Below are 288358 nucleotides of genomic sequence, written 5' to 3'. Positions count from 1 at the left end.
CATGTCATAAGTTTGGCCACCTAGCTTCACAGTGTCCTGCAGTCCTGCATCAGCTCCCATCTACAGCTATTGCTCCAGAAAATATTTCCCCTTCAATTTATGGTCCGGGGCCTAAGGCTATGCCTAGTAAGTCGGAGGATATGGCATCTAAATCTGCCCCACCCAAAGAAAATGTGGTTCAGGTTCCAGCTAAGCAAAAGGATAAGGGAAAGGGCAAAATTTCAGAATCTCATGCCACTCCTCAGGGTGCTTGGCAGCAACCCAAAAAGGTATTTGCGCTCAAGCCACGACCGTTACAATCTCTCCATTGGGATGCCTCCACTTCCACCCCTGGTCAGGCCTCTACCCCTGCTGATAGCCTCACTTCTCAACTCTGGGTTGATGTGCTCAAGAGGGGCATCCCTGTATGTGATAATGATGAGGATTATAGAGCTACTGATCCAGGAGGCCAAGTGGATGTCGATGTCATGGCTGAGGCCTGACAACCTACACCTTCACTATGCTTTTTGGCTCGGCTGTATATACCTTCTATGTCTACTTCAATTACTTGCATTTCATACAACGTTCAAGGTCTTTGCAATGTCAATAAGTGGAGACTTTTTTGGCACTATGTACATAGAATGCACCCTCATGTAATTTCTTTACAAGAACACAACCATCTTGGCTGGCCAGCAAGGCCATTATGCTGGTTATGACATCTTTTATGCTGGTACAATGAACTTTTCCGGGGTATGCATGCTGGTGAAACATGATATGCAGCCCACAGTTGCTTACAATGACCCCCAGGGTCAATGGATGGTGATTAGATGCATCTGTCAGGCTGATCTTTATGAAATAGCATCTGTTTATGCCTCTCAAACTTCTGCGACAAGAGCTCAAATGTGGGCCTCCCTCAAACAATATCCTTGGCTGTCCAATGCCTTTTTGTGTGGAGACTTTGATAACTCGCCAGCCACCCAAGACAACACCACTCATCGTTCTCACATGATCCCCACTGAGCTTCGACATTGGGAAGATATGCTTTCTTTCTTGCATGCAGAAGATTTATGGCTCTCAACAAGGGATAGAGATATGGGTTACACATACCATCACAATGCATTTACTCATTATTGGGCTCGACTTGACAGATGGTATTTGTTGCATGCCCAGCAATATGCTAGATTCACATGTGCACTATGGGTTGATCATTCCCTTTTGCTTTCTGATCACTTTCCAGTATGCTTGACATTATCTATAGCACGTCTGACAGATGATATGCCTTTTTTTGGTCGTCGCCTGCTCCATGTTAATGGTGCTTATTTGCTGCATCAACAATTTCAGAACATGGTGAGAGTGGCTGTCCGCCCCCTCCTTTCACATGCTCAGGAGGACATGGATTTCGCCTGGATCAGTCTTGCCCATCGTTTGCAGGCTGTCATTCAAGATTATGGACGGAGTTACATGGGAAACCTCAGGCTCAAGCTGAAATGGGCTCAATCTCATAAGCAACAAATGGATTTAATCAGCTCTCATAGGCAGCTCACCTCTTCTGAACAGGATTCCTGTGCTTACGCGGTTCACATCATCCATCAAAATGATCTTTCCAAATTAAAGAAGTGGCAAATCCGAGCTCGCATGAAACCCCTTTTGGATAAGGGCTGCTCCTCCAAAGCTTTCTTTAAAAGCCTGCATGCGGATAGGCGAAAGGAGGGTATTTGCAGAATCAGGCAAGATGATAGCACCTGGACCACATCCAAATCAGAATTGGAATCGAAATGCTCTAGTCATTTCCAGCATCTCTTCTCTCCTCAGCCTGATCATTCAATGCAAGTGAATGCAGCTAGGTCTCAATTTCTGATGCATGTTCAGCCCATATTGTCCCCGGAACGGGCTCGTGCACTGGAGCAGCCCTTTATGCTCAATGAACTGGATGATGCTCTGAGTCACTTACGTAAAGGCAGCTCTCCTGGTTGGGATGGATTGACTGTAAAATTCTTCCGTGCATTTTGGGGTGATCTCAAGAACACTCTGCTTCTAATGATCAATCATGCTTGGGCAGAACAATCTCTCCCTCCTTCTTGGAAACATGGCCTTGTCAAATTGATCCCCAAAAAAAGGTTGTGTGAGACAATGGCTGATTGGCGACCCATATCTCTTATGCCAGTCATTTACAAACTCATTGCCAAAATGATTGTTCTCAGGGTTCGATTTATCTTGCAAGCAGGACTTCATCCTAGGCAGTATGGGTTTGTTCCCAGAAGAAAGATTACTGATAATATCTCCAATGCTTTGCTTGCAATTAAGTATGCCAAATATTCTAAACAAGATGTTCTCATTCTGCAAGTTGACATTGCCAAAGCATTTGATACTGTCCATTGGGATTTTATTTCTCAGACTATGCATAAATTGGGATTTGGCCCTCGGCTAGTCCACATTATCTACTGGCTCTATTCTCATGCCACTGCGCAGTGTTTGCTTGGTGGTGGGTTGTCAAGAGCATGGACTATGACCCGCTCAGTGAGACAAGGTTGCCCTCTTAGTTCGTTACTATATGCCATTGCTACTCATCCGTTATTGTTGCATATGGACCATCTTACAACTACAAGGCAGCTTCATGGCTTGCAAATTCCAAGGGCACAGCCGTTTCTTGCACAGGCATATGCTGATGACTCATATTTCATGCCCAGGAATACTCAAACTAACCTCTCTCACTTGATGCATACTCTGAATGATTTTGGCATAGCTGCTCGACTGCATATTAACTTTCAGAAATCCAATCTTTTAGCATTGAAAGAAGCTGATTGGCATGCACTTCTCTGGCCTAGCCACATCCTCCCTTCCCACACTCTTGTGAGGCATCTAGGATATCCCATTGGCTGGAATATTACCCCTCAACAACAGCTTAAATGGGTGCTTCAAAAGATCAACAAGAAGCTGGAATACTGGCATTTGTCCACTTGGCCTCTACATGTTCGACTTCGGATAGTACAATCTATCATTATGGCATATGTGCAATTTTATTTGCCTCTTCTTCCCTGTTTGAGGGGAGGGGTTCCTATCCTTCCGGAGGTGTTACCGGAGGCCAAAGGCCACTGGCGTGAGAAGCATGAGTTTTCAATGCTCTAATGCAATGGATCGTGCAGAGCGCACCGTGCAGTAGTGTGCGAGTGTCGTATGCTATACTGCAGTGAACGACGACGTACGAGTGCACTATGCTAAATGACAATCACCGGTGAACTCCACAACATAAGCAAAATAAGAAAATCCTACACTGGTGAACAATCCCCATATCCGGAAGAGACAAGAGAGATGAGAAAGTGACCGAGTTGGCCAATGTACATATCACTGGACGTGTCCCCAGGTCACAAGTCGCAAGTCACAAGAATACACAAGTCGCAAATCACCAGAATACACAGGTCTATCCCCATAGTAGACAAAGGGTACACACAAGTCTCTCCACATTCTCTCCTTGGCGAGCTCGTAGCTCTAGCCTCTATCTCTCTTCACTCTCCTCTCTTTCGCTCCCTGTCGAATGCCGAATGCCTCCTTTTCTCTCTCCCTTCTCCTTCATCCTCATCCCCCGCCTTGGAGGGTCCCTTCTTCGCTGAGAATCCCCCCCTTTCTTCCCATTGGTCATCCTCTTATCGCCTTAGCTGTTGAGGATAGCCGTTGCGCCGCTGGCTCTCTTGATGGCTTCGGCGACTTTCTGACTCCCTTACTCGCCAGCCCGATGGTATAAATTCTCCATGTGCAGGTGAGCTGGTTCACCGCACTACTGCACCACTGTATCACTGAACCACTGTGTAATATAAATACTCCTGACTGCTCCATGTGCTAAGCTCACTCTCCATGTGCGCAGCTCTTGATGAGATCACTTTGGACACGGTACTCCTGGTTGACCTGTGTCGACCTGTGGTTGACCTGTGTCGACGTGTGGTTGACATGTGTCGACCTGTGGTTGACAGCCTCGGACAGTACTCCTGGATGAACCCGTGTGATCGCGTGGCTAACTTGTGTTGACACATGGTCAACATGTGGTCAACAGATGTCGTCATGTGGTCAACGCCTGTCGACAGGTGGTCGTGTGATAAGGAGAAAAATAAAAATGAACTTACAAACCATTGATATGGTGATGGAGTGGGAAAAGGAAAGAGTACAGACCATGTGGTTGGCCGTGGGAGTAATCCAAGATTTGTATTAAGTTGAAATGTGAAAAATAAACTGCTGTATTATAAGGGACAGCATGAAAAATTGCAGAAAAAACTGAGTACATCTTGAGGTAAAACACTGATATTTACAGTGAGGGCCAAACAGCTTGGCAAAATCTAACAGTGCAAAAAAAAAACCCAAACACCAACAGCCATGTATGAACCCTTCTATGAGATTACAGAGGGTGGTAAAGCTGCAGCCTGTTCCTCTGCCTTCTCCTCTTCCGCCTTCGTATTTGGCTCTGTGGCTTTTTGCGCATCCCTTTGCTCTGGCTCAGCCATAGGTATCTGTGGATGGGGTGCTTCCTCCTCACACTCAAGCGTGTCCATCACATTTCTCAGATTTTCATACTTGTCTTTATATCGGTGGTATCGCCGGTAGTAATGATCCTTTTGCTCTTGCAAGGTGTACTGGGAAGTCTGGAGGGTGGCCAACTGCATTCGAAGAGCTGTGAATTCTTCCTCCATGGATGAACGCTTCGTTTCCAATTCAGCCACTCTGGATTCTGATTTTTCTTTGGCAATCTCGGAGGAAGACAAAGACTCTTTTAACTTGGTAATCTCCTGGTAAAATCTGGTCACCTCCGTGACATGCTGGCTGTGCAAAGTTGCCAGAGCTGCAGCATGTTGGCTGTGTAAAGATGTCATTGCTGCTTCCCATTCCTGCCTGTGATTATGGAGGCGATCCTCAAGGGCAGCCTTCTGAATATTCCAAGCGATGTCACGCTCATGTATTGCTGAGTCCTTCTCTTTCTGCCACCTTTCCTCCTGTTGTCGAAGTGTCACGCTAGTGGCGCGCTGCTGGGCTGCCTGAGCTCTCTCGAATTCTAACTTTAAATGTTGCTGTTGAGAGAGGAGCTTATGAGCATAACCTGTGGAATTGAAGACCGCTGTCCCAAGCTGCGTGAAGGTGTCATCCATGATACGCTGAGCAAGATGCAGGGACCTTTTCATCCACGCATACCTGTCGCTGTAATTCATCCTGTCCGCCAAATTAATGACGTCCCCCAATTCCTCAAACATGTCAGGAAGAGCTCCCTCTTCCTCGGTTGACAGGTTTCCTGTAGGTGCCAATTTGTCCAAGTGCATAAGCTCACTCTCCATGTGCGCAGCTCTTGATGAGATCACTTTGGACACGGTACTCCTAGTTGACCTGTGTCGACCTGTGGTTGACATGTGTCGACCTGTGGTTAACATGTGTTGACCTGTGGTTGACAGCCTCGGACAGTACTCCTGGATGAACCCGTGTGGTCGCGTGGCTAACTTGTGTTGACACATGGTCAACATGTGGTCAACAGATGTTGTCATGTGGTCAACGCCTGTCGACAGGTGGTCGTGTGATAAGGTAACATTCCCTGGTCTTTTAAGCATTTGGCTTCCTATATGTCCCAGGCTATGGAGATATTTTGGAAAAGCAAATCTCACAAAAAGGCATTGCGACTTCTTCCCATGCAGGCTGTTTGCTCTCCTAAGACTCATGGGGGACTGAATATTCTCAATCTTCAGTTTCATATGCTGGCAAGAAAGAGCACTATGATTGCTGATTTTTTTCAGCAAAAACAGCCATGGGCTATTATGTTAGCAGCTATGTGTGGAAACATGATGTCCCATGCATATGGGCATTGGATTACAGATCACTGGGAAGCAGTCATGACCACATTTCAGGGGAAAATTCCTAGTTGTCCTGTCTCTACTGCTTTTATTCATGATTGGAAGAGAATTCTCTCTTATGCTAAATGGACAGGTGCTTCTTCCAATCATGGTAATTCTTTTCGTTTGGAAAGTATCCATTGGAGCAAGGTGTTTGAATCGCCTCTCGCTTTACAGGAGCCTATCAAAGCACATAATCTTATGAAACTGGGCATAAGATTTGTCGGAGATGTTGTGAATCAACATGGTTATGTGCTTTCATTCCCACAAGCTTGCAGGACATTCCCCTTGGGTCTGCATCATCGGCCCATTTGGAGAATACTTACAACTATGTTGCAGCCATTTGTTCCTGTTCCTCCACTGTTTGTACAGGACAGATTGCTGGACTGGAATCTAACTTCCTTATCCCCTGCTACCTGTTCGCTCTCAATGCATAATTTGGCCTCCTCGATGGTCTACAGATTTCTTCTTCCACCTCCATGGATTGATAAGCATGCCAACAATCTTTGGAATTTGGATAGGCCTCTATCTTGGTGGCAATCACGACTCAATAAAATTTGGAAAGCCAAATTGCCATTGAAACAGAGGCTTTTCTTTTGGAGATGTATAGTGGGAGCCTTCTCCATTGGGGTGAAACTGGCAGCACGTCGCATTGCTTCCTCTTCCTGCCCCTATTGTTCTTATCACCGTGAGACAGTTCCCCATTTGTTATGGTCTTGTCAGCACTCTCGATTATTGATCACTCATGTCTCTCATTTGCTGCGGCTTCGGTTTCCCTCTATCAGATTTGGGAAACTCTTCTGGATATTTGGATGCTTTTCATCCCAGATGTCTCCATTCCTCCTTTTCTTTCACTGGACTCGGTTTTGGGTACTCTGGACTATTTGGACACAGAGATTGCATTCTAGGATGGGACAACAGTTTCCTCAGGCATATGTTTTCTTCAGAATGTCCCTCAAGCAATCTTTACATGATAGCTATGCTGCGAGGGACTTGGATGCGACTAGCAGTGTGTGTGTGTGTGTGTGTGTGTGAGAGAGAGAGAGAGAGAGAGAGAGAGAGAGAGAGGTTTATTGAAGTTTGCAAAAGGCCAAAAAGGCATATGAGACCAAGGAGCCCAAATCCATCACGAGAAATACACCCCCATGGAGGGGAGCTTGAGGTGTCTAGTACACCTCCAAAGAAAAAAACTACTGAGGAACCGATAGACGAAAGCATAGAGTCAATGAGAGAACCCTTTGAAGTCGAGAGTAAATCCTATAATATCATGTCATGCCATGGCCTATCCAGTGTCTAAGTTGTGTGATCTGAGTTCTACATGGACGTGATGCTTCTTGACATCAAGAGGCTTCTATGATGGTAATGTCGAGTGCTCGCGGGGCCCTATCCAACCTCTTGCTAATTTGATGCGTCTGAAAGTTGAGTTCGCGGTTGCAGCATCTCTTCTTCTATGAAGATGAAGTTTGTGATCTCTTGCTGTCTTGGTCATCTAGATGAAGGAAATGCTCTCTGTAGAAGGCCATATTGGTCGCATATGGGTGCTGGGGGGCCTATAGATATAAACCTGCCATAGGTCATCCCACGAATGATTTGATGGATCTCCTGCTATGTCAGGTGCAAGAAAGGTTGTACTGGTCGGTGGTAGGTGGTCAAGAGACATGTCTCCAATTGGAACCATCTGGATACTCCTGCGTACCAGCATCTCTCGTCCCCCTCGGCTATGAGCTACATAGATGATGAAAAGGCTCCCTATGGCAATCTCTGCTAACCTGCATCTATCCAACCAATTGACTGTGTCCAGGTAGGTGATAATCTAGAATATATCTGTGTGTAGGGGTCTTGCTGCTATGAACTCTACTAGAATGATATTATGTGGCGTGTCTTCCCCTAGATCTTTTAAGATAACATCATCACTTGTTGTCTCAAAGCCGTCCACTCATCTCCCTGAGGTCTATGGCCCAAAAAGCCCTTGCATACATTGAGAGAAGGGATTTCATGTTCTTCATGCTGGAAATGTGCGTGGAAGCATTGTCTCTCCAGTCTTGAAAGGAAGCATGCTCTTTGTTCAATCGGGCTTGTGCTGCCGGTTTCATGGTAAACTTAGGGCCTATGATGGTGCACATGAGGTTACATATGATCTAACTGTCTCCAGTTTCCCTACAAGTGTAAAGGCCTCCCGTTGAAGTTGAGCCTCATTAGTGCTGAAGATCATAACCTTTGTTTTTCCTAGGTTGACCTTCATATCTCGGGTCTTGCAAAAGGCCTGCAAGGTTGTTAGATGCCTCTATAGTCCCTCCGCTGTGTCCCATATCAGCACTACATCATTTACATAAAGCAAGATGGGTATGATGCATCGTGCCAAAGTTGAGCCCTTACCTTCTAGTGTGTCTATAAAGGAGGCTAGCTCGTCTATGTACAGACCAACAAGGAGGATGGCGAGAAGGGGCATCCCTACTTCACCCCTATGGTGCTGCTTCCTCTATGGTGTGCACCTGCTAATAACCCTCAGTATAGGGGCATGACTGCCATGACTACCCATATAATATCATGGTCCATATCCAAGGCTCCAAGCAAGGACACCCTGGCACAAATAGTGAAGGAACTGGAAGGAGGCAAGGAGAGAAGGGAGCTAGAAGGAAGGAAGCATAACTTGAATTGGAAATGAAATGAAATGGAAGGAAAGGCAATGAAATCACTTACATGACCAAAAGCTCCACTGAGTTGATTGATATGACAAGTGAAAGTACAACACACATATAGAGTTATGTATATGGGATAAATCCCAAGATGCCACATGGCAGTCTCTCACACAAAGACTCATAAACTAGTTTCTAGTACACACTAGAACACACTCTTTGACTATGATTTCTCCAACATCCCCCCTCAGAGCAAAGAATGTGAGACCCAACATGCAAGGAGTAAACCAATCCCCCCTCCACCGCAATACTGCAAAGAGCAAGTCCAACTACCCAACACCTCCCGTGTGATAGTGACGTCTCAGTCAACGTGCGACCGGCAAGGGTAGACCATCACTAGTCAAATAGACTGGGGATGAGTATTGATGTCTGGTGGAATGGAAGAAACGGCAGTTTCTTTTCTGCCATGAAGAACTCTCGAATGTCCCAGATAGTACAAAGAGATTTGGAGGAAGCTATTAGAAAAGCGCTCACCATGTACTAGTAAGGATCCCTGTCTCTGGAAAGTCTATATAGACACCTTCTACGATGTTCCTAGTCAACCCGTAGGAATCCCCCATCTCACCACTAGAGGAGGCCATCAAGAAGCTTCAAAATGGCAAAGCCAAGGATCAAGAGAGCCTACCAGGAGAACTCCTAACCCATGGGAAAAATGCTTGCTCTAATCTCAGCCCAAGCTATTTAATGAAGCTTTTTGCACAGGCCTTCCTACTTCCTAGACAACAAACACCATCATACCCATTCACAAAAGTAGGGGATTCCGTGGTGGCAGGGAACTACAAGACCATTATGGTCAGTCATTTAATAGCCACGGTATATGAATCAGCTCTTGAGATACACATCAGCCAGCACGTAGAGAGAGCAGGCATGTGAGCGACAAGGCAGGCAGGATTCAGACAAGATCAGTCCACACTAGACCACAACTTCACCATACGAACAATTATAAAGGTGGCACGCTTCTAGAAACAGAGGATATATTGTTGCTTGGATTTTCAGAAGGCTTTCGATTATGTACCTCAAGCTTAGGCTCATAGCACACCTTCGATGTTGCCTAAGCGCTTTGCACTCATTATTGTACCAACTTTTTTGAGGAGCGGACCCTTTATGGGTCGCTTCCGGGCAATTCTGATGGTGTAAGGGAAGGAGTGTTGGGCTGCGATGTGAACGGAGTTATTGAGGAGAATGACTGTAGATCTATGTTAGATGTTTCATCTATGCGCTCTGGAAGAGGGGCCAAATAGCTACAATAAATGTGATCTAATGAGTGTCAAAATTGTGCTGGTAGTATGTGGAACAATAGGTTGATGGGTGTCTTGTATGGGTTGGGCAAGGGTCAGGTCAAAGGATAAGTGAGTGATCAGTTCTTGGCATAAGGGGGTGGACTACGAGCTCACAGATTAGTGATGTGAAAGCAGGAGAGACCATCATGTTGTCAACCACACTGTGACCACCTTCGTATTGCCCACATATCTCTGAACTTGGCCACCTTTGTAACCTGCAATATATGAGCAGTTCATGACGGTCAATCTTGGTAAGACCAAGGTTATGATCTTCAACACATCCCAAGTGGCTGTACATAGAGAGCAGTTCACTTTTGATGGATCACCGGTAGAGATTGTCTCATCACATACCTACCTAGGGGTTCTCTTTTTTTGCCCTATTTTTACGATGAGACCGATGATGCAGGCTTGTTTGAGCAGAGAGTTTGCCTCGTTAGCTAGGTTGGAGAGGCAATGCTTCCACTCACACTTTCAAGACTCTCGAACCAAACCCTCCTTTCCGACTCCTTGGTCCGACCAGCCAGCGTTACGGTAGCCCTTGTTGGGGACTATCTGAGGGGGAGGTCCGCTCACTTCCGGAGGTGCTACCGGAGGCCTAAGGCCACTGATGTGAGGAGCATGAAGTGGGTGATGCGTAGACCTATGACACAACTCTACCTCAGCTGCACTACACTGCGTGATGCATGAACCTATGACACAACACTAGTCGAAGATGCTACGGAGTGCTGAGTACTGCTGAGTACTAGAACAGAAAAAACAAACCCAGAAAGGAGATAAGAAGGAACAACGCTAATAACAGATAACGGAGAAAGTGGTAGACAAGAACACAATGCGAACAAGTGCATATCATAGAAGGAAGAGATCCTCATACACTAGCCTCTCTGAACAGAGATCAGAGATCACTCATCCACAACAATGCAACAGTAGCAATACACCATAACAATGCAACAGGCGAGCTCGTAGCTCCAGCCTCTCTCCTTCTCACTACAGCTGCAGCCCCCTCCTTCCTCTCCTTCAGCTTCCTCTCACCTCCTACGCTCACTGCCTCCATCTCTCCCTACAGCCCCCTACCCCCTGCGCATCTCTCCCTACAGCCCCTGACCCCCCTGCGCATATCTCCCTACAGCCTGCTACCCCCCTGCACATCTCTCCCTACAGCTACCCCCCCTTGCGCATCTCTCCCTACAGCCCCCTACCCCCTACGCCATCTCTCCTACAGCTTACCCCCCCTTGCGCAGTCCCTCCCTACAGCTCCCTACCTCCCTTGCGTAATCTCTCCCTACACCTCCCTACCCCCCTGTGCCATCTCTCCCTACAGCCCCTACGGCATCACTCCCTACACCCCCTATGCCCTAACTCCCTACAGCCCCGCGTCATCACTTCCAACAGCTCTCTCCCCCCTCCTGCGCACACGGCTCTCCCTCCCTCCTCCGCAATCAGCCCCCCTGCAAACAGCTCCCCCCTCTTGAGCAATCACCCCCCCTTCCTGCACAATCACTCCCCTCCCCTGCGCAATCACTTTCCACTCCCTTCACAATCATCTTCTGCAGCCCCCCTCTTGCACAATCACTGCCGACGCTCCCTTCATCCCCTCCTCCTCTATGCCAGAGAGGCGCATCAAGTACAAACCTCGACTACCAAAAGACAATCTCTTCACACCCTTTTATGCAAAGATGACTTCTCAAGGGTCCCCTTTAAAGTTTACATCCCTCTCCAGTGCCACAGAGTACTCCGGCATCTGGACCGCTCCCCAGGAGGCCCACTACATCTTCTCCCACAGTGCTAGGTGCATCTGCTGCCCCAGACTCTCCTACAGGTCCCACTGCACCCAGTGCAGCTGCTTCCCCGAATTCTCGTGCTGGTGCTTCTACATCTGTATCTACTGCATTGGGCACTTGTGCTGTACCTGTTGCTACCCCGAATACTCTTGTTGGTGCTTCTACATCAGTATCTGCTGCATCGGGCACTTGTGCTGTACCTACTTTATCTGCTACTCCAGTGGGCCCCAGCATCACAGTGAGCTCTGACGAGGACCGGGATCACCCTACAGCTCATTCTCCCACTTCCTCTAGCAGTTCGGACCATGGCGGCTCTGATTATTCACCCGCTCCTGCCCCACGACGAGTGGCACCTCGAGATGCACCCATTGATGATGAGAATTCCTCCCAACTCTGGGTGGTATTCAAGACTATTCTCGATCCATCTCTTCATCTCTCATCTGTCCTATCTAGAGGGGAGATTGAGGCACTCGCCCTCACGGAGTTCGATGAGATTGATTTTCCTCCGGTGGACATTTCATTGTGTACATCTTTCATCTAGAGTTATGACATGTCATCTGACACCTTCGAGTTTATGGGTTCCCGCCACATTCTCACCCCAACTCTGGTGTCCACTTATTTGCGTCTCCCCACACTTGCGATTCAGCCTGCTTATGGTGAGTCTCCGCTCCTGACATCCTTTCTCACGGGCTGTAAGTGGCATAGACGGGGAGAGGATTGTGACAAGCAATGAGGGACAGAGGAGAGGAGGTACAGGCAAGGTATTTCTTTGCACGTTTATATTCAACACCTGGCCATTTCTTTATCTTGAGGAGTATTCACCCTGCATTGAATGTGCTCTTCACCGCGACTCCTTTTGACTTCGCCTCTCTATTTCACTCCACATTTTGTGCCACTGTGCGAAAACGCCGCGGAAAGACACATACATGCACATGTGGACCACATCTCACCCACCTTCTACATCAGTGGCAGGCTGCCCCTCCTCCTATAGTTGCTACACGGCTTCCATTTGCCCACCCAGCCCTGTCTATTTCTCGGGTGGCATCTTCTTTCTCCCCTTCTTCCGCACCCCTGCCAGTACCATCATTTCCTCTCCCGCATCTCACCCTCTCTCTCTCCGTGCTCCCGCCACCACTCCACCACCTCTCCTACATGTCTCCTCTTCGGCGGATCCCAGTACTACTTCATGCACTTCCGGAGCCCAGTTGGGGGTCAATTCTGTCCCAGATGCTTCTTCCACGGATTTGGCATCCTCTTCGCATGTCCCCTCCCTTCATCTCACCGGGGTATCCTCAGTGGTCATGTTTGAGGGGAGGGGTTCCTATCCTTCCGGAGGTGTTACCGGAGGCCAAAGGCCACTGGCATGAGAAGCATGAGTTTTGCAATGCTCTAATGCAATGGATCGTGCAGAGCGCACCGTGCAGTAGTGTGCGAGTGTCGTATGCTATACTGCAGTGAACGACGATGCACGAGTGCACTGCACGAGTGCACTATGCTAAATGACAATCACCGGTGAACTCCACAACATAAGCAAAATAAGAAAATCCTACACTGGTGAACAATCCCCATATCGGGAAGAGACAAGAGAGATGAGAAAGTGACCGAGTTGGCCAATGTACATATCACTGGACGTGTCCCCAGGTCACAAGTCGCAAGTCACAAGAATACACAAGTCGCAAATCACCAGAATACACAGGTCTATCCCCATAGTAGACAAAGGGTACACACAAGTCTCTCCACATTCTCTCCTTGGCGAGCTCGTAGCTCTAGCCTCTATCTCTCCTCACTCTCTTCTTTTTCGCTCCCCTGCCGAATGCCGAATCCCTCCCCTTCTCTCTCCCTTCTCCTTCATCCTCATCCCCCGCCTTAGAGGGTCCCTTCTTCGCTGAGAATCTCCCCTCTTTCTTCCCATTGGTCATCCTCTTATCTCCTTAGCTGTTGAGGATAGCCGTTGCGCCGCTGGCTCTCTTGATGGCTTCGGCGACTTCCTGACTCCCTGACTCGCCAGCCTGATGGTATAAATTCTCCATGTGCAGGTGAGCTGGTTCACCGCACCACTGCACCACTGTATCACTGAACCACTGTGTAATATAAATACTCCTGACTGCTCCATGTGCTAAGCTAACTCTCCATGTGCGCAGCTCTTGATGACCTGTGGTTGACATGTGTCGACCTGTGGTTGACCTGTGTCGACCTGTGTCGACCTGTGGTTAACAGCCTCGGACAGTACTCCTGGATGAACCCGTGTGATCGCGTGGCTAACTTGTGTTGACACATGGTCAACATGTGGTCAACAGATGTCGTCATGTGGTCAACGCCTGTCGACAGGTGGTCGTGTGATAAGGTAACAGTTTCCCCCGCCACTATCATTCACCGTCCCGGTGAATAGAAAGGTTGGACAAATCCGTCAAAGAAAAATAAAGATGAACTTTCAAACCATGGATATGGTGATGGAGTGGGAAAAGGAAAGAGTACAGACCATGTGGTTGGCCGTGGGAGCAATCCAAGATTTGTATTAAGTGGAGATGTGAAAAATAAACTGCTGTATTACAAGGGACAGCATGGAAAATTGCAGAAAAAACTGAGTACATCTTGAGGTAAAACACTGATATTTACAGTGAGGGCCAAACAGCTTGGCAAAATCTAACAGTGCAAAAAAAAAAACCCAAACACCAACAGCCATGTATCAACTCTTCTATGAGATTACAGAGGGTGGTAAAGCTGCAGCCCTGTTCCTCTGCCTTCTCCTCTTCCGCCTTCGTATTGGCCTCTGTGGCTTTTTGCGCATCCCTTTGCTCTGGCTCAGTCATAGGTATCTGTGGATGGGGTGCCTCCTCCTCACACTCAAGCGTGTCCATCACATTTCTCATATTTTCATACTTGTCTTTATATCGGTGGTATCGCCGGTAGTAATGATCCTTTTGCTCTTGCAAGGTGGACTGGGCAGTCTGGAGGGTGGCCAACTGCATCCGAAGAGCTGTGAATTCTTCCTCCATGGATGAACGCTTTTTTTCCAATTCAGCCACTCTGGATTCTGATTTTTCTTTGGCAATCTCGGAGGAAGACAAAGACTCTTTTAACTTGGTAATCTCCTGGTGAAATCTGGTCACCTCCGTGACATGCTGGCTGTGCAAAGTTGCCAGAGCTGTAGCATGTTGGCTGCGTAAAGATGTCATTGCTGCTTCCCATTCTTGCCTGTGATTATGGAGGCGATCCTCAAGGGCAGCCTTCTGAATATTCCAAGCGATGTCACGCTCATGTATTGCTGAGTCCTTCTCTTTCTGCCACCTTTCCTCCTGTTGTCGAAGTGTCACGCTAGTGGCGCGCTGCTGGGCTGCCTGAGCTCTCTCGAATTCTAACTTTAAATGTTGCTGTTGAGAGAGGAGCTTATGAGCATAACCTGTGGAATTGAAGACCGCTGTCCCAAGCTGCGTGAAGGTGTCATCCATGATACGCTGAGCAAGATGCAGGGACCTTTTCATCCACGCATACCTGTCGCTGTAATTCATCCTGTCCGCCAAATTAATGACGTCCCCCAATTCCTCAAACATGTCAGGAAGAGCTCCCTCTTCCTCGGTTGACAGGTTTCCTGTAGGTGCCAATTTGTCCAAGTGCACAAAACATGTTGGGGCACTGGAGATCTTCTTGTTCTGTGCGAGGCAGTCCTGCAAGGGAATGGTGAAGATTTGAGTGAGATCCTCCTCTTCCCCACATACTGGTGAGCGTTTTTTGTGAAGGACAGATAGTAGTTGGCTGTAATCTTCATTCTGTTTTTCCACCAGGGAAATATTTGAAAGAGGGGGGCCCGATGAAGCAGCTATGTAAGCTGTGAACATATCATTTTCATGAAGGGGTGGGCAATCCACAGATTTGGGCAGAATCCCTCCCTCAAATACCTCCTCTGATGCTGAAGTGGCCGATGGAGCATCTCCGCGAGAGGGGCTCCCACTCCCGTCTCTAGTCCTGTCTCTGCCTGGGGAGGCTGAAATGTGAAGTACACCCTGGGATGACATCTCCTGAGAAAGCCCATGGGAGTGGGAGTCGGGTCCCAGGCTAAGATTCAGGTCCAATACCTGGTCCAAAACATGGTCAGAGGAGGTCGCCTGAACTGTGGTGATGACTGCATCGGTGAAAGTGGTAGGGGGTGAAGACGAAACAGCTGCAGTCCTGCGTAACAATACACCTGTCGAGGAAGTCCCGGGTACAACAGTCGTCGTCACGGGTACAACAGGAGGTGTACCTGGTGCAATCCCTGGAGAAGCCTGGACAAGTGTGACTAATGGAGAGGCAAGTCCTGCGGGCACGACTAATGGAGATACAAGACATGTCACTGGTGGTAACCCTGGGGCACCGGTAACAGAATATACTGAAGAAGCTCCGGTGCAGACTTCATGAGGTGGCGCTCGCCGAGGTGTCCTCCTGAGCGAAAGAGGAGAAGAGGCAGTCCCGGGAGAAGGAACACTAGAAGTGACAGTAAACGATGTGGAAAAGGGGGTGATAGAAGGGGAGAGAGATGATGAAGGGAGGCGACCTGTGACAATGGAAGGAGGGTTGGCCTTCCACTGATGAAGTAAGAAGTGAGGTGGGGCCCACAAGTACAGGTATATGTGCCCCGACGCTTGCGAACTGTGTTACGAAAGGCAGAGTAGAAGAGTGAGGCGAAATCATAGGGAGTGACCGAGAGAATGGAGTCTAAGGCAGAATGGATCGCCTTGGTGATGAAGAAGTGGCCTGGGGCAGAGTAGAAGTGTGTGAACAAATACCTCGCTAGAAGCGCCTCTTGGCTGTTTCCCTCGAGAACTTTCTTGCACTCATGTCCTCTGCGATGAGTTTTACAGGTAGACAAGAAGGACAGGAATGTGGGTGAGCCGGTGTGAGGTGGCAAAAAGGGAAGTGTGGGAAGACGGAGATATGTGGATACGAGACTAGGAGTGAACATGTGACGGGAATTCAAGAACCCGAATGTGTCTGTTGCAAAGTCATAAGACTGAATGAACGCAGTACACATTTGGACATCCACCGGGGGGAAGTGTGACATCATCAAACTCTGCGAGAGACATGCGGGCTATCTCATCAGGTGACAAGATGCTAGACAGCTTGAGTGTGGGATCGAGGAAAGGTTTGAAAACCACCCGAATGATCGAGGAGGATGAAGCTGGGGGTGGAAGATCACAAGCCGTACTTTGTGGGGCCAAATCAACGCCACCGTTACTGTGACCACTGTGCCCACTAGATGCCTTGGATGGTGTTTTGATTGTACCTGTGGGGGGCAGATAGGTGAGGAAGGGGTGTCGGTGGAGAGGGAGAGTAAAAGGACGGATGTAGACTAGGGGGGAGGAGGGGGGCTGGAGCTAGGAGGGGAGAGGGGGAGATGCAGAGGGTGTAGGGAGGAGAAGGGGGGGGAGAGCTGCGAAGGAGAGGGGGACGTAGGCAGGTAGAGGGAGAGGGGGGGAGGGGCTGCGCAGGAAGGAGGGGGAGAAGCAGGGTGGTGAGGAGAGGAAGAGAGGGGGGGGCTGTTGCGCAGGAGGGGAGGGGGCAGGTAGAGGGAGAGGAGGGAGGTGCTGCGCAGGAAGGAGGGGGAGAAGCAGGGTGGTGAGGAGAGGAAGAGAGGGGGGGGAAACTGTTGCGCAGGAGGGGAGAGGGCAGGTAGAGGGAGAGGAGGGAGGTGCTGCGCAGGAAGGAGGGGGAGAAGCAGGGTGGTGAGGAGAGGAAGTGTTGCGCAGGAGGGGAGAGGGCAGGTAGAGGGAGAGGAGGGAGGTGCTGCGCAGGAAGGAGGGGGAGAAGCAGGGTGGTGAGGAGAGGAAGAGAGGGGGGGGCTGTTGCGCAGGAGGGGAGGGGGCAGGTAGAGGGAGAGGAGGGAGGTGCTGTGCAGGAAGGAGGGGGAGAAGCAGGGTGGTGAGGAGAGGAAGAGAGGGGGGGAAAACTGTTGCGCAGGAGGGGAGAGGGCAGGTAGAGGGAGAGGAGGGAGGTGCTGCGCAGGAAGGAGGGGGAGAAGCAGGGTGGTGAGGAGAGGAAGAGAGGGGGGGGAAACTGTTGCGCAGGAGGGGAGAGGGCAGGTAGAGGGAGAGGAGGGAGGTGCTGCGCAGGAAGGAGGGGGAGAAGCAGGGTGGTGAGGAGAGGAAGTGTTGCGCAGGAGGGGAGAGGGCAGGTAGAGGGAGAGGAGGGAGGTGCTGCGCAGGAAGGAGGGGGAGAAGCAGGGTGGTGAGGAGAGGAAGAGAGGGGGGGGGCTGTTACGCAGGAGGGGAGAGGGCAGGTAGGGGCGGGGTGGTGGGTAGTAGAGGGAGAGAAGGGGAGGAGAGGGAGCTGCGTGGAGAGGGAGCGAGCTGGTTGCCAAGGAGAGGAGAGTTGGGAGGAGGATAGCGCTTGTGAGTGTGGTATGTAAAGGGTGGAGAAACCAATGGAGGGGAGAGAAAGCCAGAAAGCAAATCCGCCAAACTTAACCTTATCCACCAAAAATAGCATATCCACTAAATTTAGCATATTCGTCAAATTTAGCTTATTGCCAAATCTAGCATATCTGCCACATTTAGCTAAGTGCCAAAAATAGGTTGGACGTGCATCAGGATGATGGAAGATGGGAGAAAAAGAGATGAGTGTGACAAAGGTGGAAAGAGAAGGTATTTGTAAGAGGGAGGTAGGGGTTTGGTCATAGGGTGGAAAGAGAAGGTGTTTGTAAGAGGGAGGTGGAGAGTTGGTCATAGGGTGGAAAGAGAAGGGTTTTGTAAGAGAGAGGTAGGGGGTGGGACATAGGGTGGAAAGAGAAGGTGTTTGTAAGAGAGAGGTAGAACTTGGACAGAGGGTGGAAAGAGAAGAGTTTTGTAAGAGAGAGGTGAAAGAGAAGGGTTTTGTAAGAGAGAGGTAGGGAGTTGGACAGAGGGTGGAAAGAGAAGGTGTTTGTAAGAGAGAGGTAGAAGTTGGACATAGGGTGGAAAGAGAAGGTTTTTGTAAGAGAGAGGTAGGGAGTTGGACATAGGGTGGAAAGAGAAGGTGTTTGTAAGAGAGAGGTAGAAGTTGGACATAGGGTGGAAAGAGAAGGTTTTTGTAAGAGAGAGGTAGGGAGTTGGACAGAGGGTGGAAAGAGAAGGTGTTTGTAAGAGAGAGGTAGAAGTTGGACATAGGGTGGAAAGAGAAGGTTTTTGTAAGAGAGAGGTAGGGAGTTGGACAGAGGGTGGAAAGAGAAGGTGTTTGTAAGAGAGAGGTAGAAGTTGGACATAGGGTGGAAAGAGAAGGTTTTTGTAAGAGAGAGGTAGGGAGTTGGACAGAGGGTGGAAAGAGAAGGTGTTTGTAAGAGAGAGGTAGAAGTTGGACATAGGGTGGAAAGAGAAGGTTTTTGTAAGAGAGAGGTAGGGAGTTGGACAGAGGGTGGAAAGAGAAGGTGTTTGTAAGAGAGAGGTAGAAGTTGGACATAGGGTGGAAAGAGAAGGTTTTTGTAAGAGAGAGGTAGGGAGTTGGACAGAGGGTGGAAAGAGAAGGTGTTTGTAAGAGAGAGGTAGAAGTTGGACATAGGGTGGAAAGAGAAGGTGTTTGTAAGAGAGAGGTAGAAGTTGGACATAGGGTGGAAAGAGAAGGTTTTTGTAAGAGAGAGGTAGGGAGTTGGACAGAGGGTGGAAAGAGAAGGTGTTTGTAAGAGAGAGGTAGAAGTTGGACATAGGGTGGAAAGAGAAGGTTTTTGTAAGAGAGAGGTAGGGAGTTGGACAGAGGGTGGAAAGAGAAGGTGTTTGTAAGAGAGAGGTAGAAGTTGGACATAGGGTGGAAAGAGAAGGTTTTGTAAGAGAGAGGTAGGGAGTTGGACAGAGGGTGGAAAGAGAAGGTGTTTGTAAGAGAGAGGTAGAAGTTGGACATAGGGTGGAAAGAGAAGGTTTTTGTAAGAGAGAGGTAGGGAGTTGGACAGAGGGTGGAAAGAGAAGGTGTTTGTAAGAGAGAGGTAGAAGTTGGACATAGGGTGGAAAGAGAAGGTGTTTGTAAGAGAGAGGTAGAAGTTGGACATAGGGTGGAAAGATAAGGTTTTTGTAAGAGAGAGGTAGGGAGTTGGACATAGGGTGGAAAGAGAAGGTTTTTGTAAGAGAGAGGTAGGGAGTTGGACAGAGGGTGGAAAGAGAAGGTGTTTGTAAGAGAGAGGTAGGGAGTTGGACAGAGGGTGGAAAGAGAGGTGTTTTTAAGAGAGAGGTAGAAGTTGGACAGAGGGTGGAAAGAGAAGGTGTTTGTAAGAGAGAGGTAGGAGTTGGAGAGAAGGTAGAAGGAGAAGGAGTTTGTAAAACAGGATGAAAAGGGGAGGCCGTAGTTAGAGAGAGAAAGTAATACAGAGTGAAAAAGGAAGGCCGCATTTTAAGGGTGGTCATTTAGAGAGAGATAGTGGCACGGGATGAAAAAAGGTGGTCACACTTAGAGAGAGAAAGTGGCTCGGGGTGAAAAATGGAGGGCTCACTTAGAGAGAGAAAGTGACACTTGGGTGGAAAGAGAAGGACCCATTTAGAGAGAAAAATTGGCACCAAGGGCAGAGAGGAGGAGCCATGTAGAGAGAGAAAGTGGCACTAGGGGCAGAGAGGAGGACCCTTGTAGAAAGAGAAAGTGGCCCTCACTCAGAGGAAGAAGATGTCACCAGGAAGGAGAAGGATTAGGAGGGTGTTTTCTCATTGATCATGGTACCTCTTGATGCGTGACCCATTCACCGGGGCAGGTAGAAGTCTGCCTTCTAAAGTGGCCAAGTAGACTCCGCCACTTGGGATAAGCTTGGCAATGAGAAATGGACCTGTCCAACCACTCACAAACTTAGGTTTGTGTTTGAGAAACTTACTGGAATACAAGAGTACTAAATCTCCGACTTTGAAATTCCTTTTTCTGAGGTTCCGGTCATGCCAAGCTTTTTGTCGCTTCTGCCAAACTTCTTGAGCGAAAACTGCTTCACGTCGATGCTCTGCCAGGGCTTCCAAATCCCACAAGCGTTCCATTGTGCAGGCTTCAAGGTTGTCATTTTTGTCTGGAAGAATCCTGTGAGTGTCAAGATGAAATTCATAAGGCATAACGGCCTCCAGTCCATAGACCAGCTCGAAGGGTGAATACCCAGTACTCGCCTTGTAAGCCGTTCGATAGGCGAATAAAGCAGCTGGAAGTATGCCGTCCCAATCGGCTAGAGAATTTAGGCAAAGTCGATGCACGATCCCGCACATTGTGCGATTTGAGCTCTCAGCTAGACCATTGGCACGTGGGTAATAGGGAGATGAAAATTTGTGAACTATTTGAAGCAGGTGAACTAGTGCAGCAATGGTGTCATTTAGGAAGTGAGACCCTCTATCACTTATCAACTCAACAGGACAACCAAACCGAGAGATGATCTGGTCATATAGAAATGTGGCTACTACCTGGGCTGTACAGTTCTTGACTGCCTTGGCTTCGACCCATTTGGTTCCATAGTCGGTGGCAAGCAGAGCATACTTGTTCCCTCGGCGTGTGGCAGGAGAGATGGGTCCAATGAAATCCAATCCCCAGCGATAGAAGGGAGGCACCGGAGTGAATGGTTTGAAAGGGAGGTACTCACGCCTCGTAGGCTTGGGGCCCGCTCGTTGACATGAATCACATCTGGTCACATGAACATGGCAGTCGCGGAAGAGCTTGGGCCACCAGAACCCTGCTCGCATGATCTTACGAGCAGTAGCATCTGAGGCCATATGCCCTCCACCTATGCCAGCATGTGCCTCTTTAAGAATGGATTGTGTCTCATGTGGAAGCACACACCGCCTCAAGATCTGATCCTTCCCAAGCTTGTATAATTGACCTGCAATCAACTTAAAAGGAGCAGCTTGAAGGATCCGTTTGCGTTTCTCTGTTGGAGTTAATCCTGGAGGAAAGCCACCTGTAGACAAGAGGTCTACGATGTTGGCATACCATGGTGGGAAGCAGTCCACCGCAAATAGGCATTCATCAGGTAGTTCTGTTATTCCGAACAAGCCCGCATCGGGTAAGTCATCAGTGATACCACTGGCTGGTTCCCCGGAATGTAACCTAAACAACTGGTCTGCAGGTTGATGCAGTCTCCCAGCCCTCACCACAATGTCGAATTCAAATTCTTGAAAGAGAAGAATCCATCTGCTTATCCGGCCACCAAGAGTAGGCTTATTCAATAAATACTTAAGAGCTTGATGATCAGTGATGATCACAAACTTGTTGCCCAAGAGGTAGTGACGATACTTGGTCATGGCATAAACCATGCCGAGACCCTCCCTTTCTGTGGTACTGTAATTGCGTTCTGCTCCATTGAGTTGTCGACTCGCGAAGTAGATGGGCAAATCAATCTTAGTATCCTGGTTAGGTTGGGCCAGTATAGCGCCTACTGCCCACCCACTAGCATCCACATGGACATGAAAAATTACATCCCAATCAGGCTGCCTGAGGATGGGGGCCTTCACGAGGCGATGCTTCAGATCATCAAAGGCTAGTTGTTGTGGGGTGGCCCAGACAAACGATCGGTCTTGATGTAGGAGTTCTGTCAGTGCAATAGCAATGTCGGCATAGAAACGTATGAACCTTCGGTAATATCCTACATGCCCTAAGAAGGACTTCACCTCTTTGGATGTACGAGGAATGGGCAATGAGATGATCACCTCTACCTTTGCGGGATCCGTGGTCATGCCCTCAGCAGAAACAATATGACCAAGGAGAACACCTCGGAGTGCGAGAAAGAAACATTTGTCAGGGTTCAAACACAAGCGCACTTCTCTGCACTTATCAAAGACCCATCTCAACTTATGTAGATGATCATTTTGTATGGCCGGATCAAGATGGGAGGCCGATTTACCATTAAAAACAGAGAAGTCATCTAGAAATACCTCAAGAAACTTGCCGATATTCTCTTGAAAGAGTTTGGTTACAAGTCGTTGAAAGGTTGCCGGGGCATTACATAGTCCAAAGGGCATCATTCGGTAGGCGTATGTTCCCCATTGAGTGACAAAGGTAGTCTTGGGCTGATCCTGTTCTTTCACTCGCACTTGGTTGTACCCGCTATATCCATCCATGAATGAGTATAAAGCATGTCCTGCCACTGTCTCCAACACTCTATCTGTGAAGGGAAGGGGGAACCTATCACGTCGTGTTGCAGCATTCAAACTCCGATAGTCAACACATATTCTAAGTTTGCCGGTCTCTCTTTTGGGTACAATGACAATTCCACTGACCCAATCGGAGTAATCCACTGGGTAGATTAATCCTGCTTGCTCCATTTTCTGTATATCTGTTTGGACTGCCTTGCCGTAGTTGGGATTCATGCGGTATGGACCTTTAATCACAGGGTCTGTATCGGGATATAAGTCGATGCTATGCTCCATGAAATCAGCGGGCACCCCCTTCAGATCCTTGTAGGACCAAGCAAAGACATCCACAAATTCTTTAAAAAGGTCGGTGACTGCAGCTAGAAGATAGTCATGTTCCCAGACCCAAGCGGCTAACTTCAAATGCCTGGGTTGGTCCTCACTTCCAATGTTGAGATACCGCCAATTCCGTGCCTCATCAACAGGGGCAATGCATTGGGATGTTGAGGTATTTGGTTCACCCATTCTCAGTCCTGTATGTGCTGGAGTATCTTCAAGGGGAAAGTCTCCCTCCACTTCTCTCAACCAAGATGAGGGGTAAGTAACTGGGGGGTTCTCAGGCATTGACTGAGATGTAGAATCAGTAGATGTTGCAGATGTTGTGTGCCTTCGATGCCTCGGTGACTGTTTCAGCATGCCCCGGTAAGGTAAGCCTTCCACCTCATAAGTGGTTTCCGGACGGTCTTGAATTGAGGGGTGGTCGGCTTCTGATAAGAAAAGGTCAAGCAAAGTGAGATCGGCCATGTCCTCATCGCTGTATCCGGTATGCACCCTGGGTCCTCCCAAGACCTTAAGCTGTTGGTGGTGATTCTCCTCAAGTTCAGCAATGTCTATGTCACTTTCGTCTAAATCACTATCATCATCAATCTCGTCTTCATTAGTGTTCCTGTTTTCTCTATCACCATCATTGCACTTAGCAGCACCATGGTTGTACACCGTAGTACCATGGTTGTGCACCGTAATACCATGATTGTACTCTGAAGTACCATTGGTGGGTTGTGCCCTACTAGCCTCGTCCCTAGTAGATCGTTCATTGTATCCTATAGTATTGTCAGCATCATTTTGACCAATGTCCTCCATGTCGGCCACTGGACGATCCTCAATGTTTACTACAGTACCATCATTGTCCTCAGTACGATCTGTGGTGTCCACTGTAGTACCCCTAGTGACCATTCTCTTATACATGTGTGGACTATTGCAAAGTCCAAAGGGCATCCTTTCGTAAACTAGTTCAGCCAGACCCTGTCGTTCTGGGTGGATTTCTGATACTGCAAGTAGTTGTTCTTCTTGATCTTCTTGTTGGCATAGTTCCACCATGTTGACCGCTAATGAGCCCAGGGCTCCCATCCAATCCAAAATGACAGCCTCCTCGTCTTCTTGATCAGCCCGATCCAACAAGTAGGTCAAACTTTCAAATCCTTCTAGGGTTGTCTCCTCATTGATACCTTGGTCACCACCCCTGGGCCAGTCCCCACAGGCCCAATGCTCCTCTTCGACTCCGGCTTGTTCTTCAAAATCCTCCTCTCCTAGTTCTATTGGTATGTGCCTTGCCTGCCCTGTGACCATATCTATTTCGAGGGATGTCGATCCCAGGGGCAATTGAACTTCATCAGTTGACCAATCCTGAATGGCTTTTGAAGACCGCAACCATGGACGACCAAGAAGTAGAGGGTAAGTTTGTTCATTTTCGGTCATATCAAGGACAACAAAATTGGAGAGAAAAGTTACTCCGCCAATCTTCATGTGAACACCTTTGACTGCACCCATTGGTTTTACTCTGCGTTGATCAGCCATGCGTACCTGAAAGTGAACATCACTTGTCAACTTCAACCCTAGTTTTTGGAGTGTACCTTTTGGCATAATGTTCACAGCCGCCCCACCATCGAGGAAGACGTCCTTCAGCTCCACTCCATGGATCTCCACGGTGAGCTTGGGACTTTGTTCACAAGTGAGGGCAGCGTAGGCAGAGAAGTGGTCCGGTGTAGACCCATGCTGAGCCGGTAATGTCTCTGGTGGTGGCCCACTCGGAGTAGATCCCTTGTGTCGACCCCCTGGGAGGCGATTCAGGAATGTGATAGTTTGATGCTTGATTTGGGGGGATAATAGGCAAAGTTGTCGTAGAGTGAGGTTGGGTTTGAAACTCATAAGATCTTCAAACAAGGAGTAGTGGTGGACACTAGCATTAGCCTTTTGTAACTTCATCCTCCCAACCTCTGGCCGAGGGTCGAAGCTTACACGAGGATGTGGATGTAGGTCTGAACTGTGAGTCATTGTCTCCAGTGGTTTCTCTTCCATTACTCCTTTCCCTTTTTCCTGGGCAGAACTAGATCTTGTCCCCATAGCCTCTTCTCTGTTGAGTGCTGTTGAGGACAAAGTGGGAGGACCTACTCGTGCCTCCTTATCCCGGTACTGTCCGAGGGTTGTCACTTCTGTTGCAAACCTCACAGTTCTGGACTTGCAGGATGGAAGCTGAGGTGTGCTACCTTCATCTTCAGAACTTGTTTGAAGATCTCTCGTGACACCCTTTACTACCTCCTGATACCTCAAAGGCATAGAGTGATCCCCCGAGGATGAGGCACTCCCAGAGTTAGTGGTTGACCTTAATGGTTGTGGGCCCTTCGAGTTTGTTTCTGAATCACTATCAGAAGCCAGCATGGGTGGTCTATTCCTGGGCGTACTGTGTACCTTGGAGGAGGAGAATGACCTCGGTGGGAGAACACTTGTCGAACTCATTGGTGCTGAGGTCTCCGGTGCTGACTCTGAGTCACCCTTACATTTGTCACCTTTTGTATGTGACCGTGTCACAGCGCCCAACACTGCGCCAATCAAATGGGGATTGTTGCCCTCCCCCGCCACTACTACATCAACCATATTCACTTGGGATGCGGGTTTCACTCTTCTATTGGGACAATCTCTGGTGTAGTGGTCATTTGTGTTGCACTGTGTACAAGAGGGTCCCCCGAACGGCTGTGTACAATCATCTTGGTAGTGGCCGTACTCGCCACATCTGTAACACATGATGGGTCTTCTAAAGTTTGTACCCCTGCCTGCACCTCCGCGTCCACCTCTGAAACCACCCCTTCGACCGCGTTGATAAGAGGGTATATAGCCACCTCCTGACATAGGTGGTTGGTACGGGGCATAGTATGGCTGAGGATAGAAATAAGGGGAACCAATTGAATTGGGGGCAGGAGCTTGGAGCAAAGGGGGAGTCGGAAGCAATGGAGGTGGCATGACAGGAGGAGGAGGTGGCTCAGATGCTCGTGCAAGAGGGGGAGCAAGAGATACTTCTGCTGGACCAGAAGTTATGGGTACCGTTCTGTTGACTGCAGCAACCAGAGGTTCCCCCGAGGTATACTCTGGAAGAAGCTTCCTTAATCCTTTAAGGTACCTACACTCAGAGGCATCATGTCCATGGATCTCACAAAATGTACAAAATGAGGTAGAAGTAGGTACCTTTCGCTTGGAGGGGCACTCCCAGTAACCATGGTTAGAACCCTTGCATTCGGTGCACCAAAGGCCACTTCGAATTTGGGCCTCAAAGGACGATTGGCCATCCACCTTTATTCATCTTTCAGGCCTTCTTTGATTTCTTCTAGCTCCTTCTTGAGTTGCTGCCATGCGGATGATCCCTCCTCTCTTGGGAGTTGGGTGGTCGTATTCGTTGATGAGGCAAAGCTTAACTGTGACCGTTCCATCTTGACAGCTTCTTTTAGGAAGTCTTGAAGTGAGGCATGTTCAGGGAGTTTATCCACCAACCTTATAGCAATGGAAGGGGGTAATGCTTTCAAAAACCATCCCTTCATAACAGCATCATTAGGTGGCACAGACATCTTTGCCGCCAAGACCCTCATCCTTGTGTACATCTCAGAGATGCTTTCTCCAGGCTTCATGGTGTCAGTGGACAACTCTTGGACAATCATGTGTTTGAATTTTTCCAACTTGAAAGTGCGTAAGAATTCCTCCCTTAGGTCTGTCCACGTCTGGAAGTGGTCCGGAGGAAATTGACTGTACCATACATCCGCTGCATCCTCCAATGACGAAGGAAAGATGTGAAGGAACGCATGCTCATTCTCCACACCTTTAGCTTTACATGCTGTGAGGAATTTCCTCACATGAGCTTCCGCATCCTCATGGAGGTGGCCTTTGAACTTTTGAGTCTTCACGTGGACCTTGTTGAGTAGCTCAAGAAGTCTAGCTCTGTCTGGGGGACTGAGAATGGCCATCCCCACCCGAGAGGTTGGAGAAGATGCAAGAGTTGGAGGGAGTCCTGATGAGGCTGTAATGAGTGTTGGTGTTCCCAAGGAGGAGACCACCCCGACAACTCCTCCTGTGGAGGACCACAATGGGGAAGTCACTACTGATGTAGTCATAGAGGGAGTGTACCCAGATGGTAGCGCGTAAGTGGGGGGTCTCGGTGTTGCAGAGGGAAAGGGTGAGAACATGGAAGATGTGGGGGTGAAAGAGGATGGGAGAGCATTTGGGAAAGAGAGGGACGGAGCTGAAGTCATGGATGAGTAGGCAGAAGGGAAGGAAGGAGGTGGTGGAAAAGGCAACACCGGTGTGGATGGAAAGGGAGATGAAACATTCGTGGCAAGTAAAGGCATGGCCGGAGCAAAAGTACCCCCCAATGGAATAGATGTAGAAGAAGGATTAGCTAGGAGCCCGGAGCTATGCATAACAGATGAGGTCGCAGCTTGTCCACAAGAGGTTGAGGCAGGAGCAGATGGAGTCACCACTCCGGTAGAAGAGGTGGTTGATGAAGACATCGTTGCACGAAGAGAAGAGGGGCTTCCTTGACCTTGATGAGTCCCTGAGGAGCCCTCGTCCTTAGTACCCTCTTCTTTCACCTGTTCTCCGCTTTGCACTTCTTCTTCTCCGGAGTCCGGATCTGACCACCAGGGTCCCTGTTGATCCAAGTCAATGAGAGTGTCGATGAAGTTACTTGCTCTGGCTACTGCTCCAGTGGGCTCACTTTGTGCTCGAGTTGAAGGCTTCACAAACTTACGTCGCACGTAATGCTTCTTGTACCTAGTTTGGTCTGCCGGAAGTCTTTTCTCCACTCTCCTCAAGTACCTCCTAGTTCTCTCACTAGCTCCTTCAAAGGTTTCAGAACTACTCGGCATAAGACCTCTCTTTAGGACCCTAGATCACGACTTCTCTCGTGCTACTCAATACCAGCAGTGTCCCACCGTGATCGCCATAAACTGTTTGAGGGGAGGGGTTCCTATCCTTCCGGAGGTGTTACCGGAGGCCAAAGGCCACTGGCATGAGAAGCATGAGTTTTGCAATGCTCTAATGCAATGGATCGTGCAGAGCGCACCGTGCAGTAGTGTGCGAGTGTCGTATGCTATACTGCAGTGAACGACGACGCACGAGTGCACTGCACGAGTGCACTATGCTAAATGACAATCACCGGTGAACTCCACAACATAAGCAAAATAAGAAAATCCTACACTGGTGAACAATCCCCATATCGGGAAGAGACAAGAGAGATGAGAAAGTGACCGAGTTGGCCAATGTACATATCACTGGACGTGTCCCCAGGTCACAAGTCGCAAGTCACAAGAATACACAAGTCGCAAATCACCAGAATACACAGGTCTATCCCCATAGTAGACAAAGGGTACACACAAGTCTCTCCACATTCTCTCCTTGGCGAGCTCGTAGCTCTAGCCTCTATCTCTCCTCACTCTCTTCTCTTTCGCTCCCCTGCCGAATGCCGAATCCCTCCCCTTCTCTCTCCCTTCTCCTTCATCCTCATCCCTCGCCTTGGAGGGTCCCTTCTTCGCTGAGAATCTCCCCTCTTTCTTCCCATTGGTCATCCTCTTATCTCCTTAGCTGTTGAGGATAGCCGTTGCGCCGCTGGCTCTCTTGATGGCTTCGGCGACTTCCTGACTCCCTGACTCGCCAGCCTGATGGTATAAATTCTCCATGTGCAGGTGAGCTGGTTCACCGCACCACTGCACCACTGTATCACTGAACCACTGTGTGTAATATAAATACTCCTGACTGCTCCATGTGCTAAGCTAACTCTCCATGTGCGCAGCTCTTGATGACCTGTGGTTGACATGTGTCGACCTGTGGTTGACCTGTGTCGACCTGTGGTTAACAGCCTCGGACAGTACTCCTGGATAAACCCGTGTGATCGCGTGGCTAACTTGTGTTGACACATGGTCAACATGTGGTCAACAGATGTCGTCATGTGGTCAACGCCTGTCGACAGGTGGTCGTGTGATAAGGTAACAGGTCAGCACTGTTACAGATCCGATTATGGCTACTGTTCGGGAAGCAGATGTGCCACTTGATCTGCCAGTTGGTACTGCTTCACCACGTGTTTCCCAGGTCCTTACATCATGCATGTCGCCGCTCGGTGCTCCATCTCAGGAGCCATTTGATCTCAATCTCACTTTGGGCATGAGCGGTGACGGGACTATACATGGACAGCAGACACTCTTACTTCACTCGGCCCCCCAAAGCTTATCCCTCCTACAACCCTCCATTCCCGTGCCTCCTCGCCGACCACGTACTAGCTATGCCACACCTAGCACCTCCGACGTCACGTGTGCTGCTACGAAGGGTAGCAGAAAGACCTTAATGTATGAGATGTATCTATTAAATTATTAACGAAACCACTAATTAATTAGTGCCAGAGTTGTCGAATTTTTGTAGCCATTAGAATGTTTTAGGATCTTTAACCATTCGAACATTGCCTGCAAACCAGCCTAAGTGGGCTGCCAATGAGTGCAATAAGTCTGCAGTCCTTCTGCCTTAGTTCACCTCCAGCTTGGGGTACTGGTGCTGCTGCTTTCTGCTCCTCAAAAGGTTACTCCAAAGATAAGTGATGAGAGCACAAAGGCCCTCCTTTTATAGCTGCCCAAAATAACTGACAAGGAGAGGGGAAATGGCCGACCCAGTCCCTGGCCGACTTTGCTGCTTACATAAACCACCCCAAAGGGGCTCTCAAAACCGAGCCTTAGGCCCTCTTTTCTATGCAAGGGCCCAGCCCCTATGCTGGTCTGTTGGGCCGACTTGGTTGGCTAGCCCAACCGACCTGGTTGGCTCAGCCCAACCAGCCCCTATAAGAGGGCAAGGGGCCAGACCCCCTTTACTCCTTTCTCTTCCCCTTCTGTCCTGCTGGTACTAGAATTCTGTGATCCTTGAAATTCCCCATTTGCAATCCCCTCTAATTTCTTGCATGACTTTGGGAAATCCCTTATAACTAACTAGATGGCCCTTATATTCCTTTTTGCAGGAATTGAAAACTCCCTTGGACAATCCCTTTATTCATAGGGCTCATGCGTATATATGGATAAGCAAGAATTAAAAATGACTTTGGTGTAATAGATACTATTTTATCAAATGGAGGAAAAGATAGGTCAAGAGTTTTTCACATGTTCTACATGATTAAGCTTCTTTAGAGGTCCATCTCATGGATTTCTAAAGCATACATTGCCTAAGTATGGCTATGAGAAAATTTTCTTTAGATGGGTACTACTCCTGGTTCTTGCTGCTCATCAATAGCCTCCTGTCAGGTCAGATCCAAGGCATGATTCCCCTGCCACCTTCTCTGCACAAAGGCGCCATCTGATGCAGCCTCTGGAGCTCCAGGGACTTGACCTTTCTCTCTCTGATCTCTACCCCCATGACAGCCATAGTGCTGTTCATGTGGCCTTCTCTCAGGACCCAGGTCCACCTCCTCCATGCTCTCCTGATATGGGGGCTTACAGATGGGGGGTGACCTTTCCAACAGCTCCACCCTTTCGGCTTGTTTGTATCAAGTTTCTCACAGTCTCATAGACTCCTTGCTGAAAGGGTGGAGCTACTGAACAAGCATCAACGCCCATACTACATGCTACATGCTATGTAGCCATAAGAACATCAATACAAAGTCATAAAATAATGTCAATATGACCCTCCCCATCACCACTATCATCATATGTCATCAAAGTACAGAGCAAAATCTGGCTCAATATCATGGAGGACCAAGAGACCGGTGGGACAATGGTAAAAAAAAGTCAGAGATAGAGTGTTGTCAACTATCCATGGGCGTTGCTCTATGTGATCTCCGAGCAGAGGCTCTGTGTCGGAGACCAAGGCTACGGTCACCCTTGTCTGTCGCGCCCCAACCCTGAACATATAAGGGATGTCTCCAAGTGGAATCTGCATGTCTGCCGTCCTTTATTGGATATGTCACATCGCTGGCTCCGGGTACAGTCCGTGTCGGAGGCCTGCGGGGTAATAAACTGTGCGGTCCAGCTAGGAAAACTCAATGATCATGCTCTAAGAGGAGTCTACCAATGCACCTTGTCCTTGTATCTGTGATATAAGTAAGTACTCCCGATGTCTAACTACCTCATGGATGAAGGTGGCCAAACATCTTTGGTCTGGGAAGGCGAGAAAGAGGGAGAGTAGCCCGAAGCTTTCTCTGAAGAGACAGTTAAAGCGACCTCAGATCTCGTAGTATACTGGACAATTGAAGATAAAATGCTCCTCTGACTCCATCTCCTATAGCTCACACAAAGTGCATATGTGCCTCTCCCTGGGTACTCCCTCAGCTGGTCCATTCTCAATGCGAAGTCGATGTGAGGAAACCCATAATTGCCCAATAGAGATCCTCAGTGAATGGGGGAAGTGAATCCGAGTATATTCAGGAGGATCAATAAAACCCTCATCAAAATTGCATAGGCAGTGATCTCTTCAGAAGCTAAGCTTCACTAGGAGTTCACTCGGGTCCAACCAGGTCCAGAATGTGTGTAGTTGTAGGAGGTCCTCACATATGACTTAACCTCGTGATACCTAAGTGGGAGAAACGGCACATCAATGCTGTATTGGAAGGGGGGAAGTCTGTCCATGTGGAGCCCCAATCTTTCAAACCACCTGCCTATGTTTGTATACTGGGATCTTTGGTCACCCTCAGCTGCTAGGACCATAGAGGATAATGCTATGTGTGTATACCGGGATCTTTGGTCACCCTCAGCTGCTAGGACCATAGAGGATAATGCTAGCCATGGGAGTCTGCAATGTCTTAAAGTGTGATCCCCGTATCCCCTAACACGATATAGATATGTGATGATATGGAATGTTGCATCAAGGTGTAGTGGGGTGATCCAAACTCGCCCTGAATAATCTGGTGGGGAACCGACTACTTATTGTGAATCATCCGTGACAACAGGAGAACCTAGAGATGCTCCACCCAAGCCCACTCTGCATATGAGAGATCCGGCCCCTGACAAGGGCTGCTATACATCCCAGCTGGTCAGACCAAGGAGTCAAATAACAGGGCCTTGGTTCGGGGGTCCTGAAAGTGCAAGTGGAAGCACTGCCTCTTCAACCTAGCTAAAGAGGCATCCCTTGTGCTGAGACAGGCCTGCATATCTGGTGTAACACACTAACTACTAACTACAGGCAGATCACAGGAGTAGCACCGAATTTGTTCCACCCAGCCAATCTTATCGAAGTGTGAGAGCTCACAGAGAAAATCCGAATCCCAAAAGCATACGTGAACAGTGCATTCTCTTGTCTCACTAACTCCAACAAGCCCCCAATTCCCTAGATGGATCTAGATGCCACATGCCATCATCATAGGGCCTTACTAATGCAACATTTCACCCCTCTCTTGGGATGCTTTAGTTTCCTTTGCCCCTAGGCACATTTCTTGCATTAGACCCTTAGCCTTAGATCCACCTAGTCTGGTGCTGTCAACCCTCACCTAGGACCTTGACATTTATTCCCTCCCGATCATTTACATGAAGCGCAAATAAATATATTACAAATATAGATCCTTTAAGGGAAATGTCGACTGATTCTTCCGAGGTCATGCTACCTCGGCTAGAGCGTAACAATCCTTCCCTCTTCAGACATCAGCGTCCTCGATGATAAAGTCTGGGAACACTCTCCGCAACTGGTATACGGATTCCCACGTAGCTTCGGATAGAGGCTGACCATGCCATGCAACCAACACCGTGGGTATCTTCCGATTTCGTATTTGCATTGTTCCTCGGTCCAGGATTCTTGTTGGTTTACACCTCGCATTATCCTCTATCTCCTGAAACAAAACCACACCTTCGATTAGTGAGTCACGTGTATGTAAAGATTTCTTTAAGCGCGAAACATGAAAAACCGGGTGCACCTTACACCCCTGTGGCAATTCTAATTTATAGGCTACCTTGCCTATTCTCCTTAGAATTAAGCACGGCCCACAGTATCGAGGTGATAACTTAGCACACTCTCCTGAAGTTAACAACTTCGAGTGTGAAGGAACTCTGAGAAAAACTTTTCTCCTTCCTTAAATACTCTTATAGACCAGTTTTCATCCGCATACACCTTGGCTCTATCCATAGCCTGGTGGATATTAGCTCTCGCAAGTGCTAGCATCTCCCGCATCTGAACCACAAAGTTCGCGGCACTAGGCACTTTTTGAGGTACTCCAACTATAGTTGGATTTGTTGGTCTATAACCATAGTTCAGCTCAAACGGATTGAACCCGGTAGAGGAATGTTTTCTATCATTGTAGGAAAACTCTAACAATGGCAACCACTTGTCCCATGTATGTTGCCTCAATGACACATATGCCCTCAGCATATCCTCTAAAGTCTGGTCGACTCTCTCCGTCTAACCATCCGTCTCAGGATGATCCCCACTACTCATTCCCAACTCAGTCCTTAGTGTCTCAAATACCGCGGTCCAAAATTGACCAGTAAATCAACATCTCTGTCTGACACTATGGATCTAGGCAATCCATGCACACGAAATATATGTCTAATAAACAAATCCGCTACTTGCGGGGCACTAACAGACTCTCTAGTCGGAATGAAGTGAGCCATCTTGGTTAGACGATCAACCACCACAAGGATAGAATCATACCCTCCTTGTGTCGTAGACAGTCCTACAATAAATTCCATGGAAATGCTCTCCCACTTACTCAGTGGTATTTCCAAGGGCTGTAAAAGTCCGGGTGGCTTCACCCGCTCGGCCTTGCTTACCTGACACGAAAAACACCGTGTCACATATTCATGAATATGCTTTTTCATCTTTGGCCAAAAGAAATCTTGCTTTACGAGATCATATGTCTTCTCAACTCCTGGGTGTCCCGCACACGGGCTATCATGGCATTGTCGAATGACTCTCTGCCTGAGATCATTCTAACTAGGTACTACAACCTTGCCATTTCTTTTCAGCATACCATCCCTTATGGTATATCTTGCATACGTTTGGCCTTTTCTGGATGCCAGGTCATCCTTTTCTTCCGCGAGTCTTAACACATGAGCTTTAGGCCATAAGCTCTGGACAAATTAGGCCATAAGCTCTGGACAAACTCGTCCATCTTTTGAGTTTCTTTGATCTCGGTCATTAGAGCACTCTCTAATACCGTGAAACTCATATTGTGCATAATGCGAGACAATACATCAGCAACCTTATTATCCTTCCCTGTTCGGTACCGAATCGTCAAATTAAACTCCTGCATGAGCTCTGCCCACCTAGCTTGGCGGCCCCTCAAGTCAGGCTGTTTACAAAAATGTTTCAGAGTATCATGATCCACATCCACATAAAACTCTGAACCATACAAATAATGCCTCCATGTTTTCAAAGCATGGATAACAGCATACAACTCCAATTCATGAGTTGGCCAATTCCTTTGAGAGGGAGAAAGCTTCTTGCTTTCAAAGGCTACTGGCCTTCCCTCTTGAAGGAGAACTGCTCCTACCACAATGCCACTTGCATCGGTTTCCAAGAACAACGGTTTCTGGGGATCAACTATTTCTAACACCGGTCTACTAGCGACCACAGCTTGTTTTATGGTGTTGAAACTTTCTTGTTGATTTTTTTCCCATATAAAAGGTACTTTATCTGAGGTCAGATCAGTCAATGGCGATACTATTTCGGAATATCCTTTGATATGCCTTCTATAAAATTGGACAAATCCCAAGAATGATCGCAACGCGGTCAGACTACGCGGTCAGACTCTAAGGGATTGGCCAAGTTAGTATCGCAGCCACTTTCCTCGGATCCATTTCTACCTCCTCTAGAGTAATTATGAATCCTAAATATTCAAGCCTAACCATACACAGTATAGTTTTCTTTTTATTTACATAAAGACTGGCTTTCCTCAAAGTACTGAACACTACTCTTAAGTGTTCACGATGCTCAGTAATACTTTTACTGAACACTAAAATATCGTCAATAAAATGTACTATAAACTTTCCGATATACGGACGTAGTAAATCGTTCATAAGCATGACGAATGTAGCAAGAGCATTGGTAAGTCCGAAGGGCATTACCAAAAACTCATAATGACCAAACCTGCTTCTGAAAGCAGTTTTATGCACATCCTCAGCTCTAATCCAGATCTGATGGTAGCCACACTTAAGATCTATTTTGCTGAAAATCACGGCTCCATGTAATGCATCTAGCAAATCATCAATCCGAGCCATCGGATACTTGTGCTTAACAGAGATATTATTCAATGCTCTGTAATCTATACAGAGGCAAAACGTATCATCCTTTTTCTTCTTTAATATCACTGGCGAAGCAAAAGGTAAGAAACTTGGTTGAATCTGCCCCAACTTGAGGTATTCTTCCAGTTGTCCACGCACCTCCGCCTCTTTAGTAAAATTCATTCTATAGGGAGGTTTATTTACAAGTTCTACCCCCGGGATCAGTTCAATCTTATGCTGAACATTCCGCTCTGGAGGTAACCCATAAGGTAGTTCATCCCTAAAACATTCAGAGAACTCCTCTGTTATAAGATTAGCCAGCTTGGCCATCTCACCACTTTGCGCAACATTAGTACTATAGCGGAAGAATTATCAACCAACTCTACCGATGATGTGCAAAGGAATAAAAACTCTTCTTGAGCTTTTCGAATTTCCATCACAGAAACCAACGGTCCCTGAGGTATATCTTTCTCACCTCGCAAGACATAAAGCACATCATTCATCTTGAATTGATATACGTGCTTTTTCCAATCAATGGTTGGATTCTTCCTAGAATGCCACGCCATACCCAGGGCTATATCTACATGAGCAAGCTTGGTCATTTCAAAATCAAGCTTCTCAGCATAGTCCTGAATACGAAGCTCCAACTGGGTAACCCTTTGGTCCCATACTTCAGTTGAACTTCCATTTGCCATCCTGACTGTATACGCATAGTCAGATGGACTTGTCTTTAACTTCAGCCTCTTCACGAGCTTGGAGTTAATCACATTGTGAGTTGACGCTGAGTCAAACAACACAATGACATCATGATTGGCCACTTGCCCTTTCATTTTAATTAACTCCGTATCATTAAAGGCTGTATACCCCGTTGCTGCAGGCTTAGATAGGATGTTATCAGGTGCACTCGTTACTAGCTTAGCAACAGACACACATAACAAACAAGGTACTGACCTCTGAGAAGATCCCGCTAGCTGAATCTGCATCTCTTTTGCTCTGGGACTTCCCTCCATTTCCACGTCGCATTCTGAGACCTCCATTTCCACGTCGCATTCTGAGACCACCATCTCAGCCATCTGATGATCTTTATTCCGTGGACAATCCTTCCACTGAAGGGCTGAAGGCATCCAAAACACAAGCCTTCTCTCCTCGCTTTTCCTCTTTGTTCTGGGTTTAAGGGAGACTTAGACCAAGCCCGGGCTGCCATTGGGGTTACTTTTCTCTTCACTCCAATGGTGGTACTTGGTTTAGGAGTTTCAGCTGGTTTCGCCTGCTTGGCTTGACCACTCGGCTGAGAACCACTCCCTTTACTAATCCATTTCTTCTTAAACCCAGATTTTTTCGAATACCCATACTGGGTTCCGACCTGTGCAAACCCACTTGGCCTGCTGCCCTTGGCATCCTCATAGTTCAGGGCTATGGCTATTGCATCATCTAACGTGTTCGCGTACTTAGCCCGAACTTCCATTTTTATCCGATCATTCAATCTAAATATGAAATCTTTCACTTGGATTGATTGAGGCAGGGGTTCATCAACCTTCATTACGCTCTCTCGAAACTTATCAGTGTATTCTGCCACTGACAAATTTCTCTGACAAAGGTTCCTATATTGATCCCAAGCTCGGGATGCTTCGTCAGGAGGTAAGAAGTGTTTCCTGAATTCTCTTTTAAACCCCTCCCAGGTAGTGGATGCTATACAATCTTTTTGTTGCTTAATCCGCCACCGATCCGCTGCCTCACTAAACATGTGGGTGGCCTCACGGATCTTCTTGATATCATTCCTGATTTCACAAATGGCGAATGCCTCGTCCCATTTGTGTAACCAGGTCTCAATGACATCAGAACTACGGTCGTTCATCCGACCAGAATACGTTTTCGGCCTGTAATTGGCAATATTTGGTACTTTAGCCTTCCTAGGCTCGACCGTATGGACACTAGACTCCGGTTCCATTGGAGCCTTTCCCTTCTCATCTCGAGAAGGTCTGGCAGACATACTGTGTATCACTCTTCTAAGTTCAAACTGCCTTGCATTGGCCTGTAACTGTTGTGCTAATAATTGTTGCAAGGCATCCTCAAGCAATGCAATCCTGCCAGATAAGGTGTGAGCTCCTGGGTGCGACACCTGCTAGGTCGGCTGGACTCCTAACTCACCAGAGTCCCTTCTGGAAGCCCCTTCTTCAACTTCCATTCAGGTCAATGGGTGTTCTACCTTTTTTTTTTTTAATAAATAAAATAAAACACCGCTAGAACATTGTATTTAGAACCTGACACAATTCAGTGTACTGGCACTCTAACACAATTCCCTATACTAGGGAATACCTGCAATCCCAGCTTCACACTAACTAGGCATTTGACACAGGCATATATCCAAATCCAGCTTTTCCCTATACTAGGGAAATTCTTGCAAACTAACTCTGACTGAAACATACAGGTACAGGCATAGTAAACTGCAAACTCTGCTGTACAGAAATAATAAGCTGCACACTAAAAACTGAAATTCTATAATAAAGGAAAAATTGATGCCCCCTGGAAACTCCACGCAATTCGAGTCCCCGAAGCCTGATCTCTGATCGAAGCCTGCTCTATGATCGAAAATGATACGCCTCTGCCTCTCGATTTGATACCCCAGGAGCAAATGAAACAGACTTTATCACAAATAGATCGTAGATGAACACGCTGTCCGTGCGTCGCCCATCGCTACATGTGAGCTAATGTTCCGTCAAATTTCTTCGTCACAATTCACGAACTACAAGCGATGACCTTGCAAATGATACGTACAGCCACCACGCTGTTCTGCATCACACCTGCGCTCCAAGCCTACTGTCCGCTACCAAGTTACGCTGCAAGTCAGCTACGTAGCCAGAGAGCGTAGGCGCTGAATATAGGACAGAACAGATTGCGATCGTAAACCTATCGCCTGTTATCACAGGCTCCCAAATCCTCCATAATCCTGCTTGCGCGTCGCCCATCTACGAACCTCATCGAAGATCTCCCGCAATACGAGCTCAGCCACCACGCTGTCCCCAGGCCCTGTTGTTCGTCGTTACATCATTCGTAATTCGTCAACCATCCTTGCAGGACCCGTTCAATCCACGTATCGCTTAATTACCAGATCCCCTCTCTTGGTATCGCAGGTCTTTCAATTCGACGCCGTTTGTGTAGGCCAGCGTCGATCAAGCCCCTCCGTCAAACCCACGAACAGTCCCGTTCTTCTACATGTCACGTATCCCCCGCCTAGCCTGGGCTCTGATCTTTCGTCCATCCCTTGATCTCTTCCATGAGCTCTGATACCAATTGTAACACACTAACTACTAACTACAGCAGATCACAGGAGAAGCACCGAATTTGTTCCACCCAGCCAATCTTATTGAAGCGTGAGAGCTCACAGAGAAAATCCGAATCCCAAAAGCATACGTGACTAACTCCAACAAGCCCCCAATTCCCTAGATGGATCTAGATGCCACATGCCATCATCATAGGGCCTTACTAATGCAACATTTCACCCCTCTCTTGGGATGCTTTAGTTTCCTTTGCCCCTAGGCACATTTCTTGCATTAGACCCTTAGCCTTAGATCCACCTAGTCTGGTGCTGTCAACCCTCACCTAGGACCTTGACATTAATTCCCTCCCGATCATTTACATGAAGCGCAAATAAATATATTACAAATATAGATCCTCTAAGGGAAATGTCGACTGATTCTTTCGAGGTCATGCTACCTCGGCTAGAGCGTAACATCTGGTCTCATCGTAAAAATAGGGCTAGAAAAGAGAGCCCCTAGGTATGTGTAATATGAGACAATCTCAACCGGCGATCCATCAAAGGTGAAATATTCTCTATTTATTGCTGCTCGGGAGGTATTGAAGTTCATAACCTTGGTTTTGTCAAGGTTGCCTTCAAATCATATGACTCAAAAAAGGACTATAGTGCATCAAAAGGTCTCTAAAGACCCTCTTTAGAGGAGGATAAAAGCACCACATCATCTGTGTATCGCAAGATCTGAAAAGTTTGCATAAAGGTCTTGAGCTCATAATGACTAATTACAAGGTGATAGATTTCACTCATAGGAGGTGACATGTCATGTTCATGCACTCTGTTGGCTTTGACATTGCTAGGTGGGATTTGATGGATCAACTGCTCCCTGTTCAATTTTATTATTCAAACTAAATAGAAGGTTCATGTGTCTTGCAAAGGATGTTGCTTTCAAATGATACATTATCTAAGAAAGTACTCTATAATTTGACAACAAAGATGCGTAAAATTCTTAAACTTTCATAGTGCTAGTTTTTTGTAAAAGGTCATAGTAAGCTTGTTTAATGTTTAAATTATTGTAGAGCTACAGAGGCAAGAGTGCGTGGATGTCAAACATAGAAGAAGAATCATCCAACTATTTATTGAATAGCTACATTGGAGAGTTTGAAAAGGGGATGCGTCATGGTCAAGGGATTTTCTTCTATGCAACAGGAGCCATTTACAAGGTATGCTTGTCTAATTTCAAAGAATATAAAAACCAAGCTATGTAAAATTGGACACAATATCAAAGACCCGTTCAAGAAGTCATACTTGAACATGACTAGAAAAGAGGTGGAAACAAGCCACTTGAATGAAACATCTAATGAATGTCAGAATTTGGGAGTCTAATTGTTATCATGCAGGGTTTATGATCAATGTAGCAAGCGTTACATGTTGGGGGCACTAGATGCGGTTGGATTGAATCGAATAGCTTCTCTAGTGTCTACGAATAATCAAGGATAGAGTTGAGGCATCTCTCGATGTGGTTGGATTGAGAAGAATGGCATCTCTAGTGTCGACGTTTTGGGGCATATCTCTACAGCAGATTGAAGCCATTTGGTGCAGAGCTTAGAGGATTTTGCTTGGGATTCTGCGTGGCTGTTTTGGGGAGCAATTCAATCGAAAATCTGCTGCAGCAATGAACTTTTGACTGAATTTTGACTTTCCTATGGCCTTGATCAACTCAAAGTTGAGGCTTTTTCCTTCTTTGATTGCGTACTCCATTGGAGAGTTACCCAAGCAGCAGCAACAGCCTGTGGAAGTCCAACATTCCATATCCCTCCAAAAGTCTAGATTTAGGCAAGCTTGGCACTAAAAGGGGACGACATCTAGGAGGTCACATCTACGGGAAAGGGGTCCCATCCTGGAACTTGTGGAGCAAAGAGTCCCATCCTCCTTGGCCCCCACTTGTTGTATCTCTTCCTTGGTACCATGGCTTCATGGTGGAGGACAAGGACTCAACCCATCATGTTCCTTGTCGCTTCATTTCTCGGGCCTCCCACGAGAGTATAGAGCCATCCTTACCTCTGTCGGTCGGGCTTTTGGTACGGTGTTGGAGTCCACCACAGAGACTACAGCTTCAGCAATGACAAAGGATGGTGTCCCCCGGCTCAAGATGGTTGTATAGGACCCAACGTCTCTCATGGAGGTGATTCTCCTTTGAGACCCTAGAGAGGGAAACATTGCGATAGAAGCTAGAGGTATCCTAGTTACCAGGTCAGTGTCTACGTTGCATGGCATATGGGCCACGTAGCCAGAGATTGGACCAGAGGTCAGGGTCAGGATCAGGGTCAGACCCCTCCTCCTCCTCAACAGGACAAACAGAGACAACAAAGGGAGCCTCAGGTGGACAGGACCCGCTGGTCCTACCGACAGCCTTGCAGCGATCCTTTTCAAGCAAAAGAGACACCATATCTTCGAATGTAGTCAATGCAATGCGAAGTACTTCAAGAGCATTCTCAAAGCGAGAAATCCCTTCCATACTTGTCATCAGGACAACCATTTTGTCCTCGTCATTCAGACAACACTTCAAATTGGAGAGTTGTTGGATTAAAGATTTAATTTTTGCTATATGCGCACTGAAAGTATCAGACTCTTCCATTTTCAGCATATAAAATTGCATTTTCAGAAATACCTTGGAGTTGGTGATCTTGTTACCAAATATATTCTCAAGGCGTGCCCAAATCTCCTTTGCCTTGGATTTGAAGTCGATGTGATGAATCAATGAATCATCTAGGCAAAGCCCGATGATTGCGATGGCCCTCGAATTGTGTTGCTTCCAAATCTTTCGTGTTTGAGGCTCCGTTGATGCCTCAAGTGCTTCATCATCTTCGATGGCATCCCAAACATTCTCCTTCATGAGAAGGAGTTGCACTTTTGTTTGCCATGTAGGGGATCCGTCCCCCTTGAATTTGTCCACAAGAAGAGAGTTGGTGGAAAGCGAACCCATAAAGCTAGCAGCTAGGAGAGAGAAGAGTGATGGATAGAATGAAGGGCACAGGTGAGCTAAGGGAGAAATGGAGGGCTGAGGGAAAAATGGCGGGCAAAGGAAAAAATGATGGGCACAATGGAGATGTAGGAAAGGAAGGAATGGCGGGCAGAACAGCAGTGGGTAGAGAAGAGGAGCGGGCAGGCTGTACAGGCAGAGAGTACGGGCAGACTGTACGGCACAACAGTCCGTACTATTGTACGGCTGGTACGGACAGAGAAGCGGGTAGAATGATGGGCTTGCTGCTTGCTGCAAGCTGGGCACTAGGCCAAGAGAATGGCACCTAGGAGTGAAGCATGGGGCTGCCACGAAAGGAGCTGAGCTGCCTCACACCATTGGAGTTGCCACGAGCCTTGAGTTGAGTTGCCATTGTTGGTGAGGCTCAGGGTGGAGGGAGTAGAGCTCAATATGGAATTGGAGAAGCCATTCCTCCAAGGGGAATGAGGGAGAGAGGCTTTACCTCAACCTCTTGGAAGATAGTCTAGCTCTGATACCATATGAAGATGCAAGACATGGAATGGTATGGAAAGGAAAAGCAAGACTAGAAAAGCATAAAGGAAATGAAATAATCCTAGAAAGAAATATACAACCAAGCAAAGTACTTACATGATCAAGAAAGGCATAAGGCTTGATAATTATGACAATGAAAGTACAATGCCTTTATAGGATAGGCACACACACTCTAAGTGTTAAATGTATATGGGATAAGTCCCATAGTGACACATGGCACTTTATGATATAAAGTAGTGTAGTACTACTCTAGAACACACTAAAAGTCACTCAAATTGACTCTATTTCCTAACACTCCTCTTTAGTGATGACTGGTGGACATCCTCCTAGCCTCCAGGCCCCTCTCCCCTAGCCCCATCCCGCACCTTCCGCCCTCCTCCTAACTGTCCTCTCTTGATCCCCTCCCCTTGCCCCCCTTGCTACTATCACTGTAGTCACCCGTCCCTCTCCCCCTCCCCTAGTGCCCCCACCCCTCTCTCGCCGCAATAGGCTCACCCGTTCCTCTTGTGTCTCGTACAGCTTCGAGTTTCTACCCTATTTCATAGCCCCTGGGCAAGGAAAAGGCTGTACCCCCTCCCATGCCTCTTCCTCGATTCAGCATCCCCCTTCCCCTCCCTTGCAAGACTCACTGTCTTCCCGAGGGTCAGGGGAAGGGGGTTCATCCTCTCAAACTTCCCCTCTGCGTAGTGGGCTCTTGCTTGCTAAGGGACTCTTGGAGCACGAGCCATGGAGCTATCTTGAGATTACGAGCCTGTATCCCATGCCTGTAGATTTGATGGTCTTGATACTGCATCCCCATAAGGGGGCTCGATCAGTGTGGTTGGCTCCCGCACACATCCGTTTTGGGTTCATCAGCTCCACAAGTATGGAGAAGTGACACCGACGATGTTTAATGCCATGATGGATGATAGCAATATCGGATACTCGAAGTTTGGATGAGCCCATATGGGGTGGATCTGTGGCTCAAGGATGGGAGTTCTACTCACTTTCAGCTTGGCTTTACTCCAGGGAGGCTGGTTGGCAGTAGGAGTGATTCGCCTGCCGCACCAGGTAGCACTCATGCAATCGCACTACTAGACACTGCACTAGTGCGTTGAGCTTTTTGGAGTAGATATCTCTTTCATGTTGCAGTGGGCACGAAAGGCTGGCATAGAGCCGGTTGCGACCTTGGTTCATAGGCGCATAGACACGGATTACTCCCCCTCCAAAATCAAGTTCTGATGAGCCACAAGCGAGTCTTGTTCTCCACCACGCTCTCCTCATGAGTTGGCCTATGGTCAATTGGAACGTGCATTGCCTCCACGATCGTGCACGTAGTTAGCCGTACAAACCTGATACTACGATGGGAGTTGCAGAGATCCAGGTGGTGGATTTTTTTTTGATTCAGACGTTGGACGTCGCCATCACCTCCTCCCGGGGAGGGGTCCAGAGGTTTGGCCCCCGCAGTAGTAGTAGGCGAAATTGGCGGGGTTTGCATCTGAGCAAGCAATGGCCCCATAGGTCTATGATCAAGGCGAACTCATTGCCATCTGGGTAGTTTGGATGGGTCTTCGGGTAGGTGACTCAAAGATCGGGATCCTAAATGTGTATGCTCCCGCTTGTAGGCAACACCACCCTGCTTTTTGGAGATGGCTGACGGATTATCTTCCAGATGTCGACTCCTGGATGTTGGAGGTGACTTCAACAACCTAGAGTTCCTGGAGGACAAGGAGGGTGGGCCTCCTTTGCCGAGATGTAGGCAACAGAGAGGAGCGCTTGGGAGTAGTTTATTTTTGCAATCAGTGGTGGCAGAGACCTCTAAAGGAAGGCAGAGTTTACTAGGCTCCCTGTTAGCCTCCATTTTTCTTTTGGACAGAGGAGACATGATGGCTTGTTGGAGTGCCTGGACAGATTTATGTTGGGGACTGGGCACTACGCAAGGGAGGCTTCACGGGCATCTTAGCAAGTACCACGATGCTAGATCACTCTCCGATCATCCTCCACCTAGAGCAGTGGACTCCCCTAAAAGTGGGTTTGCATTTCAAACAATCTCTTACAGGAGGCGGAGGTTCAGCAAGTAGTAGTAGCCGAGATTTGGAGATAGCCAAGGGGAGGGTTGGGCATCATGGGTAGCCGATACGATCCAGCAAAGCATCCAGGAGCTATAGTCCTAGGCTCTTCAGTGAGGACGTGCTCTCCAGCACACAAAGAGAGCAATGCAGCGCGACAGGATCTGGCATCCACGTCAGTTGGAGATAGCGGCACTAGGTTGAGCAGGAGGTTCCTCGAGTGATCGTCTCTCAGTTTTGGCCTCATCTTCGGACAAGCATGAGACCACGGAAGATCTCGTATTTCTTATGACTGTTGGCCCATGAGGGATTCCCTATCGGCCCTTGGCTAGAGCAGATGCATGTAAATGGCAGATGCTTTTGCTACACAGAGGGAGTTTTAGAGACCATTGCCTATGGGGATGTTCTGCAGCTTAAAGGATATGGCTAGCGGCCTTTAGGATTGTGGCCCACTTGTAGTAGATACAACGTGACTTTACTTGGGGAATGGTTGCATGGCTCACGGAGGGAGGGCATGCCTTCTCAATTGACCTAGTCTCACCAACTTACAAGGTCCATGGCCAACAGGTCTTCTAGATAGAGATTGAGGACACATCATCGTCTTCTTGTTTAGGCCGGACGTAATCACCAGAGGACAACATTTCAGAGACGGTATCCAGCCTCACTGCCTGGAACATATGGGTCACGTGGTGTAGTCAGGTAATGGGAGGTTAGCAGATCACTCCATCGGCTACCTTGGTTGCTATTTAGTAGAACATCATCTTTACCTATGTGCCACTTGGGAGCGTGATACTCCAGGATTGAGAGCGACTATTGAAAGATTCTACTTTGTAGAGTATGGCATGAGGCGGCGTAACATACTAAACATTGCTACATCACCCTTTGTAGTTGATATTTTTGAACGTAAAGATGTTTTTACTAACACTGAGAAATATGCATAATCAATGCACTGTGGCATAAACTCCACAATCAAGTGGAGATGAGGGTATTTGCATATGTGTATGATAAAATTAGAGTCTGGTCCATGCAATCATAAACTCCAAAATCTAGTGGAGATGAGGGTATTTGCATGTGTGTGATAAAAATTAGAGTCAAAGTCGTTATGTGCTGATGTAGATGGAAGAGTCTCATGCTGAGGGCTTACTTGTAAATGCATTCCACACAAATCGTCCCAGTGAGAGATCATTGGTATAGAACTAAAATGTCAGCTGATCTTCATACCCCTTCTATCTCTCTGGTCTCGTCCCAAAAGGTTGACTACCACGCAAACTAGTGGTAGTGGGTGCTCTGGACTCGGATGTGTCTCTGTGTAGAAGACAATGTCTCATCTTATATGACTCTAAGAAGTTCTTTGGCTGTGACAATAAGGTTCTATTGTAGTTCCACATTGTGTAGGTCAAAGTATTGGCCTATGAGTCTCATAGACCCTGCTCCCTTGGTAGGGTGTCCATGGGTACTCATCCAGGTCTAGTGAGGAGCTATCCCTCACGTACCGCTGCCCACTTTCCATTAGTATGCATGGCATCCCGCTGCTATATGAGGACTCGTCTCTTCTCTACATATAGAGGAGTAAGGTCCTCATCCATATGAACCTGTGGGGATCTCAGAGCGTTGCGCGCTTGCGCAGTGCCACCAGCCAGGCCTAGGTGTCTTTGAAAAGTATCACTATAGGCTGCTCTCTAGAGAGATCCCATTTGACTCGCCATGCCCCCTTAATGACATGCTCGAGTACCCCCAAGATGGAGGTCTTAAGCAGTGGTAGTGATACGTGGAATTGCTTTGCTGGCTCTCTGCTAATGCTCAAGTAGAAATGGCTGAAACCGTTTCCTTTGCAAGCTCACGTTTCACAACATCCACCCACTTCGAGGACTCCTTGATCGTCCGCCCACTTGGAGGACTCCTCGATCGTTGTCTGCATCGTCCACCCACTCGCGAGGCTGGTCAATGGGACTATCTCTACCCAACATCCGAGTTCCTCTACCTTCTTCTAGAGATCAACCGCCCGTGCTTGGGTCATGAAATGTATTTGAAGAGATGACCTTTATACCTTGGCCATCAAGTGGCCAACCATGATGGTCCAATAGTTGCTTGCATCCATGTAATCCCCTACCTTGTGAATACATATGATAGTACTCATGGAAGTGGGAAAGCCTTTGCACAAGGTTTCATTGAAGAGCTTGGCTAGAATTGGAGCGATGACTCCCCATCCATGAGTTAGGAAATCTTCTTTTGGAGGCCCTCTTGATCCTTGGCCTTGCCGTTTTGCAGCTTCTTGATGGCTTCTTTCAAACGGGGGCTGTGGTGAAGAGTGGAGAAATAGTGGGAAAGGGGATGTTCTCGATTGGGCATGGATAGAACATGGTGAACTTTTTTCATCCTAATTCTTTCGAATCACTGTTGTATAGGATGCTTAATAGATCTTGCTCTTGGTGAACAAGGACTCGTTGTTTCTTGGGCTGTACAAATGGGCAACCAAAAGCAAAGTGTTCCTTTGACTCAATCTCACTTTGACTCGATCTCATATTGGTCACATAGTGTGCAGGTACGACTCTCTCTAGGTATCCCCTCGAGTCATGCACTCTCGATACGAAGTCGGTGCGACGAAAGATGGAATTGCCGAATGGCAATCCTAAGTGAGTGTTGTAGGTGGATCTAAGTGTCCCCTGGCGGGTCAATGAGACTCTCCTCAGAGATGCACAAGCAGCGATTCCTATAGAAGCTGAGCTTCACAAGGAGCTCTATTGGCACCAACCAAGTCATGAATGTGTGTAGCTGTAAAAGATCCTCTCGGATGATCAGGTTGAACTCATTGCCTCGAAACAGGATAAATGGGGCGTCAATGCTATATAGGAAGGGTGGCAGCCTATCTATGTGGAATCCCAATCTCTGGAACCACCTGCATGTGTGTGCATACCAACATCTCTGATCACCCTCAGGTGCTAATGCCATAGACGAGGACAGCACCAACCAAGGTAGTCTGTGTCACCCTATAGTACAGGAGCCATAGTCTTGCACATGGTGTACGTAAGTGATATTTTGGAATGCCACATCTAACTGCAATGGAGATGCCCCGAACTTAGCCTGAATGATCTGATGGGGAGCCAGTGGCTTATTGTGGATCATCTGTGACAGCAAGAGAACCTGTAATCACTCCACACGAGTCCAGTATGTATCCGAGAGGTTTGGCCCCCAGCAAGGGCTGCCATACATGCCTGTTGGTTGGACCAAGAAATTGAAGAGGAGAACCTTGGTCCGTGGGTCCTGAAAGTGTGAGTGGAAGCACTATCTCTCCAATCGGGCAAGAGAGTCGTATCCTCTGCTCAAGCAGGCCTACATCGCTAGTCTCATCGTGAAGATAGGGCCAGAAAATATGATGAGACAATATCAACTAGTGAACCATCGGAGACAGAGAGAGAGAGAGAGAGAGAGAGAGAGAGAGAGAGAGAGTTCTCATGGACTTTAGCACTAGTTTAGCCACAACCCATTCAGGTCATGATGTAATTATAGTAGTGGCTGGTCATTTGACTAAGATTACCCATTTCACTTCTGCCACCACAGAGAAGATACAAGCTTTGCAAGTGAGAAGGTTACCTCATGCATATATTGAAATTGTCTTTTATTTCTAAATATACAATATCCAATTGAGATCAAGATTCATTAGCCTCTTTTGGCAAGTAGAGTTTGAAAAACTCTGATATCCTAAGGAATCAGTAGTGGTGCGCATCAGCAAACGAACATTTACATCTAGATTTGTTTTGTAGTTATGCTCATACCATGGGAGCATGTTTGAACGATACCAGAGTTTTTTTACGTACAAGCTCTACACAAAGTGGATGTGGTATATAAATTGGAGTGGCATTCAATACTCCATGGTGGGAAAAACTTGGTGGATGGTATCATGGTAGGAACATAGGCCGGGATACATATTGGATGCAAGAGCGCTGAGCATGTGTGAGAGTCCTTAGTAACATACTAGGCCTACCACATCCTCCCTACCAGTTGGGAGACTAAGTGCCATGTGCCCTAGGGTTTACCTATACTTCATTACTAAGGATGTTTGACTTTAGGACGAAGAGGAATGAATGTAAGACTCCCAACAGTTATTCTAGGACCCAAGTTGTCCTAAGGAAGCCTAGTGGGACCTAAGATTAGAGTATTGTCAAGTATCTAATGTTGTGGATATAACCTTTTATCTAGGGATTTATCCCATGAATGATGGAGTAGGCATGGGGGATCCCTGACCCATTTCGATAGAGCAAGGATATATTTATATTAATCCCTTGATTGCCCTAGGGTTAAGACTGGCGAGGAATAGAATGCTTGTGATCATTACCCATGTCCTTGCCAATCCTAGATATGATATGTTTTGTTTGCATGCCTAGATCCATTAAAGATATTTGGTGGAGTTTTGTATATGTATAATACTTTAGACAATGTTAATTGATAAGTTGTATGCTAAGGCCATAGATTGTTTTAGGTAAGGCCATGGATTGTTTAAAGGTAATTCCGGCCACGTCTTCCACCCTGTACACTAGGCTCCTCTTAGCAAGCTAACAAGTTTCTAATATTTTTTATGACTTTATAGCCTTTGAAGAAGATTTGTATATCAAGAAAAGAAAACAACTCATTTCCACATCTACATGTGTAGAATTCATATGAAAAAAAAAGATTCATTTCCAACTTATGTTGGTACAAAGCATTGGAACTTGTGATAGTACTAGTACTTAATTTTTCTTGTGTATCTTAGTGTACACCTACAAGACAATGCATTTTATACCCTACTGATGCTTTTCTCTTAGAAAGCTTGTTTTGCTTACTCAATACTAAAGAACCTATTGTATATTCTTGTACACCTTAGCAAGGTTCATATTGTTGATTTTGAGGGTTTGGTTTGCTCAGACATAACAATGTTTATGAATGAATTGGTCAAAGAGGGGCATTCTTTCCAATGGGAAATTGTTTCATTTTTTGGAGGTTTTGCAGGGTGAATGGAGTGAAAACAAAAAAAATGGTGCTGGATTTTACATCTATGAAGATGGAAAAGTTATGTGTGGAAACTTTGTTAGTGATCGTTATGATCTTCAAGAACATCCATGCCCTCTAGTCAAAGAGGTGAGTGATCCAAATCTCTCTCTCTCTCTCTCTCTCTCTCTCTCTTCCCCCTCCTTCCAATGATAGCACTTAGGAAATGAAGGAACATGGTGGAGAGGGAGAGGGAGAGAGAGAGGGTAGGCTAGGGAGAGAGAAAACAATACTAAAATGGAAACATAATGAAAGTGAAATGAAATGGAAGTCAGCAATAGACCAAAATGAAAAGACTCACATTGATAAGCTTGATGTAGACTCCTTGATGTGTGTTGATGTGACACACTGTCATTCTGCAGAGGAGTCAGTGCGACATTGCCTTTGGAACTGCAATCAAGCGAGAATTGTTTGGAAAGGAGTTGCTCCTTCATGACTTGGGGCTCGGTCGCATGGTTATCCCTTACTGGGCCCAAGGTGTTTTATGAAGGTGAGCCTTCTTCTTGGGCACTCTCGATTTGCCGACAGGAGATAGAGCCCTGCTCTCTTCAGGATGTACCACATACTCCTTTCATAGCTTCACATGTTTCAGTGGACACCTCTTGGGAGATTTTGGCTAGCATTTCCTCTTGACACATTTGGAGAGCCAGATGCACAGAGGCCCTCTTGGGAGATTTTGGCTAGCATTTCCTCTTGACACATTTGGAGAGCCAGATGCACAGAGGCCTTGGATGACACCTAGATACACCCATCACAGGTGTTCACTGGTATTTGGAGTGACACGGTTCACACTTTGATAGCCATATGGGCTAGCATGCAGGGCCCTTCATGGGCAGCCTCTTCTAGGAGGACTGTATTTCTTGGAGTTTGGAGGGGTTCTCCCTTTTTCTCGGAGATTGCTACCGGATTGAGATGGCACTATCAGCCCCAATCCTTTCTTTTTGGCTCTTGAGCTTTTCATGCATTGCATGGTGTATCCCGTATTCCCGTATGGAGCTTGCTCTAACAGTTTTCGTTAATACTTAATAGAAGTCTCTTTTTTGCCCAAAAAAAAAAAAAAAAAAGACTCATTGACTTCCTCACTAACTGCCAAAGAAAAATCAGATTCTCGGATAGCTGAATTGGAAGCGAAGCTTTCAGCGATGGATGATGAGTTTACAGAGAGCTTCATACACAAGTTACCACCCTTTGGACTTCCCATTCCACTTTGCAATCGCAACATGATCATTACTACAGGTGATACCGCCAATATAAGGCAAAGTACCAAGATATGAAAAATGTGATGGATACAATTGAGGCCGAGGAGGAAAACAATAAACCTGAGATGGATACGACTGTGGCAAAGGAGAAGGCTATTGATGACCTCCCTCAGTGATCTAGGGATACATATGTCTTTTTTGGTTTCATACTACTTTTAGATCTTTTACAAACAGATTTGCTATCATTGTAAATATCATGATGTGATCTCCTCATGATGTCCTCTGTTTTGTTCAATTTTTACTGTTGTAACTCAAGCAAGAGGCATTTTATTTTACAAAAATTCATTTTTATACAATTGTTGATATTAGTTACACGGCCAGACACATGGTCTATAATTTTTTTCTTTTTCTACTATATGGCCATATAAATGGCTTGTATTTTCTTTTTCTTTTTCACAGGTTCTCCTCTCCATTTTCTTTTCACCGGGACGGTGAATGATAGTGGTGTGGAAAACTATTACAATAGAGACATCCCAAACAGATTGCTGTCGTCAAGCGTTGACCACATGTTGATAGGCGTTGACCATGTGTTGACCATGTGTCAACACATGTCAACCATATGACATCAAGCGTTGACCACATGTCAATCACGTGTGACACATGTCAACCACAGGTTCATCCAAGAGTACCATACCCAAGACGACCATGCATCGACACATGTCAACCATAGGTCAACTAGGAGTACCATGTCCAAGGTGATCTCATCGAGAGCTGCGCACATGGAGGGTGAGCATAGCACATGGAGCAGTCACAGGAGTATTTACAGCTGCACACGGTGAAGACATGTACCGTGGTTCAGTGATCTAGCGCACATGCACATGGAGTATTTACACCACCCTGACTCGAAGAGGTTGGCGAGTCAAGAAGTCGCTGGAGCCATCAAGAGAGCCAGCGGTGCAACAGCTATCCTCAACAGCTAAGGAGATAGGAGGATCACCAATCTGGAGAAAGGAGGGAGATTCTTAGCGAAGGAGGGATCCTCCAAGGCAGAGGGATGAGGATGAAGGAGAAGGGGGAGTATGGGGCATTGGGCATTCAACGTTCAGCATTGGGTGTTCTGCATTGGAGAGAGGGAAAGAGAGAGAGAGAGAGAGAGGAGAGTGTGAGTAGAGATAGAGGCTAGAGCTACGAGCTCACCGAGGGGAGAGTGTGGCAAAGATAGGGGCTTGAGCTATCAGCTCACTTGTTATACCTCTCTGTCCACTATGGGGATAGAGCTGTGTGTTCTAGTTCTTGTGACTTGTGACTTGTGGGTGTTGTTCCAGTGATATGTACTTCGGTGAACTTGGTCACTTTCTCATTCTTTTTGTTCTTTCCTATATGGGGATTGTTCACTAGTACATGATGATTGTCTTTTATTGTGCTCATGTTGTGGAGTTCTCATGTGAGCGTCACCTAGCATAGTGCACTCATACGATGCGATTCACTACTGCAGTACAGCCTACGACACCCGCACACCACTGCACGATGCACTCCACACGATCCATTGCATTAGAGCTTACAACACTCATGCTTCTCACACCAATGGCCATTGGCCTCCGGTAACACCTTCGGAAGGGATAGAAACCCCTCCTCCCTCAGACAAGACCTGACACTCCCACTTCAAAGGATGGTATAGTTAGCTCTATGGACAACTTGCCTATGCAGACTTTATCTTCCTCAACTTCTGGCGTGGAGGGGACATCCAAGGGAGCAATGTAGTCTAAGCCTATGATGAATCTTTAGCAAGAAATTTAGGACGATTAGAGCATGCCTTTGTAGTTTAGTCCCATGTCAAGATGGTCACGCATGACATTCAATCTAGGTCTAACAAAGAGGGTAGCACTCCACAATTCCTCCCTTGAAATTTGAAAACGTCCAAGGACCACAAAGGTAGATGAAGAGAGGATGGCCAAAGGAATGATTTTGGGAACTTGGGAGACTTCCAACAATAGGTCGTGAAATATGGTTTAGGGATGCATTATCACCCTCTGTGGCAAAACATTGCTCACATGCTTCAGTGCTTTCTGCTGGTACCTCCACTTGAGCTTCAGAATGGGCTTGAAGATTGGACTCTTCATCCCCCAGGTTCATCAGCCCATCCTTTGAGGTTATCTCATATTATGGTGTCTTCTTTGTATAAAGCTCTTTTGCCCTAAGGCAAATCAACTCTCGTGCATGAATCACCTGGCGAAGTAGTGGAGGAAGATATTGCAGCAATTTTAGAGATGCAAAATTCCTAATTGACAACACGTTTTTTTGTGGCAGGTGATGCTGGGGTTTTTCCATCAGGACAGCTCTTAGCACGTATACACATTGCTCCTGCTGTTTGTCATTGCCGATGTTTGGCTCCACAGGAATCTATGCCTCATCTCCTTTGGCATTGTCCACACACCAGAGGATTTTTGGTCTTCTTCGGTAGCGTTTGAGAGCTAGATTTTCTACTGCTACCTTTGGCAAGCATTTTTGGCTTTTTGGGATTCACCCACGCAAACAAGGGTTTGAGCTATTTCTCTTTTGGGCTTGTTACTAGGCACTGTGGATTCTATGGAAGGATTTAAATCATAAAGTCTTTGGTGATCCTACTTTTTCAGCTTTTCCTTTTTTTAGACGCTCTCTGCAGCACTCGTTTTTTTTATTGTCTGCAGACTCATTACATAAAATATAATGTTTACTTGTCATATATTGAGATTTTCAGTTGAAGTACTTTTGAGCTCCCCATTCAGGGGAAGCTACTGTGTAATATAAAGCATCAAAATCTTCACTCTAAAAAGCGTGTGTGTGTTTGTGTCCAAAAAAAACAAAAAATGTGTGTGTTTGTGGCGTTTAAGCAAAGTTTTTGGAAAACAACATGTTTACACTACAAAGCTGATTTCATTGTCTGAAGTTTGGAATGAAATCTAAAACAAAAGTATTTTGTGAACAGCCACTTCATTCTTTACTAGAGAACGACGAGGACTTTGACATGGTAAAAGAAAAAGTTTGCAATGTTCTTTTGCGGCATAATTCTTGCCTAAAGGAAGTATTTTCTACGTACAGGTAGTTTTTCATTAACTTTTAGTATCCTACTATACCACATATATAATAGTACAAAATGCTTTGATATTGTGTGAAGAAATTGTACCACCTTGTAACACTCTGTAACACTACTATGGGTTTCCATGCTTGTGGTATATAGCATGACATTAGAGGCTTTAGTTCTGAAAGTGTGCTTGTATGGATGGAGGAAATAATCATCATATCATGGAGTTATTTTGATTGGAATTGGGTTTTTGTATGGCCCTACATCTAACTAATCAATGGTAGAGAATCCTCTTGCATTAATAATAGATGGTACTTGAGGCCTCCACCTTTGCTTATTTTGACAATTAGTTGGAACCAATTTCTTAACTACACTCCTTCCACCAATGCAATATCAACTCTTGGATGTCTTGTGGGGCTGGACATCACGTCATAGTAGTTGTTGGCACCCCCATTACTGAGCATTCAGAGGAAGCTCTTGCATTGGAGCTTGTTCGTGCATCCTTGGCAAGTAGAGTAGTGGCTGCCAACCACTACTCTATTGGAGCTCGGTCAAGCTATCCTTGGCAGACAGAGTAGTGGTTGCCAACTAATTTTTTTTTACTAACTACTATGTGGTACACAACCTCTTGTTGAGCCTTTTCTAGATCTTGCATCGGCCAAGTAAGCGACTCATCAATAACCTAATCTAGCCAGGAGGAAATGGCCTCCTGGCTAGGGAGAAAGTGGCTTGGTACACCATTATTCAGCCGTAGTCTAGAGGAAAGCATTGTGGACCCAGAGTTCCATAACAGAGAGCACTGTTATAAGATATGAGATCTCACTTTTGGTGGTGGGTACCACAAGTTAGCCCTCTTAACATTTACGGTGCGGGATGATGGTAGGATGCAGAAACATAGGTCAACATGGAGGACTTTGGATGATGTATGCCTTCGAGAGTAAGGATAGTAGCTCAGCGTTAGAGGAAGTGATACATTGATCTTGATCCATGTACAGCAAAGGAAGAAGATTGGAGGTTCTTGGTTTGGGGGAAGAGACCCTTGCAGAGGCTTTAGTGGGACTCAAGAGAGTGGTTTTGAAGAGTCTCTTTCTTTCAGGATGCCCCCGATATTCCATTTTACGACTATTTAGTGACATTAGGCAAGAGGATCCAAATGGGGAGGATTGATGGCACACCATCCACAGCAAAGCACGGGCACAGACAAGGACTCTCTTAGAGGTTTCTTGAGGGATTTTGGCACGGGCTCTAGGATAGTTATCAAGCCAAGGAAGATCTCCCACTTCCTTTGGCTATTGGCAGATAGAGCCCTTGCAACAGGCTCTTGGCTTGGGTTTGGTTATTTTCCAGTTACGCGCTCACGATGTGGTGTTATGGATAAAATTGTCTAAGGAAAAAGGCATTAATATGTATGTGTGTTTGTATATGTGGCAATAGTATAATAAAATATGGTGTGCATAGGGCCCAAGGTTGAGGTGGCAGGGCATGACCATGTGCCACCCTTCCATGTAAGAGGACCCATAAGGTGTGTTGTACATAATCCATAATAGTAATATTATAAAATGCAAGGTGGCATGGCTCCTCCATGTGCCACCCCTCCACCTAGGCTGCATTTAGTGAGATATGGCTCAAAGTCCATGGGAGAAGCAATATAAAATAGGTGGAGATGGATATTATATTGAGTTATACCCTCCATATGAGATAGGCCCATGTGGGGGAGGTATAGAAGGACCAAGAGAGCTAGTTAAATAATGGGGAAAGTAGGATGAGGTGGCAAGATTCCTTGTGCCAACCCTCCACTTGTCCTCCTAGAGGTTTGAACATATTATAAAATTGGAAAGAGACCAAGGGAGTATCATAGACTTGAGATATGGGGCTTGATTTATGTGGAAAATTGAGGCAAAGGGTTGTCGCACACAATTGAGAGTGCGTACCCACCTAGCCCACATGGGAGACTTTTCCACACACACCATGCATGTGGGAGGATACATTAATGTGGAGAGACCCCCTCTTTTGGCTATAAAAGGAAGGGGCTATTCCTTGATGAGACACGCTCATTCTTGTAAAGCCACCTAGCTAGTATTTTGATATTTCCCTCTCATCCCTTCTTTCCAATAAAGTATGGTTCACTTCCCTTGATGTCTACATCTCAACATTCCTCTTCCTATCATGAACATGCTTCTCTTCCCCCTCTCCTTTTCCCCTTGTGTCATAGTCTCCCTTTTCCTTCCCTCCACTTCTAATTCCTTGTTCACCCCTATGACGTCCCTTCGCCCTCGTGATCTCCTTTTCTCTATGGCCTTTGAGCGTAGCCATACTTAGTCTCTAGCCTCTGATCTCGATAACTTTTCCGGCTAAAAGTTTTGGTGTGGCTGCTGGGATACGAATCTCCACGGCTAGTGGCGAATCTTCTATTCGTACGGGTTACATCAACAAAACTATACCATCTGTGCTCTTTCTAAGCTACTGTGCGTGCATTCGATTCGTGCGTCTCCTGCGCGACAGTTCTCTGGACTGCTGCGACTTCTGGTTGCGGACAGTTTTCTGCACTTCAGTTCTCTGGACTGCTGCGATTCTGGTTGCGGACAATTTTCTGCGCTCACCTGTGTGACAGTTCTCTGGACTGCTGCGACTTCTGGTTGCGGACAGTTTTCTGCGCGACAGAAAAGATTAACAGCAGATCCCGCACCCCCCTTATCTCTTCTCTTTCTCTTTCTCTTCTCCTTCTCCTCTCCTCTCCTCTCTTTTTATTAAAGAGTAGGATTGGAACCCAAGACCTCCCCCTTCACAAAAGAAAGTCTTACCATTGGGCCAACAAGTTGGAAGTGGTAAAAATGTAATGATTTTTGTTCATATATTGAAATTGCGGGAGCTGTAACTCTCTAACCGTAAGGAGTTTGCTCTTGTTGTAAAAAGCAAAAATATTTCATTTTATGTTCTCTATCCACTTCTCTTGCTAGATCGCCAATTCAGAACTTCTCCAAGCTCACTTCACGGACGCACGCCTCACGAGAAGGGTGGACATTTATGTCACTTCTCGACGCATTTAAGGAATTGGTGCCTGTTCCTCCGCACCTTACGTCTACCAATGCACGAGATGTCTTCCTTGATCTTCATGTCGACCTTCAACGGCTGATTGTCCAGTGCATTATTGATGGTGATGACGGGTGGAATGACACACCGTGGATGATTCATGGTGACGAACTACTGATACGCTAGGAGGATTTTGACTTTACTTCTACTCATTGTGCGGTGATCGAACTACTAGTTGCTTTAGAGGTAATCAAAACGGTTTCCTTCTTCGAAGGGTGGGATGCTCCCCAAGCTTGGGGGGAGATTTGGCGCATCTGCTTGTTGATTCATGTGGAAAAGCTCGTCCTGAATGGTTTATTCACAATCTCATTACAAAGGTTTCTAGGCCTTGGCTATGGTTGGTAATGTTTCGACCAAGGAATCCATTTGTACCTAATCAACCTTTTGTGCCTCATTTTGAGCTTCAAATTGTAATTCTTTTTGGGCTTAAGATAAACTATCAACAAAGAATTGCAAGTTTATTTGGTGCTGAACGTTTGGCTCAAGTGTTGAATTCTCCCCACCCTCTCCTCCTACCTATCTTGGACTACCGAGAAACTTGGGATGTCCGAATTCTCGTCTTGGTGTGATGACATCTTGGATTCTTCAATTTGATGGAGCTTACAAACCTTCGACCAAGGCGGCTGGCGTGGGTGTGAAGCTCACTTCACCGGGTGGTGAGGAGTTTTGTTAGAGCAAGTCTTCGCCCGCAAGTACTTGCAATCAAGCTGAGTACTCGGCGCTCATTTTTGGGCTACAAAAGGCACAAGAACATCATGCCAAGCAATTGGAGGTGCAAGGAGATTCTCAACTAGTGTGTGAACAAGTTAGTGGAAGGTGGAAGGTGGAAGGTGCGGAGCAAAGGCTTGGTTCCACGACATCAACAAGCCTTGGAACTTTGCAACCAATTTGAAGAGGTAAAAATTCAGCATATCCCTCGAGCTCGAAATCTTGTTGCTGATTTCTTGGCACGTGAAGCTTGTATTTCAATCACGCATGACGCGAGTGGAAGCGCCACCCCAACAAAGCCGCAAGCCACGAAGGAGGGTGATCGTTTGTAAGGAATGCAAAGGTTGTGGTCATGATGAAACTAAGTGTTGGGCATACTTGATACGAGTTCACCGACTTCGGAAGATCATCAGGAGGGTTCTCAAGGACATTGCTCAAAAGAAGGATGCCAGACCGCACACCCCTTGAAGAAATAGCATGGCGACTACAAGAACTGGAAGAAGCTGAAGGTGATGTGCAAGCTCTCCAACTGTTGACATTTGTCATGGCATTCTTGTTTGCCTTGATGAACAACCTCATGCAACGCCGCACCTCTAACCCTTGCGTGTAATGATCAAAGTGATATCATGAGGGTTGGTCCTTTTAAGATTGTCTATGTGCTATTCTATGCTGAAGATTCTTCTCGTGTAATATTTCACACTACACCAGTCACACCCTACCCTGCCTATGTGTGCTTTTTGGATGTATCTTCACCCGATTTTCAGTTCAAGCTTCCTCTTACTATTGTTCGTCCATAGATAAGCCCCTCTTTTCCATCTTCCAAGCATGGCTGACATTCCCGTGTTTTGTGGACGGGTAGAAGAAAATCCAAATGAGTATCTTGTGGCTTTCAAGCGCCGTTGTGTTTCTCTCAACTTTCTTACTGAAGACAGATGGCTATTGGTTCTCCCCATATTTCTAGAAGGTTTGGCTCAAGTGTGGTATGAGAAGCAAGCCGAGGATGTTTGCCAAAGCTGGCCAAGGTTGACAGCAGCAATGATTGAGTATTTCGGCAAAGAAGAGGAGCCGAAGAATGTGTATCTGCAGGTGGCAAATTTGAAGCAGTCAGAAGGTGAGACGGCGCGTCGATATGTGGATCGAGCGGCCGTGCTCCTGGACCGTTTGATTGCCACACAGGAGGACAATGCCAGGTTTCGAGCTGGAATGACTCAGCATGTGCTGGGCTACCTTGTAGCAGGAGCGAGTGATGAATTCCGCCTCAAGCTTAAATGGGAGAATCCAGAAACTATGGTGCTAGCACATGAGATTGCTCAAAAGTTTGATAAAGTTCAGTCTGACACCGCCTCAAAGAAGACGATTGTCCCTCCGCATCCCCCTCCATTCCTGCAACAACAACCTGGGGGGTCTAACTCAGGGGCATACCCCCACCCCTCATCAGGGATGTATCCACCGCCTCCACCTCAAATGTATGGTCCTCCCTTAGATGCTTACCCTCAACAAGGTGGATATCCTCATCCTCCGCCTCGAAGATTTCCCAAGCCTCGCCCACGAGCTCCCCTCCTCTCTACTCCCGTGGCCCCTCCAACTAAAGAGGCCCCCCCTGCAACAGAACTTGGAGTCAATGACCTAGCCAAGGCCCTGAATGATCTTCGGCTTGAGATGGTGGGCATGGCATCAGAAATCAAGCCAACCGCCCTCCAAGAGATCGTGCTAATGTTGTATGCTACGAGTGCCACCAGAAGGGTCATTATCGCACAGAATGCCCCAATATTCCAAGGGTGAATCTTCTAAGTGAGTCGGGCACTGAGGATTCTGATGTGGAGATCCTTGATCTCGGGAAAAGAACTCGTGCTACCTCGGACCCCTCTCCAAACCGTGGACCGGGCCGCCCCAGGAAGAAGGTGTCCTTCTCAGAGCCCTCAGATGCTGAGATGGCAGACCCACCAACAGAGAAGACTAAAAGATCTCGCAGGAGTAAGTGGTCACCCTCGGATTTTTCCATCGGCTCAGGGCAAGAGGACTATTCGGTCGTTCAAGACCTTGCTCATTGTTCTTTGAGCATCACACTCCCTCAACTAATAGCATTAAGCCCTAAGGTGAGACGTGAGCTGCAGCAAGGTCTCTCAACAAGAAAGAGCAAGAAAAAGGGAAAGGTACGAGAGGTATCTTCTATCTCTGAAGAAATTGATCGGCACCCACACACCGTAGATGTCATCATAGATAATTGCCGTGTCAAAAATGTGTGTGTTGATGGGGGAGCTGCATGTAATATCATGGTGCCCCGAATCATGAAGAAATTGAATTTGAAATGTACAAGGCGTTCCTCCACTCGAATCAAGGTAGCAGATGGTCAACGACTCTCCACCATGGGAGTCATTGAGGATTTGCCCATCACTGTCAATGGGTTGACCACCACTGTTAATTTCTATGTAGTGGACATTGAAGATACAGGCAGAAGTTACCCAGCCATACTCAGGAGACCATTGTTGAGAAAGAGTGATGCAGTCAGCTATTGGAAGACAGGACACATGTCTTTTGGTGCTTCGAAGGAGAAGATCCCCGTGCAACCTGGTGCCATGGAACCGAAAGAAGAAGAGGAGCATGATAGTGATACTCTCTCATCCTCAGTGTCTGAGTCCATGATGGAAGAATCAAACGGGGGGGAGGAATTCTTAGAGGAGGAAGTTTACATGATGGGGGTGTCTCCGATCCTGCCACCTGCAGAAAAGATAACAGCTAGTCCTCAACAGCTCGAATCAATGCTTTCTCCAGACCTCACTCCAGGTGAGAAAGATGAGTTTCTTGAAATGTTCAAAGATTTCCCTGACCTCTTTGCAACTAGCTACCACCACCTTCGCCATGTGACTGCCATAGAGCACAAGATAGAGCTGAAGCCTGATGCCAAGCCTGTGGCTCAGAAGTATCGGAGATTAGGGCCCCTGCAGACCGACGCTTTGCGCTCAGAGTTGCAGAAGCTTGTAGAGGCTGGGTTTATTGTTCCGGTTCACAATACTGAATGGGTTTCACCAGTGGTAGTCATCCCAAAGAAAAACAACAAGTGGCGGGTCTGCATCGACTATAAGAAGCTCAATGCTGCCACCAAGAGGGATCATCATCCTCTACCTTTCAAGACCTCATTCTTGAGAAGGTAAGTGGTCATGAGATGTATACTTTCTGTGATGGTTACTCTGGGAAGATGTGCTTAAAACCACATTTGCCACACCCTGGGGGACATTTGCATTCAAAGTAATGCCATTTGGCCTCACCAATGCTCCTGCCACCTTTCAAAGATTTATGCAGATGGTGTTTGCTCCTTATTTGGGGGATTTCTTGGAGGTGTTTTTAGATGATTTCTGCATATTCTCATCACGTAAGGAGCACATCATGAAGGTAAGATTGGCCTTCCAAAGGGTCAATGATGCAAATGGCAGTCTCAACCCTGAGAAATGCACCATTGGAGCCACTCAAGGGAGGTTATTGGGACATGTTGTCTCATCCGAGGGCATCAAGCCTGACCCCGAGAAAGTAGAAGCCATCCTCAAACTCTCCCCATCTACAACCAAACGTCAGGTACGCTCATTTGTCAATCTAGCAGGATACTATCGCCGCTTCATTGATCTGTATGCTGCTTTGACACGGCCCATGACTATGCTATTAAAAGATGGGGTTGATTTTTCTTGGGATGAGGATTGTGATCATGGGTTTGCACAAATCAAGAATGCTCTGGCTTCAGAACCCATTCTACACAATCCAGACTAGTCAAAAACCTTCTATATCAATCCTGGGTTTGGTGAGCACACTCTGGCAGGTATTCTTCTCCAGCAAGGGGAGGATCGGTTCATGTATCCCGTTCGATTTGCTTCTCGACAATTCCTCGACACTGAGCGACGCTATTTAGAGGCCGACAAGCATGCCTTGTCTTTGGTGTTTTGCATTGAGAAATTTAAGCATTATGTGGCTGGAAAGTCCTTCTTTATACTCACTAGCACTGGTCTTGCAAAGCAAGTTCTTCAATCACCAAATCCCATGGGCCGGTTGGCCAAATGGTTGGCAGTTCTACAAGAATATGATTTTTCTTTCAAAATTGTAAAAGGGGGTTGTTCCAACTTGAAGAATGCTTTGATTGATTTAGAGGAGTGCCTTGATGTAACCCTTGTAGCAGCCATAGAAGTCGGAGATCCTTGGTATGGTGGTATCTACAAGTTTTTGACCGCTTTCTCCTTTCCTTCAGAAAGTACTAGCTATGAGAGAAAGAAGATCCGCAGAGATAGTCGGCGCTATACCCTCCTTGAAGGGGTGTTGTACCGTCAAGGCATGGATGGGGTACTCAGACGGGCCATTGATGCAGATGAAGTGCCTAAGGTATTGAAGCATTATCATGATGGATTTTGTGGAGGCCACTATGCCAGTGACTATACAGCTAAGAAAATTTTACATGCTGGATACTATTGGCCGACCTTGTTCAAGGATGTCACTTTGCATTGCAAAACCTGTGAACCATGTCAATTCTTTGGTAGGAAAGATTTGCGTCCCGGGCAACATCACCCAGTGATGTCCATCCATCCGTTTCAGAAGTGGGGAATAGATTTTGTCGGGCCCTTGCCCATGACTGCCCGCAAAAAGAAGTATCTTTTGGTAGCCACTCAGTATGTCACTAAGTGGGCTGAAGCTATCGCTCTCTCTGCTGCAAATGGCAAGGCAGTTTCAAGTTTCATATTTGAACGTATCTGCACCAGGTTTGGGACACCCATGGAAATAGTCTCTGACCATGGGAGTCCATTCTTAAATGAAGCAGTGGAGTTACTCATGGATCGCATGGGCATTGATCATCACACTTCTAGCATCTATTATCCAGCATCCATGGGTCAAACAGAGCGGACCAATGGCCTCCTTTGTAAAACCATAGGAAAAATGGCCGCAGGGAATAGGAGCCAATGGGATCAGAAGGTCACTGAAGCCGTGTGGGCTTACAACATCACTCATAAAACATCTACAGGTCACACCCCTTTTGAGTTGGTGTATGGTACTGAGGCAGTTTTACCACTAGAGATAGAGATTCCAGCCTTGAGATTGGCACAGGAACAGAGGATGTCAGAAGATAAACATGTAGAGGCCAGATTGGTACAACTTGAGAAGTTAGATGAGACGCGACGCCTTGCACTACACCAAACAGAGATCCAAAAGAATCGACAAAAGGCCCGATTGGATGCTAAGATTCGCAAGGGATGGGAAAGACACTTTGCTGAGGGGGATGTTGTGCTATGCTTTGATAACAGATTGGACCACCAAATGGATAAGAAGTTTCTGCCACTGTGGGCTGATCCATACAAAGTCATCAAAGAACGTAGCAATGGGTCTGTACAAGTTCAGGAGCTGCATGAACCATATGGCAAGAAGGTGATCAACAAGCATTACCTCAAGCCTTTCTTTGTGCGTGATGGTCCCAGGCATGGAAATGCTGTGCATTCCCTGCCTGGGGGGGGGAACTGTTATGGATAAAATTGTCTAAGGAAAAAGGCATTAATATGTATGTGTGTTTGTATATGTGGCAATAGTATAATAAAATATGGTGTGCATAGGGCCCAAGGTTGAGGTGGCAGGGCATGACCATGTGCCACCCTTCCATGTAAGAGGACCCATAAGGTGTGTTGTACATAATCCATAATAGTAATATTATAAAATGCAAGGTGGCATGGCTCCTCCATGTGCCACCCCTCCACCTAGGCTGCATTTAGTGAGATATGGCTCAAAGTCCATGGGAGAAGCAATATAAAATAGGTGGAGATGGATATTATATTGAGTTATACCCTCCATATGAGATAGGCCCATGTGGGGGAGGTATAGAAGGACCAAGAGAGCTAGTTAAGTAATGGGGAAAGTAGGATGAGGTGGCAAGATTCCTTGTGCCAACCCTCCACTTGTCCTCCTAGAGGTTTGAACATATTATAAAATTGGAAAGAGACCAAGGGAGTATCATAGACTTGAGATATGGGGCTTGATTTATGTGGAAAATTGAGGCAAAGGGTTGTCGCACACAATTGAGAGTGCGTACCCACCTAGCCCACATGGGAGACTTTTCCACACACACCATGCATGTGGGAGGATACATTAATGTGGAGAGACCCCCTCTTTTGGCTATAAAAGGAAGGGGCTATTCCTTGATGAGACACGCTCATTCTTGTAAAGCCACCTTGCTAGTATTTTGATATTTCCCTCTCATCCCTCAATAAAGTATGGTTCACTTCCCTTGATGTCTACATCTCAACATTCCTCTTCCTATCATGAACATGCTTCTCTTCCCCCTCTCCTTTTCCCCTTGTGTCATAGTCTCCCTTTTCCTTCCCTCCACTTCTAATTCCTTGTTCACCCCTATGACATCCCTTCGCCCTCGTGATCTCCTTTTCTCTATGGCCTTTGAGCGTAGCCATACTTAGTCTCTAGCCTCTGATCTCGATAACTTTTCCGGCTAAAAGTGGTTTCATAGAGGAGTCTCAGAGGCACTGCATTTGTGATTAACCCGCTAGCATAGGAGGTTGGAGGAGATCTTTGAGGTTTGTCTTTGCTGGGATCCAAGATGAGATTTCTAAGGGGGAGTTGTTTCAAACAGGGGTGTTTCTATTTTAACAGTTTCCCCCACCACTATCATTCACCATCCCGGTGAATAGATATGGAGGAGGAACCCATCAAAGAAAACAAAACTTACAAACCATTAGCCTCACCCACGAGCCCCCCTCCTACCTACTCTCCCGATCCCTCTTGCTAAAGAACCTGGAGTCGACGACCTAGCCAAGGCCCTGAATGATCTTCGTCTTGAGATGGTGAGCATCAGAAATCAAGCCAACCGCCTTCCAAGAGAACGTGTCAATGTTGTATGCTACGAGTGCCACCAAAAGGGTCATTATCGCACCGAATGTCCCAATATTCCAAGGGTGAATCTTCTAAGTGAATCAGACACCGAGGATTCTGACGTAGAGGTCCTTGACCTCGGGAAGAGAAGTCGTACTACCTCGGACCCCTCTCCAAACGGTGGACTGTGCCGCCCTAGGAAGAAGGTGTCCTTCTCAGAGCCCTCAGATGCTGAGATGGCAAACCCGCCAACAGAGAAGACTAAAAGATCTCGCTGGAGTAAGTGGTCGCCCTCGGATTTCCCTATCGGCTCAGGGCAAGAAGACTATTCGGTCGTTCAGGACCTTGCTCATCGGTCTTTGCGCATCACGCTCCCTCAACTAATAGCATTAAGCCCTAAGGTGAGACGTGAGCTGCAGTAGGGGCTCTCAACAATGAGGAGCAAGAAAAAGGAAAATGTACGAGAGGTTTCTTCTATCTCTGAAGAAATTGATCGGCACCCGCATACAATAGATGTCATCATAGATCATTGCCGTATCAAGTGTGTGTGTCAATGGGCGAGCTGCATGTAATATCATGGTGCCCCGTATCATGAAAAAGTTGAATTTCAAATGCACAAGGCGTTCCTCCACTCAAATCAAAATAGCAGATGGTCGACGATTCATTACCCTGGGAGCCATTGAGGATTTGTGCATCAGGCCAACTGTGTCCGAAGGTCTATGAATTCTTCCTCCATCAATGAGCGCTTCTTTTCCAATTCAGCCACTCTAGATTCTGATTTTTCCTGGGCAATCTCTGAGGAAGACAACGACTCCTTTAACTGTGTGATCTCCTGCTGAAATCTGGTCACCTCTGTGACATGTTGGCTTGGCAAAGTTGCCAGAGCTGCTGCATGCTGGCTGCGTAGTGTTGTCATTTCTGCTTCCCATTCCTGCTTGTGACTGTGGAGGCGATCCGGGCAGCCCACTGAATGTTCCAAGCGATGTCACCCTCGTGAATGGCAGAGTCCTTCTCTTTCTACCACCTTTCCTCCTATTGCCGAAGTGTCACCTCTGTGGCGCACTGCTGGGCTGCTTGAGCTCTCTCAAATTCTAACTTCAAATGTTGCTGTTGGGAGAGGAGCTTATGAGCATAACCTGTGGAATTGAAGACCGCTGTCCCTAGCTGCGTGAAAGTGTCATCCATGATACGCTGAGCAAGATGCAAGGACCTCTTCATCCAGGCATACCTATCGCTGTAATTCATCCTGTCAGCCAAATTAATCACGTCCCACAATTCCTCGAACATGTGAGGGAGAGCTCCCTCTTCCTCCGTAGATAGGTTGCTTGTAGGCGCCAATTGATCTAAGTGCACAAAACATGTCGGGGCCCTTGAGGTCCTTCTGTTCTGTGCGAGGCATTCCTGCAAAGGAATGGTGAAGATTTGATTCAGATTCTCCTCTTCCCCACATACTGGTGAGCGTTTCCAGTAAAGAACAGATAGTATTTGGCTGTAATCTTCATTCTGTTTTTCCACAAGAGAAACATTTGAAAGCAGTGGGCCTGATGAAGTAGCTATGCAAGCTATGAACATATCATTCTGATGAAGGGGTGGGCAATCCACAGACTTGGGCAAATTCCCTCCCTCAAATACCTCCTCTGATGCTAAAGTGGCTGATGGAGGATCTCCTGGGGAGGGGCTCCCACTCCAGTCTCTGCTCCTGTCTCTGCCCTGTGGTGGTCGTGGTGGGGAGGCCGAAATGTGAAGTACTCCCTGAGAAATCCCGTGGGAGTCAGGGCCCAGAGTAAGATTCAGGTCCAACACATGGTCAGAGGAACTGTGGTGATGACTGCATCGGTGAAAGTGGTGGCGAGGGGAGATGAAACAGCTGCAGTCCTTCACAAAAATACACTTTTTGAGGAAGTAACTGGTACAACACCCGTCGTCACTGGTACAACAAGGGGTGTACCTTGTGCAATCAGACCCACTGAAACTCTGGAGATCCCTGGAGAAGCCTGGACAAGTGTGACTGATGGAGATGCAAGTCTGGGCATGGGCACTGGCGAAGTGACTGATGGAGATACGAGACATGTCACTGATGGGGAACCTGTAACAAAATATACTGAAGAAGCTCTGGGGCAGACTGCATCAGGTTGCGCCCGCCGAGGTGCCCTCCTTGTTGAAAGAGGAGAGGAGGTAGTTCCTGGGGAAGTGACATTGGAAGTGACAGTGAAAGAGATGGAAGAGGCGGTGACAGGAGGGGAGAGGGATGACAAAGGGAGGCGACCTATGACAATGGAAGGAGGGTTGGCCTTCCACTGGTGAAGTAAGAAAGTGAGGTGGGGCCCATAGGTACAGGTATATGTTCCCCGACGCTTGCGGACTGTGTTACAGAAGGCAGAGTAGAAGAGTGAGGCGAAATCGTAGGGAGTGACGGAGAGAATGGAGTCTAGGGCAGAATGGATTTCCTTGGTGATGAAGAAGTGTCCCGAGGCAGAGGAGAAGTGAGTGAACAAATACCTCGCTAAAAGCACCTCTCTGTTGTTTCCCTTGAGAACCTTCTTGCACTCATGTCCCCGTCAATGAGGTTTACACGTAGACAAGAAGGACAGGAATGTGAGTGAGTCGGTGTGAGGTGGCAAAAAGGGAAGTGTGGGAAGATGGAGATATGTGGATACAAGACTATGAGTGAACATATGACGGGAATTCAAGAATTCAAATGTGTCTGTTGCAAAGTCATATGACTGAATAAATGCTGTACACATTTGGACGTCCACCTGGGGAAGTGTGACAGCATCAAACTCCATGAGAGACATGTGGGTTATCTCATCAGGTGACAAGATGCTGGACAACTTGAGTGTGGGGTCAAGGAAAGGTTTGAAAACCACCCGAATGATTGAGAAAGATGAAACAGGGGGTGGAAGATCGCAAGCTGTACTTTGTGGGGCCAAATCACCGCCACCGGTACTGTGCCCACTGTGCCCACTGGATGCCTTGGATGGTGTCTTAATGGTACCTATGGGGGGCAGATAGTCAGAGCCTCCATGATCTGAATCAGAGGAACTCGAAAAAGGGGATAGCTCCTCATTTGATATGATAGTGATCTTGTTGGAGGGAGGTGAATCTGCAGGTGCTTGAGGTCGTTTGGAAGTGCTCTGTGGTGTAGACCCGGCACCCTGGTCATCTGCGGTGCATTTGCCAAGTGATGCCATGGAGGGTGGTCCTGATCCTGTTCTGCGGGCTGCTCGAGCCGTATGAAAGTCAATGAATAGAGTATCTCGAGGTAATTTGGGTTTGTACTTGTGGCAAGGGGAACGGGCAAGCATGAAATGCTCCCTATGGAGAGGCAAAGAGCGAGGAGGTGGTATTGATGTCGAAGTCTAGAGAGGCAAGGACTGAAGAGGGGGTGCTGATGTCGAGGCCCACAAGATAAGATGTCTGGTGAGGCAAGGACTGAAGAGGGGGTGCTGATGTCGAGGCCAACGAGATAGGAGCTTGTGGTCGGAAAGGCCGGTCGAGACTCGGGAGAGGTGTGTGTCAGATTGATTGGAGAGAGGAGAAAGAATTAGAGACCGGGGAGAGGAGTGTGACAGATTGATTGGAGAGAGGAGAAAGGATTAGTAGCCAGGAGGGGAGCAGTGGGAGAGGGACAACGAGGGGGTTGCGTTGATCTGAGAGAGAGAGGGGGTTGGGGTGCGGTGGTTTGCAAGATCCGAGAGAAGCAAATCTCGCAAGTCACGATTTTACATAGAATCAATGAAGCAACAAAGAAGTTGTATGCCAAAGAAAACCTGTACGCCAAAGAAAAAGCTGTACGCCAAAGGAAAGCTGTACGAGCTAAAGCAAAACTGTACGCCAAAGGAAAGCTGTATGCCAAAGAAAAAGCTGTACGCCAAAGGAAAGCTATACGCCAAAGGAAACCTGTACGCCAAAGAAAAAGCTGTACTCCAAAGGAAAGCTTTAGCTGAGCAGATGTAGAGAGCTCCGCGCTGGCCGTTGATGGTGTAGGTGTGATTCCTAAAAAGAGCAACCACATTCAATGTGGCAGCAACGGAGGCGGAAGCAGAGGCAGAAGCTAAGGCTTGAGTACGAGAGGGAGGACGGGTGCATTGTAGGAGAGGGAGGAGAGAGAGAGGGGGGTGTGTTGCAAGAGAGGCAAGAGTGGGAGGGAGGGGGTGCATTGAAGGAGAAGCAGGAGGGGAGGTGCGTTGAAGGAGAGGGAAGAGTGGGAGGGGGGTGCGTTGAAGGAGAAGCAGGAGGGGGGCGGTTGCGTTTAGGAGAAGGAAGAGTGGGAGGGGGGGCATTGAAGGAGAGGGAGGAGTGGGAGGGGGGTGTGTTGAAGGAGAAGCAACAAGGGGTGGGTTGCATTGCAGGAGAGGGAGGAGTGGGAGGGGGGGCATTGAAGGAGAGGGAGGAGTGGGAGGGGAGGGGGTTGGAGGGAGTGAGGAAAGGGTGCACCAAGGGGGAAGCTGCTAGAAGGAAGGGCGCGGGAGGAAAGGCACAGGAGGAGTGTTGCTTGTACAGCCAAGGAGGGGTGCAAGCAATGTGAGCAAAGAGATAAAGGTGGGGAGGAGGTGAGAGAAAGGGGAGAAAGGTGGCGAGGAAGGTGTCACCAAGGGAAAGGTGGCAAGGGAGGAGGCCATGGTAGTGCCAAGGGTAAGGCCAAGGTAGTGGAGGTGGCGGGGAAGGTGAAAAAGGGGACGGGAAGTAGATGACGGAGATAGGAGATAGTAGAGAAGGAGGGGTAGCTGCAATCAGTGGAGAGAGATCCACAAAGGGAGCTAAAGGTAGGGATAGTAGGAAGCAAGGAGAGGAACTGCTAAATTGAGTGCTAATTTTAGCAAAGAGATGCTAAATTCAGAAGGGGATGTTAAATATAGCAAAAAGGTGCTAAACTTAGGGGAAGATATGCCAAACTTGGCTGGAGCACTAGGGGTAGGGCTAAATATAGCGGGTGGAAAGGGATGAATTTTGTAAGAGAGAGGTGGAGGTGGACAGAGGGTGGAAAGAGAAGCGTTTTGGAAGAGTGAGGTAGGGGTGGACAGAGGGTGGAAAGAGAAGGGTTTTGTAAGAGAGACGTGGAGGGTTGGACATAGGGTGGAAAGAGAAGGGTTTTGTAAGAGAGAGGTAGGGGTGAACATAGGGTGGAAAGGGAAGGGTTTTGTAAGAGAGAGATAGGGATTGGACAGAGGGTGGAAAGAGAAGGGGTTTGTAAGAGGGAGGTGGGGGTTGGACTAAGAATTTTGTAAGAGAGAGGTAGGGGTGGACATAGGGTGGAAAGGGAAAGGTTTTGTAAGAGAGAGGTAGGGGTTGACAGATGGTGGAAAGAGAAGGGGTTTGTAAGAGAGAGGTGGGGGGTTGGACATAGGGTGGAAAGAGAAGAGTTTGTAAGAGAGAGGTAGGGGTGGACATAGGGTGGAAAGGAAAGGGTTTTGTAAGAGAGAGGTAGAGGTGGACAGAGAGTGGAAAGAGAAGGAGTTTGTAAGAGAGAGGTAGGGAGTTGGACATAGGGTGGGAAGGGAAGGGTTTTATAAGAGAGAGGTAGGGGTTGGACGGAGGGTGGAAAGAGAAGGGGTTTGTAAGAGAGAGGTGGGGGGTTGGACATAGGTGGAAAGAGAAGGGGTTTGTAAGAGAGAGGTAGAGGTGGACAGAGGATGTAAAGAGAAGGGGTTTGTAAGAGAGGTGGGGGGTTGGACATAGGGTGGAAAGAGAAGGGATTTGTAAGAAAGAGGTAGGGGGTGGACAGGGTGGAAAGAGTAGGGGTTTGTAAGAGAGAGGTGGGAGGTTGGACATAGGGTGGAAAGAGAAGGGGTTTGTGAGAGAGTGGTGGGGGGTTGGACATAGGGTGGAAAGAGAAGGGTTTTGTAAGAGAGAGGTAGGGGTGGACATAGGGTGGAAAGGGAAGGTAGGGGTTGATAGAGGGTGGAAAGAGAAGGGGTTTGTAAGAGAGAGGTGGGGGATTGGACATAGCATGGAAAGAGAAGGGTTTTGTAAGAGAGAGGTAGGGGTGGACACAGGGTGGAAAGGAAAGGGTTTTATAAGAGAGAGGTAGAGGTGGACACAGGGTGGAAAGAGAAGGAGTTTGTAAGAGAGAGGTAGGGGGTGGACATAGGGTGGAAAGGGAAGGGTTTTATAAGAGAGAGGTAGGGGTTGGACAGAGGGTGGAAAGAGAAGGGGTTTGTAAGAGAGAGATGGGGGCTTGGGCATAGGGTGGAAAGAGAAGGGGTTTGTGAGAGAGGTGGGGGGTTGGACATAGGGTGGAAAGAGAAGGGATTTGTAAGAGAGAGGTAGGGGGTGGACAGGGTGGAAAGAGAAGGGGTTTGTAAGAGAGAGGTGTGAGGTTGGACATAGGGTGGAAAGAGAACGGGAAAGTGACACAGGATGAAAAGGGGAGGTCGTAGTTAGAGAGAAAAAGTGACATGGGATGAAAAGGGGAGCTCGCACTTAGAGAGAGCAAGTGGCATGGGGTGAAATGACCAAGGAGAACACCTCGAAGTGCGAGAAAGAAACATTTGTCAAGGTTCAAACACAAGCGCACTTCTCTGCACTTATCAAAGACCCATATCAACTTATGTAGATGAGTCGTTGAAATGTTGCCGGGGCATTACATAATCCAAAGGGCATCATTCGGTAGGCATATGTTCCCCATTGAGTGATAAAGGTAGTCTTGGGCTGATCCTTTTCTTTCACTCGGACTTGGTTGTACCCGCTATATCCATCCATGAATGAGTATAAAGCATGTCCTGCCACTATCTCCAACACTATCTATGAAGGGAAGGGGGAACCTATCAAGTCGTGTTGCAGCATTCAAACTCCGATAGTCAACACATATTCTAAGTTTGCCAGTCTCTCTTTTGGGTACAATGACAATTCCGCTGACCCAATCAGAGTAATCCACTGGGTAGATTAATCCTGCTTGCTCCATTTTCTATATATCTATTTGGACTGCCTTGCCATAGTTGGGATTCATGCGGTATGGACCTTTAATCACACGGTCTGCATCCGGATATAAGTCGATGCGATGCTCCATGAAATCAGCGGGCACCCCCTTTAGATCCTTGTAGGACCAAGCAAAGACATCCACAAATTATTTAAAAAGGTCGGTGACTGTAGCTAGAAGATAGTCATGTTCCCAGACCCAAGTGGCTAACTTCAAATGCCGGGCTTGGTGGTCCTCAGTCCCAATGTTGAGATACCGCCAGTTCCGTGCCTCATCAACACGGGCAATGCATTGGGATGTTGAGGTACTTGGTTCACCCATTCTCAGTCCTATATGTGCTGTCCTATATGTGCTGGAGTATCTTCAAGGGGAAAGTCCCCCTCCACTTCTCTCAACCAAGATGGGGGGTAAGTAACTCGTGGGTTCTCGGGCACTGACTGAGATGTAGAATCAGTGGATGTTGCAGATGTTGTATGCCTTCGACGCCTCAGTGGCTGTTTCAGGATGCCCTAGTAAGGTAAGCCTTCCACCTCATAAGTGGTTTCAGGAAGGTCTTGAACTGAGGGGTGGTCGGCTTCTGATAAGAAAAGGTCAAGCAAAGTGAGATTGGCCATGTCCTCATCTCCGTATCTAGTATGCACCCTGGGTCCCCCCAAGACCTCAAGCTGTTGGTGGTGATTCTCCTCAAGTTCAGCAAGGTCTATGTCACTTTCTTCTAAATTACTATCACCATCAGTTTCTTCTTCATTAGTGTTACTCTCTTTTGTATGACCATCATTGCACTCAGCAGTACCATGGTTGTACACCGTAGTACCATCATTCTACTTTGGAGTACCATTGGTGGTTTGTGCAATACCAGCCTCGTATACAGTAGATCCATCATTGTATCCTATAGTACTATCAGCATCATTTTGACCAATGTCCTCCATGTCGGCCACTGGATGATTTTCAATGTTCACTGCAGTACCATCATTGTCCTCAGTACGATCAGTGGTGTCCACTGTAGTACCCCTAGTGACCATTCTCTTATACATGTGTGGACTATTGCAAAGTCCAAGGGCATCCTTTCGTAAACTAGTTCAGCTAGACCCTATGCATGTGGTTCTGGGTGGATTTCTGATACGGCAAGTAGGTGTTCTTCGGGATCTTCTTGTTGGCATAGTTCCACCATGTTGACGGCTAAGGAGCCCAGGGCTCTCATCCAATCCAAAATGACAGCTTCCTCGTCTTCTTGATCAGCCCAATCCAACAAGTAGGTCAAACTTTCGAATCCTTCCAGGGTTGTCTCCTCATTGATATCTTGGTCACCACCCATGGGCCAGTCCACAAGCCCAATGCTCCTCTTTGGCTCCGGCTTGTTCTTCAAAATCCTCCTCTCCCAGTTCTATTGGTATGTGCCTTGCCGGTCTTGTGACCATATCTATTTCGAGGGATGTGGATCCCAGGGGCAATCAAACTTCATTAGTTGACCAATCCTGAATGGCCTTTGTGGACCGCAACCATGGCCTACCAAGAAGTAGAGGGTAAGTCTGTTAATTTTCGGTCATATCAAGGACAACAAAATTGGAGAGAATAGTTACTCCGCCAATCTTCATGTGAACACCTTTGACTGCACCCATTGGTTTTACTCTACGTTGATCAGCCATGTGTACTTGAAAGTAAACATCACTTGTCAACTTCAACCCCAGTTTTTGGAGTGTACCTTTCGGCATAATGTTCACAGCCGCCCCACCATCAAGGAAGACATCCTTCAGCTCCACTCCATGAATCTCCACGGTGAGCTTGGGACTTTGTTCACAAGTGAGGGCAGCGTAGGCAGAGAAGTGGTCCGGTGTAGACCCATGTTGAGCCGGTAATGTCTCTAGCATTGGCTCACTCGGAGTAGATCCCTTATGTCGACCTCCTGGGAGGCGGTTAAGAAATGTAATGGTTTGATGCTGGATTTGGGGGGATAATAGACAAAGTTGTCGTAGAGTGAGGTTGGGCTTGAAACTCATAAGATCTTCAAATAGGGAGTAGTAGTGGACACTAGCATTAGCCTTCTGTAACCTCATCCTCCTAGCCTCTGGCCGAGGGTCGAAGCTTACACGAGGATGCGGATGTACATCTGAACTGTGAGTCATTGTCTCCCGTGGTTTCTCTTCCATCACCCCTTTCCCTTTTGCCTGGGCAGGACTAGGTCTTGTGTGTCCCCATCGCCCCTTCTCTGTTGAGTGATGTTGGGGACAAAGTGGAAGGACCTACTTGTGCCTCATTATCCCGGTGTTGTTCGAGGGTTGTCACTTTTGTTGCTAACCTCACAGTTCTGGACTTGCGGGATGGAAACTGAGGTGTGCTACCTTCATCTTCAGAACTTGTTTGAAGATCTCTTGTGACACTCTTTACCACCTCCCGATACCTCAAAGGCATAGAGTGCCGAGGATGAGGCACTTCCAGAGTTAGTGGTTGACCTTAATGGCTATGTGCCCTTCGAGTTTGTTTTTGAATCACTATCAGAAGCAAGCATGGGTGGTCTATTCATGGGCGTACTGTGTACCTTGGAGGGGGAGAATGACCTTGGTGGGGGAACACTTGTCGAACTGATTGGTGCTGAGGTCTCCAGTGCTGACTCTGAGTCATCCTTACATTTGTCACCTTTTCTTTGTGACCGTGTCACAATGCCCAACACTGCACCAATCAAATGGGGGTTGTTGCCCTCCCCCGCCACTACTACATCAACCATATTCACTTGGGATGCGGGTTCCACTCTTCCATTGGGATGATCTCTGGTGTAGTGGTCATTTGTGTTGCACTGTGTACAAGAGGGTCCCTTGAACGGCTGTATACAATCATCTTGGTAGTGGCCATACTCGCCACATCTGTAACACATGATGGGTCTTCTAAAGTTTGTACCTCTACCTGCACCTCCACGTCCACCTCAGAAACCACCCCTTCGACCACGTTGATAAGGGAATCCATAGCCACCTCCTGACATATGTGGTTGGTACGATGCATAGTAAGGCTAAGAATAGAAATAAGGGGAACCAATTGAATTGGGCATAGGAGCTTGGAGCAAAGGGGGAGTCGGAAGCAATGGAGGTGGCATGACAGGAGGAGAAGGTAGCTCAGATGCTCGTGCAAGAGGGGAAGCAGGAGGTACTCCTACTGGGCCAGAAGTTATGGGTACCGTTCTGTTGACTGCAGCAACTAGAGGTTCCCTCGAGGTATACTCTAGAAGAAGCTTCCTTAATCCTTTGAGGTACCTACACTCAGAGGCATCATGTCCATGGATACCGTTCTGTTGACTGCAGCAACTAGAGAGACATCTTCACCAAAGCACTTCCACGTGAGAAGTTTGAGGCATTCCGCAATGCCCTGAACTTATCTCCTTTTAGTGATTGATCTTTTCCTTGTACATCATCACATTGGCACTGCAAGGGGGTGTTGGAATTATCACCATAATTCATTGCAGTGACCAATGTATGACTAATAAGTGGGTTAGGGACACTTTTCCCTCATTAGAGGTTTTTTTCCTAACCACAGTTAGGATGCCCAACTACAATTAGTAGGTAGTGGTTGGGTTAGTTAGGGTTTTGTCACTTTAACAAAACCCCAAAGTTTGTATGTTGTTTCTATCTCTTGCAATAATGACAAACACCTTCATCCACCTTTATTCTATCTTTCAGGCCTTCTTTGATTTCTTCTAACTCCTTCTTGAGTTGCTGCCATGCGGATGATCCCTCCTCTCTTGGGAGTTGGGTGGTCGTAGTCATTGACGAGGCAAAACTTAGATGTGCCCATTCCATCTTGACAGCTTCTTTTAGGAAGTCTTGAAGTGAGGCATGTTCAAGGAGTTTATCAACCAGTCTTATAGCAATGGTAGGGGGTAATGCTTTCAAAAACCATCCCTTCATGACAGCATCATTAGGTGGCACAGACATCTTTGCTGCCAAGACCCTCATCCTTGTGTACATCTCAGAGATGCTTTCTCTAGGCTTCATGGTGTCAATGGATAACTCTTGGACAATCATGTGTTCGAATTTTTCCAACTTGAAAGTGCGTAAGAATTCCTCCCTTAGGTCTATCCACGTCTGGAATTGGTCAAGGGAAAATTGATTGTACCATACATCCGCGGCATCCTCCAATGACGAGGGGAAGATGTGAAGGAACGCATGCTCATTCTCCACACCTTTAGCTCTACATACTGTGAAGAATTTCCTCACATGAGCTTCCGCATCCTCATGGAGGTGGCCTTTGAACTTTTGAGTCTTCACGTGGACCTTGTTGAGTAGCTCAAGAAGTCTAGCTTTGTCTGCAGGACTAAGAACGGCCATCCCTACCCGAGAGGCTAGAGAAGATGCAAGAGTTGGAGGGAGTCCCGATGGGGCTGTAATGAGTGTCGGTGCTCCAGAGGAGGAGGCCACACCGACAACACCTCCTGTGGACGACCACAATGGGGAAGTCACTACTGATGTAGCCATAGAGGAAGTGTACCCAAATGGTAGTGCATATGCGGAGGGTCTCGGTGTTGCAGAGGGAAAGGGTGAGAACATAGAAGATGTGGGGGTTAAAGAGGATGGGAGAGAATTTGGGAAAGAGAGGGACGGAGTTGAAGTCATGGATGAGTAGGCTGGATGAGTAGGCAGTAGGGAAGGAAGGAGGTGCTGGAAAAGGCAGCATTGGTGTGGATGGAAAGGGAGATGAAACCATCATGGCAGGCAAAGGCATGGCCGGAGCAAAAGTACCCCCCAGTGGGATAGATGTATAAGAAAGATTAGCTAGGAGCCCGGAGCTATGCACAATAGATGAGGTAGCAGCTTGTCCAGCAGAGGTCAAGGCAGGAGCAGATGGAGTCACCACTCCGGCAGAAGAGGTGGTTGATGAAGACATCGTTGCAAGAGGAGGAAAAGGGCTTCCTTGACCTTGATGGGTCCCTGAGGAGCCCTCGTCCTTAGTACCCTCTTCTTTCACCTGTTCTCCGCTTTGCACTTCTTCTTCTCCGGAGTCCGCCGGATCTGACCACCAGGGTTCCTGTTGATCCAAGTCAATGAGAGTGTCGATGAAGTTACTTGCTCTGGCTACTGCTCCAATGGGCTCACTTTGTGCTCAAGTTGAGGACTTCGCAAACTTACGTTGCACATAATGCTTCTTGTACCTAGTTTGGTCTGCCGGAAGTCTTTTCTCCACTCTCCTCAAGTACCTCCTAGTTCTCTCACTAGCTCCTTCAAATGTTTCAGAACTACTCAGCATAAGACCTCTCTCTAGGACCCTAGATCACCACTTCACTTGTGCTACTCAACACCAGCAGTGTCCCACCGTGATCACCATAAACTGTCTGAGGGGAGGGGTTCCTATCCTTCCGGAGGTGTTACCGGAGGCCAAAGGCCGCTGGCGTGAGAAGCATGAGTGTTGCAATGCTCTAATGCAATGGATCGCGCAGAGTGCACGGTGCAGTGGTGTGCAAGTGCCGTATGCTATATTGCAGTGAACAACGACGTACGAGTGCACTATGCTAAATGACAATCACCTGAGAACTCCACAACATAAGCAGAATAAGAAAATCTCATCATACACTAGTGAACAATCCCCATATCGGGAAGAGACAAGAAAAATGAGAAAGTGACCAAGATGGCCAAAGTACATATCACTGGACCAGTGTCTCCAGGTCACAAGTCGCAAGTCACAAGAACACACAGGTCTATCCCCATAGTAGACAGAGGGTACACACAAGTCTCTCTACACTCTCTCCTTAGCGAGCTCGTAGCTCTAGCCTCTATCTCTCCTCACACTGTCCTCTCTCCCACTCCAGTGCCGAATGCTGAATGCTCCCTCCTCTCCCTCCCCTCCCCTTTCCACCTTAGCCTTCATCCTCATCCCCACCTTGGAGGGCCCCTTCTTCGCTGAGAATCTCCCCCTTTCTTCCCATTGGTCATCCTCTTATGTGTCGACCAGTGGTTGACATGTGTCGACGCATGGTTGCCTCGGATAGTACTCCTGGATGAACCCGTGTGATCAACTCCTCCTGTCGTGTGGCTGACTTGTGTTGACACATGGTCAACATGTGGTCAACACATGTCATCATGTGGTCAACGCCTGTCGACAGGTGGTCAACGCCTATCGTCATGTGGTCAGGGGTGTTTCTATTGTAACAGAGTCTGAGAGCAGGATCATTTAAAGACCACCTTTGTGGCCCAATGGGGGACGTATGCCTACCGGATGATGCCCTTTGGTCTGTGCAATGCACCGGCAACATCTCAACGCCTTGTCACCAAACTTTTCCAAGAGATATTTTTGGATATTTTTGAGGTATTTTTGGATGATTTCTCGGCTTTCAATGGTAAGACTACCTCTCACCTCGACCCCGCTGTACAAATTGATCACATAAATAAGTTGAGATAGGTTTTTGACAAGTGCAGGGAAGCCCGCTTAAATCCAGACAAATGCTTCTTCCTAGCATTCCGAGGGATTCTTCTCAAACGCATTGTCTCGATTGAGAGACCCAACGAAGGTGGATGTGATACTGACCTTGCCCATGTCCCGCACACCTCAAGAAGTTAAGCTCTTTTTTGGTCATGTGGGTTATCACAAAAGGTTCATCCAATTCTATGCAAACATAGTGGTGGCACTAATAGAATCGCTCCGCTAGGAATAGCAGTTCTTTGTTTGGTCCGCACCTCAACATTTGGCATTCGAGAATCTCAAGGACCATCTAGTGAAGGCGCTTATCCTACGGCAACCCAAATGAGATGTCATTTTCATATATATGTGGATGCAAGTGGACTGGCCATTGGTGCAATATTGGCCCAGTCAGATGAGGAGCACGATTGCCTGTGTACTTTGCCAACAAACAAATCAATGGAGCAAAACGAAACTGTATCGCCAGTGAACACAAGGGCCTGGCATGGTTTATGCCATGACAAAGTACCAGTACTATCTCTTAGGCAGTAAATTTATGATCATTACTGATCATTAGGCTCTCAAGTACTTGTTGAACAAACCCACCCTTGGGGGTAGATTGAGCAGATGGATCCTTTCTTTTCAAGAATTCGACTTTGACATTGTGGTGAAAGTAGACAGATTGCAGGGAGATCATACACCATGAAAAAGAGAAGCTGTGAGTTGGCGCTGTTTTCCAACGGGCTGTTTACTCTTACTGGAGTTGTGGGTTACTTGGCTATGAGAAATATAGCTATCATGGAGGTTCTGGGCAGAATATCTTGAGTGATGGAAAGCATACAATACGGGAAATAGAAGAGGCTGAGGCTGTTGCTTGAGATGTCTTCCGTGTGGGCTGGTAGTGGCTGGTTATGAGCTATTGCTTAGTAAAAGCTTGAGGCATAGCTGTGGCATCATTTCTGCTATCTGGAGGACGACAGAAGCTATGAGTATGGAGTACTCTACGAGCAAGAGAAAGATACAGACGCTGGACGTAGTTGTGTCAGAGCAGAGATGATCGATGCAATCCGCTAGCCAGTCCCTCTCACTCTTTGGTCACTGACTGCAGTTTTGGGGAGATGTATGGAATGCTAGAGCTCAGTGTTTGAGAAGGAGATGCTGTGGAGCAGTTATGATCACGTCAAGAGTTACAAGCTGTTGCTCTTGATGGAGGCTTACGAGTCTTGGCTGTGGGATCTTGATTGTGGGTTGATGTCTTGAAAAGTCCCAAAGATAACCTTCATGTGGGCTGTGGGTTCGTAGTATTCTGAGGCTGACTGTTCTCTGAGTTGTTGAGGAAAGTTCAGTTCTAACGTCTAGTTGTTGTCTCGGGTTGTGTAGTCCTTTGGTTCTCTCTGAGTCTGTATGATCTATGTTTAGTCATTTTTTATGGGGGTTTGTCTCGGTGCCTATTACAAAGACACATACTCTGGAATTTGGTTCACAAGCTCATCATGTACGAGCCCACATTGCAGCTGATCCCTATGAAGTATCAGCTATCTGACGTGGTGAAGTACATAATTCCTGGTTGTCTTTCCTTTTTTTCCTTATCACCGTCCGTTCCTCACCAAATCATTCAGGCTGAGTTTGGGTCCTCCCCATTATAGCTAGATGCTGCATTTCAGGTCATCACGTATCAGGGAGTACGAGGATTACACTTTTAGGCACAACATACTACCTTGGCTAGCATTGTCCTCCTCTATGGCACTTTCGGTAGGGGGGACCAGAGATGCTAATATGCACGCACAGAGAGATGGTTTGAGCGACTAGGGCTCCACATGGATAGACTCTCTACCTTCCAGTACAGTATGGACGCTCCGTTTTCTCCCCTCCTGTCACATGAGGTCAACCAGGTAATCCGTGAGAATCTCTTACAGCTACACATATTCTGGACCTGGTTGGGACCGAGCGAACTCCCAGTGAAGCTCGGCTTCTACAGAGATCACCGCTGCACATCACAAAGGAGGGTTTAATTGACCCACTAGGATACACGCAGATCCACTTACCCCACTCACTGAGGATCTCTATTAGGCAGTTCCGGTTCTCTTCACATAGACTTCATATCGAGAGTGGCAGAGCAGAGGGCCTACCCAGGGAGAGGCGCATATGCACATTATGTGACATGCAGGAGGTTGAGACGGAGAAGCACTTCATCTTCAGGTGCCCTGTTTACTATGACTTCCTCTTCAAAGATAGCTCTAGGGTTTTGTCCCAATTCCTCTCCTACCCAGACCAGAGATGTTTGGCCGGCTTCATCCATGAGGTAGTCAGGCACCGCGAGAGGATACTTCGATCAGACTTCTTCAATCACAGAGACAGGAGCAGACTTCTTCCGGTGAAGATCCCTCTCAAAGCTCTATTATGGAGTTATTCTTGCAGGATCACATGGACCCCCACGAGACGAGGCCTCGACATGATTGTGACCCAGAGCCAGTGACCCGACAACTCAGATAGAGGCTTGACGCACAGATTACACTTGGGGATATCCCCTCTCTGTTCAGAGTCGGAGCCCGCCGGCCGATAGGGGTCACTGTGGTCCTTGTTAGACACAGAGCTATGGCTAGGAGACATCACCGGGCCGCACCTGTGAGCAGCCGACAACACTCTATCGCCGATTTCATGCCTCCATTGCCTCATCCACCTTGATGTCCTGATGATGATTGATATGTAGTCGACCACTAATATGACTATGTTGTACTTAGTACTATCATTTTGCATTTTTGCATTCTGCATTGGTGTGGATGCTCATTTAGTAGCTCCACCCTCACAGCTCGTTTTGTACCAGGTTTTTCACAGTCTCATAGACCCATCGGTCTTTCGTAAAATTTAATAAACTTTCTTTCTTTCTTTCTTTCTTTCTTTCTACATCCTCCCCTTCCCCCCACTTCACTATAGCCATCATGACTCCTCCTCCTTCGATGCTATTTTTAGAATCCCTCTCTATTTTTAGCCAAGCTGCTTTTTGCCTCCCTTTTGGTTGCACCAGCTCCATATTGCGCCATCACTTTTGGTTGCACCAGCCCCATGCCATGCCATCACGTCCATCACCCTCCCTTTATCATTTCTCTCCTTTGTTCTCCTCCCATCGCCTTCATCCCTTTCCCTTCCACCCTACCCCGTGCTATCTCCTAGCCCCCTTGAATCGCCCCCCTTCTCTCCCCTGTCCCCTCCTCCCCTCCATTGCACTCTACCCTGCCCCTCCTCCCCTCTCCACACATGAAGTTGGAGAGGGAAAAAGAGATCGACGCTCAAGCGCAACATTGGAGAGCACAACTACAACACGAGGAGGTAACCTCTCAGATGGAGATAGAGGCACAAAAGGTGCAATATGCCATTGAGTGGCAACAATTGCAACCTACAGTAGAGGACATGCTTCACGGCCATACAGAACAGCAAGCTAAGCTGCAGACTCTACTCCAAGCACAACATGACTCTCTATTGAGCTGACATGCTACATCTGAGCAGATGGTGGTTGATTTGGAGTCTCAGCTTGAGGCCTGCCGTCTGGACATTTAAAAGCGACACTTGGCTTTGGAGCATACATATTCCAGCCCATATACTTTCCCTACAGGCTGATCTTGCTATTTAAAATCCAAATACCATTGCCACAAGGGGAAGTATGAAGAGCTGCGGAACGTCATGGATAGAACTGAGGAAGAGGATGATACCGTATCTGGAGTCTCTGCAGCTCCTCATGCATGTGTTTTCATGTCATATGCTCTTGTTTGCTATGCCACTTGGCTTTGTTCAGTTCTCTACACAGGTATTTGTTATACAATTGGCTTGGTTCAGTTATCGCAGAGGTTTTCGTTATACGGTTGGCTTGGTCTAGCTCTCAGCCCAAGGTTTTTGTTATACAATTCAATTGGTTCATAACTCAGTGGATATGGGTTTTGTTGTGCACATATGACTTGGTTCATTCTCTGCTAAGATGCTAGTTCAAATTTTTGCTTCACCTGTGAAGCTTTTATATATAAGACTGAGTTCTTTTATAGCACTTTCTTTTAAATTTATCTTTCCCAAGCTATCACTTATAGGGAAAAATATACTTTATTACTTTATAGGGAAAAATATACTTTATTACTTTTTCTTCATGATCCCTTAACATACACAATATCAGATGCACACCTCAACATAGACTATCATCATGTTCTATTCCACAGAGACATTGAATGATAGTGGCAAGGGACATGTAGGATATAGACATCATCCTCTAATGGACCGGCCAACACGATCACCTGGTTGTCCTAGTCAGGCGATGGACATGGTCACGAGGATGACATAGTCACATGGAGAACATGGTCAGGAGGATGACATAATCATATGGAGGACATGGTCACAAGGATGCCATAGTCACATGGAGGACATGAGGACATGGTCACAAGGATGCCATAGTCACATGGAGGACATGATCACTTATAACCCAAGCACATGGCCATACGTCAAGGGTCTTCATTTCAGGTAGTCCACCTCCTAGCTGTCAGACTAATAGGTGGCGCACATTCTTCATCCGTAGGTCAAGCTCCTTGTCAGAGACAAGGTGGTGTATAGGCAGTGCACATGGAGTAGTTATGCACCAACTCGGCTGAAGCTGGCTGCCGTTACCGAAGCCATGAAGAGACGGAGCGGTGGGATGGCTAAGGATGAGGGGACAACCAATAGGAGAAAGGAAGGAGATTGCCCACCAGGGGAAGGCGAGGGGAGATGACTGAGGTGGATTGGCTTACTTGGTTCTATTTCCATTCTATGATATGCATCTAGTTTGCATTGTGCCCTCTATGCCTACTGGTACCTTGCATTGTCTATCATGAGCGTTGTTCTTTCCTAGTGACCCCTTTTAGAGCTTGTTCTTTTTGTTCTGATTCACAACACTCCCTAGCACCTCCTATGTCACCATGCGCGATCCTTTCGCAGTTTCATAGGTCCACGCACCATTCAATCCTTGCTTCTCAAATCATGGCCTTAGGCCTCTGGTAACACCTCCGGAAGTGATCGGACCTCCCCTTCAGACAGGATCAGACGCGAATGCCTTGGACTTTGATGTCCAGTCTGGGGATAGGCTGTCCAGGTCTATGGAAGATATACTTATACATTTTTCATTTCAGCCTCTCAGAGTTATAGGTCCTGTGGAGCAGTGTTTCTTGGCTTCAGGATGGTATTTAGAGACCCTAACCCAGATTACATTCCTTGGGGTAGAGGCTTTGGCTCTATGGAGGTATCCCTATAAAGTATTTGGAATGGGATCCCAAGAAATGGGAATGGATTGATGCAGGGCACCGACAAAAGAGACTCCCCTTCTTTTGATACATAGTCAGTAATGCCAGTAAGTCTCAGCTTAGCCTGAGAGCCTGGATGCCCACCAAAGCTTCTCATCCTTGGGAGAATTTTCAGATTTTTGTTGATTTGCAGAAATCTGTTTGGAAGAGACTCTGAAAATCCCTCAAAATCACTCTCTTTTTTTGGATTTCTATTCATGGAGGGATTGCAGTGAACCAATGGAGGTCGATATTCTAGGTAAATTCCACATGTAATCGTTGCTTTGTACTAAGGAGTCTATGCAACATTGCTTATGGGACTGCAAATAGGTGAGGGCCATTTGGAACGTGATTGCTAGATTATTGAGCACCTTTATGTTTTCTTATTTCATGATTTGAGTCTCGATAGCTTATCTCTCTCTTTCGAGGCCCCGGGTGCTTTACGATAGACATGACTCTTCTTGGGCTCTTTCGGTTCGACGACATTTGATTGAATCATGTTCTCTGGATGACGTTCTTGGATCTCCCATGCCTCTAAGGATACTTCATGGGACCCTCACGCCACAGAACAATCAGAGCCTCAGGGTGAAGAATTGATCGACCCCCTCCCTTGAGCGGATACCGCACCCCTCCACAATAATGTTCCTGTAGTGATTCCCCCACCTCAAAAAGGATTGGATCCACCGGCGCCACTGATGACTCCCAAGCCGTTCAACGGAAGACAAGCCAAAAGTCCATTTCAAGCGACCAGTCTCCCCAAATGACCCTACAAGTGCAACCTATATAGTTCGGCATGAAACTGCTACTCCGAATGTTCCTACTGTTCCTACTGTACCTGCTGTTGTTAATCTTACTAATATTGCTACTCCCCTCCCTCCCTACCTACTACCCCTTCCCTTCCCTCTCCTCCCCTCCCCTTCCCTTGCTGCTACCCTCCCCTCGACTCCTGGCACATCCCAGCACTCCTGAAACCTCTGATCTGCAAAACAACACACACAACATCAGATCTGAGCAGGCTGCTCACCATCCAACCATGACATCTACGGGATGTGATCCCGAATCAAAAGATGTCCCCTCCGAGCCACGAGCTGAGCTACTGGCACGAACTCCCAATCAGATCCAAACCAGCCTGGTGTCCCATACCACCAGGTGGCGCTGTGAAGCCCTGGATCTGCCACTGGGCCTTGGGCTACGCTAAGATGCAGGCGCGCGTTCGCGACTCAATCCAGGATCAGACCTAGCACCTGGGAACGAGACTTGCTCCCAACTGCACACTGAGAACTGAACCCCCTGGGCCTCTTTTATAGACTTGGGCCCCGGCGCCAAAAATAGCGAAGACCTATAAATAGTTCGTACCCTTGCCACTCAACCCGAGAATCAAGCCTGCCTAGCTCTAAGCCTCCCCAAGCTAACCTGAGCTAGTTCTGTGTACCTAGTACACGTCAGATACCAATCCGTGCACATGACATACTCCCCCTCCTCTAAGAACTCACTCCTGAGTTCGCTAAAAAACCCGAAAATGTTCTTTGGAGGTTTTGTAATGTCTCCCATGTTGCATCCTCCTCAACACGATCCTTGTTGATCTTGTATTCCGTGATAGTACGATTACGAATCTGTCTTTCACGAAATTCAAGAATACACTCAGGTTCGTGAGGAATGAAAGTCAAATCTGTAACTTCTATAATCTCATGAGGAGAAACAAGTTGATCATCTGCACCCAAGACTTCTTTTAGTCTACTGACATGAAAGACTGGATGTACTTTAACATCAGGAGGCAATTCTAGTCGATATGCAACTGGTCCAATTCTTTTAATGACCTTGAATGGGCCACAGTATCTGGGGGATAATTTTGGAACCAAACCAGTACTTAGGCTCTTGGATTCCTTAGGAATTCTCAAATATACCATCGTTCCTTCAGAGAACTCTCTGGGTGAACGATGTCTATTAGCATAAAATCTGTCCCGATCTTGGGCACTCCTAATAGACTCCTTGGCAAACTGCAACATTTCCTGCATATCTAGCAAGAAATTCTTAGCAGCATCATTTTGAATCCCTTTTAATCCAACCATAACTGGTGACTTAGGTTGAAACCCGTACATAAGCATAAAAGGACTGTAACCTGTACTAGAATGCTTTGCACTGTTGTAAGCAAATTCAATCATAGGTAGATAATCTTCCCATGAAGACTGTCTCTTAGATACATATGCCCGAAGCATGTCTTCAACCAACTGGTTGACCTTTTCTGTACTGCCATCAGATTGTGCATGATCCGAGGAACTCATACTTAGAGTAGTTTCCAACTTCTCAAATACAAGTGTCCAAAAGGTACTTGTAAACTTTGAGTCCCTGTCACTGACTATGTCATATGGCAAACCATACAGCTTGAACAAGTGGTCCACAAACTCGTGTGCCAACTGAACAGCTGAAATAGTTGTTCTTGTAGATAAGAATCTAGCCATTTTTGTCAGACGGTCGACTATGACCCAAATAGAGTCATGACCCTTGCGCGTTCGAGGTAAACCAGTAATAAAATCCATGGAAATACTTTCCCATTTATTACCTGGAATCTGTAAAGGCTGTAATAAGCCCGCGCTTCTAAGGCGTTCTGCCTGACAAACCCGGCAACCTACTACATAGTTCTCAATAAATGCACGCATCTTAGGCCAATAAAAGGTATGCTTCACAAGAGACAGAGTCCTATGTATACCTAGATGTCCCGCACTAGGAGCATCATGACACTCCCAGAGAATCTTGGATTTAAGGTCCAGAACATCAGGCACACAAATCTTTTCATTCCGGAACAGCAAGCCGTTCCTAATCATCCACTGACCTCCCGCCGCCTGTATCCTAGGTGGCACAATCCCTGAGTTCTGGTCAACCATGGAGCTCCCATCCTGGACTCTCTGCCAATAAGAACTGAAATGACTATCAGTTGCGTATAGCCCTCTCAAGGATTGAAATAGGTCTGAGGATATTTTCGTAAATGACAAAGCATTTACAAACTTAACTCGACTTAAGGCATCCGCCACACTATTCAATGAACCCTTACGATAACGTATTTCGAAATCAAAATCCTGCATTAATTCTGCCCATCTAGCTTTCCTTCCCCTCAATTCTGATCCATCACACACATACTTAATTGACTGATGATCAGTCAATACAAGGAACTTTGAACCATACAAGTAGTGTCTCCAAACCTTAAGAGCATACACTACAGCATAAAGTTCCTTCTCGAGTGTGGGCCAACGATACTGAGTGTCGTCTAGCTTCTTACTCTCGAAAGCTACAGGTCTGCCCTCTTGGAATAGAGCTGCCCCAATCACATAATCACTCGCATCGGCCTCTAAAACATAAGGCCGGGTAGGATCGGGTAATGCAAGAACGGGTGCTTCCTTGATAGAAAACTTCAAGGTTTCAAAAGCCTTGTTCATTGCATCATTCCAAGAGATCGGCTGGGTAGACCTGCATTCACGACCTTTCAATATGTTGCTCAAGGGTGCCGTGATATGTGAATAATCATGCACTGACTTCCGAAGAAATACCGTAAATCCTAGGAAAGAACGAAGTTGTTTCACAGTCTGAGGGATAGGCCATTCTAAAACCTTTTGGATACGATCCAGATCAATGCTAATACCTTCAGAAGAAATCTTGTGTCCTAAGTAAATGATCTCCTTCATAAAGAAGTCACATTTACTCATCTTGGCATAAAGCTTATGCTGTCTTAGAACAACTAAGACAACCCGGAGGTGTCCTATCTAGTCCGGAATGCGGTCCTATCTATGTGTTTAGCATAGATACGGATTTGGTGATAACCCGTACGCAAATCAATCTTAGTGAAATACTTCGCTCCGGCCAAACGGTCTATCAAATCATCGGAATGAGGTAAAGGATAGCGGTTCTTAATTGTGACTTTATTTAATCGTTTATAATCTATACACATTCTCCAGGAAGAATCTTTCTTCTTTCTTAAGAGGACAGGTGCACCCCAGGGTGATTTACTTGGGCGAATATAGCCCATATTCAGGTAATCCTGAAGCTGGATAGCTAACTCATCCTCCTTTACCTGGCTCATCCTATAAGGTGGTACACTGATAGGTTGAGCCCCTGGGACTAAGTCTATGCGATGATCTACTGCCCGTTCTGGAGGTAAACCTTCCGGCAATTGAGCTGGGAATACGTCCTTAAAATTATCTAACAACATTCTCAATTCACGGTGTTCAAACACACTTACTTCATTCTTGTTAATTACCGAAACAACAAATGAAGAAAGTGGAATCAGAACACACTGATAGACATCATAATGAGAATTGTTTAATATATTCCGAAGTTGCATCGCAGATACAATAGGCCCTTGAGAAGGGGGAATTTGATCACACTGAATACAAAATTGGGTGTCCTTATCTACAAAAGAAAGCGTGTGCTCCATCCATCCGATCTGAATATTGTGGGTTTTAAACCACTCTATCCCGATCAGCAAGTCTACATGCTCCAGATGCATAACATAACATGTAAGAGCTCCCGTGTAGGCTTGAATCCGGATAGGAAGTGCTTCAACCTTGCGATCCCAAAACTGCTTCCCAGCTGGAAGCTGCACCTCATAGGTGTGGTCGCTAGGTACTGTGGACAGCCCCATCTTCTGCACAAATTTGTAATTAACAAAATTGTGAGAGCTGCCCGGATCAAAGAGAATGTGAACCTGTTGGTCCCTAACTTCTCCATAAACTCGGAAAAGATCATGGGAACCAAACAACGAAGTATTGAAAGTACAATTACAAGAGAGTGGGCAGGTAATGACATTGACTGAAATACATGTCATCGCGACTTGGTTTGCTCCCTTGGCTGCGGTACATGGACCCGCCTGGAGCTTCGGTCCTAGCACCAACTTTTGGTTCTTCCGCTTAGGACACTCATTCTTTGTGTGGCCCCGCTCCTCGCAATAGAAGCATCGCCCTTCTTTCTTGAGCCTCAGAGTGCGAAGGAAACGGGCTTTACCATTCTTTGCTGGAGTTAAGCTTTTCCTGGAGGCGTTATCCGTAGACTTCGTCTCCGCAATACCAGTCGTATGCTAAAAGAACTTGCGTTTGTTCTTTCCACTCGTATCGGTAACTGTGGTTGCCTTGGTACCGGCCATGGTATCATCATATATGCGTGCATATGTCATGGCCTCCTGCAACGTTGTGCACTTGTTGTTCTTTATCTGCAACTTGTAGGAGTCTGGCAAACCATCCACGAAGAAACCTAACAAGGTCACTGGATCCATTTTAGTGGCCCTAGTTTGCAGATCCCTAAATCTTTGAAGATAAACTTCAAAGGTCAAGTTTAATTTTGACATATCGAGGGCCTTGAGCTTGCCAATGATATCGTATCAGCCTCAAATTTTTGTGCTGGAGGCCATGATTATCTTTGCGCAGTTCCAAAACAAGGTTCATGGAGCTCTAGGCTTCTTGGTAAAGTGATCTGACAGCTTTGCAAAGTCTAAGGTCATCGCTTGGCCTCTGCAAGACCTACATGGCTAGCTATTTACGGGAGTGGATATGTGGCATATAACACACATAAGCAAACAGATGGGACACACAGCTGTAACACACAACTGACAACATAAAGCAGGGCACAGCACAACACCAGCACAAAGCAATGGACATAGAAAAAGAGGTGCACACACAATACTCGCACAACACACTAGGCAAGAAGACGCAAGCAAAGCGAACAGTTGCAACATCGTGCAAGCAGCCAACACTCAAGGAAGCAAGCATACATCACAAGTAACGGGCAAATCAAACAAACACTCATGCAGCCCACACACTCTTTTTGTGAAATCTAGTTGTCATTATATTACAAGAAACAGTCCCGAAGAAAGGGTCAAGCATTTGAAGATGTCATTATATGACAAGAAGGCAATATAATCAAGATCCCGAGCATGCAAGCAATCATAAAACGATTGTCTTGGAGATGCCCGGAAGAACTGATATTGGCAAGAGAAGGATCACCAAGACTCGATGATTGTGGTCATTCCATAGAGTCCATAGTGCACAATAACGAACCCAATAAAGCAGAAGATCAAATCCCTGCCGCCTAGGATGAAAGCCAAAAAACCACATGCATGCATGCAGCCCACACAGTCAAACATATAGCTAAGGGCACATGTACAAACAAGTCATACTAACACACAACATGCACAAACATAGAGAATAGATATACAGAGACTAACTTCCATTGCAACATTGTGGATACCTTGGACTACGATGAGGATAAGCAGCCTAGTGTCACGTCTAGTGCTTCTCTTCCCGTATCATAGTTTTTCTTTTACTATTTTTGATCCATCAAGTCCTTTGATCCTCAATAATCCCTAGTTTTGAAGCTCACATAGCATTTTTGTATATATGCAGTTCAGTTTAGCCTTTTTAGTGAGGTTTCCTTACTTCACATCACTATGCAATCCATTTGCCACTTCATTAATTCCCAACAGACTCTTGTACATAATCATCTTTCTTCTAAGAAAGGAAGAGAAAGGCACAAAAATAGAATTCAAGTCCCTTAGAGGAGAACACAACCACCCTTTCCCTCCTATTTCTTGGGATGGTTAATGATAGCAACAAGAAGATGTTATAGGGAATCCTGGAGCCATGACATACTTTACGCATCATTGTAACATGCGTGTTCCAATCTCTTGTAAGAATTTATTAAGCACTTTCAGGTTACATTGGCTCAAGCATAGAGGGGTGGGGGTGGGCAAATGAATTTTAATCTCTTAAGCAAGAATAGCACATTGGATATTCAAGTCTCATGGATAGGTGTAGTTCTGAGACGGGTGGTACCTTAGGTGGGTATGTGTAGTTTTGAGACGGGTGGTACCTTAGGTGAATCTGTGTTTATCGAATCATGCCTTGTCTCCTTTGAGCACAACGTGGGACGTCTAGGTGTGTATTTCCCTTTCTTCTTGCTTATAAGAGGTATCCATTCCTTGCTAGGCAGGGCATTCAATGGGTTTGGATGGTGTTGAGGTGCCAAGTTAGTCTGTGTTGGTGATTGTTGAACTCTATCCTCTGCGGTTGAAGGCCAAGTGTGACTTACAAAGTGTGGGTACATCTTGATCGGGTGGCTGAAATCTTTGCACCGACGACACTGCCCTGGGAAACTGGCATGCTAGTGGAGATCACCTCACTCAAGGTTTCTAGAATGATCTTTGAGGGGAGGGTGTTTGGATTCTCAACAACCACTTCCAATTCAATGCCCCATCTTCCATGAGTACAAAGGTTTTAGTTGTAGGTGACTCCAAGACAATGCCAAAATGATCGCTTAGAGATCCCATAATTTCCTTGTAATCTCTAGGCAATGGAGGGAACAAAAATCTATTGGGAAGCTGTTCAAAATACTGCTTGGTTTCCACGTTGGTCACCTTAAAGCCATGGTGCCACGGGATGCCAAAGACCGAGTGCGAGCTTAGGTAGATTGGTCTATGGTGGAGCAAGAGCTGAGCCATGCTACCAAACTAGCCAGAAAGCCATTGCAAAGCAGTTCAACTTGCTGTGTGTCTCCTTAAAGCCATGTTACCAACGGGTACAAAGACCTACAAGTATGAGCCCAAGTAGACTGGGCTATGTGGAGTAGGAGCTGAGTAATCACTTGCAAGATGACTTGGATAATAAAACTCCTCTCCCATAGGTTTTGTGGTGTGGTCACCCTCTAGTTGCAAGGCTTACGTGGGACAAGCGTCAAACATGTCATAGTGAGGAGTTAAGACCAACAATGTGCTCCACCACTGCTTGATCCTGGCTGGTGAGTGTGCTCTATATGTTGCTTTTCCTTGAGGGAAAGTGATATTCTAATGGATGTGGGATCAAGGGAGCTTCCATAATAGCTGCTTAGCCCAGACCAAATGGTTGCCATGCAAAAAGCCCTGCTAGAAAGGCCATCCATTGTGGCAACCTTGGAAGAGGAAGGTGATCATCTAACATGCCTACCAAATTCTTGGGAAGAGGAAGGGAATGAACCAAGAGATGGAAGAGGGGACACAAATGGAATCCTACAACTTGGAAAGTTGACTAGCTACAAATGAAAAAGAACCAGTAACAAAATTGCTGATTAGTAACTTATTTTAGTTACTTGAATAACCTGGAGAAATCTTTGCAAGCTGCATGCTATTTGAATACATTCTCAAAATTTTTGTGAGTCCTGGTAAGGGAGTTGTAGACATGCATGGGTTAATAGACAGCCTTGCTTGTGCACACATAATGTTTTAAAATATATACTTCCTTTTCAAAATATTGACACAAATTTCAACTCAATTTTTTAAGATTTCAAGACAAAGCTCACCTTGGTAGTTATGTCAAAACAGGTTGATAAGATGGTGACTAACCATGTAGTACCATTATCTACAAAGGATTTCGGAGCATGCTCAAATGTACTCCTTAATATTGATTCCATGAAGAGTGTCCTTGATGGGTATGGCCCACAATTACTAGTGCTTTTTCATGAGACACTTCGTGGAATCGGCACCAGTGATGAGACGATCAAATTGAAAACATTGGATCTCTTCTTGCAGGTATGCAGCTTGCTTAAATCCTATCTTTCTGAGAAAATGGGGAACTAGTAATGCTAATTGAAGGTTTGTTAGTATTGTTTTGTGAATATTTTCTATCCATCATGTGTTCCAACTCGAGAAATACCGATCCATGTTTGAAATGTTGAAAAACCAGATGTTTATGCATCTTATGTACAAGGGCACATTCTTGTTGGAATATGAAGCCAAAGTGAGTCAAAAATGTGTGTTCTAGGTGGTGTTTTCTAGTCTAGTGAGTCCTAGACGTGCCACGTGTCATATTGGGAGATATCCCATAGACATTGTGACTCTCTAGAGTCTACTGTCACACTATATAGTGTTGTACTTGTCTATTGTCTATCACGACAGTCAACATCAAGCTATGAATACATTGTGAGTTTTTTGGTTATTGCCTTGCACTTGTACTTTCTTTCCTTTCCATTCTGCCTTTCATTATGCTTTCCATATTTCCATTCTGTTCCTAGCTAGCTTCCATGTCCCTTCATATGGTATCAGAGCCATGTTCCTAGCCCTGCTCTCTCTTTCCCCTTCCCTTCCAAGAGGTTGAGGTGAGGGAGGCCAATGAAGCTACTCTACCTCCTCCTCCTTGGAAGACTGCCCTCTTCTCTCCTTCCTTGAGCTCTCTTCTCCATGCCATGATCTGCCATCTCTCTTCTTCTTCCTTCAACTACATCTTTCTGTGACCTACGGACGATGTTCTGCTTCTATCCAGAGATATAAGCAGAATCATGGCTTTGTGTCTTCAGAAAGTTGTAGAGGACCTTGAGTACTACAAATTTCGTTTTTACATCATTGCAATCCGAGTTTTCTGTGAAAAGTTACAGCCCTTGCAAGAAGTGACGAAATTTGTTTCTGCGCGTGAATTTTGTTCTGGAACTCAATGATTTGACAGCCCAAGCATGATGCAGCCAGCTCAATGTGGAGCTGTCCATCCTCTTCATCGTTGACCTCTAATCCAGCCCGTCATTTGCTCCTTCTGCCCGACATTCTATTGGAGATGCTCCGAGCTTGATGTGAGCTCCAAACACTTTCCGACTTCTCTGATTACTGCCCAATTGTCCTTGGTGCCCAAGCTCCACTTTTGACCAACTCTCCAAGTGCTCGTGATACCTCCGGCCTCTACTTCGACATTGGTGACTCTCCCTTAGCCATTTTGAGAGTCACTATGTGAGTGCTCCATCTAGCTACCCCATGGACTTCACGGACACATCTTTTGGGGCATTCCTGCCTAGCGCTTCTTCGACATCGTCATTGTCTCGCAGGGATGTGCACACATGTGCAGTGGCTACTTGGAGGACCTCTCTTATCATAAGAGATCTATTTTTTAATTGCTACAGCTTGATGTATTTTGGGGTCCTCTGCCCTGGGTAGTCCCCCTAAAATGATATGTATTGAGTGTTTGGTTTTCATTAAGTCTAAAGGTCCTTTGCCTTGGATAGTCCTCCTAAACAAATGTATTGGTTTTTCTATTTTGGTGTGTGGCTTCCTAACATGTCCTGTTATGAAGCCAAGGGGGGATGTTCTATGGGAGCCATGTATTGGCATTGATAGGTCTATTTGTTTATCAGGCCTAGCTTGAGAGTTCCAATATGTTGGTGCATTGGTCTCATAGACCTCTGAGTTGATCATGCATCCATGCATAATGAGCCTCTGAGCCATGCTAGATGAGCTTTCTATGTTATGCTCACCAGCCTCTGAGCCATGCTCACTTGCCTCTGAGATTGTGTGGGAGCCATGTCTAGTTCTAGATCGGCATGCACAGGTTTGATGACCATCATTGTCATGTTTTGTTATTGGTTCCATTCCAATAGTCTCTCACCTTGCCTTCATGGGGGGGTGTTGGAATATGAAGCCAAAGTGAGTCAAAAATGTGTGTTCTAGGTGGTCTAGGTGGTGTTTTATAGTCTAGTGAGTCCTAGACGTGCCACATGTCATATTGGGAGATATCCCATAGACATTGTGACTCTCTAGAGTCTAGTGTCACACTATATAGTGTTGTACTTGCCTATTGTCTATCACAACAGTCAACATCAAGCTATGAATACATTGTGAGTATTTGGTTATTGCCTTGCACTTGTACTTTCTTTCCTTTCCATTCTGCCTTTTAGTATGCTTTCCATATTTCCATTCCGTTCCTAGCTAGCTTCCATGTCCCTTCAATTCTCATATTGGCGTTAAGATCTTCCAAGTTGTGTCCTCTTAGATCACAAATAGTGGATCATAATGTGCACTAAAGTCTTGAATGTGTAGATTAAAATTTCCTTTGGAACTTTTCTAGTTCTTGCTTGCCCCTTACAAAGTTTTGTTTATTACATGAATGGGATTTTTGTACTAGTATCTTTATTTTCTAGAAAGATAATTGAACAGTTTCTTTAGACATAATTCAGATAATTGTTTGTGTTTTAAATTCAATCTAGGAAGATATGTACCCAATCGGAGTTTAAGGATCATATGTGTACGATGCTATGTGCGAGGTTCCCCAAGGTTTTACGTTTTGTGTTTGGTGAAAAGATACTTCTAACCACACCAAAGTTACAGCAAATTGTATGATGCTATGTGTGAGTTTCCCCAAGGTTTTGCGTTTTGTGTTTGGTGAAAAGGGTTTTGCGTTTTGTGTTTGGTGAAAAGATTCTTCTACACCAAAGTTACACTCCATGTTTGATCTTGCTGTATGCAAATTATGATGTCTGATTCCAATATTAAAAAACAATTCTTGGAGAGCACAATGGGAGCTGCTTCTGCTCTTGCCCTAGCATCCCTGATTGCCCCTCTCCCTAGCCCTCCTGCCTTCTTCTCTATCAGTCCATACAGTCTGTACGGGTTGTTCTGTATATCTCCCCTCATCCACTTGCTCTCTCCGCCTCCCTGCTTCCTTCACCCAGCCCCTCTCTGGTCACCTCTCTCCCTAGGCATCCCACCCTCCTCTTCCTTATCCCGTACAGCCTGTATTACAACCGTACAAGGTGTACGGACAGCATGTACAAGGACCCATACATGCAGGCCTGTAGGGCTGTTCTGTACATCCCCCAGTCCCCCCAAAATTGGCTGCCTTCTCTCTCTGCCCCCCTGTTGCCTTCACCTCCCTCCGCTCCACTTCACTCCTCTCCACATCCCTCCCCTTCACCCACCTCTTGCCTCTTCCTTAGTCTCCTTCAAGGTCTTGCAGGCAGCAGCTTGTTCATTTAAAGGCTTTCGTTGGCCTTCCATTTCGGTTTGGTGAATGGATTCACATTCAACCAACCACTCTTCTGCCACTCGGCCATTAGAACGTCTATTTTCTCAAGATGAGCTGCAAAGCAACTTAAGAAGGACATGAAGTAGAGAGCGCAACCACTCTCTTTGCACACATCCATGGCTCTCATTCTTCTAGAAGCCAAGCTAATAGGATGTTGGCAGCCCTTCCCCCGGATCTTTGTCATATCAATGATTTTTTACTTTTGGAGAGGGGATTCTTCCAGGGTGGTCTTTGATTCTTCAGAAATTGCCTCATCTATTTTGGTGGCAAGTTCTCCAGGCCTTAGCTTTAGAAATACTTTTCTTACTCCCTTATTCTTGGGTTTTAATCCGATTGAGGAAGACAAATGGTTATCATCTTAGGGGGAGTGAGAGAAGAATTGTTCAAATAATGCAGCTATCCCTTTGGAATGGGCCACTCAAGATGTGGGGGACAACATAGAGTGTTAGATGGATAGGGGCTGTCTTGTACATGGTGCTCCATTTGTAGGTCACAGGCATCATGTGGGACAGAGGTTGAGACACATGGTCTTTACGGTGCAGTCTGGGGGAAGTCTGGTTAGATCTTTGGATATGGATGTTATTTTTTATGCAACCTTGATCCAGTCAAGTAGTATGCCATGTGAACCAATGCTTTTATGTTACTGGCCAGCACGTACATAGACCATCATCGAGAGGACATTTCCCTTGGTATTTGGAGGCTATGGCATTATTGGAGTTCTCCCAAAAGTATCTTCAGTGGGAGCTAGGTGAATGTGAGTGGGTTGATGTAGGCAAGTCGGAATATGGTCCTCTCTCCTCGTGGACATTTATATGTTAAGGGCTTATGGGTGCTTGTGACATATGGCAATTAAGGAAACTTTTAAGTCTTATATACAACTTAGAAATTATACTACCTAATATAAAGTGAAGGCTGAAAGCCCCCGCTTGCATCCTAGCTAGCTCTTTTGGGTGTTCATGAAGGCTTTGCATGGCTATTGGGCGGGGTGCAGGACCTCGTACTTATTGCTTCGCTTGAGCGTAGTGCACGTGACACTTGGCACTCTTTTTTTCTGGCTCTTCATTCATGGAGAGATTGAAATACTTTTGGAGCTGAGTTTATTCAACATTGCCTCTGAGAATGTAGATAGGTGAGGATCGTTTGGGCTGGGATTGCAAGGCTTATGGGCAGGTTTTGTTCCATATTATCAATTGGGCTTAGTGACCTAGCTCTCTTGCGCAGGGCCTCAATTATTTTACGAGAGCTAGGAATCTTCTTGGGCTATCACTGTTCGGCATCATCTTGTAGAAATTTTTCAACTTGACTCTGCTCATGCCTATTAATATAGACCTCTACTTGCATTGGCAAACACGATAATGAAAGTTCTTGCAAGCATCATTGCGTAGCAAATTTAGAGATTCTGATGTACAGAGGCTATAGATGGCCATTTGGTCAAGGATGCAAGAGACTTCTAGGTTTGCAGGAGGACTGTTTTCCTGAGAAAGAAAGAAAGAAACTTGTATTAACATCTTCAGGCGGTCTTGCAGGCCTATGAGACAAAGTACAATCAGAAAAATTGCTCGTACGAGCCACTATACGCTGCAGCAAGGGCTTGCTAAGGCCCTTGCTGAGTGCTAAGTTAAGCTAATAATTTCAAAGTCTCAATTTCTCAAAACTCTCGAGAGACTCAAGCAGGTAGTACGAATGCCCCAAAGACATATCTGGGGTTGCAGTAGCCCCCCGATGAGATGCAAAGATGCCACATATCTGCAGATGTCGAGCCGTCTCTTGCTGTGGTGGGGGGCGTGGTCTCTGAGATCTCTGTATCTGGAGAGCATATCAAGGGTGACACCTCAAGTCGATCGGTCTCCTCGGAGTAGAGCAACGATGGGCTGGACTTCTATCATGCATGCTCTAGTCGCCCTTTGTGTCACAGGCTCCACGGCTCTGTGTCATCTCTTCCCGCTAATCCATGCTGCCCTCATGTCAGCTATCTTCTCCTCTTCTACCCCAATGTGCCCTCGGGCTGACTCAAAGACATAGAAGCCAGTGATGTGTCTCTATGCCCATTTAGTATCCTGTGGTACTGTCACCTCCTGTTGTTTGATCTGGTGTAGTAGGGTCTTTCTATGTCGCCGCATCTCCATCAGAAAGAGGCAATTGGCATAGTGACATGTTGCTTATTATTGATTGATTACTGTGCATATATATTACAAACCAACAAGCTGAGGGGTACTAGAATATGGATTTAGAGGAGCTCACCCCAACTCCAAGAAATGCAGACTTGACAAAGTAAAAGAAGCTCGAAAGGAAGGAATGGTATCAGAGACTTCAATCCTAGACCTAAAGACTCTCAGTCTAAAAATGATGTTATAAAGGCCACTTCACAATAGTATTAGACCTTAATAGTTATATATACCTTTGTGCGATGAGAATATATCCAATCGTACAAATTTAGAAATTTTGTTATTCTAAAGTCAAAAATCTACACATAAAGTAAAAGAGAAAACGAAAGAGAAGAAAAAAGAGGTAACAATTTTTTTTTGAAAAACAAAAGGAAGACATACTTAGCAAGCAAAGCAACTCTTATGTCGTCATTAGTGCCCAAGCATAAGCAGCTATATTGGGTTTCTAAAGACCTCAGTAGTTTGCTAAATAATTCGAGTGGAGATGCCTTGTGCACTCCTAGCCTCTCTCTGACACTCAGAGATGTAAGGGTTTTCCTTTTTTGGATGTGTGGTCAAAAGCGTTCTTTTAATGGTCAAAGAATTGACTACGGTCAAAGATACTTGACTCTAGTCAAGTAAGCTTGATTTCGGTCGGGGAGACTTGGTTTATTACCAAGAGGGTTAACTGCGGTTAATCAGAGAACCACAGAGCTGACTACGGTGAGAGAGTGTTGACTTCAGTCAACGAGACTTGGCATGCGCCAAGAGGGTTAACTACGGTTAACCAAGATGTGCCAACTTCGGTTGGAGAGTTGTACCAACTTCGGTTGGAGAGACTCGATTATAATTAAGGTGCCTCAACCCTTGGTCAAAGTCCCTTAATCATGATCAAGAGGGTTGATCTTGATCAACCAGAGAAATGTTTTATGTTGTGCGCTTATGTGTTCAGTGGTGGGGATGCCCACCGTGACTAGGATTAGTCCACAGTCTATTATTTGCATGCAAAACCGCTAACAATTAATGGGTGCCATGATAGTGCGCTTTAATTAATTGTTGCAGGTACTAAGAAGGGTTGATTTTCCAAGTGCGAAGCTAAGCAAGTGACCAGAAGATGTTTGTGTGACCAAGGAACATCGAAGATCCTAGAGATTGCCCTTTGTGGCATGTACTAAATTTTAGTTATTTTGACACTTGGCATGTTTCCAAATTATTGAGCCATGAGCTCTTTGTAAAAAGAATACATGTTTTGGAATTGGTAGCAATAGCTCTACGCTGAACTGTGGAGAGAGAGAGAGAGAGAGAGAGAGAGAGAGTAAAGGAATAGAGATGGAGCTGTTCGTAAGTGGAAGCAAGTCTTTCCCTTGGAAACAAAGCATATAAATGGTGGATAAGCCTCAGGGAAAGTGATAGGATTTCAAAGTTTTGGGCTGTGTTTGAGCAAGCTATTCTAAAAGACTTTTTACCTGAAAATAAGCTTGGAAGGCATGGGAAGCGTTGGGTAATTGTAGTATGGGAAAAAATACTTTAGTCCAGTACATAGTAGGAGGCAGTCCTTAAGTTAAAGGGCATTGATGAATATCGAAAGATAAGGGGATTCGTGAGGGGTCTAAAAGACACCTGCAAAGTTGAGATGAGAAGAAATTCTCCCAAGACCTTTTAAGAAGCCATCAAGTATGCCTAGGTGTATGACGATACTATGGGAAAATCTAGAGTTGGAACCTCGGAACAAACTGGTTTTGTTCCTAGGTCCAATAAATTTCCCAATCAAAGAAAGAAGGGGCAATTTAAGACGAAGGTTTCTCAGGCGTGACATATTATATCCCAAGAAGAGTTTTGTATGAATCTTGAAAAGATAAAGACTATATTGGAATGGCCACATCTTACAAGCCTACAAGAATTACATATATTCTTAGGTTTGTTTGGATTTTATAGGAGATTCATCCAAGACTATGCTAAGATGTTGTTCTGATGATGGATCTGATTAAGGAAAAGGGAAGTACCTTCATATAGGATGAACCTCAAAAGAAGAGTTCTGAAAAGTTGAAAGTAGCTATAGTAGTAGCTTCTCTCTTAAAGGTAGTTGATCCCAATGAACCACTAGTGGTTAAAATAGACGCAAGTGATTTTGCTATTGCAGTGGTAATTTTGCAAAAGGGTCGACCAATACCTTTTGAAAGCAAAAAGTTAGACTGTGTCCAATGGAATTACTCAGCATATGAGAACAAACTATGTGCTATAGTTTATGCTTTGAAGAAATGGAGACACTATTTATACGATGCCAAATTTGAGATCATTTTTTATTAAGAAAGCATTAAGTGGATTTGCAATCAGCCAGAGCTTAATGGAAGAAAAGCTAGGTGGAGTGAAATAATGCAAGAATTTGTCCAATTGACATATCAGAAGGGAGAGTCTAATGTGGTAGCAGATTCCCTAAGCCAAATTCCAATGGTTAATAAATTGAGTTTTACTAAATTCCAAAATGATTTCTTAGAGTCCTTCAAAGAAAAATGTGACTTTGATCCTCACTCTTTGATCCTCACTCTTAAAAAATATGGAAAGCAATTATGAGGAGGGATCTAACAAATCGAGGAGCTTCACTAAGGAGTCACATGGAAATGGTGACACACCACAGGTTGGTGACAAAGGACTCAAGTAAAAATTTTTTAGTATTGAAGATGGTTACTTGCTCTACAAGGCTAGAGTATGTGTCCCGAGACCAAGATGGCTCTCTTTATTCCAGCCAATGAAGAGATCAAAACTTCAAAATTAGCAAGGCTATTTGTGGAGCATATCTATAGTTGTATGGGCTACGAGCCAATATTGTTAGTGATCGGGATAGCAAATTTAACAGCCATTTTTGGAGGGCTATGTTTATGAGGTTGGAAGCTACTTTGAATACTTGCACCGTGGATTATCCACAGGGTGATGGTCGAACTGAAAGGGTCAATTAGGTCATCGAGGATATGCTTTGAGCATACGTTAGTAAACGGCAAAATAATTGGGAACATTATTAGAATTTGAATATAAGAGTGCCAAACATTCAGCTACAGGTTTAGTTTATTCATGATGATATATGGATTTCAACCTAGAGTCCCAATTGTAGCGAACTTCAAAAAGAGAAGATTTAAGCAGCCAAAGACTTTCTTGAGGATATGAATCAAATGCTTAAATTAGCTGAAGGTAGCATTTAGAAAGGCTCATAGAGCAAGACATTATGCAAACTCACACTGTAGAACGTTGGAGTTGGAAGTAAATGAGGAGAGACAGGTCATGCTTCTTTTATGGGATCTTGGATGGCATTTAAGGACCTCCTTGAAGAACACATAACCGCATGGTTAGTCATTTCAAAGGGAATGGTAGAAGAATTGTTCAGATAGATGCAGCTATCCCTTTGGGATGGGCCACTAGGGATAGAGGTGGAGACACCATGGTCTTATAGTGCAGTTCAGAGGTACATTCATTAGATCTTTGGATGAGGATGCTATTTTGGATGCACACCTTGAGTAGTGGGCCATGTGGAGCAATGCTTTTGGCTGGTACATGAATGCTCATCTAGAGGGCATTCTCCTTGGCATTTGGAGGGTATGGCTTTATGGGGATGTTTCCATAAAGTATCTTGAACGGGACCCAGGTGAATGGTTTTATGGGGGTGTTTCCATAAAGTATCTTCTATGGGTGAATGGGAGTGGATTGTTGCAGGCAATAGCTCCAATTGTTGCAGGCAATAGCTCCAAGAGCCTTCCATTATTTAATTTAACAGTCAGTAATGCTAGAAAATTTCATATTAGAGCTAAAGACAGAATATGTCCAAAGCTCATCAATGGGAGAGCTTTCAGATCACTCGACTCTCACAAATGTCCTTTTTGAGAAGCTTTTGAATATACCTTAGGAACAAGAAAGTCCTTTTCTTCTAGCTCTTCATACATGGAGGGATTGCAGTAAAATTGGTGCACACATTTGGAGCTGATTCTTCTTGCTTTTGGTGCTTGACCGTCGATGAGTCTATTCAGCATTAATATTTAAGATTAGATTAGAACCCTTCAAGAAGGCCCAAGAATATTTGCACACCACTGAACATGATATGATTACAGAGAGTTGATGTAGTTGTATCCTATTCAGCATTAATATTTGTGTGTGTGTTAAGATTAGATTAGAACCCTTCAAGAAAGTCCAAGAATATTTGGACACCACTGAACATGATATGATTACAGAAAAAGAGGTTTTTATAAAGATTTGATGTAGTTGTATCCTAAAATAAAAAAATTAAAAAGGATTCAATTAAAGAATGCCGTGCTAGAACCTTTGCACAAAACTTAAACGAGCAATGCACCATCCAAAAACTATAAGGATCATAGTCTACACAAGAAGGGAAGACATGCGTCATAATCGATGTCTGAAGTAAAGTAAAAGAATACGCCATGGAAGACACACACATAGGAGAGATTCTGCAATCATCACCACAAATTTTCACATTTTTCAAATTTGGACATGTTAATGACCATATATAGGAGAATGTTCATATAAGAGAATGTTCCTTCAATATGTCACAATCATATGCATGGATTCCCTAAATTTCATGGAATGCAAAGATAATTATTATGTTACTGCTAATTACTGATGAGATCAAATAAGTATTTGAAGAGACGGCAGACTAGCGTGTATCATAGAGTCATCCGTGGTTAATAGAACGTCTATAGAGTGATCCAAATTACAAAGATCTATGCACTTATATAAGAGTATTTCCATAAATGTAAATAATGCGTTGGTATATCCAAGAGAATGTCCATAAAAGCATAGTAGTGTATCATTGCCATGTGTATAGAGAGGTACCCAAGTTTTCACCTCTGGGAATGCAGACAAGTTAGGTTCATTTGAGCTAGGATTGCTAGACTTATGGGAAGGTTTTGTTCATCTACCTCGTTCATCTCTTTGATTGGGTCTTCGGTATTCCAGGTTTCTTCTTGGGCTCTCACGGTTTGGCATCATGTTGTAGAGTTTCTTGAGATTGCTGTAGCCTCTCAGTACGGACCTTCACCTGCATCGGTGGACATCAGTTAGGAGATTATTGTGAGCATCACTACTTGGTGCACTTGGAGATCCATATGTACAGAGGCTATAGATGGCATGCAAGTTCATAGTGCTAGCATCTGGATAGAGATTGTAGATACCTTGATGGCCATTTTACATGGGACTTTTAGGTTTGCAATGGCCAGGATGACAATTATTCTCAAAGAGTGGAGAGGCAGACCATCCTTCTCTGGATCTCTTATTGGCATGGTGTGGCGATTTCAATACTCATCTTGGTCTCTCTCAGGATTTGCATATGCTCAGATATTTTGAGTGAGAGAACTAATTACAGTGGAGCTCAAAAAAGAGAAGGTTTTGGCAGCTACATACTCTTGAAAATAAGAATCAAATGCTTAAAAAGCTATGCAAATCCACGGATTTGCAAAATATAAGAATGTCTATTGTAAAGTGCCAGAATCTTCAGATATCTTAAAATGAGTAGATGTCCAAGGTTTGTTGTGAAGCATGCCTAGTACTAAAGTTAGTTGTGGACCATGCCTAGTACTAAACTGCCAGAATCTTCAGATATCTTAAAATGAGTAATTGTCCAAAGTTTGTTGTGGACCATTCCTAGTACTAAAGAGGATGGAGAATGTTTTTACAAAATGGCTCTACTAGGACATCCATTTTTCATGTACGTAAAAGAAAACTAGGTGATGATGATAACCTAGTAGGTGATGAAGTCCTAGTTGGACTTATTGAACCGCCATCTTTGCAACATGAACCAGAAAGAGATTCTGACAAAAAAGAAAAGAGGAAAGTTAATCTCACCCCTTCTCCCTTCCAAGTTTGTTGTGGTGAATGGAATACTGTATATGAGAAAATATGCAAAAGTAGCTTTGGTGATAGTTTCAATTCAAAGAGGTTTGAAAAAATCAGAAACCTTGAATGTACTTTATATTGCACGTGGTTGGCTTAGGTCAAAGTTAATCATATTTAATTTGCTCTATCAGTTTTCTGGTTTGTGATGGCTGATGAACTTTGAGGATTCAATGGGTTTTAAAAAAATGAGAACATGCTATTTCTAAATGAAAAATGAAAAGTCTGCAGTTTCTTAAACTGAGCTGACAATTTTGAGTTTCAGAGATACAGACCACAATGGGGATCACAACGAGAACAATTATTATGCAGCTTGGTAAAAGGATTATATCAAACTGAGATTGGCCTTGGGGATGATGGGAGTCTATACTTGGATAATGAAATCAATTATACAGAATTTCAAATTGCCATATTCATTTATGCTACTAATATAAAGGTATGCAAGTTCATAACCTAAAATGGTATATTTTCCATGCTTTAAAACTTCCACTAATATTTTGAATCTGAGATATTGTTAGTCTTCTGACAGATCACAACCCTTTAAGACTATCTGTTTGAGATGGAATTTAGTTTGGGGGGGGGGAGGAAAGGGAAGTGATAAAGAGCAGAGGCCTTGGAAAGAAGTCGGTTGTCTTACTAACAGATGGATTTGATTTGTGTCAGGACCAAGCCATGATTGTGGAGCCCATAATCTTGCTAAACAATTTCATCAAAGAGGCTATCATACCGAACCTTTCAGTCAATCTCGAATCACTCATGGATGAAGATTTTATGCCAACTTTACCCAATATAAACACCAAGGGTAAAAATGGTAATTCTACAAGCAAAACTCCTCGAAGTGTGCCTGGATCAAAAAGGTCAACTCCACGTGAGGGAAAAATCCCTCAAGGAGCTAAATCAGCTCCCCAAACCCCTCTTAAAAAGATAGAGCATCAACACAAGGGTCTATAAAGGTTTAAGACATGAGATGAAGTTGAATACACAAAGTCTTATGTAGATCATAACCTCTACTATAAAGGACTATTTCACACGTGTGTGTCTGTGTAGATGATCTAGTAGAGAAGACACAATATATGTAGAGAGATCAAATAGACACAAGAAGTAATGAATCATTCATCAAGATGAAGAAAGATTTATTTTTAGAGCTTGCCGGTGAGGATCTAGGATTCATGCATTGCTATTTGGAAATTAAATTACGAAGAAATACAACGAACACTTTTATGAGTGAAGACATGTGCATCCTCTATTATGCAAGATTGCAATAGCACCATGGAAAATTATTGGAAATTGACAAAGAAGAGAAAAAGCAAATAATTTTTGAATGGGTGGTACTATAGATAGCTTATTCATTCGTTTATGTATCTTACAACCATCATGTCAAATATATGCTGGAAATTAAATTACGAAGAAATACAGCGAACACTTTTATGAGTGAAGACATGTGCATACTCTATTATGCAAGATTGCAATAGCACCATGGAAAATTATTGGAGATTGACAAAGAAGAGAAAAAGCAAATAATTTTTGAATGGGTGGTACTATAGATAGCTTATTCATTCGTTTATGTATCTTACAACCATCATGCCAAATATATGCTGGAAATTAAATTACGAAGAAATACAGCGAACACTTTTATGAGTGAAGACATGTGCATACTCTATTATGCAAGATTGCAATAGCACCATGGAAAATTATTGGAAATTGACAAAGAAGAGAAAAAGCAAATAATTTTTGAATGGGTGGTACTATAGATAGCTTATTCATTCATTTATGTATCTTACAACCATCATGCCAAATATATGTTATGATAACAATACATTAGCTTACTACATGTCAAAACCAAAGCAATCACACTATAATGTAACAAGTATAGTAATAGGTACAAAACAACTTGGAGTTGAATGCAAAGGAGGTCGAGCTACCCTACATGCAAAATTATCGCAGTGATTGCATAAGATATTATGATTGAAAGAGATCATCTCAAGGATATGTGTTTTTCCCTAGATAAGGAGCAATTCGTTGGTATAAAATATCTTTTGATAATGAATTTTCTTAGCACTAGATAAAATCCAATACATTTAAGAACATATTAGATACAATTTCATCATTGAAAAGGTGCTACTTAGTGACATCACAATACAACATTGTGATAAAAAAGAAACTATTTTTTATATCTTTACAATGCCATTTGAAAGAGAGTTTTTAAGAAACATGGACAAGATCTTGGTTTGACCCAGAGGAAGGATGCATAACTAAAGTAATGGTCACACCTTTGAAACACAATCTCATCATCATAAGAGAAGGTCACCTTCATGATATTTACTTGAGGGAAGATGTTAAGGGATGCAAATCAATAGATCTCAAAGTACATATATACGTACAAAGGGATACATGTTTAAATTTGTACGTCAATGGATCTCAAAGTCCTAGTGACTACAGTGCTTTCACTTATACATAAATGGGTCCCACATGTTTACATTTGTACGTAAATGGATCTCAAAGTGCAAGTGACTACAGTGCTTTCACTTTTTCTTTATTATTTGTCCTTAGTGTCAATTCTTGAAGTTAAAAAGTTTGTATGCTTACTTTTATGGTCACAAAATATGGTCTTAATGCATGAATATGGTTACAGCATATGGTGGTTGCATAAAATTTTCATTATAGAAATTGACTTTTTTGGGAGAAGAATATTGTTACAATATTTTATGGTTACAAAATTTAATAACGAAGTATGGTTCTGAAGATTTAGGAAGTACTAAGAGCTCTTAAGTTGAATGATTACGAGTACTCAATTGATCTTCCTTTTAAACATTCCAAAATAAAACTAGGTCAACAAAAGCATGTATGTTGTAAAACTAATACAATGTATGGATTAGCCTCTTTTATTTCCTATTGATATGTATTTGGGTCTTCTTTTGGTATGCTAAGCACTCGAATGCCTTGCCTCAGCCCATAGTGAACTAAAGAAAACAAAACATAATGAAAGGTAGATTCATACAGCCCAACCATGCAATGTTCATACCTCAAGACAAACAATACCTTTAATTAGAGATTTAAATTTGATGAGGATAGTACCTTATCTCAGTCTAACACAAGTTAACTACAAGTAATTTAGGCGTGTTGTGTACGGGCTTCATCTCTTATAGAATTTTGTATATATAGGGAAACATAATCCCCTCCTATTGCTCTCTTTTACTTGTCATAGTGCCAAAAAAAAAATTCAAGATTAATGCAGGCAAGCCAATTGGATATAATTCTCAAAAGTAGTATTGAGAACTTAATAGTATCAACTTTCACAAAAAAACAATGGAAGAGGTTCTGTCCAAGTCTAGACAAGCTATTTGGTTCCATTATACATTCTACATAGCCCATGATGATTGTTTGAGATTCTCTTATGCCTTAGGCAACCATGATTTATCCCTCTTATAGCTTATGTACCTCTTCTTCATAGGACGCATTCTTTTGGTTGGCTAATCAGTCACTTCTCTCAATGTTTTTAAGTCAATTCAATGTCATATGCTTTCTCTCCTTGACAATTTAATCACTAATATAGTCACTAGAGGTTGACCTTGTTCATCATACAATATCATAATTCAATAATTAGTACTTACATGGGAGCATATTTTACAATTCTATTGCTAAATGCATGGGTCATCATCTACAATATTATTGATATTACAACAATAATAGAAGATGAGGAAAGTTTTCACTCAAAAGTATGACCGTGAAACTTGACCATCTCCGTCAACTCATGTCCCCATTCCAAATTTTGAGTACTCTTAGGTAATTTTTTTGGGGGAAAACAAACGATTAAAATAAAAGTTCTTAGAAAACCTTTTAAAACGTTAGGTACAAACATGTTTTTTTGTGCAAATAGACCGATAGTTGGTTGCAAGAGTTGGAGGTAGATATGGAAAGTGGAGTAACAAGTATAGTTTGGGGATGGATTCTTATGTAATGCAAGGCAGAAATACAATTAAAAAACCAAGTCATCAAATGACAAGTTTCGTAAAAATGGCAACAAGAATAGATAATTTCAACGATTACAAAAAATACCATATCTTATAAGTTAAATTTTCCTTCAAGGAATTCTAATGAGGTAGCACAATTATGCACGTGAAGGTAATAGGGACGTGGAGTTGGATTTGGAGTATGCATAAGATCTACTTGATGATGAGAATGAGGCCTAGGTAGAGAAAAGATTTGAGAATTCACGATCAATTTGTGCTTCATTATTTATCACAATATGCCCTTGTAGCATTCTTGCACATTTCCTATATTTGACAATTCCTCTTTGTAAAATTTAAATGCTTGTTCTATTTTCTCTCTTTTGTAGCTAAGGTCAATATATCCCTCTTCCTATGTACACGGCCAAATGGATATTCCTTGGGGAAATAATCTTATAACTGGGGGTCCTTAGGGGTGGAAACCTCTCTTAAGAAAATTGTTCGAGTGCTTTTCCAAGTGATCAAAGGTAAGATCAAACCTTGGCAAGGTAAACTAGAGTTCTCATTATATAACATATTTCTTTTGAAGTTATGGTCTATGTTGCTGGTGTTAGATATCAATGCTTCACTCTCATGTAACTACGCGGGAACCGGCTAACTCTACTTGTAAGCCCCCCATATGAGGAGAAGGCATTTGAGTAGCTCGGTTATCCGGTAGGTCTCGGTTTGGACACCAGATGGGGGCCATGTGTGGCCTGATGGCTGGACGGAGTTGGCACACTACCAACTAGGCTACATGCAAGTGCGAGAAGGCATCCCATGACTGACCGCATTGAGGATAGATGGAGCATTTCCCGAGGCAGCCCACTCTCAAGTTACGGGGCCCATTTGGAGTCCCGGATGATCTCGGATGGCTGTGGGCTGAACGGCAACCGTAGGTTAGTTGCTCTATTTTGCACACCGGTTCTATCATGTGGTCAGTGGCCTATTTCGAGACCGACCCCCAGTCGACCATTTTGGGTGGACTGGGTCGGTCACCCAATTGAGCCCAACCGCCGACTGGTGGCTATATAAGAGCAAGCCCGTGAAGCCCATTTCATCACTGGCTATAGCAATCGTGATTCCTTAGCATCCAGCCTCTGTCATCTACTGTTTCCAGCTCACCATCGAAGCTTCTTTCACAGGAGTGCATGGTTGGGAGGCAGCGCTATCTATTATATCAGACCTTCATCATTGTTGTCAGCTCTTTTGGATTGGTGACACCCTTGTTTGTCACAACCTATCGGATCACATCTCCATCACATCACTAGCTTCACATTGGATGCCTCCTCCACAAAGTAGTTGCACAGTCCATGGTGACTTATGATATGTTCATCCTTGACATGTTCAGCATGCAGCCATATACACCGTTATTCACACAGTCATCTTTTGATCAACCAGTCTTTGATACAAGTATATGTTACCTTTTGCATATTTCCTTCCCTTCGGCCTATCTTCTGGGCTTTGTTTCCGAAGGTGAAGGATGACCCACAACTTAAGAGGGGAAAATCCACATTATGTACAAGATCATAAGTTGTACTCATTGTACATGCCTCTGCTACATAGTCATTATGCTCACATATGCACATACTACTCTAATTCTTTTCAGTTTTGTATGCTATCATATGCACCAAACGAAATCCATAAAAAGGTATTGTACATGCACCCTCTACTTACCTAGTGCAATTTAAGAGGGGGTGTTGAGGATGGCGTAAATTGCACCATAAGTCTAGGGCATTAGGGGCATACCCTAACCCTAAGGGGTTCACATGTATATCTTCATGTTTATGTTTAATACAACTTAGTGTACAGGTAGCTATATCATGTGCACTCTCGCTCCCTCTCTCACTTTCGCTATCAAGACATAACCAATACACCAGCTCGAGTTTCTATATTATGATTCCCTTTTGCCCTAAAATCCTCCTCTTCTTAAAACATTTTTCTTTAGGAAGAATAATATAAGAAGAAAGATTCCTTTCCATATAGAATCAATTAGCATTATGCCAAAATGCTTTTCATGACCATCTATTATATCATGCTTTAGGTCAGTTAAAAGTGTCCTTAAAAGTTTAATGTGTAAACTTTACCAACATCCAGGGTAAAAGACAAAGACCAAACTGGTCTCCCTAAATAATTTGCCTATATGTGAGACCAAATTTTGTCCAAAATAAAGGCATAATCTAAAATTACTCTAATTGTAAAACAACATAGTCATAAGGAAGAAGGAATTTTTCTCTCTTCCTAGTATATATAGAATTACTATACTTTAAGCTTCTCAAATCATGTTTTCAACTTCCTCAATAGTGTAATACAATGTAATAAAATTCCAAACGTCCTTTTCTTTTTTTGTTTAAGATAAAAAGAACTACTCACTAATTGATGATCCTCTAGATATAAGAATACAAGAAAAGTTGAACGACGCATCGAGGTTCTCATCCATTCTCTTCATTTACTAATGGGCTATTCTTTGAATCTAATAGTGGCTCCCCATGCTAGGACATGGAAGACAATCCAAGGCATAGCTACTGGCTCGTGTAATGTGTTAGAAGGTGTCAGTGCTTATCTACAAGTGTGAACAAATATATATCTAAGAGGAGGTTGCAGAGCACCTCTGCTAAAACGTATGTGAGAAGAAGGGACTCCAAGACATATACATCAAGAGGATCTACACTTCCAGCTTGCTCCAAAAATTGTAGTGCACATAGAACATGAAGCTCTTGAAGTCTACAAGGTAAGGAAGTTAGGCTCAAAGCAATTTTAGCAAAAGGGGGTTGGCATCCACAATCTTTTATGTCATATTAGGCTTTAGTCATTGCGTGAAAGAAGTGAATGCTTGTATAGCGTTCCTTCTCCAATGACAAGAAACAATCCTCATTAAAGCCTACGCCTAGTATCACTCTCCATCTCCTCTCCATCAAAGTCTCCTCTTCTAACAGCAATCATCGATCTTCTAGATAGTATGTCTTTGAGATTTGAAACCAAAGGCTGCTAGCTACTGGCCGACTTGCATACTAGGTGCATAGACCCCTCTAAACTGAAACTCATAGCAACATTATCAAGTGAGCTTAGCTATGCTGGTGTCAAGCAAACTGCACTGCACTGTTATCATGTGAACTCGTAGGTGTTCAAGGCATCATTGGTAGTGGCATAGCGACTCCCTAAGAGGATAGACACTAGCAGGTAGTCAACACTAGCAAATCTAATCTGCCTTCATAGCTAGCACCATAGAGTCTACTAACTCCCTTATCACACAAAGTCTCTTAACATGTGGGAATGGCATGATACAAATTATGATACATATGCCAACTAAAGCTAACATGGTGAATGATATTTAATCATTCATAAGGCCTACCCAAGATCAAAAAAGCAAAGAAAAAGGAAATGGTGTGGAGGAAGACTTCAAGAGATAAAGGGGAGAGAGAGAGAGGGGGGGGGTTTTCTAGGGGGGAGGGAGAAAAGGTAGAGATGGTGTGTAAGAAGACTTGAGGAGATAAAGAAGGGGGGGGGGAGAGAGAGAGAGATAGAGAGAGAGTAAACCACTTTAAAGTCTACATTCAAGTCCAAGGAAGAAGAGTCAACATATTGTCCAATAGGAAAAATGCACTTCAAAAGATTGTAAAAATGCCTAATTTTTGCTTTGCCCAATTTAAGCATTGCTAAGGCTACCTAGAGGGTAGGCCAAAAAGGAGGGATATAGGAGCAGCAACTATGCTTTTATCGTTCACTCCATGTTTTCATAGTTTGCTCTATTATGTCCACCAACGAGTAGCAAAACTAGCAGCAACCATGAAGTTGCCAGTCATTGATGATGCACATAGCCAATAATCCTCGTGTCTCATGAGTTGTGCTTTAGTAAATCCCAGCTTCAAAATCCTCTGTAAATCCCTCCTGCTCATACTTCACGGGAAAGCCTCACGGGCATCAAAACTTCTCCTAATAAACATTGTCCTAGACACCTTGCAATCAGGTGAATCATCTGTTTGGTGGACATTATAGACTTACCACCAGCAACTTGAATAGTTACTAAACGTTCATATATAGCCAATATTGGCCGAGTTATTTGCCCCGCATGGGCTCAGAGTGTTAATGCATGACATCAAGTCTTTAGTGTATCACACCATTGTATTTGCTCTAGTTATACATAACATAGACATTTCCACCACATTGAACATGCACACATAGACACCGAAAAGAGTACCACTATTCAACGAGCTTGTGAGATATTTGGCCACTAAAAAGGTATGCATATCTTTGGTTATCAAGGATAGAGCAGACCGTGCACTAGCTGGCTATCCCTATATCAAGGAAATGAACTAAACAACTCACCTAGATGATCTCCTTGCTGAAGTACTCATAGCCTGTAGTTTTCGTAGACCATTCGGGCCTCATAGTAACATTGGTTATTCCATCAACGTAAGCCTCCTCAACATATATAGGGCTAATGCAAAAAGGAAGTACTGACTGAGAGTGAACACACGAGGCTCTCGCGGTCCAAAGTTTCAGTGTAGCAGAGTTTTCTTCTCTTTCTCCTTGAGTAGAGCTCCATCACTTCTTTATTTTGGAGTTCTCTCCCTTGATATGTGTTCCCTCTTGAAATGGTTGCATGGTAGTTAGCATTCCCTCTTCCAAAAAACCCGGCTCTTTCCACTGAATACACCACTATCACCCTTTCTCTCCCCCCATAGTCATAGCATTGGTTGTACAAGGACCATATGTCAATCCCCTCCTTGGATATGGCGGTCAGGAAGCTCTATGAAGGGGCTCCAACACCCCACTACTAGTACCTCTTAGCTAAACCTTGTGCCATTGTTGTAGTGTGTCATGAAGGCACCCAATAGAATTTCTTGATAAGTGTCATGCCCATTTCCTGAGGCCAGTTGCATGACTCCCTTTTTCATAATCCCCATTTCCTATTCTTTAATAAGGGTCACTATCTCTCAATAATGGGCAAAGTAGTCCAATCCAATCATGAAATCTCCACCATTACCTAATTGTTCAATATTTATTAATGGACTCCATGTAATCGTTCCTCATGTAAATTCAAATTCAACATGCTTGTATAAAATCACCCTATCTCCAATATCCTTAGGCTCCAAATTCTAATAATCCAAGGGCTATATACGTTAAACAATTAAGAAATCCAAGGCTTCTTTGAGTATGCCAGGACCTCAATTCATGGGATATCTCTTTTATCAATGCTCATGGATCATAATCATAGGGAGCAATTCACAAATATTCCTCATCGTCCATTACTGCTCTATTTTGTGCCTCATAAGTATCTAATTGTGTGTGGCCATATTGGTCCAATACCAAGATGCGCTCCTTTTCATAGTATCCCCCACAATTTAAGTGAGCCTAGTGATCCTTGTATAGCTCCATGACTCCGAGTAATCAATAATGTGATAAATTCTTATAGGGGTGGAAAAGAGAATGAAGTATATCACATTAAATTTTCCTCGGTTATGACCAAGCATCCCTAAAAACAAGGAGCCCCGAGGGGGGGGTGTGTGTGTGTGCACGTGCGTGCGTGCGTGCGTGCGTGTGTGTGTGTGTGTGTGTGTGTGTGTGTGTGTGTGTGTGTGTGTGTGAGAGAGAGAGAGAGAGAGAGAGAGAGAGAGAGAGAGAGAGAGAGAGAGAGAGAGAGAGAGAGAGAGAGAGAGAGAGAGAGAGAGAGAGAGATGTTGGTTAAGTCATCTTGTAATTTTTGGGTGCTCCATCTTAGGTTGATGGAAAAAGGATCTTTAGACAAAAGGTTGTAGGGACAAAATGTACAATGCAAAGAGGAAAGGGATACCAATTGGTTGGAAGGAAATTTTTTATGTGGTTAGACATGCAAGTAATGGTGGGAGAGAGTCACATATTGCTTGTGCATCTTTATGAGACGATAAATTGTGAGGAATTAGGAGATCATCATGTGGGGTTCGTTGTTTCTAGAAAATTATACCGAATTGGATTTGGGACTAATGATGAGGATGATGGGCTTGGAGTAAGGGTTGGTGAAGTGGACAATTTATTTGCTTACATTTTCCTCTAGGAGCAAGTTGGAGCTCTCAATGCACACGTTGGTACTTTAGATGACATCTTAGAATTTATGGACTTTGAGTATGTCAATGATGGGACATAAAACATGAAATTGCTATGAAGAAAATACCTTATAGAATGATTACTACAAGTGCAAGGGGACATAACAAAGCACAAGGAAATTTGGAAAATATATGTGATTTAAGTAGTGTCAAAAACGGTTCAACTACCAATGGTTGGAAAGAGCATTGTTTCTAGATGGCAAAGCATGTAAGGATCCTTGAATTACGGCAATATTACTAAGGTAAAATGAGAAAGGGAAGATTAGATGAGGTTGCACCTTGGAGGAGGCACAATTTGCTATAGTGCATGGTGTAACATACATGGTATTTCAAAGGAATCCTTTTATCAATACAAACAACAACATGAGATTGGTGCGCACAAAGGTATGCATGGAAATAGGGGCCCTAAGAAATTCTATGAGAGAGTGGATATGGGGAAATGAATCATTCAAATTTTTATGGAGAATAATGTAGAGAAGATGCCACATAAGAACTACACATCAATTTAGAGAAGATTCCACATAAAACCATCACTTTCTCCAAGTGTGACACGTAGTAAAATCGAGATGAAACTTGAATCTATAAAGGTATAGGTTGAGAGGGATCATCTGCTACTAAAGCAAATGGTACATAGTTTACAAAAAATGGCTTTTAGAAGATTATACTATGCAACAAAGCTAGATTCTATCCAAATTTTATGTATCATGTATGACAAGATGGATGAACTAAAGACATGCATTCTGAGGTTATTACCTATTCCAAAATCCTTGAACCATATTATGCAATCCTTTTGTCATTGTCTCATTTGTTGCAAGCCTTTAATGATTGTGAATTGAGCCAACCTACACCATTTTTCATAGAAGATGTTCCTAACTTCAAGGGGTTTGTTTAAGGATACCTACATGATGGAAAAGAACAATTAGAGGGTCACTTCAAAATATTTCATTTCATTTCTACTTCAATGATGGGATCCCAAAGTTCCAATAAATGGTGCATTGAAAGTTAGGTCAATGGCTTCCAATTGGTGGTATAAAGATATGGAAATATAATGAAAATGGTAACTTAATATTCCCAATAGGACAACCCAAAATTTTTCCATTACATGAGTAAATGCTTTAAGTATCTAGATTGAGAAATAATGTTGAGTATTGGAGGTCTTAAATGACACGTACAACAGTAAAAGAGTAGATAAGTCATATAAATCATGGATCCTACAAGTAATTAGTTACTAGGAAAATCTAGTCTCTTGCATGAAGAATCCTACTATGAGACAAGAAGAACTTTCCATACATTTTGCCCAAGAATCCTATGGAAAATAGCATGTTGAATAATGAAAATGGGACAAGGGATGATGTTGAAGTTTTGGTCCTTGATGACCTCAAATGTCATTGGGTTAGATCAGCTTTTGATAAGCAAAGAGAGGAATTTAATATGAAGAACAATGATTTTTTCTTAGTTAGGCCTTGTGATGATATATGACCAATTTGGATGGATGATACATGTAGAGTTAAACACCTCATAAAAAGCTTCTACATGCAAAAGGGCATGCAGTGATGCAATTAGGTATAAGAACCATTGGATGAAGCAATGCAATGCAAAAAGGGACCTAACCTAGCAAGGTGGGAACATGTGGTTTTAATTGTTTGGAATTTGGAGCATAGCCAAAGATCGCAATGAGAGGTGCAAGGTTAAAATACTACGAACAGCTTGTGAGAAAGCACAACCAATCCTCTGAATAGCAAATGATTTGGAAGATGAGAATATGTCCATATAGATGATTTCCTAAATATCTAATCTTTAATGTTAACATTCCAATGAATGAAAAAAAGTTTTGATTTTGGCTTCATTATCTCATTATTTATTTATTTTATAGTTCTTAAATATTATTTTAGAAATTATTTAAAGTGGTCACTGAGGGATTCAAGATGAACAATGCAATGAAGATAAATCCAAGCACTAAAATGACGAGGAAAGATCTAGAATATGAAAACATTATCAAATCTTTTGCAAAACATGTTTTAAGAAACATCCTAGAGGGGACTTGTTCGTTAGCATTGTTAATGCTAAATTACCAACTTAAAACACAAAAGACATCGAGCTGATGGTGGACTCTACCATCCTTTCTTAACAAAGATTGCAAGTACATTAATACACAAGATTCTAATTATGTTATGCAAACCTATTAGAATGTATCAATTTGATCATAATTCGATTCGACAGTCTCAAAATCACTCAATTGTCTCAAATTTTCCAAAATTAACTTCATATTAGCCTTGCCATTAAGTATTTCTCCCTAGCCTTGCAAGTTAGGGTTGCTTTTTGCACTTGTGGACACCTACAAGCTGCCTTGCTTTGAGGACTTGTGAAGACACATTGATTGTGTGTCTACCTCGCACTAAGAACCATATTTTTGCATTTTTTATACCGGGTCTTATTGCTTGGTTACCCTCTTGACCCTTATCATCGAGGGCCCCCTCATTTAATCACATTATTCTATGCTATTCTCTTACGATAAGAGAAGGGATTATAATAGCTAGGAGATTCTTCACACGATCAGAAGAGTAGTACCATTTTCTTGAAGGATTAGGGGGAAATTGGGGTCTACACAAGGAATGGATTAGGGGAGGATTAAGGGGCTAATGCAAGCTGCGTAGTGGGTTCCCAAGAAGGCCTAACACTCTACCTAGGTAGGTCAAGCCCACAGTTGAACCCACCGCATGTCACATTTACATGACCATGGGAGGGGGGCACTCCTTCTAAATTCAAATTTTCACATTTCAAAATTTGAATTGCTCCTCTCTCCCTCCCTCCCTCCTTCCACCATCCTCCTCTATCCCTTCTCCCATATGCCTCCTCCTCCTCCTCCTTGGCACTCACTTTCAACAGCTCTCCTACCCCCCAAACTTGGTATGCTTGCATATTGAGACCCCAACTTTGGAATCTCAAATGGTACTAGTTTGAGATTTTTTTGATGGCTGTGTGAGTAGAAAGAAATTGCAGCATGACTACGAAAGGCCCTGATAGTGTAATGAAATAGAGGAAATATAAGAGCATATTGACTTTGGATGGAAGGAAATTTGCATCCTGTAGACCCTTCTACATAGAGGACCTCTCAATTTCATATAATGCATGATTTTGTTTGGGTTGTGAGGGATTGGATGTTGGATTGCTTGGTCGTTGCAATTGATTGGTCCATTCTCATATAATGGCTATGCAAGCAAAGAGCCCAAGGGGACTAATACAACAATCATCACAATGCAATAGTCCATAGAACATCTTCATATGGAGAATAGGAATCTCCATGACAAAGAAGTTGTGATAACCTTGTAGTGAGAGAGATTGCTGGAAGGATCTATAACTTCCTAGATTAAAGTGTCCTTGGAGAACGAATGGGAGAACATGATAAGACGAGTGCAAAAGCTCAACAAAACACTTTTTAGGTTTAAGGGGAGGAGAAGATGTGCAAGGCTATGGACACACTACAAAGAAGTAGTGGTGCTCAAAAGAGAAGAATTAGGGCTACCAAGTTGGTGTAAAGTCTTCCCATCAAACATTCTGTTATGCAACATTTGTGATCTTACATAACATAACGATTTTGTTTCTTTAGGAACTTCATGGAGGACATGATGGGAGCAATGGACATTGATGATATTGATACTTCATACCCTTTGAGAGATTTATTGAAGCCATCTCAAGTCTTAGCAATTCAGCACTAATCTAACCCATTGTTTACCATCAATGTCGCAAGGGTGATGAAATTGACATTGTGCATGAACTTTTTGGCCCACTTGCACACCCTTTGTGTGGATCATTTTTCAAAGCAATTTAGGACAGTTGATCCTCCTTCTCAACAAGTTCTTGATGCGAGGTGTCAATTATTACCACATGTTTCTCCTATTCTCTCTCCTCGGCAAGCTCTAGATTTGGAAGATTCATTCACTGAAAGTGAATTATTGGAAGCGGTAAAATCCTATGGCAGATGGAAATCTCCATAATAGGATGGTCTTACAGTTGAATTTTTCATTGCATTCTGGGATATCCTCAAGTCAACTTTGTTGCGCATGATAAGTTATGCATGGGAAAAGCAGTACATGCCAAACTCATGGAAAAAAGGGTTGGTCAAGCTTCTTCTTAAGAAGCAGATCTGTGAGTCTCTGGCTAATTGGAGGCCTATTACCCTTATGCCTATCATTTACAAGATCATCACTAAAATGGTGATGAATCGAATTAAAGGGCATTTGCATGATGGCCTTCATCCTACGCAATATGGTCTTGTTCCTCGTAGGACACATCATTGATAACATCGCAAATGCCTATGTTGGAATCGAATATGCAAAATATACTCAACAGGATGTTTTACTGCTACAAGTTGATATTGCTAAAGCATTTGACACAGTTCAATGGTATTTTTTCGCAAACTATGATTGCATTGGGTTTTGGGCCAAATTTGTAGCACATTATTTATTGGCTCTACAATGACAGTAAAGCTACTTACATCTTATCTAGAGATGTTTCTGAAGAGTGGACCCTTCGGTGCTCAGTACGGTAGGGTTGTCCACTAAGTGCATTGTTATATGCCATAGCCACTCATCCTATGCTACAGTATATGGATCATCTCGTCGCTTATAATAAGCTTCATGGTCTGCAAATTCATGACAACAACCCTTTGATTGCTCAACCTTATGCAGATGATTTCTTTTTAATTCCACCGAATACTGAGCAAGATCTAGCTTGCTTGATGCAAGCATTATCATTATATGGGTTGGCGGCTGGTCTTTATATTAATTTTCTAAAGAGTGGCCTTTTATGGCTGGGAAAAACTGTTCCACCCAATCAAATGGTTCGGCGTTTGGGTTATCCTTTGGGTTGGTCGGTTGCACATCGCCAACAAGCTGATTGGATTTTAGCCAAGCTGAAAAAAAAAGCTGGAATATTGGAAATTGGCAACATGACCTCTTCATGTTAGGCTACGAATTGTTCAATCGATTCTGGTAGCTTGTAGTCAGCTTTATTTGCCTCTCATGATGATAAGCAAGGTTGAATTGTCTTCTTTTATGTCCACTGTTTTGGAAACTTTTTGGTGTTTGAAACATGGCAGGAAGGGTTTGAGATTACTCTCTTTACAGCATCTCTGCTCACCAAAAATGCACGGGGGATTAAATATCCTTAACATTCAAGTGCATATCCTTGCTCACAAAGGAAAGATGATGCTGCATTTTCTACAGGATTCTCATCCTTGGGTTGCAATGATATGTCACTTATTACTACAGCTCAACACTCCTCCTTTTGGATATTGGCAGCCCACACAATGGGATTTTATTTTGGGCTCCGTGGAAGGCAAGCCGCAAAATTAGGGGTTGCCCTTTTATTTCTGGCATGCTGCTGGATTGGAAGCATATCCTCTCTCATTTGGAATGGAATGACACAGAGATATTTAACAACATAAGCAGGCGTCCCCTTGGATGTATTGAGTAGGGGACACATAATAGCCAGCTTCACATTGTGCCCATATAGCCCATCTTTGTTTGCATCATCACAAATCTCTCAAAAGACACAATATGAAATGGGGCACACCCTTCCTCCTGCATTTTGAGGGAGAGATGTTCCATTTTTGCATGTATATCATTGCTTTGGGGACATGCACAAATCCATGTAACTTCAGTCCAACTCTGTTCATGCTTGTTCTTTCACCCTCATTGCCTTGACCTTCTTCGCATCTTCCTGCATGTGAGCATCTGCATAGATGTTAGACATCAAGATATAGGCTGCAGAATTCTTTTCATCCAGTCGCAGCACATGTTCAAAGGCATGCCTTCCAAGCTCCACATTGCCCCACTTTCGACAAGCACCCAATACTGCATTCCATACTGCAAGATCAGGTGGGAAAGGCATCGTCTCCACCATTGCTACAGCCTTGTCCAATTGGCCTGCCCTGCCAAGAAGATCAATCATGCAAGTGTAGTGCTCATTACTTGGAGTAAGGCCATAGTCATTGCTCATGGCCTCTAAGTACTTCTGGCCCTTACCCACTAGCCCCACATGACTGCATACTGTAAGAACACTAAGGTATGTGACCTCGTTTGGCTCTATGCCTTCTTCTCTCATTTTCTCAAGCATATGGAAAACAATTTCACTGTCCCCTTGCTGGGCGTATCCTGCAAGAAGCGCATTCCAGGAGATTACATCCACAGAGACGCCCTCCAATTGCATCTGTTGGAAACAGTCCAGTGCTTCCTCACCAAGCCCATGTTGAGCATACCCTCCTATCAGTGCAGTCCATGAGACTATGTCTCGAACTGGAAGCTTGTCAAAAACTTCCCGTGTTTTTGCAAGCGAGCCACATTTGGCATACATATCAACCAAGGTGTTTCCAACACATGGATCTGTTTCCAAGCCCTTTCTGGCAATCTCAGCATGTATTCCACGGCCCTTATCTATGGCTCCTATGTCGCCACAAGCTTTCAAGAAGCACACATATGACACGGCATCCGGAGAGACCCCCTCCAGTTGCATCTCTTCAAAACAGTTCAGTGCTTCCTCACCAATACCATGTTCGACATATCCAGCAATTAGGGCAGTCCACGAGACTACATTCCGAATTGAAAGCTTTGCAAATGCTTCCCTTGCTTTTGAAAGCAAGCCACATTTCGCATACATATCAACCAAAGTGCTGCCAACAAAACGATCACTTTCCAAGCCCTTTTTGGCAATCTCAGAGTGTATTTCTTGACCCTTGTCTATGGCTCCTATGCTGATACAAGCTTTCAAGCTGCAAACAAACGTGACAGCATTCGGAGAGACACCCTCCAACAGCATATAATCAAAACAGTTCAACGCTTCCTCACCAAGCCCGTGTTCGACATATCCAGCAATTAATGCAGTCCATGAAACTACATTTCGAACTGGAAGATTGTCAAAAGCTTCCCTTGCCTTTGAAAGCAAACCACATTTGGCATACATATCGACCAAAGAGCTGCCAACGAAAGGATTTCTTTCCAGTCCCTTTTTGGAAATTTCAGCATGTATTTCTTGGCCCTTGTCTATGGCTCCTAGGTTGCCACATGCTTTCAAGCAGCAAACAAACGTGACATCGTTCGGAGACACACCCTCCAGTTGCATCTCTTCAAAACAATTCAGGGCTTCCTCACCAAACCCGTGTTCGGTATATCCTGCAATTAGTGCAGTCCATGAGACTACACCCCGAACTAAAATATTGTCAAGAGCTTTCCGTGCTTTTGCAAACGAGCCACATTTGGAATACATATCGACCAAACTGCTGCCAACAAAAGGATCTCTTTCCAACCCCTTTCTGGCAATATCACTGTGTATTTCTAGTCCTGTTTGCACATCCTTCAGCTTAGCACAAGCCCTCAATAGGGCCACAAATGTATACCTGCTAGGAAGTACACCATTTTCTCGCATTTTTTGGTACAGCTTGAGGGCGTGCTGTGGTTTTCCACATTCAATATAACCCGTGATAAGAGACGTCCAAGAATATGCATTCGGATCAACCAACCTGTTAAAAACCTGCAGGGCATCGCGCATGATTCCACAATCCACCAACATTGGGACAAGGTAGTTTCCTAAAGATCTATCAGCCTCCAGCCCACTTTTGAAGATGTAGGCATGTAAGCGCTCGGCATGCGCCACCTTTTTCTCCTTTCTGCACTTCTGCAAGATAAATATAAAGTTCTCAACCGAAGGCAGCTGGGGCGACCGTTCCAAAGAAGTGAGAGCCTCCTCTAAGCTCAGAATCTCCCAGCCACTGCTCTCCCCCAGTTCTCGTGCTGTAGATGCGTTCACCTGTAATGCCATGCAATTGCTGGCACGGTCAACCAAGCCACTGTCTTCAAAGATTAGCAGGCCCTCAGCTGTGGACTCCTTATTGTGCCAGCCGTCTATACATAGCGACGCCTCGGTAGTTCTATGCTTGAAATCTGGAAACCTTGGGTTAGCCTGTTAAGACACAACGAATTGTCAGACTAGCCAATAATTCTAGAGATTCATCTATGCAAATCACTATGTAGCACACTCACTTTGCTGCGCCGGTTGTCCCACGACTGGGAGGGATCCATAAAGGCCTGTGGCAATAAGCGCTCTGTCATTATGACACTCACTTTGCTGCGCCGGTTGTCCCACGACTGGGAGGGATCCATAAAGGCCTGTGGCAATAAGCGCTCTGTCATTATGAACCTCAGTGCGAAGCACGGCTACGATGAAACCAATTGCAAGAAGTACTCGGTGCTTGAGACTCAAATTTGAGATATGTACTGCAGTGCGCGAACTCGAAGTTTTTGCGGTATTTTGGGCCGGATATGAAGACCAAGCCATCAGCCCGATTTGCGGGAGAAGGGCATTTGACGAAGGAAGACAGAAACAATTCTGAAGGGCAGCAATTTCGTTGGGGCTCCACAGTTGGAGAATGAGATCTCTGATTCTGATTCTTGGTGCTTCATGAGAGCTTCAAAGTTCAAGTTTATTCTACATCTCCTCTCAAGATTTATGATCATATCCCCAACTTACTTTTAAAGTTGCAATTTTCCAATGCATTTTCAATTGTTTCTTCACTTGGCTTTGGCATTCATGATATTTTTTATCACATTCTTGCTCTTCCTACTCCACTTGAATCCCCCTCCTCAATGCTCATTGTTTGTAGATGGTATGGGAGGAGGGGAAGGGCTTGGTGATGATTTTCTCCTCAACAAACTGAAATTGCATCTATTGGTTGATGCTTATAGTGAGGAAAGGTGGGGGGGCGGGAGAGAGGAGGAGGGGGGGAGGGGGCAGGAGGGTGCATCTGTTTCGCCTAACTTCACTGTACCTTTCTCTCATATCCTCAACTTACTATTTCCACTCCCATTTGTTTCGCTTGACTTCAACATAGCGCTCTCTCTCTCTCTCTCTCTCTCTCTCTCTCTCTCTCTCTCTCTCTCTCTCTCTCTCTCTTTTGTAGTTCGTATCACCAAGCCTGCATCTTTTGTAATGCATCTTCGAAAATTCCTCCACCAACCTTTTGGGCAGGCCTTATGAATGACCAAAGTCATTCATTTCTTTCCCTTGTTAGTAGCATCTCCATTCCGTATTCCAATTGGGTCCAATATCTTAATACTTGTTATAAATATACCACATAGATCATGTAAGCTTGATTTCCCTCCTGCTTCTAATGCTTGAAAATTTGAATTCCTCTTAGAAGTGTCCTCATTAAACAATGATCTAGAACATTGGTCTTTAGCATTACGCTTTGTGCACGCACCATGTTCTAGAGTCGCATACATTTCTTCATGATTCATGGAGGAAGAAGAGTTCTCTCTTAAGCGCAGTTGGTATTGTAAACATGTTTGTATTAGTCATAAGAAAGATGTCATATTTAGATTATTGTCCATGACTTGAACTTTCTTCCATCTCCCCATGATAAGTACGTGTTTCAAAACAAAAATCTTTATTACTTGAATGTAAATAGTGTAACGCTTCTAATCTTTAGAAAATTATGTACAGCACTTCGAGTACATTGCAAATCAAGTCTATTACACATATGCCAAAAAAACTATATACATTCTTTTGGCATAAATGGACTTCTACGGGCAAAAGGGTTAGAAACATTAAAACGTTTAAAGATAACATTCTAAGTAAATCATTAATCAATAGATATTTTGAAAAACAAAATGTGCAAGATATATACAAATGGATCATGTATTAAACATGAAAACACTTGAAAGATTCTAACTTTATATGTAAAGTGCAATGCAATTATGAAAGCTAAGTCCATAAGACTATAAGGCATCATGCTGTAATGCGCTTTCATACTTCTCCTTGAATATAATTTGGAGAGTGTGAACATTTTGCAATGCACTTTCATCGTACTCCTCGAATATAACTTGGAAAGGATAAACAAGCACATGTTTGGTAGTAGGCCTCATTGTGGGGATATTACAAAAGACTTATGGGCAAGTAAATACAATGCAAAAGCTACATTTCAATGTCAGTTTTCTTGAAAAATATCAATTTCCTTGGAAAGTTTTGCATTGCGTGAGTGTATAGCTCAAGAGCCAATCACTTTTCTATTGCATTTCTCTTTGAATCGAGGATCTACATCCTTACCACATCAAAAGATACTTTTCTCTTGTCCTTCTGCCCTAACCATTAACTCATATCAAAATCAATATTAAAGTGATGCACAATGTTAGAGGGATGCAAGATATTATGCAGAAGGCCTTTCCCATGCATATATTCTAGAGTTCCCATCAAAGTGCATTTCACACAGAATAGCAATTCGAGATTGGAGAAGAAAGACTATCTTTATTCAAAGGAAATCCTTTATAAGGAAACTCTTTTTGCATGAAGAAGGATGTACTACCCCACCACCCTCATGGCCTACCTCGAGTATCTCAATCATAATCACAATCTCAATCACAATCACAATCACAATCTTAATCTCAATCACAATCTCAATCACAATCACAATCACAATCTCAGTCTCAATCATAGCCATCACAATCTCAATCTCATTCAAAATCTCAATCTCAATCTAAATGTCTAGATCTGTTCCTGCATCCTTCGTCTTGATATCCATCGAGAATCTAGTTCTCTCTGAAAGCTACCTCAAAATCTATGCACGAAGAGCTATGGCAAAAATACGCGCATTCACTCTGAATCCTCAGAAATCTATCTTTTTGAGGTGCGAACCTACTTTTCCCCAAAATCATCCTCCCTTTCTAGAAATAGGCCATCATTGCAATTTAGCAGACTCTCTTTCTTTTTTAAAGACACTGGAAATTTGGTCTTGTTTGGAGGCCTATATCTCCCAAACGGTGCAGAACCTAGAAATAATCAATATTATGACTTTGAACCGTCTTTCGATTTCTTACCACTTTGGTCATCATCAATCTTTGCCAAAAGTCACCACCTTGGCCTCAAATTTGCATGTTAGAATCATGAAAATTACAAAGTATCAAAACTATATACTTTTCTCGAAAATAAATCATCTTTCCATACATGTTTAAATGTTTTCCTTATATTTTTCCATACATACTTTTCTAGAAATAAATCATCTTTCCATACATATTTTCCTTACAAGAATGGTCCATATCAATGTTTTGATGACAAAAGAAAACATCAAAAATGTGTAATTAAAACATGGAAGAAAAAATTGAGTGTAGTGAGCTAGGGCCTCACATGGAGGATCCATTATACAAGAAATTGTGTGAACAAGTCTATTGGACCCCCTTAATGAAGGGCCCCAACAAAACAGAAGCCAAGTAAACCACAACAAAGCATTGGTCTCGAAAAATCACAAAGTGACCCATTTGCTACAGTCAACATAGTGTGGTCAAAACTAAAATAGGACCGTGAAGCTAATAGAATATGCCAACTCTATGTGAGGGCTTCCTTATTAGAAGATATTTCAATATCAACCATACTAGCACCTACCCCACTGATGACTAGTAGGTAGCAAATGTAAATGCTTGGTACGTGGTACTTTGCCAACCTTTTCAAAGGGAGAGGGAGATGTATAAAAGGCACAAAACAAGAGAGGTAGCATCTTCTCATGTTGCCATAGTTGTACTGCCTTGAGAAAGAATTCTGAGCAATACAAAGAGAAAATTTCTCTCCATACATTAGTTTTTCCTTTCAGTTTACTTGCATTTTCCTTGTCCACCATTAGCATGCAAGTTTGAGGAAATATATGCTTCATTCGACACATTCAAGGGAACGAGTTGCTTCATTCAACAATCTGGTAATGGCACTCTATCTTGTAGAGCCTGGGAATGAAGATGAATACCAAATTCATGACTACAAAATGAATCTAAAAGAGTACATAGCATGATTGGATGAACAACTTAGTAGACTAGATTTTGAATGAAGAGGATACTCAAACTCAAGTGGGAAGTGGGCAAATTATGCAGTTCAACACTAGAAACAACACTAAAGACCAAAGGGAGGAAGGAGTGGAAGAGAAGAACACAAGAGTTCTCTCAAGGAGAATTGGGTTAATTCTTGCAACAACTAGGAGCCAAATCCCTATCAAGCTCACAAGGGTAAGGGAGAAGTCCAAGCTCAACAACACACTCTATAAGATTCAATTTTTTCGAATGCCCATCTTCTGAGTCCATGAATGAATGAAGTATTAATAAGAGGACCTCAAATAAGGATCGAGTTCCTAAATAGATAGAATGAGAGGGTGAGAATCCTAGTTCCCTTTTGCAAATTTTTCTGTGGAATATAGCAATATAGAGGAAGAGTGCATGTTGTACTTACCCACCACATTCATAATAAATAAGGCCATCGAGTGGTTTGACTAGTATCCACATGATCATTCCACAACTATGACCGAGTTGAAGCAAGCATTCCTAAAAAGGTTTCAACATGAGTAAGGAACTAAATCAGACAATGACCAAACAATTGACCAATGCTTAAGACAAAATGTCGTTGCATTCATGGTTGTTGAGTAGCCTCACCAAGGTACAAAGCTACGTAACATGGGGATCACAATTCAACAAGAATATATTCTTTTGTTGAGAATAGTCTAAACAACACCATTGAGATAGGGTTCATGGGACAAACCATGACCCTAACCCTAACCCTAGCTCTAAGAAGTTAATGTATACATTACAGTTTCTTTGGAATACAACTAGTGTATAATGACTCATCTCTTGTGAACTCCTCTCTCTCTCTCTCTCTCCCCTCGGTCCTCTAATATGGTATTAGAGCTTATCTTTGTTCACATTCCTTTCATGAGTGTAATTATCCCCTTGCTCTTGCCAAGGTAACAAGCCCTCCATCTGAGGCATACTCCATCTCTCTGAGTGGTCATGTTCTTGTGAGCACTTTGTGAGGTCCATTCTTTTTGTGAGAGAGTGTTGTTTTAGCTCTATGAGTTGTATTTTATTGCAACATGTATCCTAGCATTTCGTGCCTATAAAAGTGATACCAAGTGAGAAATCTCTCACCTAGAATAGCTAAAGACAACATACGTGATATTTATGATGCCTACATCCTTTACTACTACAAGTAGCTATCTAGACAAAGCAAACAAGCATTCTAAGACAAATCGATCAACAACTCCTTCTACAACAACACACATACCACATTTGAGTTGTGTAGCCTCTCCAAGCAAAGCACAAAAAGAACAAAGAAAATAAAATTTTTGATGCATTTTCCTTAAATTGACCTCTACTGTAGGTATTGATTAGCATATCTTAGAGGAGATTCAACTCCACCAAGGTTACCAAGCCCTTTCCTAATTAGTTCCTAACAGAGCCAATCCATTCATTTCTCTACACTTACACATCTAATATCTCATCGAATACCTTAGCAATAGGAAGATTCATAATTTGTAAGTCACTTGTCCATTGGATCATCAACTTTAGGACAATTGCACTCACATGGCACCATTGTAAAGTCACTCTTTGACTATTTTTGCATTCGTTCATGCACTTTCTTATATCAAAGAAAGTAGTCGCGATTGCCCTCAACAGACTAGGAAATGACTATGGACTAGTTTGTGGCTACAATGGTCACAAGAGATGCACCTCCTTCCTTTTCAAAATGCTCATGCATGAGCACATGAGATGAGGTCTCAACATTGATTTCAAGAGTCACAACCATGTATTTTTAGCTAGAAGACAAGGATTCCATAAGATCGAAACACTAGTCGATCCAACAACCAACGAAGAGGAAACAACCATGGAAAATGGTCTCAATCTTCATCAAGACATCAATTTCTAAACCATGGTCCTTCCTCTCAAAGGGAAATATGGAATCCTAGAGGTAGAGGACCCTAAAAGAGGAGGGACCCAATTAAGTACTCTTAGAAGAGTAGACAATTGCAATTACTATGGCATTTCAATCCATTAGGAACCAAAATTAAGAAACTACTGTGGCATCCTGATCCATTCGAAGAGTACTCTTAGAAGATCAGGCAACTACTATGGCGTCCCAATCCATTAGGACTCCATTAGGAACCAAAATGTAGGAAAAAGCAAAGAGATTTAGCGATTGGCCAATCCAACACATCTGGAAGCCCTCACCAACATCGAGGCAATAATCATAGATAGTTTGCACACTATGCCTATGATGATGACAACTCCCAAGACTATTATCAGCATAAAGGCCTCATCTCTCAATATGCTCTTTTTGAGAAGCCAATGAGACTGAAAATCATAAGGATGAAGATACATGGTGGTTCATCCAATGCAATCAACCACATGGGACCCGAGAGGGAATGGCTCTTAGAATAGAAATCAGAGAGGAAATTGTGATAAGTAATAACACATCTCAAAAAATGAAGGGATTGAGAACATGACTTCGCATAATCATGTAGGCATTGCAGAGAAGATAGGAGATGCATTCTATGTCCCCAAAATGGCATAGAATCTCCTTTCTATTGGGGATAGATAATAAAACATTAATTGTAGGTTGTCATCAACACATATAGATGCACAGCTAGAGAACCTCAGAGGCCCAAATCCATCATTGCCCAAGGTGTCAAATTCAACCACATGTTCAAGCTATCTCCAATAGTTCCAATCCAAAGAGCCCTAGTAGCTCATCATTAGAGTCAAGATGCTTACTTGAGTACATTGTGGCATAAGATATATGGTCACCTCAACTTTAAAGGTCTTGTGGCATGGGTACAAATATGATATAGAGACTTCCAAAGTCTACTTTCCAAAATATATTTGTCCTTGAAGATGACAAATATGGTATAGGGGCTTCCGAGGTCTACTTTCCAAAATATGTTTGTGAGTCTTTAATAGAGTTATTGAAAAGTCAATTAGATGTATTATCAACAAGTAGAAAGTCCCAATGTAGTATTGGATATAAGCGTGTGATATAGTGTGCACTTGATGAATAGGAGTCTCATAGCTCTTTTGTAGAACATGATGCCAGAAGGGAAATTCACTAGAATTAATACCTCTATCAATCACCTAAAGTATTTGAATCTCTTACTTTTTCTCATGTTCTAGATGCACTTAGAAAAATCTTAATGTTAATTCAATCAAGTGCATCTTCACAAGGTATACAAAACATTTAAAAGCAATAGACTCTATGATCTAGTCAAGCAAAAACCGATCACATCTAGGGACTTTATCATTGGTTAGGCTATAAATATATTTTGATAGAGTTTCTATACTAACTTAGCCATCATATCCAGCGAAACAAAGGATTTCTTTGCACCATCAAGTAGTACATATCCAATAGAACCACTTAGAGTAAAGTTAAAGAGAGTACATAGTACATAGCCAATAAAACCACTTAGAGTAAAGTTAAAGAGATTCTTTGACACAGCAAACATATCTACTACCATGATCATCACCGATGTCCCAAAGAGTTGCACCACAAATGTTAGAAGATCTACTCTCGTTAATAGGAACCCAAGAGGTGGACCTATAAGAGTACTTTACATTCATGTCCAAAGTGATGGAATTTGAAAAATAGACCTCCTTTTGACAAGGATTTCAGGTCTTAGAGTGGCATCATGTAGTGGATGAAGAGTACAATGGTCTTCTTAATAATTAGGCTTGGACTTTGACATCTCCTTGCAGAGAAGAAGTTCATAGGATGCAAATTGCTCTACAAATTTAAGATCAACTCAGATCAAGGATTTGAAAAATATAAATCTAGGTTGGTAGGCAATGGATTTTCCCAAGAGTATAGCACAGTTTATGAGGAAACCATTGCACTAGCTGTAAAAATGACCATAGTAAGCCACAGGCCTTGCTTCACACTCTGTTTGGCCCATACAAGTGGCCATAAGGAGGTTCCCCAATCTCCAAATGACCTACAGCAAAGCCATTGACTGCAAGGGTGGAAGTAATCAAGATTCAACGCTAATCCCTCTGATCACCGATGCAAATTCAGTTTCAATAGAAAATATAAAAAATGAATTGCCAAGTTAGTAATGGATGAAATAGATCAATTACTAAGGACGAGATTCATCACAAGGTGGATAGAATATATTGGCTTTTTCTAATAATAATCGTGCCAACAAAGAAGCATGGGAAGCTAAAAGTCTCTATGGAACAAACAATAAGAAACCCATTCGAAGTGCCCTTCACTAATAGAGTCCTCAACAAAGTGGTGGGGAATGAGATGTATTCATTCATGGACATCTGCATTGGTTGAGTAAGATAGATAATAGACCACCTTCATTATCGAATGGGGGGCATACTCGAGAGTTGATGCCATTTGGACTGAATAATGCACTAGCCACATTCCAATACTTCATGGTGGAAACCCTCCAGGAGTACATCGGACAAATTCTAGCAGTCTTTTTGGATGAATTTTCAATCTACAACATGATGTTAACACACTTGGAATGCCTACAAGAGGTGTTATAAATATTTGGGAGACTTGAATATCCCTTAGCCCATACAAATGTGTGTTTTATGTGTTCTTATATTAGGAGTCTTATTAGTGTGTAATTTCACATGAATGCCTCATGACATGAAAGTTAGAGGTTGATGCCGTTCAAAAACTAAAGGAACCAAGCAATGCCAAGTAAGTTCAATTGTCTGTGGGATTGCTAAGCTTTTAGAGGCACTTCATCAAGAAATTTTTCGTGCACCATCTCACAAGTTAGGACACGAAGTTTGAATGGAGTTCTAACCAAGACAAAAATCATCCCAAGTTCTATAAGAGATAGTAGTAGAGGAACCAATTTTTTGGAACCCAAAGTGGAATGTGAGATTTCATGTGCCTAAGGATGCATCTAGAATGGAAATTAGGTCCATTTTGGCTCACCTACATGGGAACACATACTTCCTCATCTTTTATGTGAGCTAAACGTTCTCACAGTTGAGATAAAATAATTAAACCCACCAATTGAGGCCCTAGGAATGATGTATATTTTCCAAAAGCCTCAAAGTTGAGGCAATCAAGAGCTAGTAGCGTCATGACTTTAATCAAGAAGTCAAACACATTGAAGGCCCACGTTGAGCAATACTAGGCATAGGGTGATGAGTAGGCTTGAAAGCTAGTATAGATATAAGATTTGATTTTAACACCATTTTGCCTCCTTAATGAGCACCCATCAAAACTTCCTTGGCATTGTGACCTTGAGGATCTCAAGCATAATCTCGGATCGCAAGGACATCGGTCCAACACATCCAAGTTTGTGACTCCTTCCCACCAGGCCACCACTGAAAAGTAGAGCCAAGCATTGATTGTGGCTCAAAGCACAAGTGGTGAGACTCTAACTCCTCTAGAAAGGAGCTCTCAAAAGTGGCTCAAGAACCACATGGCCACCAAAAAAGTGGTGTTGAAGTTCACACACTTGGCGTCATCCATCTTGGTGTTGTCCATATGAATGAGGAATGGAAGGAAGAGTGGTGGTGGATTTATACTTGAAATCAATTCCATCTATCCTTGTCCAACATCACATCTACAAAGGCTGACCCCATTGCCACATTCCTCTTCAATGAGCTCGACACTTCCAACCCCAACCCTTGCCAGTATAGCTATGCAGTGCTGCATGGGGAATAGTGGCCCCACTGCCAATATAGTTAGGTAACTTGCTTATATATGATCCCTCCTAGGGTAAAGTGCATATTAGTGTATATATGATCCCTTCTAGGTTCAAGTGCATATTAGTGAGTAACCAAGTATTGATTCTCACTAGCTCCCACTCTAAAACTAAGGGGTTGCTACATCTTTTTTGATTGGTCCAATAGGCTTCATGGTTTTTTTCTTAGGCCAATAAATTTTTTACAGCCTGTGAGAAGGCTAAAGCAATCACCTATCTCATGACTTGGATCAATAAATCCTCACCTTCCAAGGGGATGTTTTCAAAGCATTTTCCTATGTCTACTACTGCTGTAAACACTGAGCTTATTTTTTTGGGTAAATTTATCCTTGCATCAAAGACTGATCTAACAATCTGGAAATCCTTGGAGGGTACCGTCTCGGTGACATGATCCTACACCATGGCAGTGGCCATCATCAACGGCTCCACGCAAGCCTTGAGGGTGGAATCTATAAAGATTCTATCTCTCAAAGATGCAAGCATGGGCATTTGTTATCCATTTGAAGGGATTCTTATGTGCTTTGGATGCTCACATCAAGTAGGGTAGCGAGTAATTTTCAATTAGTGGATAGACTGGAAGTCTAATATCACCCTAGCCAGTTAGCCAAGGATGTTGCCCTCTTGGACTTGTACAATGTCCTTGCTATTGAACCTCTCTTTCACTAGAGAAAAGATCAATCTTTTACAAATAAAGGCTGGAGTGAAGGCTGACTTGTCTGTAGAAGTGATCAGGGTATTGGCATTCAACCAATCCACATTGCTCATTGTATCATAAGAGTAAAAAAGGTTGAAGGTGTCCCTTGTTAGGGAACCTAGAGTCAATTAATTTTTTCAAAAAAGCCTCTATATGTTCCCAGAAAGGTATCGTAAGGTGGCCAAGTTGGTCCATATCCCGTTTCCCTAGAAACGTGGTTAGTTGATAACAATCATCCAACATAGTGTCAAGTGGACCTTCAACATTAATTTTTTCCTTAGGGATGTGGTTCAAGCGTTTTTGCACCTCATTTCTTAAGTGTTCATTTTGAATCAAGTTTGTATCCAACGATGCTATATGGTTCCAAGTATGATTGAGAAAATGAGTTAGCTTCGGTTCCAAGCAATGACACAAAAGAACCCCTTTCTCCCTAAAAGTGAGCCAAGGTTTCATCAATCGTTCCCCAATGTTACTTTTGAAAGTCAAACTTATAGAGATATCATTCACTATGGAGTTTACATTATGGACATCATTTTTAAGGAGGAAGCAACCAATCAATTTTTTCATTGAAAAACAATCCATAAGGGGGTTATCAAATTTCACAATCATAAAATTCTTCCTTTCTTTTTTCTTTTGAGTTATTAAGGTTAAGGTTCCATGAGGGAGGGTTGGAATACCTCTAATCATGGGTGTAGAACATACTTGCATACAATCAATCTATGTCATCAATCATAAAGCAAATGCCTCACTGGCATCCTATTGTTGGTTCCTTGAGTAATAGAAACTATGTTTCCTCCTCTAAAGATCTTTGAAGTCTCACCTGAGTATCACTTGTGTCATGCACCAAAATATGGATTTGTGGTCAATTTGTTACACTGGTTAGATTAGTGGGATGTAACAGTGGGGAGGGATGTTTTTGCAATAACAAAGAGACATGGGTTTTGTTCCAAGAGTGAATAGAATTAGAAAAGCTAAGCATTTACATATGCATGGAGTGTAGACTAATCCATTCAAGGAGTCATTGAAAATGCCCCACTTGTGTGGAAGGTTACATTGAGGATCTCAATTACTATGCGGAAAGAGAGAACTTGATTGCAGTAGGGTTTGTCTTTGATACTAATGATGAGTTGGCAATAAAACATACGAGCTTTCTTATGGGGGATGTGAATTTAGTATTAGTGGTTTTTAAGTTATATGCATATTTAACCTCAAAGCATTGAGGAAACATATGGGGAAAAATAAATATTTTATTGTTTTGTATCGCTTGTCTTTTTGGCTCGCTCGCTTTTTGGTAATCCTCCATTTACTATAGAGTGCAATTCATCATGTTCAAAGACTTGGAAGTCCCATACAACCCCATCCTTTAGAATAACCAAGATTCTTATGGAACATCAAATTGAATGGAATCTCCTCATGTCATGCTTAGTTGGTCCAACGAATTTTGGGAAATTCCCTTTCAATTTTCTCCCAATGACTCTTCTTGAAATTCCAAGTACCAGTTGTAAGAAAACAATACGTCGTCTGTGCTCAACAGATAACAAGATCTCATACGCAAGAGAGAAAATAGATAGTATGGAGAATCAAAATTTTGATTACTGTAGAACTGATACAATAGAGCGCTACCTCCCAACCATGCGCTCCTGTGAAAGAAGCTTCAATGGCGAGCTGGAAACAGTAGAGGACGGAGGCTAGATGCTAAGGAATCAGGGTTGGTGTAGCCAGTGATGAAATGGGCTTCATGGGCTTGCTCTTATATAGCCACCAGTCGTAGTCGGTTGGGCTCAATTGGGTGACCGACCTAGTTTGCCCAAAACAGTCGACTGGGGGTCGGTAGGCCACCGACCACACGATAGAACCTATGCACAAAATAGAGCAACTAACCTACGGTCACCGTTCGGCCCACAACCATCCGGGATCATCTGGGACTTCAAACGGGCCTCGCAACTCGAGAGTGGGCTGCCCCGGGAAATGCTCTATCTACCCTCAATGCGGTCAGTCATAAGATGCCTTCCCGCACTTGCATGTAGCCTAGTTGGCGGTGTGCCAACTCCATCGAGCCATCAGGCCACACATGGCCCCCATTTGGTGTCCAAAGCAGGACCTACCGGATAACTGAGCTACTTAAATGCCTTCTCCTCATGTGGGGGGCTTACAAGTAGAGTTAGCTAGTTCCCGCGTAGTTACATGAGAGTGGAGCATTGATATCTAACAACCCCCCTCAATGTCCACCCGTAAGTGAACTTACTTTTTCGGTCCAAGTCGATGAAGATGCCTCTCTAGCAAGTCTCTTCCAAGAGCCTTTGTGAAGATGTCCGGACAGTACACCAAGTCGACCTCTCCATCCATGATGAGCTTGCATACAAAGTGATATTGAATTTCAATGTGTTTTGTGCGAGCATGGAACACAGGGTTCTTTGCAATCGCCATGCAACTCTGATTGTCACATGACAATTGCGTAGGCTTGTTCTACACTGCACCCATGTCCCCCAGAATCCTCCTCAACCACACTGCCTCACAAGAAGCAAAGCATGCTGATTTTGTACTTAGCCTCGATAAAAGAAAGAGCAAGTGTGGGTTGCTTCTTGCTAACCCATGACACAGCTCCAGATCCAAGTGAGAAACAGTAACCTATCACTGATCTCCTACTGTCCATGTCTCCTGCCCAATCCGAGTCACAGAATCCGGTCAAGATGTTGCCCTTGGTATAGGTGATGCCATAATCAAGTGTGCCTTTGATGTATTTCAGCACCCGCATCCCTACCCTCCAATGGTTCTCTCGGGGCTTATTGGAAAACCTACCACCCAAAGCTTCCATCTCCATCTTTCCGCAGAGGTCCGTGTGGACGAGCTCTAGAAGAGCCTTTGCCCTACTGCCTCTTTAGGAAAGGGCTACCGATGCTGCTTGCCCATCATGCAAGCTTCACATACATCAGGCAAATCTGAAATTTCTGGTAGGTCTGCAATCATTCCACTTTTATGCATCTCCTTCAAAGAACTAAGGTTTTGATGACCAAACCTCTCATGCCACAGCTTAGTGTTCTTCACATCAGCTCGAGCACTGAAACCTAAGACTTCGTAGATGTTGTTGCGCCATGTACCTTTACCAACGACCTTTCCTTGAAGATCTAGGATCTGTGCACCATTCTTATCGAATTGAACTTTGAGGTCCTTGTCCATGATCGCAAAAACGGACAAGAAGTTCCTCTTGATATCTAGCACATAAAGAACATCGGACAACTGTTTTACAACTCAATCTGACTTGAGAGCAACCGTACCTTTTCCTTTTGCTGGACATTTTGCATCATTGCCAACTGCTACCAGGATGTCATTCCCTACCGGCTATATAGAGGTATACCAATCCTTCCGACTGGTCATGTGGCGTGATGCACCACTGTTAATGATCCAAGGTTCATCCGCAGGTACATGAACTGCCTCCGTGCAAATCTCCTCAATTGCTACGAACAGCTCTATTGGTGTTGCTTGCGCGATGTTGCTGGACTCTTTCTTTACTCCATTCGTCTCATCTGCAATCTTCTTTCGACACTCATTCTGCTTGTGCCCTACCTTGTTGCAATAGAAGCACTTGATCTTCTTCTTTCTCTTTTTATCATCAGAAGAAGATGGGTTACTAGAGTCCTTACCCTTACCTTTCTTTGATCCAGCATAGAAAGCTGAATCTTCTCCAGACAGTCCTCGTCTTTTGACGCATCTCCTCCTCCAGAAGCATTGCACTGAAATCCTCAAAGTTGAGGGGTGGATTTTTGTTCTACATATTCAGTGCCGTAACAAGACCGTCGTACTTTGGTGGGAGAATCTGTGTACACCTTCATGCTAGATTCTCGTTGGGGATGGTGATGCCAATCGCAGTCATCTGACCGCACAGATTCTTCACCCTGGTGATGAACTTCTCTACCGCTTCAGACTCAGACAATTTCTCGTTCGCGAGTTGAGTCTCCAGATTCTGAATCCGCGTCTGATTCGTAGTCTCATACTGATTTTTCAAGACCGTCCATGCCTCCTCCGCTGTGGTGACATGTTGAATTAATGCCATGATGGAATCACTTATACTGCAGACAATAGAACACAGCGCATCTGCATTTCTTCTTGTCCATGCGAGAATCTCATCCGCAGTTGGTACTATTTGTTGTCCTGCATTGGCTAGATCCGGTCTCGCAATCGGCCTCACATCCACCCCAGTAGCTGTGTCCCAAAGCTCATATGTGCTTAGGATGGTCTTCATCTTGAACTTCCAGAGTGGATAGTTAGAGCCGTCCAACTTTCTGCTTTCGCCGAACGGTGGGATTCGCAGTCTTGCGGGCTGGGCCATCTCTCACAATCTGCTCACAAACAAAAACACACTACCAAATCTTCTTGCTAGAGTCCAGGCTCGGATACCATGTAAGAAAACAATACGACGTCTATGCTCAACAGATAACAGGATCTCGTACACAAGAGAGAAAACAGATAGTATGGAGAATCAAAATTTTGATTACTGTAGAACTGATATAATAGATGGCATTGCCTCCCAATTGTGCACTCCTGTGAAAGAAGCTTCGATGGTGAGCTAGAAACAGTAGATGACAGAGGCTGGATGCTAAGGAATCACGATTGCTATAGCCAGTGATGAAATGGGCTTCACGGGCTTGCTCTTATATAGCCACCACCCAGTCGGTGGTTGGGCTCAATTAGGTGACCGACCCAGTCCACCCAAAATGGTCGACTGGGGTCGGTCTCGAAATAGGCCACTGACCACATGATAGAACCGGTGCGCAAAATAGAGCAACTAACCTACGGTTGCCGTTCAGCCCACATCCATCCAGGATCATCCGAGACTCCAAACGGGCCCCGTAACTTGAGAGTGGACTGCCCCAAGAAATGCTCCATCTATCCTCAATGCGATCAGTCATGGGATGCCTTCTCGCACTTGCATGTAGCCTAGTTGGTAGTGTGCCAACTCCGTCCAGCCATCAGGCCACACATGGCCCCCATCTGGTGTCCAAACCGAGACCTACCGGATAACCGAGCTACTCAAATGCCTTCTCCTCATATGGGGGGCTTACAAGTAGAGTTAGCTGGTTCCCGCGTAGTTACATGAGAGTGAAGCATTGATATCTAACACCAGCAACATAGACCATAACTTCAAAAGAAATATGTTATATAATGAGAACTCTAGTTTACCTTGCCTTTGATCACTTGGAAAAGCACTCGAACAATTTTCTTAAGAGAGGTTTCCACCCCTAAGGACCCCCAGTTATAAGATTACTTCCCCAAGGAATATCCATTTGGCTGTGTACATAGGAAGAGGGATATATTGACCTTAGCTACAAAAGAGAGAAAATAGAACAAGCATTTAAATTTTACAAAGAGGAAATGTCAAATATAGGAAATGTGCAAGAATGCTACAAGGGCATATTGTGATAAATAATGAAGCACAAATTGATCGTGAATTCTCAAATCTTTTCTCTACCTAGGCCTCATTCTCATCATCAAGTAGATCTTATGCATACTCCAAATCCAACTCCACGTCCCTATTGCCTTCACGTGCATAATTGTGCTACCTCATTAGAATTCCTTGAAGGAAAATCCAACTTATAAGGTATGGTATTTTTTGTAATCGTTAAAATTATCTATTCTTGTTGCCATTTTTACGAAACTTGTCATTTGATGACTTGGTTTTTTAATTGTATTTCTGCCTTGCATTACATAAGAATCCATCCCCAAACTATACTTGTTACTCCACTTTCCATATCTACCTCCAACTCTTGCAACCAACTATCGGTCTATTTGCACAAAAAAACATGTTTGTACCGAACGTTTTAAAAGGTTTTCTAAGAACTTTTATTTTAATCGTTTGTTTTCCCCAAAAAAAATTACCTAAGAGTACTCAAAATTTGGAATGGAGACATGAGTTGACGGAGATGGTCAAGTTTCACGGTCATACTTTTGAGTGAAAACTTTCCTCATCTTCTATTATTGTTGTAATATCAATAATATTGTAGATGATGACCCATGCATTTAGCAATAGAATTGTAAAATATGCTCCCATGTAAGTACTAATTATTGAATTATGATATTGTATGATGAACAAGGTCAACCTCTAGTGACTATATTAGTGATTAAATTGTCAAAGAGAGAAAGCATATGACATTGAATTGACTTAAAAACATTGAGAGAAGTGACTGATTAGCCAACCAAAAGAATCCATCCTATGAAGAAGAGGTACATAAGCTATAAGAGGGATAAATCATGGTTGCCTAAGGCATAAGAGAATCTCAAACAATCATCATGGGCTATGTAGAATGTATAATGGAACCAAATAGCTTGTCTAGACTTGGACAGAACCTCTTCCATTGTTTTTTTGTGAAAGTTGATACTATTAAGTTCTCAATACTACTTTTGAGAATTATATCCAATTGGCTTGCCTGCATTAATCTTGAATGTTTTTTTTTGGCACTATGACAAGTAAAAGAGAGCAATAGGAGGGGATTATGTTTCCCTATATATACAAAATTCTATAAGAGATGAAGCCCATACACAACACGCCTAAATTACTTGTAGTTAACTTGTGTTAGACTGAGATAAGGTACTATCCTCATCAAATTTAAATCTCTAATTAAAGGTATTGTTTGTCTTGAGGTATGAACATTGCATGGTTGGGCTGTATGAATCTACCTTTCATTATGTTTTGTTTTCTTTAGTTCACTATGGGTTGAGGCAAGGCATTCGAGTGCTTAGCATACCAAAAGAAGACCCAAATACATATCAATAGGAAATAAAAGAGGCTAATCCATACATTGTATTAGTTTTACAACATACATGCTTTTGTTGACCTAGTTTTACTTTGGAATGTCAAAAAGGAAGATCAATTGAGTACTCGTAATCATTCAACTTAAGAGCTCTTAGTACTTCATAATGCTTCAGAACCATACTTCGTTATTAAATTTTGTAACCATAAAATATTGTAACAATATTCTTCTCCCAAAAAAGTCAATTTCTATAATGAAAATTTTATGCAACCACCATATGCTGTAACCATATTCATGCATTAAGACCATATTTTGTGACCATAAAAGTAAGCATACAAACTTTTTAACTTCAAGAATTGACACTAAGGACAAATAATAAAGAAAAAGTGAAAGCACTGTAGTCACTTGCACTTTGAGATCCATTTACATACAAATGTAAACATGTGGGACCCATTTATGTATAAGTGAAAGCACTGTAGTCACTAGGAATTTGAGATCCATTGACGTACAAATTTAAACATGTATCCCTTTGTACGTATATATGTACTTTGAGATCTGTTGATTTGCATCCCTTAACATCTTCCCTCAAGTAAATATCATGAAGGTGACCTTCTCTTACGATGATGAGATTGTGTTTCAAAGCTGTGACCATTACTTTAGTTATGCATCCTTCCTCTGGGTCAAACCAAGATCTTGTCCATGTTTCTTAAAAACTCTCTTTCAAATGGCATTGTAAAGATATAAAAAATAGTTTCTTTTTTATCACAATGTTGTATTGTGATGTCACTAAGTAGCACCTTTTCAATGATGAAATTATATCTAATATGTTCTTAAATGTATTGGATTTTATCTAGTGCTAAGAAAATTCATTATCAAAAGATATTTTATACCAACGAATTGCTCCTTATCTAGGGAAAAACACATATCCTTGAGATGATCTCTTTCAATCATAATATCTTATGCAATCACTACGATAATTTTGCATGTAGGGTAGCTCGACCTCCTTTGCATTCAACTCCAAGTTGTTTTGTACCTATTACTATACTTGTTACATTATAGTGTGATTGCTTTGGTTTTGACATGTAGTAAGCTAATGTATTGTTATCATAACATATATTTGGCATGATGGTTGTAAGATACATAAATGAATGAATAAGCTATCTATAGTACCACCCATTCAAAAATTATTTGCTTTTTCTCTTCTTTGTCAATTTCCAATAATTTTCCATGGTGCTATTGCAATCTTGCATAATAGAGTATGCACATGTCTTCACTCATAAAAGTGTTCGCTGTATTTCTTCGTAATTTAATTTCCAGCATATATTTGGCATGATGGTTGTAAGATACATAAACGAATGAATAAGCTATCTATAGTACCACCCATTCAAAAATTATTTGCTTTTTCTCTTCTTTGTCAATTTCCAATAATTTTCCATGGTGCTATTGCAATCTTGCATAATAGAGGATGCACATGTCTTCACTCATAAAAGTGTTCATTGTATTTCTTCGTAATTTAATTTCCAAATAGCAATGCATGAATGCTAGATCCTCACCGGCAAGCTCTAAAAATAAATCTTTCTTCATCTTGATGAATGATTCATTACTTCTTGTGTCTATTGGATCTCTACATATATTGTGTCTTCTCTACTAGATCATCTACACAGACACACACGTGTGAAATAGTCCTTTATAGTAGAGGTTATGATCTACATAAGACTTTGTGTATTCAACTTCATCTCATGTCTTAAACCTTTATAGACCCTTGTGTTGATGCTCTATCGAATTTAGGACATATCTACTTGCATTGCAACTAACAAGGAGGCCTAGATATCCAAAGATTTCTGTCCATGGAATTTTGTGTGATTCCTTATCCTTGATCTGAATTTTAATCATCTCACAACATTGTTTAAGACGCATATAATGGCACTAGCCTCTTCTTTTATTTTGGCTCACGTGTGAGTATCCGTATTCTTTGGGTTGTCTTCCCACCCCAATCATATAAAGGAAACAAACACACACACTCCCAGAACCGGTCAGGAGGAAGGAAAATAACGAAACAGAGGGAGTAAAGCAAGGGAGAGAGCTGAAAAGGGAGAAAGATGGCCATAGGATGGAAAGCAGGAGGAAGCTTGACAGGACGGAGGGAAAATGGGAAGGGTTGAGCAGAGATGAGGGACAGATTGCAAGAGAAAAACAGTTTGATGGAGCTGTGCAAGAGTGAAGCCAAAACTTGAAGAAGGAGAGGTGGGGATGGGGGGAGGGGACGGGCTACAGCAGAGAACGGTGATGGCTATGCAGGGAGTATAATACAGGGAGAGGGGAAGCAAGGAACAAGATTGTAGGGATTGAAGAAGGGAGAAGGGAGGAAGAGGATTATCTTGATTGACACAGGTCATATTAGTTGAAGGGAAAAGCAAAGGTGGAACCAAGTTGAGTGCAAAGCCATGAAGCCCGAAAGCAGGGAAAACTTCTGAAGTGAAATAATTTGTTTCAAACATTATATGAATTATACAGAACAATGTGATTAATGAGCTCTAACCATCTCATGTTATGTTGTCAAAACGCTCTTTACCACGAGTCGTAAATGAGTCAGGGTCTCCAAATGTAGAGCATAGTTTGAACGTTAACTAGGAACAAACTTCCTTCTCTAGCGTTTCTTTTTAAGAGGGGTTTGGGGAGCTGATTTAGCTCCTTGAGGGATTTTTCCCTCACGTGGAGTTGACCTTTTTGATCCAGGCACACTTCGAGGAGTTTTGCTTGTAGAATTACCATTTTTACCCTTGGTGTTTATATTGGGTAAAGTTGGCATAAAATCTTCATCCATGAGTGATTCGAGATTGACTGAAAGGTTCGGTATGATAGCCTCTTTGATGAAATTGTTTAGCAAGATTATGGGCTCCACAATCATGGCTTGGTCCTGACACAAATCAAATCCATCTGTTAGTAAGACAACCGACTTCTTTCCAAGGCCTCTGCTCTTTATCACTTCCCTTTCCTCCCCCCCCCCCAAACTAAATTCCATCTCAAACAGATAGTCTTAAAGGGTTGTGATCTGTCAGAAGACTAACAATATTTTAGATTCAAAATATTAGTGGAAGTTTTAAAGCATGGAAAATATACCATTTTAGGTTATGAACTTGCATACCTTTATATTAGTAGCATAAATGAATATGGCAATTTGAAATTCTGTATAATTGATTTCATTATCCAAGTATAGACTCCCATCATCCCCAAGGCCAATCTCAGTTTGATATAATCCTTTTACCAAGCTGCATAATAATTGTTCTCGTTGTGATCCCCATTGTGGTTTGTATCTCTGAAACTCCAAATTGTCAGCTCAGTTTAAGAAACTGCAGACTTTTCATTTTTCATTTAGAAATAGCATGTTCTCATTTTTTTAAAACCCATTGAATCCTCAAAGTTCATCAGCCATCACAAACCAGAAAACTGATAGAGCAAAATAAATATGATTAACTTTGACCTAAGCCAACCACGTGCAATATAAAGTACATTCAAGGTTTCTGATTTTTTCAAACCTCTTTGAATTGAAATTATCACCAAAGCTACTTTTGCATATTTTCTCATATACAGTATTCCATTCACCACAACAAACTTGGAAGGGAGAAGGGGTGAGATTAACTTTCCTCTTTTCTTTTTTGTCAGAATCTCTTTCTGGTTCATGTTGCAAAGATGGCGGTTCAATAAGTCCAACTAGGACTTCATCACCTACTAGGTTATCATCATCACCTAGTTTTCTTTTACGTACATGAAAAATGGATGTCCTTCTAGCAGAGCCAGTTTGTAAAAACATTCTCCATCCTCTTTAGTACTAGGAATGGTCCACAACAAACTTTGGACAATTACTCATTTTAAGATATCTGAAGATTCTGGCAGTTTAGTACTAGGCATGGTCCACAACTAACTTTAGTACTAGGCATGGTTCACAACAAACCTTGGACATCTACTCATTTTAAGATATCTGAAGATTCTGGCACTTTACAATAGACATTCTTATATTTTGCAAATCCCACCTTTCTAGGGTGTGGATTTGCATAGCTTTTTAAGCACTTGATTCTTACTTTCAAGAGTATGTAGCTGCCAAAACCTTCTCTTTTTTGAGATCCACTGTAATTAGTTCTCTCACTCAAAATATCTGAGCATATGCAAATCCTGAGAGAGACCAAGATGAGTATTGAAATCGCCACACCATGCCAATAAGAGATCCAGAGAAGGAAGGTCTGCCTCTCCACTCTTTGAGAATAATTGTCATCCTGGCCATTGCAAACCTAAAAGTCCCATGTAAAATGGCCATCAAGGTATCTACGATCTCTATCCAGATGCTAGCACTATGAACTCGCATGCTATCTATAGCCTCTGTACATATGGATCTCCAAATGCACCAAGTAGTGATGCTCACAATAATCTCCTAACTGAAGTCCACCGATGCAGGTGAAGGTCCGTACTGAGAGGCTACAGCAATCTCAAGAAACTCTACAACATGATGCCAAACCGTGAGAGCCCAAGAAGAAACCTGGAATACCGAAGACCCAATCAAAGAGATGAACGAGGTAGATGAACAAAACCTTCCCATAAGTCTAGCAATCCTAGCTCAAATGAACCTAACTTGTCTGCATTCCCAGAGGTGAAAACTTGGGTACCTCTCTATACACATGGCAATGATACACTACTATGCTTTTATGGACATTCTCTTGGATGTACCAACGCATTATTTACATTTATGGAAATACTCTTATATAAGTGCATAGATCTTTGTAATTTGGATCACTCTATAGACGTTCTATTAACCACGGATGACTCTATGATACACGCTAGTCTGCCGTCTCTTCAAATACTTATTTGATCTCATCAGTAATTAGCAGTAACATAATAATTATCTTTGCATTCCATGAAATTTAGGGAATCCATGCATATGATTGTGACATATTGAAGGAACATTCTCTTATATGAACATTCTCCTATATATGGTCATTAACATGTCCAAATTTGAAAAATGTGAAAATTTGTGGTGATGATTGCAGAATCTCTCCTATGTGTGTGTCTTCCATGGCGTATTCTTTTACTTTACTTCAGACATCGATTATGACGCATGTCTTCCCTTCTTGTGTAGACTATGATCCTTATAGTTTTTGGATGGTGGCAGGTATCAGCATTGCTCGTTTAAGTTTTGTGCAAAGGTTCTAGCACGGCATTCTTTAATTGAATCCTTTTTATTTTAGGATACAACTACATCAAATCTTTATAAAAACCTCTTTTTCTGTAATCATATCATGTTCAGTGGTGTCCAAATATTCTTGGACTTTCTTGAAGGGTTCTAATCTAATCTTAACACACACACAAATATTAATGCTGAATAGGATACAACTACATCAACTCTTTATAAAAACCTCTTTTTCTGTAATCATATCATGTTCAGTGGTGTGCAAATATTCTTGGGCCTTCTTGAAGGGTTCTAATCTAATCTTAAATATTAATGCTGAATAGACTCATCGACGGTCAAGCACCAAAAGCAAGAAGGATCAGCTCCAAATGTGTGCACCAATTTTACTGCAATCCCTCCATGTATGAAGAGCTAGAAGAAAAGGACTTTCTTGTTCCTAAGGTATATTCAAAAGCTTCTCAAAAAGGACATTTGTGAGAGTCGAGTGATCTGAAAGCTCTCCCATTGATGAGCTTTGGACATATTCTGTCTTTAGCTCTAATATGAAATTTTCTAGCATTACTGACTGTTAAATTAAATAATGGAAGGCTCTTGGAGCTATTGCCTGCAACAATTGGAGCTATTGCCTGCAACAATCCACTCCCATTCACCCATAGAAGATACTTATGGAAACACCCCCATAAAACCATTCACCTGGGTCCCATTCAAGATACTTTATGGAAACATCCCCATAAAGCCATACCCTCCAAATGCCAAGGAGAATGCCCTCTAGATGAGCATTCATGTACCAGCCAAAAGCATTGCTCCACATGGCCCACTACTCAAGGTGTGCATCCAAAATAGCATCCTCATCCAAAGATCTAATGAATGTACCTCTGAACTGCACTATAAGACCATGGTGTCTCCACCTCTATCCCTAGTGGCCCATCCCAAAGGGATAGCTGCATCTATCTGAACAATTATTCTACCATTCCCTTTGAAATGACTAACCATGCGGTTATGTGTTCTTCAAGGAGGTCCTTAAATGCCGTCCAAGATCCCATAAAAGAAGCATGACCTGTCTCCCATTTGGACGATTTCATATAGCAAGAAGCACCTAAAGGTCTACCATGGTCGTTCAAGATAGATTCATTACACATAACTGGCTGTCTATGAATCACATAACTGGCTGTCTATGAATCACATCCTGCATAATGGGGAGAATCCCCACAAGGAACTCCTAAAATTGTGCCAAGCTCACAATATAAGCCCCAAGTGATGGAGAAGGCACCTTGAGATCTACATAGTACTATCCAACCCCTACCACATGAGGAAGGAATATATGACTCAATGCATCATAAGAAGAAATCCTTCCACGGCTCCCGGCCTAGCATGAATCGCCTAACAAACCAGCTTGCAAAGCAAAGCTTTACACTAAATATCAGGATCAATCATATTAAGCCCTCCCTCGTGGGTTGGAAGAATCAAGGTCTCCAAATTTGCAGTCCCTAGAGTGACACTAACATGAGTTGGAAGAATCAGGGTCTCCAAGCACTCTAGCTCTAGCATCTATGTGGAATCATCAAGTTCGCTCCACAAAAGTTCCTGCTAGGCCTCTTGAGTCAATGCATTTGCAGTCTCTAGAGTGACACTAACATGAGCAAAAAAACCAAGTAGTGGTCAACAACTCATAGAGGCAAGATCCAACCTCATCAAGCTCCAAAACAAGAGTTTCTTCACAATACTCTCCAACACTTGAGCAAAATGATGTGTTGGAGAAACACCCAATGCCCGCCTGACAGCCCAACTATCTAGCAAATAGACCTCTCAGAACCCAAGTGAATCCAAAATCTGAACCCCAATCAAAAGAGTCCTTATCAGTGACCCAAAAGCCATTGGATGTGTGCCAACTATATTGGATCTCATTGCTACAAAGAAAAACAAATCCAAGGCTGTCCCGAGAGTGGAAGGGTGTGAGGGGAGGCATCCAAAAAAGCAGTTATGTCATTTGCAACATCATTGTCCATTGTAACTCCTCATCTTGTCTATGATGGGAAGTCTAAAACCAAGGATGTCAAGACTAAGATCTAAGATTGAGACTCATGGCCTCTACCACAAACAAAGGCAATAGAGAAGTGAGTGGGCATCCTTTGTCTGACAGACTTGGAAAATCTGAAATATTCCTCCTCTAGCACCCTTGATACCCATTTGATCCAAGGGTCAGACAAGACAACATGCAAAAGCATACCCTCCAAGAATGTTGTCACAAAGCTTTCTCAGAATCTAAAAGTAGAATAGCAAGGTTGTGCAAAATTTACTAGCTAGTTGGCCTGATGGCATTTTCAGCCTCCGCCTTGGTTCTTTATTAGCTCACTTTGAGCTGTTTTTTCCTCATGCATTGCATGATTTACTCCTGCATTTGAGGTCGCTCTCGCAGTTTTCATTTATACTTAATGAAGTAATTTCTTGAAAAAAAAAAGTTTATTTTCTAACTCTCCTACTTTGCGTTTGTAATTTTGAGCTCATCAACATGATGAATGAGGCTCTTATGGAGGTACCGCATGATGATCGATTGCGCTCTTTCATCGTCTTTTCCACCTCATCTGATGGAGAAGGATTGATCTTCTTTATGCCCATAACATAAGGCCAAAGACCTTTCCCCATGAGGCGATATTTTACTTCCACTTGCCACGTGTGAAATCCTTCATCCAATAATTTCTCAATGTCGATGTAGAACTTTGCCATGGGAGAGCTTTTATAATATTGCTTCAGAAAGGACTACTTTTCAAGGCTTTACTTGAGCAAATTTGAGGATAGAGTCTAGACACTCCCCACAGGCCACTAGACTTCAACAGTACGTTGATCTCTCATCTCCATAGGACTTTCCGACCATTACTTGTGCCAAGATAGTAAAGCACTAAAAAACAAGCAGTACCAGTCTTACCTCAATATAAAGCATTGGCAACTATCCGTATTTTTCAATTATAAAAATGATGCTCAACATATCAATGGTTATGAGTAAAACCAAGCTTGGGTGTAGCCATTTTTTGTGAGGTTTAGAGCATTTATTGTATGTAGGTACCCATAACTTATGTGTTGCTTAACAAAATTTGACAAACTTGGTGTCCAAGTATTAGTACCAACTCCAAATTGAGTATGAGACCAAAAAATTAAGGAATTACAATCTCGAATGAGACCATCAAATCATTTCAAGTGCTATCTTGCATGTGAAGCATTTATCTTAGACCATAAATTTATGCCAGCCCAAGCCCCGCTCGTCCAACCCCAGACTAGACCAGACCTTTCCATGTGTTTGTCAATGCTCCAGACATAGCCATTGGCAATCTCCTCATGCAAGAAAGGAAAGAAGGTCGATACCAGCTTGGCAATTATGCTAGCCGATGCCTTGCGGGTGTTAAAAGAACCTATTCTAGCACAAAAAGAGAGGCACTTGGCATGATCTACTCCAGCAACAAGTTTTGGCATTACCTTCTTGGCAATGCTTTCACCTTCCATGTCGACCACTCTGCCCTACTATATTTGGTGAAATAAGCCCAACTAGTACTCTATAGGCCAACTAGCTAGTAAAGTTTGCTATCCCTACATGCTCGCCCAACTAGTACTCTATAGGCCATCAGAGTGTGTACTGTGTCAATCCAAATACTAGCCATAGTCTGGGAAGGGTGAACCTGGATACCCTCCATCGCCTCTGTACACCTGGCTCTCCAAATATGCCAAAGATGCTGAAAACACCTTTCCAGATCATCCTCGCCTGTTTGCACTCCCAAAGGCAATGCTGTACTAACTCAACTGCCATGTAACAACGAGAACAAGTAGGGTCAGCCCCGAACCTAGATCTCCATAGGTTCACTGCAATCCCTTCATGAACAGAAAGCCAAAAGAAAAGAGTGATCTTTCTATTCCTGAGGGATTTCCAGAGCCTACGCCAAAAGTTCTTTCACAAAGCTATGGAAATCTGAAAACTATCCCAATGTGGCGCTCTAGAGGGCCTCCAACCTCTACTGCTGAGCTGAAATCTCCGGGCATTCCTAACTATATAGCAAAAGAAGGAAAAGCTCTTCTCTGGGTGTCCCTCATCAATCCATTCCCACTCCCCTGGGTCCCACTACAAGAACCTAATAGGGGAACCACCATACAGCCAGAGTCTCCAAGACCCCAGCGCAAGGAGAATAGGATCAAGGTCAAGATACCACTGTGAATCCCTGCCCCACTCCATGAATCCTGCAATCCTGACAGGCTGGACCTCCAAAAGAATATCATCACAAGATTTGATAAGTCTACCTCCCGACTGAACATCAAAGACAAGGGTATCCTCATGTGCATCCTGCAATGCAATGACCTGTAACGGAATGCCCGTCCCTGAGAACGCTCCCCACCAAGTGGACTCTGTAAGCAGCATGTCATCTGTGTCAATCCACTTTGGCGGAATGGCTGCCTATATCTGCTGTATCCTGAGTGCACTCCCTCTGAGGTGGCCAACTACTAAAAGTCTCTGATCCTTTGGAAGTCTCATAAAGGCCTGCCAAGCGCCTGCAGTAGAGGCAGGTCCCCTCTCCCATCTAGACCACTGCATATAATGTGACACTCCAAGTGGATTGCCATGATGATCCAAAATCGAGTCATTCCACATGACTGGCTGCCTTTAAATCTCTTCACGAGAAGTGGGTGGAACTCTGCGAAGTGTGTTCTTGAAGCAGCCCCAAGCTTTCAGAATAGCAACCATGAGAGGGGAAGGGGAGGATTTGAGATGGGCTGAAGTAAAGATCCATTTGATGCTATCCAACCAATCTCCCCCATGAGAAGGGGTGCAAGACTGAATGAAGCGTGAGAAAAAATCCTTTGAGGGCTCATGTCCAGGCATGAATCCACGTACTACAAACTTGCAGAGCAAGACCATACACTACAAGCTCGGGTCAATAATATTAAGACCCCCTTCTCCTGTGGGGACAATGAGGGTCTCCCAAGCCACCCTGGCTACAACATGTGAGGTGCCATCTAAACTGCTCCATAGGAAGTTCCTGATAGGTCTCATGACCTAAGCGATACAATCTCTAGATCTACACCAACATGAGCAAACAAACCAACCAGTGGCCAATAATACCTTGTTCACAACCACAACTCTAGATGCAAGGTCAAGTCTGGCTGAACTCCAAAAGATGAGTTTCATCCTGATGCTCTCCAACACAGGAGCGAACTCTTGTGCTGGAGAGATGCCTAACCTAACCTGGCATCCCAGATATCTGACGGAGACTCCCCTCTGAATCCAAGTGAACCCTATGTCAATCCCCCAGATTGGAGTGTCCTCATCATTGATCCAAAAGCCATTGAATTTGTTTCAATTAATGTGTGTACCGGCCGCAATGCAAAACAAATCCAATGCTGTCCTGAATGAATTCAGTGTCTTTGGAGTGGCATCCAAAAAAACAGCTGTGTCATCTGCCAACTCATTGTCTAAGAGCTCATCCTCTTGCCTCAAAGGAAGCATGAGCCCTACGATTCCGGCTTGAGCTCTAATGTAATAGCTCATAGCCTTAGCCACAAAAAGGAATCAAAAGGGGGCTAGGGGGCAAACGACGGACTGATCTGGTAATCTCAAACTTGTCTCCCCTGACTCCACCAATAACAAGCTGGCTGTGGGCTGCTGATCTGTAGAGGGCTGACACCCCTCTGATCCATGCATCTGAGAAGCCAAAGCCTCACCCAAGTCCCATACACCGTGCAGGGCAGAGGTAATATGATTCCCCATCTGATCCCAAAAAGTAATAAAAAATAAGGGGTTAAGTCCATCTGAACCAGGACACTTGCCCTTGTGAAGGGCAGAGAGAGTAGTCCTGAACTTTACATTGGTGAAGGGTGCATCAAGTGAAATAGTCATATCTCCTGTCACCAACCCAGGTAAGTAACGCCAAATAACCACTCTAGCATCATCTGTGGCCTGAGTGTCTGGATCTGCTGTAAGAAGGGAGGCATAGAAATCGGTGGCAACTTGCAAGACGGCCTTTGGATGTGTCTGAAGAACTCCGCCTGAGTCAACAAGCTGTGAGACGCTCTCCCTACTATGTCTAGGGCCAAGAGTAGAGAAGAACTGCTTGTTGACCCGACCTCCCTTCTATGTCCAAAATGACTCTCTGGCGTGAAAGGCATACTCTGCTCTCTAATCTAAAAGTGATTGTTGCTGAGTCCTTGCTGCACCAAGGCGCTCCTGAATCCAAGCATCTATAGGCCTCTTCTGCTCCTCCCTCTAGAGGGCGGCCAACTTCTGGCGGATACCTATCTCACACCTGAGGATCTCACCCCTTCTGATACGAGCAACTGAAAGATAAAATTCACTGATATTAGATAGGGCTACGGCTAAGTTTGAAGGAGAAAGCTGCCCATCCTGCAAATGAGATACCCAGGTCCTCAACATTGTCTCTGTAAGGCCCTCCTCTGCATAGAAAGAATCTGGAATCCTGACGCTGGCAAAGCGGCGCCTCACATGGGGACCTGAGACCATCAAAACCACTGGAAAATGATCCGAAGTGGACACCCCAGCTACAATGTAAACAGTACCACCTCTGTCAAGAGCCCAATCACCCACATAAAATATGTTAATCCATGCATGTATAGGCATCTGCAATCTCCTCTTCGACCAAGAAAACAGGAGAGAATGTGGCTGAGTGTGAAAAGCATCATCATGCCAAGCATCCCTGCCGTTGTACTGAAAAAGGAAGGCATCCCACGCTGCTCTCTCTAGGGAGTGAAGGCCACCTCCCTACCACCTCTTTTGTCTGAGGGCATTTCAACCATGTTGAAATCGCCCCCTATAATCCAAGCATCTGCAATATGTGACCAAGAGAGCAGTTCCTTCCAAAAAAGAACACGATCCCCTCTAGAATTGGCTGCATAAAGGTTTAAGAGACCAACCTTATGCCCATCAATCAAAAGTATAAACTTGTATAACCTTAGAAAACAAACTTATATGGAGCACATGGTAAAATTTCTAAAATCTCCTTAAAAATTGATTTCTTTGGATTGAATTGTAAAGGTGGACTTATGGTGGAACTTTCATCAATCAATGTAGATATAATTTAGATGGTTCCTAGCTCCATCCTACACATGCATTGGCCAACATTTGGACAGATATGGTACACACAATCAAGGGGACTGTTTCCTTCAAAGAGTGGAGCGGCTCACCATTCTTCTCGGAGTCCACTACTGAGTTGAGGTGGCACTTTTAATCTCAACCTTGGATTTTCTCTAACTCTCTTACGGGAGATTGAGATTTGCTCTGGGATTTTCTTTCATACTTAATAGAAGTCTTTTTTTATTGAAAAAATAAATAAAAGAAAAATTCATGAAGAGGATGCCACAGCCGTCTTACTTAAGGTTGTCTCAAAATTTTACCTAGACTTAATAAGGACACTCAAGACTGTTCCTAATCCGTCATAAAAAAATGTAATCTCTTTATTACTGGACAAAGAAAATAGGGTCAAAGAAGCTGAGGGAGCATCTACTTCGAGTCCAAATGTAGCCTTGATTACTACAAAGACTCTAAAGTGCTCTTTCTGCAAAATGAAAAGACACACTGAGTCAACATTTTACATCAAGGATCCAAAGAAGAAGCAATGCAGTAAAATGGGGAGAGTTGGGTCATTTATCACAAGAGTGTAATGGTAAAAAAGAAAAAATCAATTTGCTGGTAGCATTACCATCAAATAAAAGTCTTTTGTAAGTCATTATCAAACCACCTGTGACAAGAACGAAATAGAGGGTTGTAGCAAAGTTAACCACCCAGCCATGATTCCTAGAGTGCTCCCTCCTTACTGTGTCAGGTGTGAGTCCCCTTTTTTAGTTCCCTCTCTCTAGTTATTTCCTTTGTGAAGCCCTCTCTCTAGAAAATCTCCCTCCAAGCCCAATGCATGCCATGAAGACCTCTAGGATGCCAAGTGTCCTTCCAAAGAACCTTAATCTCTTAACCTTCCTTGTTGGCAAACCTCTCTAACGCTAGGCCTACTTATTCCTAGGCACTAATTCTTGAGTCTATCATTGCCCTGTCAAGCCCTCTTGGTTTCCCGCCTTGCGATAACCAAGCAGCATGCTCCGCACAATTATGGTTGACATAATATTCCTTTTCCCTTAAGAATGGTTTATGTCCTCAAATAGAAAATTGAAAAACCTGCTTACACGTTAAACTTTCTTCTGGTCTATCTTTCCAATTAACCATACATTCTTGGTATACGGTATGTCGTTCTTTTTCCTTATCTATCTAAAATTCTTTCTAGTTCATGTGGTAAAGTAGCAGGTTCAATGAGTTCAACTAAGACTTCATTTCCAATGAGATTATCATCATCTCCTAATCTTTTTAGCCTACTCACATGGAAAACTCTGGTAAGACTAATTTATAAGCAAGTTCTCCAATTCTCTTAAGTATTATCAATGGTCCACAATGCTTAGGAGACATTTACTTGTCTTTAGGGATTCTAAAGATTCGAGTACCCTAAGATAGACTTTCTCATTTACTTCCAACTCCAACCTTCTACAGTGTGCATAATGTCTTGCTCTATCTTGAGCCTTTCTAAATGCTACCTTCAGCTAATTTAAGCATTTGATTCATATCCTCAAGAAAGTCTTTGGCTGCTTAAATCTTCTCTTTTTGAAGTTCGCTGCAATTGGGACTCTAGGTTGAAATCCATATATCATCATGAATAAACTAAACCTGCAGCTGAATGTTTGGCACTCTTATATTCAAATTCTAATAATGTTCCCAATTATTTTGCCGTTTACTAACGTATGCTCAAAGCATATCCTCGATGACCTAATTGACCCTTTCAGTTCGACCATCACCCTGTGGATAATCCACGGTGCAAATATTCAAAGTAGCTTCCAACCTCATAAACATAGCCCTCCAAAAATGGCTGTTAAATTTGCTATCCCGAGCACTAACAATATTGGCTCGTAGCCCATACAACTATAGATATGCTCCACAAATAGCCTTGCTAATTTTGAAGTTTTGATCTCTTCATTGGCTGGAATAAAGAGAGCCATCTTGGTCAACCGATCCACAATTACACACAGAGTCGTGTCTCTTCTATGTCCTAGGTAATCCAACAACAAAATCCATGGAGATGCTTTTTCATTTGCCAAATGGGATCTCCAAAGGATATAGGAGACCTCCTACCTTAAGGCGTTCAGCCTTCTTGACCTGGCATTTTTGGAACTTCGATACATAATCTTAGACATCCGTATCTATTTCAAGCCAAAAGAATTGCCACTTCAAAAGAGCATACGTCTTCTGATTTCTCGGGTGTCAAGCACTCAGACTATCATGATACTCAAAAAGAATTTGGTGCCTAATATCATTATTATCTGGGCACACATACTCTAGCCTTGTAGAGCAAGTAACCATCTTCAATACTAAAAAATTTTTACTTGAGTCCTTTGTCACCATTTCCATGTGGTGTGTCACCATTTCCATGTGACTCCTTAGTGAAGCTCCTCGATTTGTTAGATCCCTCCTCATAATTGCTTTCCATATTTTTTAAGAGTGAGGATCAAAGTCACATTTTTCTTTGAAGGACTCTAAGAAATCATTTTGGAATTTAGTAAAACTCAATTTATTAACCATTGGAATTTGGCTTAGGGAATCTGCTACCACATTAGACTCTCCCTTCTGATATGTCAATTGGACAAATTCTTGCATTATTTCAGTCCACCTAGCTTTTCTTCCATTAAGCTCTGGCTGATTGCAAATCCACTTAATGCTTTCTTAATAAAAAATGATCTCAAATTTGGCATCGTACAAATAGTGTCTCCATTTCTTCAAAGCATAAACTACATAGTTTGTTCTCATATGCTGAGTAATTCCATTGGACACAGTCTAACTTTTTGCTTTCAAAAGGTATTGGTCGACCCTTTTGCAAAATTACCACTGCAATAGCAAAATCACTTGCGTCTATTTTAACCACTAGTGGTTCATTGGGATCAACTACCTTTAAGAGAGAAGCTACTACTATAGCTACTTTCAACTTTTCGGAACTCTTCTTTTGAGGTTCATCCTATATGAAGGTACTTCCCTTTTCCTTAATCTGATCCATCATCAGAACAACATCTTAGCATAGTCTTGGATGAATCTCCTATAAAATCCAAACAAACCTAAGAATATATGTAATTCTTGTAGGCTTGTAAGATGTGGCCATTCCAATACAGTCTTTATCTTTTCAAGATTCATAGAAAACTCTTCTTGGGATATAATATGTCACGCCTGAGAAACCTTCGTCTTAAATTGCCCCTTCTTTCTTTGATTGGGAAATTTATTGGACCTAGGAACAAAACCAGTTTGTTCCGAGGTTCCAACTCTAGATTTTCCCATAGTATCGTCATACACCTAGGCATACTTGATGGCTTCTTAAAAGGTCTTGGGAGAATTTCTTCTCATCTCAACTTTGCAGGTGTCTTTTAGACCCCTCACGAATCCCCTTATCTTTCGATATTCATCAATGTCCTTTAACTTAAGGACTGCCTCCTACTATGTACTGGACTAAAGTATTTTTTCCCATACTACAATTACCCAACGCTTCCCATGCCTTCCAAGCTTATTTTCAGGTAAAAAGTCTTTTAGAATAGCTTGCTCAAACGCAGCCCAAAACTTTGAAATCCTATCACTTTCCCTGAGGCTCATCCACCATTTATATGCTTTGTTTCCAAGGGAAAGACTTGCTTCCACTTACGAACAGCTCCATCTCTATTCCTTTACTCTCTCTCTCTCTCTCTCTCTCTCTCTCTCTCTCCACAGTTCAGCGTAGAGCTACTGCTACCAATTCCAAAACGTGTATTCTTTTTACAAAGAGCTCATGGCTCAATAATTTGGCAACATGCCAAGTGTCAAAATAACTAACTAAAATTTAGTACATGCCACAAAGGGCAATCTCTAGGATCTTCGATGTTCCTTGGTCACACAAACATCTTTTGGTCACTTGCTTAGCTTTGCGCTTGGAAAATCAACCCTTCTTAGTACCTGCAACAATTAATTAAAGCGCACCATCATGGCACCCATTAATTGTTAGCGGTTTTGCATGCAAATAATAGACTGTGGACTAATCCTAGTCACGGTGGGCATCCCCACCAGTGAACACATAAGCGCACAACATAAAACATTTCTCTGGTTGATCAAGATCAACCCTCTTGATCATGATTAAGGGACTTTGACCAAGGGTCGAGGTACCTTAATTATAATCGAGTCTCTCCAACCGAAGTTGGTACAACTCTCCAACCGAAGTTGGCACATCTTGGTTAACCGTAGTTAACCCTCTTGGCGCATGCCAAGTCTCGTTGACTAAAGTCAACACTCTCTCACCGTAGTCAGCTCTGTGGTTCTCTGATTAACCGCAGTTAACCCTCTTGGTAATAAACCAAGTCTCCCCGACCGAAATCAAGCTTACTTGACTAGAGTCAAGTATCTTTGACCGTAGTCGATTCTTTGACCATTAAAAGAACTCTTTTGACCACACATCCAAAAAAGGAAAACCCTTACATCTCTGAGTGTCAGAGAGAGGCTAGGAGTGCACAAGGCATCTCCACTCGAATTATTTAGCAAACTACTGAGGTCTTTAGAAACTTAATATAGCTGCTTATGCTTGGGCACTAATGACGACATAAGAGTTGCTTTGCTTGCTAAGTATGTCTTCCTTTTGTTTTTCAAAAAAAAATTGTTACCTCTTTTTTCTTCTCTTTCGTTTTCTCTTTTACTTTATGTGTAGATTTTTTGACTTTAGAATAACAAAATTTCTAAATTTGTACGATTGGATATATTCTGATCGTACAAAGGTATATATAACTATTAAGGTATAATACTATTGTGAAGTGGCCTTTATAACATCATTTTTAGACTGAGAGTCTTTAGGTCTAGGATTGAAGTCTCTAATACCATTCCTTCCTTTCGAGCTTCTTTTACTTTGTCAAGTCTGCATTTCTTGGAGTTGGGGTGAGCTCCTCTAAATCCATATTCTATTACCCCTCAGCTTGTTGGTTTGTAATATGCACAGTAATCAATCAATAATAAGCAACATGTCACTATGCCAATTGCCTCTTTCTGATGGAGATGCGGCGACATACCAGATATGTCTTTGGGGCATTCGTACTACCTGCTTGAGTCTCTCGAGAGTTTTGAGAAATTGAGACTTTGAAATTATTAGCTTAACTTAGCACTCAGCAAGGGCCTTAGCAAGCCCTTGCTGCAGCGTATAGTGGCTCATACGAGCAATTTTTCTGATTGTACTTTGTCTCATAGGCCTGCAAGACCGCCTGAAGATGTTAATACAAGTTTCTTTCTTTCTTTCTCAGGAAAACAGTCCTCCTGCAAACCTAGAAGTCTCTTGCATCCTTGACCAAATGGCCATCTATAGCCTCTGTACATCAGAATCTCCAAATTTGCTACGCAATGATGCTTGCAAGAACTTTCATTATCGTGTTTGCCAATGCAAGTAGAGGTCTGTATTAATAGGCATGAGCAGAGTCAAGTTGAAAATTTTCTACAAGATGATGCCGAACAGTGATAGCCCAAGAAGATTCCTAGCTCTCGTAAAATAATTGAGGCCCTGCGCAAGAGAGCTAGGTCACTAAGCCCAATTGATAATATGGAACAAAACCTGCCCATAAGCCTTGCAATCCCAGCCCAAACGATCCTCACCTATCTATATTCTCAGAAGCAATGTTGAATAAACTCAGCTCCAAAAGTATTTCAATCTCTCCATGAATGAAGAGCCAGAAAAAAAGAGTGCCAAGTGTCACGTGCACTACGCTCAAGCGAAGCAATAAGTACGAGGTCCTGCACCCCGCCCAATAGCCATGCAAAGCCTTCATGAACACCCAAAAGAGCTAGCTAGGATGCAAGCGGGGGCTTTCAGCCTTCACTTTATATTAGGTAGTATAATTTCTAAGTTGTATATAAGACTTAAAAGTTTCCTTAATTGCCATATGTCACAAGCACCCATAAGCCCTTAACATATAAATGTCCACGAGGAGAGAGGACCATATTCCGACTTGCCCACATCAACCCACTCACATTCACCTAGCTCCCACTGAAGATACTTTTGGGAGAACTCCAATAATTCCATAGCCTCCAAATACCAAGGGAAATGTCCTCTCGATGATGGTCTATGTACGTGCTGGCCAGTAACATGGTCTATGTCCGCCATAGCATACTACTTGACTGGATCAAGGTTGCATAAAAAATAACATCCATATCCAAAGATCTAACCAGACTTCCCCCAGACTGCACCGTAAAGACCATGTGTCTCAACCTCTGTCCCACATGATGCCTGTGACCTACAAATGGAGCACCATGTACAAGACAGCCCCTATCCATCTAACGCTCTATGTTGTCCCCCACATCTTGAGTGGCCCATTCCAAAGGGATAGCTGCATTATTTGAACAATTCTTCTCTCACTCCCCCTAAGATGATAACCATTTGTCTTCCTCAATCGGATTAAAACCCAAGAATAAGGGAGTAAGAAAAGTATTTCTAAAGCTAAGGGCTGGAGAACTTGCCACCAAAATAGATGAGGCAATTTCTGAAGAATCAAAGACCACCCTGGAAGAATCCCCTCTCCAAAAGTAAAAAATCATTGATATGACAAAGATCCGGGGGAAGGGCTGCCAACATCCTATTAGCTTGGCTTCTAGAAGAATGAGAGCCATGGATGTGTGCAAAGAGAGTGGTTGCGCTCTCTACTTCATGTCCTTCTTAAGTTGCTTTGCAGCTCATCTTGAGAAAATAGACGTTCTAATGGCCGAGTGGCAGAAGAGTGGTTGGTTGAATGTGAATCCATTCACCAAACCGAAATGGAAGGCCAACGAAAGCCTTTAAATGAACAAGCTGCTGCCTGCAAGACCTTGAAGGAGACTAAGGAAGAGGCAAGAGGTGGGTGAAGGGGAGGGATGTGGAGAGGAGTGAAGTGGAGCGGAGGGAGGTGAAGGCAACAGGGGGGCAGAGAGAGAAGGCAGCCAATTTTGGGGGGACTGGGGGATGTACAGAACAGCCCTACAGGCCTGCATGTATGGGTCCTTGTACATGCTGTCCGTACACCTTGTACGGTTGTAATACAGGCTGTACGGGATAAGGAAGAGGAGGGCGGGATGCCTAGGGAGAGGGGTGACCAGAGAGGGGCTGGGTGAAGGAAGCAGGGAGGCGGAGAGAGCAAGTGGATGAGGGGAGATATACAGAACAACCCGTACAGACTGTATGGACTGATAGAGAAGAAGGCAGGAGGGCTAGGGAGAGGGGCAATCAGGGATGCTAGGGCAAGAGCAGAAGCAGCTCCCATTGTGCTCTCCAAGAATTGTTTTTTAATATTGGAATCAGACATCATAATTTGCATACAGCAAGATCAAACATGGAGTGTAACTTTGGTGTAGAAGAATCTTTTCACCAAACACAAACCGCAAAACCCTTTTCACCAAACACAAAACGCAAAACCTTGGGGAAACTGACACATAGCATCATACAATTTGCTGTAACTTTGGTGTGGTTAGAAGTATCTTTTCACCAAACACAAAACGTAAAACCTTGGGGAACCTCGCACATAGCATCATACACATATGATCCTTAAAACTGAAATATCCTCCGATTGGGTACATATCTTCCTAGATTGAATTTAAATCACAAACAATTATCTGAATTATGTCTAAAGAAACTGTTCAATTATCTTTCTAGAAAATAAAGATACTAGTACAAAAATCCCATTCATGTAATAAACAAAACTTTGTAAGGGGCAAGCAAGAACTAGAAAAGTTCCAAAGGTAATCTACACATTCAAGACTTTAGTGCACATTATGATCCACTATTTGTGATCTAAGAGGACACAACTTGGAAGATCTTAACGCCAATATGAGAATTGAAGGGACATGGAAGCTAGCTAGGAACGGAATGGAAATATGGAAAGCATACTGAAAGGCAGAATGGAAAGGAAAGAAAGTACAAGTGCAAGGCAATAACCAAATACTCACAATGTATTCATAGCTTGATGTTGACTGTTGTGATAGACAATAGGCAAGTACAACACTATATAGTGTGACACTAGACTCTAGAGAGTCACAATGTCTATGGGATATCTCCCAATATGACACGTGGCACGTCTAGGACTCACTAGACTATAAAACACCACCTAGACCACCTAGAACACACATTTTTGACTCACTTTGGCTTCATATTCCAACACCCCCCCATGAAGGCAAGGTGAGAGACTATTGGAATGGAACCAATAACAAAACATGACAATGATGGTCATCAAACCTGTGCATGCCGATCTAGAACTAGACATGGCTCCCACACAATCTCAGAGGCAAGTGAGCATGGCTCAGAGGCTGGTGAGCATAACATAGAAAGCTCATCTAGCATGGCTCAGAGGCTCATTATGCATGGATGCATGATCAACTCAGAGGTCTATGAGACCAATGCACCAACATATTGGAACTCTCAAGCTAGGCCTGATAAACAAATAGACCTATCAATGCCAATACATGGTTCCCATAGAGCATCCCCCCTTGGCTTCATAACAGGACATGTTAGGAAGCCACACACCAAAATAGAAAAACCAATACATTTGTTTAGGAGGACTATCCAAGGCAAAGGACCTTTAGACTCAATGAAAACCAAACACTCAATACATATCATTTTAGGGGGACTACCCAGGGCAGAGGACCCCAAAATACATCAAGCTGTAGTAATTAAAAAATAGATCTCTTATGATAAGAGAGGTCCTCCAAGTAGCCACTACACATGTGTGCACATCCCTGCGAGACAATGACGATGTCGAAGAAGCTCTAGGCAGGAATGCCCCAAAAGATGTGTCGGTGAAGTCCATGGGGTAGCTAGATGGAGCACTCACATAGTGACTCTCAAAATGGCTAAGGGAGAGTCACCAATGTCGAAGTAGAGGCCGGAGGTATCACGAGCACTTGGAGAGTTGGTCAAAAGTGGAGCTTGGGCACCAAGGACAATTGGGCAGTAATCAGAGAAGTCGGAAAGTGTTTGGAGCTCACATCAAGCTCGGAGCATCTCCAATAGAATGTCGGGCAGAAGGAGCAAATGATGGGCTGGATTAGAGGTCAACGATGAAGAGGATGGACAGCTCCACATTGAGCTGGCTGCATCATGCTTGGACTGTCAAATCATTGAGTTCCAGAACAAAATTCACGCGCAGAAACAAATTTCGTCACTTCTGGCAAGCTTTTCACAGAAAACTCGGATTGCAATGATGTAAAAACGAAATTTGTAGTACTCAAGGTCCTCTACAACTTTCTGAAGACACAAAGCCATGATTCTGCTTATATCTCCGGATAGAAGCAGAACATTGTCCGTAGGTCACAGAAAGATGTAGTTGAAGGAAGGAGAAGAGAGATGGCAGATCATGGCATGGAGAAGAGAGCTCAAGGAAGGAGAGAAGAGGGCAGTCTTCCAAGGAGGAGGAGGTAGAGTAGCTTCATTGGCCTCCCTCACCTCAACCTCTTGGAAGGGAAGGGGAAAGAGAGAGCAGGGCTAGGAACATGGCTCTGATACCATATGAAGGGACATGGAAGCTAGCTAGGAACAGAATGGAAATATGGAAAGCATAATGAAAGGCAGAATGGAAAGGAAAGAAAGTACAAGTGCAAGGCAATAACCAAAAAACTCACAATGTATTCATAGCTTGATGTTGACTGTCGTGATAGACAATAGACAAGTACAACACTATATAGTGTGACACTAGACTCTAGAGAGTCACAATGTCTATGGGATATCTCCCAATATGACACGTGGCACGTCTAGGACTCACTAGACTAGAAAACACCACCTAGAACACACATTTTTGACTCACTTTGGCTTCATATTCCAACAAGAATGTGCCCTTGTACATAAGATGCATAAACATCTGGTTTTTCAACATTTCAAACATGGATCGGTATTTCTCGAGTTGGAACACATGATGGATAGCAAATATTCACAAAACAATACTAACAAACCTTCAATTAGCATTACTAGTTCCCCATTTTCTAGAAAGATAGGATTTAAGCAAGCTGCATACCTGTAAGAAGAGATCCAATGTTTTCAATTTGATCGTCTCATCACTGGTGCCGATTCCACGAAGTGTCTCATGAAAAAGCACTAGTAATTGTGGGCCATACCCATCAAGGACACTCTTCATGGAATCAATATTAAGGAGTACATTTGAGCATGCTCCGAAATCCTTTGTAGATAATGGTACTACATGGTTAGTCACCATCTTATCAACCTGTTTTGACATAACTACCAAGGTGAGCTTTGTCTTGAAAAGAGGCGATCTTAAAAAATTGAGTTGAAATTTGTGTCAATATTTTGAAAACGAAGTATATATTTTAAAACATTATGTGTGCACAAGCAAGGCTGTCTATTAACCCATGCATGTCTACAACTCCCTTACCAGGACTCACCAAAATTTTGAGAATGTATTCAAATAGCATACAGCTTGCAAAGATTTCTCCAGGTTATTCAAGTAACTAAAATAAATTACTAATCAGCAATTTTGTTACTGGTTCTTTTTCATTTGTAGCTAGTCAACTTTCCAAGTTGTAGGATTCCATTTGTGTCCCCTCTTCCATCTCTTGGTTCATTCCCTTCCTCTTCCCAAGAATTTGGTAGGCATGTTAGATGATCACCTTCCTCTTCCAAGGTTGCCACAATGGATGGCCTTTCTAGCAGGGCTTTTTGCATGGTAACCATTTGGTCTGGGCTAAGCAGCTATTATGGAAGCTCCCTTGATCCCACATCCATTAGAATATCACTTTCCCTCAAGGAAAAGCAACATATAGAGCACACTCACCAACCAGGATCAAGCAGTGGTGGAGCACATTGTTGGTCTTAACTCCTCACTATGACATGTCTGAGGCTTGTCCCACGTAAGCCTTGCAACTAGAGGGTGACCACACCACAAAACCTATGGGAGAGGAGTTTTATTATCCAAGTCATCTTGCAAGTGATTACTCAGCTCCTACTCCACATAGCCCAGTCTATTTGGGCTCATACTTGTAGGTCTTTGTACCCGTTGGTAACATGGCTTTAAGGAGACACGCAGCAAGTTGAACTGCTTTCCAATGGCTTTCTGGCTAGTTTGGTAGCATGGCTCAGCTCTTGCTCCACCATAGACCAATCTACCTAAGCTCGCACTCGGTCTTTGGCATCCCGTGGCACCATGGCTTTAAGGTGACCAACGTGGAAACCAAGCAGTATTTTGAACAGCTTCCCAATAGATTTTTGTTCCCTCCATTGCCTAGAGATTACAAGGAAATTATGGGATCTCTAAGCGATCATTTTGGCGTTGTCTTGGAGTCACCTACAACTAAAACCTTTGTACTCATGGAAGATGGGGCATTGAATTGGAAGTGGTTGTTGAGAATCCAAACACCCTCCCCTCAAAGATCATTCTAGAAACCTTGAGTGAGGTGATCTCCACTAGCATGCCAGTTTCCCAGGGCAGTGTCTTCGGTGCAAAGATTTCAGCCACCCGATCAAGATGTACCCACACTTTGTAAGTCACACTTGACCTTCAACCGCAGAGGATAGAGTTCAACAATCACCAACACAGACTAACTTGGCACCTCAACACCATCCAAACCCATTGAATGCCCTGCCTAGCAAGGAATGGATACCTCTTATAAGCAAGAAGAAAGGGAAATACACACCTAGACGTCCCACGTTGTGCTCAAAGGAGACAAGGCATGATTCGATAAACACAGATTCACCTAAGGTACCACCCGTCTCAAAACTACACATACCCACCTAAGGTACCACCCGTCTCAGAACTACACCTATCCATGAGACTTGAATATCCAATGTGCTATTCTTGCTTAAGAGATTGAAATTCATTTGCCCACCCCCACCCCTCTATGCTTGAGCCAATGTAACCTGAAAGTGCTTAATAAATTCTTACAAGAGATTGGAACACGCATGTTACAATGATGCGTAAAGTATGTCATGGCTCCAGGATTCCCTATAACATCTTCTTGTTGCTATCATTAACCATCCCAAAAAATAGGAGAGAAAGGGTGGTTGTGTTCTCCTCTAAGGGACTTGAATTCTATTTTTGTGCCTTTCTCTTCCTTTCTTAGAAGAAAGATGATTATGTACAAGAGTCTGTTGGGAATTAATGAAGTGGCAAATGGATTGCATAGTGATGTGAAGTAAGGAAACCTCACTAAAAAGGCTAAACTGAACTGCATATATACAAAAATGCTATGCGAGCTTCAAAACTAGGGATTATTGAGGATCAAAGGACTTGATGGATCAAAAATAGTAAAAGAAAAACTATGATACGGGAAGAGAAGCACTAGACATGACACTAGGCTGCTTATCCTCATCGTAGTCCAAGGTATCCACAATGTTGCAATGGAAGTTAGTCTCCGTATATCTATTCTCTATGTTTGTCCATGTTGTGTGTTAGTATGACTTGTTTGTACATGTGCCCTTAGCTATATGTTTGACTGTGTGGGCTGCATGCATGCATGTGGTTTTTTAGCTTTCATCCTAGGTGGCAGGGATTTGATCTTCTGCTTTATTGGGTTCGTTATTGTGCACTATGGACTCTATGGAATGACCACAATCATCGAGTCTTGGTGATCCTTCTCTTGACAATATCAGTTCTTCCGAGCATCTCCAAGACAATCGTTTTATGATTGCTTGCATGCTCAGGATCTTGATTATATTGCCTTCTTGTCATATAATGACATCTTCTGATGCTTGACCCTTTCTTCGGGACTGTTTCTTGTAATATAATGACAACTAGATTTCACAAAAAGAGTGTGTGGGCTGCATGAGTGTTTGTTTGATTTGCCCGTTACTTGTGATGTATGCTTGCTTCCTTGAGTGTTGGCTGCTTGCACGATGTTGCAACTGTTCGCTTTGCTTGCGTTTTCTTGCCTAGTGTGTTGTGCGAGTATTGTGTGTGCACCTCTTTTTCTATGTCCATTGCTTTGTGCTGGTGTTGTGCTGTGCCCTGCTTTATGTTGTCAATTGTGTGTTACAGCTGTGTGTCCCATCTGTTTGCTTATGTGTGTTATATGCCACATATCCACTCCCGTAAATAGCTAGCCATGTAGGTCTTGCAGAGGCCAAGCGATGACCTTAGACTTTGCAAAGCTGTCAGATCACTTTACCAAGAAGCCTAGAGCTCCATGAACCTTGTTTTGGAACTGCGCAAAGATAATCATGGCCTCCAGCACAAAAATTTGAGGCTCATCTGGCTTCGAAATGCTCAAACACACTCAATTGAGTACGAGACCATTGTTTCAATATCTATGACAGCTTTTAGAGACCACCACGGAATTTGAGGATCTCTTTGTCAGTAATCAAAATCTATCTTGCTTGCCCTCTTTCTCTCTTTTGAACTTCATTGTTGTGTCACTTTTGTTCTTTGAATCCCCCTGTGCCTAATAAAGCACACCCTAACCTACTCAAACTCCAAGAAGCAGAATGGGCAACTTGTCAAAGGAGAGAAAACCCTCTAAAGATGGATTCATAAAATGGCAATGTCTTAACCAAGGAAAAACAAAGTACAATTATTGGAAGGACACATTGATGGTTAATTGGCATTGTAAATGGCATCAGTTACGCATGAATACAAGAGGAAAATCAACTATGAAGAAAGTTACAATTAATCTCACAAAACTCAATTGCTATGTGGAAACTAATTCACTGCAACGGATGTACTAACTCAAATCAGGGCTTCTTGAATTTAAAAAACCAAGAGTACATGAAGAAGACAGTTCATGTGTATTTCAAAACTAAAAGATGCATATGAACACATCTCATAAAAGGTTTTTGCTTCCTAGGTTTCTCCAATCTCAGAGAACAACATGAATATAAATGCATTGGGGAAAGGTTGAATTCTCATCGCCCCTCTCCAAGTGCATCTAACTTGCTCCATCTTGGCAAGCTATCCAGTGCTAAGTCCTAGTTACCCTCTCTCCTATCCTTATCTCTTTGTGCATTCCAGTAGTGATGCTTTTTTTTCCACCTCAACCTTTGTCTTCCTTGCTATTGTTGAGAGATGTGCTGAAGGTGGGAGAGGAGATGGAGGAGGGAAGGAGAGGCAGCCACTAGAAGTCCAATATCTGTATACAATATACACATTTCCCTATTGCAAAAAGACGGCTTACAAGGCTATACACACAACCCTACTTAGAAACCCTATTAAGAAATTTACACTCGGTCTTTACTTGTGGAAGCTCAAGAATGGTTCTCATTTAAAATATGGTAATGGGGAGAGGTTGAATTCTCATCGCCCCTCTCCAAGTGCATTTAACTTGCTCCATCTTGGCAAGCTATCCAGTGCTAAGTCCTAGTTACCCTCTCTCCTATCCTTATCTCTTTGTGCATTCCAGTAGCGATGCTTCTTTTTTCTACCTCAGCCTTTGTCTTCCTTGCTATTGTTGAGAGATGTGCTGAAGGTGGGAGAGGAGATGGAGGAGGGAAGGAGGGGCAGCCACCAGAAGTCCAATATCTGTATACAATATACACATTTCCCTATTGCAAAAAGACGACTTACAAGGCTATACACACAACCCTACTTAGAAACCCTAATAAGAAATTTACACTCGGTCTTTACTTGTGGAAGCTCAACACCTCAACATCCCCTCTTACATCCTCAACACCCCCTCATAAATTACACTTTGCAAGATGGTGCAAAAGGAAAAAAGCTGTTGTAAGAGCAAAAATTGCCACGCGGTACAAGGAAGTGATGGTCTGGAATGCAGCATCTATAATCGCTCCACACGATCCCACACTGTATGTGAGAGGTCTAGCCCCCAACAAGGACTACCAATGCATGCCTGCTGGTTGGACTAAGGAATCAAAGAGTAGAGCCTTGGTACATGGGTGTTGAAAGTGTGACTGTAAGCATTGTCTCTCCAGTAGGGCAAGAGAGGTGCACCCTCTGCTCAGGTGGGCAGGTCTCATCGTGGGTTGTGATCAAAGTGTATGTCATGATAGGTGATGTAGGTGGGTGGTGTAGTGGATGGTGTCAAGAGGCGAGGAGTGGTGATGCTAAAGAAGGTTAGAGATTTTAAGGACCCACATGATGTGGCAAGTCCAACATACATCCATCATGGATGACGGGGATTGATGCAACACGGCATCATTCTATTGGTCTATCTTGCCACGTGTCACACATACATTCACTCACCATCCCACTCACTCTAGGGCAGCCATCAAATGCAATTATTGCATCTATGTGAGGGCTCTAGACATCGGGCCATCTTTGAAACAAAGCGCCGCCGCCGTAAGCTAGACACACTGCAAGAATCACTCCAAGACCACCTCGTGATCACTTCCTCAGACTGCGCCCTCCAAATCTGCACCATAGAGGTCCTTTATGCATGATTATGCAATATTGTCACATGGCAATAGTTTCACCAACTTCCGTTGTACACACTCTGATAGCGTCTAGTCTAGGATGCAAGGGACTTCAACATCAGCCTTGGCCAGGAGGACACTTTTTGTTAGAGAGTTGAGAGGCAGTCCCTTCTTCTCTCTCAGTCTATGACGTGAAATTTTCAACGACAATCCTCGTTTTATCGGGTTTTGCTTATGCTAAGATTTTTTGAGTGGCGCTTTACCACTATTCTCATGATATACATGATGTATTTGTGCCTTGAGTGCTTTGCTCTAGGCCGTTATCCCTCATACTTGATAGAAATCTTTATCATGGAAAGAAAAACATAAGAGTAGCCTTAAGGCTGTCTAGAATACATTGAGAAGCATTGAAGAAACAATCTAACACAACCTCGTCAAAGTTTAGAAATTTACACACATAATCCACCATCTATTCAGAGTTCAAACCAAACTCCGATCTCTTTCTACACCACACATCGTCCCATTACCGTCCCTATGTAAACAGAGAGCAATAATTCCCTTACGTTTTATTCACATAAAATTCTACCTCATTTCTAATTTTTAGGTAAAATAGCAAAAACGTCAGATATTAAATGCCTTCACAATATTGTACATCTAAAAACAACAATATCTTGTAGTTGAAACGTTAAATGCATTCGAGATCCTCTCCTAAGTCATCACTATCCTAAGTTCTTACCTTAAGATCAAGAGAATATTCTTCAGTGCTAAACTTGACCTTTGCGATCTTTATCACAGCTTCAACAAACTCTCGGAAGATAAATTGTCGGTTCTGCAGAAAATCCAGATGCATACTGAGCTCTGCTATAGCAAATCAGATCTGATATTTAATACTCTACATTGGGAAAGAAACAACATGGAGGAAATAGGCCATGTCTCTGCTGGCAAAGTAAGTACATATGATCAAAAAGCACTGGGATATTTAATTTCTTTTTTTGCCTTGAAAAAGACCAGCTGCCATGGAGCACCATAGTTTAGGAATTATTTTCTGCCTATCACTATCTGTTGCCTCAAAAAAGATCAGCTATGGTTTCCATGGACCACAGTAGGACAGGAGGAATCGATCTCAAAGAGCTCTATTATGGCTTTATAATGCTGGCAAGGTCATGCTTTCACAAGGCTTCACAAAGCCCAAGAAGATAATGTTAACAATTCTAACAATCAGCATCACTTAGGAGATTAGCTTTAGACAGACAAGCTGTTCAGTATTCAGATTTAGGCCTGCAGATGGAGCTTGTTTGGGGAAGGAATTTTCTGCTTTTTATATTCTAAAGAAACAGTTATTGGACATCCTACTCTCACCTTTGGCCCGAACTCTGATGGCATGAGTCACATCAAAGATTATACGTTGGACTTGCATTGGAGACTAACTTTTCTTCTGACCTGTGACCCTATGTCTGCTCACAAGGGTGGCAATGTGTGGTGAGCTGCGTTCAATCTCTCTTGGTCAATTCCATTCGGTCATACATGAATTCTCTAATGGCTGTGAGAATGCTCCCCCAATTCCCATTATTGTTGTCCTATCTCATCTGTGATCCATTCCAGCCTTGACTTCATGACCTCAGATGTCAGATCAACTTAACGACATCCAATCTTAGTCATATTCACGGCCTCCAATGTCGCTCATCTTTGTGGCCTCCAGTGTGGGTCATTTTCATTGCCTCTAATGTAGCTGCCTTTTTGGCTTCTAATGTCAATCGTCTTCATGGCTCTCATATCTCTTGCCTGACCATGAGGGATTGTTCTGGCTGTCTTATGCTTTGTTTATTTTAACCTGGATGGTTTGGTAGACACTAGAGCGAAGGTGGCTTGGAAGACTTTGAATCTTCTCCCTACTCAGGAAGGGGGCCTCAATATCTTTTATCCAGACTTGCACTAGATTGGCCTTCCTTTGCAAGGTGGTGGTTAGAGGGCTTTTACTAGGGCAAGAACCTTGGAAAGATTTCCTCATTCATTGCATACAGTCCTGCTCTTCTTCCACAGGAGGGATTGGATGGATAGTACTAGTAGAATTTCACATCAGCGCATCTTACGATTCCTTCCTCCCCTCATATGGCTCCCATCCTAAAAGCTCGAGGTAGCTTTAGGAGCAATGTTTGAAGAGTCCTCCCATCTTCTATGGAAGAAATTGATAGGCAGCATGTCATGTGGAATGACACCACACTCCATAATCACGGCATACCTCTTGGTACTTCTCGTTATATGCAGCAGTCTAGAGGGAAGAGAGGACCTACTTCCTCTGTGGATTCTTGGAAAGATTGCAAAACCTTCTGAATGATCATAAGTTTCACTTAGCAAGTCACCTCAGAGGAAGTGAAGGAAGAGCTGAGCAGATTGATGCAGCCCTACCCTTGGATTGGGTTGTTATAAATGGCCAGCATACTTAGAGAGCAGCGGGTCTTAGACTATGCATGATGGGACAAGTCGAGATAGAGGAGCATTTTCTATGTGTCTGTCTGGCCTACTATGATATTAGAGGGTGATACCACTGTCTCTTTCAGACGGGGCTCGGCTTCGGACCGCTCACACAGCTGATACATTTTCCCGACCACGTTTGCATTGGGCTCTACTTGATTGAGATGCAGAGACGCAGAGATTCCCTTGTGCGATAGGCTAGAGATCAGCTACAATTGATGCCTTAGGACACCAAGCAAGACTGAGCGCAGACACGCGTCAATGATTTTTACGCATCCAACCGAGCCAACACCAGATGAGATCAAGGGAGACGAGCTCGAGGAGATGAGAGCACTATGGATCAGCAACAATGAGACCCGTCACCAGGATGTGGCTGGACGAGAGACGCCAAGACCACACACGACAGGTGGGGTGACTAGAGCATGCACGATTGAGGTCCGGCCTATCTCGGCCATCCTCAGAGGGGACCGCCAAAGACGAGGCATTACTCTCAATGTAGCCCATCAAATACAGAGATCCAAGAGAGCGCGTCCCCCGCCACTACGAGAGACAGCCCAGAAGACACAGATACGTGAGCTCTTTGCATCACATCACATCAGAGGGCTATCAGAGAGCCGGGTTGTATAGAGCCTACACATGTACTTGGAAATTTGGTGCAGTACTTGATTGCTCTTTTTCTACTATTTTGTACTAGCTTTTTGCATTTTTAGCACTTAGCACTCAACAAGGGCCTTGTGAGCCCTTTGCTTCAGCCCACAGTGGCTTGTATGGATTACATATATTTTGTACCTTGTCTCGTAGACCCGCAAGGTCTCCTAAAGATGTTAATACACCTTTCTTTCTTTCTTTCACTTGGCTTGGGGCTTTTACAAGGTCAAGTATCCAAACCCCAAGGAGTGGGAATGGACTGATATAGGGAACCGAGAGAAGAACCTCCCATTCTTTCACTACATGGCTAGTAATGCTAGGAGGTTTCAGCTCAGCCTTAGAGACTGGATATCCACCGATGCTCCTAATTGGGATAAATTTCAGTTTTCTATTGACTTGCAAAAATCCCTCAGGAATAGAAAAATCACTCTTTTCTTTTAGATTTCTATTCATGGAGGATTGAAGTGAACCTGTGGAGGTCCAAGTTTGGGGCGCCCCTTACGTGCCCTTGGCCTTTCTACACAGGAGTCCATTTACCATTGTCTATGGGATTTGCAAATAGGTGAGGTTTATCTAGAAGGGGATTGCTAGTCTTTTGAGCACTTTTGTTCCTTCCTCCTTTTGTATGACCTGGGGTTTGGTGGCTTGGCTCTCTCTTGTGGGTCCTTAGGTCTTTTATGAGAGGCATGACTCTTCTTGGGCTCTTTGGTTTGACGACATTTAGTTTGAAGGTTCTTCCACCTGATGATGGAGGACTTGGTTGGCACTCCTATAGTCAAATCCTCAAACAACGCTACCAGGCTAGAGGTAAGCAAAGCTCTTTTTGAAAATCTAGTTGGAGCGTCTAGAAATGAAACTATTGAGGGACATTGAAGGCAAAAAGGACTAGTCCTACCAAGAACGTGAAAATGAAAGGCCATGTCCGAACTTGTGTTGCTGATGCCCACCATAATCAAGTTTCAGCAGGTTGGTTGGTCCATTTATCCTAGCTGCAATTTGCTGGGTAATGTGAGTTTTTGTGTGGGGGGGTGTGTGACTGAGTGAGATAGTAGGGGCAAGGAATAGAGTAGAGTGAAGCACCAGCAAAGCTCCTTTTAAAGATATAGCTGGAGCTTCTAGAAATGAAAGAAGGCTAGCACACCACCTAACCATGACGTCCGCGAGGAAAATACTCGAGAACTAGGACGTCCCCTCCGAGCCACAAGCTGAGCTGCTGGAAAATCTCCCAACCAGCCTGGTGTCCCATACCACTAGGTGGTGCCCAAAGCCCTTGGATAATCTACTGGGTCTTGGGCTACGCTAGAGAAAGCAGGTGCGGGTCCGCAACACGATCTAGGGTCCAGACCAGCAAGGAAGAGCTAAGCTTGCTTTGACTTCCGCATTGAAAATTGAACCCCTGGGCTCCTTATATAGGCTCGAGCCCAGTGTAGGCTAAAAATAGCAAAAATCCTAATCCATTTGTGCCCTTGCAACTCAACCCGAGAATCACCTGCCTAGCCCCAAACCTCTCCAGGCTTCCTGAGCCAGTCCTTTGCGCCTAAAGTACACGCCAAATTTGATCCATACACATGACATACTCTCCTTCCTCTAAGAACTCACTCCTGAGTTCATAAGAAAGTCTTGAAACTCTCTTTGAAGGTTAGTCCGTGTCTCCCATGTAGAATCCTTCTGAACACGATCCTTCCACTTTATTTTGTATTCAATCATCATTCTATTTCTAACTTGACGTTCACGAAGTCCAAGAATACATTCAAGTTCATGTGGTACAAAGGTTAAATCTTCAACCTCTGTAAGTTCCAAGAAGTTACCAATTGATCCTTAGCGCCTAGTACTTCTTTTAGTCTACCGACATGGAAAACTGGATGAACTCTTATGTTAGGAGGCAATTCCAGTTCATATGCAACTTGTCCAATTCTTCTTTTAATCCGAAATGGACCACAGTATCTAGGGGATAACTTCTTAACCATTCTAGTACTTAGGCTCTTAGATTCCTTGGAAACTTGTAAAAATACCATCATTCCTTCCGAAAACTCGCTCTGAGAAGGATGGCTATTAGAATAAAATGTATCCTGACAGCATCATTTTCAATTCCCTTGAATCCTACCTTTACTGGCGACTTTGGTTGAAATCTGTACATAAGCATAAAAGAACTGAAACATGTAACTGAATGCTTTGCACTATTATAAGCAAATTCAATCATGGGTAAATATCCTTCCGAAGCATATCTTCCAAGACTTGGTTAACTACTTCCGTTGGGCTATCAGACTGTGCACGTTCAGAGGAACTCAAACTAAGAGTGGTACCTAACTTCTCAAAGATAATTGTCCTTAATTCACGCGTAAACTTAGAATCCCTATCACTAACTATGTCAACAGGTAATCCATAAAGACGAGATACTTGGTCAACAAATTGCTGAGCCAATCGACTTGCTGTAACAGTTGATCGAGTAGGTAAGAATCTAGCCATCTTTGTCAAACGGTCTACTGTAACCCAAATGGCATCATGACCCTCGCGTGTTTGTGAGATAAAATCCATGAAAATACTGTCCCATTTATTACCAGGGAGTTCCAATGGCTGTAACAGTCCTGCGCTCTGAAGGCGTTCAGCCTTGGTGACTTGACAAATTCGGCAACCTACGACATTGTTTTGAACGAATTCCCGCATCTTAGTCCAGCTTAAAGTATGCTTCACTAGAGAGAGTGTCCTTTGTACCCTTGGATGTCCACCATTATGTGCATCATGATACTCCTGGAGAATCTTGGGTTTAAGATCCGACACATCGGGTACACATCTTTTCGTTTGGGGATAGCAACCCATTCCGAACAAATCATCTATTGACTAGGTGGCACAATCCCTAAGTTCATGGAGCTCCCATCCTAGACCTCTTGCCAATAAGGATTGAAACTATCAATCATGTAAAGCCCTCTCAAGGATTAAAATAGATAAGAGGATATCTCTGTAAATGACACAGCATTAACCATCTTAATTCGACTAAGGGAATCTGCTACACTGTTTAAGGAACCCTCCCGATATATCTGATTTCAAAATTGAAATCTTGAATTGACTCTTCCCATCTTGCCTTCCTCCCTCACAATTATGTCCCATCACACAAATACTTGGTTGACTGATGATCAATCAATTTAACAAATCTAGAACCATACAAATCCAAACATTAAGAGCATACACCAGTGTGTAAAGTTCTTTTTCGAGTATCGGCCAACGATATTGAGTGTTATCGAGCTTTTTATTCTCAAAAGCAACTGGTCTACCCTCTTGCAATAATGTAGCCCCAATCGCATAATCACTCGCATCGGCCTCCCAAACATAAGGCCAGGTAGGATCGAGTAGCGCTAGAATGGGTGATTCCTTGACACAAACTTTAAATATGTCAAAAGCCTTGTTCAACTCTTCATTCCAAGAACGCTGATTGGATCGACAACCATGACCTTTCAATATGTTGGTTAAAGGGACAGATTTTAGAATAATCACATATTGATTTCCTTAGAAAGACAATAAATCCCAGGAAAGAATGAAGTTGTTTCACAGTCTGAGGTATCGTTTAATCCAAAACCTTTTGAACGCAATCTATATCAATGCTAACACTTTTTCGAGAAATCTTGTGTCCTAATTAAATGATCTCCCTCATAAAGAAGTCACGACCCAAGGTTGATTTGGTACATCGTGACTTCAAGTGACCTGAGGTCGATTTGAATCTCTAAATGCCTTAGAGTTTTTATGTATGCCTAATGTGCACTACACCTTAAATCTATTCAAGGTTGATTTTGTGTGTGTTTTGTTTTGTTTTTTTTTTAAATCGTAAACTTTTATCACATCTAGACAATTCAAGATTAAATCGACCTAGGGTCGATTTAGAAGGTTCAAATTTCGAAATTTTAAATATTTATTATTTTATTTTCGTATTTAAACTTCTAAATTCAAACTTCACTTTTATTTTTCAAATGCCAATTTTGAGTTTGAAATTGTCGAACTCAACTTCTTCTTGGAAGAGCTGTCATGAGACTTGCCCTCCCCGGTGCCAGAAGTCGGCTTGAAGAACTTATGTTTGTTCTTCTCTCCTCTATCCGAAGTGGCTGGCCGCTTTGCTGAGGTCATCGTGTCATCATATAGGCGTGCATAATTAATGGCCTCTTGCAAAGTGGTAGTCTTATTGTTTTTTATCTGAAGTTGATATGAGTCAAGTAATCCATCAAAGTGATGGGATCCATTTTTGTTGCTAGTGTCTGCAAGTCGTGGAATTTCCATAGGTAAGTCTCCAAGGTGAGATTCTGTTTGGTCATATCTAGAGCTTTGAACTTGCCGACGATGTCATAATCTTCTTCTTTCTTCAGGAACTCTTTTCGGAAAGTCTCTTCGAAATCTGCCCAAGTGGTGGGTTTGGGCTTTAACTCCTTCCACCAAAGCAGTGCTTTGCCTGACATGGATCCAACTGCCAGCTGAATCTGTTTGTCATCAGCAGCATAGGGATGGAATTGGAAGTGGACTTGCCACTTGTGTAAACCAAGTGTCCACAACGTCCTTCATACATGACTTCTGCTTTCTAGAATAGGGATCTGGAGTGATATTAGGACCCTATCACCAAGCTTCCGCACGCTTCTTGAGCTAGTCATGTGTACATAAAGCACACGTAAGATCTGGTCCATGCGCATGACACCTTTCTTGCATCTTTGACACGGCTAGAGATTCATTAGATCATCTGAGATGACCTATGGCAAGTATACATCCATCCATTATAGAACCATGTCTCCCATGCGATATGGATTACCATGGGCTAGCTCAAGACCTCACCCCACAGATTCAGATCAAAGGCAAGATGCAAGATTGCAACTACACAACATTGTAGAGAAATGAGGCTCTGCACTCTTTTGCAATAAACATGAAGTGGAGACTGAGAAGCATATCTTGATGCATTGTCCCAAATACCATTGCCCTTTACTCATGGATAGACCAAAATGAGCACAATCATTGACTACTAGGTCAAAGATGTGCCACACTCATCATACATGAGGTCACCAAACTTAGGTCTAGACTCATGAGACCCACCATAGTTCATGGCCTCAAACAACAAGAAATCACAAACTTCTTTACAAAAGAAGAAGTGGTCGAGAAAAGTCGAGACCAAGGCCTTGAATTTCAAGCACATCGTGTCAGTAGGAGTCTAGCCACAAGTGCCGCCAACACTCAACCGCTTCCAAGTACCATCATTGCAGCGTCTTGACATCAAGTTGTCTGATGGCATGACATAATGGGAGCTACTCCCTGAGTTTCCTTGAGTTTGAAACGTTGGTAACCTTGCTGCTCGTACTCTCTTTCAGGCACTACTATTGGCCGACAATGAATCCATAGATTGCAATTGTCTTTTCCTCTCCTTAAATCCCAAAGGTGTTCACTTCAACTTTTATACTCATTCTATCTTCTCCCATTCCATCTCCATAGCACTTTGAGCTTGGCCATGGATAGACCTTTTCAAAGCTTGTTCACACATTGAGGATTGCTATTAGACAGATGCAAGTCTCATCCCACCAATTGAGGATTGAGGCTAGGAGAGCTACAGGTATACCTAGAGAGCAGTGGACTTGCAGATTGTGCACGATGGGGAGGCCGAGAGAGAGGAGCATTTTCTATGCGCCTACCCAACCTATTATGAGATATGGGGATGATACCACTGCCTCTTCTAGGAGGGCCACGGCTTTGGTCCACTCTGCGATGATTGATCCACTTCCAGGACCAGGTTTGTATTGGGCTATGACTATTGGAGATGCGACGACACAAAGAGATCCTACTGTGACAGATCAGAGAGCAACAGGAGATGACCACATCACCGGATACTAAGGTAGACCGAGCTTTGAGGCAGGTCACGGACTTCTATGCATTGGAGTCAGCTCCACGGCATAGTGGAGTGAGGGAGGAGAGATAGCTGATATGAGGATAGTATGGATCAGGGGAGAGAGCAAACATGACGCCAAGTGAGGGACCATAGACCGACATAGAGTGGGACCAGAGCACACACGGTCGAGGTCGACCTATCTTAGCTCTCCTCAGAGGAGATCGCCAGAGACGAGGCATCACCCTTGACATAGCACATCGAATCCAGAGTTTGAGGAGACCATGTCCTTCTCCATAGCGTGAGACAGCCTGACAAACGTAGATCTGGGATATCTTCACAGCACATCGCAGAGCTATCTCAGTGCCGGGTTTTGGTTCGGGTGCAGTTTTCACAGGGACAGTTTTCATGATGACCCACGTAGCCAAAGCACGATTCACATGAGGGCACGGTGCTTTGGTCCGCCGACTAGAGCGACAATGCTTCCAAGATCCACCGACGGCTTTTCGACACCCTAGTGAGGCCGACTGCCATGTATGCGGCACCTTTTTGGGGGTGTGATCTTTTAGCAACAGAATGGAGGAGATTTGAGCGGCTATAGGTGATTATGGGCTCTAGGATGATTCGGAGTAAGCCCTCGGTCCCCCCATCAGATAGTACACGCAAAGTTTTCCATGACCCCTATCTAGGTTGATGCCATTTTTCAGAGAGTGACATTTCTCCACAGAGTTTGGGACCTACCTTGCGAGAGACTTCTAAGACTGGCACTGGAGTCTTCCATACAACTAGCAGAGAGTGGGGTCGGTACAGCATGGTATGCATGCATCACCGCATGGTTTGCCAATCACGGCATTCAAATGGATCGGCTTCCCCCGTTTCAGTATGGCATGGATGCACCACCCAAGTTGATCCCACGGGATGAGATTAACCACATCATATGGTTAGATCTCCTTCAGCTCCACACATCTCGCACTTGGGGGGGGGGGACCAAGAGTTCCCCAACAAGACCCAGCTCTATTATGACCCATTTCTGAGAGTATCGGAGATGGGCTCGTCATCAGACCTCAGTATCTCAAGGACAGAGGAGTCTCACACGCGCTGAGGATTGCCATCGGACAGACGCGGGTCTCGTCCCATCTGCTGCAAGGCAGGGAGAGCTATAGGCATACCCAAAGAGCACCGGACTTGTAGGTTGTGCACGATGGGGGCGATCGAGATAGAGGAGCAGTTTCTATGTGTCTGCCCAGTCTACTATGAGATACGAGGGCGTTACCATTGCCTTTTTTAGGAGGGGCACGGCTTTGGCCCTCTCACGACTGATCCACTTCCAGGACCAGGTATGTATTGGGCTCTACCTGATGGAGATGCAACGAAACATAGAGACACTACTACAACATATCAGAGAGCAGCTGGATGGGACCACTGCACCAAAGGGTACTGAGGTAGACCAAGCGCAGAGACAGGTCACGGATTTCTATGCATTTGACTTAGCTCCAGGGCATTCTGGGGTAGAGGAGGAGGAGCTAGCCGACATGAGAGATGTATGGATCGGTGGAGAGAGCCGACACAACACTGCTGGACGAGGGACACAAAGACCGTACACGACATGACAGGCGACTAGAGCACACACGATCGAGGTTTGACCTATTTCAGCTCTCCTCAGGGGAGATCGACCGAGGCGAGGCGTCACCCTTAACATAACCGATCAGATCTAGAGATCAAGGAGGACATGCCCTCCACCACCACGGGAGACAGTCCGACAGATGTAGATACGTCAGCTCTTTGCATCTCATCAGAGAGCCACCATGTTGTCTGGATACGTGGAGTCGGTTCATGCACTTGGGACTCTAGCTCTGAGTACTTGATATTTTCATGCCACCCTCATGCTATTTTGCTAACTCTTTTGCTATTTTGTACTAGTATAGCATTTTAGTACTCACCAAGGACCTTAGTGAGCCCTTTGCCCCGGCCCACAGTGGTCTATATGAGTTACTTGATTCCATACTTTGTCCCATAGGCCCACGAGGCCTCCTGCGGACGTTAATATATCTTTCTTTCTTTCTCTCTCTCTCTGTCTCTCTCTCTCTCTCTCTCACACACACACACACACACACACACAAAACTTTTTTTTAATAGTGAAAGCTTTGATTGATTATATTACAAGAAATTGACCTATAAAAAGAGGCGCTAGAATAAGCCAAATATACATCCTCATCTCTGGCGAGTCTACAAGCAATCAAAAGATTGCTGCAGAGAACGCTTTAAGAAAGCAAACAAAGAAAAATTGGGATCACTAAAGACTTTACAACCATGGTCTGTCCATAAAGTCCAAAGTGCCCAATAGCAAGCCCAAACAAAGAAAAGATGAAACTCCGGTCGTCGTTGTGGATGAAAACCAAAGAGCCATAAAAATTTCCCAAAGAGAACACTTGGGAATCTTGCTCGTAGCGTCTGTCAAAGAGAATCCAGAAACTGCCGAGAAGACGGGCAATGCCAGAATAAATGAGGCACAATCTCCTGAGAAATCAGACACCGATGACAATACAACATCCTCACCATTCTATTCCTTGGCCTTGCAAAGTATATGCTCAAATGTCTACATACAATGGAAAGGCGTTTCGAGAAGTCTTAGAGATCCTCACATCTCCTGTCAGCCCCCTCACCAACAGCATAAGCAGGCACGTTGGAGAGAGATGGCATACCTAGTGTTCTAGTCTTGACTCAGACCTAGGACACCTTGGAGGACACGGATGCTCTTGATGACCATGTCTTTCTCCAAACACCATACAAACATCTATGTAGGTATAGGATTGACATTACTGGTTTTAGGAACCATGTCACATTTGCAGGAAATTCAAGTACCTGGTGTAGGATTGTCCCATGAGGACTAGACACAACTGGAGATGGCTAGGACTGCTACCTAAGCTCCTCGTCCCCCTTCTAACCACCCCTAGAGTCAAGCTTAGGTTTGGAGAGTAGTACAAGATCGCAAGTACCAACACTCCCCAATGGCATTCTAACCTCCAGTTCTCTTGTTTCTACCTCCTGAATCACTCGCAAGGGGTGACGAGCCCCTTCTAGAGGAGGAGGAGGATATCAATGCAGATCGTGAGGTTGTTGGAGACCCGATTACGCTCTATGTGATGTCAGGGATTTGATATACACGATCCAAGCGATGACAAATTTCCAGCTCACACCCCCGAGAGATTGTTGACCTTCAATTTGGATCCACCAGGCCCTGTAAAGCTTCCACCCCTCTCCTTGATTTATGTCAAGTATGGCCACGCTTTCTGCACCCAAGGTGCAATTGCCTCCACTACCAGATCAAGTAAAGATTAAAGAATTCAAAGGCCTGAAAGCAAAGTTGATGTTGTCCATTAGGGTGACAATAAAGAAACTATAAAGATAAATCGCATAGATTCTTACCGATTTGTGTATCTCAGAAGAGCTGTCCCACGAGGTTCTTGTCGGACGCAACAAACAATCAATTTGTGCAAGACCCAACCCATTCTGTACAATCTAAAAAGACATTTGCAAACACAAATTTGAAAATTAATAGCGTAGCCTTGGAAAACTGATAACTTAGCATTGAAGATAAGGAGAGAGAGATATGAAACAATACACTCACAACTATAAGCAAAAAGGAGAGGCAAAAACAAATTTCTATTCTACAAAATGTAAATAAATTAACGAACGTTTACAGACTGAAATGAGATAAATGTCAAACTGCAGTATGACTCTCAAGATGCCACACTCCAGGACAGCTTGCATAAGAAAGAGTCAATACTAATTAGTTGACCCTATCAAGCTTAGGTATACATCATAAGCCCAAAAGAAAATTAGAAAAGTGGAAAGAGTAAGTACGATGGGGACCATTATTAAGTTCTAGTCAGAGCTACGCTGCCCTGCTGCCGGTTTCCTGCTAGCTGCCTCCCCACTGGCTCCCTGCTAGCAGCTCTCCTGTCCCCTCTGACCCTACTCCCTTGTTCACTTCTCTTTCTGCCCTGTTTGCCCTCCTCCCACCTCCATTCCACTTTCTCCCCAACTCTACAAGGGGTCATTTTGCAGCCCCTCAAGGGCACAGCCTTTTTTAGGGGAGCCACAAGCCAATTCAGGCTTGATGCTCTGCCCTCCCTCAATCCCTCCTCACACTCCTAAATCTTGCCCGCCCTCCTGGTGGTTTTCCCTCAAAAACCCCCTCACAATCCTCCACCCTACCCCCTTATCAGCTCGTCCCTCCCCTGCAAGTCTTCCTTTCCAAAACCCCCCACCACCACCCTTTATAGCTCGTCCCCTTCCTGCTGCTTTTCTTCTCAAAGCCCCCTTACTCCTCTCAACAGCCCCCATCTAGCCCCTTTTCCAACTCGCCCCTCCCCTACTGGTGGTTCTCTGTCCAGCCCCTTTTCAACTCGCCCCCTGCTGGTTCTCCAGCCCCCCTCCCCCCCCTTCCCCCCTATTACACTTGCCCTACCCCTTTGCTGCCGCACAACAGCCCAGGGCGCCCCTTTCCACTCACTTTACCTACATTTCCCTTGCTTCTAGATCCTCATCTCCACCCTCTTCTGCACTTCTTCTACCTGCTTCCTAGGGCACTTCTCAATGCCATGTGCCATCCTTATCATTACTCCCATATCGGCACAAGTGGGACTCATTGACAGTTCTATTGTGATCTGGTCTTTGCAAATGTCTTCTACACACTGGATGGGCTTGCACAAACTCAGAAGCAGTTGGACCTTTTGGACTTCCTTGACCATTGATCTGTTGATCCACCTTGTCACGACATCGGGTCAGGTTTTACCACACCTATGCTGACATCAAATATAGTTCCTCCTAAGGCGAGCACCATATCAGACGCAGTCATCTATTTCATTGTTTAGAAAGCACATAGGGGCACATGACCTCTTGTGACATTCAATGATTCCCATGCAGGAGATAGTTGCAGGCCCCCGACTCTAGATTCTCTTTCCTCACAACTATCATCCCTGCTACATATTTCTTTAGATCATCCACATGTGCCTCTAACAGTATTGAGCAGACTCCTTCATCTTTGCAGCCCACTCTAGAGCTTGTTATTCAGGTTGACACCCCTTAAACAGTTGTGGTAGAGGTTTCACAGGTGCACGGGGGTCAATAGGTAATTTAACAGACATATGACCTGGAAAGATTATTTTTAGGATGGGCCCTTGCCCCCTCTGGCTCAGTGTCCCCCACTTCATGAGTGATATGCTAGCACATTATGTCACTTCCTCATTCGGCCAATCATTCTCCAATGTGGCACATATGGAGCTGCAAAAAAAAGATTATCTACACCTCCTTACTGACATTTAAAAAAAGGTCTCCTGTGTATTTTCACCATCCCTGTACAAAATGCCCTTGAAGCCAGATCTTGCACAACCATTGTTACCTCACCCTCAATACTATTGCACCAGTGGAGGCCTTGAAGTCGTTGGAGGATCAAGGCCTGGCTGCCATATTTGACGAGCATGGAGACTGACATGGCAGATAGGATGAGCTGTAATGACAAATATGCATGGGCCAAGCAGCCCATACAAATGGAATTGATGGGCCTATTTTTGGAGCCTATGAAATCCCTATAAATATTGTACAAGTTGTATATATCACATGTAGGAGCACCAATAGGTAGGTGGGATCAGCCCTGCTAAGCAAAGTCCAGGCTAGTGTGTATTAGCTCTAGGCATAGGAAGTAGCAATAAAGAACAAAATAAGAGCTTTTGAGTTTGCTATGATTTTGTGGACAGACACAGATTACAAGTGATCATGTGGCCACTCTCGGATAATTATAGTGCCCACAGACTTCTAATTGTGGATCGTGGGAAACTGGCAGCAGAGTGCATGTGTTGGAAAGATGGGGACTAAGGGAAGCACTGAGAGATGAGCACACCTTACTGGAGTTCATGACAAAGGTAGTGGTTGCATGGCGGCCGAAAGTTTGCATGAGCAGCCAACAATAAAGGGTCAGTTAAGTACAAGCGGTCCTATGGATTGTCTTTTGCAAGGGAGGTTGCATGGGCACATGCCAGCTAAAAATAGACCTAAGGTCGTTTTTTTGCATGACAAGCTACTTTCGGAGCCCTAGAAAGCTGAGGAGGTCTTTTTTGAATGGGCGAGCTGATTTGGGAGGTCCCATGGCTAAATTTGAAGAAAATTCTAGCACAAGAGAGCCGTGGGAGCTGCCTTATACATGCACTTTACACAGACCGAGGAGCAGTGCAGTGACCATATCTTGAGTTATGCAACGAATTTTGACCTGCTTCTTGAAAGAAAGTTGTAGAGTAGCTCAAGAGATAAATTTTGGTTTTTAGAGTGTGTCAATCCGACTTCTGTAAAAAAAGTTCTGCTTCTGCAAGGGTTGCGCCAGTTTTTGGCACTAGTTTCCAGGTGTTGTTGTGGGCTTGTGTGTACATATGTAGGAAGAGAGTTGGCGCTGCGTTGTGGCGTAACATTTCCTGTTCTTGCGCTAAGTCTGGCACAGGTATTGGGTTGTTGTGGTGAGGAGCGTCTTGGTGCTGCCAAGAGCTTTCCATTGTTTTCTGCACGTGGCTAGCTCGCAGGGTGTTGCCGGTTCATGCGAGAGGTTTCGTGTGTTGAGAAACCGGAGATTGTGAAGTTTGCACAGATTTGTGGAAGAAAGTTGCGGAGAGGAGATCGTTTTGGGTACCAAGATCGCCTTCTGAGGTTCTGTGGGCGCCAGTTGTCCAGTTTGATTGGCAAAGAGCTTCCTATCCGATCTTGTAGGGGTTTGCCCTACAGGGAATATAGCGCATTTCATGTGATTTAGAAGCGGCGTCTTCTTGCTTGGTGTTCATGGGTTTTGCGGTTCATGAGAGGTTGATTGGGAGAGAGCTTCCTGTCCGATGTCAGTTGTCCAGTTTGATTGGCAGAGAGCTTCCTATCCGCCCATCCTGTGGGGGTTTCCTTACAGGAAATATAGTGCAATTCATGTGATTTAGAAGTTGCTTGGTTTTCATGGGTTTTGCGGTTCATGATAGGATGATGTGTGCTCTATGTTCAAGAAATATATGAAACGTGACATATCATTCAGCTATAAAGGATGGTTCCTCATTGCTCCACCCTTCCTATCACCTTTTTGGTGCCTCCACCGAGGATCGAACTCCATATCTTTAGTTTACAAAATCGGAGGTTCTTCCATGGCAGACCAACAAAGATGCGGAGAACTTTGTGGATTTGTTTGAAATCACATGTTTTCTGAAGGATCCAGGACGGCTTTTTCAGGTGTTTGTGTTTTCCGTGCAAGACAAGGCAAAGAGATGGTGGTGGAATTACTAATCAGGCCAAACTGGAGTATCATGCTACAAAGCATGCATTTTTTGAGTTTTCCAAGGAAGTGGAAGATCCCTCTGTTCTTTGGCATGATATACTGGCCTTAACCCAATATCAACAACAACTTGTCAACGATTACACGAAGCTTTTTAACAGCTTATGGTGCAATGATGTGTGGCTCTTTGAGAGAAGAAACCTCAAAAAATGCACAAAGGGAACTGGGATGTTGCAGGGATAAGCCAGGGAAGAGGGCTATGAAAAATATCCTTCATAAGCATGCCCAGGATACAAAAGGCGGATATGCAACACTGCCATGCAGATCAACAGGCTCGACTGCAACATTAGCTCACATTGCTGCAAGAAAACCACAAATCTCTGGTGTCTGCAAATGTCAAAGTTATTACATCCCTAGCTAACCATGGGTAGTCAGTAAGTGTTAGCCTAGACCCTAGAGGACGAGGTTATTAGTCTAGGGTGGAAGGCCCTAGGGCTAACATTAGGAAATACTACCTGGATTAGTCTACAGTGGAAGGCCCTAGGGCTAACATTAGGAGATACTAGCTGGATTAGAGGTCTAAAGAGTAAAAGCAGTAACTCCACAAATCCTTTAATAGCTGCAAAGCTCTCATTGAGAGCCTCCAGAATCAAAACATCGCCCTGTATTTCCAGTCAAAGAAGAAAGCCCATGATGCTTCTCCTAGTTCCCGGTCTCCCTGATGGTCCTAGCATAGCTACAAGGCTTTATCGCTACAAGATCTCTCTTGTTGAGACTCCTTTAGACTCTACGGGCTATATGGAACGTTATTGTATAAATCTGCCATTAATATAAATACAAAACAATTTTTTTCCCAAAAATGAGGGTGTATGATTATATTATATTTTTAAAAAGCAAAATACATCTTTATATCTCTTCCTTCGTAAGCCAAAAAGGGAGGAAGGACATATGAACATGGAAGTAAGAAAAGATGATAATTCTGACAGTCAGGACTACCGTCATCATGACAACTAAACATAACAGGACAGCCTTTTGTTCAAGCTTCATCTTCTTCCTTTGGGGCCACTGTGTCGAATCGACAAAGCACCTTGAGAATGATTGTGTCCGGAACAGCAAGAGGAAGGAAACGGCCTTGGCTGGCTTTGACTCTTCGCTGATAGGAGGCACTTTGAGTCGAGCGAGGATTAGTGATAGCAGCAGAGACATTAGCAGAGGGTATGATAGGAACATTTGGAGTAGCAGAAGCAGTAACAGTAGTAATAGGAACAATTTTCATTTTTTATTTGCAAAAATAAAGTATTAAAGAAAACCGTTAGAGCAAGCTCCATACGGGATACACCATGCAATGCATGAAAAGCTCAAGAGCCAAAAAGAAAGGATTGGGGCTGATAGTGCCATCTCAATCCGGTAGAAACCTCCGAGAAAAAGGGAGAACCCCTCCAAACTTGAAGAAATACAATCCTCCTAGAAGAGGCTGCCCGTGAAGGGCCCTGCATGCTAGCCCATATGGCTATCAAAGTGTGAACCGTGTCACTCCAAATACCTGTGACCACCTGTGATGGGTGTATTTGGGTGCCATCCAAGGCCTCTGTGCATCTGGCTCTTCAAATGTGCCAAGAGGAAATGCTAGCCAAATCTCCCAAGAGGGGTCCACTGAAGCATGTGAAGCTCTGAAGGGAGTAAGTGGTACATCCTAAAGAGAGCAGAGCTCTATCACCTGCCGGCGGATCGAGAGTGCCCAAGAAGAAGGCTCACCCTCATAAAATGATGAATCCATGAAAAGCCAATGTCAACTCCCCAGCCTGGAGTGTCCTTATCACTGATCCAAAAGCCAAAGGATTTATGCCAGTTAATGTGTGCCCCTGTAGCTGAGCAAAAGATATCCAAGGCTGTCCGGAAAGAATCAAGTGATTGCGAAGAGGCCTCAATAAAAATAGCAGTGTCATCAGCCAACTCACAGTGAAGAAGCTCCTGCTCTTGTCTCAAGGGCAATCTCAGCCCATAAAGCTCAGCCTGAGATCTAAGGAAGATACTCATAGCTTCTGCCACAAAAAAAAAAAGAGGAAGGGGGCTAAAGGGCATCCCTGATGAACTGATCTGAAAATCTGAAACCTGTCACCCCTTACCCCTCCAATCAAAACCTGACTGTGGGCTGATCTGTAAAGGGAGGCCACCCCTCTAATCCATGCATCTGAAAATCCAAATTGTAGAAGAGTGCCCTCAAGAAAACCCCAATCTACTCTGTCATTGGCTTTCTCAAAGTCTAAGAGTAGAACTGCCAGCCTCTGCCCGCTCTGCATAGCCCACTGTGTGGCTTTCTAAAAGGAAAAGATATTATCAAATATGGTCCTGCCATGCACAAAGCTAACACGGTCCCCTCTGTTGTTCGGAGCATAGAGGTTGAGGAAACCAACCTTATGTCCGTGAATCAGAAGTAAAACCCACTGGGCTCTGGAGGGGGTGATAGTACCGTGTCCAATGACCAGAGGGAGAATAGAATCTGAAACTGATATGCATGTACCTCCTCTGGTTCCCAAGGCAAGAAGCCAAAAAGTCCAGCCTGAAAGTAGCTTACCCGACTTGGAGCAATCTCTGACGTCCAGTTTGTATTCCTGAAGAAAAAGAATGTTTAAGGAACCACCTGAAACACCTGGACAAAGCTAATTCCTGATCAGCTGTCTGTGATGGTGATGAGGGATGCCGCCCAATCCCTGTATATTCCAACTAGCTATCCTCATCGGCGAGAGGAAGCGGGTTGGAATACCTTACCCAACCTGGTGGCGGAAAAAGAACCCTCCACCGGAGCTGACCTCTTGCCATACACATGAGGTCCAAGTGGAGGAAAGTCCACAAGTGAGAGAGAGAAAGATCTATCAAAAGGGATGCCGATAACTGGCTCTCCGAAAGTGGAAGGTACAAAATCATCATTTGGGAGGTCAGAGAGGTCCTCCAGAGTAGAAAAGGAGTTCCGCTGAGCCAGTCTTGGGGAGGGGGTCCGAAGGATTCCTACCGAAGCAGGGAGAGAATGTAAGACCCCCTTCCCTCCAAGGAAGGAGACACCTGTACTGGGTCCTGATCAAGAAGTGCTGCGAATGAGGTGCCAACAACCTGGGCTGCTGAGGGAGGTACATCCTGATCCTGGGGTGGAGTGGAAGAAGGCTCCTGAACACTAGGCTCCAAGGCGTTAGCCTCCTGAGGCTCGAAGGGGGTAGCCTCTGAAGCGGTGGAGGTATGATCTGAAGTAGAGGGCCTAACCGCAAGCGGAACCCATCGTGGGCCAGAGGTGGTATGGGGTGCAGGAGGGACTTGAGTAGCCCTAGGAGGGGGCAGAGCCCGTGTCTAAGGCGGTGCTTGTGGAGTGGTAGGTCCTGCTCCTACTCTCTGTCGTAAGCTAGTATGAGCTGGTTGCTTTCTAGGCCTCTTTTTCTTCTTTGGGCAATCTCTGGCGAAGTGCCCCGAGGATCTGCAAATCTTGCACTGGTCCTGCTGACCTGCAACCTTAAATCTCTAGCGGAAGAAAGATCCATCGGGTCGTTGTAGCATGATGTGGTCATCTGAAATATTAGGGCCCTGGACAATGACCCTAACCCTGGGTACACCATCCATCCTGACCGCTTCAGTAGCCGAAGAGGGCTCGCCAGGAAGAGGGGGGATCTCTGCTATCACACCAAACCTCTCACCAATAACTAAAAGAAGCCGGTGATAAACTGAGGGGAGACCAAGGAACCTGATGAAAACAGAAACTCCCTGCTTGTCCTCTTCAATTGGGTCAAAGCCCAGTTGAAAGGGAAACAAAAAAATCCTCCTGGAGCCTAGAAATAGAAACCCGGCCTGTAGCAAGTCTCTTGTGACGTCCGGGGAATCTAGGCACACCTGAAAGAAACCTTGTCCCAACAAACGAACATCCTTAAGGTGGGGGGTGAGCTCCTGGGGAAGTGCCGTAAGCATCCAATCTCTAGCCTGTGATTTGGAGGGGTGTGAACCAAAGATGCGTGTGAAGAGAGTCGTGGAACACTCATGCTCCAAGTCGTTTTGCAACTACTGCAGCTCGTCTTTTGAAAATGTGACGGTTCTCGCGGTCGGTGTGTGCGGTAACGGATTGATTGAATGGGTGCCCATTCGTCAATCGAGGTGGGGAAGGCCGACTCAAACACACACAAAAAAAACTCCGTCCGCTTTCCTGATGCCCACGAGACCCCCAAAAAACGGGGGTACACCTGAAGGGAGAGGGTGAAGGAAGGAGGGAGAGAGGAGAGAGAGCAAGCCAGAAGAAGTAGGGGATAGGTTGAAGGAGGAGGGAGGTTGAAGAAGGGGGGAGCTAGAAGGGGGAAGAGGGAGGGCAACAAGGGAGAGAAGGGAAAGGGACAGCGGGGGTATGAAGAGGAGAGAGGGAGGGGAGGAGAGAAGGAGGGGGGGAGAGGAGGAGAGGGAAGGGGGGGGGGGGCGGGGCGGGGGGGAGGTGCAAGCAGTAGCAGCGGGGGAGGCAGTGAAGGTAGCAGTGCCGGGGGAGGGGAGGCAGCGCAGCAGCAACGCGGGGGGGGGGGTTAGCGCAGCAGCAGCACGGGGGGGCGCGGGAGCAGCAGCAGGGGATGGGGAGGGGAGGAGAGGGGAAGGGAAGGGGTAGCAGGTAGGGAGGGAGGGGAGGGAGGAGGGAGGGAAGGGAGGAGGCAGCAAGGAGGGGAGTCGAGGGGAGGGTAGCAGCAAGGGAAGGGGAGGGGAGGAGAGGGAAGGGAAGGGGTAGTAGGTAGGGAGGGAGGGGAGTAGCAATATTAGTAAGATTAACAACAGCAGGTACAGTAGGAACAGTAGGAACAATAGGAGTAGCAGTTTCATGCCGAACTTTATAGGTTGCACTTGTAGGGTCATTTGGGGAGACTGGTCGCTTGAAATGGACTTTTGGCTTGTCTTCCGTTGAACGGCTTGGAGAGTCATCAGTGGCGCCGGTGGATCCAATCCTTTTTGAGGTGGGGGAATCACTACAGGAACATTATTGTGGAGGGGTGCGGTATCCGCTCAAGGGAGGGGGTCGATCAATTCTTCACCCTGAGGCTCTGATTGTTCTGTGGCGTGAGGGTCCCATGAAGTATCCTTAGAGGCATGGGAGATCCAAGAACGTCATCCAGAGAACATGATTCAATCAAATGTCGTCGAACCGAAAGAGCCCAAGAAGAGTCATGTCTATCGTAAAGCACCTGGGGCCTCGAAAGAGAGAGATAAGCTATCGAGACTCAGATCATGAAATAAGAAAACATAAAGGTGCTCAATAATCTAGCAATCACGTTCCAAATGGCCCTCACCTATTTGCAGTCCCATAAGCAATGTTGCATAGACTCCTTAGTACAAAGCAACGATTACATGTGGAATTTACCTAGAACATCGACCTCCATTGGTTCACTGCAATCCCTCCATGAATAGAAATCCAAAAAAAGAGAGTGATTTTGAGGGATTTTCAGAGTCTCTTCCAAACAGATTTCTGCGAATCAAGAAAAATCTGAAAATTCTCCCAAGGATGAGAAGCAGCTGAGACTTACTGGCATTACTGACTATGTATCAAAAGAAGGGGAGTCTCTTTTGTCGGTGCCCTGCATCAATCCATTCCCATTTCTTGGGATCCCATTCCAAATACTTTATAGGGATACCTCCATAGAGCCAAAGCCTCTACCCCAAGGAATGTAATCTGGGTTAGGGTCTCTAAATACCATCCTGAAGCCAAGAAACACTGCTCCACAGGACCTATAACTCTGAGAGGCTGAAATGAAAAATGTATAAGTATATCTTCCATAGACGTGGACAGCCTGTCCCCAGACTGGACATCAAAGTCCAAGGCATTCGCGTCTGATCCTGTCTAAAGGGGGGGTCCGATCACTTCCAGAGGTGTTACCAGAGGCCTAAGGCCATGATTTGAGAAGCAAGGATTGAATGATGCGTGGACCTATGAAACTGCGAAAGGATCTCGCATGGTGACATAGGAGGTGCTAGGGAGTGCTGTGAATCAGAACAAAAAGAACAAGCTCTAAAAGGGGTCACTAGGAAAGAACAACGCTCATGATAGACAATGCAAGGTACCAGTAGGCATAGAGGGCACAATGCAAACTAGATGCATATCATAGAATGGAAATAGAACCAAGTAAGCCAATCTACCTTAGTCATCTCCCCTCGCCTTCCCCTGGTGGGCAATCTCCTTCCTTTCTCCTATTGGTTGTCCCCTCATCCTTAGCCATCCCACCGCTCCGTCTCTTCATGGCTTCGGTAACGGCAGCCAGCTTCAGCCGAGTTGGTGCATAACTACTCCATGTGCACTGCCTATACACCACCTTGTCTCTGACAAGAGCTTGACCAACGGATGAAGAATGTGCGCCACCTATTAGTCTGACAGCTAGGAGGTGGACTACCTGAAATGAAGACCCTTGACGTATGGCCATGTGCTTGGGTTATAAGTGATCATGTCCTCCATGTGACTATGGCATCCTTGTGACCATGTCCTCGTGTCCTCCATGTGACTATGGCATCCTTGTGACCATGTCCTCCATATGATTATGTCATCCTCCTGACCATGTTCTCCATGTGACTGTCATCCTCGTGACCATGTCCATCGCCTGACTAGGACAACCAGGTGATCGTGTTGGCCGGTCCATTAGAGGATGATGTCTATATCCTACATGTCCCTTGCCACTATCATTCAATGTCTCTGTGGAATAGAACATGATGATAGTCTATGTTGAGGTGTGCATCTGATATTGTGTATGTTAAGGGATCATGAAGAAAAAGTAATAAAATATATTTTTCCCTATAAGTGATAGCTTGGGAAAGATAAATTTAAAAGAAAGTGCTATAAAAGAACTCAGTCTTATATATAAAAGCTTCACAGGTGAAGCAAAAATTTGAACTAGCATCTTAGCAGAGAATGAACCAAGTCATATGTGCACAACAAAACCCCTATCCACTGAGTTATGAACCAATTGAATTGTATAACAAAAACCTCGGGCTGAGAGCTAGACCAAGCCAACCGTATAACAAAAACCTCTGCGATAACTGAACCAAGCCAATTGTATAACAAATACCTGTGTAGAGAACTGAACAAAGCCAAGTGGCATAGCAAACAAGAGCATATGACATGAAAACACATGCATGAGGAGCTGCAGAGACTCCAGATACGGTATCATCCTCTTCCTCAGTTCTATCCATGACGTTCCGCAGCTCTTCATACTTCCCCTTGTAGCAATGGTATTTGGATTTTAAATAGCAAGATCAGCCTGTAGGGAAAGTAGATGGGCTGGAATATGTATGCTCCAAAGCCAAGTGTCGCTTTCAAATGTCCAGACGGCAGGCCTCAAGCTGAGACTCCAAATCAACCACCATCTGCTCAGATGTAGCATGTAAGCTCAATAGAGAGTCATGTTGTGCTTGGAGAAGAGTTTGCAGCTTAGCTTGCTCTTCTGTATGGCCGTGAAGCATGTCCTCTATTGTAGGTTGCAATTGTTGCCACTCAATGGCATATTGCACCTTTTGTGCCTCTATCTCCATCTGGCAGGTTACCTCCTCCTGTTGTAGTTGTGCTCTCCAATGTTGCGCTTGAGCGTCGGTCTCTTTTTCCCTCTCCAACTTCATGTGTGGAGAGGGGAGGAGGGGCAGGGTAGAGTGCAATGGAGGGGAGGAGGGGACAGGGGAGAGAAGGGGGGCGATTCAAGGGGGCTAGGAGATAGCACGGGGTAGGGTGGAAGGGAAAGGGATGAAGGCGATGGGAGGAGAACAAAGGAGAGAAATGATAAAGGGAGGGTGATGGACGTGATGGCATGGCATGGGGCTGGTGCAACCAAAAGTGATGGCGCAATATGGAGCTGGTGCAATCAAAAGGGAGGCAAAAAGCAGCTTGGCTAAAAATAGAGAGGGATTCTAAAAATAGCATCGAAGGAGGAGGAGTCATGATGGCTATAGTGAAGTGGGGGGAAGGGGAGGATGTAGAAAGAAAGAAAGAAAGAAAGAAAGAAAGTTTATTAAATTTTACGAAAGACCGATGGGTCTATGAGACTGTGAAAAACCTGGTACAAAACGGGCTGTGAGGGTGGAGCTACTAAATGAGCATCCACACCAATGCAGAATGCAAAAATTCAAAATGATAGTACTAAGTACAACATAGTCATATTAGTGGTCGACTACATATCAATCATCATCAGGACATCAAGGTGGATGAGGCAATGGAGGCATGAAATCGGCGATAGAGTGTTGTCGGCTGCTCACAGGTGCGGCCCGGTGATGTCTCCTAGCCATAGCTCTGTGCCTAACAAGGACCACAGTGACCCCTATCGGCCGGCGGGCTCCGACTCTGAACAGAGAGGGGATATCCCCAAGTGTAATCTGTGCGTCAAGCCTCTATCTGAGTTGTCGGGTCACTGGCTCTGGGTCACAATCATGTCGAGGCCTCGTCTCGTGGGGGTCCATGTGATCCTGCAGGAATAACTCCATAATAGAGCTTTGAGAGGGATCTTCACCGGAAGAAGTCTACTCCTGTCTCTGTGATTGAAGAAGTCTGATCGAAGTATCCTCTCGCAGTGCCTGACTACCTCATGGATGAAGCCGGCCAAACATCTCTGGTCTGGGTAGGAGAGGAATTGGGACAAAACCCTAGAGTTATCTTTGAAGAGGAAGTCATAGCAAACAAGGCACCTGAAGATGAAGTGCTTCTCCATCTCAACCTCCTGCATGTCACATAATGTGCATATGCGCCTCTCCCTGGGTAGGCCCTCTGCTCTGCCACTCTCGATATGAAGTCTATGTGAAGAGAACCGGAACTGCCCACAATAGAGATCCTCAGTGAGTGGGGTAAGTGGATTTGCGTGTATCCTAGTGGGTCAATTAAACCCTCCTTTGTGATGTGCAGCGGTGATCTCTGTAGAAGCTGAGCTTCACTGGGAGTTTGCTCGGTCCCAACCAGGTCCAGAATATGTGTAGCTGTAAGAGATTCTCACGGATTACCTGGTTGACCTCATGTGACAGGAGGGGAGAAAACGGAGCGTCCATACTGTACTGGAAGGTAGAGAGTCTATCCATGTGGAGCCCTAGTCGCTCAAACCATCTCTCTGTGCGTGCATATTAGCGTCTCTGGTCCCCCCTACCGAAAGTGCCATAGAGGAGGACAATGCTAGCCAAGGTAGTATGTTGTGCCTAAAAGTATAATCCTCGTACTCCCTGATACGTGATGACCTGAAATGCAGCATCTAGCTATAATGGGGAGGACCCAAACTCAGCCTGAATGATTTGGTGAGGAACGGACGGTGATAAGGAAAAAAAGGAAAGACAACCAGGAATTATGTACTTCACCACGTCAGATAGCTGATACTTCATAGGGATCAGCTGCAATGTAGGCTCGTACATGATGAGCTTATGAACCAGATTCCAGAGTATGTGTCTTTGTAATAGGCACCGAGACAAACCCCCATAAAAAATGACTGAACATAGATCATACAGACTCAGAGAGAACCAAAGGACTACACAACCCGAGACAACTAGACGTTAGAACTGAACTTTCCTCAACAACTCAGAGAACAGTCAGCCTCAGAATACTACGAACCCACAGCCCACATGAAGGTTATCTTTGGGACTTTTCAAGACATCAACCCACAATCAAGATCCCACAGCCAAGACTCGTAAGCCTCCATCAAGAGCAACAGCTTGTAACTCTTGACGTGATCATAACTGCTCCACAGCATCTCCTTCTCAAACACTGAGCTCTAGCATTCCATACATCTCCCCAAAACTGCAGTCAGTGACCAAAGAGTGAGAGGGACTGGCTAGCGGATTGCATCGATCATCTCTGCTTTGACACAACTACGTCCAGCGTCTGTATCTTTCTCTTGCTCATAGAGTACTCCATACTCATAGCTTCTGTCGTCCTCCAGACAGCAGAAATGATGCCACAGCTATGCCTCAAGCTTTTACTAAGCAATAGCTCATAACCAGCCACTACCAGCCCACACAGAAGACATCTCAAGCAACAGCCTCAGCCTCTTCTATTTCCTGTATTGTATGCTTTCCGTCACTCAAGATATTCTGCCCAGAACCTCCATGATAGCTATATTTCTCATAGCCAAGTAACCCACAACTCCAGTAAGAGTAAACAGCCCGTTGGAAAACAACGCCAACTCACAGCTTCTCTTTTTCATGGTGTATGATCTCCCTGCAATCTGTCTACTTTCACCACAATGTCAAAGTCGAATTCTTGAAAAGAAAGGATCCATCTGCTCAATCTACCCCCAAGGGTGGGTTTGTTCAACAAGTACTTGAGAGCCTAATGATCAGTAATGATCATAAATTTACTGCCTAAGAGATAGTACTGGTACTTTGTCATGGCATAAACCATGCCAGGCCCTTGTGTTCACTGGCGATATAGTTTCGTTTTGCTCCATTGATTTGTTTGCTGGCAAAGTACACAGGCAATCGTGCTCCTCATCTGACTGGGCCAATATTGCACCAATGGCCAGTCCACTTGCATCCACATATATATGAAAATGACATCTCATTTGGGTTGCCGTAGGATAAGCGCCTTCACTAGATGGTCCTTGAGATTCTCGAATGCCAAATGTTGAGGTGCGGACCAAACAAAGAACTGCTATTCCTAGCGGAGCGATTCTGTTAGTGCCACCACTATGTTTGCATAGAATTGGATGAACCTTTTGTGATAACCCACATGACCAAAAAAGAGCTTAACTTCTTGAGGTGTGCGGGACATGGGCAAGGTCAGTATCACATCCACCTTCGTTGGGTCTCTCAATCGAGACAATGCGTTTGAGAAGAATCCCTCGGAATGCTAGGAAGAAGCATTTGTCTGGATTTAAGCGGGCTTCCCTGCACTTGTCAAAAACCTATCTCAACTTATTTATGTGATCAATTTGTACAGCGGGGTCGAGGTGAGAGGTAGTCTTACCATTGAAAGCCGAGAAATCATCCAAAAATACCTCAAAAATATCCAAAAATATCTCTTGGAAAAGTTTGGTGACAAGGCGTTGAGATGTTGCCGGTGCATTGTACAGACCAAAGGGCATCATCCGGTAGGCATACGTCCCCCATTGGGCCACAAAGGTGGTCTTTAAATGATCCTGCTCTCAAACTCTGTTACAATAGAAACACCCCTGACCACATGACGATAGGCGTTGACCACCTGTCGACAAGCGTTGACCACATGACGACATGTGTTGACCACATGTTGGCCATGTGTCAACACAAGTCAGCCACACGACAGGAGGAGTTGATCACACGGGTTCATCCAGGAGTACTATCCGAGGCAACCATGCGTCGACACATGTCAACCACTGGTCGACACATAAGAGGATGACCAATGGGAAGAAAGGGGGAGATTCTCAGCGAAGAAGGGGCCCTCCAAGGTGGGGATGAGGATGAAGGCTAAGGTGGAAAGGAGAGGGGAGGGAGAGGAGGGAGCATTCATCAGCATCCGGCACTGGAGTGGGAGAGAGGACAGTGTGAGGAGAGATAGAGGCTAGAGCTACGAGCTCGCTAAGGAGAGAGTGTAGAGAGACTTGTGTGTACCCTCTGTCTACTATGGGGATAGACCTGTGTGTTCTTGTGACTTGCGACTTGTGACCTGAAGACACTGGTCCCAGTGATATGTACTTTGGCCATCTTGGTCACTTTCTCATTTTTCTTGTCTCTTCCCGATATGGGGATTGTTCACTAGTGTATGATGAGATTTTCTTATTCTGCTTATGTTGTGGAGTTCTCAGGTGATTGTCATTTAGCATAGTGCATTCGTACGTCGTTGTTCACTGCAATATAGCATACGGCACTTGCACACCACTGCACGGTGCACTCTGTGCGATCCATTGCATTAGAGCATTGCAACACTCATGCTTCTCACGCCAGCAGCCTTTGGCCTCCGGTAACACCTCCGGAAGGATAGGAACCCCTCCCCTCAGACAGTTTATGGTGATCACGGTGGGACACTGCTGGTGTTGAGTAGCACAAGTGAAGTGGTGATCTAGGGTCCTAGAGAGAGGTCTTATGCTGAGTAGTTCTGAAACATTTGAAGGAGCTAGTGAGAGAACTAGGAGGTACTTGAGGAGAGTGGAGAAAAGACTTCCGGCAGACCAAACTAGGTACAAGAAGCATTATGTGCAACGTAAGTTTGCGAAGTCCTCAACTTGAGCACAAAGTGAGCCCATTGGAGCAGTAGCCAGAGCAAATAACTTCATCGACACTCTCATTGACTTGGATCAACAGGAACCCTGGTGGTCAGATCCGGCGGACTCCGGAGAAGAAGAAGTGCAAAGCAGAGAACAGGTGAAAGAAGAGGATACTAAGGACGAGGGCTCCTCAGGGACCCATCAAGGTCAAGGCAGCCCTTTTCCTCCTCTTGCAACGATGTCTTCATCAACCACCTCTTCTGCCGGAGTGGTGACTCCATCTGCTCCTGCCTTGACCTCTGCTGGACAAGCTGCTACCTCATCTATTATGCATAGCTCCGGGCTCCTAGCTAATCTTTCTTATACATCTATCCCACTGGGGGGTACTTTTGCTCCGGCAATGCCTTTGCCTGCCATGATGGTTTCATCTCCCTTTCCATCCACACCGATGCTGCCTTTTCCAGCACCTCCTTCCTTCCCTACTGCCTACTCATCCATGACTTCAACTCCGTCCCTCTCTTTCCCAAATTCTCTCCCATCCTCTTTAACCCCCACATCTTCTACGTTCTCACCCTTTCCCTCTGCAACACCGAGACCCTCCGCGTATGCACTACCATTTGGGTACACTTCCTCTATGGCTACATCAGTAGTGACTTCCCCATTGTGGTCGTCCACAGGAGGTGTTGTCGGTGTGGCCTCCTCCTCTGGAGCACCGACACTCATTACAGCCCCATCGGGACTCCCTCCAACTCTTGCATCTTCTCTAGCCTCTCGGGTGGGGATGGCCGTTCTTAGTCCTGCAGACAAAGTTAGACTTCTTGAGCTACTCAACAAGGTCCACGTGAAGACTCAAAAGTTCAAAGGCCACCTCCATGAGGATGTGGAAGCTCATGTGAGGAAATTCTTCACAGTATGTAGAGCTAAAGGTGTGGAGAATGAGCATGCGTTCCTTCACATCTTCCCCTCATCATTGGAGGATGCCGCGGATGTATGGTACAATCAATTTTCCCTTGACCAATTCCAGACATGGATAGACCTAAGGGAGGAATTCTTACGCACTTTCAAGTTGGAAAAATTCGAACACATGATTGTCCAAGAGTTACCCATTGACACCATGAAGCCTAGAGAAAGCATCTCTGAGATGTACACAAGGATGAGGGTCTTGGCAGCAAAGATGTCTGTGCCACCTAATGATGCTGTCATGAAGGGATGGTTTTTGAAAGCATTACCCCCTACCATTGCTATAAGACTGGTTGATAAACTCCTTGAACATGCCTCACTTCAAGACTTCCTAAAAGAAGCTGTCAAGATGGAATGGTCACATCTAAGTTTTGCCTCATCAATGACTACGACCACCCAACTCCCAAGAGAGGAGGGATCATCCGCATGGTAGCAACTCAAGAAGGAGTTAGAAGAAATCAAAGCAGGCCTAAAAGATAGAATAAAGGTGGATGAAGGTGTTTGTCATTATTGCAAGAGATAGAAACAACATACAAACTTTGGGGTTTTGTTAAAGTGACAAAACCCTAACTAACCCAACCACTACCTACTAATTGTAGTTGGGCATCCTAACTGTGGTTAGGAAAAAAACCTCTAATGAGGGAAAAGTGTCCCTAACCCACTTATTAGTCATACATTGGTCACTGCAATGAATTATGGTGATAATTCCAACACCCCCTTGCAGTGCCAATGTGATGATGTACAAGGAAAAGATCAATCACTAAAAGGAGATAAGTTCAGGGCATTGCGGAATGCCTCAAACTTCTCACGTGGAAGTGCTTTGGTGAAGATGTCTCTCTAGTTGCTGCAGTCAACAGAACGGTATCCATGGACATGATGCCTCTGAGTGTAGGTACCTCAAAGGATTAAGGAAGCTTCTTCTAGAGTATACCTCGAGGGAACCTCTAGTTGCTGCAGTCAACAGAACGGTACCCATAACTTCTGGCCAAGTAGGAGTACCTCCTGCTTCCCCTCTTGCACGAGCATCTGAGCTACCTTCTCCTCCTGTCATGCCACCTCCATTGCTTCCGACTCCCCCTTTGCTCCAAGCTCCTATGCCCAATTCAATTGGTTCCCCTTATTTCTATTCTTAGCCTTACTATGCACCGTACCAACCACATATGTCAGGAGGTGGCTATGGACCCCCTTATCAACGTGGTCGAAGGGGTGGTTTCTGAGGTGGACGTGGAGGTGCAGGCAGAGGTACAAACTTTAGAAGACCCATCATGTGTTACAGATGTGGCGAGTATGGCCACTACCAAGATGATTGTACACAGCCGTTCAAGGGACCCTCTTGTACACAGTGCAACACAAATGACCACTACACCAGAGATCGTCCCAATGGAAGAGTGGAACCCGCATCCCCAGTGAATATGGTTGATGTAGTAGTGGCGGGGGAGGGCAACAACCCCCATTTGATTGGTGCAGTGTTGGGCGTTGTGACACGGTCACAAAGAAAAGGTGACAAATGTAAGGACGACTCAGAGTCAGCACCGGAGACCTCAGTACCAATCAGTTCGACAAGTGTTCCCCCACCAAGGTCATTCTCCCCCTCCAAGGTACACAGTACGCCCATGAATAGACCACCCATGCTTGCTTCTGATAGTGATTCAAAAACAAACTCGAAGGGCACATAGCCATTAAGGTCAACCACTAACTCTGGAAGTGCCTCATCCTCGGCACTCTATGCCTTTGAGGTATCGGGAGGTGGTAAAGAGTGTCACAACAGATCTTCAAACAAGTTCTGAAGATGAAGGTAGCACACCTCAGTTTCCATCCCGCAAGTCCAGAACTGTGAGGTTAGCAACAAAAGTGACAACCCTCGAACAACACCGGGATAATGAGGCACAAGTAGGTCCTTCCACTTTGTCCCCAACATCACTCAACAGAGAAGGGGCGATGGGGACACACAAGACCTAGTCCTACCCAGGCAAAAGGGAAAGGGGTGATGGAAGAGAAACCACGGGAGACAATGACTCACAGTTCAGATGTACATCCGCATCCTCGTGTAAGCTTCGACCCTCGGCCAAAGGCTAGGAGGATGAGGTTGCAGAAGGCTAATGCTAGTGTCCACTACTACTCCCTATTTGAAGATCTTATGAGTTTTAAGCCCAACCTCACTCTACGACATCTTTGTCTATTATCCCCCCAAATCAAGCATCAAACCATTACATTTCTTAACCGCCTCCCAGGAGGTCGACATAAGGGATCTACTCCGAGTGAGCCAATGCTAGAGACATTACCGGCTCAACATGGGTCTACACCGGACCACTTCTCTGCCTACGCTGCCCTCACTTGTGAACAAAGTCCCAAGCTCACCGTGGAGATTCATGGAGTGGAGCTGAAGGACGTCTTCCTTGATGGTGGGGCGGCTGTGAACATTATGCCGAAAGGTACACTCCAAAAACTGGGGTTGAAGTTGACAAGTGATGTTCACTTTCAAGTACACATGGCTGATCAACGTAGAGTAAAACCAATGGGTGCAGTCAAAGGTGTTCACATGAAGATTGGCGGAGTAACTATTCTCTCCAATTTTGTTGTCCTTGATATGACCGAAAATTAACAGACTTACCCTCTACTTCTTGGTAGGCCATGGTTGCGGTCCACAAAGGCCATTCAGGATTGGTCAACTGATGAAGTTTGATTGCCCCTGGGATCCACATCCCTCGAAATAGATATGGTCACAAGACCGGCAAGGCACATACCAATAGAACTGGGAGAGGAGGATTTTGAAGAACAAGCCGGAGCCAAAGAGGAGCATTGGGCTTGTGGGGACTGGCCCATGGGTGGTGACCAAGATATCAATGAGGAGACAACCCTGGAAGGATTCGAAAGTTTGACCTACTTGTTGGATTGGGCTGATCAAGAAGACGAGGAAGCTGTCATTTTGGATTGGATGAGAGCCCTGGGCTCCTTAGCCGTCAACATGGTGGAACTATGCCAACAAGAAGATCCCGAAGAACACCTACTTGCCATATCAGAAATCCACCCAGAACCACATGCATAGGGTCTAGCTGAACTAGTTTACGAAAGGATGCCCTTGGACTTTGCAATAGTCCACACATGTATAAGAGAATGGTCACTAGGGGTACTACAGTGGACACCACTGATCGTACTGAGGACAATGATGGTACTGCAGTGAACATTGAGGATCATCCAGTGGCCGACATGGAGGACATTGGTCAAAATGATGCTGATAGTACTATAGGATACAATGATGGATCTACTGTATACGAGGCTGGTATTGCACAACCCACCAATGGTACTCCAAAGTAGAATGATGGTACTACGGTGTACAACCATGGTACTGCTGAGTGCAATGATGGTCATACAGAAGAGAGTAACACTAATGAAGAAGAAACTGATGGTGATAGTAATTTAGAAGAAAGTGACATAGACCTTGCTGAACTTGAGGAGAATGACCACCAACAGCTTGAGGTCTTGGGGGGACCCAGGGTGCATACCAGATACGGAGATGAGGACATGGCCAATATCATTGTGCTTGACCTTTTCTTATCAGAAGCCGACCACCCCTCAGTTCAAGACCTTCCTGAAACCACTTATGAGGTGGAAGGCTTACCTTACTAGGGCATCCTGAAACAGCCACTGAGGCGTCGAAGGCATACAACATCTGCAACATCTACTGATTCTACATCTCAGTCAGTGCCCGAGAACCCACGAGTTACTTACCCCCCATCTTGGTTGAGAGAAGTGGAGGGGGACTTTCCCCTTGAAGATACTCCAGCACATATAGGACTGAGAATGGGTGAACCAAGTACCTCAACATCCCAATGCATTGCCCGTGTTGATGAGGCACGGAACTGGCGGTATCTCAACATTGGGACTGAGGACCACCAAGCCCGGCATTTGAAGTTAGCCACTTGGGTCTGGGAACATGACTATCTTCTAGCTACAGTCACCGACCTTTTTAAAGAATTTGTGGATGTCTTTGCTTGGTCCTACAAGGATCTAAAGGGGGTGCCCACTGATTTCATGGAGCATCGCATCGACTTATATCCGGATGCAAACCCTGTGATTAAAGGTCCATACCGCATGAATCCCAACTATGGCAAGGCAGTCCAAATAGATATATAGAAAATGGAGCAAGCAGGATTAATCTACCCAGTGGATTACTCTGATTGGGTCAGCGGAATTGTCATTGTACCCAAAAGAGAGACTGGCAAACTTAGAATATGTGTTGACTATAGGAGTTTGAATGCTGCAACACGACGTGATAGGTTCCCCCTTCCCTAGAGTGTTGGAGATAGTGGCAGGACATGCTTTATACTCATTCATGGATGGATATAGCGGGTACAACCAAGTCCGAGTGAAAGAAAAGGATGAGCCCAAGACTACCTTTATCACTCAATGGGGAACATACGCCTACCGAATGATGCCCTTTGGATTATGTAATGCCCCGACAACATTTCAATGACTCATCTACATAAGTTGATATGGGTCTTTGATAAGTGCAGAGAAGTGCGCTTGTGTTTGAACCTTGACAAATGTTTCTTTCTCGCACTTCGAGGTGTTCTCCTTGGTCATATTATTTCTGCTTAGGGCATGACTACGGACCCCGCAAAGGTAGAGGTGATCATCTCATTGCCTATCCCTCGTACACCCAAAGAGGTGAAGTCCTTCTTAGGGCATGTAGGATATTACCAAAGGTTCATACGTTTCTATGCCGACATTGCTGTTGCACTGACAGAACTCCTACATCAAGACCGATCTTTTGTTTGGGCCACCCCGCAACAACCAGCCTTTGATGATCTGAAGCATTGCCTCGTGAAGGCACCCATCCTCAGGCAGCTCGATTGGGATGTAATTTTTCATGTCCATGTGGATGCTAGTGGGTGGGCAGTAGGTGCTATACTAGCTCAACCTAACTAGGATACCAAGATTGATTTGCCCATCTACTTTGCCAGTCGACAACTCAATGGAGCAGAACGCAATTACAGTACCATAGAAAGGGAGGGCCTCGGCATGGTTTATGCCATGACCAAGTATCATCACTACCTCTTGGGCAACAAGTTTGTGATCATCACTGATCATCAAGCTCTTAAGTATTTATTGAATAAGCCTACTCTTGGTGGCCGGTTAAGCAGATGGATTCTTCTTTTTTAAGAATTCGATTTGACATTGTGGTGAGGGCTGGGAGACTACATCAACCTGCAGACCACTTGTTCAGGTTACATTCCGAGGAACCAGCCAGTGGTATCACCGATGAATTACCCGATGCGGGCTTGTTCAGGGTGACGGCACTACTTGATGAATGCCTGTTTGCGGTGGATTGCTTCCCACCATGGTATGCCAACATAGTACACCTCTTGTCTACAGGTGGCTTTCCTCCAGGTCTGACTCCAACAGAGAAACGCAAGCGGATCCTTCAAGCTGCTCCTTTTAAGTTGATTGCAAGTCAATTGTACAAGCTCGGGAAGGACTAGATCTTGAGACGGAGTGTGCTTCCCCACGAGACACAATCCATTCTTGAAGAGGCGCACACTGGCATAGGTGGAGGGGATATGGCCTCAGATGCTACTACTCGAAAAATCATGCGTGCGAGGTTCTGGTGGCCCAAGCTCTTCTGCGACTGCCATGCTCATGTGACCAGATGTGATTCATGTCAACGAGGAGGCCCCAAGCCTACAAGGCGCGAGTACCTTCCCTCAAACCATTCACTCTAGTGCCCCCCTTCTATTGTTGGGGATTGGATTTCATTGGACCCATCTCTCCTTCCACACACCGAGGGAACAAGTATGCTCTACTTGCCACCGACTATGGAACCAAATGGGTTGAAGCCAAGGCAGTCAAGAACTGTACAGCCCAGTAGTAGCCACATTTCTATATGACCAGATCATCTCTCGGTTTGGCTGTCTTGTTGAGTTGATGAGTGATAGAGGGTCTCACTTCCTAAATGACACCATTGCTGCATTGGTTCACCTACTACAAATAGTTCATAAATTTTCATCTCCCTATTACCCATGTGCCAATGGTCTAGCTGAGAGCTCAAATCGCTCGTCTTTGCCTAAGTTCTTTAGCAGATTGGGATGACATACTTCCAGCCTATCGAACTGCTTACAAGGCGAGTACTGGGTATTCACCCTTTGAGTTGGTTTATGGACTGGAGGCCGGACTGGAGGCCGTCATGCCTTATGAATTTCATCTTGACACCCACAGAGTTCTTCCAGACAAAAGTGACAACTTTGAAGCCTGCACAATGGAGCGCTTGTGGGATTTGGAGGCACTAGCAGAGCATTGATGTGAAGTAGTCTTCGCTCAAGAAGTGTGGCAGAAACGACAGAAAGCTTGGCATGACCGATAGAAATTTCAAAGTTGGTGATTTAGTACTCTTGTATTCCAATAAGTTTCTCAAACACAAACCTAAGTTTGTAAGTGGTTGGACAGGCCCATTTTTCATTGCCAAGCTTATCCCAAGTGGCGTAGTCTACTTGGCCACTTTAGAAGGCAGACTCCTACCTGCACCAATGAATGGGTCACGCATCAAGAGGTACCATGATCAATGAGGAAACACCCTCCTAGTCCTTCTATATACACTCTTGCCTTCTCCTTCCCTGGTGACATCTTCTCCTTCTGAGTGTCACTTTCTCTCTCTACAAGGGTCCTCTCTGCACTTGGTGCCACTTTCTCTCTCTACATGGGTCCTTCTCTTTCCACCCCAGTGTCACTTTCTCTCTCTAAGTGAGGCCTCCCTTTTTCACCCTGTGGCACTTTCTCTCTCTAAGTACGACCTCCCCTTTTTATCCCATCCCACTCTCTCTCTAAGTGAGGCCTCCCTCCGAGTGCGACCTCCCTTTTTCACTCCGTGTCACTTTCTCTCTCTAAGTGAAGGCTCCTCTTTTCATCTCTCGTCACTTTCTCTCTCTTAGTGAGGCCTCTCCTTTTCACCCCATGACACTTTCTCTAAGTGCGACCTCCCCTTTTCACCCCATGCCACTTTCTCTCTCTAAGTGAGGCCTCCCTTTTTCATCCTGTGCCACTTTCTCTCTCTAAGTGCGACCTTCCCTTTTCATCCCGTGCCACTTTCTCTCTCTAAGTGAGGCCTCCCTTTTTCACCCCATGCCACTTGCTCTCTCTAAGTGCGAGCTCCCCTTTTCATCCCATGTCACTTTTTCTCTCTAACTACGACCTCCCCTTTTCATCTTGTGTCACTTTCCCCTTCTCTTTCCACCCTATGTCCAACCTCACACCTCTCTCTTACAAACCCCTTCTCTTTCCACCCTGTCCATCCCCTACCTCTCTCTTACAAATCCCTTCTCTTTCCACCCTATGTCCAACCCCCCACCTCTCTCACAAACCCCTTCTCTTTCCACCCTATGTCCAACCCCCCATCTCTCTCTTACAAACCCCTTCTCTTTCCACCCTCTGTCCAACCCCTACCTCTCTCTTATAAAACCCTTCCCTTTCCACCCTATGTCCAACCCCCTACCTCTCTCTTACAAACTCCTTCTCTTTCCACTCTCTGTTCACCTCTACCTCTCTCTTATAAAACCCTTTCCTTTCCACCCTGTGTCCACCCCTACCTCTCTCTTACAAAACCCTTCTCTTTCCATGCTATGTCCAATCCCCCACCTCTCTCTTACAAACCCCTTCTCTTTCCACCCTCTATCAACCCCTACCTCTCTCTTATAAAACCCTTTCCTTTCCACCCTATGTCCACCCCTACCTCTCTCTTACAAAACCCTTCTCTTTCCACCCTATGTCCAACCCCCCACCACTCTCTCACAAACCCCTTGTCTTTCCACCCTATGTCCAACCTCCCACCTCTCTCTTACAAACCCCTACTCTTTCCACCCTGTCCACCCCTTACCTCTTTCTTACAAATCCCTTCTCTTTCCACCCTATGTCCAACCCCCCACCTCTCTTACAAACCCCTTCTCTTTCCACCCTCTGTCCACCTCTACCTCTCTCTTACAAAACCCTTCTCTTTCCACCCTATGTCTAACCCCCCACCTCTCTCTTACAAACCCCTTCTCTTTCCACCCTCTCTCCAACCCCTACCTCTCTCTTATAAAACCCTTCCCTTCCCACCCTATGTCCAACTCCCTACCTCTCTCTTACAAACTTCTTCTCTTTCCACTCTCTGTCCACCTCTACCTCTCTCTTACAAAACCCTTTCCTTTCCACCCTATGTCCACCCCTACCTCTCTCTTACAAACTCTTCTCTTTCCACCCTATGTCAAACCCCCCACCTCTCTCTTACAAACCCCTTCTCTTTCCACCATCTGTCAACCCCTACCTCTCTCTTACAAAACCTTTCCCTTTCCACCCTATGTCCACCCCTACCTCTCTCTTACAAAACCCTTCTCTTTCCACCCTATGTCCAACCCCCACCTCCCTCTTACAAACCCCTTCTCTTTCCACCCTCTGTCCAATCCCTATCTCTCTCTTACAAAACCCTTCCCTTTCCACCCTATGTTCACCCCTACTTCTCTCTTACAAAACCCTTCTCTTTCCACCCTATGTCCAACCCTCCACGTCTCTCTTACAAAACCCTTCTCTTTCCACCCTCTGTCCACCCCTACCTCACTCTTCCAAAACGCTTCTCTTTCCACCCTCTGTCCACCTCCACCTCTCTCTTACAAAATTCATCCCTTTCCACCCGCTATATTTAGCCCTACCCCTAGCGCTCCAGCCAAGTTTGGCATATCTTTCCCTAAGTTTAGCACCTTTTTGCTATATTTAGCATTCCCTTCTGAATTTGGCATCTCTTTGCTAAAATTAGCACTCAATTTAGCAGTTCCTCTCCTTGCTTCCTACTATCCCTACCTTTAGCTCCCTTTGTGGATCTCTCTCCACTGATTGCAGCTACCCCTCCTTCTCTACTATCTCCTATCTCCGTCATCTACTTCCCGTCCCCTTTTTCACCTTCCCCGCCACCTCCGCTACCTTGGCCTTACCCTTGGCACTACCATGGCCTCCTCCCTTGCCACCTTTCCCTTGGTGACACCTTCCTCGCCACCTTTCTCCCCTTTCTCTCACCTCCTCCCCACCTTTATCTCTTTGCTCATATTGCTTGCACCCCTCCTTGGCTGTACAAGCAACACTCCTCCTGCGCCTTTCCTCCTGCGCCCTTCCTTCTAGCAGCTTCCCCCTTGGTGCGCCCTTTTCCTCACTCCCTCCAACCCCCTCCCCTCCCACACCTCCCTCTCCTTCAATGCCCCCCCTCCCACTCCTCCCTCTCCTGCAATGCAACCCACCCCTTGTTGCTTCTCCTTCAACACCCCCCCCTCCCACTCCTCCCTCTCCTTCAATGCCCCCCCTCCCACTCCTCCCTCTCCTAAACGCAACCGCCCCCCTCCTGCTTCTCCTTCAACGCACCCCCCTCCCACTCTTCCCTCTCCTTCAACTCACCTCCCCTCCTGCTTCTCCTTCAATGCACCCCCTCCCTCCCACTCTTGCCTCTCCTGCAACACACCCCCCTCTCTCTCTCCTCCCTCTCCTACAATGCACCCATCCTCCCTCTCGTACTCAAGCCTTAGCTTCTGCCTCTGCTTCCGCCTCCGTTGTTGCCACATTGAATGTGGTTGCTCTTTTTAGGAATCACGCCTACACCATCAACGGCCAGCGCGGAGCTCTCTACATCCGCTCAGCTAAAGCTTTCCTTTGGAGTACAGCTTTTTCTTTGGCGTACAGGTTTCCTTTGGCGTACAGGTTTCCTTTGGCGTACAACTTTTTCTTTGGCATACAGCTTTCCTTTGGCGTACAGTTTTGCTTTAGCTCGTACAGCTTTCCTTTGGCGTACAGCTTTTTCTTTGGCGTACAGGTTTTCTTTGGCATACAGCTTCTTTGTTGCTTCATTGATTCTATGTAAAATCGTGACTTGCGAGATTTGCTTCTCTCGGATCTTGCAAACCACCGCACCCCAAACCCCTCTCTCTCTCAGATCAACGCAACCCCCTCGTTGTCCCTCTCCCACTGCTCCCCTCCTGGCTACTAATCCTTTCTCCTCTCTCCAATCAATCTGTCACACTCCTCTCCCCGGTCTCTAATCCTTTCTCCTCTCTCCAATCAATCTGACACACACTTCTCCCGACCGGCCTTTCCGACCACAAGCTCCTATCTCGTTGGCCTCGACATCAGCACCCCCTCTTCAGTCCTTGCCTCACCAGACATCTTATCTTGTGGGCCTCGACATCAGCACCCCCTCTTCAGTCCTTGCCTCTCTAGACTTCGACATCAATACCACCTCCTCGCTCTTTGCCTCTCCATAGGGAGCATTTCATGCTTGCCCGTGCCCCTTGCCACAAGTACAAACCCAAATTACCTCGAGATACTCTATTCATTGACTTTCATACGGCTCGAGCAGCCCGCAGAACAGGATCAGGACCACCCTCCATGGCATCACTTGGCAAATGCACAGCAGATGACCAGGGTGCCGGGTCTACACCATAGAGCACTTCCAAACGACCTCAAGCACCTGCAGATTCACCTCCCTCCAACAGGATCACTATCATATCAAATGAGGAGCTATCCCCTTTTTCGAGTTCCTCTGATTCAGATCATGGAGGCTCTGACTATCTGCCCCCCATAGGTACCATTAAGACACCATCCAAGGCATCCAGTGGGCACAGTGGGCACAGTACCGGTGGCGGTGATTTGGCCCCACAAAGTACAGCTTGCGATCTTCCACCCCCTGTTTCATCTTTCTCAATCATTCGGGTGGTCTTCCACAACCCCTTGAGGTAGCGATATTCAAAGGCATCATGTCCTTAAATTTCACAAAAGGTTAAAAAAGAAGCCAAAGTGGATACCTTACATTTAGAAGTGCATTCCCAGCGACCATGACCCACTCGGTGCACCAAAGTTTACTTCTTTCATGACAACATCACTAGCAGCACACACATCTTCAGCGCCAAGACCCTCATTCACGTAAACATTTCAGAAATGCTCCCATGGGTTAATTGTGTCTATGAAAAACTCTTGAACAATCATGTGCTCGAACTATTCCAACTTGAAGATCCAGAGAAATTCCCTCAGGTTTGCCAAAGTCTGGAAGTGATCGGATTGTACCACACGTTCACTCCATCCTCCAAAGAGGAAGGAAAGATATAAAGAAAAGCATGCTCATTCTCCACTTCTTTGGCCTTACATGCTGTGAGAAACTTTCTGTCATGAGCTTCAGTGTCTTCATGGAGGTGGCCCTTGAACTTCTAGGTTTTCACGTGGACTTTGTTCAATAATTCAAGAAGTCTCTCTTTCTCCATGGAACTTAGAACCACCATGGCTGAGGCAACACCTTTACCCACACCGAGACCTGAAATAATTACAACCATCAAAGGACCTCCTGATTGAGTAGTAGTAAGACTCAGTGCCACAGGGCCAAAGGGCATGGGTAAGACAAGGAACCCCAATGAAGATCGTAGTGGCGATGTCTGATGTAACCATGGGTGGTGCTGGTGTTGAAGATACTACTGCTGTCAAAGTAGAAGTTGAGAGTGTTGAAGGCATTACTGATGCCAATGTAGAAGGTGTGAGTGCTGAAGGCATTACTGATGGCAATATAGACTCGAGAACATAGGGGATGAAAAGGAGGGTGGCACGCCAGGCGCTGAAGGTAGCATGGACACAAATGTCAGGGGTGAGAACAAAGAAGGTGGGGGAGTCAATGATCATGGAAGAGTAGTTGAGAGAGGGTGTGACAGAGTGGAAGCTATGAATGATGGGTGGCCAGGGAAGTACATGGATAGTGGAAAGGATAATGCAGCAGAAGGAGGAGGTGAAACACTCATCGAAGGTAGGGACATGAAGGGAGCGAAAAGAGAACCAAGAGGTGCCATGGATGTAGAGGCTAGATTGGGGAGGAAATCGGGGTTGCACATAAGAGACAGCATAGCACCTTGACTGGTCTATTGTGTCGCGTAGGATGCTGATGCAGTGGCCAACCCCATAGATGATGGTGTTGATGAAGACATAGTTGCAGGATGAACGAAAGTGCTATACAAGCTTTGGATGAAGCCTCGTCCTTAGTGCCTTCTTCTTTCACTTGTTCGGCGCTTTGCACTTCTTCCCCTTCAAAGCCCCAATCTAACCACCAAGGATCTTAATGTGTCCAATTCAATGAGAGCTTTGATGAGGTTGATCGCTTTGGCAATTGCATTGATGGGTTATATTCACGGCGGCTGGAGGACTTCTCCAACTTCTATCGCACGTAATGCTTCTTATACCATGTTTTATTTGTAGGGAGCCTTCTCTTGACTCTTCTTAAGTCCCTTCTCGTTCTGTCACTCGCTCCCTCAATGGTGTTAGAAGTATTCGCATAAAATCTCTCTCCTAAGGCCTTAAAACACCACTTCACTCTTTGCTACTCAACACCATCAGTGTCCCACTGTGATCGCCATAAATTGTCTAAAGGGGAGGTTTGATCACTTCCGAAGGTGTTACCCGAGGCCTAAGGCGACTGATGTGAGAAGCGAGGATTGGGTGGTGCATGGACCTATGACACTACACTGCACTGCGCACGTGGTGATACAAGAGGTGCTAGGGAGTGCTATGGATCGGAATAGAAAGAGCAAGCTCCAAAAGGAGACTAGGAAAGAACAACGCTCACGATAGACAATGCAGGGTACCAGTAGTAGAAACATAGAGGGCACAATGAGAACCAGATGCATATCATAGAATGAAAATGGAACCACGTACACCAATCCACCTCAAAGATGGAGCAGAAGATCTTCTTCCAAGATAGAAATACAATTGGCGAGCTCGTAGCTCCAACCTCTCCCTCACTCTCTCTCAAACCTTGTACAAAGATGAATGAATCCCTATCCCCCTCTTCACCCTCGCCTCCCCCTGGTGGAAAATCTCCTTCCTTCTTCCTATTGGTTGTCCCCTCATCCTTAGCCATCCCGCCGCTCCGTTTCTTCATGGCTTCTGCAAACGGGCAGCTTCTTTTGTGTTGGTGTGTCGTAACTACTCCACGTGCACCGCTTGTACACCACCCTATCTCTGACAAGGAGCTTGATTGACGGATGAAGCATGTGCGCCACCTATCAATCTGACAGCCAAGAGGTGGACTGCTTGAAATGAAGACCCTTGATACATGGCCATGTGCTTGGGTGACTATGTCATCCTCGTGACCATGTCCATCGCCTGACCATGAAAACCAAGTGATTGTGTCAACTGGTCCACAAGATGGTCTTGGATGATCTATTTATCCTACAGCAGATCCTCGAAATCCTATGACCTAAATGGATTCCCTGATCTCGTAAAGTCCCCTAGCCAAGTAGATTGAGAAAGAGGCCTATCACTAGGAAGAATCCAATCCAAGGATATGGTTTCACCAATCTGATGGATTCTCCCTACACTCCCTCTAAGGGACCCCTTCCAAGAGCCCACAAAGGAAATATGACCTCTCTCCCATCTCAATCACAACTACATATAGTTAGAAGTACCAAGTTGTTTGCCATGCTCATGAAGTATATTTGTCAGTCCACATGATAAGCTATCTGTAAATCTCTCCAAAGAGGAAGGTGAAAAATCTTTGAGGAGAACTCATTAAGCTGGCCCAAGCTTTTAGGATAGCAACCTTAAGAGGGGAGGAGGGAGCCCTAAGATGGACGGAGGTAAATATCCACCTGATACTATCCATCCAATCTCCACGCGTGGAAAGAGAGCACAACTATATACATCTAATGAAAAAATACTTCCAAGATTCCTATCGTGGAAAGAGTCCTCTGACCACAATCTTGCATAATAAAGCTTCTCGGCGAGTCTGGATCTATTGAATTGAGGCCTCCCATGTGGATAGGACCAAAGTCTTCCAAGCCACCTTGTCTCTAGTGTCTGTTGAGCCATGTATTCCACTGCAAATACATTTTCTTATCGGCCATTTGAGTTGAGTTAGAATGGTAGAAACAAGAGCAAACAAACCATGCCATAACTAGAAGTACTTGGTCAACCACCACCACCCTAGAAGCAAGGTCAAGTTTGGATGAACTCCAAAACAGGAGTTTCCTCTCGATGCTCTCAAACACTGGGGCAAAGAGATGCCCATATGAACCTGGCAGCCCAAATATCTCACAGAAAAATCCCTCTGAATCCAAGTGAAATTGAAATCAGCTCCCCAACTTGCAGTTATCTTGTCATTAATCCAAAAGCCATTGGATTATTCCAATTAATATGTGCACTTGTTGCCGTCGACTGCCCTGAAAGAAGTGAGGTTCCGTGGAGTGACATCCAAAAAACAACAGTATCATCAGCCAGCTCACTATCCAAGAGCTCCTCATCTTTTCTTAGGGGAAGCCTCAGTGCAATAACATTTTCCTGAGATCTAAAAAATATGCCCATTGCTTCAGCCACCACAAATAAATATAGGAAAGGGGCAACAGGCCATCCCGGGTGAACTGATCTGGAAATCTGAAACCTCTCTCCCCTTTCTTCTCCAATAAACACTTGGCTGTGGGCTGATTTGTACAAAGAGGAAATCCCTCTAATGGAAGCATCTGAGAATCCAAAGCGTAGAAGAGTACCCTCCATAAAACCCCAATCTACTATGCTGTAAGCTTTCTCGAAATCCAAGAGTATAATGGCAAGCCTTTGGCCACTTCGTGTAGCCCAATGTGAAGCCTCCCAAAATGAGAATACATCATCAAAGATGCTTCGGCCATGAACAAAGCCCATTTGCATATCATCGATGAGGATGGGCTGCAAACTCAAACTAATAGCTTGGCCAAAATTTTACAAAAAGCGCCCAAGAGAGTAATTGGCCTCCGTTGAGATATTAAATTTCTGCAACCCCCTTTGGGGATAAGATGAATGACACCATGTGTGAATGAATCAGGCATAAAACTAGAGTCCCAAATGCCCTCTAGGGCTGAAGTAACATGATCCTGAATGATGTCCCAAAATGCAATGAAAAATAGGGGTGTCAAGCCACCTAAGCCCGGGCACTTGCCCTGGGGAGGGAAAGAAGTGCAATCCTAAATTCCAGGTTGGTGAACGGTGCATCAAGTGAGACTCTCATATCTAGTTTCACCAATGTTGGAATGCACTATCACACTCTACATCTGGCATCATCTCTGTCAGGTGTGTCAAGATATGTTGAAAGGAGGGATGCATCTGTCATTGGCTTCTTTTACTTCTCCTATTGCATGCTCTTAGGCCGCATGATCTCCATGGTCAAGGGTCATGCAACCACGAATTACTTTATTTCTTCTTTACTTGTTGGGTGTTGTTGTTCCTTTTCCTACATAGGTTGCTTTAAATCATTGGACCAAGACTTTGCACAATTGGTAAAATTTGTTTCATTCTGTGTATTTTATCTAAGAAACAATAATATTCTTTTACGGGAGAAAATGAAAGGTAGTAAGTACAATCCAAATGCACAAAAATTGTGAGTTGGAAAGTCATAGTAGCATAAACTTAGATTGACTATAACTATTAGAGAGAGAGATATTAAAGGAGAGGGAATAAGCTATGACAACCTTACATTTCCATCATAACATAATTGCCAAATCTGCTCCAACTGAATAGCAATAGCTCTACCTATTTCATTTGATTGGTGTTCTCTTCTCTCTCCTTGTAGTATAGAGCTGTTTAAGATCCATGCAAGGGTTTTAAACTAGATGAGAAAAGAATGAATTACAAAAAGCTTATAAAAACTCAACCTCTATTAAGTAGAGTCAAAATACATGAAAATCAAGAAAACATCTTGTGAAAACCCTCAAATACATCAAATGGACATGAAGCGAGGCTGGTGTCACCAATCAAGAGAGTGAAAGTTTCATGAAGGCCCTGTAGTTGTGAGTATGAAGAATAAATCATGGTCCCACTCTCTCGTGAAGGTCGTTCTCCTGGTCACTGTTGCGCATGAGCCACCTTAACTTTTCTCCCATTGGTCAATGGGTATGTTTGCTCTTGCCAAATCAGTACAATGACTGGAAGGTAGAGGTCTTGGTTCCATCCAAGGCCTTTGTGCATCTAGATCTCCAAATCTTCCATGCAACAAGTCTGGCAGTGACATCCCAAGGTGGCTTTATGGGAGGGGCCTGATGTATGTGCAAAGAGGATGGTATTGCATCTAAAAGATAAGCCAAAAGGGTCCCCATGGCTATGAGAAAAGCCATGTTTGAAACAACTCCCCCTTAGAAATCTCATCTTGGATCCCAGCAAAGACAAACCTCAAAGATCTCCTCCAACCTCCTATGCTAGCGGGTTAATCACAAATGCAGTGCCTCTGAGACTCCTCTATGAAACCACATCGTGAGCGCGTAACTGGAAAATAACCAAACCGAAGCCAAGAGCCTGTTGCAAGGGCTCTATGTGCCAACAGCCAAAGGAAGTGGGAGATCTTCCTTGGCTTGATAACTGTCCTAGAGCCCGTGCCAAAATCCCTCAAGAAACCTCTAAGAGAGTCCTTGTCTGTGCCCGTGCTTTGCTGTGGATGGTGTGCCATCAATCCTCCCCATTTGGATCCTCTTGCCTAATGTCACTAAATAGTTGTAAAATGGAATATCGGGGGCATCCTGAAAGAAAGAGACTCTTCAAAACCACTCTTTTGAGTCCCACTAAAGCCTCTGCAAGAACCTCCAATCTTCTTCCTTTGCTGTACATGGATCAAGATCAATGTATCACTTCCTCTAACGCTGAGCTAGTATCCTTACTCTCGAAGGCATACATCATCCAAATTCCTCCATGTTGACCTATGTTTCTGCATCCTACCATCATCCCGCACCGTAAATGTTAAGAGGGCTAACTTCTGGTACCCACCACCAAAAGCGAGATCTCATATCTTATAACAGTGCTCTCTGTTATGGAACTCTGGGTCCACAATGCCCTCCTCTAGACTACGGCTGAATAATGGTGTACCAAGCCACTTTCTCCCTAGCCAGGAGGCCATTTCCTCCTGGCTAGATTAGGTTATTGATGAGTCGCTTACTTGGCCGATGCAAGATCTAGAAAAGGCTCAACAAGAGGTTGTGTACCACATAGTAGTTAGTAAAAAAAAATTAGTTGGCAACCACTACTCTGTCTGCCAAGGATAGCTTGACCGAGCTCCAATAGAGTAGTGGTTGGCAGCCACTACTCTACTTGCCAAGGATGCATGAACAAGCTCCAATGCAAGAGCTTCCTCTGAATGCTCAGTAATGGGGGTGCCAACAACTACTATGACGTGATGTCCAACCCCACAAGACATCCAAGAGTTGATATTGCATTGGTGGAAGGAGTGTAGTTAAGAAATTGGTTCCAACTAATTGTCAAAATAAGCAAAGGTGGAGGCCTCAAGTACCATCTATTATTAATGCAAGAGGATTCTCTACCATTGATTAGTTAGATGTAGGGCCATACAAAAACCCAATTCCAATCAAAATAACTCCATGATATGATGATTATTTCCTCCATCCATACAAGCACACTTTCAGAACTAAGGCCTCTAATGTCATGCTATATACCACAAGCATGGAAACCCATAGTAGTGTTACAGAGTGTTACAAGGTGGTACAATTTCTTCACACAATATCAAAGCATTTTGTATTATTATATATGTGGGATATCTGTAGGATACTAAAAGTTAATGAAAAACTACCTGTACGTAGAAAATACTTCCTTTAGGCAAGAATTATGCCGCAAAAGAACATTGCAAACTTTTTCTTTTACCATGTCAAAGTCCTCGTCGTTCTCTAGTAAAGAATGAAGTGGCTGTTCACAAAATACTTTTGTTTTAGTTTTCATTCCAAACTTCAGACAATGAAATCAGCTTTGTAGTGTAAACATGTTGTTTTCCAAAAACTTTGCTTAAACGCCACAAACACACACATTTTTTGTTTTTTTTGGACACAAACACACACACGCTTTTTAGAGTGAAGATTTTGATGCTTTATATTACACAGTAGCTTCCCCTGAATGGGGAGCTCAAAAGTACATCAACTGAAAATCTCAATATATGACAAGTAAACATTATATTTTATGTAATGAGTCTGCAGACAATTAAAAAAACGAGTGCTGCAGAGAGCGTCTGAAAAAAGGAAAAGTTGAAAAAGTAGGATCACCAAAGACTTTATGATTTAAATCCTTCCATAGAATCCATAGTGCCTAGTAACAAGCCCAAAAGAGAAATAGCTCAAACCCTTGTTTGCGTGGGTGAATCCCAAAAAGCCAAAAATGCTTGCCAAAGGTAGCAGTAGAAAATCTAGCTCTCAAACGCTACCGAAGAAGACCAAAAATCCTCTGGTGTGTGGACAATGCCAAAGGAGATGAGGCATAGATTCCTGTGGAGCCAAACATCGGCAATGACAAACAGCAGGAGCAATGTGTATACGTGCTAAGAGCTGTCCTGATGGAAAAACCCCCAGCATCACCTACCACAAAAAAACGTGTTGTCAATTAGGAATTTTGCATCTCTAAAATTGCTGCAATATCTTCCTCCACTACTTCGCCAGGTGATTCATGCACGAGAGTTGATTTGCCTTAGGGCAAAAGAGCTTTATACAAAGAAGACACCATAATATGAGATAACCTCAAAGGATGGGCTGATGAACCTGGGGAATGAAGAGTCCAATCTTCAAGCCCATTCTGAAGCTCAAGTGGAGGTACCAGCAGAAAGCACTGAAGCATGTGAGCAATGTTTTGCCACAGAGGGTCATAATGCATCCCTAAACCATATTTCATGACCTATTGTTGGAAGTCTCCCATGTTCCCAAAATCATTCCTTTGGCCATCCTCTCCTCATCTACCTTTGTGGTCCTTGGACGTTTTCAAATTTCAAGGGAGGAATTGTGGAGTGCTACCCTCTTTCTTAGACCTAGATTGAATGTCATGCGTGACCATCTTGACATGGGACTAAACTACAAAGGCATGCTCTAATCGTCCTAAATTTCTTGCTAAAGATTCATCATAGGCTTAGACTACATTGCTCCCTTGGATGTCCCCTCCACGCCAGAAGTTGAGGAAGATAAAGTCTGCATAGGCAAGTTGTCCATAGAGCTAACTGTACCATCCTTTGAAGTGGGAGTGTCAGGTCTTGTCTGAGGGAGGAGGGGTTTCTATCCCTTCCGAAGGTGTTACCGGAGGCCAATGGCCATTGGTGTGAGAAGCATGAGTGTTGTAAGCTCTAATGCAATGGATCGTGCGAAGTGCATCGTGCAGTGGTGTGTGGGTGTCGTAGGCTGTACTGCAGTAGTGAATCGCATCGTATGAGTGCACTATGCTAGGTGACGCTCACATGAGAACTCCACAACATGAGCACAATAAAAGACAATCATCATGTACTAGTGAACAATCCCCATATAGAAAAGAACAAAAAGAATGAGAAAGTGACCAAGTTCACCGAAGTACATATCACTGGAACAACACCCACAAGTCACAAGTCACAAGAACTAGAACACACAGGTCTATCCCCATAGTGGACAGAGAGGTATAACAAGTGAGCTGATAGCTCAAGCCCCTATCTTTGCCACACTCTCCCCTCGGTGAGCTCGTAGCTCTAGCCTCTATCTCTACTCACACTCTCCTCTCTCTCTCTCTCTCTCTCTCTCTCTCTCTCTCTTTCTCTCTCTCTCTCTCTCCTACTCTCTTTGGATTATATATTGATGAGCTAGAGATGTTTATACAGATGACAGGCGGTGTGGGCTCTACTCTCTCAGGATCCTCCATTCCTATCCTCCTGTATGCGGACGATGTGGTTCTCATTTCCTCTACTGCTCAGGGCCTCCAGGCACATATTGAGGCACTCCACAGGTTTTGCCAGGACAGGGGGTTGACCGTAAACCTTGGCAAGACCAAGGTTATGGTTTTCAACACCTCTGATCGTATTTACAGCACGGATGAGTTTTGCTTCACATATGACGGACAGCCCATTGAGCTTGTTAGAGAGTACACTTATTTGGGGGCAGTTTTCAGGGGACCGGTTTTCACCATGACATATGCAGCACGAGATAGGATTAGTAAAGGGTATGCTTCGTTGGCTCATCTTGAGCGTCAGTGTTTTCAGTCCCACTTTCAGCATTCCGATACGAAATCCTTGCTTTTTGATACATTGGTGAGACCAGCTGCGATGTACGCAGCTCCTTTCTGGGCAGGAGACCTCGGCGCTGCAGATTGGAGACGAGTAGAGAGGTTACAGATCATCATGTTCTCTCGGCTCATTAGGGCCAAGGCTACAGTTCCGCACGAGATCATGCTAGCAGAGTTTGGAGCTACTCCCCTTGCATTGGATGCAGCGTTTCAGTCGGTCATGTATTTGCATAGGGTTAGGGAGTTTGGAGACTCAGCAGCAGGCAGAGCTCGGTTGCCATGGTTAGCACTTGCATCTTCTATGGAGTTGGCACGATCTGGGGCCCGATACTGCTGGTACTTCAGACTCACTAGGTGGCTCACATCTCTTGGACTAGACATGGATAGACTGCCTCCCTTCCGATACAGCATAGATGCCCCTCATCTCGAGTTGACTCGCCACGAGCTTAGCCAGGTCACGAGAGCAGACTTGCTGCAGCTTCATACGTATCGCACTTGGATTTATCCCACGCAGCTTCCGATGAAGATGGCCACATATCGTGACCACTTCCTTCGGATCTCAGAGGATGGATTTGTCATTCCACCAGGCTATACAGGTATCCACATGTCCCACTCACTGAGGATTGCCCTTGGCCAGCTTAGAGTCTCTTCGCATCAGCTCGAGATAGAGGCTGGTAGGATGCGACGCATGGAGGATGGACGGCGACCAGGCCGAGAGACCAGGATCTGCCCTTGTTGCACCATGGGAGAGGTGGAGTCAGAGGAGCACTTCATTTGCAGATGCCCGCTATATTATGAGCTCAGAGGTAGATTCCACTGTCTCTTCACGGATGGCTTTGGACCTCTCTCACGAGTGATGGACTACGAGGATCAGCATTGCCTAGCTCTTTATGTCAGGGAGGCCACTATGCTTCGACGAGACTACCTCAGAGACCATCAGCACAGACCGGAGCGTGATAGAGCCCAGCCTGATAGAGCTCAGGCACACGCTATACCAGAGGACAGAGACCAGGAGGAGCACGAGGAGGTCAGAGCTCACACAGGACACATGCCTCCACCCTGTGGATGTACATATGAGATGGTTTGTAGACGCCGCAGGATCTTGTTACATAGGGGACGTACTCGTTGCTTCATCTCCAGACGATCCAGGATGATGGCAGCTTTTCGGAGGAGACTTACTCATGGAGATCTCGCCCCACCAGCCGCTCACCTCACCTTTGCTCAGATTTGTACTCTCATAGCAGGAGGCAGAGTCGATGGACAGGATTTCCAGTATTATTTTGGTTCTCAGACTCCGTGACACCTGGACTTGTATCTTTGCATTGGCATATTGTACTCATCCCCCCATTTTGCACCCAGGGGCGGTTTCCTTGCATCTAGTTTACTTTGTATTTAGGCTCAGATTTGACATTATGTACTTTCACTTGCATTGTATTGCGTAGCACGTAGATGATATTCGACGATGCCTCTTCTTTGTGGCACGTTGATTTTGTGCTATCTTGTATGCAGAGTTCTTGATGTCCCATGGGCCCATTTTGGCCTTTAGTGGACAATAATACACTTTCTTTCTTTCTTTCTTTCTCTTTCCCTCTCTCCAATGCAGAACACCCAATGCTGAACGTTGAATGCCCAATGCCCCATACTCCCCCTTCTCCTTCATCCTCATCCCTCTGCCTTGGAGGATCCCTCCTTCGCTAAGAATCTCCCTCCTTTCTCCATATTGGTGATCCTCCTATCTCCTTAGCTGTTGAGGATAGCTGTTGCACCGCTGGCTCTCTTGATGGCTCCACCGACTTCTTGACTCGCCAACCTCTTCGAGTCAGGGTGGTGTAAATACTCCATGTGCATGTGCGCTAGATCACTGAACCACGGTACACGTCTTCACCATGTGCAGCTGTAAATACTCCTGTGACTGCTCCATGTGCTATGCTCACCCTCCATGTGTGCAGCTCTCGATGAGATCACCTTGGACATGGTACTCCTAGTTGACCTATGGTTGACATGTGTCAACCTTGTGGTTGACATGTGTCGATGCATGGTCGTCTTGGGTATGGTACTCTTGGATGAACCTGTGGTTGACATGTGTCACACATGATTGACATGTGGTCAACGCTTGATGTCATGTGGTTGACATGTGTTGACACATGGTCAACACATGGTCAACGCCTATCAACATGTGGTCAACGCTTGACGACAGCAATCTATTTGGGATGTCTCTATTGTAATAGTTTTCCACACCACTATCATTCACCGTCCCGGTGAAAAGAAAATGGAGAGGAGAACCCGTGAAAAAGAAAAAGAAAATACAAGCCATTTATATGGCCATATAGTAGAAAAAGAAAAAAATTACAGACCATGTGTCTGGCTGTGTAACTAATATCAACAATTGTATAAAAATGAATTTTTGTAAAATAAAATGCCTCTTGCTTGAGTTACAACAGTGAAAATTGAACAAAACAGAGGACATCATGAGGAGATCACATCATGATATTTACAATGATAGCAAATCTGTTTGTAAAAGATCTAAAAGTAGTATGAAACCAAAAAAGACATATGTATCCCTAGATCACTGAGGGAGGTCATCAATAGCCTTCTCCTTTGCCGCAGTCGTATCCATCTCAGGTTTGTTGTTTTCCTCCTCGGCCTCAATTGTATCCATCACATTTTTCAGATCTTGGTACTTTGCCTTATACTGGCGGTATCACCTGTAGTAATGATCATGTTGCGATTGCAAAGTGGAATGGGAAGTCCAAAGGGTGGTAACCTGTGTATGAAGCTCTCTGTAAACTCATCATCCATCGCTGAAAGCTTCGCTTCCAATTCAGCTATCCGAGAATCTGATTTTTCTTTGGCAGTTAGTGAGGAAGTCAATGAGTCCTCTTTTTTTTTTTTGGGCAAAAAAGAGACTTCTATTAAGTATTAACGAAAACTGTTAGAGCAAGCTCCATACGGGAATACGGGATACACCATGCAATGCATGAAAAGCTCAAGAGCCAAAAAGAAAGGATTGGGGCTGATAGTGCCATCTCAATCCGGTAGCAATCTCCGAGAAAAAGGGAGAACCCCTCCAAACTCCAAGAAATACAGTCCTCCTAGAAGAGGCTGCCCGTGAAGGGCCCTGCATGCTAGCCCATATGGCTATCAAAGTGTGAACCGTGTCACTCCAAATACCAGTGAACACTTGTGATGGGTGTATCTAGGTGTCATCCAAGGCCTCTGTGCATCTGGCTCTCCAAATGTGCCAAGAGGAAATGCTAGCCAAAATCTCCCAAGAGGTGTCCACTGAAACATGTGAAGCTATGAAAGGAGTATGTGGTACATCCTGAAGAGAGCAGGGCTCTATCTCCTATCGGCAGATCGAGAGTGCCCAAGAAGAAGGCTCGCCTTCATAAAACACCTTGGGCCCAGTAAGGGATAACCATGCGACCGAGCCCCAAGTCATGAAGGAGCAACTCCTTTCCAAACAATTCTCGCTTGATTGCAGTTCCAAAGGCAATGTCGCACTGACTCCTCTGCAGAATGACAGTGTGTCACATCAACACACATCAAGGAGTCTACATCAAGCTTATCAATGTGAGTCTTTTCATTTTGGTCTATTGCTGACTTCCATTTCATTTCACTTTCATTATGTTTCCATTTTAGTATTGTTTTCTCTCTCCCTAGTCTACCCTCTCTCTCTCCCTCTCCCTCTCCACCATGTTCCTTCATTTCCTAAGTGCTATCATTGGAAGGAGGGGGAAGAGAGAGAGAGAGAGAGAGAGAGAGAGAGAGAGAGATTTGGATCACTCACCTCTTTGACTAGAGGGCATGGATGTTCTTGAAGATCATAACGATCACTAACATAGTTTCCACACATAACTTTTCCATCTTCATAGATGTAAAATCCAGCACCATTTTTTTTGTTTTCACTCCATTCACCCTGCAAAACCTCCAAAAAATGAAACAATTTCCCATTGGAAAGAATGCCCCTCTTTGACCAATTTATTCATAAACATTGTTATGTCTGAGCAAACCAAACCCTCAAAATCAACAATATGAACCTTGCTAAGGTGTACAAGAATATACAATAGGTTCTATAGTATTGAGTAAGCAAAACAAGCTTTCTAAGAGAAAAGCATCGGTAGGGTGTAAAATGCATTGTCTTGTAGGTGTACACTAAGATACACAAGAAAAATTAAGTACTAGTACTGTCACAAGTTCCAATGCTTTGTACCAACATAAGTTGGAAATGAATCTTTTTTTTTCATATGAATTCTACACATGTAGATGTGGAAATGAGTTGTTTTCTTTTCTTGATATACAAATCTTCTTCAAAGGCTATAAAGGCTATACAAATCTTCTTCAAAGGCTATAAAGTCATAAAAAATATTAGAAACTTGTTAGCATGCTAAGAGGAGCCTAGTGTACAGGGTGGAAGACGTGGCTGGAATTACCTTTAAACAATCTATGGCCTTACCTAAAACAATCTATGGCCTTAGCATACAACTTATCAATTAACATTGTCTAAAGTATTATACATATACAAAACTCCACCAAATATCTTTAATGGATCTAGGCATGCAAACAAAACATATCATATCTAGGATTGGCAAGGACATGGGTAATGATCACAAGCATTCTATTCCTCGCCAGTCTTAACCCTAGGGCAATCAAGGGATTAATATAAATATATCCGTGCTCTATCGAAATGGGTCAGGGATTCCCCATGCCTACTCCATCATTCATGGGATAAATCCCTAGATAAAAGGTTATATCCACAACATTAGATACTTGACAATACTCTAATCTTGGGTCCCACTAGGCTTCCTTAGGACAACTTGGGTCCTAGAATAACTGTTGGGAGTCTTACATTCATTCCTCTTCGTCCTAAAGTCAAACATCCTTAGTAATGAAGTATAGGTAAATACTAGGGCACATGGCACTTAGTCTCCCAACTGGCAGGGAGGATGTGGTAGGCCTAGTATGTTACTAAGGACTCTCACACATGCTCAGCGCTCTTGCATCCAATATGTATCCCGGCCTATGTTCCTACCATGATACCATCCACCAAGTTTTTCCCACCATGGAGTATTGAATGCCACTCCAATTTATATACCACATCCACTTTGTGTAGAGCTTGTACGTAAAAAAACTCTGGTATCGTTCAAACATGCTCCCATGGTATGAGCATAACTACAAAACAAATCTAGATGTAAATGTTCGTTTGCTGATGCGCACCACTACTGATTCCTTAGGATATCAGAGTTTTTCAAACTCTACTTGCCAAAAGAGGCTAATGAATCTTGATCTCAATTGAATATTGTATATTTAGAAATAAAAGACAATTTCAATATATGCATGAGGTAACCTTCTCACTTGCAAAGCTTGTATCTTCTCTGTGGTGGCAGAAGTGAAATGGGTAATCTTAGTCAAATGACCAGCCACTACTATAATTACATCATGACCTGAATGGGTTGTGGCTAAACTAGTGCTGAAGTCCATGAGAACTCTCTCTCTCTCTCTCTCTCTCTCCCCGATGGTTCACTAGTTGATATTGTCTCATCATATTTTCTGGCCCTATCTTCACGATGAGACTAGCGATGTAGGCCTGCTTGAGCAGAGGATACGACTCTCTTGCCCGATTGGAGAGATAGTGCTTCCACTCACACTTTCAGGACCCACGGACCAAGGTTCTCCTCTTCAATTTCTTGGTCCAACCAACAGGCATGTATGGCAGCCCTTGCTGGGGGCCAAACCTCTCGGATACATACTGGACTCGTGTGGAGTGATTACAGGTTCTCTTGCTGTCACAGATGATCCACAATAAGCCACTGGCTCCCCATCAAATCATTCAGGCTAAGTTCGGGGCATCTCCATTGCAGTTAGATGTGGCATTCCAAAATATCACTTACGTACACCATGTGCAAGACTATGGCTCCTGTACTATAGGGTGACACAGACTACCTTGGTTGGTGCTGTCCTCTTCTATGGCATTAGCACCTGAGGGTGATCAGAGATGTTGGTATGCACACACATGCAGGTGGTTCCAGAGATTGGGATTCCACATAGATAGGCTGCCACCCTTCCTATATAGCATTGACGCCCCATTTATCCTGTTTCGAGGCAATGAGTTCAACCTGATCATCCGAGAGGATCTTTTACAGCTACACACATTCATGACCTGGTTGGTGCCAAGAGAGCTCCTTGTGAAGCTCAGCTTCTATAGGAATCGCTGCTTGTGCATCTCTGAGGAGAGTCTCATTGACCCGCCAGGGTACACTTAGATCCACCTACAACACTCACTTAGGATTGCCATTCGGCAATTCCATCTTTCGTCGCACCGACTTCGTATCGAGAGTGCATGACTCGAGGGGATACCTAGAGAGAGTCGTACCTGCACACTATGTGACCAATATGAGATCGAGTCAAAGTGAGATTGAGTCAAAGGAACACTTTGCTTTTGGTTGCCCATTTGTACAGCCCAAGAACAACGAGTCCTTGTTCACCAAGAGCAAGATCTATTAAGCATCCTATACAACAGTGATTCGAAAGAATTAGGATGAAAAAAGTTCACCATGTTCTATCCATGCCCAATCGAGAACATCCCCTTTCCCACTATTTCTCCACTCTTCACCACAGCCCCCGTTTGAAAGAAGCCATCAAGAAGCTGCAAAACGGCAAGGCCAAGGATCAAGAGGGCCTCCAAAAGAAGATTTCCTAACTCATGGATGGGGAGTCATCGCTCCAATTCTAGCCAAACTCTTCAATGAAACCATGTGCAAAGGCTTTCCCACTTCCATGAGTACTATCATATGTATTCACAAGGTAGGGGATTACATGGATGCAAGCAACTATTGGACCATCATGGTTGGCCACTTGATGGCCAAGGTATAAAGGTCATCTCTTCAAATACATTTCATGACCAAAGCACGGGCCGTTGATCTCTAGAAGAAGGTAGAGGAACTCGGATGTTGGGTAGAGATAGTCCCATTGACCAGCCTCGCGAGTGGGTGGACGATGCAGACAACGATCGAGGAGTCCTCCAAGTGGGCGGACGATCAAGGAGTCCTCGAAGTGGGTGGATGTTGTGAAACGTGAGCTTGCAAAGGAAACGGTTTCAGCCATTTCTACTTGAGCATTAGCAGAGAGCCAGCAAAGCAATTCCACGTATCACTACCACTGCTTCAGACCTCCATCTTGGGGGTACTCGAGCATGTCATTAAGGGGGCATGGCGAGTCAAATGGGATCTCTCTAGAGAGCAGCCTATAGTGATACTTTTCAAAGACACCTAGGCCTGGCTGGTGGCACTGCGCAAGCGCGCAACCCTCCGAGATCCCCACAGGTTCATATGGATGAGGACCTTACTCCTCTATATGTAGAGAAGAGACGAGTCCTCATATAGCAGTGGGAATGGAAAGTGGGCAGCGGTACGTGAGGGATAGCTCCTCACTAGACCTGGATGAGTACCCATGGACAACCTACCAAGGGAGCAGGGTCTATGAGACTCATAGGCCAATACTTTGACCTACACAATGTGGAACTACAATAGAACCTTATTGTCACAGCCAAAGAACTTCTTAGAGTCATATAAGATGAGACATTGTCTTCTACACAGAGACACATCCGAGTCCAGAGCACCCACTACCACTAGTTTGCGTGGTAGTCAACCTTTTGGGACGAGACCAGAGAGATAGAAGGGGTATGAAGATCGGCTGACATTTAGTTCTATACCAATGATCTCTCACTGGGACGATTTGTGTGGAATGCATTTACAAGTAAGCCCTCAGCATGAGACTCTTCCATCTACATCAGCACATAACGACTTTGACTCTAATTTTTATCATACACATGCAAATACCCTCATCTCCACTAGATTTTGGAGTTTATGATTGCATGGACCAGACTCTAATTTTATCATACACATATGCAAATACCCTCATCTCCACTAGATTGTGGAGTTTATGCCACAGTGCATTGATTATGCATATTTCTCAGTGTTAGTAAAAACATCTTTACGTTCAAAAATATCAACTACAAAGGGTGGGAGAGCTCACAAAAGCAAGTCTCGATCCCATATAAGATCTAAAGTGAGGTCAAACCAAGGATGAAGAAAACAAAACAAAATTTTTTATATTGGGTGGAAGAGCTTAAAGTCCATGCAGCAATGTTTAGTATGTTACGCCGCCTCATGCCATACTCTACAAAGTAGAATCTTTCAATAGTCGCTCTCAATCGTGGAGTATCACGCTCCCAAATGGCACATAGGTAAAGATGATGTTCTACTAAATAGCAACCAAGGTAGCCGATGGAGTTGCCATTCCTTCCTTTCCTACATCTCCATTGTGCCCATCATTTTTTCCTTTGCCCACCATTTTTCCCTCAGCCCTCCATTTCTCCCTCAGCTCACCTGTGCCCTTCATTCTATCCATCACTCTTCTCTCTCCTAGCTGCTAGCTTTATGGGTTTGCTTTCCACCAACTCTCTTCTTGTGGACAAATTCAAGGGGGACGGATCCCCTACATGGCAAACAAAAGTGCAACTCCTTCTCATGAAGGAGAATGTTTGGGATGCCATCAAAGATGATGAAGCACTTGAGGCATCAACGGAGCCTCAAAGACGAAAGATTTGGAAGCAACACAATTCGAGGGCCATCGCAATCATCGGGCTTTGCCTAGATGATTCATTGATTCATCACATCGACTTCAAATCCAAGGCAAAGGAGATTTGGGCACGCCTCGAGAATATATTTGGTAACAAGATCACCAACTCCAAGGTATTTCTGAAAATGCAATTTTATATGCTGAAAATGGAAGAGTCTGATACTTTCAGTGTGCATATAGCAAAAATTAAATCTTTAATCCAACAACTCTCCAATTTGAAGTGTTGTCTGAATGACGAGGACAAAATGGCTGTCCTGATGACAAGTATGGAAGGGATTTCTCGCTTTGAGAATGCTCTTGAAGTACTTCGCATTGCATTGACTACATTCGAAGATATGGTGTCTCTTTTGCTTGCAAAGGATCGCTGCAAGGCTGTCGGTAGGACCACCGGGTCCTGTCCACCTGAGGCTCCCTTTGTTGTCTCTGTTTGTCCTGTTGAGGAGGAGGAGGGGTCTGACCCTGACCCTGACCCTGACCTCTGGTCCAATCTCTGGCTACGTGGCCCATATGCCCTGCAACGTAGACACTGACCTGGTAACTAGGATACCTCTAGCTTCTATCGCAATGTTTCCCTCTCTAGGGTCTCAAAGGAGAATCACCTCCATGAGAGACGTTGGGTCCTATACAACCATCTTGAGCCGGGGGACACCATCCTTTGTCATTGCTGAAGCTGTAGTCTCTGTGGTGGACTCCAACACCGTACCAAAAGCCCGACCGACAGAGGTAAGGATGGCTCTATACTCTCGTGGGAGGCCCGAGAAATGAAGCAACAAGGAACATGATGGGTTGAGTCCTTGTCCTCCACCATGAAGCCATGGTACCAAGGAAGAGATACAACAAGTGGGGGCCAAGGAGGATGGGACTCTTTGCTCCACAAGTTCCAGGGTGGTGTTGGAGGAGCTTAGCTGGAGCTGGAAGACCCCTTTCCCGTAGATGTGACCTCCTGGATGTCGTCCCCTTTTAGTGCCAAGCTTGCCTAAATCCAGTCTTTTGGAGGGATATGGAATGTTGGACTTCCACAGGCTGTTGCTGCTGCTTGGGTAACTCTCCAATGGAGTACGCAATCAAAGAAGGAAAAAGCCTCAACTTTGAGTTGATCAAGGCCATAGGAAAGTTAAAATTCAGTCAAAAGTTCATTGCTGCAGCAGATTTTCGATCGAATTGCTCCCCAAAACAGCCACGCAGAATCCCAAGCAAAATCCTCTAAGCTCTGCACCAAATGGCTTCAATCTGCTGTAGAGATATGCCCCAAAACGTCGACACTAGAGATGCCATTCTTCTCAATCCAACCACATCGAGAGATGCCTCAACTCTATCCTTGATTATTCGTAGACACTAGAGACGCTATTCGATTCAATCCAACCACATCTAGTGCCCCCAACATGTAACGCTTGCTACATTGATCATAAACCCTGCATGATAACAATTAGACTCCCAAATTCTGACATTCATTAGATGTTTCATTCAAGTGGCTTGTTTCCACCTCTTTTCTAGTCATGTTCAAGTATGACTTCTTGAACGGGTCTTTGATATTGTGTCCAATTTTACATAGCTTGGTTTTTATATTCTTTGAAATTAGACAAGCATACCTTGTAAATGGCTCCTGTTGCATAGAAGAAAATCCCTTGACCATGACGCATCCCCTTTTCAAACTCTCCAATGTAGCTATTCAATAAATAGTTGGATGATTCTTCTTCTATGTTTGACATCCACGCACTCTTGCCTCTGTAGCTCTACAATAATTTAAACATTAAACAAGCTTACTATGACCTTTTACAAAAAACTAGCACTATGAAAGTTTAAGAATTTTACGCATCTTTGTTGTCAAATTATAGAGTACTTTCTTAGATAATGTATCATTTGAAAGCAACATCCTTTGCAAGACACATGAACCTTCTATTTAGTTTGAATAATAAAATTGAACAGGGAGCAGTTGATCCATCAAATCCCACCTAGCAATGTCAAAGCCAACAGAGTGCATGAACATGACATGTCACCTCCTATGAGTGAAATCTATCACCTTGTAATTAGTCATTATGAGCTCAAGACCTTTATGCAAACTTTTCAGATCTTGCGATACATAGATGATGTGGTGCTTTTATCCTCCTCTATAGAGGGTCTTTAGAGACCTTTTGATGCACTATAGTCCTTTTTTGAGTCATATGATTTGAAGGCAACCTTGACAAAACCAAGGTTATGAACTTCAATACCTCCCGAGCAGCAATAAATAGAGAATATTTCACCTTTGATGGATCGCCGGTTGAGATTGTCTCATCTTACACATACCTAGGGGCTCTCTTTTCTAGCCCTATTTTTACGATGAGACCAGATGTTACGCTCTAGCCGAGGTAGCATGACCTCGGAAGAATCAGTCGACATTTCCCTTAGAGGATCTATATTTGTAATATATTTATTTGCGCTTCATGTAAATGATCGGGAGGGGATTAATGTCCAGGTCCTAGGTAAGGGTTGACAACACCAGACTAGGTGGATCTAAGGCTAAGGGTCTAATGCAAGAAATGTGCCTAGGGGCAAAGGAAACTAAAGCATCCCAAGAGAGGGGTGAAATGTTGCATTAGTAAGGCCCTATGATGATGGCATGTGGCATCTAGATCCATCTAGGGAATTGGGGGCTTGTTGGAGTTAGTCACGTATGCTTTTGGGATTCGGATTTTCTCTGTGAGCTCTCACGCTTCAAAAAGATTGTCTGGGTGGAACAAATTCGGAGCTTCTCCTATGATCTGCTGTAGTTAGTAGTTAGTGTGTTACAATTGGTATCAGAGCTCATGGAAGAGATCAAGGGATGGACGAAAGATCAGAGCCCAGGCTAGGCGTGGGATACGTGACATGTAGAAGAACGGGACTGTTCGTGGGTTTGACGGAGGGGCTTGATCGACGCTGGCCTACACAAACGGCGTCGAATTGAAAGACCTGCGATACCAAGAGAGGGGATCTGGTAATTAAGCGATACGTGGATTGAACGGGTTCCGCAAGGATGGTTGACGAATTACGAATGATGTAACGACGAACAACAGGGCCTGGGGACAGCGTGGTGGCTGAGCTCGTATTGCGGGAGATCTTCGATGAGGTTCATGGATGGGCGACGCGCAGGCAGGATTATGGAGGATTCGGGAGCCTGTGATAACAGGCGATAGGTTTACAATCGCAATCTGTTCTGTCCTATATTCAGCGCCTACGCTCTCTGGCTACGTAGCTGACTTGCAGTGTAACTTGGTAGCGGACAGTAGGCTTGGAGCGCAGGTGTGACGCAGAACAGCGTGGTGGCTGTACGTATCATTTGCAAGGTCATCGCTTGTAGTTCGTGAATTGTGACGAAGAAATTTGACGGAACATTAGCTCACATGTAGCGATGGGCGACGCACGGACAGCGTGTTCATCTACGATCTATTTGTGATAAAGTCTGTTTCATTTGCTCCTCGGGTATCAAATCGAGAGGCAGAGGCGTATCATTTTCGATCATAGAGCAGGCTTCGATCAGAGATCAGGCTTCGGAGACTCGAATTGCGTGGAGTTTCCAGGGGGCATCAATTTTTCCTTTATTATAGAATTTCAGTTTTTAGTGTGCAACTTATTATTTCTGTACAGCAGAGTTTGCAGTTTACTATGCCTGTGTATGTACCTGTGTGTTTCAGTCAGAGTTAGTTTGCAGGAATTTCCCTAGTATAGGGAAAAGCTGGATTTGGATATATGCCTGTGTCAAATGCCTAGTTAGTGTGAAGCTGGGATTGCAGGTATTCCCTAGTATAGGGAATTGTGTTAGAGTGCCAGTACACTGAATTGTGTTAGGTTGTAAATACAATGTTCTAGCGGTGTTTTATTTTATTTATTTAAAAAAAAAAAAAGTAGAACACCCATTGACCTGAATGGAAGCAGAAGAAGGGGCTTCCAGAAGGGACCCTGGTGAGTCAGGAGTCCAGCCGACCTAGCAGGTGTCGCACCCAGGAGCTCACACCTTATCTGGCAGGATTGCATTGCTTGAGGATGCCTTGCAACAATTATTAGCACAACAGTTACAGGCCAATGCAGGGCAGTCTGAACTTAGAAGAGTGATACACAGTATGTCTGCCAGACCTTCTCGAGATGAGAAGGGAAAGGCTCCAATGGAACCGGAGTCTAGTGTCCATACGGTCGAGCCTAGGAAGGCTAAAGTACCAAATATTGCCAATTACAGGCCGAAAAAGTATTCTGGTCGGATGAACGACCGTAGTTCTGATGTCATTGAGACCTGGTTACACAAATGGGACGAGGCATTCGCCATTTGTGAAATCAGGAATGATATCAAGAAGATCCGCGAGGCCACCCACATGTTTAGTGAGGCAGCGGATCGGTGGTGGATTAAGCAACAAAAAGATGGTATAGCATCCACTACCTGGGAGGGGTTTAAAAGAGAATTCAGGAAACACTTCTTACCTCCTGACGAAGCATCCCGAGCTTGGGATCAATATAGGAACCTTCGTCAGAGAAATTTGTCAGTGGCAGAATACACTGATAAGTTTCGAGAGAGCGTAATGAAGGTTGATGAACCCCTGCCTCAATCAATCCAAGTGAAAGATTTCATATTTAGATTGAATGATCGGATAAAAATGGAAGTTCGGGCTAAGTACGCGAACATGTTAGATGATGCAATAGCCATAGCCCTGAACTATGAGGATGCCAAGGGCAGCAGGCCAAGTGGGTTTGCACAGGTCGGAACCCAGTATGGGTATCCGAAAAAATCTGGGTTTAAGAAGAAATGGATTAGTAAAGGGAGTGGTTCTCAGCCGAGTGGTCAAGCCAAGCAGGCGAAACTAGCTGAAACTCCTAAACCAAGTACCACCATTGGAGTGAAGAGAAAAGTAACCCCAATGGCAGCCCGGGCTTGGTCTAAGTCTCCCTTAAACCCAGAACAAAGAGAAAAAGCGAGGAGAGAAGGCTTGTGTTTTGGATGCCTTCAGCCCTTCAGTGGAAGGATTGTCCACGGAATAAAGATCATCAGATGGCTGAGATGGTGGTCTCAGAATGTGACGTGGAAATGGAGGTCTCAGAATGCGACATGGAAATGGAGGGAAGTCCCAGAGCAAAAGAGATGCAGATTCAGCTAGCGGGATCTTCTCAGAGGTCAGTACCTTGTTTGTTATGTGTGTCTGTTGCTAAGCTAGTAACGAGTGCACCTGATAACATCCTATCTAAGCCCGCAGCAACGGGGTATACAGCCTTTAATGATACGGAGTTAATTAAAATGAAAGGGCAAGTGGCCAATCATGATGTCATTGTGTTGTTTGACTCAGCGTCAACTCACAATGTGATTAACTCCAAGCTCGTGAAGAGGCTGAAGTTAAAGACAAGTCCATCTGACTATGCGTATACAGTCAGAATGGCAAATGGAAGTTCAACTGAAGTATGGGACCAAAGGGTTACCCAGTTGGAGCTTCATATTCAGGACTATGCTGAGAAGCTTAATTTTGAAATGACCGAGCTTGCTCATGCAGATATAGCCCTGGGTATGGCGTGGCATTCTAGGAAGAATCCAGCCATTGATTGGAAAAAGCATGTATATCAATTCAAGATGAATGATGTGCTTTATGTCTTGCGAGGTGAGAAAGATATACCTCAGGGACCGTTGGTTTCCGTGATGGAAATCCGAAAAGCTCAAGAAGAGTTTTTATTCCTTTGCATAGCATCGGTAGAGTCGGTTGATGATTCTCTTAAGTGTGGCTACCATCAGATCTGGATTAGAGCCGAGGATGTGCATAAAACTGCTTTCAGAAGCAGGTTTGGTTATTATGAGTTTTTGGTAATGCCCTTCGGACTTACCAATGCTCTTGCTACATTCGTCATGCTTATGAACGATTTACTACGTCCGTATATCGGAAAGTTTATAGTACATTTTATTGACGATATTTTAGTGTTCAGTAAAAGTATTACTGAGCATCGTGAACACTTAAGAGTAGTGTTCAGTACTTTGAGGAAAGCCAGTCTTTATGTAAATAAAAAGAAAACTATACTGTGTATGGTTAGGCTTGAATATTTAGGATGCATAATTACTCTAGAGGAGGTAGAAATGGATCCGAGGAAAGTGGCTGCGATACTAACTTGGCCAATCCCTTAGAGTCTAACCGCGTTGCGATCATTCTTGGGATTTGTCCAATTTTATAGAAGGCATATCAAAGGATATTCCGAAATAGTATCGCCATTGATTGATCTGACCTCAGATAAAGTACCTTTTATATGGAAAAAAAATCAACAAGAAAGTTTTAACACCATAAAACAAGCTGTGGTCGCTAGACCGGTGTTAGAAATAGTTGATCCCCAGAAACCATTGTTCCTGGAAACCGATGCAAGTGGCATTGCGGTAGGAGCAGTTCTCCTTCAAGAGGGAAGGCCATTAGCCTTTGAAAGCAAGAAGCTTTCTCCCTCTCAAAGGAATTGGCCAACTCATGAATTGAAGTTGTATGCTGTTATCCATGCTTTGAAAACATGGAGGCATTATTTGTATGGTTCAGAGTTTTATGTGGATGTGGATCATGATACTCTGAAACATTTTTGTAAACAGCCTGACTTGAGGGGCCGCCAAGCTAGGTGGGCAGAGCTCATGCAGGAGTTTAATTTGACGATTCGGTACCGAAGAGGGAAGGATAATAAGGTTGCTGATGCATTGTCTCGCATTATGCACAATATGAGTTTCACGGTATTAGAGAGTGCTCTAATGACCGAGATCAAAGAAACTCAAAAGGTGGATGAGTTTGTCCAGAGCTTATGGCCTAAAGCTCATGTGTTAAGACTCGGGGAAGAAAAGGATGACCTGGCATCCAGAAAAGGCCAAACGTATGCAAGATATACCATAAGGGATGGTATGCTGAAAAGAAATGGCAAGGTTGTAGTACCTAGTCAGAATGATCTCAGGCAGAGAGTCATTCGACAATGCCATGATAGCCCGTGTGCGGGACACCCAGGAGTCGAGAAGACATATGATCTCGTAAAGCAAGATTTCTTTTGGCCAAAGATGAAAAAGCATATTCATGAATATGTGACACGGTGTTTTTCGTGTCAGGTAAGCAAGGCCGAGTGGGTGAAGCCACCCGGACTTTTACAGCCCTTGGAAATACCACTAAGTAAGTGGGAGAGCATTTCCATGGAATTTATTATAGGACTGCCTACGACACAAGGAGGGTATGATTCTATCCTTGTGGTGGTTGATCGTCTAACCAAGATGGCTCACTTCATTCTGACTAGAGAGTCTGTTAGTGCCCCGCAAGTAGCGGATTTGTTTATTAGACATATATTTCGTCTGCATGGATTGCCTAGATCCATAGTGTCAGACAGAGATGTTGATTTACCGGTCAATTTTGGACCGCGGTATTTGAGACACTAAGGACTGAGTTGGGAATGAGTAGTGGGGATCATCCTGAGACGGATGGTTAGACGGAGAGAGTCGACCAGACTTTAGAGGATATGCTGAGGGCATATGTGTCATTGAGGCAACATACATGGGACAAGTGGTTGCCATTGTTAGAGTTTTCCTACAATGATAGAAAACATTCCTCTACCGGGTTCAGTCCGTTTGAGCTGAACTATGGTTATAGACCAGCAAATCCAACTATAGTTGGAGTACCTCAGAAAGTGCCTAGTGCCGCGAACTTTGTGGTTCAGATGCGGGAGATGCTAGCACTTGCGAGAGCTAATATCCGCCAGGCTATGGATAGAGCCAAGGTGTATGCGGATGAAAACCGGTCTATAAGAGTATTTAAGGAAGGAGAAAAGTTTTTCTCAGAGTTCCTTCACACTCGAAGTCGTTAACTTCAGGAGAGTGTGCTAAGTTATCACCTCGATACTGTGGGCCGTGCTTAATTCTAAGGAGAATAGGCAAGGTAGCCTATAAATTAGAATTGCCACAGGGGTGTAAGGTGCACCCGGTTTTTCATGTTTCGCGCTTAAAGAAATTTTTACATACACGTGACTCACTAATCGAAGGTGTGGTTTTGTTTCAGGAGATAGAGGATAATGCGAGGTGTAAACCAACAAGAATCCTGGACCGAGGAACAATGCAAATACGAAATCGGAAGATACCCACGGTGTTGGTTGCATGGCATGGTCAGCCTCTATCCGAAGCTACCTGGGAATCCGTATACCAGTTGCGGAGAGTGTTCCCAGACTTTATCATCGAGGACGCTGATGTCTGAAGAGGGAAGGATTGTTACGCTCTAGCCAAGGTAGCATGACCTCGGAAGAATCAGTCGACATTTCCCTTAAAGGATCTATATTTATTTGCGCTTCATGTAAATGATCGGGAGGGAATAAATGTCAAGGTCCTAGGTGAGGGTTGACAGCACCAGACTAGGTGGATCTAAGGCTAAGGGTCTAATGCAAGAAATGTGCCTAGGGGCAAAGGAAACTAAAGCATCCCAAGAGAGGGGTGAAATGTTGCATTAGTAAGGCCCTATGATGATGGCATGTGGCATCTAGATCCATCTAGGGAATTGGGGGCTTGTTGGAGTTAGTGAGAGAAGAGAATGCACTGTTCACGTATGCTTTTGGGATTCGGATTTTCTCTGTGAGATCTCACGCTTCGATAAGATTGGCTGGGTGGAACAAATTCGGTGCTTCTCCTGTGATCTGCCTATAGTTAGTAGTTAGTGTGTTACACCAGATATGCAGGCCTGTCTCAGCACAAGGGATGTCTCTTTAGCTAGGTTGAAGAGGCAGTGCTTCCACTTGCACTTTCAGGACCCCCGAACCAAGGCCCTGTTATTTGACTCCTTGGTCCGACCAGCTGGGATGTATCGCGACCCTTGTTAGGGGCCGGATCTCTCATATGCAGAGTGGGCTTGGGTGGAGCATCTCTAGGTTCTCCTGTTGTCACGGATGATTCACAATAAGTAGTCGGTTCCCCACCAGATTATTCAGGGCGAGTTTGGATCACCCCACTACACCTTGATGCAACATTCCATATCATCACATATCTATATCGTGTTAGGGGATACGGGGATCACACTTCAAGACATTGCAGACTGCCATGGCTAGCATTATCCTCTATGGTCCTAGCAGCTAAGGGTGACCAAAGATCCCGGTATACACACATAGCATTATCCTCTATGGTCCTAGCAGCTGAGGGTGACCAAAGATCCTAGTATACAAACATAGGCAGGTGGTTTGAAAGATTGGGGCTCCACATGGACAGACTTCCCCCCTTCCAATACAGCATTGATGTGCCGTTTCTCCCACTTAGGTATCACGAGGTTAAGTCATATGTGAGGACCTCCTACAACTACACACATTCTGGACCTGGTTGGACCCGAGTGAACTCCTAGTGAAGCTTAGCTTCTGAAGAGATCATTGCCTATGCAATTTTGATGAGGGTTTTATTGATCCTCTTGAATATACTCGGATTCACTTCCCCCATTCACTGAGGATCTGACATATGATGATAGTGGTGATGGGGAGGGTCATATTGACATTGTTTTATGACTTTGTATTGATGTTCTTATGGCTACATGGCATGTAGCATGTAGTATGGGCGTTGATGCTTGTTCAGTAGCTCCACCCTTTCACCAAGGAGTCTATGAGACTGTGAGAAACTTGATACAAACAAGCCGAAAGGGTGGAGCTGTTGGAAAGGTCACCCCCCCATCTGTAAGCCCCCATATCAGGAGAGCATGGAGGAGGTGGACCTGGGTCCTGAGAAAAGGCCACATGAACAGCACTATGGCTGTCATGGGGGTAGAGATCAGAGAGAGAAAGGTCAAGTCCCTGGAGCTCCAGAGGCTGCATCAGATGGCGCCTTTGTGCAGAGAAGGTGGCAGGGGAATCATGCCTTGGATCTGACCTGACAGGAGGCTATTGATGAGCAGCAAGAACCAGGAGTAGTACCCATCTAAAGAAAATTTTCTCATAGCCATACTTAGGCAATGTATGCTTTAGAAATCCATGAGATGGACCTCTAAAGAAGCTTAATCATGTAGAACATGTGAAAAACTCTTGACCTATCTTTTCCTCCATTTGATAAAATAGTATCTATTACACCAAAGTCATTTTTAATTCTTGCTTATCCATATATACGCATGAGCCCTATGAATAAAGGGATTGTCCAAGGGAGTTTTCAATTCTGTCCATGTATAGTCCCGTCACCGCTCATGCCCAAAGTGAGATTGAGATCAAATGGCTCCTGAGATGGAGCACCGAGCGGCGACATGCATGATGTAAGGACCTGGGAAACACGTGGTGAAGCAGTACCAACTGGCAGATCAAGTGGCACATCTGCTTCCCGAACAGTAGCCATAATCGGATCTGTAACAGTGCTGACCACTGAGGATACCCCGGTGAGATGAAGGGAGGGGACATGCGAAGAGGATGCCAAATCCGTGGAAGAAGCATCTGGGACATGTGCAGAATTGACCCCCAACTGGGCTCCGGAAGTGCATGAAGTAGTACTGGGATCCGCCGAAGAGGAGACATGTAGGAGAGGTTGGTGGAGTGGTGGCGGGAGCACGGAGAGAGAGAGGGTAAGATGCGGGAGAGGAAATGATGGTACTGGCAGGGGTGCGGAAGAAGGGGAGAAAGAAGATGCCACCCGAGAAACAGACAGGGCTGGGTGGGCAAATGGAAGCCGTGTAGCAACTATAGGAGGAGGGGCAGCCTGCCACTGATGTAGAAGGCGGGTGAGATGTGGTCCACATGTGCATGTATGTGTCTTTCCGCGGCGGAGTGAAATAGAGAGGCGAAGTCAAAAGGAGTCGCGGTGAAGAGCACATTCAATGCAGGGTGAATACTCCTCAAGATAAAGAAATGGCCAGGTGTTGAATATAAACGTGCAAAGAAATACCTTGCCTGTACCTCCTCTCTTCTCTGTCCCTCATTGCTTGTCACAATCCTCTCCCCGTCTATGCCACTTACAGCCCGTGAGAAAGGATGTCAGGAGCGGAGACTCACCATAAGCAGGCTGAATCGCAAGTGTGGGGAGACGCAAATAAGTGGACACCAGAGTTGGGGTGAGAATGTGGTGGGAACCCATAAACTCGAAGGTGTCAGATGACATGTCATAACTCTAGATGAAAGATGTACACAATGAAATGTCCACCGGAGGAAAATCAATCTCATCGAACTCCGTGAGGGCGAGTGCCTCAATCTCCCCTCTAGATAGGACAGATGAGAGATGAAGAGATGGATCGAGAATAGAGTCTTGAATACCACCCGAAGTTGGGAGGAATTCTCATCATCAATGGGTGCATCTCGAGGTGCCACTCGTCGTGGGGCAGGAGCGGGTGAATAATCAGAGCCGCCATGGTCCGAATTGCTAGAGGAAGTGGGAGAATGAGCTGTAGGATGATCCCGGTCCTCGTCAGAGCTCACTGTGATGCTGGGGCCCACTGGAGTAGCAGATAAAGTAGGTACAGCACAAGTGCCCGATGCAGCAGATACTGATGTAGAAGCACCAACAAGAGTATTCAGGGTAGCAACAGGTACAGCACAAGTGCCCGATGCAGTAGATACAGATGTAGAAGCACCAGCACGAGAATTCGGGGAAGCACCTGCACCGGGTGCAGTGGGACCTGTAGGAGAGTCTGGGGCAGCAGATGCACCTAACACTGTGGGAGAAGATGTAGTGGGCCTCCTGGGGAGCGGTCCAGATGCCGGAGTACTCTGTGGCACTGGAGAGGGATGTAAACTTTAAAGGGGACCCTTGAGAAGTCATCTTTGCATAAAAGGGTGTGAAGAGCTTGTCTTTTGGTAGTCGAGGTTTGTACTTGATGCGCCTCTCTGGCATAGAGGAAGAGGGGATGAAGGGAGCGTCGGCAGTGATTGTGCAAGAGGGGGGCTGCAGAAGATGATTGTGGAGGGAGGGGAAAGTGATTGCGCAGGGGAGGGGAGTGATTGTGCAGGAAGGGGGGGTGATTGCTCAAGAGGGGGGAGCTGTTTGCAGGGGGGCTGATTGCGGAGGAGGGAGGGAGAGCCGTGTGCGCAGGAGGGGGGGGAGAGCTGTTGGAAGTGATGACGCGGGGCTGTAGGGAGTTAGGGCATAGGGGGTGTAGGGAGTGATGCCGTAGGGGGCTGTAAGGAGAGATGGCACAGGGGGGTAGGGAGGTGTAGGGAGAGATTACAAAAGGGAGGTAGGGAGCTGTAGGGAGGGACTGCGCAAGGGGGGGGTAGCTGTAGGAGAGATGGCGTAGGGGGTAGGGGGCTGTAGGGAGAGATGCGCAAGGGGGGGTAGCTGTAGGGAGAGATGTGCAGGGGGGTAGCGGGCTGTAGGGAGATATGCGCAGGGGGGTCAGGGGCTGTAGGGAGAGATGCGCAGGGGGTAGGGGGCTGTAGGGAGAGATGGAGGCAGTGAGAGTAGGAGGTGAGAGGAAGCTGAAGGAGAGGAAGGAGGGGGCTGCAGCTGTAGTGAGAAGGAGAGAGGCTGGAGCTACGAGCTCGCCTGTTGCATTGTTATGGTGTATTGCTACTGTTGCATTGTTGTGGATGAGTGATCTCTGATCTCTGTTCAGAGAGGCTAGTGTATGAGGATCTCTTCCTTCTATGATACACACTTGTTCGCATTGTGTTCTTGTCTACCACTTTCTCCGTTATCTGTTATTAGCGTTGTTCCTTCTTATCTCCTTTCTGGGTTTGTTTTTTCTGTTCTAGTACTCAGCAGTACTCAGCACTCCGTAGCATCTTCGACTAGTGTTGTGTCATAGGTTCATGCATCACGCAGTGTAGTGCAGTTGAGGTAGAGTTGTGTCATAGGTCTACGCATCACCCACTTCATGCTCCTCACATCAGTGGCCTTAGGCCTCTGGTAACTCAGCCCTCATATAGTCCGGAAAATCCATGACCTCAACCCATACACGGCAGTGATGTCGAATGAGACCATGATAATCCTTATTTGGCGACCATGGCATGACATGGACCATTTGTCTGCCATAGAATAGAGGGGACATCTCCAATATCTGCTGACAATATGAGGCATCCAAAAAGTGCACTTCATAAAAACCTCAAGAAGCAAAATATACTCCTTCAACAGTACAGAAAGAAAGGAGCGTACGGACTGTACGGATTGCTGACGGGACAGACAGGGCTGTACAGAGCAGAACGAGTATGGCAGAGATGTTGACGGAGGGCAGGGGGCTAGACTGTACGGAGAGGCAGGAATGTACAGACGCATGGAGGGGCTTTAGAAGGGATCAGCAAAGGCGATGCACACATACACGAGTGGAGCGGGATTGTACGAGATTGCGCAAGAAGGAGCGGGCTTGATCGTACGGACGTACGGCACCTGTACGGCGACCGTACAGGTGTACGGATAGATGGGGGAACGGTATGGAACCTTCTCTGTCTTGCGACCTGCTCTCTCATGCTCTCTCGACCCTCACACCCAGTGCGCTCACTCTCTCACACACACACACACACACACTTTTTTTTTTGTGAAACTATGAACATCATATTATGAAACCTCTCCCTCTCTCTCTCATACACACTTTGAAAACTCTGATTATATTACAGAGAAGCTTACCCGAAAAAGGGCAGCACAATTACATCATGAGAAAATCTCACTATATGATAAGTACACCTCATAGTCAATATAGTGCGATTGCAAGCAATCAAACAAGGATTGCTACAAAGAGTGCCGGAAAAAAGAGAACTTGGAGAAAGTTGGATCACCAAAGACTTTATGATTACAATCCTTCCATAGAGTCCATAGTGCCCAGTAGCGAACCCAAAGAAAAAACAGATCAAACTCCTATCGAGGTGGGTGTATCCCAAAAAGCTAGAAGAACTTCCCAAAAGTAGCGTGAGGAAAACGAGCTCGCAAACGCTGCCCTAGGAAGTTTAAAAAATCACTGGAATGAGGACAATGCCGGAAGATGTGAGATACAATTTCCCGTGAGGCCAAACAGCGACGGCGAGCAGCTGGAGTAATATGCCGATGAGCCAAAAGCGACAGGCTCCCTAGTGAGTTGATGCACAGGTCAAGCTTGAAGATCTTCCCTTTATGTTCCCTAGACTAGAGAAACATCCCACGGGTACGGCACTGGCACTTGTTCGACACGGCCACAGCTAGAGACCACAGCAGACCACATGGCATAGGGCCACAGCTAGAGACCACAGCATCCCACGGGTGTGGCACATGGCCGCAACTAGTAACCACAGTAGACCACATGGCACACACCCCAATTGCCACCAACACTTTATCACAGGTTTTATGCCACCACAGCTTCGTACACTACTAGGCTCTCGCTTGGGCTGACCCCTCTACCAACTTCCAGAGGATCATGGCAACACCATCCTCTCAGACAGACATTTAATGTATTAGTGTCTCTATGGCTATGTTGATGCCTGCTTAGAGGCTCCACCCCTTCAGCTCATGGTATTTGGCTGTTTTCAATGTCATAGATCCTTCGGTCTCTCTCTCTCTCTCTCTCTCTCTCTCTATATATATATATATATATATATATCAGTGGCTTTTATGGACTGTACATTCTCTCTCTCTCTCTCTCTCTCTCTCTCTCTTCCCATAGATCCTAAAGGGTCTCACATGGACTTTAATACAATCATATCATATCACCTCTCTCTCTACACACTTTTTTTTGTGAAGAAATCTTTTATTGCTGTAAAACAATTACATTCATAGTTACTTCGAAACTGAAGTAACTATTACTCAACTAAAGATCTCAGTATAAGATGTATACACATCCTGATCAATCAAACGAGTCTGAACACAATCATAGAATGATTGCTGCAGAGATCATTTGAAAAAAATAAAGGATGAAAAAAGGGGATCACCAAAGACTCTATGATTTCTGTCCATCCATAAAGTCCATAGTGCTCAGTAGCATACCCATATAAAAAATAAATCAAAACCCTGTCTCGGTGGATGAAAACCAAACAACCAGAAAAGCCTGCCAAAAGTAACAGTAGGAAATCTCGCTCGAAGCCTCTGTCGGATGAGAGCGATGAAGGTACAAGTATGTGGACAGAACCAAAAAATGTGTAGCATAGATTCAGTGGGGTGTAAGCATCTGTGACAAACAGCCGGAGCAATATGTCTGTGTGCAAGTAGCTGGCCAGATGGAAAAATGCCAAGCAGGACTCGCCAAAGAAAAAGCTGTTGTCGAAGAGGGACGTTGTAATGCCAAAGGAGACGCAGCCTTTTTCTCCACCACTTTAGTGGGCAATCCATATGCCAAACAGTATTTGCTCTGTCAGAAATCCAAGGCGGAAGTAATAGCACTTTATACAGTGATGGCACTGTGATATGTGAGAACTTCAAGGGACGGGCTGAAGAGTAAGAAGAGCGTAAAATCCAATCCTCAAGCCTATTCTGAAGTTCCATGCGAGGTACCAGCAAAAATGGTTGAAGCATTGCTGAAATCTGATGCTAGAGAACGATAATGAGCTCCCAAACCGTATTTGCTGGCAGCCATAGAAAAGGATAAAAGTGTGCCATCATCCTGAAGTACATCTGCCACAGATGTGATGCCTTTAAAGGAGAGAAAGTAAGAATGTCTTGGTTCTTGAATGGCCAAAGAAGGGTGGAATACTTTAGACCAATAAATATTCTCAGCCCTCAAAGAGTTTCCCGACAAAGAGTCTCGGCCATGCCATTCCAAGTGGGATAAGATATGTTTCCAATCAAGAAGCAAGCGAGAAACAAAAGGGCACAGCCTCTGATCTTGCCTTGGATAGAGCCAAATATGAAATCCCACTGAGTTGGCTGCCAATGCCCAAATGCAAAAGTATGAATATGTAATAAGAGAGAGCGGATCATTAAAGCCCACGGCTGATCTCCTTGCATAAACTGCAACATCATTTTTCCTCTATGAGCAAGTAAATGCATGTGAATATTGAGAATGTTCAGACCCCCATGCATCTTTGGAGAACAGAGACGATGCATAGAGAGTAATCTGAGACTTTTCTTCCCATTTTTGGCACACCAAAAAATTTCCATGATAGCTGACATAAAGGAGTTCAGCTCTGCCTTAGTGAACATAATGAGAGGCAGATAAAACTGTATGTATGCTATCAAAATGGATTGTGCGATTCACAAATGAACATGTAGTGGCCAAGTTGCAAGCTTCCAATATTCAAGTTTTGCCCTCAACTTTGTCAACACCCAATCAGTTTGTTGGGAACGCGTGAGTTCCCAACCTAGAGGATAGCCGAGATGTCGAATAAATTGAGAAGCGGGGACAATTTCCCCAGGCCATAGAAGACTGTGCCATTCCTGTTCATGCAACGGCAACAATTTTGATTTTTGAAAATTGACCCGAAGACTAGCAGCCAATCCATATGTAGAAAGAGCCTGCATAATCATGGACAAGTAAAGAATGAATCATCAGCATATGCTTGAGCGATCATGCTGCGACTGCCAGTAATCTCCAAACCATGCAACTGGTCAGTGTCCAAAAGGTGGTCTAGATATTGAAGCATTGGATGAGTGGCTATTGCAAAAAGTAAAGCACTTAGGGGACATCCTTGCCTAACAGAACAGCCAAGAGTCCAAGATGTAGAAATATCCCCTGAAAGTATGCAGGCAGCTTTACTATCTCGATATAGCCAAGTGATAACTTGCTGCATTTTTGTGCCAAATCCCAATGCGTGCATAGTCGATGAAATAAAATCCCATTTAACCGTATCAAAGGCTTTGGCAATATCAACTTGCAATAATAAAACATCTTGCTGCGTGTATTTGGCATATTCAATTCCAACGTAGGCATTAGCAATGTTATCTGTGATATGCCTACGCGGGACAAAGCCATATTGGGCAGAATGCAACCCATCATGTAAAAACCCCTTTAACTGATCAGCAATCATTTTTGTAGTGACTTTGTAAATGACTGGCATAAGGGTGATAGGTCTCCAGTCTGCCAAAGATTCACAGATTTGTTTTTTTGGAAGGAGTTTAACAATACCTCTCTTCCATGCGCTGATTTTGCCATGCAGAATTCACCATATGCAGCAATGTATGCTTCAAAAGAGGCCAGCATTCTAGAAAAAACTCAACCGTAAGATCATCCCATCCTGGAGATTTCCATCTGCCGCAAGATTTGATTGCATCTGACAGTTCCCTCTCAGTAAAAGGTTCCTCCAATTCCAAAGCTTGAGTAGTGGAAATAATAGGAGAAACATGCTGTAACATCAAATTTCGTGCAACCAAAGCTTGCTATGAGGGAGGAACTGCAGAACCAAATTGCTGAGAGAAATGTTGCACACAAACAGAAGCAAGCTGTGACCGCGAGGTGGTCCATGATCCATCAGGCATAAGCACCCTGCAAATTTCTGTTTTCAATCTCCTCTGATGCAAGCTTTTGAAAAATTCTTTGGAAGAGCAGCCTTTATCTGTAAAGGCTCTTTGTCTGGCTCTAGTCTCCCATTTGGCCAGTTTTCTATGATCATTGAGTTGAAGACAATGTCTGGCCTGGCATAGTGTTGTTTGCTCATGCAGGGACAACGAACGAAGATGGCTGAGTTCAGTGAGATCTTGACAAGTAAGTTTGGCCTGAGCAATAGTTTCCCTCAGAGTCTTCATGTAAGACTTGCCGTAACTTCTTATCACAACTTGCATTTTGGAAACAAAAGAATCCCAGGCATCATCAATATGAACATGGCTGCGAGAAGACAGAGAGTGAGATGCTTCAGTAACCATGGCCTTGAACACAGCATGTTGCAAGTAGCTATTGTTCACGATCAGATGGCGCCTTTGTGGCAATCTATCATCTGGCATATCATGAAAGGATAATCGCAACCATAGAGGTGCATGATCTGAATGCACAAAGGCATAGTCAATTCACATTTTGCATGTAAAATCCCCATTTTGTTGCGGAGCTACACTATACCATCGATCTAGACGTGCCTGATAAGAAGAAAGAGCATTATGTTGGAATGTGTATCCAGGTGACAAAGGCTGCAATTCCTTCCAAAGGTCCACCAAGTCCAGATGCATCAGTAATTGAGACCATGCATGCCTTTCAGGGGTTAACATATGAGTATGTCTGGAGGTATTGTCTCCCTGTTGAGGAGCATTATTATAATCCCCACATATAAAGGCATGATATCTCCATGGATATTGTTGCATGGCATCCCAAATTTCTGTTCTTTCTCTAGAGGATTGAGGTGCATAAACAGAGGCAAATTCAAACACCTCTCCTCGAATAATGCATTGAAGAACAAGCCATCTGCCTTTGTGGTCATTTAAAGCAATAACTCGTTGGAGCTCATGTTTGATCAAAATGACCACCCCTGAGAAAGAGTGCTCTCCAGCATAGAAAATGTCATAGTCACAGTAGTGTCCTATCTTTCCTGCATAGACATGTTGGTTATGTTCTTGTAATGCCACTATGTCAGGCTGAAATCTATTGATGTACAGCCACACAGTTTTCCATTTCCTACTGTCACACATCCCATGGACATTGAGTGTAAAACATTTGATATGAGCAGTCATATTTACAGATATTTATAGTAATATAACAACTATGTACAACAGCAAATTTCATGATGTCAACCCTGTATTTCTATCTCAGGGTCAATGCTTCTCCCTTGAGAAGAAATATCCACCTGAGGAGTAGACAGCAAAGCAGCAACCTCTTCTTCAGGGAAGAGTGTTCTGCTAGCTGTCACTGCAGCCCATGTGATCCCAATTCCTGTATTGACCTCTCGGGTGTTTCCACTAGAAGACGCACCATTCCAAGTACGAGGGGGTGGAAGTCTTCTAGCAGAAATAACTTTTTTCGGACTTTGCCATCCATCAATTGGAGGTTTCTGTCCTTGTGTCGAGGGTTGAATAGCAGGAGGTGAATGTGAAGAAACATTCCCATTTGAAACCACTGGAGCTTTGCCTTTATCTTGAATTTCAGAAAACTATCTACTACCTTCGTTTTTATTTGCAATAGAAGTAGGAGCATCCTTGGTAGGCATTTGAACCGGTAAAACAGCAGGAGGCATTTTATGCTGATTCATTGGACACTGTGAAGCCATGTGTCCAAATTTTTTGCTGTCAAAACAAGCCCCTACAAATAATCCCCATTTCAGTTTGTAAAAGGCACTTCCCATGTCCACATTATTCACTGTGACTGAATAAGAGTCTGGTGTGGGATTATCAGTATCCCAAAGAATGCAAAATCGATTTGAATTGCCATTAGGCCGTGGTGGGCAGACCACTTTGCCTAAAGAAGCTGCAATTTTAGGCAAGAGTGAGGCCATGCATTGTGAAGTCTACAACTTCAACCCAGACCGGGCATCTATGTCGGATTAAAGCCTGATAATCCCTTGTGGGAGACCATGGCAATACATGCACCATTTGTTGCCCAAAAAAAAGAGGCGAATGTTCCAAAAGCATTTGTCTGTGTAGCTCATCCACCATAATAACCTCAAAAAAACCCTTGGCTGCATAGTGCACTTTGTGAACAAACAAGCCAACCAGTGTGCGAGTCAACCAGTTGCCTATCTCTGCAGCACGTGGCATCCGGCCAGGAAAAAATAAAATTACTGCATTTTTAGCATATTCTCTGACGGGATCCACAATTTCATCTACTTCCACCAAGAGGCCAATTGATGGAACCGAGTCTTTCGACTCTTTCCTGGTGTCTGCAAATCCTTCATGCATGACATCGTAGACCAGTTGGGCCTCAATAGTATCATGTACCGGGTCATGCTGACCCTCAGCCTGCTTTTGCTTTTTGCAGTGAACCGAACGTTCCTTTTGAAATGTCTTTTCATAGGAATATTCAGCCATAGCTTTGTAAAAAGTGGAACTCAGAAAGGAGATACCTGTAAAGTGGTAGTGGAGGAAAAAAACCAGTCCCAAAAAAAGCCCACAGGAAGCCCACAGAGAAGAGCAAAAGAGTATATTTGTAAGGAGAAAGAAGGGAAAGAGGGATGTAGAGGCCAAGATAGGATAGAAAACAGTTTTGTAGAGGAAAAAGAGAAAAAAACCCCAAATGAAATATATTTCAGAGGGAAATAGAAGATTTTGGCGATGGGAAAGGTGCAGCAGACCCAGAGACTGAAGAGGAGAGAAATGGGAGCGAAGGCCTTCAAGATCAGGGCGTGGCTGTAGTCCGGATGCAAAACCCTGCGCAGAAAACAGACCAGGAACCAGAGATGATGTAGGAGGAGCAGGCTGCAGCAGGCGAAAATGGCCGTACAGCTGTACGGAAGCTGTACAGAGGTCTGACAGGCTGTATGGCGGCTTATGTCTGCTCCAAAAGATCGAGTTCAGGGCGTTGATGCAGCGCAACAGGGTGCTGATGCTCACGGGCTGGTTACGGGATGCTTTCGAGCTGATCTGCAAGGGCTCTCTCTCTCTCTCTCTCTCACTCACACCTCGCACACCCCTCTCTCTCTACACACACACACACATACACCTTTTTTTTTTGGTGAGAACTTTGAGTACTTTATATTACAAGGGAGCTAACCCAGAAAAGCGGGTAAGCTGAAAATGTACATCAGGAGAAAATTTCCATGTAAGACCAATATACATCATGATCTATGCTAAACTTATCCACTAAGACTAGCTGCTTGACAGTCTTTCAATCCAGTCGTATGCAAATACTTGTCATGATGTCATTATATTAAACAAAATATAAACGAAAGAACAAATTCCGCAAAACTTCAAGACTTTGACCTTCCAGAAACCAAGTCATCCAACCATTCGCCCTCGTATATGTGGACTCGAGCCAAGTTGAATCTTCCTAATTCGGGCCGGGAAGAACATGAGACACGCTCACTACTGCTTAAAAAAACTACTCTCCCCCTTCCACTTTTTTTCCCTTCTGACCAACTGCCTTGATAGGTACTCCCAGAATCATAAACTTGATATCCTTCTCCATGCTTGTGGTCTTGAACCCAACGTCCTTCATACTTTGTAGTGCCATTTGTCCCAAATGTCAATTTCCCCTGAACAAATTTTAGACAACAGTGGAAAATAAACAATGGGATGGGCGAAACAATAGTGAGATTTTCATCGACAGCATGAAGATGAATAGCTCAATTTATCTCAGGGAAGAGTAAGTACTTGCCCATGGCGTAAACCATGCTTCCAGGAACCCTCGTATGTACAACGATCGTCTTCGCCTGTGTACAGCAAACCATCCCCGTGAGGAAGGCCCTGATAGACCTGCATAGCTATTAACCTGTATCAGCTCCATAGGGAGAAAGGATGCAAGAGGCACTTGCAATTTCAGTCCTTGCGACGGAAATACTACGGACCTGGCCACTGTAAGAAGCTCCTTTTGCCCACCGATACGTGCCACTTCCATGAAGGCAATTGTAGCTGAAGCTGCCAGAGTAAGACCAGCAATCGCCTCTGGTTAGAGTACCTTGCCCGTGTAAAAGCCCACTTTTGAAGCTTCCGTTATAGGTCAATCCACCGAAAAGCTGTGCAGAGCCCTCCCCGTTGGGCATACCATCGGGGGAAGTCTGGCCGTGGTAAGAGCGGAGCAACCATGCGTGTGTGATGCCGGGGGAGACTGGGAATTTGAGACACTCGATGTAAGTTCGAAAGAGCTGGGAAGAGGCAGCGAAACTGAGATTCTCGGCAGTGCGGAGGTTGATACCTCGCCATGAGGGAGGCGTTTCTGCCATTGCCATGGAGCGTTCTTACTCCACTCCCTTTTGTTTATACACACAAAGCACATCAACGACCTTTCCACAAATTTGAAAAACCGTTGGGTTTCCAAGGACATGGACATCTCACATTGGCCTATACCATTCCCACTCCTCTCTAAGGAGGAATAGTACTAACCCCGTGCTTTGCACACACAAAGATGCATGACCATCCTCAACCACTCCCCATCTGAAGATACATCTTCCCTCAGCTAGCCAGCAGAATGATCGATTCTGACATTGCTAATCAATTCACCTTGCATACTTGGATTGGCTTTTGAAATTGTGGCTACGTCTTAACCCATGGCTCTCACACCTTCCATCTCCTCCTTTCATTCCATTACCCTTCCATCTCCTCCTTCCTCCCAAAGTTGAACTTCCATCTCCTCCATTCTCTCCTCCTTCCCCCTAAAGCTGCCTCTTGTCTTTCCACCTCCTCCCCACTCAAAGCCTGCCTCTTGGCTTTCCACCTCCTCCCCTCTCTAAGCCTCCATCCAAGAGCTCCTTCTTTGTGACACGTGGCTGGCTCTTCTCCTCCAAGCTGCCACGTGTCCTCTCTTTTTTTTTCTCGTGTCCATGTTTAATAGGCTAAAGATTATTCCTTTCTATATATATTCATAATGAAGAAAAAGAGAAAAGAGCAGTCTCGTAAGAGACAATTACAAAGATTATTCCTTGTCCTAGTTAAGGAGGACTATTTCCTCTTATAGCTAACATAGTTACCTTTGGATCTATTCCCAATGACAAATTATGAAGGACTACCTATAGCCCACCATTCCCGCTCACGCCTACATGAGCAAAAATGCCACAACATGCCAGTGCCAAACAAGTTGCCACCAGACAGCCACCCAAACGCCAAGTCGAAATGAGGCATTGTACTGCCCTATTGGAAACGGGAAAAATTAGCCTCCAATCGGTCTTTGTTGCCATCTTTCAATCTCACAAAGTATTTGTAGTTTCACAAATCATGCATCTCAGTTTGTAAAAGTAGACTTCAACATGTGGAGAAAAACAATACAAAACACCTTTGGCATCATTTACTCCATAGAAGGCTGGTTTCTTTTGCCACATAAAGCTTGAAACAACTCAATATTTCTAAGAGCTAACTGTTCCACAAAATTATGCATTGCAACATTCAATCCTAGCACAACAATGAACACAAAGCATATGTACTTGCAAGGCATGTAAGGATTCTTTCTTGCTTCCCTATGTAGTTTCACAAATCATCCTGCTCGACTTGTAAAAGTGGACTTCAACATGTAGAGAAAAACAATACAAAACACCTTTGGCATCATATACTCCATAGAAGGCTGATTTCTTTTGTCACATAAAGCTTGAAACAATTCAATATTTCTAGAGCTAACTGTTCCATAAAATTATGCACTGTAGCATTCAATCCTAGCACAAAAATGAACACAAAGCATATGTACTTGCAAGGCATGTAAGGATTCTTTCTTCCTTCCCTATGTGTGAAATTGAGACATGGACAATGCAAGAACTCTAAAATTGTGACAGAGGGTGCTAGACCCTTGGCAAGTGAACAACTTGCGCAAACATGAAACATAGGCAACTCATTGGCAATAATAAGGCTCTCTCTTACAACCTCCCCAATATTAGTCTTTTCCTTCTTTATCCTCTCTTTGAATTCTTTATTCAATTTAGTTGTTCACGTCATCCTAATGAGATGGCCACACATGAATTTATGCATTGATTTGTTTCATATGAGAGACGTATGCCATGATTGCATTAGCATCATCGATCTCAAACTTTGAACTCGTCAAGTTCTCTCTTAACTCTATGGGCTACGTTTGAATGCTCGACACGTGGGGCTCAATAGTGTACCCCGCCACACAAGACACTACTTAGCATAGGCTTGGTGAAGATTCGTGAGCCAAAACTATTCTCTTGATGGTGCTAATTCACATCATGGATGCTTTTGTCTCTACAAAAAACCTAGCTCGATGGACTTGTAAAATCAAGCTACCTTCTTTTACTTGTCACTCTACTTGTAGTGGCTTTTATGTACTCTAGCTAATGACTATCTTGCTCATGGACCACTTTTGAACTTGTCAAGTTCCTTTTTATTTCTATTGTTACTGCTTTTGACATTGGCCTATTCATCTCTAAAGATTGTATCCCATCCTCTTATATGAGTGTGTATGTCAAATCAACAAGCTTATGTGTATCTCCTTTACTAGATGTGCCATCACAACTCTTTGTCATAAAGCTTCCAAATTGTTTTGGTTCCCAAGTATTTTCTACACATATAGGCATTGTAATGAGCATTCTAAAGTACACTCATTACAAGATCTATAGCATAAGTATCATATAATGTAATGTAATGTCTTGTACAAGTATCATACAATGTAGTGAGTAGTTTGAAGTACACTCATTGCAAGGTCTACATCACACGTATCATACAATGTAATGTGTCTTACATACCCATAGGATGCCCTCATGCTAGAGGGTTTGATTTTTGAAAGATTCATTTTAGGGACAAATCTTGAATTCTTCCCTCAATGCAAAAACATTCCCCCCCATTGATTGACTCTAACATCCCACCAAGCCAACTAGTGTCAAGTGTAGGCATCTTCCCCTCTTGCATATGTACTCAAGACCAAAATTGGATTGACCTTTTCTTGTAATGGTCAACAAAACCACTTGTTGTTGCTTCCTTCCATTTTCAATGAAAAAGTTTGTGCTCTTTATGGTATTGGTACTTAACCTTATGTTTACTTAACCATGCTCATCTCCCAATGGGTTTTTATACACCTTATGTGTATTCAACCATGCTCATCTCCCAATGGAAACCACAATTTATGGCCTACCATTGAAAATTATCTAAACAACAAGTTAGATAGTCCCCCATTGCATCTACCATAAACCCTTAAATTTAAGATTTACAAACCCACTCTTTTGCATATGATCATTATCAACTTCAAGAACTGTACTTGTGCATGTGTGTCAGGAGTGTGTTTTTTGCCTTGAATTAACGAATACTATTGTCAAAACTTCCCTTATGTAAGAATCATATACATGTGCACCAATGGATTAACTCAATACACATAGTCAAAATGCACCCATTTGAGAACATATACTCTCCCACATGGCCACACGTGATCCACAAGATAAAGACCAGATCCAAGTCCAATGGTGGACATTTTGAAAATATGTGGCTATTTTTGGTCTTGTAATTGTTCAACACACAAGATGCTATGCAAATATGGATATCTACATCTCCTTTTTAAATCAAGTAATGAATACATCCCACAATCTCTTCTCATAGCATCATTGCTTGCACTTTGCACCACTCACACTAGTCTTCTCCTTTGCATCACTGGTGGGATTGTCTCCAACATCTCTTGGAATTGGAGATCATCTAATGGGTCCAATGCACTCCTCTCATTTACAAGTAGCATACCCATCATAAGACTAGAGAGCTCAATGCTTTTGCAAGATGCATTTGCATTTAGCCTACCTCACATTGAAACCATCTCTAATTTTCAATTCATTTGCATGGCTATTTTTTAAAAGCTAGGATGACCATGCAATTGAAGATGTAGATGACACCTTGTTATTACCACTCTATCATGGGTCAAGAAATCATAAAGAATAGCACCACATTGATAAACACACTCTCGAATCTCCAAACAATGCGTAAAGACTAGGGATCGCAAGTTTGGATTAATTGGACCTAGCATTTAAGGCTTTTTGAGCTTTCCCCTCCATTGTGTGCTATTCAAAACACCTATTCATTCTAGATAGAATAAGCCAACATTACAACATGTTAGGTAGCCAAACTATATTCTCATCCTAACACATCCATTGAGAAATTCATGGGTGCAAGTTGGGTACTTTGTCCAAACATGTCCATCTATATTTTGGTTCATTTGAGGAACCTCTCTCTCTCTCTCTCTCTCTCTCTCTCTCTCTCTCTCTCTCTCTCTCTCGCATGCACACACGCACACGCACACGCACGCGCGCACACACACACACACACTCGATCATGCCTCCAATAAGGGACCTAGCGTGTTCAAAGATCATGGGCCCAACTAGACAAAGGAAAGCTTGGCGGGACACACACACACACACAATCATGCCCCCAAAAAGGGACCTAATGGGATAATAGACCATATGCCCAATTAGACAAAATAAGGGCGGCTCCTGTAACTAAAAGAATTACAACATTCCCTCAAAGTAACTAGCTAGCCTATAGTTAATAGGCTAAGGGATGCTACTTGGTAATTTCAAGATTTGCCCCTATAAGGACTATGACCATGGTAAAAGAGACCCCCAAGGGGGATACAAACCACGTATTTATTGCTCCACGACCTAGGAGCACGATAGTCTACAAAAAACACTAGTCACCTAGGCATATTAACAAGCACGTCCCCCCTAATTAAAACACTTCCCCACATAGTACAAATATTATTGTGAGGCTCTCTACTTAATACAAAGGACCTTGGGCATGTGCCTGATGAGTTTCCTGCCCTCCCACATTTGCGACGGCCACTCGAGGATTGAACTCCTAAAAGGATCCAAAGGGCATCGAGCCCAACGTTGAGCCCAATGCTGAAAGGATCCAAAGGGCATCGAGCCCAATGTTGGCAATATCTACTGCCTACTTCTGACAAGCCCAAATCTCGGACTGGCTCACACTCTTGGAAGCAGACGGAGCGACCTGCAATGATGGCCTAGCACAGATGGTAGCAAAAGCTCATCGAGAGGAGCACCCCTAGAGCCACCAAAACCGATGGAAGGCCCCCAGGTATGGGAAACAAGCTCACTCTTGAGAGTCCCCCTCTGCAAAGAGCATCGCCTCCTTCCCACCCTCGTGGGGAGCCGCTTCCACCCTCAATGAGAGCTCACTATAGCTCGAGGATGTCGAGAGGGAGACTCTAGAGATTGGGCACCTAACTCTTACATATGCTCAATGCGATGACACTCCCTTCCTGCCCGTAGACTAGTTGTCTCTGAAGCCTAAGCCAAACAAATAGTATTGGTTTGGAGCTCGGTCCCTGAATGACAACTTCGATAGAGAAAAAGCGGATGAGGCACGCAGCCTCAGGAGATGAGGAAATGTCACTAGGGAAGCACCCGAGGACCTTGAGAGGGTGCTTCACCTAGGGGAATGCGTTACCTCAGAATCTCGCATGGCTTGGAAACAAAGGGCCTACTACTTAACTTTAAGAAAATCGTGATAGTTGTATACCGATTATTTTAATGTTCGGATGACATATGTGACCTTGGTCTGTGAGCAAGACTCCCGAGTCCTGCTTTGATAAAAAATACCATGCGATGACTATATATATGCTCATGGGGACTAAACATGAACGTGTAGCTCGTAGGAAACGAAAAGAACGTTCACTAACTTCCCCAGAAGTCCGGTCTAGAGTGCGGCCCATACAAATGGCTTGAGCTATGACTGCTTCATTTTCTTATGAGTGCATGGAGCCTACAATTGGGGGTGCAGGAGAAAATAAGTATATATAAAAGCTCTATCTCTTGGAACGGTCGAGACATATGCTCTAGGAACTTCTTATCCTTTTGAAAACACAACGTCTGCATGTGCATGACTAACCCTTCTACCAGAGAGGAGAGAAATCGCACGTAATGCATGAAGCCTCTCCTACTCCGAGTCCCCTCTGTTCAGTCGCATATTTGTCATATGCTCAGTATCGTAGTATCGTAGAAGGACGGCTTACATATTTGCAAGCGGACGTAGGTCTTGTTGTTCTCGTCAGGACCTTCAGCGAGCATGATAATGAGGCGGCAAAAACTCCTTGTTGTCTTGAGCCAAAAAGGCTAGCACTGGAATGTCAAGGATCACGGTACACAATGCGGCCACACCAGCAAAGCTCTACAATATCTATTTGCAGACGCTATGCAATTGTGTGCCCTAGGTGTTAGAGGGTGAAGGTGCAATAGCATCCCCAAGCTCCTTCTCACATGAGACCACCCTGCAATTAACACGATTCCTAGCTAAGATGACGAGCAAAAACTGGCCAGTGCTTGATAAAGGCACAGGGGAGCCTAGACTTGGGAAGGGAGACAGTGACTTCGGTTTTGAAAAATTGTTCAAAGAAAACTATGTGGAAACTACCCCCTAGTTGCTCCTCCCTTAACCCTTAACCCACATCACTTCTATGAGATTCAAGTTCATGTAATAGTCACTAGGAGTACCTTTACATCCACATAGGGAATTGTATGATAGGACTGTTTCACGTAGATATGAATAATGGAGAGGATGGCAAAAAAGGAAAAGGATTGGTTTCGAAAAATAAAAAGCTTGTGACCTTTTCGAGCTATGGGGGAACAATATGATTGAAATGGATTTCTCTGTTGAACAATATCGTGAAGCATTTAAAGAGATGTCAGAAACAAATGGATGCCAATTTGCTTCATGTTGCTTTGATTGCTATAGCTAGCAATGAGGTACCTCTCTATTATAATGATGCATTTGCGAGCAGGAAATGGATGGCTACCATGAAAGCTGATCTTGGTTACATTCGCTCAAATGGCACATGGGAGTTGTGTGACTTGCCATGCCATTAGCACTAATCGGGTCTACAAATTGAACCAAAAAGTTGATGAGTGTTGATCACTACAAAGACTGACTTGTTGCAAAAGGCTATGCCCAACATGGCATTGGCTTTAACGAGACATTCGCTCCCACTTCACGCATCACAACCCTTCGGTGCATCATTGCTCTTGCATCCCACAGGCATTGCGAGGTCCGCCAACTGGACATTAAGACTGCTTTCCTTCATGGGGATTTACTGGGAAAGGTCTATATCACCCAATCTCCATGGTTTGAGGTTGAAGTATCTGAAAATCAAGTATGCAAGCTAAAAAAGGCCCTCTATGGTTTGAAGCACACACCATGGCCATGGTATGCAAAGATACATTCCTTTTTGCTATGTCTTGGATTTCAAAACAGCCCTACAAAGGCCACTCTTTATGTCTAGAAGAGTGAATGGCATGGTTATCACTAGGCCAGACACTCAAAGAATTACAAATTTCAAGGCAGATTTGCAAAAATCATTTGCAATGTCAGATATGGGATCCAATGTGACCAAATGCGGCCCTTAATCAAAAGTTGAAACACACTCTTTGTGGGTGTATCTAGATGGGTATACACCTAGACCATCTAGTGAGCCTGTGGCAACTAACACCATTGCCAGATCACAAGTAGAAGGGCCTACACCTACACCAACTATGTCTATGCCCACATTAGGTCTTACCATTGCCTAAGTATAGGTAGAATGGGACAAGATAGAAAAATATGCATATAATTTGATCGAACAAAATGTGCAAGACGTCATGCTTGGACAAATCATCATAGTCAAGACATCCATAAAAGCATGGGAGATGTTCACATCTCTTTATGAGTTGAAGAACACTTCTAGGATTCTAACACTGATAAAATAGATCAACTAGAGTTTCCACAATAGCAATGAATCCGGTCATACTTATGTACTAGAATCAAGGATTACAACAATCAACTTGCAGCCATCAAGAGAGACTATGACGCCTATGTAGATGGTTCAAGTCATCCTGAATGGACTAGGAGAGGAATATGAGAATCTAGTCTAGGGTTCTACACCACCCTGAGACATGTGAAGGTACATACTGTAAATTTTAGGCACATATTCATCTTTCGACTCTAAAATTACTGAAAAGCCAAAACAGCCTCACCTTTTTCCAATCCGTCCGTCTTTCGTTTCTTTGCTCTTTTACTAACAAAACTCTGCAGTAGGAGGTCATCCTCCTCTATAGAAACATCTTGCCTTGAGGGTTCATCCTCCCCTACAGGTGATTTCTCTTTCTCTTTCTGTTCTGCTAGAGGGAAATTTCCCTTTCCACTAGATTTTACTGACATCCTCCTTCCCTATGAAGGAGTCAAGCAGAGACAAACGGTCACACTTAGATCGCTTCTGTGACAAACTTGCTTGAGACATTTGCTGCCCTACAAGTAACAACAGTCAAGTGACTGAATGTTAACAAGACTTAAATGCATGAAATAGTCTCTAATAGTGCTTCTGTTATTTGCAACTCTTGTTTGAGCTCTAATAGTGCTCTACTAGTCCTACTTCATGATGTAATTATGCTTTTTAGTGCAAGTTAGTATTCAATTAGTGCTATAATAGTGCTCTAATAGAGCTTTCTACACTTTAGTACTCTAACAGTACTCAATTAGTACTTACTAGAGTCCTAGTACCTGTTAGTCCTCTAATAGTGGTCAAAGAGTGCTTCTTAGTGATCTAATATGCTAGAACTGACTAGAGTTCTAGTACCTGTTAGTCCTCTAATAGTGCTATAGTAGTGTTGTAATAGTGTCCTCCAAGGGTATGCTATAACATGATATAGTCCAAGTGCCTAGTACTACTCTATTAGTGCTATAATAGTGCTTGTTAGTGCACTATTAGTGTTGGTTAGAGCTATGCTAGAACTTCTTAAGAGTTGAAGTACATTTTGTCTTCTAATAGTGCTCTAATAGTGTTTTAATAGTGTCCTCCAAGGCTATGCTATAACTTGATATAGTCTAAGTGCCTAGTACTACTCTATTAGTGCTCTAATAGTGCTATAATAGTGCTTGTTAGTGCACTATTAGTGATGGTCAAAGCTATGCTAGAACTTCTTAAGAGTTCAAGTACATGTTAGTCCTCTAATAGTGCTCTAATAGTGTTTTAATAGTGTCCTCCAAGGCTATGCTATAACTTGATATAGTCCAAGTGCCTAGTACTACTCTATTAGTGCTTTAATAGTGCTTGTTAGTGCACTTAGTGTTGGTCAAAGCTACACTGGAACTTGTCAAGAGTTCAACTATATGTTGGTAATGTAATAGTGCTCTAATAGTGTTGTAATAGTATTCTCGATGGCTATGTTATAACTTGATATAGTCCAAGTGCTTGGTACTACTATAATAGTGCTCTAATATTGATCACTTAGTGCGTTGTTATTAGTGTTGGTCAGAGCTACACTAGAACTTATCAAGGGTTCAAGTACATCTTAGTCCTCTAATAGTGCTCTAATAGTGTTCTAATAGTGTTCTCCAAGGCTTTGCTAGAGCCACACTAGAACTCAAGAGTTCAAGTACATGTTAGTCCTATAATAGTGCTATAATAGTGTTGTAATAGTGTTCTCCAGGGCTATCCCAAAACTTGATATAGTCCTAGAGCTTGGCACTATTGTAATAGTGCTTGTTAGTGCACAATTAGTGCTGGTCAAAGCTAAGCTAGAACTTCTTAAGAGCTTCAATACATGTTATTCCTCTAATAATGGTCTACTAGTGCTACAATAGTGCTTGTCAGTGTAGTAACACTGTAAGTCAATGGTGTGTTGGTACTTGTTATGTGCTCCAATGGTGCAGGTCAAAGATGTACCACTACTATAATAAATACTGTAAGTGATATGCTAGAGCTCTAAACAATGGCCAAGGTAGTGTTGGTGAAAACTTACCTCCAAAGCTGATTGAAGCATGTAGTTTTGTGTCTACATGTGGTGGTCGATGTCCACCTACCACCAATGACCGTGCGGCATCAGTTATTCATTGTCCACAACCTGGATGTATGCACTCTTGCTCGGTGGTGCATAACTGTGCAAAGCAAAATAGATGGTACGGGTGTTTGCATGGTAGCATGCAAACACCCTATACCTTATCCTCATGGCCAAGGCCGCACCTAGCAATACAGATGGTACAGGTGTTTGCATGGTAGCAACAAACACTTGTACCTCATCATCATGGCCAAAGCCGCACCCAACACAAGAACCATAAACTATCAAAGGGATTGGAATCCTAGTGGCTTGCTGCCAACATGGCACAGGAGGCTGCAAAGTTGTAGAGGCTCTGCTTCGTACATGTTGGACCATCTTTTGAGCAAACTCTACATGCACCTCACATTCCACTTCTAGTCGGCACGCTTCTTCCTGCAAACACATGAATAACTGAAAAACCATCTCCCAGGTGTTTGAAAAATCAAAGTCTTGCAAGCACCAAATTTTGCATAGGCGAGACCAACATACCTCTACAGAATCCACGGTAGCCTGAACATTCCCGGAGCTATCAACCTCCATCTAGGCAAGCATGGATTTTAGAGTTTCTATTCTGACATGCAGATTCTATTTTTCTATTTCCGTTGCAGTCTCATATGCCTCCATGGCATTGGCCATATCATTCTTTACCTTTTGGGTTGTTGAGCTAATGCCTCGAGTTTCATTCAGCTGGCATTTTGCCTTCTCAAGAGACTCTGCTGCCTTTTTGTATTCCTCCCTCATCGTAGCTAGCATTTTTTCTTTGTCTTGCAACTGTACCACTACAAATTTGAAATTCTCTGACTAGCATCTTCTGTGCCTGGGGTTGGCCACCCTTGGCTACTCCCATCGAAACAAATGCTTCTGCCAACAAAAGCTTGGGAAGCCAAAAGAGTTCTAAATTTCCTCTCGCTGTCATCCTTCTTGTTCCTGTTTAGCCACTTGTCAAACTTTTGCTGGAGCTTGTCTTGATGTTGGACCAAGGAGATTATGCTCTCAGTAAAATCTGCCCAAGCAATCAACTCTGTGTTTGTACAACCATCCTATCCATACTCATAAGCAAATCCTCTTGCAAACGAGAGGGACAACTCTAGGTTGATCAGAGGTTCTTGATAGACATTCAAATGAAACATTAGGGGAGATTTGGGGTCTCAAAAGGGCCTCGAATTAGTGTTTCCTAATTTCAAGGGATTAGTGGAGAAGTTTGAGGTGTACCAATGAGAGTGCTCCTTTTTGTGGGGTAATGCTATGTTGAGGTGGAGGGTGGGCAGACAAAAACATTTAAGGACAGGAGACCTCTAACCCAAAGTTTGGACCCATGGTCTTCAATCCTAGCCCTTGATGAAATCTCTATCCAAGGGATACATTCAAATTTGAGGCACAGCACTCCCAACCATTAGATGAAGGGGTAGATCTAAGGGACATGATCAAAAGACATAGAGATCAATTTCCACCCTTGATTAAAAAAAAGATCTAATGGAGGAGATGATGGTGATAGGCACTAGAATATGGCCCCTTGATCTAAGAGCGAGATCTAGGGAGGAGATAAGGCAAGGAGGCGCTAGAATCCGGCCCCTTCATCTAAGATGGAGATCTAGGGAGGAGAAAAGGCAAGGAGGCACTTGAATTTGGGCTCTTCATCCAAGATGGAGATCTAGGGAGGAGAAAAGGCAAGGAGGCACTTGAATTTGGGCCCTAGATCTGAGATGGAGATCTAGGGATGTGGTACTCCACGAATGTGGGCGGCCAAAAGGAGCATTAATGATGGCATTCATGAGATTTGACTTGATCTAGGCCCTCTTTTAGGCGCCTCATTGTGAGCCTTCCATCATGATCCTAATCAAGGGCCCAACTTGAAAGGCCTCTCCATCCTAGCCCTCCATTATGCACCTAGATCTTAGCCATCCATATTAATTATCTCATCAATGGCTCTAATTCAAACCCTCCTCCACACATCTTAGCCTTTGATCTTAATTTAGATCAAGGGCACACATTGGCAGTCATCTAAGCCCTCTGAATGAGGCCTATCCAAAGCCAAAATTCAATCAATACTAAGGGTCCCTTAGCCCATGGGTTACCACAGTGGGTTCATTTCTAGTTAGCTTAATTCCACTCTTAATCATTTCCTTACGAAGCCCTTTGGAGATCCCATTTCTCCCTTAATAAGTTCCAAAATCTGGGAGTATGACTAATCGACACTTTATTTTTTCTTTCTCCTACCGAAGGTGGGAAAAAAATGTCAACCAGAACCTGTCCGGAACATCAAGTTCGGCGAGTTGGCATGGGTTCAAGCCCACCAAGCTCAGGCCATACTCTGTGTGGAAATCCTCCTTGGTCGTGCAAAACACCTTTTGACATGGAGTGTCAATGTGGGGTGCTTTAAACCTTGACATTGCCCAAAAAAGTGAACTGAATACTAATACTGCAAATTTAAAATACAGACACAGTTAGACAAACATCTGATATGGACTGCAAAAAGAAAAGAGATATACTATTAAAGACAGTTAAAATAGATATAGATTGTGTTAAAACAGTTAAAACAATAAAGCTAATTTGTTGCTGCATGACATTCGACGAGCCAATAGCTATGCTAAAGAGGATTAAAAAAGGCAAGATGCAAAAGCTTCGTCACCAACGGGGGTTTCCATTGTCCGAGCAAAAACCCTCAAGCGACGAGCGGACAAAAGGTGGGAGGGGTCAAAATATATAGGCTCAAGTCATTTTTGGGGAGCAAAAAATTCCAAATTATTTCAAGGAATATGTAAGTAAATATGAAACATTGATAAATAGATATAGATACAAATATACCTTTATATAATATACATATATAATGTCCAAGTGGTAACTTATTTTATGACTTTTAAAAATCCTTTCTTTTCCTTTCACCATTGCTTGGATCATGAAATTTTGAGCAAATATCCTCTTTACAGTTCCTCGGGATGACCTAAGACCCATATTTGATAATGTATTAGAGATTAATTTATGATCGATTATAATGGCTTCAAGTATGAGGTTTCTAATATCTTTTTCCTACTCATCCAAGGAATATGGTATACATTGTTATATGAGAGCTTCAAATAGGCTAAAGATTAGGGAAAGTCTTTTAAATTGATTGAGTTAACATAATACTCAAAAGACAGTATGGTAGGGAGGCATTTATAGGAGTTTCTAAAGTGTTCACTATTTGTTCATATATAGATGATGTTCTCTAAAATGAGGGTTATAATGAAAAATAAGTAAGTATATGGTTCCATAAATGAGAAATTAAGAAAGAATTGTATATTCCTTTGAGAAATATACAAGCATGGTTGGTGTCAAAAACTATCGCTCGGACTTTTCTGCTCATAGGTTTTTGCTCGAAAACTGTGCACATTCGTCACCAACCAAGCTCTCTTATGAAGTCTTTATCTAATAGTGTCCTGTCTTTGCAGCTCATTTTCATGTATGCGCAAGTTGAACATGCATTTATATTGACGGAATCTCTTCCTCTCATCGTTATAGAGGCTCTCTCCATTAGTTTCACAATGGAGGGCTCCGAGCTTGTTTAAAAGAAACAACAGTCCTACATTTTGAAACTGGATGCTACAAATAAGTAAGGAGCTCGTTTTTACAGAAAGAATAGTCCTACGTTTGGAGGAGCTCATTTTTACAGAAAGAACAGTCGTATGTTTGGAAGCTTCACAATCGATGGCTACTTCTGGACAAGCAAGGAGCTTGTTTCAAAAAAAGAATAGTCTTGGAGCTATGTCGTCTCACCTGGTCCACCTACTCGTACAAGAAGGATGTCGCTGGGTTTCACTTGCAGCTCGCTCTAGCTCACGATCAACAATAGAAGAAGAAGACTTCAGCAGAAGGAAGAAGAAGACCAGGAAGCAAGCTTTGCATGTGCTGCATAGGGCAGCTTGGTTCATGCAAAACTTTCGTTTCGTCTACGGGTGTGTGTGAGAGATGAAATCTATAGTCAGTGTAGTGCGTGTCGCCAAAATCATAACAATCTGTTACACTGAGTTAGTTGGTAAAGGCTTTCATTCATCCATAATTCAGTTACACACTTTTTAAAAAAATTGTTCACCCCTCTACTTGTTGCTAAAATATTACTATTGGGGCACCACTATTTAGCACATGCAAGTGTATCACCTTACCATTCACCCACCCAGATAGGGGAGATTAGATTGAAGGTAGACCACATATTCCACTGGTAGATCTTTGTCACTTTTGGTAGGCATTGTTAGCTTTAATGTAGGAATTTTTTGGGAGATATATCCCATGGAAGTTGCTAGTGATTGTTGCAATAAGGGTAGGAGGCTGGCTACTACCCAAAGAGGGGGACTTCCCATCAAGCATTCATATAGTAGTATTGGATTAGGCTTTAACCTTATGAGATTTGCATGCACTGAGAGATAGAACAGTTTTTTCTCATCTTCATCCATCTTCTGGCATAGATCCTAAAGAGCCTTTGTGCTTACTGGCTTGGTCCAATCAAGCCCAAATACTGCATGTAACATCTTGATTTGCAAGTGTTTCCATGATATGCATATTCTTCCTTCAAGGTATTCCTCTTGCTAGTGGACTGCAACAAGCTCTTGGTATAATGTAGTGATTCCTTGTAGCAAAAGGTCTTGTGATGACCCCTCCACATCGTTCATCAGCTTGACCTAGTAGGTGAAGTTCCAACTTGGAAATTATTGCCTTTTGATTTTGCCACTCTATGCACTTTTCTTTATACTTACCCAATATTAAGGTGTATGCAAGCTTTAGACTATTGAATTGTTGAGCTGCTTTTGGATGCCCTGGTAATTGATCATTAAGCATGCATCTCTTGCTCTTGAGCATCCAATTTTGCTTTGGTATTCACAAGTGTCTCCCTTGATGCCATGCATTCCTTCTCTAGTGCTTGAATTTGATATTTATGCTCTTTGAGGTTGTTCTACAACTCATTTTTTATATCTATTGTGGCATGGAGCGGATCCTCTTTAAGTAGCAATATTTCATTTAAGTGTACCATTTCCTTGTTGAGATCATCACAAGTGACTTGCATTTGGGAGAGGGATAACTCAACCTCTTCCTTTCTATTCAAGGCATCAGATAGCTATAGGTATTTTTCTTGGAGAGAAATCATGGCTTGTAAGGCATCCTTTTTACTTTCTACTAAAGCATTTTGTGCAAGGAGCTGTTGTTGCATTTGCCCTGCCATGCTTTTTGTAAGCCTATGAATTTTAGTCTTGGCACTTTGGAACTTGGTTTGGAGAGATGGGAGCATCTACCGTTTCATTTCTCTTTCTTACTCATCTAATGCCATGGTAGCAAATAATTATGATCATTTTTTTAACTGTTGACTATGATGTTGTATGATCTGGAATGTGCTATGGCCTTGCTTGATTGGACATACAGTTGTGCCCATGTGGAAATCTGATCTATTTCTTGAACAACAGTTTGTTGTATGGTGCCACTAGAGACATTTGGGAGTTGTGACTCTAGAGTCGTGGAGTTGTCAACCTTGGTTACTTGTGATTCTTGAAGAGGCATGCTATTTGGCTCACTTGCAAAGTCATTATGTGGCATGGTTTCCCCTTGGATTTCCATGCTTGAACATAATGTTATGTAGCAATACTGAACTGAGTTGCAGGATTCTTTAGCAGAGTTCCACATTGTCATTCTCTAGAATCTATATGGATTGCTATCCATCCATGTTATCTGCATTGAGAGTAGGTGGAGGATCTAATTCCCATTCTGGCAATAATATCAATGTTTCAAAGTCCTCTATATCTTGTGTTGAGAGGGGTGTAGAGTCTTCCTCTTGCTGTATTGCAAACCCAAGTATAATGGCTTATAGATTGGCAATGTAGCTTTTGCCATTATGTGTACTGGATACATAATTGGTTAGCAACAAGGATATGTATTGAGCCTACTCTTGTAGTTTTGCTCTACAAAGGAGTGTAAGAGTTTTTACTAACATGTAATTTTTTCTCACTCCTATATGATTGAAATGCCAGCCAAAAACTTAGCTCCCTCTTTGCATATGGGATCCAGAATCATATCATGGCATATCCCCTTGATTTGTGACTTTGTGTTAGGTGGGAATAAATCCTGAATCTCAGAGAATCTTGCATCCAAATGTTTCTTTATATATTCTTATTGTGCCTCTAGGAATGAGAAAGCTTCTTGCATAGTGAATCTACTGAGGTAGATCTGTAAGTGCTTTTCATTATATGTTACTATTTATCTTTCTCTAACTCTCTGCTTTATATGATGTTATGAATTGACAAATGTATTCTATTATAGCAGGTGTTGGTAAGAAGGATTGTAGCTTCTCAAAAAGACTTCCTCGACACTTTGACTACTGCAAGAAGTTGTATGCATCAGGTGACATGTTGAACGTTGAGACTCATGGCCATACAAGTTGTATTGTTTCATTTGTTGCTAGCTCTTTGTTGGTTTGGCCATCAAGCTATTTTGCATGTGCTTCCTACATAGTCGATTCCTATGCCTCAATTTCTCTTGACTCTAGGGTCCTTAGGTTCTGTGGCAAATCTCTTTGGCATGTTGCGTTTATTTGCTCATCAATATCACAATCTAGAACCACTAGCCATGGTTGTTTTGGTGCTGACCTCTGGGTTGGTGATTCTAGATCTTGTCCTTCTTTAGGTTGGTGATTTGAGCCGCGTGTTAGGGTCATTGTCTCTAACCCTAACATCTAGGATGACCACATTATGCTTCAGCGTCTAGATGGCTCCTTCTTCAGAGAGTCTAGATTGCAGGGAGGTAGGATCAGTGTAGGATTTGCAGGACCCTTGGGCACTTTGCGAGAGATTGCCTCAGGAAAAGAAAGAAGAAAAGAACTAAAAGGTCCATGGGTGCGCTATCTCTCCTTTTCTTGCATTTTGTTGAAGTCCTCAGACTTCTTGGATCAGGATGATCATGCATTACTTCTGCTTAATGTTCAACTGCCCCCACTGGAGCCATGTTGGTCCTTCTGATTGACAACATCTTTAACATTATGCTGCCCAAGCCATTTCTCCTTTGTTTTAGGAGACACCAACATAGCTAATGTCACCCTATTTGTAGCTAGTTGATCTAAGCTATGCATCCCTTTCACTTTCTGTAGGCCATTTCTCAGGTTAGAGAGCATCACCTCTTAGACGTGCATCTCCCGAGGTGTTGTTACTCTATGAACTTTAGGGTTGTTACTCTATGAACTTTAGAGTGCAAGCTAAAGCTTGTGAAGACTCAAGATTGGTATTCACCTGAATGGCCTAATGTTGCTACCTCGAATGCTCCCACCAATCGTGACACCACAACTCATTTCTTCGCTCCGATGGTAATGATCGAATGCATGCATCTGCAAACCGCTTCCTGTTGCTATTCTGCAAGGAGTCTTCTTTCTTCTCATTGTTTCTCCCTTTGCAAATGTTGAAAAAGTATCTTCTATTATCGTTTCGATACCGTGCCATTGCTTTCCTCGATCCGAAATTTATTCCTTGACCAGGCTTTTTAAATTTCCTGTCTTGCAGCCTCCGTCTCCTTCTCTTGCAAGCCATGGCAAGCTGCATGTTGCCATTGACACCAAGGCCACCATTAATCCAGAATAGACTCAGAGAAGCTAGCTAGTGAGGCACACAAAGAATAGAAAAGTTACCCGAAAGAAGACAATGCCAGAGCCAAAGTCTGCACAAGGTCACGTCGAGGTCCATGTGGGCTGTAGGGCATTTGCAAGGGGGGGATAAGTTGCAGGTACTTAATCTTCCAAGATTTGATGGGTGGGAGGTGTGAAAATTTAAAATTTGCGAGAGTAGAAAAATTTTCAGCCCCGTCGGTTTTCCCCCCTTCGGCAATACACGTCAGCAAAATTGGATATCTCTAACAAGTGCAATATGGACTTAAATGGTTCAAAACACAAATAGGCCAAAGGGCATGCTATTGAGTTTGATGCTGTGTATTATGAAATGCAATGACCTTTGGCATGCTTATGAGCCATATAGCAAGCAAGTGCATGGAAAAAGAAACAATTCAAAATTGTAAATAATGTTGGATTTATTAAAGATCTTTGCGCATGAACAAATTGCATATTTTCAACTTCTTTCATTTTAGGGTGATTCTAGATACCAATACCAATAACTATTAATCTCTTAAGACCACCATGCAATAGTCCCACTAGTTTGGATTCCAAATTTTCAATCTGTTTTGGTTTTCAATAAATTAAAAAAAACTTATGGAGTGTGCCCTTAAATGGGTGTGCATCACTTTAGCACAACATTGGAGGCCCATTAGTCCATGCCTAATGTTCTCATTTAGGTGTATCCTTGGGTTGAGGACAAGCTCACATAGTGTACTTTTAAATGATTACTTACATGTATGTATAGAATAAAATTTTGATTTAACGGTCACATTCCAAATCTGTATTCCATTATTTTTTGGTCTCATATTCAACTTTGGAGTGTGTACTACAACTTGAAGACAAATTTTGCCAAATTCCATTGAGCAATGCATAAGTTATGGGTCATGCAAGATACCTATAAACAAGAACCTCACAAAAAATGGCTACACCCAAGCAAACAATGACCCTAAACTTCTTAATTGCATAGACCATGGCCACGCCTTTTGTTGCTTTACTAAGTATAGCAACGTCGAATGATCGATGTGAAAAGTGAAATGTTGCCTCGAGCACGGGAAACAATACAACCACCATTTTGTTGGTTGCGGTGGGGGTATTAACACTAGAGAGTGCCGATCCTGATGCAATTATCAAGCAAACGTACTTTCTTATTTAGCTTTGGATAAATGAACATACTTTCTTGTTTGGGATGGATCAACTATGGTCTATGGATTCAATGGAGGTCTACTTGCATGGGTTCTCTACCTTGCTTAGCCCAACATGATTGTTATGCACTATTGCACCTCACTAATCTGACTTCTAGCAGGCATAGTTGTCAGAGTATATTCCACAGTCTACCGTGAGTGCCATGTGTTAAGGCATTAATAGGATACAGGGTTAGCGTAGATCCCAGGGGGCATAAGTGGCCGTCAGCGGTTGCAACCGCATATGTTGTATATCCTTGAGACTAAGTGTCTCTTGATCATTATGCATTTTATGGATTCAGAACACTGTTCTTCATTCTTTTTCGCATACTCTGTGTCTTATGTGTGTGAGTATGCACATCATCTAGTTTCCATAGTGCATGCAGCTTAGGGCATTACAACAAGGAACAGATTGTGGGGCGAGGAAAGAAATGGCACGTTATCCAAATGACAATGAAGGAACTTTGGCAATATTTGCAGAGGGAGAAAAAATGAGAAGAAAGAAAACTCCTTGCAGAGGAAGCGGTTGCAGATGCATGCATTCAATAATTGCCATCAAAGCGAAGAACATAAGATGTGGTCTCACATTTGGTTGCAAATGCATGCATTCGATAATTGCCATCAGAATGAAGAACATGAGCTGTGGTCTCACATTTGGTGGGAGCATTCAAGGTAGCAACATCAAGCCATTCAGGTGAATACCACTCTCGAGTCTTCATAAGCTTTAGCATGCACCCAAAATTTGGTAGAGTGAAAACCCTACCAACATCTCGAGAGCACACCCAAGAGACGATGCTCTCTAACCTAATGGCCTATAGAAAGTGAAAGGGGTGCACAACTTAGAGTAGCTAGCTACAAAGAGGGCAACATTGGCTATGTGGGTATCCCCTTAAACAAAGAAGAAGTGGCTTGAGTGCACAATGTCGAAGACGTTGTCAATCAGAAGGACCAACATGGCTCCAACGGTTGGACGCAGAGCGGAAGCAATGCAAGATCATCCTAACCTGAGAAGTCTTTGGACTTAAACAAAATGCAAGAAAAGGAGAGAGAGCCTAAGTGCAAAAGTTATTGATCGAGTGACAATCTTTTGGCACCAGAATACAAGAGTTTATTCAAATAATAAGGACATCTACAAAAAGCGGACGGGACACAAGTAGTGGGACGAGCACATCATACATAGGCTTGATACAATACATGTTAGTGGTTGTCTATGTTTGAGTTTTGTAATAGTTTAATTGTTTAATTTCTAAACTGGGCTGAATGTGATTGTCCTAAACCAACCTGTTTGTTGAAAATGTTGTGTTTCCTAGTAGCTAAATATTAGCTAAGCTTAATTTGTGGACTGGTTTGGGTCATATGCCAGCTAATTTATAAACCGTGATGGCTTGGACTTAAAGTAATTGTCCTAAACCAGCTCAGTGATTGGTACATCGTGGAAATATCATCGAGCTAGCTTAGGTCAAACAAGAGTTATGTAATTGTCCTAAACCAGTGTGGTTGAAACAAAAATATTTTACACAAAGAGAAATAAATTATGACTAGCTTAGTGGTGGTTGGCTGAAATTGATGTGTTTCATAGTATTTAAACCATTTAAATTTAATCTTTTTGGACTAGTTCGGATCATAAACCAGTCAATTTCCAAACTGGGCTAGCTTAGACTTATGTGATTGTCATAAACCATCTCGGTGGTTGAAACATCATGCAATCTATCACTGACTAGTTCAGGTCAAACATGAGTTATATGATTGTGCTAAATCGGCATGGTTGAATAGAAAATAGACAAAAATACATTTTGCAACCAAAATAATTGATGACCATCCCAATGGTTGACAATGTTGTGTATCTTAGTAGTTAATTAGTTTAGTTTAATTTCTGGGCTAGTTTGGGTCATGCTTGGACTGTGATCATGCAAAAGCAGTCCTATGATTGGAACAATAACATATAATTCACTTGGTTTATGTGGTTATCGTTTAGTTGTTTAGTTGTTTTGTTTTCTAGTAGCTTAATTAGTGTAATTAATAGTATGATTGTCCTAAACTAGCCTGGTTGTCAGTATACAAAGATGGTATAGGTGAGACCCAGTTATGTGTTTGTCCTAAACCAACCCAGTGGTTCAAATTGTTTTCTTTGAAATTGCTTTGCTTTCTAGTTGCTTGATTAGATTTTTTGTTTTAGCAAAATTTTTATTTAAATTTTTCTGCATATTGGGTGAGTGGACAGAATTGTATATGAAGTTTATGGCTTAGAATCCTCAGGCTGATTTTTTGATTGGGCAAAGGAGCTTTGAGCATTGTAAGCCTTGATAAATCAAGAAACTCAAAGCCATGAATGTTTATTGTTGTAAACCAGACATAGACTTTAACCTGGACCTACAAGTTTTGAATGACTTGAGATCTGGTTGTGTTGGAGCATTGCTCCATACAGATAGATGCCCATGTCTCGCAAATGAATTGCAGTCTGCATACCACCCAAATCCTCATCATGTGTTTCAAGGGAGAACAAATCTTGTAGCCTAAGGTTTCTAGTGGAGCCAGTAGTGTGTCCAAAGGGAGACTTTGAATGGCACTGCATTGAAACATGCACGGATTATAATCTTAAGAAGAGGCAATATGATGTCTACCCAAATGAAATGAGGAAAGACAGCCTTGCTGCTCTAAAATAGAGGAGATTTGAACATGTTAATGTTGAAGGATCAGAGAAAAAGAGATGGCTACTCTCATATAAGAGCACTCAGCCGAGGGATCTTGTTGAGCACTTGGTTCAATCATCCCAAATTACATGCTTCATATTTTCATGACTAGTTGGCAAGATAAGCAATTCAGAAAGTGGCTTGTCAATTTTTCCCACCATGACACTATTGTCTCTGTCATTACTGAAACTTACTCATTCCAAGAACAAGATGAGATACAAAGTGCACTGGTACAACAAGCAGATATCGATTCTAGTGCATATCACATACAAGCATCCTTGTACGACTAATGCCATTTGTTGGTTGACTTGAAGTAGTGCAATGCACATACCATTTCTACATTTTTAGTGATAGGGAACACATCACCTTATTTGTGAAGCATGCTTTTCTATTGCATTGGGAACGGATAAAAAATGATGATCCCCATGTATAAGAAAAATATAAAATGACATTGAGTGCAGTCATATTAAATCATCCTCTGGATTCTACTTTGTCTCAAGGTTTAAATCCCTGACCAATCATGTTTAGACATGGGATTTCTTTAGGTCTAGCCATGGCAAGGGGGAACATGATAGATGTGGTGATGTTGTTAAAAGAGCTCTATTAAAAAACCAACTAACATGCCCTCAAGGAAAACTCAATGATGCCCATGATACTATAATATGGTTCACAGCCAACCTCTCCACAGGGGCACAATCAACATACAGTAAACAAAGCCTCAGGAATAGTGTTGTGCATAGAGTGTTCCATGAAGTGAAAGTGAATGAAGTGCAAAGGAGAAATAGACACGATTTTGAGGCCATACAGGAACTTGTAGTTTGCATAGCAGATGGGGATTTTCAAACAACCACATGCTCAAAGCAAGAAAACTTTCTTGTTTCTGTACTATGTGCATCACATGGGATCGTGAAAATTGTGAGGACATTGCAACTGTGAAGAGATGGGAGACAGTTCAAGATTTTTTTTAATGTGAAGATGGAGTGACAAACAATGACTCACCATAGTTTGGGGAGTCTTTTGATGACCTCACTGACTGTCTGAAAGAGGGGGATAACTTTGTACTGAATACTGACTTTGGGGAGAATGAGGAAGATGACCCATTCTTCATGCTACAGTGTACCAAGCCCAAGCATAAGGTTGAGGAAGCATTTAAGGTCATTGGGGAACAAGCTACCAGAAGTGTAGTTGGAGCTATCTAGTACAAAAAAACATCCAAGAGAGGCCACAATTATGAAATGTTGTACATAAGAGTCAACAAACATTTGTGTACTCTCATCCAGTATGAGCCATTAAGTTCCAGTTGCAAGCTATGCCTACACAAAAAAGGGCAAGAGTATGTACCCTCAAACTAGATTTAGATATGCATGAGCACATCATTTGGTGTCTTGGAGTAGTGAATGACTAGGATAGTACAAGAAAATGTATTCTTTAAAAAAAGTAGTCCACTTATCCTCAAAAAATGAATAAATCCCAAACCCACCTTGCTTGTTTTAGAACCACTGTGCTTGTTTTATGTAAATCCCAAATAGTAATCCCCATCGCGCTCATTTTACAACCACTTTTTTACAGTAAATCCCAAATCTATTGCTTTTTTTAGTAATCCCAAACGATTGGATGTATTCTAGTCTTACAAAGGTATATAAAAAATAAAATAAAATGTATGCCACCTATCTTGTAAAACCATCGGGTTGGTGATCATATTCATCTTGTAATAATTTTGAAGGAAACCACTAGGATCCTAAAATAGCTTGGATCAATGCAATTGTTGATATGGCCCTTGAGGGGTCCCCTTTAGGGGCAAGGGCCATATCGACATGCCACTGGACATATAGGGCATGTCGATATGGTCCTTGCCTCTAAAGATCTCAAGGGCCCATATATTGTATGCAACCAACCACCACACTATCTTGTACTACCACCTTGCTGGTTGCGATCCTAAATTGTGAGATTATTTATTACAATGCATACAACTGTGCTGGTTGCGATCATAAAATAGATTTTTTATATAAAGAAAGATCCTAAAATAGCTTATTTGTATAAAGGAAACCTATATTCAAAGGCTACAAACATTTGACAACTTCGGCAGTAATTAAATAGTGGTTTCATTAATAATTGAAAAGATACATCTCATACATTGAGGTCTTTTAGCTACATCTTGTCACTTGAAGGTCATTTAGGTATATCTGATCGTTTGGAGGATGGGCCCTTCTTGCTCCAAGTTCCTTCAAGGAGTTGGCTCCACATTTTACTTTATGCTTTGAGTCATCAAGTCACTTTGAGCTCTTTGGGCTACATCCGCTTCGGGAGAATCGGCCCTGATGGGGGGGATTGGCCCTAGGCTCGAGCTTGGACTTCTTTCTTTTAGGTTCTCTTCTTGGGGGATCCGAGGCTTCTTCCCGAGGCTAGATCTTAGACTTCTTCCCTTCAGGTTCCCTTCTTGGGAGGATTGGCCCTTCCTCTTGAGGCTCGAGCTTGGATTTCTTTGCTTCAGGCTCCCTTCTTTTAGGGGTTAGTCCTTCCCTTCAAGGCCCTTTCTTTTTGCCTAGTAGATCCACCTAACTATAACATCTCATCTCTCACTGTGGATAGATGCAGTAGGAAGGCACAATTGATGTTTCCATGATATGAGCAATGGGTAAGCACAACAAGGTCCTATGCAAAGCGACTTTACATTCACAAAAACTCCAAAGCAAAACATATGTAGAGCATATCTGCATGTAGAACATACTCATCTATGATGTGCAGACAAAAGACCATGCATTTCCTTCCCTATTGCATCGAAAGAGGATTCAACTATTGCGGCTGTCAATACCATACTCTGACCCTATGCATTAGCAAGCTATTTTTTAATTTCTTCCCATCAGCTACTCTTGGACCTGGTGAAATTGTTTAGCAGCTTCACTTTAGGCATGTTCCAAGAGATCTACTCTCTCTTGGGTCTCAGATAGGATGGAGGCCTGCTTGTCAAAACTTTCAAGAGCCATGGCAAGCTCTTGCAAAGCCCTAGTATAATCTGATTTCATGGACTTGTACATATCCTACCAAAATTGCACATTCTCTTTGTCTCCTGACCATGGCTACTCTCTACCCAATCTGCATCCTTCCTTGACTTGAAGCTCTCTCGTAGCTCCTGCATCAATGCTCTAGTTTTTGCATTCTCCCTTTTTAGTTTCTCTATCATTTCATCTTTATTGATATTCAATGAGTTTGTCGGCATTTTGCAGGAGCCATTCGTGAAGAGTCTCCTTGTCGGCTCTCTGATCTTCAAGAACTTTTTTCATCTCTGCTATCTCTTGCTCCGCTTTGTCCCCATCCATTCTAACTTCATCAAGCTACTGATGTAGTAGCTTGATGAGCTTCTCTGCTTCTTTTCTTCTATGCTTTTCCATCTTGGCCATTTTTTCAACTACCTCAGGTTGCTCTTGTGCTTTTGCAAGGCCTTTGATCTTGCCTCCTCCACCTTGGCTTCTGCACTCTCCATGTAAAAAATTCACCTTTGTATCATATTGCACAAAAAATGATTTGAGGGAAGTACCCATGAGGTGCATAGCATATCTGATTGACTGAGATGACGATGTGGATTTGCCATCCTTGCAATTCTTCAAGTTATTCATCATGCTCTTGGAAATCACCTTTGAGAAAGAGACCGTACGTTCTCCGTAAATCCACATCCTTGCAATTCTTCAAGTTATTCATCATGCTCTTGTAAATTACCTTTGAGAAAGAGACCGTACGTCTTCCGTACGTTTGCTCAATTTCTCTACTGCCATTTGGAAATGCCAAAACTTCATGGTTCCTCTCATATTAGGAAAGTACTACCTTGTCTATTTCAACAGATCCTAAACACTTGTTAGTAAGCTCAAAACCTTGACTCCACCATCTATGCTACTCTGAGTGTCCGGGTATAGATCTAAAATATATGATCTCTTCACAATTTCTCCAAGAATTACACTTGCAAATCACCTCCAGGAATGCCTAGTGCATTTTCAGTCATGGTTTCATTGACGTTGATCTTTTGACTTTGACTGACAATAGGCTGACAATGTGTACATCCTTCACATCCACTTCAACTATCAACTTGGTGCAGTTGGAGAGAGAATCTAAATCATGCTTTCGAAGACTATGTGAGGAGATCATGTATGTCACGGTATCAAGATTAGGGGAGGAATGAATGTGTGAGGAGCTATGGCATGTCACGATTTCAAGACTAGGAGAGGAAAGCTTGTGTGAGATGCTCTCACACTATGCAGAGATGGAGGAGCAAGATGGCATGTTTGGGAGGGGATCCATTGTGAGAGGTGATAGAAGTTGCAGGAAGAGTGCAACAGAGAAAGGTTGAGAGGTAAGGGTGAAGGGAGTTAAAAATGGCGAAGGAATAATTAGATGAAATAGTGAAAGGAGTCAAAAATGGTGAATGAAATAGAATAGTGGAGGCTTAAGTAGAGTGAAGGCCACTGTGGTGGTTGGCTCATGTGATGGTGGTTGTTTGAGGCGGCTAAACCGTAAGTCTTTTTCCACCAAAAAGAGCTGATGTGCATGCGACTAGGTAGAGTGCAATTAATTAATTAGTAGCCACCATGGTGACTCTTGATGATTATCCGAACGGGTGGCAAGTGAAATTGGCGGCTCAAGTTTTGACCAGGCTTGCATGCAATTTAATTAACACTTAATTATCAGTCACCAACATGGCGGCTCCTTCATGATTATTTGGGCAGCACCACCTCACATTGGAAATCTTGCCCCTCCATATGGTGCACCGGTATGCATGCGATTTAAGTACCACTAGTCATCGACATGGCAGCTCCTTCATGATTATTTGAACGTCCTAATGTTAATTACCAGTCACTACAGTTTCATGTGATTGCATGTCGGGCTTGCATGCGATTATTTTGGGGCAGTTAGTTACCAGTCATCGTGGTTGCATGAGATTAAAAAGCAGCTTATGATTCTAGCATTTGATGGGCTTGCATGTCGATGATTATTTTTGGGACAAAACAAGAAATCTAGTTCGGCATGCATGCGATTTAATTGCCACTTAATTATCAGTCACCGACATGGTAGCTCCTTCAAGATCATATGGACATCTCGATTACATTTAGTGCAATTAATTACTAGTCACTGAGTGGCATGTGATTGCATGCATGCAATTGTTGGGCTTGCATGTGATTATTTTTGGGGCAAAACAATGCTCGATTATTTTTAGTGCAGTCACACCACGGTGGCATGAGATAAAATAGCAGCTCATGATTCTAAGATTCGACGGGCTTGCATGCCAGTGATTATTTTTGGGGTAAAACAAGCAATCTAGTCCCAATCATCGTGATGCCGTCACCAAAATTTACTATTTTTAAAGGCCTTTTGATGAAGCTTTGCATGGCAAAGAATGTCTGCAAAATACAGCAATACCTAGGTGGCTAGGCATACGATTAATTAGTGGCTTGAATTTTGATTAATTGAAGATGGCTCATGAGATTAATTGGATGGCACCACTGGGCCTCCAACCACCACGCCTCCACCATGTTGTCTTGGATTTTGATTAATTTAAGGTAGCTCCTGATTATTTGGGTGGCACCACCAGGCCTTTAGTCACCGAGGTGGCTCAAATTTTGCTTAATTTAAGGTGGATTATTAATATTAGAGCATATTTAAGTGTGGCCCCGAACATGATTTGGCTACTTTTCTCTCATCTTCCCCTACTCTGCTCTTTGCTCCACGCTCCCTCCTCCATCTTTCATCTTCCCTTGCTTGGCTATCTTGCTACACGCTCCCTCCTCCAGCTCTCATCTACTCATCTACTCGGTTGCTCACCCACTCTTTTCACCATGCCAAAAACTGCAAGAAACACAGCTACCAACATTACTACCCTTCCTCAATACAACATGATCCCAATCTTGTCTTCTTTCTCGTATAAGATCATTGTGTTACACTCGCTGAGACTTGAAATTCCTACTCTTGTGGATGTCTCCATAATCTCCATCAATTCCCCCCACAACTTCAAGTCGCCACCTTGGATGGCATGCACACATCTGGCCTCTTTATGGTAGTGCTCTATGGACTCCATGGAGACATTGACAAAGAGCTAAGGATTTTCATAGCTAAGTTTTCTCGTGTTGTTGGGGGGAGGGGGTAGATCTTGAAACTTGCATTTGTGTACGGTCTTCGGCCTCTCCACCAGCTCCCTGAAAAATCGGACATAGCAAGCTAGACTAGCTTCTATGAATATGATAATTGTTAGTGATCTATTAGCAATCGGTAGTACTGAGTTGTTCAAATATCCTCTTTGTAACTTTTTCTCAATGAGGCTCATAACTATTCAACAATGGCGGAGTGGTTATCCTTGCCGGATGTAATCTTTTGGCTCTAAGACTCTCAACAATTATTTAGTTTTATAAATGTAATCTCTTTTTTTCAATTTTTGCCCCATGAGGCTACTAGTGTGGTGGTTGCACAAGGAAATACATTCTCCTTCATTTAGGACTAACTTTTAACCACCTATTTTAAACTTGAAGTGAAATATATGAACAACTGTGTGACTCCAACACGGGTCTCACATGACCCAACCCAGTAGCATAAATGTATTTTCTTTGGTTTAATTGGAAGTAGCCACAGCCACCTCCAAGAACCAGTGCAATAGCCGCATTGAGCCAACGTCAGTGCGGTAGTCGAGAATCTAGATCAACGCTGGAGAGCTTCGCATAGATAACAAGTGGCGAGCTACAAGTAGATGACAACACAGACTATGGATAGTTTGATGTACAAAGATGCAACAAGGAGACTGCGCTAAGAGGGTAGAACTACTCATGTAGTGACATGTGTTCAGCTCTGTGGTGTTTAGAATAACAAGTTTTGATAGATTGTGTCTTATTATTATGCCAGTAAGGCAATCATTACATTGGGAAAATTTTCGATGAGCGCAAGTCCTTTCAAAATTCAAAATATCATCCACATATTGCGGTCCCAAAACTGCCCCTAAAATAGTTTTGTGATTGGCTACACCCGATCGTGCATTGACCCATAGGTTGATTGGATGATATTATGGTTTCCTACTAATGTGGCCATTTGGATAAGGCCTATCTATCAAGTGGCCTATGCATGGAACTTACATGAAGGAGAAGAGGCCAAGGAGATCTATAGATTGAGCTTGATAAGGCCTTTACAATGGCAAAGCAATCTAAAAGAAGAAAAACAAAAAGGTCTTGCCTTGTAGCTACGAGTATACAAATTTTCATGATTGCTACCCAATTGATATTTGGACACCATGAAGTTAGGTTGTATTTGCCCTAGTTCCAAGGAGCCATACATGAATGTGGACTTAGAGGAGCCTCTAGGTGAATCAGGTATCCATCTTTCTATCCCTACTATGGGAACCAAGAATGGGCCGTCAACTATTGTTGGTCAAGTTGAGCAAGATGCAAATGTTGACATCTACCCAACTATGACTTTGATCAGATTCACTAAGTATGTGAAACTAAGGGCACTTACACCTATGGCCTGCTCTATATCCTCTAAAAGGCTAGGATGGAGAAGAAATTTTAAGGATTGATTCCCTCCTTATCAGTTGTAGGTGGATCAATGTGCACAAGAACCACTTTTGGTTGACATGAAATTAGCTATAGCAACACCTATAATTTCCCATAAATATTCCCAATTTGCTCATGTACAAAGACACCCATAAGCTACTACTACCTCTATAGAATGTGTTCTTCTTTAATTTCATAGAAGATGTGTTGAGATGCAAATATCAAACAAATATGGGAGGGGGAATGATACTGGAGAGGCTCCAATATCAAACAAATATGGGAGGGGGAATGATATTGGAGAGGCTCCAATGCCAAGTCATTATTCAACTCAAATGTGACATGCTAAATAATGCATCTAGCCTTGACCAACTCATCACACAACACTATTGTCGTTGTTGCAATGTCTTTCCTTTTATACTACCACTGTCTTGCTATCTAGTGCATCAATGCTTACTTTGTCATTGTTGCTCATGTATTTGCTCACAGTTACTTGCATGTTGGTGTCTTGTTTATTGTCTTATGTTTTGTTGGGTATTACTTGAGTCCATCATCTTTGGTTAAACGGCTTTATTGCATTGCTTGTATACTATTTCTATGTTCTAATCTTTCTACTCCTTGCACCTATTTTCTTGCAGCTACGCTATATGTTTTGCTTATTTGCTTGTAATAGGTTGCTTTACAATGCTTGGCATTGCTTAAGTTCACATTAGAGTTGTGTGCTCTACTAATGGGTCGCTCCTAATCAAAAATTCATAGCTACTAACCTACCAATGATTCTCAACCCGGATCAATTCCAATGCATTCCTAATTTTCTCAAGAAAATTCCAACGCCTCTCTCTCACACACGCACTATGATTGCCTCTCTTTCTTCTTCATTCACACAGCTCTTCTGGCTATGGCAATCATCTGTACTTTTGCTGCATCCAATTGCCTCCCCATGGCTTCATCCTAAGCAATTCTTGTGGATCATTTTTGGCGATCTTTGTCTCAGAATCACCATTCCTACAAAACTAGTTTGGAACGGTCTATTACCAAAAAACCAACCTCGAAGGCAAAGAACAAGATGCAAGGTCGACTCCCTTTGAATGTTATAGTCACCCAAGGTTCACCCTTACTCCAACTACTTCCCAGCAAAGATCAAGATGTTAGTCTGCTTCTTATCTTGGATCTTATTTTTCAAATTGTCAGTCGTATCAAAACTCTCCAATCGTCTTGCCAGTCAAGCTCTTTAAGAAAATTTGCATATCACCTCTCATTCAGAGCACTAGGGGAAATAATTAGCAAGGGTGCAGCCTTCCTTGAGCTACTTGCTAACAAAGATCAAATGCTCCTGATCTGGTAGGAAGCAATGAAGGAGACGAGGCAGACGCCAACAAGGAAAGGAAGGGGGGGTTGTGTGTGTGTGTGTGTGTGTGTGTGTCAGAGAGAGAGAGAGAGAGAGAGAGAGAGAGAGAGAGAGAGAGAGAGAGAGCCGAGCTAAGGCAAGACAGAGGGAGACAAGATGGCAATCAACGGAGAAACTTCTAGGAAATTTGTTAATTTTATTACGTTAATCATTAAGGTTCCTTGGCTTAAGTTAATTGGGCATTCTCTTTTTCTAAAGTTTATGGACTATGGGCTGGGCACAATTATATAATTAAAGTGCTTTGTACACTGCCTGTAGTTAATGTGATGTCTCATTTTACAAAATACTCATGGGAAAAGAACAAAGGTTTCAAAAGAGCAAATTCTGATACATGCCAAGGGCTAAGAATTCAACTTTTAAAAATACGAGCAACAATTGCAAAACATTAAAAAACAAAATTAGCCTAAATAATTGGCATGCATAAACAAGGGTAGACAATCAAAATTGCCTACAACATGATAGGACTTTCCTTGCGCTACAAATTCACGGTAACCACTTTTTTGTCGAACCACACCCAAGTGTCGATTTGGGCGGCTTCTTCAACCTATCTATTCCTTCAGCAAACACAATCCCCATTCCCATATGGAAGTGCGATTCCACATGACAATGGAAAAGCCAAGCGCCGGGGTTGTCTGCAATGAATCTAACGGCAGTCCAACCATATGGAAACAAGGGCACGGTATTACGGAGCGGTGGGTTCTTCAAGTTGAAGCTACCAATGTCTTTGACGGGGTTGAAGAGCCCCTCGCCATAGCCGAGGACCCAAAAGTCATGGCCGTGCATATGCCAGGGGTGAATCTCACTATTGTTGACGGTGAGAGTGTTAGCATTCTGGAGGATGAAATCGATGACGGAGTTGAAGGGGAAGATATAGAGGCGAGAAGCGACAGAAGAGTTGGGATTCGTGGGGGGGAGGTGGATGTTATAGGAAGGAGGGAAGGAGGAGGGGGCAGGGGAGGGGTCGAATGCATTGTGGAGGCGGAGTTTGAGAGAGGCGAGGAAGGGGGTGGGGGGGAGGGAGAGGGAGAGGTTATTGATGGACCATTTATGGGCACCATCAACGAGGTTCTGGGTGTTGAGGAGGTGGATTTGGAGGTGGGAGGAGGGAGGTGGGGGAGGGGAGGAGGGGGCGGCGAGGAGGCGACGACGTTGGGCGAGACTATAGGCAGTGTCATTCCAAGCGGGGCTAATGGGTGGAGACGTCGATGGCGTGGTGGAGGATGGGTTGGGAATGTAATTGAGAATCGCCAATCCTGGCGGTGTTTTTGGGAGCCGCCCACGCACGTAGGTTGCCACCCAATAGTTTCGATCTACCGCTTGGTCTGCCGTCAACAGAATAGAGAAAGATTCGCCAGAATAAATGTCCAGATTCTCCACCTTTACCGGCTCCACGTAGTATCCATCCGCCTCCACTACCGTCATTGTATGCCGCTGCCCATAAATGAAAACCACTCAACATTAAATCTCTGCCATCTAATTCAGCTCATAGTACCATACATTTTGCGAGACCATCAAGGTTAAATCTCAACCATCCCATTCAAACTCGTCCAATTCAAACCACACACAAGAAACGTTAGTAGGGACCAGGGTAAATCTCCATGAGGCTTTAATCACAGCCATCGGACTCAGTCCATGCATGAGATTAAATCTCAGTAATGATTAAATCTCAGCCGTCCGTTTCAGCCCAAAGAAATGCGTGGAAATTAAATCTCAGCCATCCGATCGAGCACAAATACGTGTAACGTGATCTTTTGAGCTTTTTAGAAAGAAAATTATATATTGCCTTCTAAAAAGTCGATGGTCATGTGCGCAGATCTCGTAGTATCTAGCGACTGTCATTGAGCAGATCTCATAATATTCAACGTCTAAGTTATCTATTTTCTTTTGCAACGATGAAGTCGGCAAGAGCCAATCGTCTCTATTTAATGTTTCGATGACGAAGTCGCAAGAATCTTTATTACGACTTTAGCCAAACTATGTTTATTATTGAGAAGTTCAGGAATCAGAACCATTTGCCAGCCCAGAGACTCGGCTCTCAAAACGTCGGAACTCATTGAACGCTGAAAGACACACAGCATCCGATCGCCTTCACTTTCCCTCGCCCCTATCTATCACGATACACAAACTTCAACAGCTGTGGAACTTCAAAGATCGGGCTTCACTAAGAAAAGTGAAGTTCACATCGTGCACGACTCGCAAACTTCAACAGCGACCGGAATTCGAAGATTGGGTGGAACTTTCCGGCTTTAGAAAAGATAAGAACGAAAAAGTGGCTCCGATTTCTCTCACCTCTATGACGAAGTTGAGCGACGACAACGATGCAACGCTCGCAATCCTCAGCCTATACGTCTTTCCCGGCTGCACCGCCAACACGTATGGCGAGCATTGGGGATTGGTCGCGTCGCACGCCAAACTGTCCCCCGCAGCCGCCTGTGTAGCACCTCCGGGCACCAGCGAGCAGTTGTACCTCCCCCTTCCCTCGATCAGTAACGACTGCATTTCGATTCACACTAACCATTTCATCATATCTCACGCGCAAAAATATCCTGGTCACTCAGTAGGTATGCGAGCTTCTCAGTATCTTCTTACCTGCGGTTCCCCCACCCATCTGAACGGAATTGACAACAAACCGATCTCCTGATCGTGCGAGCTCTTGTGCCACCAATCGTTCACCACCACACTCAGCTCTCCGTCGTAGCTGAAAGGCTCCTTCGTTCCTCTTGCCACTTCCACGATCAACGACCCGTAGAATCCTGCCGCGCGTTGCATGCCATAGTGCCCGTGGTAGAAGAATGTTCCAGCCTGGGCAGGAAGAAAGTTTTGATTTCATAGCACATAGCATGGCAACAATGAACAGAAAGACATCACTGCACATTTCGAATGAAGTTCATTCACTGTCTAGCTGAGCAAATCCCACATTTTCCCGGTGTGAGCAACCGCACCTTGTCGACTAAGAACTTGTAGACGAACGTTTCCCCTGGAGCGATGGCGCATTGAGAAACAGACGCAGTCCCATCGAACCATGGTGTGCCAATCTGCAACTCCAGCAGAAAACCTTAATCAGTAACGATATCAATGTTCTGTTTCTCCCAACAACGCACCAAAGGCTAGACGTATCCATGAAACTCACCTGCCGTATTCCGTGCCAGTGGATAACCAAACCTTCGGTGGGTATGAGATTCTGCAACTTAACAATAATCGTGTCCCCAGCGTGAGCACGTATGGTTGGGCCCGGATACTGTCCGTTGATGGCAATCAACAGGCGCTCTACGCAATCTGGCGACCAGAACGCGTAGTTTATTGTCCATTCGTAATGCTTCACTTCGGCTGCTTGCGCAATGCTAGCAGCGTGCTGCAGTGCGACGAGGATGAGAAACAGCGACGTGACTTTCATCATCCACATCCGCTACAACTGTAAGGATGCGAAGACAAAGCAGCTCGATGCAAGAAGAGGCAACAAGAGCGGCGAAGACAGCCGAGTGCAAAAAGCCGGAAAGCTCGGACTTATCGCGCTACCGCAAACAAGTCTGCATTTCAGTTGGCTTCTGATCCGAAATGGACGACGAGACTTGAAGCGTATTCAAACGGAGACGACCGTGTTCACCGCGCGCCACAGCTGCTACAAATCCTCCAAATGCTTTTAAATAAATGTTATCCACCTTGTTTTATAAATGTCATAGAATGCGCAGATAAAGAAACGTAGCACTTCTATGATCTACCTGTCGCAAACATATGTCATACATCGCCGCTGTGCGGCTTGAGCCTGTGAGGCCGTCGCTTGGGATCCGGGTTCGGGGGCTAAGGCAACGGAACTAGCATTGGGATCCCGATTTGCTTGAGCCTAGATCATTTATAGATGTGTATTCCGTGTACCGAAGCCAACTACTATATTTATAAAGACCTCGGGTCTAGACAGGCCTACTGTCGTCAGTTTCTTTTGATTATTTCTAAACTTCGCAATCTTAGCAATCATGATTCATGAAATATTCGCGGCGTTATTCCACACCGCAAATGCAAGGCAGATTTCTAACTATACATATGCAGACGATACAGGCTCGATGGCCCAAGAGCTTGCAATGTAACGGTGTTTGGCAAGAAGACATTGTTCGAGTAACTGTCGACCTTGAGGCTTGGCTGATGTATTGGAACCAGTGTTCACCTTAAACCTGCAAACCATATGTAGTGAACCTGCAACATCTTAGTCTCCACCCCTAAAAAATGTTTTCTCAATTTTAAAATCTGCAAAATTTTAGGCAATTTAGTTATATTTTAGCTTGAAAATCTACAAATTCTCAAGGAAAACCTTCAAAATTTGAAACCCCAAGTTTTGTGATTTGTTGAGAAAAATATTTTCTCCGAACACTTATTGGAACCCTGAGTGCTCCACTTACGCTAGTAACTAGATGCCAAACTTCAAAGGCCAAATTGTATGTTTTCCATGTTCCAGTGCACATTTGTCATGGTATTATTATGGTAACTTCCCACGTCTCTCATGGTCGCCCACTATGAGGCTTCGGTCAATAGACTTGTTGATTTTTCCCTGCCCAGGTTAGATGGCTAGTAGTTAGTTGGCCTGACAAGGCAGTTCGAGCTCGACTTCAGAGCTTTTTGTATGACATGTCTTTTGTTGGTTTTTGAGGAATAAAAGAGCTCTCTCTTCTTTCCCTTCGACTATCTCCCACATGCACTCACACACACATGCATTGAACCCTTCCTTAAGGAAATGCAGACATAGATGCATCCATCTATCTCTCTCTCTCTCTCTCTCTTTCTTCTTTTCCTTCGACTAACTCCCACATGCACTCACACACACATGCATTAAACCCTTCCTTAAGGAAATATAGACATAGATGCATCCATATCTCTCTCTCTCTCTCTCTCTCTCTCCCCCACATGCACTCACACACACATGCATTAAACCCTTCCTTAGGAAAATGCAGACATAGATGCATCTCTCTCTCTCTCTCTCTCTCTCTCTCTCTCTCTCTCTCTCCTTGAATGCCACTTGGTAACTTAAAAATAAGAAATTTTAGATAGATAAATGATGATTATATCATTACACTATCACCTAAATCAGATGTGTTGACATGTGGAGTTCTCAAGTTGTGCAGATCGAATCTGATGTCAACTGTAACCATTCCTTTGCCCAACCATTCATAATGAAAATTTGAGCAGCCACCTTATTTTTGTTGAGCATGCATTTGTTACGATTAGCATATAGTTGGCATGTTGGCAAGGAAATGAAAAATAGGGGTCCACTGCACTACTCTCTCTCTCTCTCTCTCTCTCTGTCTCAATCTTGGCACCAAGTTCCTGCAACTGCTTCAACAACACCTGCATGTGATTTAGAAATGTTGACAGATCTTCAATTTCACCCATACAAAGATCATACAATTGTTGCTTAAGATTTGCTTTCGAATGTCACATCTTAGTCTCGAATAGAGCCTCGAGAATCGTCCAGTTCGCTACGGCTGACTTTGTCATCTCTAGATGATGAAAATATTCCTCCCCCAAGGCTCGTCCCATCATGCCGATTGCCTTGTCGTTATTCTTCCTCCACGCTCTTTTCTCAGCTTCTCCCGTTGTAGGTTCCTTCTTAGTCCCGGACACAACCTCCCACAAGCCCTTTTGCATAAACCATAACTTGGTTGCTAGCTGCCAACTTACAAAATTTCTGCCCGTGAATCTGATCACGAATGCCTCTCACTTCGTCTGCTTCAAATCCATTGATTTATGGTAAAATACCCAAATAGTCTTGGAAGCAAGCCTCCGCCAACACGTCTAGACCAAGCCTTTCTCTTCGACATCGTTTGCTTCTAGGTCTTCTAGTATTTCGTGGAAACACAAGTGGTGTAGCTGCTCGTTTCGTACTGAATCTCTTTGACATGCACGTAAGAGAAACAAAATCCTTCGATCAAACCTGCTCTGATACCACTGATAGCTTTACAACAGAAACTTCATGTAGCAATTGGACACAAAAACACTCGACTATTTCTATTAAACTTCAACAAGAACATGCCTCAATCCTACGAGATTTGTTGGCTCTTGTACATATGCTACAAAATGACTCTACTACAAACCCTACATAACTGCATGACTCTACTAGCTATGGCTCACGGTTCTATGGCCCATGGCCTCGACAAAAAGACCTATTCCTTCTACGTGAACTCCTTTGTAATGCTCCAAGGATCACCGCCAATAGAACGCCGCCTCCATGTAAACATCTAGTTCCTTAATGAAGGCTACCAAGTGTCCATGCTATGCTCCTCTCTCCAATCACGTAAGACTGCGAGCATGGTCCCATGACCAACAAGTGTTGCCAACCAGGACTGACCAATCAGCCACCACTAACTCACGTTACAACTTCTAGAAGCATCACCCTGCCAACATTAATCACCCCCCCCTCTCTCTCTCTTTGGTGCGGTGTGGCTTCTCAGAAGCTATGTGTCTTCTTTGGCACTGTTTGTCTTTTTGGGGATGGGGCCGTGTGTCTTCTCAAAATCCTTGGTGGGGCCGCCTTCTTACCTTGTGGTGGTTAATTGCACATCGGCTCCCTTGATCGCCCTCTCTCTCTCTCTCTCTCTCTCTCTCCCCCCCCCCCCTCTCTCTCTCTCTCTCTCTCTCTCTCTCTCTCTCTTTCTCTCTCTCTCCCTCCCTCCCTCCCTCCCTCTCTCTCCCCCCCCCCCAATCTGTCTCTCTCTCTCCCCCCCCCTTGATTGCCCTTTCTCTCCCCCCCTCTCTCCCCCCCCTTGATCTCTCTCTCTCTCTCTCTCTCTCTCTCTCTCCACCTCCCCCCCCTTAATTGCCCTCTCTCTCTCTCTCTCCGCCCCTCTGTCCCCCCCCCTCTCTCTCTCGTATATTTTTATATTTATTTTTGCAAATATATTTTTACATTTTCCATATATATGTATATATACTCTCTCTCTCTCTCTCTCTCTTTATATACATATATACATACATACATACATATATATATAATATTATATCTATATTCTATATAATATTCTATTTTATAAACAATTCTATATAAATAGATATATATTTATGTATATATATATATTGTATATTGCATATTTTTATATAATGTATAATATAACATAATATAATATATATTAAATAATATTTAATATATATTATTTCTCTCTATATATAATATTATATCTATATTTTATATAATATAGTAAGTTATATATTCTAAAATATATTTTATTTATATATAAAATATATAATATATGATCTCTCTCTCTCTCTCTCTCTTATTTCAACTATAAATATAAATATAGAAATATATAAATAATATATTTATGTTTATAATTACAGAGATAATTATATAGACGTATATATAAATATATAGGTATATATAAATATCATCCCCCTCCCCCCCGCCCCCCCCTCTCTCTCTCTCTCTCTCTCTCTCTCTCTCTCCCCCCATGTGCCATCTATGCCACAGTACGATGCGCAAACATGAGATGCCACATGGCAAAATAGCGCAGTGCATTGCCATGCTGACTGTGCTCCGGAGTCTGCTCGCCATGCTGGCTGTGCTACCACTCCACAATTAACTCTCATCCCCTATGTGCCACTGTCAATCTTGTACTGCCACCACGGGCAGTTCTCGAGTGCCTGTCCCCTGTGGGCTTGCGCCATACGAAAGCCCTCCTCTACTCTACCATATGTCCCAATGTCCCTTGTCTACATTGGAGACTGCACAATGCACCTATCCTACCCACTCCCAGCATTGACTCGCATACGCACTTGCCTATGGACCACATCTGCTTCGTACATGGCACTCCTTCATTTAAAGCCACTTGCCCTCTCTCTTCCCTTGGGGCCAAGTCAAATCTACCTCTCCCCCCTCGATGCAATCTTCGTACACGTCCCAAAAGTCTGCCCTGCAGACTTGTCAACTGCTGTGTAGCTCGCCACGTGGCGTCCCTCTGTGCGCCTAGTTGTTCTCTGACCATTTTGCACATTGTTTTGATTTTTTGTGCATGTGTTTTGATTGTTTGGGAATTTTTGTGTGTGTGTGCCTCTATCTAGATGTGCATGCGACTTTTGTTTATGTGTGTTTTGCTCTCTCTCTCTCTCTCTCCCCTTGAATGCCACTTGGTAACTTAAAAATAAAAAATTTTAGATAGATAGATGATGATTATATCATTACACTATCACCTAAATTAGATGTGTTGACATGTGCAATTCTCAAGTTGTGCGGATCAAATCTGATGTCAACTGCAATCATTCCTTTGCCCAACCATTCATGATGAAAATTTGAGCAGCCACCTTATTTTTTTTGGGCATGCATATGTTACGATTAGCATATAGTTGGCATGTTGGCAAGGAAATGAAAAACAGGGGTCCACTGCACTGCTCTCTCTCTTTCTCTCTCTACCCCCTCCCCCCCCTCTCTCTCTCTCATATTTTTATATTTATTTATGTATATATATTTTTACATTTTCTTTATATATGTATATACTCTCTCTCTCTCTCTCTCTCTCTCTCTCTCCCCCATCTCCCTCCCCTTGATCGCCCCCCCCCCCTCTCTCTCTCTCTCTCTCTCTCTCCCTCCCTCCGTCTGTCCCTCCCCCCCGCTCTCTCTCTCCCTCTCCCTCTCCCTCTCCCTCTCCCTCCCTCTCTCTCTCTCTCTCTCTCTCTCTCTCTCTCTCTCTCTCTCTCTGTGTCTCTCTGTGGTGCCGTGTGGCTTCTTAGAACCTATGTGTCTTCCTCGATGCTGTTTGTCTTTTTGGGAATGGGGCCATGTGCCTTCTTGAAATCTTTGGTGGGGTCGCCTTCTTACCTTGTGGTTAATGGCACTGTGCAATGTGGCCCCCTTGATCGCCCTCTCTCTCCCTCCCTCTCTCTCTCTCTCCCCCCTTGATTGCCCTCTCTCTCTTCCCCTCTCTCTCTCTTCTCTCTCTCTCTCTCTCTCTCTCCCCCCCCTGAGCACCCTCTCTCTCCCCCCCCTCTCTCTCTCTCTCTCTCTCTCTCTCTATATATATATATATATATATGCATGCATATATGCATACATACATACATACATACATACATATATAAAATATTATATCTATATTCTATATAATATTCTATTTTATAAACAATTCTATATAAATAGATATATATTGTATATTGCATATTTGTATATAATGTATAATATATAATATAGTAGTTTATATATTCTAAAATATATTTTATTTATATATAAAATATATAATATATCATCTCTCTCTCTCTTATTTCAAATATAAATATAAATATAGAAATAAATAAATAATATATTTATGTATATATATATATAGGTATATATAAATATAAAGATTTATATGTATAAATATAATCCCCCCATCCCCCCCCCTCTCTCTCTCTCTCTCTGTGCCCATGTGCCCTCTGTGCCATAGTACGACATGCAATGATGAGATGCCACATGGCAAATAGCATGGTGTGCTCCCATGTTGATTGTGCTCTGGAGTCCACTCGCCATGCTGACTGTGCTGCCACTCCACCCCAAGGGATTCACAAGGGGAAACTTATGATATCACGTGAGTGTTCAATAGGGGGGTTTTTCAAGATGAGGCATAAGCTTATACATTAGGGGTGGGGGCCCTTTTAAATTTTCTCAATTTTAAATTTAAGTTAGGGGACCTTGACATCTTTGGGGAGGAAGAGGGACAGGTATACGGAAATACAACTTTTTACCCCCTAAACATAAAAAGTACACACATTTGACTAGTGACAATTGATCATGTACCAATTGCGCATGAACTAAGCCTGAGCTATAGCTAAATTTAGGCCATGGTAGGGAAACAAATGAATACTACCCATCGGTGAATATTTGAAGATGGTCTAATCTATGTCATTTAAACTTTCTTATGATGTAATCCAAATAATTGAGAAAGAACATAGATTTAAGGAAGGGGGGAACAAAGTGAGCTTTTGGTGGTATCCTCATAAGCTTAAATAGGGGTGTTTTATTATGTTGCATGGACTGTATATAGGGGGTTGTCTTGAAGTTGATGCACGCAGGTGATGTCCCCCTTGTACTAAGAGTGAATCCCTTGGGCACTCCACGATTGACTTGGATCCCTTCTGTGCCACTGTTAGTCTTGTACTGGCATGGGCAGTTCTCGAGTGTCTGTCCCCCATGGGCCCACACCATACGAAAGCCCTCCTCTGCTTTGCCATATGTCCCAATGTCTCATGACTGCATTGGAGCCCGCACAGCGCACTTGTCCTACCCACTCCCAGCATTGACTCGTGTATGCACTGGCCCATGGACCACATCTGCTTTGTGACACATGGCACTCTTGCATTTAAAGCCACTTGCCCTCTCTCTTCCCCTGGGGCCAACTCAAATCTACCTCTCCCCCCTCGATGCAATTTCCGTGCCCATCCCAATAGTGTGCCCTACAGACTTGTTAGTTGCCACGCAGCTCACTAGAAGAAGTCACAAAAATGGTAGTTGCAAATATGTTTTGCATTCTATCTCTCTATTTGCACATGAGAACTTTGAACTCATGATGAAGTTGGTATGATTACATTTACAGAGACTGATAAAGCCAGAATGTGTGAGTTCTTGCTCTATTTAAGTTACGTCATCAGAGACTAATGCAAAGATAGCAAACATGCGCTAACCATTCTTTCGTGCTATGAATCTTGGTTAGCAAAGCATGTGCTAACCATTCTTTTATGCTATGACTTCTTGGGGGACTCTAGCGAAAGGGATTACATGAAGACAATACCCAGTGGAGGAGAGCATGGGAAGAGCCACCAAGAAGCAGGCTTCTGTGAGCATCTTGGCTGAGACTATTGGAATGGCTTCTTAGCCCCTCGCCCTCAATCAACGCCCTCACCACCCTCTCCACCTCCCCCCTTTCCATTACCTCCCCCCCACTTCCTTCCACCCTTATTCCTACTTTCCATTCCTCCACCACATACTTGCAATTCCTCCACCACATACTTGAGTCAGATGCATTTGTGGGCAATACCATAGTGGACATGTATGCAAAATGTGGGGCCTTGGAGGATGCACGGTGTATCTTCGACGAGTTGCCTCATCAAGGTGTGGTTACATGGACTGCTATGATCCTAGGCTATGCTGAGCAAGATGAAAGTGAGGAGGCTTTTAAACTGTATGCACAAATGCAAGAGCAAGGTCTGTTGCCAAATGGCTTTACCTTTTTTGCCATCCTGAAAGCATGTGATAACATTGCAGCTTTGAAATTTGCAAAGGGACTACATTCTCAACTTGGCACTCCTGGATTTGTGTCTACTACAATGGTGGTAAATAGTCTCATGCACATTTATGCCAAGTGTGGGAGCATGGTTGATGGTGTAGTTCATAAACTAATATCAGGAATATGGCCTACACATAAGTGGCACCCCTCTTGCAACCGCTTCCAAGATTGAATTCCCCCATAATATACATCAAACCAACCTTGAAGAATTGGAGAATCTAAGTGTGAATAAACACTAGAAACATTTTAGGTATAGAGAAAGTAATGGAGGAGTTGCGTAACTACATTCTAGTGAGTCATCCTAGGGGCTTTCATGTTTTGAGAGACTTGTAGCATATGCAATCTTAGGTCTCAGGACTATAGGTTACGAAGTAGCACATACAACCAACAACATGCAAAAGAGGAATGTTATGTAGAGAGACATATCTTTAGAGAGTTTGAGACCTATTTCCATCAAGTGGATATAGGATTAGACATATGCATCTGAAAAATGTGAGAAAATATTGATAACATATATTTGCTAATGGAGCTTGATATCCATTTTTGTATAATAGAATCTCATTGAATTTGAATACCAAGATGATATTAAGCAGACACACTATTAGCCATTTCAAATTCCAATGACAACAGTGCTTTGGTTTGAAGAATATCATGTGCATACAAGCCTATAAGGCACAAGGAATGTTGTGCGCATTTTAGATGAACAAAACTATTAATAAAATTCCGAGAAAGTTCATGGAATCAAGGTATTATAAGGAGAGTGCCTTAGACCATAGATACTACAAAGGATTAAAAAAGCTCTTAGCCTTTTGACCTCAAACTTTATAACCTTATGGCTACACCATGTGTGTGCGTGTGTGTGTGTTTAGATTTAATAATCCTATCAATAAATGAACCATACAATCGATTTAGTCATAGAATATCTTAGAAACATAGAAATTATTTAGACATGGAGAATGAATTCTTAAAGAACTCAAATTTAGTTTAATTTCAAATGTTTAATTACAATCAAACCCCGGTAGGGTTACAAAAATAAGAATATAGGTGTCGAATCTATCTGCTGGGGTCTAGGATCCAAGGTCAGGGTCCACTTACTTGTCACCATCCAAACCAACCAACTGTTAGAACAATGTGATTGCATATGGGAAGACATGTAATGCATGTGTTCCTTGGCCTATTATTTCTTTACCTCTATCAACAAGAAAATCCCTCCAAATTCTAGAATATAGAAGTATACTATTTTTGTAATTACACCAGTGTAATGATTTTACAATTAAAAGGAAAGGAGTAATAAATAATGTAATAAATCAATGCATTAATAAATTAAAGTTCAGGTTGAATAAGGAGTTCAAGCTAAATAAGGAATTCAAGTCCCTCTATGGTTCCTCTACTTAGACCATAGAGGAATTAAAAAAACCAAAAGGTTAGTAGAGGAGCCACAACAATAAAAAAAGGATAGCAATAACTTAAAAAGAGGAAGCTAAAATTTGACAAAAAGGAAGTTAAGAAAGAATTGTCTAAGTTTATGGTTAAGTAAATCTAGAAAGAATAAACCTTTAAGAAAACTTAAAAGAAATAAATGAATAAATTTAAAAAGGGTTAGACTAGAGAATAAACATCTAAAAAATCTTAAAAGGAATTAAGAGTTTCTTTTTGCCATGGAGGGAGGAAAGTTTTGAAAATCACATAATTTGAAAGCATAAGTTTCTTGCATAATGAAAATAACTAGACAAGCAAGCCTAAAAATGATATTGAAGGCTAAGATACTAGAAAACCAAAAGAAAATTAAGGAGAAAAGGTACATGATAGTAATATAGCTAAGTAAATAAGAATTCATTAAAGAACAAGCAATGTTGTTACATCGATAAATTAGAAGGCATTAAAAACTGAAATGAAATGAAAACAAAAAAGGAGATAATTGAATAACAAATAGAGGAAAAGCTATAATTGTCTACATAAAGAAAAGGAGGGCTATAGGATTAAGATGGAAAAATAAGTTCCTAAAAGCCCATGTAAGCCACATAAGGAAAAATATAATTAATAAGGAGCAGTAAAAAAATGCTATTATTATACAACAAAAGAAATGAAATGCATTAACTTAGGAGAGTAGAAATTATAAATACGTATTTGTGTGTGTGTAGGAGTGTGTGTGCGCACGCGCATGCATGTGTGTGTTTTTGTGCATGTGTGTGTGTGTTGTTATGGATAAAATTGTCTAAGGAAAAAGGCATTAATATGTATGTGTGTTTGTATATGTGGCAATAGTATAATAAAATATGGTGTGCATAGGGCCCAAGGTTGAGGTGGCAGGGCATGACCATGTGCCACCCTTCCATGTAAGAGGACCCATAAGGTGTGTTGTACATAATCCATGATAGTAATATTATAAAATGTAAGGTGGCATGGCTCCTCCATGTGCCACCCCTCCACCTAGGCTGCATTTAGTGAGATATGGCTCAAAGTCCATGGGAGAAGCAATATAAAATAGGTGGAGATGGATATTATATTGAGTTATTCCCTCCATATGGGATAGGCCCATGTGGGGGAGGTATAGAAGGTCCAAGAGAGCAAGTTAAATAATGGGGAAAGTAGGATGAGGTGGCAAGATTCCTTGTGCCAACCCTCCACTTGTCCTCCTAGAGGTTTGAACATATTATAAAATTGGGAAGAGACCAAGGGAGTATCATAGACTTGAGATATGGGGCTTGATTTATGTGGAAAATTGAGAGTGCATAACCGCCTAGCCCACATGGGAGACTTTTCC

At 44.1% G+C, this 288358-nt stretch overlaps 3 protein-coding genes and 1 pseudogene across 7 annotated transcripts; 1 reads left to right on the top strand and 3 right to left on the bottom strand.

Annotated features, from left to right (window-relative positions):
* Positions 1–103235, top strand: part of LOC147906151 (uncharacterized) — a 111211-nt pseudogene extending 7976 nt beyond the window's left edge.
* A 14221-nt stretch (positions 103236–117456) lies between these two features.
* On the bottom strand, positions 117457–120828 carry LOC147906150 (pentatricopeptide repeat-containing protein At3g16610-like). 2 transcript variants are annotated; one of them, XM_087376670.1, is made up of 2 exons: positions 120471–120828; positions 117457–120309 (listed from the first exon to the last, which is right to left on the bottom strand). In XM_087376670.1, the coding sequence occupies exons 1-2, from the start codon at positions 120537–120539 to the stop codon at positions 118027–118029; spliced, it is 2352 nt and encodes a 783-aa protein (XP_087232796.1). In that variant the 5' UTR covers positions 120540–120828; the 3' UTR covers positions 117457–118026. The 2 variants fall into 2 exon arrangements, with proteins under 2 accessions (XP_087232796.1, XP_087232802.1); XM_087376676.1 differs by lacking the exon at positions 120471–120828 and adding an exon at positions 120390–120443.
* A 19035-nt stretch (positions 120829–139863) lies between these two features.
* On the bottom strand, positions 139864–244403 carry LOC147906149 (uncharacterized). The gene is made up of 12 exons (XM_087383419.1): positions 244023–244403; positions 243829–243930; positions 243439–243710; positions 224429–224564; positions 217990–218118; positions 211774–211886; positions 209677–209779; positions 177228–177320; positions 165576–165668; positions 159540–159746; positions 140463–140633; positions 139864–140234 (listed from the first exon to the last, which is right to left on the bottom strand). The coding sequence occupies exons 1-12, from the start codon at positions 244401–244403 to the stop codon at positions 139965–139967; spliced, it is 2070 nt and encodes a 689-aa protein (XP_087239545.1). The 3' UTR covers positions 139864–139964.
* A 30382-nt stretch (positions 244404–274785) lies between these two features.
* Positions 274786–278187, bottom strand: LOC147906148 (L-ascorbate oxidase-like). Of its 4 annotated transcripts, none has more exons than XM_087383401.1 (6): positions 278083–278187; positions 277494–278000; positions 277306–277398; positions 276953–277165; positions 276653–276856; positions 274786–275794 (listed from the first exon to the last, which is right to left on the bottom strand). In XM_087383401.1, exons 2-6 carry the CDS (start codon positions 277764–277766, stop codon positions 274847–274849), a joined length of 1731 nt encoding a protein of 576 aa, XP_087239527.1. In that variant the 5' UTR covers positions 277767–278000; positions 278083–278187; the 3' UTR covers positions 274786–274846. The 4 variants fall into 4 exon arrangements, with proteins under 4 accessions (XP_087239527.1, XP_087239537.1, XP_087239532.1 ...); XM_087383411.1 differs by having other exon boundaries at positions 277494–277715; positions 278083–278166; XM_087383406.1 differs by having other exon boundaries at positions 277494–277979; positions 278083–278160.
* Between the last annotated feature and the right edge of the window lie 10171 nt (positions 278188–288358).

The sequence above is a fragment of the Dipteris shenzhenensis genome, chromosome 1 (genome assembly GCF_047967505.1).
Source record: "Dipteris shenzhenensis isolate YYH24624 ecotype China chromosome 1, Dip_SZ_1.0, whole genome shotgun sequence".
In the NCBI taxonomy this organism is placed as follows: Eukaryota; Viridiplantae; Streptophyta; class Polypodiopsida; order Gleicheniales; family Dipteridaceae; genus Dipteris; species Dipteris shenzhenensis.
This window is presented reverse-complemented; position numbering and strand designations above follow the sequence as displayed.

Coding starts and splice junctions, on each gene's coding strand:
- LOC147906150 (XM_087376670.1), bottom strand. CDS start 120,539: ATGACAGAGCGCTTATTGCCACAGGCCTTTATGGATCCCTCCCAGTCG. Junction 120,310..120,470: donor GGGACAACCGGCGCAGCAAA/GTGAGTGTCATA, acceptor GTGTCTTAACAG/GCTAACCCAAGGTTTCCAGA.
- LOC147906149 (XM_087383419.1), bottom strand. CDS start 244,403: ATGGCAATGGCAGAAACGCCTCCCTCATGGCGAGGTATCAACCTCCGC. Junction 224,565..243,438: donor GATGACTTGGTTTCTGGAAG/GTCAAAGTCTTG, acceptor GTAGAGCTACAG/AGGCAAGAGTGCGTGGATGT. Junction 177,321..209,676: donor AATTATGTTATGATGGAAAT/GTAAGGTTGTCA, acceptor ATGTCTTTTTAG/ATTGTACAGAATGGGTTGGG.
- LOC147906148 (XM_087383401.1), bottom strand. CDS start 277,766: ATGTGGATGATGAAAGTCACGTCGCTGTTTCTCATCCTCGTCGCACTG. Junction 276,857..276,952: donor GATGGGTGGGGGAACCGCAG/GTAAGAAGATAC, acceptor ATCGAAATGCAG/TCGTTACTGATCGAGGGAAG. Junction 275,795..276,652: donor CGCTCAACTTCGTCATAGAG/GTGAGAGAAATC, acceptor ATTTATGGGCAG/CGGCATACAATGACGGTAGT.